The 240,823-nt window shown below is 44.3% G+C and overlaps 10 protein-coding genes, 3 long non-coding RNA genes and 1 pseudogene across 69 annotated transcripts; 7 read left to right on the top strand and 7 right to left on the bottom strand.

The window, feature by feature from the left end:
- The first annotated feature begins 2,140 nt into the window (after positions 1-2,140).
- GALP (galanin like peptide) lies at positions 2,141-14,899 on the top strand. Its single transcript, XM_005590441.4, has 6 exons — positions 2,141-2,195; positions 3,145-3,267; positions 7,961-8,009; positions 9,848-9,928; positions 12,147-12,224; positions 14,486-14,899. Exons 2-6 carry the CDS (start codon positions 3,184-3,186, stop codon positions 14,539-14,541), a joined length of 348 nt encoding a protein of 115 aa, XP_005590498.3. The 5' UTR covers positions 2,141-2,195; positions 3,145-3,183; the 3' UTR covers positions 14,542-14,899.
- A 1,915-nt stretch (positions 14,900-16,814) lies between these two features.
- On the bottom strand, positions 16,815-20,629 carry ZSCAN5B (zinc finger and SCAN domain containing 5B). Its single transcript, XM_045379622.3, has 4 exons — positions 20,119-20,629; positions 18,982-19,185; positions 17,947-18,094; positions 16,815-17,685 (listed from the first exon to the last, which is right to left on the bottom strand). The coding sequence occupies exons 1-4, from the start codon at positions 20,500-20,502 to the stop codon at positions 16,943-16,945; spliced, it is 1,479 nt and encodes a 492-aa protein (XP_045235557.2). The 5' UTR covers positions 20,503-20,629; the 3' UTR covers positions 16,815-16,942.
- Positions 20,630-29,239: 8,610 nt separating this feature from the next.
- Positions 29,240-37,740, top strand: LOC102146897 (zinc finger and SCAN domain-containing protein 5C). Of its 2 annotated transcripts, XM_045379624.3 has the most exons (5): positions 29,240-29,289; positions 32,090-32,600; positions 33,432-33,635; positions 34,421-34,571; positions 34,836-37,740. In XM_045379624.3, exons 2-5 carry the CDS (start codon positions 32,217-32,219, stop codon positions 35,585-35,587), a joined length of 1,491 nt encoding a protein of 496 aa, XP_045235559.2. In that variant the 5' UTR covers positions 29,240-29,289; positions 32,090-32,216; the 3' UTR covers positions 35,588-37,740. The 2 variants fall into 2 exon arrangements, with proteins under 2 accessions (XP_045235559.2, XP_005590501.3); XM_005590444.4 differs by lacking the exon at positions 29,240-29,289 and having other exon boundaries at positions 32,205-32,600; positions 34,839-35,740.
- Positions 37,741-43,496: 5,756 nt separating this feature from the next.
- Positions 43,497-138,464, bottom strand: LOC102115098 (zinc finger and SCAN domain-containing protein 5A). Of its 32 annotated transcripts, XM_065534990.2 has the most exons (8): positions 138,286-138,464; positions 137,854-137,947; positions 136,894-136,995; positions 82,522-82,654; positions 48,486-48,871; positions 47,446-47,649; positions 46,436-46,586; positions 43,497-46,170 (listed from the first exon to the last, which is right to left on the bottom strand). In XM_065534990.2, the coding sequence occupies exons 3-8, from the start codon at positions 136,924-136,926 to the stop codon at positions 45,419-45,421; spliced, it is 1,659 nt and encodes a 552-aa protein (XP_065391062.1). In that variant the 5' UTR covers positions 136,927-136,995; positions 137,854-137,947; positions 138,286-138,464; the 3' UTR covers positions 43,497-45,418. The 32 variants fall into 32 exon arrangements, with proteins under 32 accessions (XP_065391062.1, XP_065391064.1, XP_073880967.1 ...); XM_065534992.2 differs by lacking the exon at positions 137,854-137,947 and having other exon boundaries at positions 138,385-138,464; XM_074024866.1 differs by lacking the exons at positions 82,522-82,654; positions 137,854-137,947 and adding an exon at positions 51,703-51,770 and having other exon boundaries at positions 43,497-46,167.
- On the top strand, positions 66,375-69,916 carry LOC102147257 (zinc finger and SCAN domain-containing protein 5A). Its single transcript, XM_045379626.3, is given in 4 exon segments — positions 66,375-66,862; positions 67,645-67,848; positions 68,736-68,886; positions 69,150-69,916. Coding segments are annotated over 4 exon segments (1,506 nt in total). The 5' UTR covers positions 66,375-66,478.
- LOC135968406 (uncharacterized) lies at positions 93,582-94,053 on the top strand. The gene is made up of 2 exons (XR_010583162.2): positions 93,582-93,718; positions 93,864-94,053. It is a non-coding gene; the product is annotated as an uncharacterized lncRNA (long non-coding RNA).
- On the top strand, positions 96,548-134,064 carry EDDM13 (epididymal protein 13). Its single transcript, XM_065536164.1, has 8 exons — positions 96,548-96,696; positions 109,072-109,098; positions 112,799-112,852; positions 119,572-119,598; positions 120,693-120,719; positions 126,430-126,557; positions 129,309-129,346; positions 133,738-134,064. Exons 1-8 carry the CDS (start codon positions 96,612-96,614, stop codon positions 133,760-133,762), a joined length of 411 nt encoding a protein of 136 aa, XP_065392236.1. The 5' UTR covers positions 96,548-96,611; the 3' UTR covers positions 133,763-134,064.
- LOC123570270 (uncharacterized) lies at positions 104,392-105,080 on the bottom strand. The gene is made up of 2 exons (XR_006694333.3): positions 104,961-105,080; positions 104,392-104,491 (listed from the first exon to the last, which is right to left on the bottom strand). It is a non-coding gene; the product is annotated as an uncharacterized lncRNA (long non-coding RNA).
- Positions 138,305-141,579, bottom strand: LOC102119454 (metabotropic glutamate receptor 5-like). The gene is made up of 4 exons (XM_074024731.1): positions 140,950-141,579; positions 139,842-139,933; positions 138,720-138,789; positions 138,305-138,523 (listed from the first exon to the last, which is right to left on the bottom strand). The coding sequence occupies exons 1-4, from the start codon at positions 141,577-141,579 to the stop codon at positions 138,305-138,307; spliced, it is 1,011 nt and encodes a 336-aa protein (XP_073880832.1).
- On the top strand, positions 138,884-183,655 carry LOC102118436 (uncharacterized). 5 transcript variants are annotated; one of them, XM_074024875.1, is made up of 8 exons: positions 138,884-139,113; positions 139,649-139,926; positions 140,867-141,031; positions 148,485-148,660; positions 174,854-174,924; positions 178,710-178,836; positions 179,097-179,189; positions 182,409-183,655. In XM_074024875.1, the coding sequence occupies exons 5-8, from the start codon at positions 174,916-174,918 to the stop codon at positions 183,506-183,508; spliced, it is 1,329 nt and encodes a 442-aa protein (XP_073880976.1). In that variant the 5' UTR covers positions 138,884-139,113; positions 139,649-139,926; positions 140,867-141,031; positions 148,485-148,660; positions 174,854-174,915; the 3' UTR covers positions 183,509-183,655. The 5 variants fall into 5 exon arrangements, with proteins under 5 accessions (XP_073880976.1, XP_073880975.1, XP_045235570.2 ...); XM_074024874.1 differs by lacking the exon at positions 148,485-148,660; XM_045379635.3 differs by lacking the exon at positions 148,485-148,660 and having other exon boundaries at positions 138,884-139,926.
- Positions 143,589-146,316, bottom strand: LOC102119071 (glycerol-3-phosphate dehydrogenase, mitochondrial-like; annotated as a pseudogene).
- Positions 147,829-174,063, bottom strand: LOC107128230 (uncharacterized). Of its 4 annotated transcripts, none has more exons than XR_012428026.1 (3): positions 173,933-174,063; positions 173,253-173,378; positions 147,829-149,321 (listed from the first exon to the last, which is right to left on the bottom strand). It is a non-coding gene; the product is annotated as an uncharacterized lncRNA (long non-coding RNA). The 4 variants fall into 4 exon arrangements; XR_001487112.3 differs by lacking the exon at positions 147,829-149,321 and adding an exon at positions 155,390-155,703; XR_012428025.1 differs by lacking the exon at positions 147,829-149,321 and adding an exon at positions 159,271-159,636.
- A 4,381-nt stretch (positions 183,656-188,036) lies between the features above and the next one.
- ZNF582 (zinc finger protein 582) lies at positions 188,037-200,830 on the bottom strand. Of its 10 annotated transcripts, XM_074024871.1 has the most exons (7): positions 200,492-200,830; positions 199,012-199,100; positions 197,647-197,773; positions 197,274-197,369; positions 195,906-195,979; positions 192,584-192,756; positions 188,037-190,454 (listed from the first exon to the last, which is right to left on the bottom strand). In XM_074024871.1, the coding sequence occupies exon 7, from the start codon at positions 190,372-190,374 to the stop codon at positions 189,133-189,135; it is 1,242 nt and encodes a 413-aa protein (XP_073880972.1). In that variant the 5' UTR covers positions 190,375-190,454; positions 192,584-192,756; positions 195,906-195,979; positions 197,274-197,369; positions 197,647-197,773; positions 199,012-199,100; positions 200,492-200,830; the 3' UTR covers positions 188,037-189,132. The 10 variants fall into 10 exon arrangements, with proteins under 10 accessions (XP_073880972.1, XP_073880971.1, XP_045235564.2 ...); XM_074024870.1 differs by lacking the exon at positions 192,584-192,756; XM_045379629.2 differs by lacking the exons at positions 192,584-192,756; positions 195,906-195,979 and having other exon boundaries at positions 200,714-200,830.
- Positions 200,831-200,950: 120 nt separating this feature from the next.
- On the top strand, positions 200,951-232,074 carry LOC102123122 (uncharacterized). 9 transcript variants are annotated; one of them, XM_015441242.4, is made up of 6 exons: positions 200,951-201,306; positions 201,480-201,706; positions 213,332-213,430; positions 220,402-220,528; positions 220,783-220,881; positions 229,933-232,074. In XM_015441242.4, the coding sequence occupies exons 3-6, from the start codon at positions 213,422-213,424 to the stop codon at positions 231,408-231,410; spliced, it is 1,713 nt and encodes a 570-aa protein (XP_015296728.1). In that variant the 5' UTR covers positions 200,951-201,306; positions 201,480-201,706; positions 213,332-213,421; the 3' UTR covers positions 231,411-232,074. The 9 variants fall into 9 exon arrangements, with proteins under 9 accessions (XP_015296728.1, XP_065391059.1, XP_073880956.1 ...); XM_065534987.2 differs by having other exon boundaries at positions 220,786-220,881; XM_074024855.1 differs by lacking the exons at positions 200,951-201,306; positions 201,480-201,706 and adding exons at positions 210,624-210,748; positions 228,491-228,586 and having other exon boundaries at positions 220,786-220,881; positions 229,933-231,630.
- The last annotated feature ends 8,749 nt before the right edge of the window (positions 232,075-240,823 follow it).

Consider the following 240,823-nt stretch of genomic DNA (forward strand, 5'->3'; position numbering starts at 1 on the left):
CATTTGAGTTTTGTGTGTGTGTGTGTGTGTGTGTGTGACAGAGAGAGAGACAGAGAGAGAGAGAGCAACAGAGAGAGAGAGAGTAAGCTTTGGACCTCCCTCATTTACTTTTCACAAACTAGCTAATGGGCAGTGAGGCAAGGACTTCCCACTGTTTCTCTGACCCTCCACTGGGCTCCAGGTAACCCAGCTCCAAGCTCTGTCCCATGCAGTGGGCGTCACTCCCTCCTCCTCCTTTCTCCTTCCCAGCAAAGCCATTCACACCTTCTTGTCAGTTCATCTTTAAAAGCTTGCCCCTCCCTCTCCTCCCCTGCCCACTCCTCCTCCTCCTCCTTGTCGTCATCCTCTGGATGAGAAGTGAGGGACTTGGAGAAACAGCAGAGGGGGGCTGGGGAACCCACCAGAGTGTCTGTAATCCCCCACCTCACCTTCTCACTCCATCCCTCTCCTGGGGTCTCCCTTTCCCCTTGGGCTGAGAAAGGATGGGGTAAGGGCTGATGGGGATGTGTAAAGACAGGACAAAGATACAAGTGCCAGCCACAGACCGGCAGAAGGAATGCCGGAAGGGCCTTGGAGGCAATGTGTCCTCCACGGTGGAGAGGAAGAGACAGAACCCAGCCAGGACCAGGGCGTCCCCTCCGTCCCTTAGAGAGAGGAGGAGACAGAACCCAGCCAGGACCGGGGCGTCCCCTCCGTCCCTTAGAGAGAGGAGGAGACAGAACCCAGCCAGGACCGGGGCGTCCCCTCCGTCCCTTAGAGAGAGGAGGAGACAGAACCCAGCCAGGACCGGGGCGTCCCCTCCATCCCTTAGACAGCAAAGGGCAATGCCAGGAGTAAAACCTCTTCCAAGGTTCTTTCCTCTGGAAAGCAGCTGATGTCAGGGCAAAGACAGAGAGAGAGAGAGAGAGAAAACGCTGCAGAGACAGATACATCAACGCACATGACAGAGGAGAGAGATGCAGCAAGGACACACTCTTTATTTGTTCACCCAGCAAGTGTTGAGTGAGCTCCGGCCACTGTTTTAGGGGCTGCTGTGGGGTTTATCATCTTTGGTGCTATTGACTTTTGGGACTTGGTCTCTGTCATCAAGGGCGGCCATTCCTGAGCACTGTGGGATGCTGAGCTGCGTCCCTGGCCTCTGCCCACGAGATGCCAGGAGTCCCTCCCAAGTCCCAAGTAAAGACGTCTCCAGCCGGGCGCGGTGGCTCATGCCTGTCACCCAGCACTTTGAGAGGCTGAAGCGGGTGGATCACGAGACCAGGAGTTCAAGGCCAGCCTGACCAACACAGTGAAACCCCGTCTCTACTAAAAATACAAAAAATTAGCCAGATGTGGTGGTGGCGCCTGTAGTCCCAGCTACTCAGGAGGCTGAGGCAGGAGAATGGCGTGAACCCGGGAGGCGGAGCTTGCAGTGAGCTGAGATTGTGCCACTGCACTCCAGCCTGGGTGACAGAGCGAGACTCCGTCTCAAAAAAAAAAAAGAGCAAACAAAAATGTCTCCAGACTTGATCAAATGTCCTGGGATGAGGCTGGGGCGGCATCGGGGCAGAGTCACTCCTGGTTGAGAGCTTCTGGGCTAGGGACGCAGCCATTAAGGAGACACAGTTGACACCCCTCATGTGGTCTCCTCTAGCCAGGGGTGGTAGGTGGGGGGTGGGGAGATGGACAATTCACAAGTAAACAAATAAACAGGGTCTACCGCGCAAGACAGAAGTGCAGCTCAGCGAGGGAGCTGCCGAGGCTTGGAGGGATTGATGGGGGCAGAGGGGACAGGGCTACCTAGACGCCAGTGGCAGGTGGAGACAACCAAGGAAGACACACACCGAGGGCAGAGAGGGAGGGAGGGAGCCCTCGAACAGCTGCAAAGCCTGGAACACGACAGCTGGAAGATAAAGGGGCACAGAAGCAGGGGGAAGAGCAGGGTCTACCAGGGGAAACCAAGGCACAGCCGCATTTCCCGCGATGAGGTGTCTGTTTTGACCTCAGACCAGCTTTTGAAAGCCCCTAGAGTGGATGACTGTTCCCCCACCTCCATCCACTTTACTCCCTCTCCCTCCCTTCTTCCAATCCCCTCCCTTTCCCCCCTCCCTTCTATTGTCTCCTCAGAAGGCATAAAAGCTCAGGGGGCGTGAAAGAGTCCAGGCACTGGAGCCCAGAGCCAGAGAGAGCTGCAGAGAGCTGCCAGCTGCACCGAGGTGAGAGCCTAGGCCAGAAGGGCCAAGGGCTGGAGGGAGTGAGGGGCTCCTGGGAGAGTGATGGGGGGCGCGAAGGGATGACAATAACAGAAGAAACCCAGGCATTGGTGGCAGGGAAAAGGTGAGGGGCAGGTAAGGGGACGGAAAGGTTCTAAGATGAAGTGGTGGAGGCAGTGGGGCAGAAGGCATGGGTACTGGGGGACCAGGCGGGTTCAATCTGATGATGGGGCAAGTAGAGGGTTAATTCCCCTGGAATTCTCTTTTTTTTGGTGGGGGGGGGGGACAGAGTCTCACTCTGTTGATTACAGGTGGTGGCCCATGCCTGTAATCCCAGCAGTTTGGGAGGCCAAGGCGGGCGGATCACTTGAGATCAGGAGTTCGAAACCAGCCTGGCCAATATGGTGAAACCCCGTCTCTACTAATAATACAAATATTAGCTGGGCATGGTGACGGGTGCCTGTAATCCCAGCTCCTCGGGAGGCTGAGGCAGGAGAATCGCTTGAACCCAGGAGGCAGAGGTTGCAGTGAGCCGAGATCGTGCCATTGCACTCCAGCCTGGACAACAAGAGAGAAACTCCATTAAACAAACAAACAAGCAAACAAGAGAGAAACTCCATTAAACAAACAAACAAACAAAAACAAAAACAAAACAAACAAAAAACAGTAAAGTCGGAGAGATGGCAGGGGAAGGGCTCTACCCGAAAGAAAATCATTGAAGAGCACAGGGCAATTTCTGGAGGTGATGAATAGGTTTTAGTTCCTTGGTTGCGGCAATGGTATTATGGTTGCTTGCACATGCCCAGACTCCTCGAGATGTGTGCATTAAATATGCACCACTTTTGTATCTCAATGATGCCTCCATAAAGCTAAAAAATAAATTCCTCTGTCCTTGTCGGAAATGCACCTGGCCTCCTGCTTCAGAAAATGACTGGCTGCTCTCTCCTTGCAGCGTGTTCTGCAGCTGTAGGCATCTGTCGTCCTGCCTTCGATGGCTCCCTCCGTCCCCCTGGTCCTCCTCCTCGTCCTCTTGCTGAGCCTGGCAGAGACTCCAGCATCCGCGCCTGCCCACCAGGTAACGCCTCCCTAAGTTCCTCGGAAACAACGGCGTCCCCAAATCCCTTGCCCTCTGGGAAGAGTTTTTAAAAATGCTCCTGGCTTGCGTCAGGGGTTCCTGGGGAAGAAGCTCAAGTCCTGAAAAAATGAGGAGAAAGTCAGACACCAACGTCATCTTGGCTGTGGGGATAGAGCAGAGTAGGGGTGAAAAATACAGAGTCAGGGTTCAGGGTGCCCAAAGCTAAAACCTCCTCATGATGAGCATTGCTCAGAGATGCAAAAATATGCCTTCAGAGGTGGGTGCCTTTCACGCCTGTTTTTCAGCCTGTGTGAGAATTAGCTGGAAGGAGGCTTAAAGTAATACCTGGACCCACCCCCAGGTTTTCTGGTTGGGTGAGTCTAGGGTAGGAGCTGGTCCTGGCACCACACCTTGTTGTCGTTGTTGGTTTTTTGTTTGTTTGCTTGTTTGAGACAGAGTCTCAGTCTCGCTTCTGTCGCCCAGGCTGTAGTGCAGTGGCGCGATCTCGGCTCACTGCAACCTCCACCTCTGAGGTTCAAACTATTCTCTTGCCTTGGCCTCTCGAGTAGTTAGGACTACGGGTGCCTGCCACCACGCTTGGCTAATTTTTGTACTTTTAGAAGAGATGGGCCAGGCACAGTGGCTCATGCCTATATTCCCAGCACTTTGGGAGGCCGAGGTGGGTGGATCACGGGGTCAGGAGATCGTGACCATTCTGGCCAACATGGTGAAACCCCGTCTCTACTAAAAATACAAAAATTAGCCGGGTGTGGTGGCAGGCACCTGTAGTCCCAGCTACTCGGGAGGCTGAGGCAGGAGAATTGCTTGACCCTGGCAGGCGGAGGTTGCAGTGAGCTGAGATTGTGCCACTGCACACTAGCCTGTGTGACCGAGCGAGACTCAGTTTCAAAAAAAAAGAAGAAGAAGAAGAGATGGAGTTTCACTATGTTGGCTAGGCTGATCTTGAACTCCTGACCTCCTGGCTTCAAGTGATCCACCCGCCTTGGCCTCCCAAAGTACCGGGATTACAGGTGTCGGCCATGGCACGCAGTCTGGGACGACACTTTGAAAACCTCTGATCGCACACCTCCACGGCATGGGCTGTAGAGCCTGGGTTGAGTTTGAAATTTGGGATCTGCGGCTTTCTAGCTGCGTGATTTCAGGCACATTGCCTAACCTCTCTGGTCTCTGAGTGGATCTTCTTTGTCCAATTCCAGCACTGTGAGAGTTAACAGCTAACTCAGATGGCAGGCAGCGCTCATTATTTAGCCAAGAGGATTAAATAATTAAGAGATGTTGGTCCAGGGATACACAGTTTCAGTTAGACAGGGGGAATAAGGGAGATCTCTGGTACAGCCTGGTGGCTGTTGTTAATAACAACGTTATTAACTTGAAAATTGCTAAGAGAGTAGATGGATGTTAAGTGTCCTCACCACAAGAAAGCTAAGCACATGATGTAATGCAGAGGGTAATTAACTTGATGGAGTCACTCGGCAATGTAGCCATATTTCCACACGTTGTTCACCATGCTTATATTTAAAATACAGTTTTTCTCTGTCAATTAAAAAAAAAAAAAAAGAGGCCAGGCCCAATGGCTCACTCCTGTAATCCCAGTACTTTGAGAGACCAAGATTAGAGAATTGCTTAAGTTCAGGAGTTCGAGACCAGCCTGGGCAACATAGTACAGCCTGGGCAACATAGTGAGAACCTTCATCTCTTAAAAAAAAAAAAAAAGTTAGCTGAGTATGGTCTTGCGTGACTGTAATCCCAGCTACGTGGGAGGCTGAGGCATGAGAATTGCTTGAACCCAGGAGGCTGAGGTTGCAATGAGCTGAGATGGTGCCACTGTACTCCAGCCTGGGCGAAAGAGCAAGACCCTGCCTCAAACAGAAACAAAAACAAAAAACCAAAAAAGCCAAAAAAAAAAAAAAAAAAAAGAAAGAAAAGAAAGAAATGCTAACAACAACAACAACAACAACAACAACAACAACAACAAAAGAGGACTACGGCTTGACATTCAGCTGCCCTGAGTTGACATAGCAGCTCTCCTCCAGGTGCTGGCTTGGTCCTTAAGCCACCTATTTGTTTCTTTGAGCCTCCTTTTTTCCTATATAACTAAGGGATAAGCATTTCTTTGAGCCTCCTTTTTTTCTATATAACTAAGGGATAACGGAATCCATCCCATAGGGATGTCCGAGGAGTTTTGACAAGAGCTAATGGGTGTGGAGGGTTTTCTCGACGCTTGGGTGTTGTGTGAAACGCTTGATGTGAATTAGCTGATTCCACCGCACAACCCTTTGCAGTTGGTTCTATTTTGCTACTTCCCATCTTACAGAGTGGAACACTGTGGCTTAAACATTCAGTGCACATCCTCCTTAAGAGTCCGGAGTCTACCTGCCGGACATGGTGGCTCACGCCTGTCATCCCAGCACTTTGGGAGGCCGAGGCAGGCGGATCACCTGAGGTCAGGAGTTTGAGACCAGCCTGGCCAACATGGCGAAACCCTGTCTCTATTTAAAATACAAAAATTAGCTGGGCCTGGTGTCAGGTGCCTGTAAGCCCAGCTGCTCGGGAGGCTGAGGCAGGAGAATTGCTCGAACCCAGGAGGCAGAGGTTGCAGTGAGCCAAGATCACACCACTGCACTCCAGTCTGGGTGACAGAGTGAGACGCGAGACTCCATCTTGAAAAAAAAAAAAAAAAAGAGTCTGAAGTCTGCCTGGGTTTGAGTCCCAGCTGTGCTTCTTAGTGTGTTGCAATTTGGTGCAATTTGCCGAATCTTTCCAGGCCTCAATAGGCTCTTTCTTTTTTTCTTTTTCTTTTTCTTTTTTTTTTTTTCTTTTTTTTGAGATGGAGTCTAGTTCTGTCACCCAGGCTAGAGTGCAGTGGCGTGATCTCAGCTCACTGCAAGCTCTGCCTCCCGGGTTCCCGCCATTCTCCTGCCTCAGCCTCCAGAGTAGCTGGGACTATAGGCGTCCACCACCACGCCTGGCTAATTTTTTGTATTTTCAGTAGAGACGGGGTTTCACCGTGTCAGCCAGGATGGTCTCGATCTCCTGACCTCATGATCTGCCTGCCTCAGCCTCCCAAAGTGCTGGGATTACAAGCGTGAGCCACTGCGCCTGGCCAAGAGCCTCTTTCTAATGAACCTAATAATAAGTTTACCTACTAGGGTTGTTGGAGGAAGAGCCTCTTTCTAATGAAGCTAATACAAGTTTACCTACTAGGGTTGTTGGGAGGATTCGTTAAATAAATATATCAAGAGCTTGAAACTAGAGCTGGCTTCGTGGGTGCACAACCTGTGCCATTCCCTGGGGCCCGAGCTTGGTTGAATGTTCTGTTGTCACCAGCTTGAAATTCTGAATCCTTTTTGAACAATGGGCCCCATATTTTCTCTTTGCACTGGACCCCACAAATTCGGCAGCCAGTCCTGCTTAGAACAGATGCTGGCGTAGGGTAAGCCCACAATGTCAGGCATTATCATCCTCAAAGGGACTTGATGGCCTGTGACCATATCCTCCCCAGGTAAAGAATTTACCGTGGTGCTTCTTTAAAGCTTTATTACAGTATAATTAAGATGCAAAAAATGCACACATTTAATGTATACTTCTTGATGAGTTTGGAGCTATGCATACACCGGTGACACCATCACTACAGCCAGGGTACTGAACATATCCATCACTGCCTCCAGAAATGCCCAGGTGTTCTTGTGTGTGTGTTGGTGTGTGTTTTAGTAAGAACCCTTGTCATGAGATCCATTCTCATATTTTTATTTACTTATGTATTGAGACAGGGTCTTGCTCTGTCACCCAGGCTGGAGTGCAGGGGTGAAATCATAGCTCACTGTAGCCTCAAACTCCTGGGCTCAAGTGATCCTCTCACCTACAGGTGCGTGCCACCATGCCTGGCTAATTTTTGTATTTTTTGTTTTGTTTTATTTTTTTGAGACGGAGTTTCACTCTGTCGCCCAGGCTGGAGTACAAGGGTGCAATCCCTGCTCACTGCAACCTCCATCTCCTGGATTCAAGCGGTTCTCCTGCCTTAGCCTCCCAAGTAGCTGGATTACGCCCAGCTAATATTTTTTTATTTTTAGTAGAGACGGGGTTTGCCAGGCTGGTCTCGAACTCCTGACCTCAGGTGATCCGCCCACCTCAGCCTCCCAAAGTGCTGCGAATACAGGAGAGAGTCACCACATCTGGCCTAATTTTTGTATTTTTTGTAGAGGAGAGGGTTTCTCCATGTTGCCCAGACTGGCCTCGAACTCCTGTTCTCAAGCCATCCTTCTGCTTTGGCCTCCCCAAATGCTGGGATTACAGGCCCGGGCTTAACGTATCTTTGAAGTGCACAACACCGTATTGCTGGCTGTAGGCACGTCATGCCGTAGATATCTAGGACTTCTTCGTCTTGCATAACTGAAATTATACTTGTTGAGGAACAATTCCCCTTTTCTCCTTTCCCCCAGCCCCTGGTAACCACCTTTCTCCTCTCACAGCAGAACCTTTTGAGCTTTCTTTCCAGGCAAAGTGGTTTTGTCTTAAGAAGTCCTCAATTTCCTCATCGGTGAAATGGGGATTAAAATGAACCTGCTCCACAGCCTAGTGGGAAAGTGGTAGGACGAACCACGTCACCCGGACCTGTGGGACGCCTGCCCTCCTTTCTGTCTGCTTGAGTGTTGATTTCTACATCTCTCTCCAGGGACGAGGAGGCTGGACCCTCAATAGTGCTGGCTACCTTCTGGGTCCCGGTGAGTGAGGCTGCACTCGGCTCTCCATCCCTGGCCTGAGTCTGCCTGAGTCTGCCTGGTTGCTGCCGGCAGTGAGTTTGTGACTGGTGAAGACCCTCACCCACATTCACAGAGGCCCGTGGATTTATTTGCAGATCTGTCTGGAGGGTGTCTAAGCAGAGTGACGGGTGTGTGGACTCTGGAGCCAAAGCCTTGGGCCCAAATCCCAGCTCTGCCCCTTGCTTGATTTGCAACCTTGATCTCTCTCTCGCTGTCTCTCTCTCTCTCTCTCTTTTTTTTTTTTTTGACAGAGTCTCGCTGTGTTGCCAGGCTGGAGTGCAATGGTGCAATCTCGACTGACTGCAACTTCTGCCTCCTGCATAGTTCAAGCGATTGAACTCAGTCTCCTGAGTAGCTGGGATTACAGGTGCCCACCACCGTGCCCGGCTAATTTTTGCAGTTTTATTAGAGACGGGGTTTCACCATGTTGGCCAGTCTGGTCTCGAACTCCTGACCTCAGGTGATCCACTTGCTTTCGGCCTCCCAAAGTGCTGGGATTACAGGCGTGAGCCACCGCACCTGGCTGCAACCTTAATCTCCCTATGCCTCAGTTTTCTCATCTGTGACAGTGGTTGTAATGATGGCCCTTACATCCTAGAATGTTGTGAGGATTGAGTTATTAATAGAACAATAGCTGGTGTGTAGTGGGTGCTGTGTAACGATTAGCTGCTATTCTTTGTTTCTCTCTCTCTTTTTTTTTTTTTTGAAACGGAGTTTCGCTCTTGTTATCTAGGCTGGAGTGCAGTGGCACCAATCTCCGCTTATAGCAACCTCTGCTTCCCGGGTTCAAGCAATTCTCCTGCCTCATCCTCCCAAGTAGCTGGGATTACACGCTTGTGCCACAACGCACCCCTGGCTACTTTTGTATTTTTAGTAGAGACGGGGTTTCTCCATGTTGGTCAGACTGGTCTCGAACTCCCGACTTCAGGTGATCCCCCCGCCTCAGCCTCCCAGACTGCTGGGATTACAGGCGTGAGCCACAGTGCCCAGCAACTTTTTTTCTCTTTTCCTCTGTTTGTCTCTCCCCATTCCCCCCACTTGCATCTTCCCTGGGCACTAGGTGTGCCCATGGCCACGTGCTGCATAGTGACCATTACATCCCTAAAATACCGAGATTCCTGCGGTGCTCAAGGTCGGTTTCAGTTTGAGCTTCATTCAGGGAAACCCAGGCTCCAGACACAGTGTGGCAGGAGCAGAAATGAACGTGAGATGTGGACCCAGACTTAGGTGGGTTCAAGCCCCAGTCTTGCCATTAGCAGCAGTGTAATTTTTTTTTTTTTATGAGACGGAGTCTCGCTCTGTGGCCCAGGCTGGAGTGCAGTGGTGCGATCTTGGCTCACTGCAAGCTCCGCCTCCCGGGTTCACACCATTCTCCTGCCTCAGCCTCCCGAGTAGCTGGGACTACAGGTGCACATCACCACGTCCGGCTAGTTTTTTGTATTTTTAGTAGAGACGGGGTTTCACCGTGTTAGCCAGGATGGTCTCGATCTCCTGACCTCGTGATCCGCCCGTCTCGGTCCCCCAAAGTGCTGGGATTATAGGCTTGAGCCACCACACCTGGCAACAACAGTGTAATTTTGAGCAAGTGACTCCACTTGCAGCTACACAATTTCCCCACTGATAGGTAGGGATGGTCAACACGCACCCGGTCTGACAGGCTTGGTGGAGGGACTGTGTTGAGTGAGCCGTGCTATTGAATTGCTGGATTATGTGTGTTGTGCTATTGAATTGCTGGATTATGTGTTATTTCAGTTCTGCTTAACCGACCACCTGGTCTTGCTCTCTCCATCCCCACCCAGTCCTCCACCTTCCCCAAATGGGTGACCAAGACCGGAAGAGGGAGACAGCCCTTGAGATCCTAGACCTGTGGAAGGCCATCAGTGAGTGAACGGGGAGTTAGACGTCTTCTCCCGCATCCTCCCCTGCCGGCTCTCTCCTGGCTTTGGAAGCTGGTAGATGTGAACTCCAGCCCTCCCCCTGCCGCTTACTATTTGGGGAGCCCTGAGCAAGTGATGCATTTCTTTCAAGCTTCTGTGCCGTCACCTGGAGCCCCAGATTCATTTAATGTTCTTTTGTTACCAAGTTAAGATTCTGAATCCTGTCTGAACCACGGGCCCCTTATTTTCCCTTTGCATTGCACCGCACAAAATTCCTCCACATGGAAATGACATAAATGGAATAATCTCATGATTTAGTTGTATGACTCAGCGAGAAAATGCACTTGAATTTCCTAGAAGTGTCTGGCATATGGTGGAAATGAAATGAGTCAGCCGGGCGCGGTGGCTCACGCCTGTCATCCCAGCACTTTGGGAGGCCAAGGCAGGTGAATCACCTGAGGTCAGGAGTTCAAGACCAGCCTGGCCAACATGGTGTAACCCCGTCTGCACTAAAAATACAAGTATCAGCTGGGTGTGATGGCAGGCGCCTGTAATCCCAGCTACTCCGGAGGCTGAGGCAGGAGAATCACTTGAACCGGGAGGCAGAGGTTGCAGTGAGCCGGGATGAGCTAAGATGGCGCCACTGCACTCCAGCCTGGGCAACAGAGGCTCCATCTCAAAAAGGAAAAAAAAAAAAAAAAAAAAAAAGAAAAGAAAAGAAATGAAATGGGTCACAGCTGTTATAGTCAATATTTATCCTTGCAAGCTTCCTGTCCACCATGTCTTTGCTTATCCCTAATCACCATATCTTGTCTTCTTGTGTGACCAAATAATCTTTCTGAGGTTCCCCTCTGCTTCCCATTCTACATCTCGAAGGACAGAATCATGGAGGTGCATAGGGGGTCTGGAGAGTTGAACGTTCACAGTGTGAATGTGACACGTGACCTCGGCTAAGCCTCCTCATCCTTGTCTCCTCCCAAACGTGGGAAACTAAGAGAATTTAGGGCATGGCTTCTCAACTCTGGCACAGCTGACACTGGGGGCTGGATAATTCTTTGATGTGGGGGTCAGTCCTGTGCATCACAGGATATTTAGCAGCGCCCATGGGTTCTACTCTTTACACACTAGTCACATTCCCTATTCCCAATTCTTTTTTGTTTTTTTTTCTGTTGCCCAGCCTGGAGTGCAATGGCACAGTTTTGGCTCACTGCCACCTCCGCCTCCCGGGTTCAAGTGATTCCCCTGCCTCAGCCTCCCGAGTAGCTGGGATTACAGGCACCCATCACCGTGCCCGGCTAATTTTTGTATTTTTAGTAGAGATGGGGGTTTCACCATGTTGGCCAGGCTGGTCTCGAACTCCTGAGCTCAAGTGATCCACCCACTTCGGCCTCCCAAAGTGCTGGGATGACAGGTGTGAACCACTGTGATCGGCTCCTGTTCCCAATTGTGACTATGAAAAATGTCTCCAGACACAGCCAAATCACCACAGGGCAAAACCACTCCTGGTTGAGAACCGAGAAGTGCCATAAGTGTCCAGAAAAATAAGGGAAGTGAAACCATGTTGCATACTATAAAGCAGTAAAGCTGAATGTCATAAAGGCATCATTATTTTATTTTATTTTATTTTATTTTATTTTATTTTATTTTATTTTTTTGAGACAGAGTCTTACTCTATCACCCAGGCTGGAGTACAATGGTACGATCTCAGTTCACTGCAACCTCCACCTCCCAGGTACAAGTGATTTTCCTGCCTCAGCCTCCCGAGTAGCTGGGATTATAGGCACCCACCACCGTGCCTGGCTCATTTTTGTATTTGTAGTAGAGATGGGGTTTACCATGTTGGCCAGGCTGGCCTCGAACTCCTGACCTCAGGAGATCTGCCCCCTTCAGCCTCCCAAAGTGCTGGGATTACAGGCATGAGCCACTGCACCTGGCCTTATTTATTTTTTAAACTTTTATTTTAGGTTCAGGGGTGCATGTGCAGGTTTGTTATACAGGAAAACTTGTGTCACAGGGTTTGTGGTACAGATTATTTCATCACCCAGGTACTAAGCCGAGTCCCCAATCGTTATTCTTCCTGCTCCTTTCCCTCCTCCCCCAACTCCACCCTCGGGAAGGACCCAGTGTCTGTTGTTCCCGTCTTTGTGTCCGTGTGTTCTCGTCCTTCAGCTGCCACTTATAACTACGAACGTCTGTGTGAATGTTGTATCTTTGTTTCTAGATGGGCTCCCCTATTCCCACCCTCTGCAGCCCTCCAAGAGGAACGTGATGGAGGCGTTTGCCAAACCGGAGATTGGAGGTAAAGCCAGGAAACACGGAAGAGAGACACCAATAGGAGAGGGGGAGCAAGGAAGTGGCAGGCAGAGCTTTGAGGGTAAAGGAAGAAAGGGACGAAACTGGAACAAACGAGGGACCTCCTCACCTGTAACCTCAGCCCCTACCCAACCACTCAGCCTCGATGGTGAATTCCCATCCCGGCCTCGACCGCTCCTTTCACCTGTATTCCTTCACCGCCCATCCCACGTCATGCTCCAACTCTCATTTCCCAGCCTGCATCTAGCACTTTTGCAATTAGGACCCCACACCCAACCTTGATGTCCCCCAGTATCACCCCCTTAAGCTTAGCCTCAGCTACAACATTGACGTCAAACCCCTCACTTTGACCTTTTGGTTCAAATTTATTTATTTATTTATTTATTTATTTATTTATTTATTTATTTGAGATGGAGTTTTGCTCTTGTCGCCCAGGTTGGAGTGCAATGGTGCGATCTCGGCAGACTGCAACCTCCACCTTCTGGGTTCAAGCGATTCTCCTGCCTCAGCCTCCTGAGTAGCTGAGACTACAGGCACCCGCCACCATGCCCAGCTAATTTTTGTATTTTTAGTAGAGACTGGGTTTCACCATGTTGGCCAGGCTGGTCCTGAACTCCTGACCTCAGGTAATCTGCCTGCCTCGACCTCCCAAAGTGCTGGGATTACAGACATGAACCACCGTGCCTGGCCTCGACCTCCCAAAGTGCTGGGATTACAGACATGAACCACCGTGCCTGGCCCATGGTTCAATTTTAACATCAGCCTCTCTCCTAAATAAGATCTTTGTTTCCAGCATTCATTCTTTTTTTTTTTTTTTAAGGAGTCTCTCTGTTGCCCAGGCTGGTGTGAACTGGTGTGATCTTGGCTCACTGCAACCTCCGTCTCCCGGGTTCAAGTGATTCTTCTGCCTCAGCCTTTGGAGTAGCTGGGATTATAGGTGCCCACCACCACACCCGGCTAATTTTTGTATTTTTAGTAGAGATGGGGTTTTGCCATGTTAGCCAGGCTGGTCTTGAACTCCTGATCTCAGGTGATCGACCGCCTCGGCCTCCCAAAGTGCTGGGATTACAGGTGTGAGCCACCGCGCCTGGGACCTTTGTATTGTTCACTGCCCAGCACAATGCATGACGCATAGTAGGTACTTGGTAAATATTTGTTAAATCAATGAATTAAACTATCCAAACACAGCCTTCAGCTGCCACCTTCACACCCGATCATGAGCTCAGCAGATGCCCAAACCCCAGCTTTTCCTGCCTTCCTTTAGTTGGACGTTCACCCCAACCCTCATCTCCTTCTTCAATCCTAACCTAACTCTTGGAGACGCTATGTCCTTATTTCAATGGCACTAATTCATTTCAAAAGCATGTATTGGACCGTGCTGGGTGTGATACACTCCCTGAATTCACGAATTTCCATCTTCGCCTCGATTACATTCTGACTCTTGAAAACTCCCATCACCACCATGTACCTTCTTAAAAGGGGGCGGAAAGGGAAAATGTGTGGGCAGATGAAAGTAGAGAGAAGGGGCCGGGCACGGTGGCTCACGCCTGTAATCCCAGCACTTTGGGAGGCCGAGGTGGGCGGATCGCCTAAGGTCAGGAGTTCAAGACCAGCCTGGCCAACATGGTGAAACCCCATCTCTACTAAAAACACAAAAATTAGCTGGGTTCAGTGGCTTACACCTGTAATACCAGCACTTTGGGAGGCTGCGATGGGCAGATCACAAGGTCAGGAGTTTGAGACCAGCCTGGCCAACATGATGAAACCCTGTCTCTACTAAAAATACAAAAATTAGCTGGGTGCAGTGGCTCACACCTGTAATCCAAGCACTTTGGGAGGCCGAGGAATGCAGATCATGAGGTCAGGAGTTTGAGACCATCCTGGTCAACGTGTTGAAACCCCATCTTTACTAAAAATACAAAAATTAGCCGGGCGTGGTGGCACGCACCTGTAATCACAGCTACTAGGGAGGCTGAGACAGGAGAATCGCTTGAACCTTGGAGGCAGAGGTTGCAGTGAGCTGAGATTGCGCCACTGCACTCCAGCCTGGGAGATGGAGCGAGACTGCATCTCAAAGAAAAAAAAAAAAAAAGGGAAAAGAAAAGAGAGAGGGAAAAGGAAAGGTTGTTGGATCTTAGATGAACTAAAGATATCTTCCTTCCCATTTTCATTCCCAACCTCAAGAACCTGGTTTGGGGAGTGACAGTGAGAAAAACCATTCAAAGTTTACCTCTTTCTCTCCCACAGATCTGGACATGCTCGGCAAGAAAATTCCCAAGGAGGAAGATGTCCTGAAGTCATAGATGTCTCTGAATCCCTATTCATATCCTTCTTCTCCAGCTCCTTCTGTTCCCTCTGAAACCCTTTCTAGGTACCCTGTGTTGAGACTAAGATCCTGAAGTTAAATACCCAGGTCTCATGAAGACATTGTAAAGCATTTGAATTATTCTATACAACTTCTGGAGTGTCTTAGGTTTTATTGATTCGTCGTTGGAGTCAGTATAACGTGTCGTTAATGAAACTAATAGTAATTCGAGGACTAGTTGGAAGGTTCTGGGGTAATCAGGGAATATTCCTGCAACACATTTAAAGTAATTGTGTTCTTTTGGAATCGTCCCAATTATCACACGAGCTGTTGAATAATACAAATAACCCTCTTAAGTCTGAGAGTCTGTGTCTTGATTTGAAAAGATTCTTCAAAGTGCGTACTTACTCTTCCATATTCTTTCAAGCTACCTGAGTCTCCTTCAAAATGAGGAGAGGCAGTTTGGAGCAGAATGGAGAGAACAAAATGTTCCTTGTCAAATAGTCAATTTTTTCCCTTTTAATTAGTCTGGGAATTTTTTTAGGGGTAGCAGAATCCAGGATGATAGGCTCAGGTGTGGGACTGGTAAATCCAGGATGACAGAGTCAGGTGAGGGACTGGGAAAATATAACCTATTGGAGGCAGTCCATTTTGGATTATTGTTTTGCTGAAAGTTTTACTTTCGTTTTGAGTTTGAGAATTCACAGGCCAAAGAAACCACAGTGTTACACTCAAATGCAGTTAAAGTTTTTTGTTTTGTTTTGTTTGTTTGTTTTTTTGAGACGGGAGTTTCACTGTTGTTGTCCAGGCTGGAGTGCAATGGTGCGATCTCAGCTCACTGCAACCTCCATCTCTCAGGTTCAAGCAATTTTCCTGCCTCAGCCTCCCGAGTAGGTGGGATTACAGGCGTGCACCACCATGCCCGGCTAATTTTGTATGTTTAGTATATATGGGGTTTCTCCATGTTGGTCAGGCTGGTCTCAAACTCCAGACCTCAGGTGATCCGCCCACCTCGGCCTGCCAAAGTGCTGGGATTATAGGCGCGAGTCACCATGCCTGGCCAAAAGAAAAGTTTAATGATCAAAACTTTGCAGAAGAGTATAAGGGTTAACTTAGCAAACACTAACGTGAGAAAAGGGGAAAGGGAAATACATACATATGTATTAACCAAACCGGGGAGAATACCTACATCCAGATCCAGCAGTGCTGGGAAGATCTGGAAACAGCCATCTGGAGTCCCAGTTGGAACGGGTCCTGGGTAGTACGTCCACTCCATGGGCGAGACTTCAAAGAGCAGTCGGAGGATCCCAGCTTATGTTACTAAGCTGCCAGCTGAAATTATCAGCAATGTGCAAATAAGCAGCTCCAAAGGTTTAATCAATAATGCCAAATCTTTTAACTTTGTGTGTCTCAGGATGTTCTGAAACCTAGAGAATTGGTCAGATGCCCAGGGTTTGGGAAGTTCCATTGCACACTCCCTTTCTGATCTGAAGCTTCTCAGGACTGGTGGGTGTTTACTTTCCACTAGGCATGTATCCCACGTGGGATCATTTGTGGGTCACAGGCCTACCATTGCTTCTGCAGCCTGAACAAGACTAATACAATTTTAAGTTCCTTTAGTTACCTGATGAGAGGGTCCTTAGTTCTAATTTCTGGCAATTTCTGGATATCTGACCTGCTTCCTGTTCATTCGTTCATTAGTTTTAGATCCTTTTTTTTTTCTTTTTTACATATTTTGAAGCTATATTTTAGCATCATTTAAGTTTATAAGTATTATAAATTCCTGGTGGAGGTCGGGCATGGTGGCTCACACCTGTAATGCCAGCACTTTGGGAGGCTGAGGTGGGTGGATCTCTTGAGGTCAGGGGTTCAAGGTCAGCCTGGCCAACATGGTGAAAACCCATCTCTACTGAAAATATAGAAATTAGCCAGATGTGGTGATGGGCGCCTGTAATCCCAGCTAGTCAGGAGGCTAAGGCAGGAGAATTGCTTGAACTTGAACACTTGAACCCGGGAGGTGGAGTTGCAGTGGAGTCTCACTATGTTGCCCAGGCTGGACTTAAACCCTTGGACTCAAGCAATCCTCCTGCCTCAGCCTCCCCAGTAGCTGGGATTACGCTTGCGTGCCACTGTGCTCAGTTTTTTCTTATAAGATATTGGAAAATGATGAGACTTGTGCTCATTGGGAGACAAACAGCAACAGACACTAAGATAAATCTATAAGAAAGCAAGAGACATAATCAAACACAAAACAAAACTCATGGGGGAGGATAAATATTTACTCAAACATCTGGGCAATTCCTACCAAGTGCTTTATGTGTATATGTCCTCTGGCAACATTGGAGAAAAATCATCAGTCACTGTCTCTTGGGGTGCAGGATGTGGACCTGACTCTGGAATCACTGGGAGGTGGTTTCCTGGTGTGTTTTCAGGTGACGCTTGAACGTCCCCAGCTGACGGAAGGTCTTTTGACACTTGGGACATTCGTAGGGCTTCTCTCCGGAGTGAGTGCGCTGGTGAACGTTCAGGTTCCCCTTGTGGCTGAAAACTTTGCTGCAGTATTTGCATTTGAACGGCCTCTCCCCGGTGTGGATCCTCTTGTGGCCCTGTAAGGTGGACTCGTGGGCAAACCGCTTTTGGCAGACATCACACGAGTAGGGCCTCTCGCCAGTGTGGACTCGCTGGTGAACTCGGAGGTCAGAGGGCTGCAAGAAGCGCTTCCAACAGAGATCGCATTGAAAGGGTCTCTCTCCTGTGTGTGATCTCCTGTGGATGCTTAGCTGGGAAAAATACTTAAACGATTTATTGCACACGTCACACACAATGGACGGCAGGGCCTTGGCTTCTTGGCCATTGGGGTGACTGGCTTGGCTCGCAGGGCCCGGGGAATGAACTGGATTGATCTCAGCTTGTCCCGGGGATTCTCTGTTGCCCACAGGTGTGACATCTCCCTGAGGCTCTTCCTGGGAAATGGAAGTGGTGTCTGGTTTGGAACTGCTCAGATCCAGAGCCTCTCCACCGTTCCCGCTGTGAGTCGAAGCTTCTCTCTCCACAACGCAGGCAGAAGGTGTGTCGGCATCCACATTTTCCACAGAGGCTCTTTTTGGGGGTTCCTTCCCCTCCTTTGCTCTCACCACCACTGCTGGAAGAAGGGATTCCACACACAACAGTTAATAAAGCGCATTTTCAATACACCAAACTCATTGCAACCAAACACTGACCTTGGCTGACAACTTCCCCTCAACCTCAAGACTAAGACGTTGGACCGTAGGTCTCTGGAGAGTGGGGGGTGGAGAGGCTTTGGCAGCTGAGTGCCCACTCTCCAGACATGATAATGCTGGGCCCCCAGACCCATACCCAGGACGAGGAGCTAATATTTCCAGGTCCAAGTCTTCATACTCACTGGGACCGTTTGGAAGCTGAGGCTCTGGGGATGTAAGTCCTGGGTTCTCCTTTCTGTCTACGTTCAGACCCTTCTCCAAGGTCGGCTTGGGTCTCAGAGTCTTTGGACCTCCTTTCATGACAATAGTCTTTGGCAGTCGGAAGTCCTCCTGACAACGGAAAACCAAGAGCAATGACTCCACGTCTAAACTGGGGGAAGCACGGACATGTCTGTCCCCTTCTGATTGGATGCACCGACTCTTCTAATGACACAGGTGTGGAAATATGTGCAGACTTCCTGTGGACCACCCCCTCACTCCCAGTAAACATCACCACTGCATGTCTGAGTCTGTCCCTAATCTGCACCCTCCATATTCTAAATCAGCTCCTGTGCCTGGTGGTTTTCACTCTTTGGTTCTCTGAGCATATTTCTTCCCTTTGTGCCAACGTCTCCCTGCCCCTGAGGCTGGAAGGAACATGACTCTAGGTGGAGGCCCCTCAGCCCTGGCACCATTGGCATTGCGGCTGCATCACCCTCCTGGAGGGGGCGCTCCTGTGCAGAGCAGAGACCCTGCCTCCACCCTCTAGATGCTACTAACACCCCATCACCCCCGAGAATGCCAAACAAAAGTGTCTCCAGACATGGTCATATGTCCGGAAAGGCAACATCACCAGTTGAGAAACATTCCTCAAATTAAGAAATTGACAATCTGTAGAAAGTGGGTTCCTTGCTGAATTATTACATGAAATGTCTTTGAGGTAACTGGCTATGGGGAAGGGATCTTCATTCATCTGTGCCAACTGCCTCCCTCACTTCACTGAGATCATTTCTTACCCCCCACCCTCAATGCTAAAAGCTCTCATGGTTGAGGGAGAAGTAGATGAGGTTTCCCTCTCTGAGATGGCTCAGGAATGAATGTCTGGGGATGTACCATGTCCATGGGGAATGGTTCTAATCTTGTCCTGTGCCAAATCTGTCAATCAGTCCAGCAGCCACACGACTTCCTCCCGTTCCTTCTCTCACCTCCAACCAGACACCAAGGCCTCACACACTCACCTGCCTCCTGGACGGTGCAGGGACCCTGGGCAGGATCTGCAGCTTTCGGCGGGCCTGGCCTTCCCATGGACGCATCCGGTTCACAGAGGAGGCCTGCTGGCTGGACACGTCTCTCGGATCATCCCTGACACTGGCGGGGGCTTCAGCCATCTCGACATCTGAGTCCAGCATAAGATATTCTTTGCCGAGCAAGTTGACCACAGACTGTAGAGGGAAAAAAGACAATCAGATTCACTGTGAGAACTTGAAAGTAGCTCTCATGGCCGGGCGCGGTAGCTCACACCTGTAATCCCACCACTTCAGGAGGCCGAGGTGGGCGGATTATGAGGTAAGGAGATCGAGACCATCCTGGCTAACACGGTGAAACCCCGTCTCTACTAAAGAATACAAAAAATTAGCTGGGGGTAGTGGCGAGCGCCTATAATCCCAGCTACTTGGGAGGCTGAGGCAGGAGAATGGTGTGAACCCAGGAGGCGGAGGTTGTAGTGAGCTGAGATTGTGCCACTGCACTCCAGCCTGGGCGACAGAGCGAGACTCCATTTCAAAAAAAAAAAAAAAAAAGAAAGTAGCTTTTATATTCCCTGGGTCCTGCCATAATGCTCACACTTGACTAATAAATGTTCAAATCTGCCTTCCTGATGCAGAATCAGCTCTGTGGACACAGCAATCCTGTCTCAATATTTTTCTCTTTAGATAAGTACATAAATATGAGTCCTTTGGATGAAAGGGTCTCTAAACCAAAGAGAAGACAAGGAGAAATATTCTGGGTGAATGCAACTCAAGTGGCCAATGGCAGCTCACCTTGTGTTAGAACTTAGGGGCTCATTTGGGGACCTGGAGACAGATCCCTGCATCTCTGATACCAACCACTTTCCCTGCCTCAGGATGGGACTTCTGGGCCCCCCTTCAGTTCACTCTAATGCCTCCTTCCCTACATTCCATCAGGTGTAATATTTTACCAATATCTTTCTCTCATGTTGGCCTCACACAGTGTGTGGGTCCCTGTATTCCCTCTGCCTGTCCATCTCCTAGACCAGGGATTTGCAATATTAACTGTGCTGATATTTGAGACTGGAGAACTCTTTGGCCCCCATCCCAGCTCCCCTTCCCTGCACCAATCAGGAGGGTCCCACTCACCCATTTCTTGGGTCTTCTGTGATTTCGCAGCAGGTCCTCCAGGTCTTTGCAGCTCTGCACGTCGTTCACCTTGACTAAGACCTGGAGCTCCTGGGGCATGGAGATCATGAACTGCTCCATCACCAGCATGTCCAGGATCTGCTCTTTGGTGTGGAGGTCGGGCCTCAGCCACAGATGGCACAGCTCAGTGAGTTTCCTCAGAGCCTGGATGGGGTCCGACTCCTCCGGGCAGCTGAACATCCTGAAGTTCAGGTGCCAAGTCTCAGGGTTCCTGTGGTGATTTCTAAGTTGTGTTCCCGGGGATACCATAGACCATGGAGTCTCTGACCTAGGTCTGTTGCAGGGTTCTCTCTGACCCCATGAGGGTGTGCGATTTGCAGCCATATCTACTGGAGAATATTTCAATCCGCCTCTGAACAAGCTCTTCCAGTAGCCGGTATCTACTTGAGACCTAGCTACACAGGCTGCCCCTGGTTTTTCTCAGTAATAGATTCACGGTTTGTTCAGAAGTCTGCAGGGAAAAAAAAACATATGAGCCCGACCATTTTAACTTTCTACTCTACCTATCCCTCCCTTCCAAATCCCTCATCCCAATCCCGGACCCCACTTGTCCATTGGCATCGGACTCAGCACTGTGGAAATGAATCCACTCTATTCTTCCAGTGTCTACACCTGACTACATGTTCTGGGGTAAAATCTGAATGCTCCCCTGGATTCTGATCTCTAGGGAATCATTATGCAGAGGTGGAACTGGTTTTCCTTTCAACTGGAACAGCATTGTTCTTGATTGTAAATTAAATCGGATATGTACGTGAAGCTGCTAGAATCTGATGTAACAATAACATCGGTTCTTTATGTTTTCCCGTCAAGACAAGATCCAAGGCAAAGCCCTTAGTCATAATTACGCAAAAAGCTAGAGAAAAATATTAATAGTTACAACCTACGATTGTCCCCAGCACATTTTTCTATTATTCTACAAATAACCCCAGGATATTTATTTGCTGCAGGAAAGAGGTGGCAGTAAAAAATCCTATGAGAATTAAGCTCCTGCAAAGATATGTTGTTGTTTTGGTAAAACACACATTTATAAAATTCATCACTTTTACTTAAGAACACGCACTATTTTGTGCAACCATCACCACTTTCTAATTCCAGAATTATTGCATCACCCCAAAAGGAAATGCCATCCTCATCAATAATTACCTCCTGCCCCACCCACCCCAGCCCCTGGCCATCGCTAATCTGTTTATTGTCTGTAGGAGTTTTCTACTCCTTATCTCATTCCATAAAATGGATTAAAGTCTTATGAAATTTCCAGGTAGTGGGATCGTACCATAGAAAGATTTTTTCTTTTTTCTGTTTGAGACAGGGTCTTGCTCTGTCATCCAGGCTAGAAGGAAATTCGCAGCCATGGTTCCCTCAGCCTCAACCTCCTTGGCTCCAGTGATGCTCCCACATCAGCCTCCCGAGTAGCTGGGACTACAAGCGCATCACCACGCCCGGCTAATTTTTATAGGTTATTTTTTGTGATAAAATATGGTTTCGCCATGTTGCCCAGGCTGGTCTCAAACTCTGGGCTCAAGCGATCCACCGGCCTCGGCCTCCCAAAATTCGGGGATTACAGGTTTGACTGCACTGCAGCTGGCCTAGATTTTTTTAAAATTTTTATTCTTTTATTTATGTTTTTTGGACAGAGTTTCACTCTGCTGCCCTGGCTGGAGGGCAGTGGTGCCATCTCAGTTTACTGCAACCTCTGCGGGTTCCTGTGGTTCTCCTTCTTCAGCCTCCCAAGTAGCTGGGATTACAGGCCCCGCCCAGCTAATTTTCTTATTTTTAGTAGAGACAGGGTTTCGCCATGTTGAACAGGCTGGTCTCAAATGCCTGACCTCAGGTGATTCCCACGCCTTGTCCTCCTAAAGTGCTGGGATTACAGGCGTGTTCCACCGCGCACAGCCCGACTTTTTTTTTTTTTTTCTTTTTAAATTTGGTTCTAAATGTAGCTTCAAAAGGCAGGAGCCACTGAGTGATACTCTCCAGGTATCAATTATCATCCAAGTTCAACAGCTATGAGAACGCAGCCCTGCTGTCCTAGCCACAGGTGGGGGAAGTAACCCGAAGGTCTGCAGAGAGGAGAAAAAACTGGCAGGAGGGTCTCGGGAAAGCTCACTGGAAGCCCGGAGGATGGAAAACCCACGCCTCCTGTAAGGACTCTGAGCAAGTGCAGAACAGACAGACAGCCAGGGAGACAATCGGCAGAGAGGGGGAGACAATCGGCAGAGGAGGAGACAATATTTACAAGCCACACATCTCACAAGAGGCTCCGATGCAAAATATAAACAACTCAAATGACTCCAAAGCGAGAAAACACATAACCCACTAGAAGGAGGGCAAGAAGCCTGTGTGGACGTCTCAGATGAAGACATGTGAATGGCCAGTAGTTCTAGGAAAACGTGCTCATCATCACTCATCATCAGGGACATGCAAATCCAAACCACAAGGCACCCCTCACACCTGCTAGAGGGGCTGTTCCCAAAGACACATGGAACGGGTGAGGATTCGGAGGAAAGGGATCCTCTGCGCCCTGTGCTGGGATGTAAATCAGTGCAGCCGATATGGGAGACAGTATAGAAGCTCCTCAGAAAACTAAAAGTACAACAACTGCATGATCCGGCAATTACACTTCTAGGCATGTACACAGAGGAAAGGAAATCAGGACGTGGATCCAAAACACTGAAACTCTGGAGTGATAGACGGCACGAAGGTGGAAGACTACCTATTGGGTGCTATCCTCATATCCTGGGCGACGGATTCAGTGATCCCCAAAACCTCAGCATCACTCAATATACTCATGTAACGAATCTGCACACAGGTACCCACCGAACCTAAAATAAAAGTGGATTTTTTTAAAGTTATCTATTTTTGTTTTTAAACTACTACCTTTAGTAGGGTCGGGGTTTTTAAACTCTGTCGCCCAGGCTGGAGTGCAGTGGTACAATCCTGGCTTGCTGCAGCCTTGACCTCTAGGGTCCAAATGATCCTCCTGCCTCTGCTTCCCAAAGTTCTGGGATTACAAGTGTGAAGCACTACACCTGGCCTACTTAAAATTATTTTTATCTTTATTTCATTTTATTTATTTATTTGAGACAGAGTCTTGCTCTATCCCCCAGGCTGGAGTGCAGTGGCTGATCTGGGCTCACTGCCACCTCTGCCTCTGGGGTTTAAGCGATTCTCCTGCCTCAGCCTCCCGAGTAGCTCGGATTACAGGCGTGAGCCACCACTGTCGGCTAATTTTTGTATTTTTAGTAGAGACGGGGTCTCGCCATGTTGGCCAGGCTGGTTTCAAACTCCTGACCTCAAGTGATCCCCATGCCTCAGTCTCCCAAAGTGCTGGGATTACAGGTGTGAGCCACTGCTCCCGGCCATTACAGCTTTTTAAAAAAAATAAAATAATGAAAATAACGTTAAATAGGTCTACTGCACAGCATGGTGACTATAGTTCACAGCAATGTACAGTATACTTGGAAATTGCTAAGGAAGTTGATTTCAAGAGTTATCCAAAAATGGTAAGACGGTGAGGTAGAGCTTATGGCAGTTTGCTCGATTTAGCCATTGCACAATGCATACACACCTTAACACCCTTTGCTGTGCACCAGACATATACACAATTATAGATTTGTATTTCTCAATTTGAAAGTAAATTAGGCCTGGTGCGGTGGCTCACGCCTGTCACCCCAGCGCTCTGGGAGGCGGAGGTGGCAGGATCACCTGAGCCCAGCAGTGAACCGTGATTGTGCCCCTGTGCTCCAGCCTGGGAGACACACCTAGAGGCCATCTCGTTTTATTTATTAAGTAAATTGATACATTATTAAAAAGCAGACAGCTACGAGAGAGAAAAGGCAGCCTGAAATTCTGGGAATTAAAGAGGTTTTCCCACCAGGTTCCCTAAGCGCCCCTGCTCAGGAGGCGGAGATTGAGGCTGAGGCGGGCAGATTGCTGGAGCCGAGGAGTTCGAGACCAGCCTGGGCAAAGTAGTGAGACCATGTCTCTACAGTCAATAAAAAATGCACTCGGGCAGCGTGGTGGTGTGCTCCTGCAGTCCCAGCTAGCTGGAGGCCGAGGAGGGCAGATAGCTTGAGCCTGGGAGTTCCAGACCAGCCTGGGCTATGAACGAGACCCCGTTTCTGAAAAATGAAACACAACCTAACCATGATGAGAAAGTTAATATTATTACTTGCTTTTACTTTTTTTTTTTGAGACAGAGTTTTGCTTTGTTGACCAGGCAACGGCACGACCTCGGCTCGCTGCAACCTCTGCCTCCTGGGTTCAAACGATTCTCCCGACTCAACCTCCTGAGTAGCGGGGATTACAGGCGCCCGCCACCACGTCCGGCTAATTTTTTTATTTTTAGTAGGGTCGGGGTTTCACCATGTTGGTCAGGCTGGTCTTGAACTCCTGACCTCGTGATGTGCCAACCTCGGCCTCCGGAGTAGCTGGGATTACAGGCATGCGCCACCGCGCCCGACCGAGAAAGTTAGAATTATTCCCAGTTTACAGAAGCATTGCATAACGAGTCAGAGTTAACCATGGGGTGCAAAGGACATCCGCTGCCTTCACAAAGTCTCCGAACAAATGCATGAGAAAATACACCCAAACTTTCTGAAACCAACCCCCGCGCACGCCAGCTCCTAAACCCCACAGACATATGCCCGCTGGACACTTACCTCCTTCCCGGCTTCCGCCGCCAACCTCCTCGCTCTGGGATGCGCTCTCCAACTGGCCTGGAGCTGAACTGCGTCTATTTATGCAGAAGCAGAGGGACTGAGGCCCCGTTTCCGGTTCCCTGCGCTGCCCCATGATTGGTTTAGGGCCACAGAGTCCATTGTACGTAAGCGGCGTTGATTACATTTGCCACTGAAACCCCGCCCACAGGAAATTAATGTATTAAACATGCCTACTGTGCAAAGAACACAGAGTTTTCCCGCTCTACTGAGCTGTCATATTGCTGAGGTATTTGGAGGCCTCAGAAAATACAGATCCGCACGTGTTAACCACTTTGGGTCACCTCATGCCACAGACAGTAATATCCTAACAAGTAAAGAACATGTTAAGAGCTGGTGGAATTAGCTTATTGAAACAAAATAGGAAAAAAAAAAAAAAAAAAGAAAAAAGAAAGAAAAATTCAAAATAGAGTTGGTTGATTAATATCAAACCAGTGATTTAATCTCATTTTTAATCTCATTTGAGAGAAGCTTTCACATGTGAATTGCAAGACATTGAAAATAGTGGACACTCGGCCGGGCGCGGTGGTTCAAGCCTGTAATCCCAGCACTTTGGGAGGCCGAGACGGGCGGATCACGAGGTCAGGAGATCGAAACCATCCTGGCTAACACGGTGAAACCCCGTCTCTACTAAAAAAAAAAAATACAAAAAAAAAAAAACTAGCCGGGCGAGGTGGCGGGCGCCTGTAGTTCCAGCTACTCGGGAGGCTGAGGCAGGAGAATGGCGTGAACCCGGGAGGCGGAGCTTGCAGTGAGCTGAGATCCGGCCACTGCACTCCAGCCTGGGCGACAGAGCGAGACTCCGTCTCAAAAAAAAAAAAAAAAAAAGAACTAGGGTTCCCTAGTTCTCAGCCCCCTCAGTTAGGGCTCTCAAACACGAAAAGCCTTAACGGTGGGTGTGAATTGTACTGTGTGGATCATGGAGTTAATGTGGAATGATAAGTAAATGCTAGGCAGGATTAGATTACAATTTGGGAAGTTCGCACCATCAATTGGATGACACTAATCCATTCAAGTAGTGACTCATTCATTTTAATTTCAGAGGAAACCTCATCTAACCTTTAGGATAAAATGGAGGGCTGTCAATTTTACACTGATTCTGGATTAAATCCTTGGAAAATCTTAAGCCGCTTAACTCTGGGAACTTCAAACTTCTTGTGAATAGAACCTTCCTGATTTGTTTCGAAGATGCAATGAGACTGGGTCAGTAAAGTGCTCAATACAAGGTCATTTTGCCAAACAGTTGTAACAATTGTTTTCTGGTGCATTTTCTCATACTTTATGATATTTTTCCTTCTTAACCACTGAGGTGTTGACAATGAGTTAGAGTTAAGAATGGAATTTTTCACTGGAATTCACTGGGAGCTGCCTAAACCACCATCTGCCTATGCAATTCCCCCGAATCCTCCCCTCCGGAAACTCACGGTGTGTTTCTGTGAAGAACATTGTTTGTATTTTGGTAGGGATCGCATCGAATCTGTAGATGTCTATTAATACTATGGTCTTTTTCACAATATTGATTCTTCCACCCCATGAACATGTCTTCCCATTTTCTGGGGTCCGCTTTAATATTTTTCATTAGCGTTTAATAGTTTTCCTTGTGGAAATCGTTCACCTCTTTGGTTAAATTTATTTCCAGGTTTTTGGGGTGTCTTTTGCTCTTGTAAATGAGATTGCTTTCTTGATTTTCTTTTTGCCACTAGTTCGTTGTTGGTGTATAAAAACACTACTTATTTTTGCATATGGACTTAGTATCTAGCCACTTTACTGAACTGGTTTATCAATTCTAAGAGTTTTACTGCTCGAGGTTTCAGGGGTTTTTATAGATGACATCATGTTGTTGGCAAAGAGAGACAATTCGACTTCCTCCTTCCGAATTGGATGCAGTTTGTTCCTTGCTCTGGCTTAGATTTTCCCAACACATTACTATTAACGAAGGTCACCACGCTGAAGTTTGGAAACAGGTATACATTGTGATGCAGTCGCCAGGACCAAGTTAGTTAACATCTCCATCATCTCACATAGATACCATGTTCTTTCCTTTTTATCATTTATGTATTTATTTCTAAAGTATTGGGCTCAAGCAATCCTGCTTCTGCCTCCCTAGCAGGTAAGACTACAGACATAAGCCACATCTGGCTTTCTTTTGATAGCTTTTTTTTTTTTTTTCTTTGAGATGGAGTCTCATTCCGTTGCCCAGGCTGGAGTGCAGTGGAGCAATCTTGGCTCACTGCAACCTCTGGCAAGAGGATTGCTTGACCCAGGAATTAAGGAAATAAATAAATAATGAAAAGAAAATAGTCACTGTGTAAGTTGATGAATACATTAATCAGCTTTACTGTAGTGATAATTACACTATGTATAGGGATATGTAAACATCAGCATGGTGACCTTAGTCCCCAAGGATGGATAGAGACCAGGAATTGGAGAGCAGCCTGGGCAACATAGCGATACCCCCATCTTTACAAAAAATCTTTGTTAATTAACCAAGTATGGTGGTGCTTGCCTGTAACTGCAGATACTCAGGAGGCTGGAGCAGGAAGATCTCTTGAGTTCAGGAGTTCGAGGCTGCAGTGAGCTCTGAGTTTTCCATTGCACCCAGCCAAGGTGACACAGTGAGAGCTTGGCTCTAAAAATAAGTAAATAAATAAACAAATTCACCCACAGAGGTAGGAGACCGCTACCAGAAAAACTATAAAATATTGATGAGAGGAAATGAAGAGGGCACAAAAATGGAAAGATATTCCATGTTTGTAAATCGGAAGAATTCATATTGTGAAAATGACCACAGTATTAATAGAGATCTACAGATCCATCACAATCCTTACCAAAATGCCAAACACATTCTTCATGGGAACATGACATGTTTCAAGAAGAGAGGATTGGAGGGAATTGGGTAGGTAGATGGTAGTTTTAGGCAGATTGTAGTTCATTCCACTTAAGAACTCCATTCTGAACTCTGACTCACTATCAACGCCTCAATTATTAACAAGGAAAAAAAAATTATTAACAAGGAAAAATCACAAAGTATGAGAAAATTCATCAGGAAATAAGTGTCAGAACTTTTTGGCAAAATGACCTTGTATTGGGCACTTTACTGACATAATCTTTTTTTGTTTTGTTTTGTTTTGTTGATTTATTTATTTATTTATTTGCTTTTGAGACGGAGTTTCACTCTTGTTGCTCAGGCTGTAGTGCAATGGTGCGATCTCGGCTCACCGTAACCTCTGCCTCCCGGGTTCAAGTGATTCTCCTGCCTCAGCCTCCCGAGTAGCTGGGATTACAGGCATGTGCCATCATGCCTGGTTAATTTTGCATTTTTAGTAGAGATGGGGTTTCTCCATGTCGGTCAGGCTGGTCTCGAACTCCTGACCTTGTGATCTGCCCGCCGCGGCATCCCAAAGTGCTGGGATTACAGGCATAAGCCCCCACGTCCGGCCAAGATAATCTTATTTCATCTTCAAAACAACACATCAGGAAGGTAATAATTCCCTGGTGCTAGTCACAGGGAGTTTGAAGTTTCCGGAATTCAGCAGCTTAAGATTTCCCAAGGATTGAAACCAGAATCAGTATAAAGTGTACTTAATTGTCATTCCACATGGACTCCATGATCCACACAGTAAAATTCACACCCACCATTAAGGCTTTTCTTGCTCGAGAGGCCTCACTGAGGGGGTTGAGAATTAGGGAGCCCTCTGTGTGTCCATAAACCAGCTCCTACCATCCTAAAGTGAATGCAGAGAGGGGACCATGTGCCTTTCTCTGGTTCCCACTGTTTTTACCTAAGGGTAGGTTGGCTGATATCAAAGCAGTGATTTAGCCTAGTTCAAGCAGTTTTCCCATGTCAATTCCCAGATTTTGAAAAGTAAAAACTTATCACTACGATTCATTACGTATCAACAATGACTGTCCTTTTTCTTCAATATCTTGACATTCACAAGTGAAAGCTTTCCTCAAACTAGAGCAAATCACTGGCTTGATATTATTCAACCCACTCTTAACACGTCCTTTACTCATTAGGATATCACTGTCTATGCCCTGAGGGGACCCAAAAGTGGTGAAAACTTGCAGATCTATAGTCCCTGAAGCCTCCAAATATTTCAGAAATATGAACTGTAATTCAGTAGAGCGGGAAAACCTATGTTATTTGCACGGTAGGCATTTTAATACATTAATTTCCTGTGGGTGGGGTTTCAATGAGAAATGTAATCAATGCTGATCCCCTTCAAAGGATTCTATGGCCCTAACCCAATCATGTGGGGGCCCAGGGGACTGGAAGAGAGGCCCGGAGTCCCGCGGGTTCTCTATAAATAGACACAGTTCAGCTCCAGACAGACCAGTTGGAGGGTACATCCCAGAAGAGAGGAGGTTGGAGGCAGAAGCTGGGACAGAGGTAAGTGCCCAGTGGGGATGTCTGTGGGGTTTTGGAGTTGGCCTGCGGGGGTTGGTTTCAGAAAGACTTGGGTTGGGGGGTTGGTTTCAGAAAGATTTGGGTTGGGGCCTTGGTTTCAGAAAGATTTGGGTTCATTTTCCCAGGCATTTGCCCAGACACCTTGCTATATACTCCCAGAATTGAATATTAACCTGCGTACCTGCCTTTATTTTTTCCCGTGTCCCATTGCTTGTTTTAACGGGAAATGAACTGACAGCGAGTACAAAGTGGTTTCTAGGAACTGACAGCGAATACCAAGTGGTTTCTAGGAACAAAGTGGTTTCTAGGAATACAAAGTCTGTTTTTAGAGACAGGCTTTCACTGTGTTGCCCAGGCGGTTTTCAAACTCCTGGGCTCGAGTGATCCTCCTGAGCAGCAGCAGGTGCCCCTTGGCAAAATCACTTTTAATTCCAGAATTTCCAGCTGCCTTTTCATCTACTCTTTTAGCGATTTCCAATTATACAATACATTGTTATGGACTGAAGTCACCGTGTTGAACAATTGCTCTCTTGAATTGCTTTCTTCAACTCAAATTCATACCCTTAGACCTATATCTCCCCGACCCCCAACCCGGCCCTGTTAACCACCATTCTACTCACTGCTACTATGAGTCCACTGGGTTTTTGTTTGTTTGTTTGTTTTGGGAGACAGAGTTTTGCTCTTGTTGCCCAGGCTGGAGTGCAATGGCTTGATCTCTGCTTACTGCAACCACTGCTTCCTGGGTTGAAGCGATTCTCCTGCCTCAGTCTCCCGAGTAGTTGGGAATACAGGCATGTGCCACCACACCCGGCTAATTTTATATTTTTAGTAGAGATGGGGTTTCTCTATGTTGGTCAGGCTGGTCTTGAACTCCTGACCTCAAGTGATCCGCCTGCCTCGGTCTCCTAAAGTGCTGGGATTACAGGCGTGAGCCACCGCGCTCCGCCTGAGTCCACTGGGTTTTAAATTATTGTTTATGTTATTTACTTCTTTTATTTTTAAAATTATTTTGTAATTTCAAGTTTTATTTTAAATTTGGGGTGTACCTGTGCAGATTGGTTACATAAGTATATTGAGTGATGCTGAGGTTTGGGGTATGACTCATCCCGTCACGCAGGACGTGAGGCCAGCAACCAGTGGGTAGTTTTTCAACCTTCCCTCCCTCCATCCCTCCAGAGTTTCACTGTTTTGGAGCCCACATCCTGATTCCCTTTCCTCTGTGTACATGCCCAGGAGCAGGATTGCCGGAGCATGCAGTTGTTGCACTTTTCATTTTCTGAGGAGCTTCTATACTGTCTCCCATATCAGCTGCTCTAATTTACATCCCAACACAGGGCGCAGAGGATCCCTTTCCCCCAAATCCTCACCAACACTCGTTCCATGTGTCTTTTTGGGAACAGCCACTCTAGCAGGTGTGAGGGGTGCCTTGTGGTTTGGATTTGCATGTCCCCGAAGATGAGTGATGATGAACGCCTTTTCCTGGACCTGCTGGCCATTCACATGTCTTCATCAGAGATGTCCACACAGGCGCCTTGCCCTCCTTCTAGTGGGTTATGTGTTTTCTCGCTTTGGAGTCATTTGAGTTGCTAATGTTTTGCACAGGAGCCTCTTGTGAGATGTGTGGTGTGTAAATATTGCCTCCTCCTCTGGGTAGTCCCCCCACTCTGCTGATTGTCTCCCTGTCTCTCTGTTCTGCACTTGCTCAGATTCCTTCCAAGAAGTGTAGGGTATTCGTCCTCCAGGCTACCAGTGACTTTTCCTGAGACCCCCCTGGCAGTTTTTTATCCTCTCTGCAGACCTTCGGGTTGCTCCCCCTGCCTGTATCTAGGACAGCAGGGCTGCGTTCTCATAGCTGTTGAACTTGGACAATAATTGATGCCTGGAGAGTATCACCCAGTGGCTCCTGCCTGATAAAGCTAGGTTTAGCAATTAACTTTGAAAAACCTTATTATTGTATGAACCCACTTCTTTAAAATATCAAGGAGCACTAGACTTTAAATCTGTGTTCTGGGATGAGCCAAAGAATAGAGAAACCCTTAGAGAGAGAAGGTAGATTAGTGATTTCCAGGGGCTGGGGTGGGTGGGCAGGGGGTGATCACTGATGGGGATGGGGTTCCTTTTGGGGCGATGAGATAATTCTGGAACTAGTCAGTGGTGATGGTTGCACAGCATGGTGCATGTCTTAGTCCCATGAAATTGTGCACCTGGAGAAGATAAATATGAGGAAATTTATGAATGTGCATTTTACCAAAAAGCAAAATATCTGTGTAGGTGCTTAATCCTCATAGGATTCTTTAGTGCTGTCCCTTCTCTGGAGCGAATAATTCTGGGGTTAAGAAGGTTTGTTGGGGGACAATCTTACATTGTAACTATTTTTATTTGTCTTATTGCATAATTATGACTAAGGATTTGCCTTGGATCTTATCTTGATAAGAAAACATAAATAATTGACATGATTGTTGCATCAGATTTTAGGCGCTTCACATTACTGTCCTATTTGATTTACAGTCAAAAACAATGTTGTTCGATGGGCAGGAAAACCAATTCAGCCTTTGCACAATGATCCCCTAGAGATCAGATCCAGGGGAGCATTCAGGTTTTACTCCAGAACATGTAGTCAGGTGTAGACACTGGAAGAAGAACAGAGTGGATTCATTTCCATGGTGCTGAGTCCAATGCTAGAGAGGAAATGGGGTCTGGGATTGGGATGAGGGATTTGGAAGGGAGGGGTGGGTAGAGTAGAAACTTCAACTAATAGAGCTCACGCTTTTTTTCCCTGCAGACTTCTGAAGGAACAGTGAATCTGTTACTGAGAAAAACCAGGGGCGATCTGTGTAGATAGGTCGCAATTAGACACCAGCTACTGGAAGAGCTTTCCCAGAGGCTGATTGAAATATTCTCCTCTAGATATGGCTGCAAATTGCACATCCTCATGGGGTCTGAGAGAACCCTGCAACAGACCTAGGTCAGAGACTCCATGGTCTATGGCATCCCTGGGAACTCAACTTGGAAATCACGACGTGGACCCTGAGATTTCTCACGTGAACTTCAGGATGTTCACCTGCCCGGAGGAGTCGGACCCCATCCAGGCTCTGAGGAAACTCACTGAGCTGTGCCATCTGTGGCTGAGGCCCGACCTCCACACCAAAGAGCAGATCCTGGACATGCTGGTGATGGAGCAGTTCATGATCTCCATGCCCCAGGAGCTCCAGGTCTTAGTCAAGGTGAACGACGTGCAGAGCTGCAAAGACCTGGAGGACCTGCTACGAAACCACAGAAGACCCAAGAAATGGGTGAGTGGGACCCTCCTGATTGGCTCAGGGAAGGGGAGCTGGGATGGGGGCTGCACGGTGCACCTGGACTGGAGAGGACCCGAGGGGCTGCTCTAGGTCGGGGCTTCCAAGTAGAGGAGAGTTTGCCCGTCAGGGGCACATGGCAGTGTCTGGGGACAGTTTTTGGTTGTCACAACGGGGAGGACAGGAGATGCTGCTAAGCATTCTCCAAAGCTCAGGACAACCCCCCTGACAAATAATCATCCATATTCAAATGTCAGGTGTGCTGAGATGGCCAATTCCTGGTGTAGGCGATGGACAGACAGAGGGGATGCAGGGACCCACACACTGTGAGGCCAACATGAAAGAAAGACGTTGGTAAAATACAATACCTGATGGAATGTAGGGGAGGAGGCATTAGAGTGAACTGAAGGGGGGCCCAGAAGTCCCATCCTGAGGCAGGGAAAGTGGTTGGTATCAGAGATCCAGGGATCTGCCTCCAGGTCCCCATATGAGCCCCTAAGTTCTAACACAAGGTGAGCTGCCATCAGCCAATTGGGTTGGATTCACCCAGAATATTTCTCCCTGTCTTCTCTTTGGTTTAGACTCTTTCATCTAAAGGACCCATATTTGTGTACTTATCTAGAAAATTCCAGGTGCAGGCATGTGCTGGAGTCTAGAGAGGAAAAAATTCAGACAGGATTGCTGTATCCACAGAGCTGACTCTGCATCGGGAAGGCAGATTTGAACATTAATTACAGTCAAGTGTGAGCATTATGGCAGGACCCAGGGAATATGAGAGCTACTTTCAGGTTCTCATGGTGAGTCTGATTGTCTTTTTTCCCTCTACAGTTTGTAGTCAACTTGTTCGGCAAGGAATATCTCATTCAGGACTCAGATGTCAAGATGGCTGAAGGCCCCGCCAGTGTCTGGGATGATCCGAGAGACGTGTCCAGCCAGCAGGCCTCCTCTGTGAACCAGATGCGTCCATGGGAAGGCCAGGCCCACCGAGAGCTGCAGATCCTGCCCAGGGTCCCTGCACGGTCCAGGAGGCAGGTGAGTGTGTGAGGCCTTGATGTCTGGGTGGAGGTGAGAGAAGGAATGGGAGGAAGTCGTGTGGCTGCTGGACTGATTGACAGATTTGGCACAGGACAAGATTAGAACCATTCCCCATGGACATGGTACATCCCCAGACATTCATTCCTGAGCCATCTCAGAGAGGGAAACCTCATCTACTTTTCCCTCCACCATGAGAGCTTTTAGCATTTAGGGTGGGGGGGGGTAAGAAATGATCTCAGTGAAGTGAGGGAGGCAGTTGGCACAGATGAATGAAGATCCCTTCCCCATAGCCAGTTACCTCAAAGACATTTCATGTAATAATTCAGCAAGGAACCCACTTTCTACAGATTGTCAATTTCTTAATTTGAGGAATGTTTCTCAACTGGTGATGTTGCCTTTCCGGACATATGACCATGTCTGGAGACACTTTTGTTTGGCATTCTCGGGGGTGATGGGGTGTTAGTAGCATCTAGAGGGTGGAGGCGGGGTCTCTGCTCTGCACAGGAGCGCCCCCTCCAGGAGGGTGATGCAGCCCCAGTGCCAGTGGTGCCAGGGCTGAGGGGTCTCCACCTAGAGTCATGTTCCTTCCAGCCTCAGGGGCAGGGAGACGTTGGCAGGGCAGGAAGAAATATGCTCAGAGAACCAAAGGGTGAAAACCACCACACCTGTATCATTGGTGTGGTGGTTTTGAATGTTGGTGCATTCAATCAGGAAAAGGCAGAGATGCCTAAACTTCCCCCAGTTTAGACATGGAGTCATTGCTCTTGGTTTTTCATTGTCAGGAAGAGGACTTCCTGCTTCCAGAGACTAACGTCATGAAAGGTGACCCAAAGGCTCTGAGCCCCAAGCCGACCTTGAAGAAGGACCTGGAGGAAGACAGGGAGGAGAAACCAGGACTTACATCCCCAGAGCCTCAGCTTCCAAATGGTCCTAGTAAGTATGAAGACTTAGACCTGTGTGGAGATAGCCCCTCTCTTCTGGCGTGCAGGAGTGGGGTCCCAGCATTATCATGTCTGGGGAGTGGGCACTCAGCTGCCAAAGCCTCTCCACCCCCCACTCTCCAGAGACCTACGGTCCAATGTCTTAAGCTTGAACTTGAGGGGAAGTTTTCACACAAGGTCAGTGTTTGGTTGCAATGAGTTTGGTGTATTGAAAATGCGCTTTATTAACTGTTGTGTGTGGAATCCCTTCTTCCAGCAGATCTGGTGAGAGCAAAGGAGGAGAAGGAATCCCCAAAAAGAGCCTCTGTGGAAAATGTGGATGCCGATACACCTTTTGCCTGCGTTTTGGAGAGAGAAGCTTCGACTCACAGCAGGAACAGAGGAGAGGCTCCGAATCTCAGAGGCCCCAAAAGAAGCAAACCAGATGCCACCTCCATTTCCCAAGAAGAGCCTCAAGGAGGAGCCACACCTGTGGGCAACAGAGAATCCCTGGGACAAGCTGAGATCAATCCAGTTCATTCCCTGGACCCTGCGGGCCTGATCATTCACCCCGATGGCCAAGGAGTTAAGGAACTGCTGCCCTTTGCATGTGAGGTGTGCAGTAAGAGGTTTAAATATCACAGCAAGCTAGCCACCCACAAGAAATCACACACCGGAGAGAGACCCTTTCAATGTAATCTCTGTGGGAAGCGTTTCAGGCAGCGCATAGGCCTCGAATTTCACCAGCGAACCCACACCGGCGAGAGGCCCTACGCGTGTGACATCTGCTGGAAGCAGTTCACCCAGAAGTCCTACCTGAAGTGTCACAGGAGAAGCCACACAGGGGAGAAGCCCTTCGAATGTAAAGACTGCAAGAAAGTTTTCACCTACAAGGCGAATCTGAAGGAGCACCAGCGCACCCACTCCGGAGAGAGACCTTACATATGTCCCAAGTGTTCAAGAGCCTTCGGTCGGCCTGCAACCTTGAGACGCCACCAGAAAACACATCCGGAAACCACTTCACAGTGACCTCGTCATCGGGTCTGCATCTTCTGCACCAAGAAAATGTGAATGATGACTTCTCACCGATGTTATCAGATGACATCTGACACACGAAGGGCGCCTGGCACACACAGGGGTGCCCTAGACAGGAATTCCCAGGATGTTTGTTTAATTTTTTTTCCTCCCCAGTGAATTCTGGTTTTTGTTTTATTATGTCTATTGTTATAGGCTTATTTTGGTTTGTGTTGCTGTTCTTTCAATACACAAACATCTTATTAGTTTTCAATATTTTGTAACAAAAAACGGAGTCTCCTGAGTGACATGCTGTTACCCACTGTTTTGCTGTAAAGTACAATTGTCCAAGGAGGGTGTCCAGATGAAATACACAATATGCCTGGGAAAATGTGGGTTTCAGATAAAACATTTTTTTTAGTATCACCATGTTCTAAATTATTCGTTATTCTTCTCAAACTCAGCTTTTATTGGGTATCCTAAACAGTTTTCTTTTTTTTTTTTCCCCTATTCTTTTTTTTTTGAGATGGGGTCTCCCTCTCTCAACCAGGCTGGATTGCAGTAGCAGGATCATCGCCCACTGCAGCCGTGACCTTCCAGGCTCAAGCAATCCTCCCGTCTAAGCCTCCCAAGTAGCTGGGACTGCAGGATCATACCACCACTTCAGCTAATTTTCGTGTTTTTTGTGGAGATGAAGATTTGCCTTGTTGCCCAGGGTGGTCTTGAACTCCTGAGTACAGGTGATCCACCTGCCTTGGCCTCCTTAAATGCTGGCATTACAGGCATGAGCTGCTGTGCCCTGTATAGTTTTTATTAGACTTTATTATAATTATGATATTCAAATTTTTTGAAATTTTTTTGTAGTGATGGGATTTTTTGTTGCCCAGGCTGGTGTGGTGTGAGCCACCACACCTGGCTCTAGACTTTCTTTTTCAGAGCTGTTTTAGGTTCACAGGGAAATTCAGTGGACAGCACAGAGTTCCCCTAGACTCCCTCCCCACACAGCACAGCCTCTCCCCGCCCAGCAGCCCCAGCAGAGCGGTGCATCTGTTCCATCAGTGAGCCTGCCCAGACACATCACCAGCACCCAGAGTCCATGGTGTCCATTAGGGCTCGCTCTGTGTGTCGTACATCCTGTGGGTTTGGACAAAGGCCTCATGAGTATCCACCATTGGAGTATCATGGGGACTATTTTCACTGCCCCTCGAATCTTCTCTGCTGTGCCTATTTATGTTGCTGGCCTGGATTGTGTATTTTTTGGTCTAAATTTGGCAATCTCTAAATTCCTGATTTGACTCTTGGACTACAGAGGCATTGGGAGTCTCTGGGGACCAGTTGGTCTTAGTGATAGTACCATATCCTGAAGGCTTTGTTGATCCAGAGATGGGTGGGCCCCAAACTCAGAGCTTCTGATTTAGTAGGCTGGGGGTGGGGCTGGATTCATTTATTAAAGGCTACTTTTTTAAGACTTTGGTTCTTGTCATCTTAATTTAAAGGAATTTCATCAAGAGACACACAGCAAAGAGATGCAGCATAGAGCAACTGATTGCAAAGGAAATAGGGTATTTTGAAAGTTAAGTGCGGAATAGACAGGACATGCTGGGAGCAAGGATTCAGGGCTGGCTGCTCCTGAGGATGAGACAGCAAACACCTGCTCAAGGGAGACTCCTCTTTATGGGAGTCTCGGATGATCACACACAAGGGGGTGGGAAGTGTTACTAAGGAAGGAGACCACTACCCCTACTGCCGTCCTCCTCCCCCCACCTTGCCTAGTTCACAAGACAGGGGGAAAGAGAGAGAACAAAAAGTTATAAAGAAACAAAAGTAAGATAAATAGCCAGACAACCTTGGCACTGCCACCCGGCTCTAGGAGTTAAAAAAAAGTAATAATAATTATTACATCAACCCTTGACCTAAACTACTTGTGTTATCTGTAAATTCCAGACACTGTATGAAAAAAGCATTGTAAAACTTTCTGTTCTGTTAGCTGATGCATGTAGCCCCCAGTCACGTTTCCCACGCTCGCTCGATTTGTCACAACCCTTTCACGTGGACCCCTTAGAGTTGTAAGTCTTTAAAAAGGCCAAGAATTTCTTTTTCCGGGAGCTTGGCTCTTAAGACGCGAGTCTGCCGATGCTCCTAGCCAAATAAAAAAGCTCTTCCTTCTTTAATCCGGTGTCTGAGGAGTTTTGTCTGCGGCGTGTCCTGCTACATTACTAGTAAGCTTGTTCTGGGTGGTCCTCTGGGCACACAGGGGGGCGTAGCTGTGCACATGTCTCTTTAGGATCTTAAGTCTCCATCCAGGGGTGTATTTTTACTACTGTAATGAGCAAAGGGTCGGTTTGTGAACAGGTAAAATCAAAATGCTCATGCTCTCTACAGGGAAACTCTCTTTTGCAGATGGCTTTGTGTGAATGAATTCAATTAGAAAGTGAAGGCTGGGGCTTATTGTGTTGGCTGTACGGTCCCCGCCGGCGCTGTGTTTGGAGGACACGGTCACCTTCTTGACTACCTATCCTGCCTCACCCAGGTCCCTTTAGGAGAAAGATTCCTTGAGGTAGAAACTTGAGTCTACCATCGAATGTACACAGACTCCCGTTTAATTCAAGAAGTGGACGTTGGGTGGGTAGTGGTTCTCCGTTTAGATGATTGAGTCCAACATCCTTCTCCAGACACAGAAAATGTGTTGCTGATACAACCTGCCCATTTAATTTAAATCATGGTTCTCTATGATCCATTCACCACATCCGACATTTCTTTAGAGCTTCATTTTCCAATTTTTCTACATGTTGGAGTCACTTGAGGAGTTTTTTCAATATTTTTTAAAAAGCAATGCCTGGGGTCCAACCCTGAGGCAATGATGTGATTGGCTGAGGATGTGGCCCCTGTGTTGAGAGTTTATAAAACTCCCCAGGTGATCGAACGTGTGACTGAGTCTGGCAGGTCAGTTTTCTGATTGTCTGGTCACTCCAATTCCTGTTCTCTCATGGGAATGAGTGAGTTCATTTCCATGGCGGGGTCATGCACCTCCATTACCAGTCTAAAGAAGGTAGACTCCACTGCTGGCTCCTACCCGTCCTGGACAGGGATCCCTCCTGCTGTGGCTGGCTGCATGCACCACTCTAGGGACTGCCCCTCATGGCTAAGGATGTACCTGGCACTGGGTGGCCTTTGCACTGCTGCTCCTTATCCACCTATGTGCTCTGAGCTAAGAGCTTGATTTACCTGATGTCCTGACTGACGATGAAAACAAGATACCCACTGCAACCTCAAAAAAGCCCAGTGCAGCTGGGCGTGGTGGCTCATGCCTGTAATCCCAACTACTTGGGAGGCTGAGGCAGGAGAATCGCTTGAACCCGGGAGGGGGAGCTTGCAGTGAGCCAAGATCACGCCATTGCACTCCAGCCTGGGCGACAGAGTGAGACTCCGTCTCAAAAAAAAAAAAAAAAAAAAGGAAGAAAAAAGAAATGTATTTAAAGCCGTAATGTGTCAGAATAAAGAGAAAGATAAAAAAGAAAAAAGTATGAAAAAATTAGTAGGACAAAGTCTTTGTTCTCATAAAACTTGCAGAATAAAGAACCAATGCTAAGGCAGGAAAAGAAGAGTGGGGCCAGGTTATCTGTATTATCTGCTTAATTGAAGTTCAGCTTACCAATCACAATGAGAGTTTAAGATAAAAAGAGGATAGGCCGGGCGCGGTGGCTCATGTTTGTAATCCCAGCACTTTGGGAGGCCAAGGCGGGCGGATTACGAGGTCAGGAGTTCGAGACCAGCCTGCCCAACATGGTGAAACCCTATCTGTACTAAAAATACCAAACTTAGCTGGGCGTGGTGACACATGCATGTAATCCCAGCTACTCAGGAGGCTGAGGCAGGAGAATCGCTTGGAGCCAGGAGGCAGAGGTTGCACTCCAGCCTGGGGGACAGAGCGAGACTGTCTCAGGAAAAAAAAAAAAAAAGATAAAAAGAGGTACAGAGTACAGTCCTTGCCTTCAAAAGGTTTCTGGTCCAATAAATAGACAGCTAACCCTACAGTATGAGTCTGTTTCCGTGCAGATACATAAGACCCATACCTCTAGCTTGAGGTGGGTGCTCCTGGCATCAGGCTGTATATGGTGTCGTAAAACTTTCTCCAACTGAGGATCTCTAAATCAGGTCCTCAGCCTGGAACTCTCAAGCTTCTGGTAACCTAGGCTGAGGGAGGCAGGAGACTGGGGAAATAGCAGAGATGTTGGTCAAAGGATACAAAATTTCAGTTAGACAGGAAAAGTGTTTAAGAAATCTATTGTACAGCATGGAGACTGCAGCCATTAGCAACGTATTGCATGTCTGAAAATTGCTAACAGAATTTTCTTTCTTTCTTTTTTTTTTTTTTTTTGAGACAGGAGTTTCCCCCTGCTGCCCAGGCTGGAGTGCAATGGCACCATCTCAGCTCACTGCATCCTACGCCTTCTGGGTTCAAGCAATTCTCCCGCCTCAGCCTCCTGAGTAGCTGGGATTACAGTCACGTGCCACCATGCCCGGCTACTTTTTGAATTTTTAGTAGAGACAGGGTTCACCATATCGGCCAGGCTGGTCTCGAACTACTGACCTCGTGATCCGCCCGCCTTGGCCTCCCAAAGTGCTGGGATTACAGGTGTGAGCCACCGTGCCCAGCCTTTTTTTTTTTTTTCTTTTTGTATGTTTTTGTAGAGATGGGGTTTCATCATGTTGCCCAGGCTGGTCTTTAACTCCTGAGCCCAACCTACCCACCTGCCTCAGCTTTTCAGAGTGCTGAGATTATAGGCATGAGCTACCGCATTCGGCGCTATGGGCTATTTTCAAGGTATCTTCTGAGAAAATGTTAAATAGAAGTCAGAAAGCTACTCTGTGAAGGCAGAGGCATTCGCTGGAGCTGTGAGTGAGGTACCTGCAATGTCTAGATTCTAATTTTAGGAGTCGGCAACGTCAACCCAATTCTACCTGTCAGACCAATTCAACAATTCAAATAGCGGCAGCTCCACCTACTAGTACAACGGGTCAAGTTTTCACGTTTCACATGTGCCTACAGGATGGGACTTGGCAGGCTTGAGTTGAGATTTATGCTTGTTTCCATTTAGCTTTGGATAATTGTGAAAACCAAGTCATTTCAATCATTTTGTGCAAACATCGTTGTGTGTAAAAACGGTATCCACGTTTTGTCTTTGAAACGGTCCCCGCCCTCCGCTCGTTATTGTATTGAGAATGAAATGAGAGGACATACTTGGCACCTGGAGATGATTGGCTCTTACAGTTGTGCACCATAAGGGTAAATGGTTCCATTGTTTGATGAGCCGTCCTGGCGCTGGGTGGATCAGCCACTTCTAAACAGATAAGGAATGGCTAGAAAGCTCTTGTGCCAAACCAACTTGAAGCATACTCACCCACACGGAATCCCTCCACGTTTATTTTAATTAATTAATTAATTAATTTACCCACACGGAATCCCTCTACGTTTATTTTAATTAATTAATTAATTAATTAGTTTATTTATTTGAGACGGAGTCTTGCTCTGTCGCCCAGGCTGGAGTGTAGTGGTGCGACCTTGGGTCACTGCAAGCTCCACCTCCCAGGTTCATGCCATTCTCCTGCCTCAGCCTCCCGAGGAGCCGGGATTACAGGCGCCCGCTGCCACGCCCGGCTAATTTGTGTATTTTAGTAGAGACAGGGAGGGTTTCACTGTGTTGCCCAGGCTGATCTTGAACATCCTGAGCTCAGGCAATCCACCCGCCTCGGCCTCCCAAAGTGATAGGATTACAGGCGTGAGCCACCGTGCGGGGCAAATCCCTCTACTTTTCTTTTTCTTTCTTAAAAAACAAAAACAAAAACAAAAGAAAACAAAAACGACCAACAGTGCTTTAACACGAAAGTAAGGCACAATCCAGGGCTTGGACTGTCTTTCAAGAAAACCCCAAACGCCCTGCCAGGAAGTCACAGCCACGAAGCCCCATCCCAGGCCCCGCTGCTCCTGGGAAACACATCACATGGAGACCCAGCATAACTGCTGACTGATTGCAAGTTCCCAGGAGGGCTTTATTTTTCCTTTTCAATGTCTTGTTCTGCAGCTTCCTTGGCTCTTTTTTGCCGGGATGCCGAAGAGCCGGGCGTTGGCACGGGCCACGCGGAGACTAGCGAAGGCTTCGAAATTCTTCTTCCCATGGCCGTGCCACAGCCTCCCTCCCCACCTGATGTCCCATCAGCAAGGTCGGAGTCTGAAAGCCACCAGGTGGGCCAGGTTGGCTGGTGCAGATTTAGCTCCAGCTTGGGAGGATTAGGCAGTGCTGCATTGTTGTTTCTCTGCCAAAAAAGGCACCTTCTAAATTCAACTCAAAGTCATCTCTAGCACATGGCTTTTTGGGGTTGCAGTGGGTATCTTGGCTTGGAGCATCCACCAGAGCACGTAGGCGGCTGAGGAGCAGTAGTGCGAAGGCAGCCCGAGGTCAGGTGTGCCTTTAGCCATGAGGGGCAGTCCCTGGAGTGGTTCAGGCAGCCAGATATGGCAGGAGAGACACCCATCCAGGGTTGGTCAGTGCAGTCTACCTTCTTATTTTCTTTCTTTCTTTTTTTTTTTTGACAGAGTCTTGCTCTGTTACCAGGCTGGAGTACAGCGGTGTGATCTCGGCTCACTGCAACCTCCGCCTCCTGGGTTCAAGTGATTCTCCTTCCTCAGCCTCCTGCATAGCTGGGACTACAGGTACACACCACCACACCTGGCTAGTTTTTGTATTTTTAGTAGAGACGGGGTTTCACCATGTTGGCCAGGATGGTCTCGATCTCTTGACATTGTGATCCACCCACCCCGGCCTCCCAAAGTGCTGGGATTACAGGCATGAGCCACTGCGCCTGAGTCTACCGTCTTTAGACTGGGAATAGAGGTGCATGATCCTGTCCTCACTCATCCCCATGAGAGGACAGGAATTGGAGTGTCCAGGCAATCAGAAAATCGGCCTGCCAGACCTCAGCCACATGTTAGATCACCTGGGGAGTTTTATAAACTCTCAACACAGGGGCCACATCCTCAGCCAATCTTAGGGCTGGACCCCAGGCATTGCTTTTTTAAAAAAAATATAAAAAACTCTTCAAGTGACTCCAACATGTAGCCAAATTAGAAAATGAAGCTCTAAAGAAACATTGGAAGTCATTAATGCATCATAGAGCACCATGATTGAAATTAAATGGGCAGGTAGTATCATCAAAACATTTTCTACATCTGGTGAAGAAGGTCGAACCCAATCACCAAAAGAGAGAACCACCACCCACGCCTACCTCCACTTCTTGAATGAAAGGGGAGTCCATGTACATTTTATGGTGGATTCTAGGCCCCTGCCTCAAAGAATGCTACTCTGAAAGGGACCTGGGTGAGGCAGGATAGGCAGTCAAGGAAATGACCACGTCCTTAGGATGCTGCACGCGTGGTGACTATACAGTGAACAAAATAAGCCTCAGCGTTCACACTGGATTTGAGTTCATTCAAGCAAAGCCATCTCCTGTAAGGAATTTCTGAGAGCCTGCACACTTTGATCTTACCCATCCACACACTGACACTTTGCTTGTTATGATAGTAAAAACCACACCCCTGGGTGGAGACTAAAGACGCTAATGAGACGTGTGCACAGCTACTGCACCTGTGCGCCCAGAGGACCACCCCGAACGTGCTTACTAGTAACACCTCGTCCCACCCCACTAGGTGTAGTCATCCGAGACTCCCATAAAGACAGCAGGTCTTCGCTGTCTCATCCTCAGGAGCAGCCAGCCCTGAATCCTTGCTCCCAGCATGTCCTGTCTATTCCGCACTTAACTTTCAAAATGCCCTATTTCCTTTGCAATCAGTTGCTCTATGCTGCATCTCTTTGCTGTGTATCTCTTGTTTAAATTCCTTTAAATTAAAATGACAAGAACCAAAGTCTTACAAAAGTGGCCTTTAATAAATGAATCCAGCCTATTCGGGAAGGGACCTTTCCAGACCTCTGCAGATTGCAGGACTCCGCCTGTCAGTTCAACCAGCCATCCATAAAATGTCCTCCCAAGACCAGCAGCATCAGCACCACCTAAAATGCACATTCTCAGGTGATCCCAAACAAGTAAAACCTGAGAAATTGTCACCAAGAGGATCCTAGGGAGACGTGATGACTCAAGGTGATGTGGTGTCCTGGATGGGGAGGAAGGAAGAGGAGGGCATTGTGTAAACACTAAGGAGGCCTCAATAAAAAAACACTAAGTATGGCCCTTAGATCACGGCAATGTATTCAGTCAGTTCATCGCTTGTGGCAAATGTGCCATACTAATGAATCAGTCAGCAATGGGGGAAATGGCGTGGGGCATTAGGGAGCTCTATGGACTTTAGAAAGCTATTCTAAAATGAATTCTATGTTTTAATGCACACTCTCAGGCCCCATCCCCGGTCTACTCAATCAGAAACTCTGAATTTGGGGCCCACCCACCTGTGGATTAACCACGCCTTCAGGGGATGGGAATATCACTAAGACCAACTAGTCCCCAGAGACTCCGAATGCCTCTGTAGTCCAAGAGTCACATTGGGGATTTAGAAATTGCCAACTTTAGGCCACAAAATACACCATCTGGGGCAGGGAGATACACAGAGCAGAGAGGATTCAGGGGGCAGTGAAAATATGCCCCATGATACTCCAGTGGTGGATCCTCATGAGGCCTTTGTCCAAACCCACAGGATGTACGACACACAGAGCGAGCCCTAATGGACACCATGGACTCTGGGTGCTGGTGATGTGTCTGGGCAGGCTCACTGATGGAACAGGTGCACCGTTCTGCTGGGGATGCTGGGCGGGGAGAGGCTGTGCCGTGTGGGGAGGGAGTCTAGGGGAAATCTGTGCTGTCCACTGAATTTCCCTGTGAACCTAAAACAGCTCTGAAAAAGAAAGTCTAGAGCCAGGTGTGGTGGCTCACACCACACCAGCCTGGGCAACAAGAAATCCCATCACTACAAAAAATTATTTCCAAAAATTTGAATATAATAATTATATTAAAGTCTAATAAAAACAATACAGGGTACAGTGGCTCATGCCTGTAATACCAGCACTTAAAGAAGCCAAGGCAGATGGATCACTTGTACTTATGAGTTCAAGACCAGCCCGGGCAACATGGCAAAACTCCATCTCTACAAAAAAACACAATAATTAGCTAAGTTGGTGGCATGCTCCTGTAGTCTCAGCTGCTCGGGAGGCTTAGACAGGAGGATTGCTTGAGCCTGGAAGGTTGTGGCTGCAGTGAGCGGTGATTGCGCCACTGAACCTCAGCCTGGGTGACAGAGGGAGACGCCATCTCAAAAAAAAAAAAAAAAAAGAAAAGAAAAAGAAAAAAAAAAAAAAGAAAACGAAAACTCTACAGGATACCCAATAAAAGCTGAGTTTCAGATAACGAATAATTTAGAACATGCTGATACTAAAGAAAATTGTTTATCTGAAACTCAAATTTCACCAGGCATTATGTATTTTATATGGCCACCCTCCTTGGACAATTTTACTTTACAACAAAACAGTGGGTAACCCCATGTCAATCAGGAAACTCAGTTTTTTGTTATACAATATTGAAAACTAATAAGATGATCGTTTATTGAAAGAACAGCAACAGAAACCAAAATAAACCTATAGGAAAACAATGGACATAATGAAACAGAAAACAAAGCTCAGTGGGGAGGATACATATTTACTCAAACATCATGGCAATTCATATCTAGGGCACTCCCTCTGTGTGCCAGGCGCCCTTGCACGTGTCAAATGTACTCTGGTAACATCAGTGAAAAATCATCATTCACTTCTTCTTGGTGCAGAAGGCATAGACCGGATTATGCAATCAATGAGAAGTGGCTTCTGGATGTGTTTTCTGGTGGCGTCTTAACAATTTCAGCCGACCGAAGGCTCTTGGACACTTGGAGCATTTATAGGGTTTCTCTCCGGAGTGGGTGCGCTGGTGCTCCTTCAGGCTCCCCCTGTAGGTGAAAACCTTCTTGCAGTCTTTACATTCGAAGGGCTTCTCCCCTGTGTGGCTTCTCTTGTGACACTTCAGGTAGGACTTCTGGGTGAACTGCTTCTGGCAGACGTCACACGTGTAGGGCCTCTCGCCGGTGTGGGTTCGCTGGTGAAATTGGAGGCTAATGAGCTGCATGAAACGCTTCCCACAGAGATTACATTGAAAGAGTCTCTCTCCGGTGTGTGATCTCTTGTGGATGACTAGCTTGGAATTACAGGTAAACCTCTTATCGCACACGTCACATGCAAAGGGCGGCAGTGCCTTGGCTTCTTGGCCATCGGGGTGACTGACTGGGCTCGCAGGGCCTGGGGAATGAATTGAATTCATCCCAGCTTGTCCCGGGGATTCTCTGTTGCCCACAGGTGTGGCTCCTCCTTGAGGTTCTTCTTGGGAAATGGAGGAGGCGTCCCGTTTGCTTCTTTTGGGACCTCTGAGATTCGGAGTGTCTCCTCTGTTCCCACTGTGAGTCGAAGCTTCTCTCTCCACAACGCAGGCAGAAGGTGTGTCGGCATCCACATTTTCCACAGCGGCTATTTTTGGGGGTTCCTTCTCCTCCTTTGCTCTCACCAGATCTGCTGGAAGAAGGGATTCCACACACAACAGTTAATAAAGCGCATTTTCAATACACCAAACTCATTGCAACCAAACACTGATGTTGGCTGACAACTTCCCCTCAACCTCAAGCCTAAGACATTGGACCACAGGTCTCTGGCAAGTGGAGGATGGGGAGGCTTTGGCAGCTGAGTGCCAACTTCCCCAAGGGATGATAATGCTGGGCCCCCAGCCCTGCACCCCAGAAGAGAGGGGCTAACCCCTGTGGATCCAAGTCTTCATACTCACTGGGACGCTTTGGAAGCTGAGGCTCTGGGGATGTAAGTCCTGGGTTCTCTTCCCTGTTTTCCTTCAGATCCTTCTCCAAGGTCAGCTTGGGTCCCGGAGACTTTGGGTCACCTTTTACGTCAATACTCTTGTGTAGCAGATAGTCCTCTCCCTGAAGATGAAAAACCAAGGGCAATGACTCCGTGTCTACACCGGTGGAAGCACAGACATGTCTGTCCCCTCCTCATTGGATACACCAGACTTCCTATGGACCACCCCATCACCCCAAGTAAACATCACCACCTCACGTCTGAGTCTGTCCCTAATCTGCACCCTCCATATTCTAAATCAGCTCCTGTGCCTGGTGGTTTTCACTCTTTGGTTCTCTGAGCATATTTCTTCCCGCTGTGCCAACGTCTCCCTGCCCCTGAGGCTGGAAGGAGCATGACTCTAGGTGGAGGCCCCTCAGCCCTGGCACCACTGGCATTGCGGCTGCATCACCCTCCTGGAGGGGGCGCTCCTGTGCAGAGCAGAGGCCCTGCCTCCACCCTCTAGATGCTACTAACACCCCACCACCCCCCAGAATGCCAAACAAGAACGTCTCCAGACATGGCCATGTGTCCGGAAAGGCATAATCACCCCAGCTGAGAAACATTCCTTAAATTAAGAAATTGACAATCGGTAGCAAATGGTTTCCTTGCTGATTTGTTACATGGAATGTCTTTGAGGTAACTGGCTATGGGGAAGGGATCTTCAGTTCATCTATCTGTGCCAACTGCCTCCCTCACTTCACTGAGACCATTTCTTACCCCCCACCCTAAATGCTAAAAGCTCTCATGGTGGACAGAAAAGTAGATGAGGCTTCCCTCTCTGTGATGGTTCAGGAATGAATGTCTGGGGATGTACCATCTCCATGGGGAATGGTTCTAATTTTCTCCTGTGCTAAATTTGTCAATCAGTCCAGTGGACACACGATTTCTTCCTGATCCTTCTCGCACCTCTGCCCAGACACCAAGACCTCACACACTCACCTGCCTCCTGAACAGTGCAGGGACCCTGGGCAGGGTCTGCAGCTCTCGGCGGGCCTGGCCTTCCCCCGGATGCGTCTGGTTCACAGAGGAGGCCCGCTGGCTGGACATGTCCCTCGGATCATCCCTGACACTGGCAGGGCCTTCAGCCATCTCAACATCTGAGTCCTGTACAATATATTCCTTTCCGTGGAAGGTGACTACAGACTGTAGAGAGAGAGAAAAAAATCAGACTCACTATGAGAACCTGAAAGTAGCTCTTATATTCCCTGGGTCCTGCCATAATGCTCAAACTTTACTGTAATTAATGTTCAAATCTGCCTTCCCGATGCAGAGTCAGCTCTGTGGACACAGCAATCCTGTCTGAATTTTCTCCTCTCTGGACTCCAGCACCTGCCTGCACCTGGAATTTTCTAGATAAGTACACAAATATGGGTCCTTTAGATGAAAGAGTCTCTAAACCAAAGAGAAGAGAAGGAGAAATATTCTGGGTGAATCCAACTCAACTGGCCAATGGCAGCTCACCTTGTGTTGGAACTTAGGGGCTCATGTGGGGACCTGGAGGCAGATCCCTGGATCTCTGATACCAACCACTTTCCTTGCCTCAGGATGGGACTTTTGGGCCCCCCTTCAGTTCACCCTAATGCCTCCTTCCCTACATTCCATCAGGTGTAATATTTTACCAACGTCTTTCTTCCATGTTGGCCTCACACAGTGTGTAGATCCCTGTATCCCCTCTGCCTGTCCATCGCCTACACCAGGAATTGGCCATCTCAGCACAGCTGATATTTGAATCTGGATGATTATTTGTCATGGTCGGTTGTCCTGAGCTTTGGAGAATGCTTAGCAGCATCTCCTGTCCTCCCCGTTGTGACAAGCAAAAACTGTCCCCAGACACTGCCATGTGCCCCTGATGTGCAAACTCTCCTCTACTTGGAAGCCCTGACCTAGAGCAGCCCCTCGGGTCCTCTCCAGTCCAGGTACACCGTGCAGCCCCCATCCCAGCTCCCCTTCCCTGAGCCAATCAGGAGGGTCCCACTCACCCATTTCTTGGGTCTTCTGTTATTTCGCAGCAGGTCCTCCAGGTCTTTGCAGCTCTGCACGCCATTCATCATGACTAAGACCTGGAGCTCCTGGGGCATGGAGATCATGAACTGCTCCATCACCAGCATGTCCAGGATCTGCTCTTTGGTGTGGAGGTCGGGCCTCAGCCACAGATGGCACAGCTCAGTGAGTTTCCTCAGAGCCTGGATGGGGTCCGACTCCTTCGGGCAGGTGAACATCCTGAAGTTCACGTGAGAAATCTCAGGGTCCATGTCGTGATTTCCAAGTTGAGTTTCTGAGGATGCCATAGACCGTGGCAGCTCCAACCCAGGTCTGTTGCAGGGTTCTCTCTGACGCCATGAGGATGTGCAATTTGCAGCCATATCTAGTGAAGAATTTTTTAATCAGTCTCTGAGAAAGCTCTTCCAGTAGCTGGTATCTAATTGATACCTATCTACACAGGCTTCCTCTGGTTTTCCTCAGTAACAGATTCACTGTTCGTTCAGAAGTCTAGGGGGGAAAAAGCATGAGCCTGATTAGTTTAAGTTTCTACTCCATCCGCCCCTCCCTTCAAAATCCCTCATCCTGGATGCCACTTCTTCAGCAGCATCGAATTCAACACAGTGGAAATCTTCCAGTGTCTATACTTGACTACATATTGTGGTTTAAAATCTTAATGCCCCCTGGATTCTGATTTGTAGGAAATCACTGTGCAGAGGTTGAATCAGTTTTCCTGTCAATTGGAACAACATGGTTCTTGACTATAAATTAAATAGGACAGTTAAGTGAAGCTCCTAAAATCTGATGTAACAATAAAGTAAGCCCTTTATGTTTTCTCATCAGGACAAGATCCAAAGCAAAGCCCTTAGTCATAGTTATGCAAAAAGATAGAGAAAAAGAGTTAGAACGTAATATTTTCCCCCAACATATATTCTTGTTCACCCCAGAACATTTACTTGCTCCAGGGAAAGGACAGCACTAAAGAATCTTATCAGGATTAAGCTCCCACAGATATTTTGTTATTTTGGTAAAATGCACATTCATACATTTCATCATTTTTACCCTCTTCAAGTGCACAATTTCATGGCACTAAGACATGTACCATGCTGTGCAACCATCACCACCGTCTAGTTCCAGAATTATCTCATCACCCCAAAAGGAACCCCGTCTCTATCAGTAATCACCCCCTGCCCACCCACCCCAGCCTCTGGAAATCACTAATCTACCTTCTCTCTCTAAGGGTTTCTCTATTCTTAGTCTCATCCCAGAAGACAGATTTAAAGTCTAGTGCTCTATGATATTTTAAAGTGGGTTCATACAATAATAAGGTTTTTCAAAGTTAATTGCTAAACCTAGCTTTATTAGGCAGGAGCCACTGAGTGATACTCTCCAGGCATCAATTATTGTCCAAGTTCAACAGCTATGAGAACGCTTCATCTCAGATGAAGACATGTGAATGGCCAGCAGGTCTAGGAAAAGGTGCTCATCATCATTCATCATCAGGGACATGCAAATCCAAACCACAAGGCTCCCCTCACGCCTGCTAGAGCGGCGGCTCCCAAAAAGACACATGGAACGAGTGTTGGTGAGGATTTGGAGGAGAGAGATCCTCTGCGCCCTGTTATGGGATGTAAATCAGGGCAGCCGATATGGGAGACAGTATAGAAACTCCTCAGAAAATTAAAAGTACAACAACTGCATGATCTGGCAATCCTGCTCCAGGACCCGTACGCAGAGGAAAGGAAGTCAGGACGTGGACTCCAAAACAGTGAAACACTGGAGAGACAGAGGGACGGAAGGTTGAAAAACTACCTATTGGTTGCTATCCTCACATCCTGGGTGACAGGTTGAGTCATACCCCAAACCTCAGCACCACTCAATATACTCATGTAACGAACCTGCACAGGTACCTACCGAATCTAAAATAAAAGTTCAAATTATAAAAAAATTTTAAACGGAAGTAAATATCATAAATAATAATTAAAAACCCGGTGGAACTCATAGTAGCAGTGAGTAGAATGTGGTTACCAGGGCTGGGGTGGGGGCTGGAGAGATACAGGTCAAAGAGGACAAATTTCAGTTGAAGAAATCAATTCAACAAAGCAATTGTCCAACATGGTGAAAAAAAGTAGACTTAAGTATTCTCAAAAGCAAAAATGGTTAGTATATGAGGTAGGGCATATGAATATTAGCTTAATTTAGCCATTTTGCAATGTTTATGATACTACAAAGTACATTATGCTATATGCCATAAATATATACAATTTCTAGTTTTCAATTAGAAGCAAATTAATTTTTATTGAAAAAGCATACAGATATGAGAGAGGAAAGGGAGCCCGAAATTCTGGAACTAAAAGTGATTTTGCCACAGGGCGCCTGCCGCTGCTCAGGGAGGCGGGAGGATCACTTGAGCCCGTGTTTGGTAACAGCCTGGGCAACATAATGAGATCCTGTCTCTTAAAAAAAAGTGGTTTCATGCTCCTAGAAACCACTTTGTATTTGATCTCAGTTCATTTCCCGTTACAGCAAGAAACAAGACACAGGAAAAAATAAAGGCAGGTACAGGAGTTAGTATCCAGTTCTGGGAGTATATACCACACGGGCCACCCAGGTAGGGACACTTAGCTCAGATTCTCACTGGCCTAGTAGGTTGATGCTCCTTCATCAATGGCTTGATTTTACCCTGCGCAAAGGGAAAATCCAGCAACGCTTTTTAAGAAGGGTGTGTGGGAGGCAAGGTGGCTCACACCTGTAATTCCAACACTTTGGAAGACCGAGACGGGAGCATGGTGGAGCCCAGGAGTCCAGGACCAGACTGGGCAACGCACCGAGACCCCATCTCTGCAAAATAAATAAATAAATAATGTATCCGATCGTTGTGGCATATGACTGTAGTCCCAGCTACTCGGGCGGTGGAGGTGGGCAGATCGCTTGAGCCCAGGAATTCCAGGCTAGTCTGGAATTCTAGCGAGACCCTGTCTCTAAAAGAAAATGAAATAAAATATAACCTAACTATGATGAGAAAGTTATCATTATTCCCAGTTTACAGAAGCATTGCATAACGAGTCAGAGTTAACCATGGGGTGCAAAGGAGATCCGCTGCCTGCACAAAGTCTCCGAGCAAATGCATGAGAAAATACACCCAAACTTTCTGAAACCAACCCCCGCGCACGCCAGCTCCTAAACCCCACAGACATATGCCCGCTGGACACTTACCTCCTTCCCGGCTTCCGCCGCCAACCTCCTCGCTCTGGGATGCGCTCTCCAACTGGCCTGGAGCTGAACTGCGTCAATTTATGGAGAAGTCAAGGGACTGAGGCCCCGTTTCCGGTTCCCTGCGCCGCCCCATGATTGGTTTAGGGCCATAGAGTCCATTGTACGTAAGCAGCGTTGATTACATTTGCCACTGAAACCCCGCCCACAGGAAATTAATGTATTAAACATGCCTACTGTGCAAAGAACACAGGTTTTCCCGCTCTACTGAGCTGTCATATTGCTGAGGTATTTGGAGGCCCCAGAAAATACAGATCCGCACGTGGTAACCACTTTGGGTCCCCTCATGCCACAGAGAGTAATATCCTAACAAGTAAAAAACATGTTAAGAGCTGGTGGATTAATATCAAACCAGTGATTTGATCTAGTTTGAGCAAAGCTTTCACATGCGAATGTCAAGATACTGAAAAAAAAGAGACAGTCTTTGTTGATACATAATGAATATTGGTGATAATTTTTCACTTTTTAAAAAAGAATATTGGAATTGACATGGGAAAACTTGGTTTGAGCTAGACTAAATCACTAGTTTGCTATTAGCCAGCCTACCCTTATATAAAAACAGTGGGAACCAGAGAAAGGCACATGGTCTCGTCTCTGCATTCATTCCAGGACGCTATGAGGGTGGTTTATAGATACACTGAGGGTCCCATGGGATTCCCTAGTTCTCAGCCCCCTCAGTTAGGGCTCTCAAGCACTAAAAGCCTTAATGGTGGGTGTGAATTTTACTGTATGGATCATGGAGTTAATGTGGAATGATAATTAAATGCTAGGCAAGATTAGATTATAATTTGGGAAGTTCACACCATCAATTGGGTAACACTAATCCATTCGAATAGTGACTCATTCATTTTAATTTCAAAGGAAACCTTCTCTAACCTTTAGGATAAATGGGAGGGTTGCTGGTTTTACACTGATTCTGGTTTAAATCCCTGGGAAATCTTAAGCCACTTCACTCTGGGAACTTCAAATTTCTTGGGAGTAGAACTTTCTTGATGTGTTGTTTGAAGATGAAATAATACTGTCAGGGAAGTGCTGGATACAAGGTCATTTTGCCAAGAAGTTGAAACAATTATTTTCTGATGCAGATTCTCATAACTTTTCTGGTTTACCACTGAGGTGTTGACAATGAGTTAGAATTAAGAATGGAGTTATTTACTGGAATTAACTGGGAGCTGCCTAAACCACCATCAGGCTACACAATTCTCCCAAATCCTCCCCTCTGGAAATTCATAGTCTTATTTCTTTGAAGATGTTGTTGGTATTTTGGAAGAGATTGCATCGAATCTGTCGATGTCTATTAACAGTATGGCCTTTTTCACAATATTAATTCTTCCATTCTATGAACATGTCTTTCCATTTTTGGTGGTCTTTTTCAGTTTTTTTTCATTAGTGCTTAATAGTTTTTCTTGTGGAAATCTTTCACCTCCCTGGTTAAATTTATTACCAGGTTTTTAGGGGTTCTTTTGCTATTGTAAATGGGATTCCTTTCTTGGTTTTTGTCCCACTCGTTTGTTGTTGGTGTATAAAAACACTACTGATTTTTGCATGTTGACTTTGTATCCTGCAGCTTTACTGAATTCCTTTATCAGTTCTCAGTTTTACTGGTGGAGGTTTCAGGAGTTTTTATAGATGACATGTTGTTTGCAAAGAGAGACAATTTGACTTCCTCCTTCCAAATTTGGATGACCTTTATTCCTTGCTCTGGCTAAGACTTTCCCAACACATTATTATTTTATTATTATTATTAATTATTTTGAGACAGAGTGTCGCTCTGTCGCCCAGGCTGGAGTGCAGTGACAAAATCTTGGCTCACTACAACCTCCACCTCCTGGGTTCAAGCCATTATTTGCCTCAGCCTCCTAAGTAGATGAGATTACAGGCATCCACCACCACTGCCCAGCTAATTTTTGTATATTTAGTAGAGATGGGGTTTCACCATCTTGGCCAGGCTGATCTTGAACTCCTGACCTCGTGATCCACCCACCTTGGCCTTCCAAAGTGCTGGGATTACAGGCATGAGCCACTGCGCCAGGCCCCAACATATTAACGAAGGTCACCAGGCTAAAGTTTGGAAACATGTATACATTGTGATGCAATCGTCAGAACCAAGCTGGTTAACGTCTCCATCACCTCACATAGATACCATGTTCTTTCCTTCTTATTATTTATTTTTTAACTCTTGGGCTCAAGCAATCCTGCTTCAGCCTCCCTAGCAGCTGGGGCTATAGGCGCGAGCTACATCTTTCTTTTTATTTCTTGATATGTGTGTGTGTGTGTGTGTGTGTGTGTGTGTGTGTAGGAAACATTTAAGATACACCCTCTGAGCAAATTTCAAGTATACAGTACAGATGCTCCTCGACTTACAATGAAGTTACATCCTGATAAACCCACTGTGAATGTAAAATATAGAAAATAAAAACGCATTTACTATTAGGTCACTTACTGAACTTCAGCGCTTAGCCTAGCCTACCTTCAACTTGCTCAGAACATTTACATTCCCCTGCAGTCAGGCAAAATCATCTACTGAAAACCTATTTTATAATAGTGTTGAATATCTCATGTCATTTATTGAACATTGTACTGAAAGTGACAATCACAATGGTGTGTGAATACTTCTCAGTAATGTACACAACTGAAAGCAGAATTTTGAGATCAGGCTGGCAACACGGCAAAACTCAGTCTATACAAAAAACACGAAAGATCGCTGGGCATTATGGTGCGAGCCTGCAGTCCCAGCCACCTAGGAGTCTGAGGCAGAAGAATTGCTTGAGCCTGGGAGGTCAAGGCTGCAGTGAGCTGTGATCGCGTCACTGCACTCCAGCCTGGGCGACAGAGCCAGACCCTTTCTTGAAAAATAAATGAATACATAAATATTCCCCTCATACAAAAAAGATAAGTATGCAAGGTCACTCATATGTCAAGTTATTTGCCTTAGCCATTGCATGTTGTATATATGTATCAAAACATTGTGTTGTACACCAGAAATGTGTACTATTTGTATTTGTAAATTTATAAAGTCAATAATAATAATGACACAAAGAATTAAAGCTTCTCTAAGAATGTATGACCAACCACCGTCCTTCCCTCACGGGAATTGGAGTTTCCCTCATCTCGGATGCCTAACAGACCTGTCAATCACCACACATCCCAGACCGACTACATCTTTCCCTACCTCAGGTAAAGGTGGCTCCAGCCCCCTTCATGTGCAATCCACAAGATTTGTGGGGTTATCCTTGATTCCTGCATTTCCCTCACACGATAAACTCAGTCTCTTAACAAATCCTATACCTCGATTCATGTGTTTATTGACATGAATTTCACGCAACATAAAACTAACTGTTTTATCTGCACAGTTTAGTGGCGTTTGGTGCATTCATACTGCTGTGCAGCAGCTCCTCTAGCTGGTTCCTGTGCCTGCATGTCCAGAGTCCAAGTTCTGACATCTGTACATACTCACGAAGTCATTACCATCATCGAGAAGCTCAGCATTCCCACCATCCTCCAACGCTTCCCCAGGCTCTTCATCGTCTGTCCCTCCCACAGCTCCACCCCTGGACAACCACTGGTGTTCTCGGTGTCATTACAGATCACTGACAGAATTTCCTTTTTCTTTTTTTTCTCCATTTTTTTTTTTTTTGTTGAGACAGGGTCTTGCTCTGTTGCCCAGGCTGGAGTGCAGTGGTACGATCATGGCTCACTGCAGCCTCAACTTCTCAGCCTTAAGTGAACCTCCTACCTCAGCCTCCCAAGTAGCTGGGACCACTATGTCCGGCTAATTTTTTCTACTTTGTGTAGAGATGGGGTCTCACTATATTGCCCAGGCTGATCTTGAACTCCTGGGCTCAATTAATCCACCTGCTTTTGCCTCCCAAAGTGCTGAGATTACATGTGTCTGTACCCAGTCTAGTGATAGAATTTTCTGGAATTTTATATTGATAGACTCATACCAGATGCACTTTTTTTTTTTTTTTTTTCTGGCTGTCCCCTTTCACCTTCGTAACATTCTGAGATTCTTCCGTGTTCTTGGGGGTTATCAATGATTTCTTTTTACTGCTGGGTAGGATTCCAAACTTTATTAAATTGGGCCCTTTGGATATGAGTTATTTATTTTATATCAACTATACCTCAATAGGACTATGAGAAAAAGAAAGAGGATTCTCTTAGAACTTGAAAACAAGTTCAGAATCTGACCAGCTCTCCTCATCTCAACTACTAGTACTCATGGGCGAGCCACAGCCATCAACCTGGATGACTCTGGTATGATCCTCACTGAGCTCTTTGTTCTTCCCCTTCCCCTATATGGGCTATTTATTTTTTCTTTCTTTCTTTCTTTTTTTTTTTTTTTTTCCCAGACAGGGTCTTGCTCTGTTGCCCAGGCTGAAGTACAGTTGCACAATCATAGCTCACTGCAGCCTCAATCTCTCAGGCTCAAGCAATCCTCCCACCTCAGCTTCCCCAGTAGCTGCGACCATAGGTGTGCACCACCAGGCATGGCTAATTGTCTTGTATGTTTTTGTAGACACCGAGTTTTGCCATGTTGCCCAGGCTGGTCTTTCACTCCTGAGCACACGGAGTTTCACCATGCTACCCAGGCTGGTCTTTAACTCCTGGACCCAAGCAATCCCCCTACCTCAGTGCTGGGATTACAGGCGTCAGCCATCATGTCTGGCTATATGGGCTTATTTCCAAGACTTTATTCCAAGAAAATGTTAAACAGAAGTCAGAAAGCTACTCTATGAAGGCAGAGGCATTTCTTGGAGCTGTGAGTGACGTACCTGCAATGTCTAGATCCTAATTCTAGGAGTTGGCAGTGTCAACCCAATTCTATGTCTCAACACTATTCAATGACTCAGATAATGGCAGCTCCACCTACTAGTACAATGGTCAAGTTTTTGCATCTCACATGTGCCTACAGGATGGGGCCTGGCAAGCTGGAGATGAGATTTCTGCTTGTTTCTATTTAGCTTCGGACTGTTGAGAAAGTCAGGTCATGATATTCATGTAGTCCAAACATCACCATCTGTAAAACCGGTGTCCACGTTTTGTCTTTCAAATGGTCCCCACCCTCCGCTTGTTATTGTGTTGACAGTGAAAAGAGAGGACATGCTTGGCACCTGGAGATGATTGGATATTACAGCTGTGCGCCATATAGGTAAATGGTCCCATTGTTTGATGAGCTGTCCTGGCAGTGGGTGGATCAGTCACTTCTAAACAGATAAGGAATGCAAATCAAAACCACAATGAGATACCATCTCACACCAGTTAGAATGGCAATCATTAAAAGGTCAGGAAACAACAGGTGCTGGAGAGGATGTGGAGAAATAGGAACACTTTTACACTGTGGGTGGGACTGTAAACTAGTTCAACATTGTGGAAGACAGTGTGGCGATTCCTCAAGGATCTAGAACAAGAAATACCATTTGACCCAGCCATCCCATTACTGGGGATATACCCAGAGGATTATAAATCATGCTGCTATAAAGACACATGCACACGTATGTTTACTGCGGCACTATTCACAATAGCAAAGACTTGGAACCAACCCAAATGTCCATCAATGACAGACTGGATTAAGAAAATGTGGCACATATACACCATGGAATACTATGCAGCCATAAAAAAGGATGAGTTCATGTCCTTTGCAGGGACATGGATGAAGCTGGAAACCATCATTCTCAGCAAACTATCACAAGAACAGAAAACCAAACACCGCATATTCTCACTCATAGGTGGGAATTGAACAATGAGAACACTTGGACACAGGAAGGGGAACATCACACACCGGGGCCTGTTGTGGGGTGGGGGGAGGGGGAAGGGATAGCATTAGGAGATATACCTAATGTAAATGACGAGTTAATGGGTGCAGCACACCAACATGGCACATGTATACATATGTAACAAACCTGCATGTTGTGCATATGTACCCTAGAACATAAAGTGTGTGTGTATATATACACATACATATAAAGGAATGGCTAGAAAGCTCTTGTACCAAACCAACTTGAAGCAACCTTACCCACACCAAATCCCTCACTTTTCTATGAAATCACCCTTTTTTTTTTCTTTTTTTGCAGATCTGCAACTTTTTTTCACAGCTGATTAAAAAAAACAAAAACAAAAACAAAAAACTACTGTTCACCCCAGACTTTCTTTTGATACAGTAAGTAAACAAAACAGATTTTTTTTTTTTTTTTTGCCGGAAATATAAGCAGACACCCCACACTACTGGCACGGGTGTTAACAGTCCCAGGTCAGATGTGCAGCGTTTCAGGTGGGATACACTGCAACAAGGATCTAACTGCGGAGTCATCCTCAGAATCCCATTCAGTCACGGGGCTGCCCTTCTAAGCTGGCAGAAAAGGAACCCGAGTCAGGTACCGTGAACACACACGGTAACTCACACCTGTAATCCCAGCACTCTGGGAGGCTGGGGCAGGAGGATTTCTTGAGAACAGGAGTTTGAGACCCGCCTGGGCAACGTAGTGAGGCCCGACTCTACAAATAACTTAAGAGATTGTGTATCTGGATGCTGAACTCACAAAGATTTCAGAACGTCGGTAGGAGAGGAGATGTGTGGGCTAGCAGCCAATTCCTCAGTGAATGAGGCAGAGAAATTGGTAAAAAGAAGGAAAGTGAAAACAAGAAGGATGTTCCCATTTTCCAGGTCTTCCTGGTTCACAAAGTGGGGAGGAAGAAACTACTGAAGAGGAAAGAGTTCTCGTGAAGAGTACAGAATTCCTGCGCTCCCAGGTTCAGGTTCATAAAAAGAAAAAAGTTTGCAGCCATGCAGGGTGAACCAGCTCTGAAGATGTGTTATACCGACTAGGGGCTGTAATCAGTGTTAGAGACCGTCCCCGACTTCCGATGGCTCCAAGGCAGGAAAACAGGGAATTAGGGTAACCAGGGGTTAAGGTAGAAGCAAAAGAACAGCAGAGGCAGCCAGTTCTAGGCAAGATTAGGCAGCACACAGGCCACATCCTCACTCCTGTGATAACGAGACAGAAGCCTCCACTCCAGCCTCTGATGGACGGTGGGGCCAAGTCTCCACTCCAGCCTCTGATGGACGGTGGGGCCAAGTCTCCGGTCAGCCTCTGATTGGTCGCAGGTCAGTCCTTCATGGGGTGTAGCCAATGGGAGGCCTCTCAAAGGCACCGAGGGGTGTTGCCGGGTTCCTTTTGTTAATCAAAACCCTAATTGAGGAAGCTCTTGGGCCTCTTGCTGGAGCCCCGCTCCCAGTTTGTGAATTGTCTTCAATAAATCTGTGCTTTCCTTACTCCGTTTTTTGTGTGCTGTCTTTTGTTGCTTTGTTCTTTTGTTACTTTGTGCGTTTCATTCAATTCTTTGTTCAACATGCCTAGAACGTGGACAACTCCATCTGGTGACAGCTCCACGTACAATTTTTCTCCTTTACGGTGGTGCTTTCAGCTGTGCACATTGCCGAGCAGGATCCACATGGCCATGCTGACTGTCACTTTCAGTTCAGTGTTCAATAAACTACAGGAGAGAGTCAACACTTTATTATAAAATAGGTTTTCTGTTGGACGATTTTGCCCCACTGTAGGGGAAGGTACGTGTTCGGGGCAGGTTTAGGGTAGGCCAGGCTAAACTATGATATTTCGTAGGTGACGTAATATTAAATGCATTTCTTATCTTATATATTTTCAATTTACAGTGGGTTTATCAGGATGTAACCTCACTGTAAATTGAAGAGCATCCATACAGTATCCTATACTTGAAATTTGCTAAGAAGATCGATCATGGGCCGGGCACGGTGGCTCCTGCCTGTAATTCCATTAATTTGGGAAGCTGAGACCGGCGGATTGCTTGAGCCCAGGAGTTTGAGGCCAGCCTGGGTAACATGGTGAAACCCCATCTCTACAAATAATATAAAAATTAGCCAAGCATGGTGGTTGTATTCCCAGCTGCTTGGGAGGCAGAGGCAGTAGGATTGTTTGAGCCCGGGAGGCGGAGGTTGCAGTGACCTGAGATTGTACCATTGTGCTCCCGCCTGGGTGACAGAGTGAGGTTCTGTCTCAAAAATAAAAAAAAAAACAAAAATGATAGATCGTAATTGTTTCACCACAGATACACACACACACGGACACATGGACACACACACGAACACACACCCACACACGTGGACACACACGAACACATGGACACACACGGGGACACACACACGGACACACGGAAACACACAGGAACACATGGACACACACACCCACACATGTGGACACACACGGACACACATGAACACATGCACACACACGGGGATACACACGGACACACACGGACACACGAACACATGGACACACACACAAACACACCCACACATGTGGACACACACACGGACACACACATGAACACATGGACACACACACGGGGACACACACGGACACATACAGACACACGGAAACACACGAACACATGCACACACACACACACGGGGATACACACGGACACACATGGACACGGACACACAAACACATGCACACACACACGGGGATACACACGGACACACATGGACACACGGAAACACACACATGGGGATACACACGGACACACACGGACACACGGAAACACATGAACACATGCACACACACGGGGACACACACGGACACACAAGGACACACGGAAACACACACATGGGGGACACACACGGACACACACGGACACACGGAAACACACACGAACACATGGACACACACGAACACATGGACACACACATGGGGACACACATGGACACACACGGACACACGGAAACACACGAACACATGGACACATACGAACACACCCACACACGCAGACACATACACGGACACACGGACACACATACACAAATCAAAGGAAAAAAAAGCAAGCCGGGGTCGTGGCACATGCTCCTAGTCCCCACTACTGGGAAGGCTGAGGCAGGAGGATTGCTTGAGCCCACGAATTAAACAGATAAATAATGAAAAGAAAATAGTCACTATGTGAATTGATGAATACATTAATTAGCTTGATTGTAGTGATAATTACACCATGTATAGGGATATGTAAACACCAGCATGGTGACCTTAGTCACCAAGGACGGATAGAGGCCAGGAATTGGAGAGCAGCCGGGGCAACATAGCGATACCCCCATCTTTACAAAAAACGTTTGTTAATTAACCAAGTGTGGAGGTGCTTGCCTGTAATTCCAGATACTCAGGAGGCTGCAGCAGGAGGCTCTCTTGAGCCCAGGAGTTTGAGGCTGCAGTGAGCTATGAGTTTTCCATTGCACCCAGCCAAGGTGACACAGTGAGACCTTGGCTCTAAAAATAAACAAATAAACAAACAAATTTACCCACAGGGGTAGGAGATCACTAACAGAAAAACTATAAAATACTGATGAGAGGAAATGAAGAGGGTACAAAAATGGAAAGATATTCCATGTTCATTAATCGGAAGAATTCATATTGTGAAAATGACCACACTATTAACAGAGATCTACAGACCCATCACAATCCTTACCAAAATGCCAAACACATTCTTCATGGGAACAGATTACATGTTCCAAGAGGAGAAGATTCGAGGGAATTGGGTAGGTAGATGGTGGTTTTAGGCAGATTCCAGTTCATTCCCCTTAATAATTCCATTCTGAACTCTGACTCACCATCAACACTTCAGTTATTAACAAGGAAAAATATCACAAACTATGAGAAAATGCATCAGGAAACATGTGCCTGAACTTTTTGGCAAAATGACCTTGTGTCGGGCACTTTACTGACACAGTCTTTTTTCATCTTCAAAACAGCACATCAGGAAGGCGATAATTCCCTGGTTCTATTCACAGGGAGTTTGAAGTTCCCGAAATTCAGTGGCTTGCCTAAGATTTCCCAATGATTTAAACCAGAATCAGTGTAATATTAATAGCCCTCCAATGTATCTTCAATGTTAGATGAGAAAGCTTACTCTGAATTAAAAATGAATGAGCCACAATTTGAATGGATTTGTGAGTCAGTCAGCTGATGCTGTCGACCTCTCCAATTGTAATCTAATCATGCCTAGTACTTGTCATTCCACAATGACTCCATGATCCATGCAGTAAAATTCACACCCACCGTTAAGGCTTTTCATGTTGGAGAGGACTCAGTCAGGGGGTTGAAACCTAGGGAACCCCACAGGACCTTCAGTGTATCTATAAACCACCCTCGCACCGTCCTGGAGTGAATGCAAAGTAGGGACCATGTGCCTTTCTCTGGTTCCCACTGTTTTTACCTAAGGGAAGGTTGGCTGATGTCAAACCAGTGATTTAGACTAGTTCAAGCAAAGCTTTCCCGTGTGAATTCTAAGCATTTGAAAAAGAAAAGGAAATAATTATCACTAATATTTATTATAGACCAGCAATGACTGTATTTTTCAATATCGTGACATTCACATGTGAAAGGCTTTGCTTAAACTGGATTACATCACTGGTTTGATATTAATCCAACAACTCTCAACATGTCCTTTCCTTTACTTGTTAGGATATTACTGTCTGTGTGGCACGAGGGGATCCAAAGTGATTAAAACTTGCGGACCTAAGGCCAGGCGCGGTGGCTTACGCCTGTAATCTCAGCACTTTGGAAGGCCGAGGCGGGCAGATCACGAGGTCCAGCCTGGCCAACAAGGTGAAATTCCGTCTCTACTAAAAATACAAAAATTAGCCAGGCGTGGTGGTCTGTACCCATAATCCCAGCTACTCGTGAGGCTGAGGCAGGAGAATCGCTTGAACCCAGGAGGCGGAGGTTGCAGTGAGCCAAGATCACGCCACTGCACTCCAGCCTGGGGGACAGTGTGAGACTCTGTCTCAAAAGAAACCAAAAGAAAAAAAAAAAAAAAACCACAAAACCAAACAAAAAAACCCTTGCGGATCTATATTTTCTGAGGTCTCCAAATACTTCAGCAATATGACAAATAATTGAGTAGAGCGGGGAAACCTATGTTTTTTGCACAGTAGGCATGTTTAATACATTAATTTCCTATGGGTGGAGTTTTATTGGGAAATGTAATCAACGCTGATCACCTAAAATGGATTACATGGCCCTAAACCAATCATGGGGCGGCGCAGGGAACAGGAAACGGGGCATGGAGTCCCTCCGTTCATAAATAGACGCAGTTCAGCTCCAGGCCAGTTGGAGAGCGCATCCCAGATGCAAGGAGATTGGAGGCAGAAGGCGGGAAGGAGGCAAGTGTCCCTGGGCGATGTCTGCGGGGTTTAGGAGCTGGCGTGCAGGCGGGTTGGTTTCAGAAAGATTTGGGTTTATTTTCTCATGCATTTGCTTGGAGACCTCATGAAGGCAGCGGGTCTCCTTTGCACCCCATCGTTAGCTCTGGCTTGTTATGCAACTCTTCTGTAAACGAGGAATAATACTAACTTTCTCTTCGTGGGTAGGTTACATTTTAGAGACGGGGTCTTGCTCATAGCCCAGGCTGGCTGGAATTCCTGGTCTCCAGCCATTGGTGGGACTTCACTTCCCGACTAGCTGGGACGACAGGCACCTACCTACTAACAGACCCAGCTACATTTTTAATTTATTTATAGAGATGGGGTCTCGGTATGTTGCACAGGCTGGTCTTGAACTCCTAGGCTCAAGCGATCATCCCACCTGGGTCCTCCAAACTGTTGGAATTACAGGCATGAGCCACTCTGCCGGCCGCACACGACTTGTTAAAAAGTGTCACTGGATTTTTTTCCCTTTCCACAGGGTAAAATCAAGCCATTAATGAATGGGCATCAACCTACTAGGCCAATGAGAATCTGAGCTAAGCGTCCCTACCTGGGTGTCCTGCGTGCTATATACTCCCAGAATTGAATACTAACCTGCGTACCTGCCTGTTTTTTTTTCCCGTGTTCCATTGCTTGCTTTAATGGGAAAAGAACTGAGAGTGAATACACGGCGATTTCTAGGAACATGAAACCGCTTTTTCAAGAGACAGGCTCTCACTATGTTGCCCAGGCTGTTATCAAACTCCTGGGCTCAAGTGATCCTCTTGCCTCAGCCTCCCGAGCAGCAGTAGGCACCCTGTGGCAAAGCCACTTTTAAATCCAGAATCTTAGGCTCTCTTTTCTCTCTCATATTTGTATGCTTTTTTCAAAAAAAAATTAATTTGCTTTCAAATTGAAAACTAAAAATTGTAGTTGTGGTGTACAGCATAATGTGCTTTGTAGGATATAAACACTGTAAAATGGCTAAATTGAGCTAATATCCATATGCCTTACTTTATGTACTAATCATTTTTGGCGGTGAGAGTATTTGATTGAAATCTACTCTTTTAGCAATTTCCAAGTAAACAATACATTGTTATGAACTGAAAGCACCATGTCGGATTCTCTTGAATTCATTTCTTCAACTGAAATTTGTACTCTGACCTGTATCTCCCTAGCCCCACCCCAGCCCTGGTAACCACATTCTACTTACTGCTACTGTGAGTCCACTAGGTTTTTAAAATTATTATTTATATCACCTACTTCTTTTTTAATTTTTAAAGTGATTTTAACTTGTATTTTAGATTCGGTGGGTACCTGTGCAGACTTGTTTCATGAGTATATTGAGTGATGCTGAGGTTTGGGGTATGACTGAACCCATCACCCAGGATGTGAGGAGAGTACCCGATGGATAGTTTTTCAATCTTCCCTCCCTCTGTCCCTCCAGAGTTTCACTGTTTTGGAGTCCACGTCCTGATTCCCTTTCCTCTGCATACATGCCCAGGAGCGGGATTGCCGGATCATGCAGTTGTCGTACTTTTGATTTTCTGAGGCGCTTCTATACTGTCTCCCATATCAGCTGCTCTAATTTACGTCCCAACACAGGGCGCAGAGGATCCCTTTCCTCCGAATCCTCACCAACACTCGATCCATGTGTCTTTTTGGGAACAGCCACTCTAGCAGGCGTGAGGGGTCCCTTGTGGTTTGGATTTGCATGTCCCTGAAGATGAGCAATGATGAACGCCTTTTCCTAGACCTGCTGGCCATTCACATGTCTTCATCTGAGATGTCCACACAGGCGCCTTGCCCTCCTTCTAGTGGGTTATGTGTTTTCTTGCTATGGAGTAGTTCGAGTTGCTAATGTTTTGCATAGGAACTACTTGTCAGATGTGTGATTTGCGAATATTGTCTCCTGGGTTGTCTTCCCCCTCTGCCGATTGTCTCCCTGGCTGTCTCTCTGTTCTGCACTTGTTCAGATTCCTTCCAGGAAGCATAGGGTTCCCATCCTTCGGGATTCCAGTGACCGTTCCTGAGACCCTCCTGTCAATTCTTTCTTCTTTCTGAAGACCTTCAGGTTGCTTTCCCCACCTGTGGCTAGGAAGGCAGGGCTGCGTTCTCACAGCTGTTGAACTTGGATAATTGATGCCTGGAGAGTATCACACAGTGACTCCTGCCTAATGAAATTACATTTAGAACCAAATTTCAAAAAATCATTCTCTCTCTTTTTTTTTTTTTTTTTTGAGATGGAATCTCGCTCTTGTTGCCCAGGCTGGAGTGCAATGGCGTGATGTCGGCTCACTACAACTTCCACCTCCCGGATTCAAGTGGTTCTCCTGCCTCAGCCTCCCAAGTAGCTGGGATTACAGGTGCCTGCCACCACACCCGGCTAATTTTTGTATTTTTTAGTAGAGACGGGTTTTCACCATGTTGGTTAGGCTGGTCTCGAAATACTGACCTCAAGTGATCCCATCTCAGCCTCCCAAAGTGCTGGGACTAGAGGCATGAGCCACCACGCCCGGCCTCAAAAAATCTTTCTATTGTATTGCTTCACTTCCTGAAAATATTATAGAGCACTAGACTTTAAATCCATTTTCTGAGATGAGATTAGGAATAGAGAAACCCTTAGAGACAGAAGGTAGATTAGTGATTGCCGGGGGCTGGGGTGGGTGGGCAGGGGGTGATCACTGATGGGGATGGGGTTCCTTTTGGGGTGATGAGATAATTCTGGAACTAGACAGTGATGATGGTTGCACAGCATGGTACATGTCTTAGTGCCAAGAAATTGTGCACTTGGAAGAGGATAAAAATGATGAAATTTATGAATGTGCATTTTATCAAAATAACAATATCTGTGTAGGACTTGAATTCTCTTATGATTACTTAAAGTTCTCCCTTCCCTGGAGCAAACAAATGTCCTGGGGTTAACAAGAAAAGGTGTTGGGGGAAAACTGTAGGTTGTAACTATTTTTCTCTATCTTTGTGCATAATTATGATGAAGGGCTTTACCTTGGATCTTGTCTGGACAGGCAAACGTGAAGAACTTAAGTTATTGTTGCATCAGGTTTTAGCAGCTTTACATAACTATCCTATTTAATTTACAGTTGGGAACCATGTTGTTCCAACTGGAAAAAAAAAAAAAAAACTGATTCCACTTCTGCACAATGATTTCCTGGAGATCAAGATCCAGGGGGCATTAAGATTTTAAATCAGAACATATAGTCAGGTGTAGACACTGGAAGAATAACAGGGTGGGTTGATTTCCACTGTGCTGAATTCGATGCTGCTGAAGAAGTGGCGTCCAGGATTTGGATGAGGGTTTTGGAAGGGATGGGTGGATAGACTAGAAGCTTAAACTGATCGGGCTCATGATTTTTTTTTTTTTGCAGACTTCTGAACAGTGAAATCTATTACTGAGGAAAACCAAAGGAGGCCTGGGTAGATAGGTCTCAGTTAGACACCAGCTACTAGAAGAGCTTTCTCAGAGACTGATTGGAATATTCTCCATTAGATATGGCTGCAAATTGCACATCCTCATGGCGTCAGAGAGAACCCTGCAACAGACCTGGGTTGGAGCTGCCACGGTCTATGGCATCCTCAGAAACTCAACTTGGAAATCACGACGTGGACCCTGAGATTTCTCACGTGAACTTCAGGATGTTCAGCTGCCCGAAGGAGTCAGACCCCATCCAGGCTCTGACGAAACTCACTGAGCTGTGCCATCTGTGGCTGAGGCCTGACCTCCACACCAAAGAGCAGATCCTGGACATGCTGGTGATGGAGCAGTTCATGATCTCCATGCCCCAGGAGCTCCAGGTCTTAGTCAAGGTGAACGACGTGCAGAGCTGCAAAGACCTGGAGGACCTGCTACGAAATCACAGAAGACCCAAGAAATGGGTGAGTGGGACGCTCCTGATTGGCTCAGGGAAGGGGAGCTGGGATGGGGGCTGCACGGTGCACCTGGACTGGAGAGGACCCGAGGGGCTGCTCTAGGTCAGGGCTTCCAAGTAGAGGAGAGTTTGCCCATCGGGGACACATAGCAGTGTCTGGGGACAGTTTTTGCTTGTCACAAGGGGGAGGACAGGAGATGCTGCTACGTATTCTCCAAAGCTCAGGACAACCGACCATGACAAATAATCATCCAGATTCAAATATCAGCTGTGCTGAGATGGCGAATTCCTGGTGTAGGCGATGGACAGGCAGAGGGGATACAGGGATCTACACACTGTGTGAGGCCAACATGAAAGAAAGACATTGGATCGTAGGGAAGGAGGCATTAGAGTGAACTGAAGGGGGGCCCAGAAGTCCCATCCTGAGGCAGGGAAAGTGGTTGGTATCAGAGATCCAGGGATCTGTTTCCAGGTCCCCAAATGAACCCCTAAGTTCCAACACAAGGTGAGCTGCCATCGGCCAATTGAGTGGGATTCATCCAGGATATTTCTCCTTGCCTTCTCTTTGGTTTAGAGACCCTTTCATCCAAACGACTCATATTTATGTACTTATCTAGAGAAGAAAAACATTCAGACAGGATTGCTGTGTCCATAGAGCTGATTCTGCATCAGGAAGGCAGATTTGAACATTAATTACAGTCAATGTGAGCATTATGGCAGGACCCAGGGAATATAAGAGCTACTTTCAGGTTCTCATAGTGAGTCTGATTGTCTTTTTTCCCTCTACAGTCTGTAGTCACCTTCCAGGGAAAGGAATATCTTATGCAGGACTCAGATGTTGAGATGGCTGAAGCCCCCACCAGTGTCAGGGATGATCCTAGAGGCATGTCCAGCCAGCGGGCCTCCTCTGTGAACCAGATGCGTCTGGGGGAAGGCCAGGCCCACCAAGAGCTGCAGACCCTGCCCAGGGTCCCTGCACGGTCCAGGAGGCAGGTGAGTGTGTGAGGCCTTGGTGTCTGGGCAGAGGTGGGAGAAGGAATAGGAGGAAATCATGTGTCCACTGGACTGATTGACAGATTTGGCACAGGACAAGAATAGAGACATTTCCCATGTATGTGTTACATCCTTAGACATTCCTGAGCCATCACAGAGAGGGAAGCTACATCTACTTTTCTCTCCACCATGAGAGCTTTTAGCATTGAGGGTGAGGGGTAAGAAATGCTCTCAGTGAAGTGAGGGAGGCAGTTGGCACAGATGAATGAACTGAAGATCCCTTCCCCACCTAGCTTCCACAAAGACATTTCATGAAGTCATTCAGCAAGGAACCCACTGTCTCAGACTGTCGATTTCTTAATTTGAGGAGGGTTTCTCAACTGTGGTGATTTTGCCTTTCCAGACACATGGCCATGTCTGGAGACGTTCTTATTTGGCATTCTCGGGGGTGGTGGGGTGTTAGTAGCATCTAGAGGGTGGAGGTGGGGCCTCTGCTCTGCACAGCAGCGCCCCCTCCAGGAGGGTGATGCAGCCCCAATGCCAGTGGTGCCAGGGCTGAGGGGCCTCCACCTAGAGTCATGCTCCTTCCAGCCTCAGGGGCAGGGAGACGTTGGCACAAAGGGAAGAAATATGCTCAGAGAACCAAAGGGTGAAAACCACCAGGCACAGGAGCTGATTTAGAATATGGAGGGTGCAGATTAGGGACAGACTCAGACATGTGGTGGTGATGTTTACTGGGGGTGAGGGGGTGGTCCACAGGAAGTCTGCACATATTTCCACACATGTGTCATTAGAAGAGTTGGTGCATACAGTCAGGAGGGGACAGACGTGTCCGTGCTTCCTGCAGTTTAGACGCGGAGTCATTGCTCTTGGTTTTCCGTTGTCAGGAGGAGGACTTCCGACTGCCAGAGATTATTGTCATGAAAGGAGGTCCAAAGACTCTGAGACCCAAGCCGACCTTGGAGAAGGGTCTGAACGTAGACAGGGAGGAGAACCCAGGACTTACATCCCCAGAGCCTCAGCTTCCAAACGGTCCCAGTGAGTATGAAGACTTGGACCCGGAAATATTAGCTCCTCTCTTCCTGGGTGTGGGTCTGGGGGCCCAGCATTATCATGTCTGGGGAGTGGGCACTCAGCTGCCAAAGCCTCTCCACCCCCCACTCTCCAGAGACCTACGGTCCAACGTCTTAGTCTTGAGGTTGAGGGGAAGTTCTCAGAGAAGGTCAGTGTTTGGCTGCAACGAGTTTGGTGTATTGAATATGCGCGTTATTAACTGTTGTGTGTGGAATCCCTTCTTCCAGCAGGGGTGGTGGGAGCTAAGGAGGGGCAGGAACCCCAAAAAAGAGCCTCTGTGGAAAATGCGGATGCTGACACACCTTCTGCCTGCGTTGTGGAGAGAGAAGCTTCGACTCACAGCAGGAACAGAGGAGAGGCTCCGAATCTCAGAGGCCCCAAAAGAAGCAAACCAGACGCCACCTCCATTTCCCAAGAAGGGCCTCAAGGAGGAGCCACACCTGTGGGCAACAGAGAATCCCTGGGACAAGCTGGGATCAATCCAGTTCATTCCCCAGGCCCTGCGGGCGCAGGCAGTCAGCCTGTTGGCCAAGAAGCCAAGGAACTGCTGCTCTTTGCATGTGGCGTGTGCGATAAGAGGTTTATGTGTAATTCCAAGCTAGTCATCCACAAGAGATCACACACCGGAGAGAGGCCCTTTCAATGTCACGTCTGTGAAAGGTGCTTCATGCAGCCCTCCGACCTCCGCGTTCACCAGCGAATCCACACTGGTGAGAAGCCCTACACATGCGACGTCTGCCACAAGCGGTTCAACAGGAGGTTCTCCTTGAAATGTCACAAGAGGAGCCACACAGGAGAGAAGCCCTACAAATGTAAAGACTGCAAGAAAGTTTTCACCTACAGGAAGAACCTGAATGAGCACAAGCTCATCCACTCCGGAGAGAAACCCTATCCGTGTTCCAAGTGTTCGAGAGCCTTTCGTCGGCCTGAAACGTTAAAATACCACCAGAAAACACATCCAGAAACCACTGCACCCAGAGAATGAGAAGGATGATTTTTCATTGATGTTATTAGATAACACAGGTGCATGGCCACCCAGCACACAGAGGGAGTGCCCTAGGTAGGAATTGCCAGGATGTCCGAGGAAATATTCATTCTCCCCACCGAGTTTTGTTTTGTTTCATTATGCCTATTGGGTTTGTGGTGTTGTTCTTTCAATAAACATCTAATTAGTTTAATTAGTTTTTCAGTATTTTATAACAAAAAACTGAGCCTTCTGACATGCTATTACCCACTGTTTTGCTGTAAAGTAAAATTGTCAAAGTAGGGTGTCCAGATTAAATACACAATGCCTGGGGAAATTTGTGTTTCAAATAAACAATTTCTTAAAATATCAGCTTGTTCTAGATTATTAATTATTTATCTGCAACTCAGCTTCTATTGGGTATCCTGTATTGTTTACTTTTTCTTTTCTTTTCTTTTTTTTTTTTTTTTTTTGAGATGGGGTCTCACTCTTTCACCCAGACTGGAGTGCAGTGGCGTAATCACAGCTCACTGCAGACTTGATGTCTGAGGCTCAAGCAATTCTGTCGTCTTGGCCACTGGAGTAGCTGGGACTAGAAGAACACACCACACCATGTCGGCTAACTTTTGTATTTTTTGAAGAGGGGGTTTTGCCATGTTGCCCAGCCTGGTCTTGAACTCCTGAGTTCAAATGATCTGCCTGCCTCGGCCTCCCAAAGAGTTATTACAAGGGTGAGCCACTGCATCCTGTATTGTTTGTATTAGGCTTTAGGAGTATTATTTTATTCAAATTTTTTGAAATAAGTTTTTGTAGTTGATGGGATCTGGTTTTGTTGCCAAGGCTGGTCTTGAAGTCCTGGTCTCGAGTGATCCTTCCATATTGGCCTCTAGAAGTGCTGGGATTATATGAGTGAGCCACCACGCCTGGCTCTAGACTTTCTTTTTCAGAGCTGTTTTAGGTTCACAGGGGAATTCAGTGGACAGCACAGATTTCCCCTAGACTCCCTCCCCACACGGCACAGCCTCTCCCCGCCCAGCAGCCCCAGCAGAGCGGTGCACCTGTTCCATCAGTGAGCCTGCCCAGACACATCACCAGCATCCAGAGTCCATGGTGTCCATTAGGGCTCGCTCTGTGTGTCGTACATCCTGTGGGTTTGGACAAAGGCCTCATGAGGATCCACCACTGGAGTATCATGGGGGGTATTTTCACTGCCCTCCGAATCCTCTCTGTTCTGCCTGTGTATCTCCCTGCCCCAGATGGTGTATTTTGTGGCCTAAATTTGGCAATGTCTAAATTCCTGATTTGACTCTTGAACTACTGAGGCATTCGGAGTCTCTGGTCTTAGTGACTTAGTTGGTCTTAATGATAGTACCATATCCTGAAGGCTTTGTTAATCTACAAAAGTGTGGGCCCTGATCTCAGAGCTTCCAATTTAGTAGATCAAGGGTGTGGCCTGAGAGTGTGCATTAAAAAACAGACTCTATTTTATTTTAGACCACGTCTCCCTCTGTCACCCAGGCTGGATAGAGTGCAGTGGCGCAATCTCGGCTCACCGCAACCTCCACCTCCCGGGATGAAGCAATTTACTTGCCTCAGCCTCCTGAGTAGCTGGAATTACAGGTGTGCCACCGCCATGCCTGGCTAATTTTTGTATTTTAAGTACAGACAGGGTTTCACCATGCTGGCCAGGCTGGTCTCGAACTCCTGATCTTGGGTGATCTTCTTGGCTCAGTCTGCTAATGTGCTGGGATTACTGACATGAGCCACCACACCTGGCCTTAGATTTCATTTTAGAATACCTTTCAAAAGTCCACAGAGTTCGCCAATGTTCCACACCATTTCCCCCACTGTTAACATGGTTCACTAGTACGGCACATTTGCCACAAGCGATGAGCTGACTCTATATATTGCTGTGAACTAAGGTGCATATTTTATTGAGAGCTCCTTCGTGTTCACATAATGCCCTCCTCTTACTTCTTTTCCATCCAAGGCGCCACCTTGCCTTGAGTTGTCACATCTCCCTAGGCTCCTCTTGGTGACAATTGCTCAGATTTTACTTGTTTTAAATAACCCGTGAATCTGCATTTTCAGTGATGCTGATGCTGCTGGTCTCGGGAGGGCATTTTATGAATGGCTGGTTGAGCTCACAGGCGGACACCAGCGATCCTCAGAGCTCCCAAAAGGTCACTTCCTGAACAGGCTGGATTCATTTATTAAAGTTCACTGTTGTGAGACCTCGGTTCTTGTCTTCTTAATTTAAAGGAACGTAAACAATAGACACACAGCAAAAGAGATGTAGCATAGAGTAACTGATTACAAAGGAATAAGAATATTTTGAAAGTTAAGTGCAGAATAGACAGCACACCCTGAAAGAGAGGATTTAAGGCTGACTGCTCCTAAGGATAAGATAGCAAAGACCTACTGGAGAGAGACTCCCTTTCTCCAACCCCGGACAGTTTTGAAACACATTGATGCCTGATTCCCACCCTCAGGAGATACCAGGTTGAGTTGATGCTTGAAAATCAGGTTTAAAAATTTTTTCCAGGTGGTTCTAATGTGCAACAAAGGTTGAAAATCAGTGGTGTACCGTAAAAAAGAAATTTCTAGCATCCTGCTTCATTTGCTGTAACCTCGTGGCCCTCACATTTTTAACGTGCATATAATTCACCCTCAGATCTTGTTAAAATGCAGGGTCTGATTCACAGTGACAGGCTCCATGTGAGGCACAGGCTGCTCATCAATGGACTCTCATTTGAGTGATGGGGAGGGAGGCTCCTCTGGGTTCCAGCTTTGCATCCACTGAGCGAAATCTTACCATCTCTTACTGCTCAAGTCAGCACCTTGAGGCCGGTGTCTGATAAGCGCATCTGAAATATTCAATCCTTCTGGTTTCTTACCCAGAATACGATACTAAGTGTTTTATTTCTCCCACATCCACTCCTACCCAATGGCCTTCCACCCATTATCACATGGCAGCCATATTGAGTATGAAAGTGAGCAAATCTAATCCTGCTGTTACACTATTTACATTTTATTTTCTATGGATTCTATTCTTTTTAGTGAAAAGACCACGTGCTTTATGTAGCCTAAGCTACTCAACTAAATGACCACTGATCCCAGCACTTTGGGAGGCCGAGGCAGGCGGATCATGAGGGCAGGAGATCAAGACCATCCTGGCTAACACAGTGAAATCCTGTCTCTACTAAAAACACAAAAAATTAGCCAGGCGTGGTGGAATGCGCCTGTAGTCTTAGCTACTCGGGAGGCTGGGGCAGGAGAATCGCCTGAACCCAGGAGGCAGAGATTGCAGTGAGCCAAGATCATGCCACTGCACTGCAGCCTGGGCGACGGAGAGAGACTCTGTGTCAAAAACAAACAAACGAAACAAAACAAAAACAACAAAAAACAACAAACCACTGATGACTCTTGTGACTGTCAGACTGTCAGTCTCTGTTACCCTCTGTACTCCAGCAAGACCCTTCTGTGTTCAGTGACTGATTGGGGGCGCCTTTCTCCATGATGTTTAATTTTGTTGAATGGGGGATGTCTAAGGCCCACTGTTCGTGCTTTTCTGTGTAGTTGAAGATGTACTAGTTTTGGACTTTTGGGCTTTATCCATTTTCTAACGCATTCTTTCTCTGGGGAAAAATGATTGGGGAGTTTCGAAAGAGAATCTGCATTGAGAAATTGTATCAGTCAGGGTCCAATCAAGAGAAAAAAACCCACAGCAATTTGCACAAGCAGCATTTAATATAAAGCAGGGGCTGGCACACAATCGCCTGCTACCTAGTTTTTCAACAGCCCACAAGCTAGAAAGTAGTTTTTTGTTTTGTTTTTTGTTTTTTGTTTTTTTTTGATAGGTTCTCATTCTGTCACTCAGGATGGAGTGCAGTGGCATGATCACAGCTTATGAAGCCTTGACCTCCTGGGTCCCAGCTTCCAGCAGGTGATTATGTTAAGTGAAATAAGCCAGTCCAAGTGATCCTGCCTGCTCAGCCTGGCTAATTCTTAAATTTTTTTGTAGAGTCAGGGTCTCATTATGTTGCCCAGGCTAGTCTCAAAGTCCTGAGCTCAAGTGATCTTCCTGACTTGGCCTTCCAAAGTGCTGGAATTACGGATGTGAACCAGCACACCTGGAAAAGAATTGTTTTTATATTTTTAAAGGGTTGTAATATGAGCAAACCAGAGAAGAATATTCAACATAGACCAAATAGTCTGCAAAACCTAAAATATATATTCTCTGCTCCTTTATGGAAAAAAGCTTTCTGACCTCCGAAATAAAGATTTATTAACCAAAACATGGGCATAACTATAAAGAAAAAAGAACTCTGAAGGATACTTAGGGAGGAAGTCTTCTCAGAGGAATGGGAATCCATCGACAAATTTTAAAGAATGTAGCAGCCTAACTGGCCTAACTTAAAGCTCAACATGCCTGTCAAGTAATAATGGATTGGAGGGTGCTGGGTAAGAGAGGATACGGGAGCAATCAAGATTCTCTTATGGTTTTCTGGGAGAGAAAAAGGAGAACTGATGGATTCAGGTGCACCTACCCAAACCTGGCTTAAGCAGGTGAGAAGCTGTAACAACGCAAAGGTTGGGGCCGCCCTGGAGAAAAAGGATTACAGCCACCCAAAATTGGGTTTGAATGTTCACACTGATGACACACAAACACACACTCCAAGAGGGTATGAAGCTTATTACATAACAGGATTTCTGAAGAGAGAAGAGTGGGCTTTCCCAAGCTGGTCTGAACATGGCTTGAGAGGGCAGAGAAAGCAGGTTGGTTTGGGGTTGGGGTTTTATGGTGCTTAGGGTATGGGCCACAGCCAGAGGTACTGCACAGGGTTTGAACTCCCCACTGGCACTAGAAGAGGGAGTACCCAGGTTTTCTTATCAGCTTGTCCAGCTGTGGGGTGATAAGAAACAAACATCAAACATGGTCAAACTTTTAATAATCCCAAAGAAAGTGCAAGTCAACAGTGGAGGTATGAACCTCAATGGAGGAGTCTGGGTGAGGCCTCTGGTTGGGCAAGGGTGGGATCATGGTCACCAGGGAAATAGGAGGCAGCCCTCTGGGGTCCAGGGGCCAAGGCTGGTGGCTGGAGTATGGAGAGGCCTGTGGTGAGGCAGTCACAGGCAGGAGCTAGGGCTGTGAACAGGCCAGGGGGCTCCATTCCTGTAGGGCTGACAAGGCCATAACAGGAGCAAGAAGACAAGATGGCGGCGCAGTGGCGCCTCTTCCTGCTGGGATATCCCTCCCGCCCCCTCTAGTGGCAGAGCTTAGCACTGCGCTCGCTGCAAAGGAGCCAGGACAGCTCGTCATTGCAGGGCCGGCACTGAACCTGTGGACTTAGAAGCTGGGAGGCAATTGACTGGTAACTGACACAGAAGCCCTGTTCCTTTCCCTTGCAGAGGTGTGAGCCTATTGGTTCAGTTACTCTGGAGGCTGAGGTGGGAGGATCACCTGAGCCTGGGAATTTGAGGCTGCAGTGAGCTGTGATTGTGCCACTCCAGCTTGGGTGACAGAGCAAGATCCTGTCAAAAAAAAACAGCCTCTGGATAGTCAGGAGAGGACAGAGGAAGGGAGAGCAACAGAAGGTGGGCGGGATGGGGGGTGGAGGGGGAGAGAAAAAAAGATGGAAAGAGAAATTTGTGGACCCCAAGAATATAGCTCACCTAGAAAGGTTGGAACACCTGAAATGGAAGTAGTGGCTTGGTACTTTCTTGTCCACAGGATCATAGAACTTGTAAAAGAATCCCATGCACCAAATAAAGCATGCAAATAACAGGAAAATTCCAGAAAGCTGACCACCTGGGTGGCAGTCTGTGCACCCCAGTGAAGGAACGTGAACAAGTGGCTCCCATCGGTGTGTTGGCAAGACACACACTGGCTGGAGGTGAGGGTTGTGATAGTAACAAGGACTGAGGTGAACAGTTTTGAATGTTGGGATGTCAACAGAATGAGGACGTGTGGGGAGAAGTTATCCTGTGTTATAGACACTAAATACATTTTTTTTTTCTCTTACAATAAGAAGTTGAAGACCTGCGTGGATGAGAACTGGAGAAAGTAGGGATGCAGTGTCTCTTTGTCAATTCAGGTTTTGCACGGGGCAAGGTGGCTGTGTCTAAGCCGGTGCCACTAGCATCATACGCACCCAGCTTATGTTAAAAATTTAAGGTTGGAATGATTTTGTAGTTAATTTGTATAGTTATGACAGATGTCCGGCGGATGGCAGAAAAGATCTTGTTCTAACAGATACAGCTAGATGGTTCTGCTTCTGTCTGACATTAAACATAACCAAAGCGTCAAACAACAAAAAAAGGTTATTCTAACTGATATACCAGTGAATAAGCGTCTTTTTTTTTTTTTTTTTTAAATAAGGCTTCCTCTCCTGTTACTGTGAAGCTAAATTTGGTGGTTCATATGATGGTTCACACGATCTGGCATTTTTTTCTTGTACTCTACTGGAATGGTATATTCAAATTTTATAATGAAATATTTTATTATTATACAAATCATTGTTGTTGGTCCCGAAGTATTACATAAACTGTGGTCGCTATATATAATTATATTCTAATTAGTGTATAGCCTATTTTATTTATTATACAATTTTAGGAGACCAAGGTTTTCATCAACTTACCTATTAGTTGTAACAAATTCTAGGATAAACTGCTAACATTATATTATTTTTTCTGGTGTCAAATGAGGTCTTTGTAGCACGTGTCACAATGTCCTTCCTTTGGAAAGGGGAACAACATTCCATTGTACAGATGGACCATATTTTATCTATTCCTTCTTCAATGAATGCCTGGGTAGCTCCTACTTTTGAGCTATTGTGAATAACGTTGCAATGAACATAGGGGTGTGAGTTCCTGCTTCCAATTTTTTTAGGTACATATGCAGAAGTGGCATTCCTAGATTACATCGTAATTCTATGTTTAATTTTTTGGGGGGCTGCTATGCTGTTTTCCTTGTGTATTAACAGCGCACAAGGGTTCCAATTTCCCCACATCCTTGGCAAAATTTGTTATTTTCTGTTTTTTGATAGCGATGGTGTGGTTTTGGTTTACATTTCCCTAATTATTAGTGATGTGGAGTGCCTTTTCCTGTGACTGTTGGCCACGTGTAGACCTTCTTTGGAGAAATGTCTAAGTTCTTTGCCCATTTTAAAACCATGTTGTTAGTGTTTTGCCGATGAGTTATGCATTCTTTATATACTCTGGCTATGACCCCCTTTTCAGATATGTGAAACGCAAATACGGTATCCTATTCCATCGGTTGCTTTCACTCTGTTGATTGTGACCTTTGATGCAACAACTGTGAGTTTTAAAACATATATTTCCTTATTACAATGTTATGTAGGTATAATTGAGGTACAGTAAATGGCACGTGTTATCAGTTTGTGATTTATCGTGTGCTGACATCCATGTGGACCTGTGAAACCAACTGTCACAGTGAACATAACAAATCCCATTCATCCCAAACGTTTCCACGTGGGTCCGTACAACCCACCCCTTCCTCACGTCCCGGCGGTCACTGATCTGCTTTCGGCTGCTATAGGTTAGTTTGCATTGTTCAGAATGTTAAATCTCATTGTGCACTCTGTGCGTCCTCTCTTAGTGTGGTTTCTTTCACTGGGAATTCCAGTTTGGAGATTCACCCCTAGTATCCTCTGTTTCAAGAATTCATTTGCTTTCTCGTTGAGGATTATTCAGTTGGATAAATATGACACACCGTTTATCTCTTTATCTGTTAATGGACACGAGCTGTAAAATGTGACTTTTTATTATGTGCAATATCTTCCTGTATATGTGGGTGTGTTTTCAGAATTTTTTTTCCTGTTCTATTGATCTACTTATGTGTCCTTGTTCAAGTAAAACATTGTTTCAATCACTGCAGTTTTAAAGCATTTTTCTCCTCACTGTTTTTCTTTTTATTTCAGTTTTTTTTTGGGGGGGTGTGTGTGTGCACTTTCTTTTCTGAACTTTAGAAGCTACTTAACAAATTCTATTCAAATATCCCATTAAAACTTCCAGTGGAATATATCTTTTCTCTTTTCTTTTATTTTTACCAAATACCCAGATTTTGAGATGAACTATATTTTGTATCACTTTTTCTTTACAACCGTATCTCCAGGAATGTATTTTTTACTTTTTCTTCACCATTGCATTGCACAGTACTTAGCATATGTTACATGCCCCTTAAGTATTTGCTGAGGGAGTGAATACATGCGTGGTGTATTCATAGAATGGAAGCGTATATGGCCATGGAGAAAGAATACAGTAGATCTTCATTTACTGTTCTGGAAAAATGCCCACAACTAATTGATAATGAAGTAACAGAAAAACCAGGTTACCTAACCACAAGCATGACGTGGTCCCATTTGCAAATCAGGTACACGTGATGCAGGTGTGTGAGTGCACCATGCGTGAGTGCAGGTGTGCGCGTGCAGGCACGTGAGTGCAGGCGTGTGAGTGTCGGCGTGCCTGTCCATGCCAGCATGTGAAAATCGACAGCAGGCTGTAGAGAAGGTTACAGTGAGGAGAAGAGAACTGGGGGAGAGGAATCTTCAGGGAGACTTGGGCTTTCTGCATTGTTAAAGCTGCTCCCATTGGAAACAGGAAAGGAACTTCCATTTTCGTTAGGAAAGCTTTTGAGTAATATTTAGATAGTCCAAAAAATACACAAAGTGATCTCTAATCTACGATTCCAAGAACGTCAATATTGAGCAAAGCGTGGACAATAGCCGGCTGAGCGCCCAAGGCGGGGAGTGGGGAGGGAAGTGACGGGTTTGCCTGTGGTGGGAAGACTTTGCCCAGTCGGCCACAGGATTAGAAAGTTTGCCGCCCGCTGCTGCCAACGAGCAAACAGAAAAACAAAAAACAGAAACCCAAACTTGCCTCAGTGCCCAAGGCCGACTCTGTGCCGTAGCCCGGTGCAACTCTCCACCTGCCATCTCACTGTTTCACTCCCTCTAACGGGTCCATGCTGATTAATTCCCAAACCCCTCTTGCCTGTGACCCAAGGCGGCTTTCCCCTTTGGCTTTTTTTTTTTTTTTTTTTTTCTCCCTGAAAGAAGCTCTTTTTCTTGCCAGCCCTGAGATGGGTTGAATACATTGATCATAATTACACAGCCTGCCTGGATGGATGAAAAAACACGGTGTCATCTACTCTCAGGGTCCCTAGGAGGGTTGTTAGGGTGGTTTTAATGAGTCCCAAAGCACCTGGCTCTATTTCTGCCCGTTGAGCTGCTAAATTGGCATCAAAAAGTTAACTCTGAGGAGGCAGAAAACATGATTTGTTAATTGCTGGGAATTGAACGATGAGATCACTTGGACACAGGGCGAGGAACATCGCACACCGGGGCCTGTCATGGGGTGGGGGGAGTGGGGTGCGATAGCATTAGGAGATATACCTAATGTAAATGACAAGTTAACGGGCGCAGCACACCAACATGGCACATGTATACATATGTAACAAATCTGCACGTTGTGCACATGTACCCTAGAACTTAAAGTGTGTGTGTATGTATATATATATATAAACAAACAGTAATTATTGCCTGTTTCTGATCCTGAAGATAACATACGTGCCTGCAGTGAATACATTTGGAAATTGCATTCCCATGAAACTTTTAATGAGATATTTGAATAGAACTTGTTAAGCAGCTGGTGAAGTTCAGAAGAGAAAATGCACACACACTAAAAAACTAGAAACACAATATAAAGAACAGTCAGGAGGAAATGCTTTAAAATACAGAGAAAAGGATAATGGAGAATATATGTCATCCATAATCCCACCACATAGAGATGATTTTATATTTTTTGGTTTTTTTGTTTGAGACAGGGTCTTACTCTGTTGCTCAGGCTGGAGTGCAGTGGTGCAATCACAGCTCACTGCAAACTTGACCTCCTGGGCTCAAGCAGTCCTCCCGCCTTGGCATCCTGAGTAGCTGGGATTATGGGTGCACACCACATGCAGCTAATTTTTTGTGGTTTTTGTAGAGATGGAGTTTTGTCATGTTGCTCAGCCTGGTCTTGAACTCCTGAGCTCAAGTGATCCTCTCACCTTAGCCTCCCAACCAAAGTGCTGGGATTACAGGCGTGAGTCACTGTGCTCAGCCCGTATTTTTAATATGCAGTGCCTGTCCTTATATTTTTCAGGTGTGTGCATGTATACATATATACATACATGCATTATATATGTATGTGCACATATCCACAGACATGTATTTGAAGATGCGGAAAAACTGGGGGAGACACTGAGGAGATTTAAACATGGGTGTGGCATGATTCAGATTTCGTACCATTCTGGCAGTTAGTGTGGAGACAGATGTAGGGGCAGCCTCTAGTGGCAGGGACCAGTGGGCAGGTCACCTAGGGCTTGATCCCCAACATCCAGGCATGTGACTATTGTGTCCTGAGTTCAGGCAAGGGCTGTTGATGAAGCAGAGGAAATGTTTGGGAAACAGTGGAAAAATCAGGATTGCCGTCAGGGAAATACCTGGATAAAGGCTCCGGAATAGACACCTGACTTGGCCATTGCTTCTAGAGGGGTTAGATAGCCCCTCAAAAGAGAGAGTGTGGACAGAAGAGCCGCATGTCAGGCTTAGGTCCGAGACCGGTGAGTTTGCAGAGGAGTGATGGCAGGAGAGTGGGGAACCAGGGGCATCCCGAGTTTGGACAGAGGCAATGTGAATGGACACAAAAGGAGAGATTCGAGTGAGATTTAGACGTTAGAATCCCTGGAACCGGGTGACTGATCAGGGCTGGGAGGAGAACAAAGGGAGGCAGGTGGAGATGAACCCAAGGGCTGATCTCCACGTTCCCAAGAGATGTCATGGGAGGATACGGAACATTTGTCACTGGGATATGGACTGCAGCGTCCCTGCAGTACTAAACAGATCACTGGCATGTGGGAGTGAGATGCCCACCATTGTTACCGGGCTGAAGAGCTGGTCCCCTTTCACACCTGCCCCCTGCCTCCCACCACTTCCCAATCTTAGACACGGGCGCAGGGGGACTCTGCAAGACACACCTGCTCCTGCCTCCCACCACTTCCCAATCTTCTTAGACACGGGCGCTGGGAGACTACAAGACTCACACCTGCTCCTGCCTCCCACCACTTCCCAATCTTCTTAGACACGGGCGCTGGGAGACTCTACAAGACTCACACCTGCTCCTGCCTCCCACCACTTCCCAATCTTAGACACGGGCGCTGGGAGACTCTGCAAGACTCACACCTGCTCCTGCCTCCCACCACTTCCCGATCTTCCTAGACACGGGTGCAGGGGGACTCTGCAAGCCTTTTGCAGGTTTCCAGAACTCAGCTCCCACCCGCCTCTTGGTGCTATCCCAGGGTAGTGAGGAGGTGTGGTTTCAGCACAATCAACCTTATCTTTTCTGTGAGCCTTTTCTGGGCCACCAACAGTGTCTTCCATAAATACTGAGCACTGACTACATATTAGGTCTTGTGTGGGCAAAAGGGACACTGGGAGGAAATGGAGTCTTTGTCCTTGAAGGTCTCGCCTTCCAGTGTGGGGGTGACAGACGCCCTCCAGTGTGGGGGTGACAGACACGCCTTTCAGTGTGGGGGTGACAGATGCCCTCCAGTGTGGGGGTGACAGACACGCCTTTCAGTGTGGGGGTGACAGACGCCCTCCAGTGTGGGGGTGACAGACCCGCCTTCCAGTGTGGGGGTGACAGACCCGCCTTCCAGTGTGGGGGTGACAGGCCTTCCAGTGTGGGGGTGACAGACACGCCCTCCAGTGTGGGGGTGACAGACACGCCCTCCAGTGTGGGGGTGACAGACACGCCTTCCAGTGTGGGGGTGACAGACACGCCCTCCAGTGTGGGGGTGACAGGCCTTCCAGTGTGGGGGTGACAGACACGCCCTCCAGTGTGGGGGTGAGACATGCCCTCCAGTGTGGGGGTGACAGAGACGCCCTCCAGTGTGGGGGTGACAGACACGCCCTCCAGTGTGGGGGTGACAGACACGCCCTCCAGTGTGGGGGTGACAGACACGCCCTCCAGTGTGGGGGTGACAGACACGCCCTCCAGTGTGGGGGTGACAGACGCCCTCCAGTGTGGGGGTGACAGACATGCCCTCCAGTGTGGGGGTGACAGACACGCCCTCCAGTGTGGGGGTGACAGACATGCCCTCCAGTGTGGGGGTGACAGAGATGCCCTCCAGTGTGGGGGTGACAGACACGCCCTCCAGTGTGGGGGTGACAGAGATGCCCTCCAGTGTGGGGGTGACAGACACGCCCTCCAGTGTGGGGGTGACAGACACGCCCTCCAGTGTGGGGGTGACAGATGCCCTCCAGTGTGGGGGTGACAGACACGCCTTCCAGTGTGGGGGTGACAGACCCACCTTCCAGTGTGGGGGTTACAGACATGCCTTCCAGTGTGGGGGTGACAGACCCGCCCTCCAGTGTGGGGGTGACAGAGATGCCCTCCAGTGTGGGGGTGACAGACACGCCTTCCAGTGTGGGGGTGACAGACCCACCTTCCAGTGTAGGGTGTGACAGAGATGCCCTCCAGTGTGGGAGTGACAGACATGCCTTCCAGTGTGGGAGTGACAGACACAAACACACTTGCTGTGGTTTCTGAAGACGATCACAACAGTCTCCCACCTGATCTGTTCAAACGTGTCACGTCCTCATCAAGAGGTGGAGTTGGATTTCCGTCCCCTTGCATCTGGGCAGGGCTGTGACTCGCTTGTCTCCAACAGGAAGTGGCAGAAGGGACATTGCGTGACTCCTGAGGCTACATCAGAAAAGACGATACAACCCACCCCTTATTTGCACGAAGGCCTCAGTTCCCCTCAGCTGTCCCATTGTCCAGAGGCTGCCATGTTGTGAGGGCGCCCCACCTAGCCCACGACACATGGAGAGGGCCTGAGACAGCATGAAAAGAGAGAGGTGGCGGGTGGGCTCCAGCTGCTTCAGTCACCTGGAGGTCCAGCTCTGGTCAGCACAGAAGAGACCCTGAGCCATAACCACCGAGCTGAGCCCACCACCAATTTCCTGACCCACAGAGATACTAAAAGCACTACTGTTGTTCTGAGTTTCTGACTCACTGAGTTTTGTTGTGATGTGTCATACAGCCACAGATAACAGGAACAGCATTGTGTCTTCCCACTCTATACTTATTAGTGTTTTTTTAAATAGAGATGAGGTCTTACCATGTTGTCCAGGCTGGTCTGAGCAACACGGTAGAACCGTGAACTTCTGAGCTCAAGCAATCCACCAGCCTCGGCCTCCCAAAGTGCTGGGATTATCGGTGTGAGCCACCGCACCTGGCCCCACCCTGTAATTCTGATCTTACCCTCTTCCTACCTGGACCCTCGTACGATTTCCCTGGGATCTCAGTCTCTAGAATTCAATCAGCCTTTTCTTTGGGATTTGGTTCCTCTTCATGCCTCTGGTTTGCCCTTTCTGTCCTCTCTGCCCCTTTGGTTTGTGAGAGGCACTTGTGAAATCTACGGAGGTATGCTTGTGGTATGTGTACTCAAACTTCTAGTGGCAGAAAATTCATGTGTTTGAGTAGCTAAAAATGGATTTTAAGGGAGGATTTCTGTGCATGCCAAGCAGCTTATCTGAATGTAAATGAAAAAATTGGCCAGGCACGGTGGCCCACGCCTGTCATCCCAGCACTTTGGGAGGCCAAGGCAGGTGAACTGCTTGAGCTCGGGAGTTTAAGACTAGCCTGGGCAACGTAACAAAATCCCATCTCTACAAAAAATGTAAAAATTAGCCGGGCATGGTGGTACATGACTGTGGTCCCAGCCACTCAGGAGGCTGAGGTGGAAGGCTAGCTGAAGCCAGGGAAGTCAAGGCTGCAAGTGAGCTGCGATCGTACCCTTGCTCGCCAGCCTGGGTGACAGAGCGAGACCTTGTTTTAAAAAAATAAAAATTAAAAAATTGTTAAATGCTGTAAAAAATGATTTTGAAAAGAAAAAAGTTAATAACAATAACAATGAAACAATATCGACAAGGAGAGCACCACTAACTTCAGGTTTGAGCCTCAGCTCTCAACTAGCAAAACTTTTCTAAGTTCTGTAATATCCACCAACCATGGACATATTAGAGATAATTTTAGGCAATATATATATTTTGTTTTAGTAATTACATATATTTTTAAATCTTTGGAATTTCTTCTTTTTTTTCCCTCTGGTGTTGAAACTAATATTATTACACATTTTAATGTGCAGTAAAATATCAGTAGGACAAAAATCTGCAATTTTATTGTATGTAGGTATTGCTTAGGATAAAGCTACAGTGACTATCTAAGTAAACAAGTTAATATGTTTGAGGAAAATCAATCAATAAAAAGTAATACTAATAATACACATGGAATTGACAAAAAACTATGAGGTGGTACTTTCTTGAGAGAAGCTTGGGAAACCCTGAGCTAGGAGGTATTTTTCTTTTAATTTATAAACATTTGGAGAGCACTCTTTTTGCAAAAATTACCTCACTTAAACTCCACAACCAACTGCAAGAAACTGTTACACTCATTTTATAGAAATGGAAAATGTGGCCAGGTGTGGTGGCTCACATCTGTAATCCCAGGACTTTGAGAGGCCGAGGTGGGTGGATCACCCGAGGTCAGGAGTTCAAGACCAGCCTGGCCAACATGGTGAAACCCCATCTCTACTAAAAATACAAAAATTAGCCAGCTGTGGTGGTGGGCACCTGTAGTCCCAGCTACTCAGGAGGCTGAGGCAGGAGAATTGCTTGAACTTGGGAGGCGGAGGTTGCAGTGAGCTGAGATTGTGCTACTGCACTCCAGCCTGGGTGACAGAGCAAGACTCTGTCTCAAAAAAAAAAAAAAAAAAAAAAAAAGAGAAAATGTAGGGAGTTTAAGTGACAGAGACAGGAATGAAGTTCAAAGCCTGGCTGACGGCCAAGTCGATGTTGTCTACAGTATATGGTACTGATCTCCCCCTGGTAGCTCAGAGGCTGTGACATTCCTAGAACAGGCATCTAATCTGCCTCCATCAATCATGGAGGACTTCCTGAAGGAAGTGACATCAGAGCTGGGACCTTCCCTTAGCTCAGGCACATCCTTCTCCTAAGAATGGCCCCCACTGGTGAATGAAACCTAATTTTCTTTAGAGACAACCCTGTTATCTGTCCAGTATTCCCCAGAAGAGGCTGGATAAAGCACAGACAAGCTGCCTGACTTCAAAGTGTCTTTCAGGACTGGATCAGATCCACGAGCAAATTCAGAGAGAGAAAGAGACAGAGAGAGAATCAAAATAAAACTGAAAAGTGTCAGGGGAGAAAAAGAGATTATTTCTTCAGACTAATATCCTGTTTGGAAACACCAAAAAATGGTATTATTGAAAATTTCATATGTACAATAAAGAGCTTAAATAACAATTCAAGTCTTAAAGTTCGGCTATCACAATTTTTCTTTATTTTTGTTTGTTTATTGAGGTATAACTTACATATAATGAAGTGTACAATTCTTAAGGTTACAGTTTAATAAATTTTTACATATGGATAGACGGATAGATTCATATAACTATGACTCAGATAAGGAGACAGAATATTTCCAGTAACTCAGAAGTCTCCCTCTTGCCCCTCCAATCTGTGCCTACTTACAGGTAACCACTTTTCTAACTTTTTTTTTTTTTTTTTTTTTTTTTTTGAGATGGAGTCTCACTCTGTTGCCCAGGCTGGAGTGCAATCTCAGCTCTCTGCAACCTGTGCCTCCCTCCCGGGTTCAAGTGATTCTCCTGACTCAGCCTCCTGAGTAGCTGGGGTTACCGGCGCCTGCCACCACACCCTGCTAATTTTTGGTATTTTTAGTAGAGACAGGGTTTCACCGTGTTGGTCAGGCTGGTCTTGAACTCCTGACCTCAAGTGATCCACCCGCCTCAGCCTCCCAAAGTGCTAGGATTACAGGCATAAGCCACCGTGCCTGGCCCACTTTTCTAACTTCTATCACCATAGATTAATTTTATCTATTTTAGAGTTTCATAAAAGTGGTATGTTACAGTATGCAGTCTCGTTTCTAATTTTTTTTTTCTTTTTTTTGAGACGGAGTTTTGCTCTTGTTGCCCAGGCTGGAGTGCAATGGCATGATCTTGGCTCACTGCAACCTCCGCTTCCTGGGTTCAAGCAATTCTCCTGCCTCAACCTCCCACCCTCTCAAGTAACTGGGATTACAGGCGCCCACCACAATGCCTGGCTAATTTTTTTTGTAGCTTTAGTAGAGACAGGGTTTCACCATTTTGGCCAGGCTGGTCTCGAACTCCTGACCTCAGGTAATCCACCCGCCTCAGCCTCCCGAAATGTTGACATTACAGGCATGAGCCACTGCACCCGGCCCGATTTTCATTCAACATTATATTGATAAAAGTCATCCTTATTGTTGTATGCATGGATAGTTCATCCTTTTTATTGCTGTGCAGTATCATTTATCCATTCCTTGATTTATTTATCCATTCTATTGTTGACGGACACTTGGATTATTTCCAATGTTTATCTATATGCACAATTATGCTCTAAGTCTTTTTGCATATGTCTTTTGGTAGAAACAATATTTTTTAAAAAATAAATTTAGTAGATTATAAATTCCTTACTGATGGGCAAGGTAGGAGTATGTATTACTAAACACAGAGAAACTTGGTAGAGACTCCTCACATGCCCATCTGAATGATGCCTTGGGACTAGTCAGTGATCCTTTTCCCTTCTTAGGGCCAGGCATACCTCCAATGACTTGATAACAGCTTCAACCCTTCTTCCAAGAAGAATGCCCACACGCTCAACATTTAGCATAGGGCCGCTGGAATGTGGTGACACCTAAGGCTGTTCCAGCTTTGGCCTTCATGAGACGGTGAGCTGGGTGAAGTGCATTTTAAGGGTAAGTGCTGAGCTCCTGCTTATGAGGGACAGCCCTTCAATGGGCCAGGAACATGTTATGTGCCCTCTGGAGCAAAGAATATTTCACTTTTCCGAAAGCCAGAGCTTTGGGATCCCAGATCTAGTAAGAATCATCTTATTCATCTTCCTTTCATCTCCAAGCCAGAAGGAGGCTCGCTGAATTCACAGGGATGGGGTTCCAAAGGGCACTATGGAATCCTGCATCTGTGCTCTCAGGACCTACCAGTCCCAAGTGGCTTTATTTGAGAGATAAAATGTTCTGAGAGCTTCAGCAGTGACTTAACTCAGAAAAATTGCAACTCTAGACCCTGGAAGTTCTAAATAAGGCAACCAGAACATCTTCCCATGTCCTTTGGAAGAAACTCTTAACACTTTCCTCTTTCTACTTCTACCTAAAGCATCTGAAAGAAGGGAGGCGACAGAGAATGATGCATTTAAACAAAGACCAGGAATAGCTAAAATCACCATTTTAAAATAAGTATAGATTTCGCAAGAACCTCTGAGATGATAATGCATAATAAAATGTAATAATAATTATAATAGTACTATTACACTTCTATGAGCCATATAAATATTATGTGCTACACACATTGCTAAGTGTTTTACAACCCTCACCTCAGTTATTTCCCCCTAAAAGCCTATGATTTTATGTAAGAGGAAAATGAAGCTCCAAGAAAAACTTTTTTTTTTTTTTTTTTTTGGAGATGGGAGTCTCATTCTGTCACCCACGCTGGAGTGCAATGGCACGATCTCGACCCATTGCAATCTCCGCCTCCCAGGTTCAAGCAGTTCTTCTGCCTCAGCCTTTTGAGTAGCTGGGATTGCAGGCACCTGCCACCAGGCCCAGCTATTTTTTGTATTTTTAGTAGAGATGGGGTTTCACCACGTTGGCCAGGGTGGTCTCAAACTCCTGACCTCAAGTGATCCGTCTGCCTCGGCCTGCCAAAGTGCTGAGATTGCAGGCGTGAGATGCCATGCCCAGCCCAAGAAAGACTTTTTGGACAATATTTCAAGGCAAGTGAGTAGCAGGGTTGGGATTTAGACTTAGATCTGACTCTCAAGTTCATGCTCATTCCACTACAGAAAATGACTTGTTTGTTCAGGTCTTCCTATTAACTGAGATGTTCCACCTTTCAGGAATGATGCAGTACATTCCAAGAAAGACGTGTTATGGAAGTGACACCAGATCTGAATCCTGAAGTCAAAGTTTCATTTAGTAGAAAAACAACGTAAGATGAGGACATGTTGGGAGACTGGACTAAAGAAGGACGAAGAGTCTGTATCAGAGGTTGGCAAACCATAGTTCGCCATTTGTTTTTATGAATAAAGTTTTATTGGGACATAGCTAGCTCCCCTTGTTTATTTATTGTCTCTGGTGGCTTTCTCACTACAACGGCAAAGTTGAGTAACTGCAACAGGGACCATATGGCTAACAAAGACAAAAACAGTTACCATCTTGCTCTGGACAGTAAGTTTTCCTACCCTTGATCTAGGTCACACTAAAGCTTTTAGTTATAAATGCTATCCTAGGGCCGGGCGTGGTGGCTCATGCCTGTAGTCCCAGCACTTTGGGAGGTTGAGACGGGTGGATCACTTGAGGTCAAGAGTTCAAGGCCAGCCTGGCCGACATGGTGAAACCACATCTTTACTAAAAATACAAAAATTAGCCAGGTGTGGTGGTGGGCGCCTGTAATCCCAGCTACTCGGGAGGCTGAGGCAGGTGAATCACTTGAACCTGGGAGGCAGAGGTTGCAGTGAGCCGAGATCGCACCACTGCACTCTAGCCCGGGTGACAGAGTGAGACTCCATCTCGAAAATAAATAAATAAATTAAACAAATGCTTATCCTGTATGTGGTGTTGAGCCGTGGAAGGATTAGGAGTAGGGGAGACATATGGGTTTATTTCAGAATTACAAAAAAATCATTCTCAGATCCATCCTAGCACAGGGCACTCCCACAATAAAGGCATCAACAACAACAAAATCCCAAACCATCTTCACTTCTCAATCTTTTACCTTGAATACCATTTCAACAGATATTAACTGAGCATCTAGTATGCACCTACACTCTATGTAAGTGGTTAAAGCAGTAAGCAAGCAGTAAGGCTTGAAACTTAAAGCTGGTGGAAAGTAAACTGAGGAAGCGAGCATTCTCTTTGAGAGATACAAAGCAAGGAAGACTATGTACAGAAGGACAGCAGCCAGAGGTTGCCTCAGAACACAAACGGAGCTGAACTTCTTGAATTCAAGTGGGTTTTTTGGGGGGGGTTCCAGGGGCAGGAATGGACTTTGGCTAGCTTAAAAGAGAAATCACCGGAAGGAACTGGCAAAGGGGTGGAGTTCAGAGGATTCAAGTGAAGGCTGGAGAGTGGGTTTGGGACACAGTGAAGCCTGGGAAACCAAGAGATTTCTGTATCATGAGCCACTCAACACTGTCACCTGAAAAGCATTAAATCTGCTTCTTCCACTCTTGCTTTCCTCAATTCAAGATTTAAAGTGCCAGGTAAGCAGTCTGATTAGGTTGGCTGAGGACACAGGTTGGTTGGCTTTAGTGTAAAAACAAGGATCTGGTGCAAGGAGCGTTGAGGGACCCTGCTTGCCTTTCATTATGAGAAAATGGGCACGTGCATTAACTATCCGATACACCAGGACCACACACAGTGGAGCAGAGGTAATTCTTCCAAAGGAAATCAGGATATAGAGACTTAGCAGCTAAACAAGTTCACAAATGTCAATCATACCTGTATAGATTCAAATCCTACCTCTTCCAATTATTGGCTTTGTTGACTTTGGGCAAAGTTATCTCATTTGCAAAGAGAAATTATAATACTACCAGACTCTTAAAATGATGAGTTAATAGATATGAAGGGCTTAGGGCCGGGCACGGTGGCTCAAGCCTGTAATCCCAGCACTTTGGGAGGCCAAGACGGGTGGGTCACGAGGTCAGGAGATCGAGACCATCCTGGCTAACCTGGTGAAACCCCATCTCTACTAAAAAAATACAAAAAAAAACCCAAAAAACAAAACTAGCTGGGCGAGGTGGCGGGCACCTGTAGTCCCAGCTACTCGGGAGGCTGAGGCAGGAGAATGGCATGAACTTGGGAGGCGGAGCTTGCAATGAGCTGAGATCCGGCCACTGCACTCCAGGCTGGGGGACAGAGCGAGACTCCGTCTCAAAAAAAAAAAAACATAGATATGCAGTGCTTAGAACCATGTATGGCACATCATAAGCACCTGATGAAGCTTACCTGCTGAGAGTATTATGATTATTACTGCCTGCTTGCTAAAAATAGCACCAAGTGGTAGAGCCATGGTGAGATCTAGGCCTTCATTCCAAAGCTCCCACTCTTTCTGCCAAGCCAAGCTGCCTTTGCAGACCCAACCTCAGTTAAATGAGATGATAATGTGTGTGAAGTTGTTGGGGCAGGTGCCCAAAGAGGATGCTCAATTTGTGTCCAGGATTTTCTTCCTCTCTCCCCAAAGAAGTGAGTAGACTTTGCTTTCTGCTTGGGAGATGCCTTTTTTTCTTTTTTTGGAGACAGAGTCTCACTCTGTCGCTGAGGCTGGAGAGCAGTGGTGCGATCTTGGCTCACTGCAACCTCCGCCTCCCCAGTTCAAGCAATGCTCCTGCCTCAGCCTTCCAAGTAGCTGGGACTACAGGTGCCCGCTACCACGCCTGGCTAATTTTTTGTAATTTTAGTAGAGATGGGGTTTCACCATGTTAGCCAGGATGGTCTCGATCTCCTGACCTTGTGATCCACCCGCCTTGGCCTCCCAAAGTGCTAGGATTACAGGCATGAGTCACTGCGCCCGGCCGGAGATGCCCATATTTAATAGAGAACCAAGTGGGTGTAAGAGGGCCCAGGAAAAGCAGACAAAGAGGAATGTTCCTGGTTTGTGCTTACTATCATTTTCATGGCGGAGCCCTCTCAGGTCTGTTGACAATCTGGCCCCTGCCTACCACTCCAACCTCTCCTCCCTCCACGTTCCCATGAGCTTACCCTGCTCCATCCACAATGACCTTCTGTCTGCCTGTCAAATTCCTTCTGCTTTCGTCTGCCTCAGGGTCTCTGCACAAGCTGTCCCCTCTGTCTAAGCTACTCTTACCCCAGATCCTCATTCAGATCTCAACTCAAGTGTGACCATCTCAGTGAGGTCTCTCCTGACAGCTCGAGCTACGGCAGCATCTCGACCCCACCACTCTCTAACACATGGCCCTATTTTCGTTTCTTTGCAGCAATGACCAGTACATGAAATTATATAGGTGTCTGTCAGTGTTGTTACTTGTCTTCCTATACCAGACTATAAACCCCACAGGATCAGAGAAAGCGTATCCCCAACACCAAGACTGCTTGGTTCATAGAAGTTGCTTTTACGTACACGGCTCTGTCAGAAGTCTCATGGCAACCCTGTTAGGTACATAGTCTGATAAGGCTGAGAGGGAGCTTAGTATCATGATTTAGAGCAGTGCTGTCCAGTATGGTAACCACCAGCCCATGTAGCTATGTCGATTTACATGCATTATAATTACATAAAATTAAAACTTCATTTCCTTAGTTGCATTAGCGTCACCTCAAGTGCTCAGCGCCACATGTGGCTAGTGGCTACCATTCTGGGTAGCACGGATATAGTACATTCCTATCACTGCAGAAAGTTCTATTCGACAGGGCTGGTTTACAGCATGCACTGCAGATTCAAATACATAGCTTCGAATCCCAATCCTGCCAATTACTAGTGGTGTGATTTTGAGTTGACCTTATGCTTTTAGATCTCACTTTTTTCATCTATAAAATGAAGCTAGTAACAGTTGCCACCTCATAGTGTTGTAGGAGTTATTACAGGCAAAGGCCCTTAGAAGAGCATCTGGGATGTAGTCAATGCTAGGAAAAGTATCAGCTGTTGCTGTCACACCTCCATTTTTACTCCTTGAGAAATTGAGGTCCAAAGAAAAGAAATCCTTGTCCTAGTGCACAGAGCCCGGAGGTGGAGGGAGCTGAGCTTTGATCCCATACCTTTATGATTTCACAGCCTGGCTAAATCTGATGACACTTTTCAGGTCCCTTTCCCTTCTGGGAAAATCCCTTACACTTCTGACCCATTGCTCCCTTATCTGTTCAGTGGGGGACAGAAGACTCCAAGGGGTCCTCTATCCAGGATAGACATGAAGGAGCTGACTGGAGAGCCAGCCAGAGCCCAGGACATGGGTTGTCTATTCTAGGGTCTAGCCAGTGGCTTGGGACTCCTTGGAGATTGAGAAGCCAGGCTGCCTAGGACACAGAAGCATTGGCGTGGCTGAGCAGGTCATGCCAGCTGCAGCCGAGACCCCTTGTGTGGGCGCTGCCTCGTGGGTGTAATGGCCACTGCGGCAGGGACAGAATGCTCATCCCTCCCACCTGATCGAGCTCTGGGATTGCCTCAGGAACTGCACAGAGGGGTTGAACTATTTCCATTAATTTCTTGGTAGAAGCCTCAGATGCTGCTGCTGCTGCTGGTTTAATTTTTAAATGTAGTTACTTTTAATATGCGCAGTCCCTATGCTTGTACTGTTTCGTTTTGTTTTGGTGACATGGGATTTTTTAAATTGCTATTTTTAGAGCTTTTAACACATTTTTCTACATTTAAAAATTTTTAAATTGAGGTAAAATTCCTATGATGTAAAACTAACCATTTCAAGTGTACAATTCAGGGGCCTTCAGTGCATTCTCAATGTTGTTCAACTGTCACCTATATCTAGTTCTAGAACATTTTCCTTACTCCTCACTCCATCTTAGTAAGCAGCCATTCCTCTTTCCCTCCCCATTCCTAGTCCCCGGCAACCACTATCTACTTTTTGTCTCTAAGGGTTTACCTGTTCTGGATATTACATATCAATGGAATCATAGACTAGGTGGTCTTTGTGTCTGGCTGCTTTTACTTAGCATAATGTTTTCAAGGTTCACCCATGTTCCAGCATATATCAGTACTTGATTTCTTTTTACAGTTGAATAATATCCTATTATATGTCTATACCACACTTCACCCATTAATCTGTTGATGGACATTCCAATCATTTCCATATTTTGACTCCAGTGGATAGCGTTGCTGTGAACATTCATGTGTAAACATTTGTTTAATTACCTGTTTTGAATTCTTTTGGGTACATTACCTAGGAGTGGACTTTCAGGGTTATACGGTAGCCTATACTTAACTTTTTGAGAAACTGCCAAACTATTTTCTACAGTGGCTACACCAATTTACATTTCTACTAGCAATGGATAAGAGCTCTAATTTCTCCACATCCTCTCAATATACTTTAAAAAATTCACAATGATACGGCATAATAATATAATAATTAACAAATGTTGCTATCATTAATAGGAGGAGACTGAGGCTCAGGGATATAGTCCATTGAGCAAGTTCATGCATCTGTGTGGCAGGCAGAACAACTGTCCCTGAAGATACCCACATCTAACTTCTGGAACCTGGGAGTGTGTTACTCTCAGACGTGATAAAAATAAGATTGTTAATCAGCTGACCTTGTGGGGAGATGATCCTGGATTACTGGGGCAGGTCCAACGTAATCACAAAGGATCTTGTCAGTGAAAGAGGGAGGGAAATGGGTAACAGAGGGAGATGGAATGATGAAAGCAGGGCATCAGAGCAATGTACGGTGAGAAAGATTTGACCGACCATCGCTGGCCTGAAAATGGGAGAGGGCTGGGGAGAGGTTTGAAGATGCCGTGCTGTTGGTTTGGAAGACGAAAGAAGCCGACCAGGCGTCAGGAATGCGGGCAGCCTGCAGAAGCTGCAGAAGGCAGGGAAACAAATTCCTCCTAGAGCCTGCAGAAAGAACGTAGCTTTACCAACACTTTGCGCTCGGTCACCCCACTTCAGACTTCTGAATGCCAGAGCTGTACGATGATAAATTTATGTCGTTTTAAATCACAAAATTGATGGTAATTCACTATAGTAGCAAGAAGAAACTCATGCCGGCTATCGTGTGGTGGGGCAGGGATTGGCATCCACACTGGATTGACTCAGTGTCTGTGATTCCAACTGATTGTCCATGACCATAACGACCAGGTTTTTTGCCGTCTCCAGGTCCAGCACCACTTCCCGCTCCACATAGACATAAGTGGATCTCACAGACATCACGTTGGGTTAAAAAAAAAAAAAAAGAAAGAAAGATCCCAGCACTATGGGAGGCTGAGGAGGGCGGATCACGAGGTCAGAAGTTCGAGACCAGCCTGACCAACATGCTGAAACCCCGTCTCTACTAAAAACACAAAAATTAGCCGCGTGTGGTGGTGCGTGCCTGTAATCCCAGCTACTCGGGAGGCTGAGGCAGGAGAATCGTTTGAACCCGGGAGGTGGAGGGTTGCGATGAGTTGAAATCGTGCCATTGCATTCCAGCCTGGGCAATAGGGCGAGACCCCTCTCAATACATAAAAAAATAAATGGCAAGTCGTGCAAGAAAGATTCAGTGAAACACCAGTTAGAATGAACGTAAAAACACAAAAAATGGTATTACACAGGTGTATTGGAGCCAGCTTATCATGAGGGTCAATTGTTACGTTTTCAGTTTTCTACATTTAAAACATTTTTAGACTGAGGTAAAATTCCTCAATTTAGCTGTTTGCCTAACATAGCCCAATACTCAAAACTAAATTGTATAAACTTGAACATAAATAAGTTATAATAAAAATAAAGTAAGGAGCACTAAAAGCTCATCACTTCCTACGTGTGGCTCCCAAAACATGGTGGTGGTGGTGGTTGGTGTGCGGTGGGTGGGGCAGGTGCTACTGTGTAATGGATAGGGACCAGAGATGTTGCTAAATATCCCACAAAGCGTAAGACAGCCCCCACCACAAAAACGATCTGGTCGTAAATGTCAGCTGTGCCAACATTGAGACATCCCGATCTTTCCTAAAGCATGAATTCCTCATGAGTGAGGCCAGTATCTGACTCATCTCTGTCCCCAAATCACAGTCTGGCAGAGAGGATATTGCTAAAGAACATTAATGATGCTCTGCATCCCAGGCATTTGTTGCATTTAAACCCTAGTGTTATGAGTTAGGGACTATGATTATATTTGATAAAGGAAAGAAACAGCTGTGCTGGTAATGAGGCTGCTAAGGAAGGATGGAAAATCGAAACGTACGACTAATCAGAAAAATCCAAATATGCTCCCCCAACCAATCACAATAGCCTCTAATTAGCCACTGCCAGCTTCCTTATGTCAGCGGCCTCCAATCAGGCACTCCTGAAGCCTTCCCTTTCTTTCACTATAAGCTTTCCTACTACCCTGCCTGCCTTTGAGTCTGTGGCAAACACAAATGGTGTCAGTTGACTCCCTTATTTTGGCAAGCTCTGAATTAACAGCCTTTGCTCGTTTTCATTGGGTGGTCTTTATTTCCACATAGCACAGGGTGTGAAAAGCCTTCTGCACATTGCACGCCTTGTTTCTTCTCCTCGTTATAACAAATCCTGTGGTGTCACGTTTTCCCAGTGATGAGTTGCCAGGACCATGCGCTCACAAAGGAGGGGAGCTGTGGAATATGGCAAATGGCCAACAAGAACTCTTCCCTCCAGCCTACTGTGAAGGATCGCTGAGGTGTCCCCTGATGTACCTGATGCACATGAGATGGTCCAGCTCGTACTAGGGATTGAAACATAGATAGTACCAGAGATGGCAGCAGGACAGAGACCCCTGCAAGAGTGGACATCCCTCCACACCTGGAACTCTTTCCTTCCAGGAGACCACACACAATCCTCTGTTTCTATCAGGCTTGACGGAAGTACCATAGAAGCCTTCAGAGCTGAGATAGACCAGCAGTCTCTACACTCTACCTTTACTCCAGGAGTCCAGAGGGATTCTGGGTCAAGTTCATATCCCCCCCAACAGCCAAAGCTCTTGACCGTCCAAGCAATTTCTAAGAATTACCAGTGGAAACAGTTCCCTGTGGCTGCTACGAAAAATTATTACAAACTTAATGGCTACAACAATACAAATTTACTATCATACAGCCGTGATATGATAGTATCTCATGAGATTAGAAATACCATTATTCCAATTTTATAGATGAAGAAAATGAAGCACACGGTGGTTAAGTAACTTGCTTAGGGTACATAAGCTAGTAAGTGCTAGAGATAAGTATAAACGTAGACATCTTTGGAAAGGAATGTACACAAAAATGTAAAAGCAATACTTAGGTCTGAGTAGAAATACGATAGATGTTTGTTTGCTTTGTTGTTTTTCTGAAATTTACAGTATGTCTAGGACTGAGGTCCACAAACTTTTTCTATAAAGGGCCAGAGAGTAAATATTTTAGGCTTTTCAGCCCAGATGGTCTCTGTCACAACTACAAAACTCAGCCTTGCAGCCTGAAAGCAGCTGTAGACAATATATAGTGAAATGGCATGGTTGTGTTCCAATAACACTTTATTCGTGGACACTGGAATTCACATTCTATGTAATTTTCATGTCATGAAATATTTTCTTTTGTCTTTCCCCTCCAACCATTAAAAAATGTAACAATTACTCTTAGCTCATAGGCCCTACAAAAACAGCAGGAAGGCAGATCTGGCCAGCAGATCATAGGATGACAAGCATCACGCTCAGCACAAAACTGTTCTAAAATATTGCTTTAAGATGAAAAAGCAGATACAGTTCTTTGGTCAGCAGTTGGTGGCGTGGGCACAGGTCTGGAGACCTGCCAGCCTCTTGGCAGGCTAGAGGGCAGGTGTGGGCAGTTAAGTTTTGTCCCTGGAGCCTGAGAAGACGGTGGGTGACCAGACAGTCCTGTCTATCCTGAGAGGAGAACATTCAGCCCAAATCCCAGCCCCACTATGCACAGATCAGAGCCATTTCTGAAAATGTTGCTGCTGATTCTGCTTTTCCTGGGATTGGCAGAAGCCTGTACTCCTCGTGAAGGTAATGCTTCCAGCCACGCCTTGTGTCCCCTGTGTACTTTCTTACAACTGGGGAGGTTCTCGTGGGCTGGATTCAGAGAGAAGCTCCTGAAGTCTAACGGACTTCTTGCTTCCCATTTAGACATTCACATTTCCCTTGATGGACACGGTGGGGTGAATGAGTCTAGGTTGCTAGCCCCCACCCTTGGAGATACGCCTGTGTCTGCATCCTGGTTTCTATCGCTGATTCTTTGTGCCTTTGGGGAGACATTGCTTCTGCAAGCCTTGCTGTCCTCATCTGACCAACGGGGCTCACAAGAATCCCCAGTTCATGGGACAGTTGTATGTCATTGACGAGCTTATGTTGTGCAGTGCCTGGAAGTCAACATTACTGTAGTCAGATAATTCTAGTGAGACTCCAGACCTTTGCAACGTAAAGACACCGAAGAGTATATTGGGAAGAGGACTTGGGTCTTGCCACAACTCTGAGTTTCTGTTTCCTCATTTGATCCACAAATTCCTGGTTCTTTCCACGGGCTTGATGCTGGGAATACAGTGATGAAAAAGACAGAAATAGTTCTGCCTTCATGGAATTCTCATGCTAAACATACACATTCTAGTGTGGGGATTCGGAGATGGCCTCTCTAGAAGAGTCACATTTGAGGTAAGGAATAGGAGATGGCCAGCTGAAGAGTCAGGAGACTATTCCAGGCAGAGACCTGAATATGCAAAGGTCCTGGGGCAGAAGGCACGGAGTCCCTTCCTCAGAGAGAGGCCGGTGTGTCAGGAACTCGGGAGACAGAAGGAGGGGCATAGCGGTGGGACTGTTACAAGTAAGAAGAGAGAGGAGGCAGGGAACAGAATAGACAGGGGCAGGTGGGTCACAGGAAAAATTCTGGAGGGTATCCTAAGTGAAAAGGGAGCTGTTAAAGGGTTTTCAGCAAAGGAGCGTCATATTTAGGAGTGTGTGTGTATGTGTGTGTGTCTGTGTGTGTGTGTTTGAACAATCTGTCTTGCCCCTCAGGAAAGAATGGATTAGGCGGGAATCAGAGTAGGGGCAAACACACAAGTTAGAACATGTTTTGGTCATCAGGGAGAAGATGGCAAACACACAAGTTAGAACATGTTTTGGTCATCAGGGTGAAGATGGGGATACGCAGAAGGTTATGAGACATTGAGGAAAGAGCTCACAGGATTGACTGATGGGTCAGATGCTGGTGGCTGGGGAAAGAGAAGCATGCAGAAAGGCTCTTTTTATACATACATGTATTTGCAACTGGCTGCCCTTAACTGAGATGAGAAAACTCTGTAGAGGCCGGGCGCGGTGGCTCACACCTGTAATCCCAGCACTTTGGGAAGCCGAGGCGGCTGGATTATTTGAGATCAGAAGCTCAAGACCAGCCTGGCCAACATGGCGAAACCCTATCTCCGTTAAAAGTACAAAAATTAGCCGGGCATGGTAGTGGAGGCCTGCAATCCCAGCTACTCAGGAAGCTGAAGCAGAAGAATCACTTGAACTCAGGAGGTGGAGGTTGCAGTGAGCCGAGATCCTGCCATTGTACTCCAGCCTGGGCAACAGAGCAAGACTCTGTATGTTTCAAAAAGAAAACAAAACAAAACAAAACTCTGTAGAGGAACACGTTTTTTAAAAAATTTATTTTGAAGTTATAGAAAAGTCACAAAAATTGAGTTTCTGAATATTCTTCGCCCAGTTATCTCAGCTATTAACATCTTACCTAACCATAGCACAAGGATCAGAAGCAAGACCCAACACCAGAACAAAACTATTGAAGAAATTACAGACCTCATTCAAATTTTACTAATTTTTCTACTGACAGAAAAACTATTCTATTTGAGGATCCAATCCAGGATCCCACCTCACATTTTACATTAAAAAAAATTTTTTTGTTTGGCCTAAAATCTAGTTCGTGCTCAACCACGCTGCATTTCGTTATCCCGTCTCCTTTAGTCTTGTGATGTGTCCTTAGAACAAATGTGATTGAACCTCCTCAATCTTTGTCTTTTCATGACCCCGAAACATTTGAAGAGCTCTGATCAGTTGTTTTGCAGAATGTCTCTCAATTTGGGTTCGTCTGAAGCTTTCTCATGACTGGATTGAGACTATGCCTTTGGGGCAGGAATACGGCAGAAGTGGTCTCATACCCTTCCCAGAGAACTATATCAGGGATCCCATGATGTTGACGTGCCTTATTACATGGTGTTAACTTTAGTCACTCGGCTAAGGTGATGTCTGCCAAGTTTCTCCACTGTTAAGTTACTATTTTCCCCCTTTGTAATTAATAAATATGCTGGGGGAGAAATGTTGAGGCTGTGCAAATACCGTTTCTCCTCCAGTGTTTGCCCATTAATTTTAGCCTCCATCTGTGGCTCTTGCTTGCAGAAATGACTGCTACGGTGTTTCTCCAATGGTGATTTTCTATTCCCCTTATTCCTTCTACATACATTCAATGGGATTTCTCTGTAAGGAAAAGCTGACTTTTCTTCCGTTTATTTATTCAAGTACTGTATTTATTTATATCAGTGTGAACTCAGAGAGATTGATCGTATTGGTTGGGTGCAGTGGCTCAAGCCTTTAATCCCAGCACTTTGGGAGGCCAAGGCAAGAGGATCACTTGAGGCCAGGAGTTTGAGACCAGCCTGGGCAACATAGTGAGACTCATCTCTACAAAAACATAATAAGAATAACAAGTATTGCGTCAGCAGATTATTTTTTTGATGGATAGGAGTGTGATGACCACAGATTCTTTCTTGAACAGGCTAAGCCTGAAGTACCTGTAAGACGTCTGGGACATCCATAGATAGCAATTTCTGTGAGAACAGAGTTTGGGATGTCTAGTGTACTCTTATACCAGAATTTCTCTTTCCAATCAGCCTTACAAACACCTATGGAGCAGGAACTGAATCTGATTTATCTGTGTCTCCAGCACCAAACATAGGCCAATGCCCAAAGCATGTACCATGTAAACGTTGATTGGATGGATGATGAATGAATGGATGTATCGATGGATGGATGGGCTGACAGATGGGCCCGAGTAGCTTTATTGAGAGCAGTGAGTGGGTCAGCTGGTCTCCAGGGACACTTCTATCTCTGGTCTTCTTGGTTATTGCACTGATCTGAGTCTAATGCTGATTTCTCTCTCTGCTCCCTGCTCCCTGATCCTGTTGTGAACCGGCTGGCTGATGCTTTTGTCTCCAGTTGCAACTAAAGAAAAAAGTAAGAACTGTGGAACCCCCAAGTCTGTATTTTCATAGCTACCTCTCCTAAAATTCTTCTGGATCTTGCGACCTCTCTGGCAATTCTGGGGAAGGGTGGGACTTGGATCTGGTGCACGGACTTGCCGTGGGGTCTGGGCATGACTCGGAAAAACAAACCACCTTTCTGTTGTTGTCTTACAGTGATGCTCACAACTAAAAGGGCAGCCCTCCTTCACTGCTTTGTCTGGGGAAGAGAGGCTCGCTGGGAAAATGGAGAGCATTTATCAGGGAAGAGAGATGTCAGGCAGATCTCCATTAGAATAACACCTTGACTTATGTATAACACCAGCTGGTGGTTTGCAAACTTCACGGTATTAGGGCCTCTGAACACGCTAAAAAAATTACTGAGGATCTAAAGAGTTCTTTTTTTTTCCCAGCGAGGGTTTTATTTATTTATTTATTTACTTTTGAGACAAGCCTTGCTCTGTTGCTCAGGCTGGAGGGTAGTGGCGCGATCTGCGTTCACTGCAACCTCCACCTCCCGGGTTCAAGTGATTCTCCTCCCTCAGCCTCCCGAGTAGCTGGGACAACAGGCTGCATGCCACCATGCCCGGCTAATTTTGTATTTTTAGTAGAGACAGGGTTTCACCATGTTGGTCAGGCTGGTCTCGAACTCCTAACCTCAGGTGATCTGCCCGCCTTGGCCTCCCAAAGTGCTGGGATTACATGCGTGAGCCACCGTGCCTAGCCAAAGGTGTCAGTAAAATATCTTTATTGATATTTACCTTATTATAAATTCAAGGATTTTTAACTTAAAATATTTATATTTACAATTATTATATTTACAAATATTTATATTTACAAAAAATATTTATATTCACAAATAAGCACATAAAAAGATGCTCAACCTTATTAGCCATTAGGAAAATGGAAGCCAAAGCCACAATGAGGTACCACTTCACACTAACTAGGGTAGAGAAATTAGATCCCTCATATGCTGCTGGTGGGAATGTGAAATGATACAGCTGCTTTGGAAAACAGTCTGGGTGTTCCTCAAAATGTTAAATGCTGAGTCACTCAGCAATTCCGCTCTAGGTATGTGCCCAAGATAAATGAAACGTAAGTCCACACAAAAACCTGTGCACAAATGTTCACAGCAGCACTATTCCTAAGAGTTAGCAAAGTGGAGGTAATCCTGGTGTGCATCAATTAATGAATGGAGAAACAGAATGTGGTCTATGCATACAATGGAATATTATTCACCCACAAAAAGAAACAAAGTTCTGATGCATTCAACAACGTGTGTGAGCCTTGAAAACATTATTCTCAGTGAAAGATGCCAGTGATAAAAGATCACATATTACCTGATTCTGTTTACTACATATGAAATACTCAGGATAGGCAAATCCATAGAGACACAATTGACGTTAGTGACTTCCAGGGGGTGAGGGGTGGGGGAATTTAGGGACGATGACTAAGGGGTTCAGGGTTTATTTTGGGGTGATTAGAGGCTCTAAAATTGGTGTAGTGATGGTTGCACAAGTCTGAGTATCACACAAACCATTGAAATGGGTGAATTGCATGGTATGCGAATTATATCTCAGTAAAGCTATTATTAAAATATCTATTACTGCATTTAAAAATAAGGATAATAGACTCAGAAGGAAGGAGGGTGGCAGCGAGGTGAGGGATGAAAACTACCTATTGGGTACAACGTACATTACACAGGTGCTGGTGCACTAAAATCCTAGACTTCACCACTACACAATTCATCCATGTCATCAAAAACCACTTGTACCCCTAAAGCTACTGAAATTAAAAATATTTTTAAAATAAGGATAATAAATACACATATTGACATAAATGTTTTAGTGAAATGGCTGTTTCCCAACCAAAAAAGTTTAGTGAGAAGAAAGGTATTATTTTACATTTTTGCAAATCTCTTTGACATCTAGTTTAATAGAAAACAGCTGAATTCTCATTTCTGCTTCAGTCTGTCACAATGTGCTATTTTTTTTTTTTTAGTTTTATGTATTTATTTTTGAGACATAGTTTTGCTCTGTTGCCCAGGGTGGAGTGCAGTGGCACGGTCTTGGCTCACTGCAACATCTGCCTCCCGGGTTCAAGCAATTATCTTGCCTCAGCCTCCCAAGTAGCTGGGATTACAGGTGCACGCCACCATGCCTGGCTAATTTTTGTATATTTAGGAGAGACAAGGTTTCACCATGTTGGCCAGGCTGGTTTTGAACTCCTGACGTCAGGTGATCTACCCAACTCGGCCTCCCAAAATGCTGGGACTACAAGTGTGAGCCGCCCCGCCCAGCCACAATGTGCTATTTTGGTTGAAGCAAATGAAAATCTAATCTCACACAGATAAGGAGTTGGAAAAGGGAGGATCACGCAGAGCAGTTTTAGGCAGAGTTCTCCAGAGAGACAGAACCATGAAGATATACATATAGATACATATAGATATAGATATAGAGATATATTGATAGAGATATTTGAGAATGAATTTGTTAGGGGAATTAGCTCACTCTGTTGTGGGGTCTGCAAGCTGGAGAACCAGGAGAGCCAGTAGTGTGGCTCAGTCCAAGTCTGAGGGCCTCAGAACCAAGGAAGTTGATGGATGGTTCTAACTAACTCTTAGTCTGAGGCCAATGGCCTGGGAGCTCAGAGGACTGCTGGTTCAAGTCCTAGAATCCCAAAAGCTGGAGTACCTGGAGTTCTGACATCCAAGGCCAGGAGAAGGGCGTCCCGGCTGCAGAAGGGAGAGCAAGAATTGACCCTTACTCCACCTCTTGGCTTCAGCTGGGCCTCCATCCAATTGGATGGTGCTCACCCACCGTGAGGGTGGATCTTCCCCACCTAGTCTTCCAACTCACACACCAATATCCTCCAGAAACAGCTTCACAGACACACCTGGGGCAGCCCAAACATTCTAATCAAACGCCAAACCACTCAGGCTTCCCTTTCAGCAGAAGATGGATGGACTCAGTGCCTACCGAAGCAATGAGAATAAATATGTCTTACTGCTATATGGGTACCTTAGTCAAGCTGACACCCCAGATCAACCATCACATCCCCTGAAAGGGTCTCAGGGACCACCTCCCACCCCCGCCAAGTGGTCTTTGGATGATACTTTGAGAATTTCTGCTCCAAGTCACACGGAAGGGAAAAAGATCTCTTTTTTTTCCACCCCTACTAGAATGCAAGACTGTAAGTTCCTAGAGGGCAGGGACTGTACTTTACTCATCTGTTTATTCCTGTAGCCTAGCAAGATTCCTAGTGCTCAGTAGGACTAAATAAATGGAAAGAGGCCTGCAGAATGGAACGCACTGTGAAAACTTAAGTTAATGTTATTATTTCAGATTGAAAGGAGATAAAAGGAACCAATATTAATTAAGCATTTAGCATTTACTGAGAATTTAAAATATGTCATGCAATTTAATTTTCAAAAGAGTAAGCGTCCCATATGGGATCTGAGATTTCCAAAGCTCTGGACCCTCACACTGGACCATCGTCACGAGAATCACGTGGGAAACTTGAAAAATATTTAATCCCCACACTAGACCCGGTGAGCTCAACTGCCTGCAGAGAAGATTTGGGGTTTTTTATACCTAAAAAGCTAGCCTATGCTAGTTCCTTCCTGTCTTCAAAAGCTGAACCTTCTAAGCCTAAACAAATGCAAACATCTCATGATCCACAGTTTTTGTTTCAATTTAAAACATTATGCTGTTTTAATTAAAATGTTTTGGTTTATGTTACTATTTTATTAACATTTCCATGAACAATTAAAATAGTATTTACATACACTTTAATTACATTTAAATTACTAATTAAATATTCAATTTAAAACATCATGTTATTTTCATTTAAAACAAGATTTCCGGGGTTCAGAATTCAAGAAGTTCTCAAGGTTATACCAGAAAAAATTCCTTCCCAACCTTTTCACTCATTTCTCTTCCCCAAAAGAATCTGATATTAACTATTTCTTCCAGATCCTTCCAGAGATATTTTATTCAAGTAGAAACAAATGTGTATTTATATATTCAGTCTTCTTGTTTCTATTTTTACAAAAAAGACAGCGTATTATACACACTGTTCTGTATGCACCTTACTTTTTTCAGCTAATAATACTTCCTGAAGATGACTCTGTGTCATTTCATAAGGAGCATCCTCAACCTCCTATTTATACGTTTTTGGCTGAATAATATTCCTTGTATGGAAGTCCACAATTTGTTTGACCAGTCACATACTAATGGCCACTCAGGTTGTTTTCAGCAGTTTGCTCTTTTAAACAATGCTTCAAAGAAAAATTCAGCTTACATTAAATTAGACATATAGGATATATATCAGTATAGATCTATATATTTATATCTGTAGGATTATACATGGAAATGTGTAGAATTATATCTACATATAGATATATATTTATCATCCAGATATAACTACTGTCTTAGTCTGTTTTGGGCTGCCATAACAGAATACCTGAGACTGGAAAATTTATAATGAATAGAAATTTATTGGCTCATGTTTCTGGAGGCTGGGAAGTCCAAGATTGAGGGGTTGGCATCTTGTGAGAGCCTTCTTGTTGTGTCATCCTATGATGGAAGGACAGAGAGAGAGAGAGAGACAGAAACAGAGACAGAGAGCTTAAAGCTTCAAGCCCTTTTATAAACAGCATTAATCTATTCATGAAAGTTGAGCGCTTGTGACCTAAATACTTCCCAGTAGGCCCCACCTCTCAACACTATTGCATTTGGGATTAAGTTTCCAACACCTGCTATTTGGGGGACACTCAAACCTTTACACATGCACACTTGACCCTTGAACAAAGTGAGAGTTAGCGACACCAACCTCCAGTGCAGTTGAAAATTCACATATCACTTTTGACTTCCCCAAAACTTAACTACGAATAGCCTACTTTTGACCAGAAGACTTACCAACAACATAAACAGTAGATTAACACATATTTTGTATGTTACATATATTACTATGCTGATTCTAGCATAGTATATATACTATGTTAGAGAAAAGAAAATGTTATTAAGAAAGAGAAAATATGTTTACCCTTCATTAAGGGGAAGTGGGTCACTGTCAAGGTCTTCATCCTTGTCATCTTCACAATGAGTAGGCTGAGCAGGAGGAGGAAGGGGAGGGGTTGGTCTTTCTGTCTCGGGTGGCAGAGGCAGAAGAAAATCCACATCTAAGTGGATAAGTATAAGTGTAACCGTGTAGTTCAAACCTGCATTGTTCAAGGGTCCATGGTGTGTGTGCATACGTACACATACACATTTATGTGTTTATGTAAATATATATATATGATCAATTTCTGAAACTGCAAAGTTAAAGGGTTTCCAACACTCGTGCCACTGCAATGCTACCGCTGTACTGATCTTTGTCAAATGGATGTGACAAACTACATAAAAATAGTGTCCCATATACAGATCGCACTCCATATAACAACAGGCAAATAAATGTTCCATGAAGGAATAAAGAAATGCATGTAAAAATTAACAGAGATGGGTTATGTTAATATTAATTCTACTCTCTTCCTTGCATTTTCCATGTTGATTCACTGGCTCCTGGCTCTGCTGCCCCTTCCAGTCAACTGTAAGTCATATCCCCTTCTCCCTACATAAATGGGGAGCCCTTCAACCTAGAGAAGGAAGCGAATGAAAGAGACAGGCAAAACTGCTGACTATCACATTCAACTGGGGGCACATTCAGAGGCTCTCAATTCAAACATGACCTCTTCACCCAGAACCTTCAGACTGCAGGGGGTAGGAAGGGTACAACTGGATGGACTTCGAGGAAGCCGACAAGCCTCTACCATCGGGTCTAAAACTGGGTGTGCTGTCAGAGAGAAAGAGAAAGAGAACACCTGTGTGGTGTTCTGGGAAATAGCTTTGGTCCGATTTTCAGTAGGATCAATGACCTACCACAATCTAGGAGCCTTTGCTCTAGAACGCACACCTGGGTTAGACTGTGTGTATTCATTGGTGGGTTTTAGATGAGAAAAATATGGTGCGGGGTGGGTAAGACGTCTTCCTTTCCCAGAATTAACATCCAGTCTCCGGCTGAGAACTAGAGATTACACTTGGTTGTTATGGAGGCCCTCCTTATGCTAGAAATTCAGGTGGAGAAGGGAGGGTCTGGATTCCCCCAGGCCACTGGTAATCCTGAAGTTTCTGACTTCAGGGTAAATGTGCCTCCAAAGGGGTCCAATGCACTTAGAATGAATTGCAGCTCCCCACTCTGGTTCCCTAACCTATCTCAGGACCTATGGGGTGCAATGAGGTACCAAGGATGACTTAATTCCTTTCACATTCTCTCTGAACCTGCATTGGCAACATGGTTCCCACGGGCTGCCATCGGTCCTGCCCTTCCTGCTGCTTGCATGCCAACAGTGCTGAAAGGTAAGCTTCTCATTCCTTCTCTTTCCCTTTGGGTTCTGTCTGCCTTTGTCCAAAAGGGATCATTGCTGCTGAACTTCGACTGATGTTTCTTCTCTGGTCTGTTCACAGCTTAGCCTCTAATAGAGGAACTAGTGAAACCAAGTGTGGAATTCTCCTTTGATGAACAACAACAAACCCTTTTACTACTCTCCCTGCCAAAGTCAGTTGCCAGAAATTGAGCACTCTTTCATGGTCCAAGCTTCAGGAAGGTCCACACATGGCTCAAGGAAAGCTATTAGGTCTGAGAGCTCAGTTCAGGTCTACCTGACGTCGATAATAATATTTGGTTAGACACAATGACTGATACTTTTGCTTTCTGAGGTCAGGTAGTAAAAGCCACCATCATTGCTGCCTATTTAATAATTCCTAGAGATAGCAATCTGGAACAAGTTAGGTGGAATGAGACCATGGCTTTGTCACTGAGTTTGCAAGATTTAGGGGCAGAAGGCTAGGTCAGGAAGTGAGACGATGACTCGCAGAAAGGGTACAAGGCCCACGTTAGGCAGCTTTGCATGTGGAGCCTAATTCTGCTCCTTCTTAGGTGGGGCAATCTTAGAGAAGTCACTTCACCTCTCTATGCCTACTTTGCAAGGTTAAATGAAGTTATGGTTGCAAAACATTTTCAACTCAAGAAATCCAGACTTCACCACCTCTTTCTGAGTCCATGTCTCTGCCCCCACCACACACACATGTGCACACCCTTATGTATGAATCCAATACTATTAGCATCATCATTATGACTACTTACCTCATATTACTATTTCTAACTTTACTAAATGTTGCTTTGAGCCAGGAGCTAGGCTAAGTACTCAGTCTGCATTATCTTCCTTCTTTATTGACATAGCTCCGAACGGGAAATAATATCTCCTTTTTATTTTATTTTATTTTATTTTTTTAATTTAATTTTTTTTTTTTTGAGGCAGAGTCTCGCTCTGTCGCCCAGGCTGGAGTGCAGTGGCGTGATCTCAGCTCACTGCAAGCTCCGCCTCCCGGGTTCACGCCATTCTCCTGCCTCAGCCTCCTGAGTAGCTGGGACTACAGGCGCCCGCCACCTCGCCTGGCTAATTTTTTGTATTTTTTTAGTAGAGACGGGGTTTCACTGTGTTAGCCAGGATGGTCTCGATCTCCTGACCTCGTGATCCGCCCGTCTCGGCCTCCCAAAGTGCTGGGATTACAGGCTTGAGCCACCGCACCGGGCCAATATCTCCATTTTAAAGAGCACAGAGAGTTCATTGATCATCCCACAGCCACCCACTTAGTAAAATGCATAGCCTGGATATCAACCATTCAATGCCCACATCAATATTCCCAACAACGTTAGGCATTAACTACCAGATGAATTTCAGTGACACTGAGAAAGGTGTTGTGAGCTCCATAAATACAGCACTTTCCACTAGCAAACCTAGTGGGATTCTTCAATAGGTAGGAAGCCTCACCCCAGTTAACGTTCCCGTTTTGTAGATGAGGAAATGGAGACTTCTAGAAGGAGTCAGAGAGATCTGAGTCTGAGTTCCTGCTTTTTCACTCGCCAGTTGCACAGGTCTCTGCAAATCACATAATTCCTTGGAGGTTCACCTGTCCTCGCCAGCAACATGGGGACAATATCTGATCTCAGAGGGCTGGTGTGGGGTAAACAGAAGGACAGAGCTTGGCTCCTCTTTCTAGAGACAATAAAGGATCATCTTTTCTTCCGCTCCTAGCATGAATGAAGAATGGTTCATGATTGTTGTCCCAACCTCTTTCCCTACTTTGGACGCTCTTCCCTGCATCAAATGCACTGGGGTCTTCAATAATCTCACAGCGTTCTGAGTCTTAGTCCCTAACTGCTTACCACGCATGATCCCTTGTGGATTCTACTTCCCAATCTGTTCCCAGCCCCCAGCATCTGACCTTGTTTTTGGTTTTCTGATTATGGCTTCATCTTTGTGACCTCTTGGGGACAACATTCTGGACCACGCACGTAACCTTGGCCACCACACTGACTCTTCCTGGATGGGCTACCATCAGGGATCGTAGGTAAACACTTTGCCACTTCCCAATGCCCCTGGACTGTGCACTCTGGTGGGAAATTTTGAGCAAGGATTTCTGAGTATCTAGTCTGTGCCTGGACTCATGCTTGGGCGATGGGAGCCCAGAGGTGGATCTGATATGATCACTCTTTATAAACTCAGAGTCTGGTGGGAAACAGAGACAAGTAAACAGAAATTAGATTAGAGACGAGTGATGCTTGCTGTCTTTTTTTTTTTCTTTTGAGACGGAGTCTCACTCTGTCACTGAGGCTGAAATGCAGTGGTGCAATCTTGGGTGACTGCAGCGCCTCTGCCTCCCGGGTTCACGCCATTCTCCCACCTCAGCCTCCCGAGTAGCTGGGATTACTTACAGGCACCCGCCACCACACCTGGCTAATTTTTGTATTTTTAGTAGAGATGGAGTTTCGTCATGTTGGCCAGGATGGTCTTGAGCTCCTGACCTCAGGTGATCCACCCGCCTCAGCCCCCAAAGTGCTAGAATTACAGGCCTGAGCCACTGCACCTGGCCTTGCTGTGACTGATAGAGGGAGGAATGGGGATTAAGTGGGAATAATGAGGCATCAGGACTGAGGTAGTATAGCCACACTTCCTGAAGAAGAGTTTGTTACATTTGTTGAACTCGGGGAAATCCATTAATGAGAAATATTCCTTTCTGTTGCATTTGCACATCATGCTCTATGTCTTCCTCCTCAGGTCTGATGAGCAGGCTGTCACCGGACGGTAAGTGTCAGGATTCTATCTTTTGAAGCTGGTCTTTCTTTTCTCTTGTCCGCAAGGTCACGCAGACTTATTGAGTCATTTACGCTTTTATGTAGAGTCTTAAAGAACCCTCCAGGTATTATCCAAGCCCGTGTTTTGTTTGAGCTTTGACGTAATGAAAATCTTTATTATTATATAAGGTTACAAGTAGAATTTTGCCTAATAATTATGACGCTGTGGTGTTTTTTAAGTTTTAGAAATAGCATAGGCACATGGGAAAATAGTGAGGGAACATAAAATGAGTGTCAAAATCATTCTCTTCACCACATTCCCAGCTCTGCCCTCTAGAAGCAAGCACGATGTCTAGACTCACGTGTATTCTCCCAAGAAATAGTCACACACATGTACATACATCCTTAACTCTTCAAGTTAAAAGTATTATGTGTTTTAGTGATAATAACTTTACCTCTTTCAAATATCTGAAAAATGCTTCATGTATACTCCCATAATTTAATGACCCTCTTGTTCATGGACATTTACTTTTTTCCTAATATATATGTTTTTAGTTTTTAGTTTCCTTTCACCCTGTTGACTGGGATTCCTAACATATTTTGATTCCAGTTTTGTTTTAATTTTTAAATTATTATTATTAGTAGTAGTATTGTAATTTTAGTAGAGACAGGGTTTCACCGTGTCGGCCAGGCTGGTCTCGAACTCCTGACCTTGTGATCTGCCCGCCTCGGCCTCCCAAAGTGCTGGGATGACAGGCGTGAGCCACTGCGCCCGGCCCAGTTTTGTTTTATTTTGTTTTGATGTTATTATAAACAGCGCTATAATGGAAATCCTTATCCAATCATTGCTTTTTTTATTTTTGCAAATTCCTATCTGTTAAGTTCCTAAAAGGGAAATGGCTGGGTCAAAGGGTATCTGCCTGTTAAATCTGGACAGATGTTCAACAAATTTGCACCCTCATATACAACCTGTAGGGCTGTTTGTTTCCCCACACCTTCAGCAGCATGGGATATTATCTAACTATTTACTTATTTATTTAGAGACGGAGCCTCGCTCTGCTGCCCAGGCTGGAGTGCAGCGGTGCGATCTCGGCTCACTGCAACCTCTGCCTCCTGGGTTCAAGCCATTCTCCTACCTCAGCCTCCTGAGTAGCTGGGACTAGAAGCAACCGCCACCACACCCGGTTAATTTTTGTATTATTTAGTAAGGATGGGATTTCACCATGTTGGTCAGGCTGGTCTCGGACTCCTGACCTTGTGATCCGCCTGCCTCGGCCTCCCAAAGTGCTGGGATTCCAGGCGTGAGTCACTGCGCCCGGCCTTGACTTTTTATTTTTGATAATGTGGTGGCCAAAAAAAAATTGCCCCCCACATATTTTTTTTCACAGATGGACTGAACCCCAACAGGAGTTCTAGCTGCATCTATGCACGGCCAGAACCCCCACATCTATCATTCTTTAAATGGACGCAAAGCTTTTTCCTTAAGTAAATAAACTTGAAAAGGACCCTTGAGGCCGCTTCAGTGGTCAGCCAGTGTTACCACTCGTCGTAAGGAGGAGACAACCATGAAGATAAATATGGCGAAAACAAAACGTGATTAAATTATAACTAGACACTGTTTTTCTGCCAAGGCTCTTTGTGCGAAGGTTGTTCTCGCTGTTCAATGGAAATAAAGACTGGCGGCCGGGCGCGGTGGCTCACGCCTGTCACCCCAGCACTTTGGGAGGCCAAGGTGGGCAGCGGGCGGATCACGAGGTCAGGAGATCGAGACCATCCTGGCTAACACGGTGAAACCCCGTCTCTACTAAAAATACTAAAAATTAGCCGGGCGAGGTGGCGGTGCCTGTAGTCCCAGCTCCTCGGGAGGCTGAGGCAGAAGAATGGTGTGAACCCGGGAGGTGGAGGTTGCAGTGAGCCGAGATCGCGCCACTGCACTCCAGCCTGGGCGACAGAGCCAGACTCTGCCTCAAAATAAATAAATAAATACATAAAAATTTAAAAAATATTAAAAAAAAAAAAGACTAGCAAGTGTTATGAGTTAAAGATGAGTTAGTGCCATTTTGAGAATTTCTCTCTGGTTGAAAGAGAATTAAAGGGAGAAAAACGTTCTCACCATGTGGCACCCAAGGAGTTCATGCTGAATTCCTGTGTCCGCCTGAGATCTGCTCGGCATCACCAAGCGCTCACCTATCACGGCTGGAGATGCCCGGCAGGGCGGATGCTAGCGGGGCTTCCCAATACATCCCTATCTGGAATTTCCACCTGGCTCCACTATTTACCAGCACACGCCACCCAGGACAAGTCTGTTTTCTTTCTGGTCCACCAGGATTCGCAGCCCGCACTGCACAGTGTGGTTGTGGGATGATGATAACGTGTCAGAAACACTCAGATATTAGGGAGCCGGCGAAAGTGGATTTGACTCCCTCCCACCCCCACCATTCCATGGATTCTGGAGCCCAAAGTCTTCCTTGTGGTGTCTGTTACTCCTGTGATGACGGTTTCTGAGTTCTGTCCTTCTTAGGTGGCTAAACAACCATGCACTTTCTCTGTTTTCCCATCAACCTGGAAGTAGAACTCTCCTCCATGGGTTCCCCCAAGAAACGTGCTGTGGGAAAAATCTTACAGAAACCTATAATGACTGGGTTTTGATGAAGATGACAGTGTCAGGAACAGGCCAGCCTCAAGCACATGGTTCCTCGTCTTACCAACTCTGCTCACCTCTCCTTTTCTTCTCTTCCCGCCTCTCCTCCCTCCCACATCGCCTGCGGAGCTGCAGAGTCTCCTTTTAACAAGCTCAATAATTCAGTTCTCCCTCACTCCCGTCCCCCCAAATCCATCCACCCCATAAATATCAGCCCTCTGTGCACCAGAAGCTTCCTCCTTGGAATGCAGCCAGACCTTATAAAACACAAAATGTTCTTACTGCACATGCGAAGTGCCTGCCACGAAACCAAGCACCAATCGAATGTAGCCACTGACAGGTATAATGGCGGCGGGGAGTCGAGGCGGATGTGGCGGGAGTCACAGACTCGCGGGGCTGGAAATCATCTGAGTCACTAAACAGCTGGGGAAACTGAGGTCCAGAAGCAGGCAGAGCATCAGAGGCATGGTGGCTCCTAACAGTAGATTCATTCAGCACCTTAAATCAGCCAATGACTTTCCAAGTATCGCTTTGCCTGGATTCTTTTCCTCCTTATAACCCCCTGAGAGATGTAAATGCCACAAAAGCGACCAGCTCGTCCGAGGACACTTCCAGTGTTAGCTCTGAAACTCTCGCATCCTGGGAACCCCTTTGGTTCTGGGCAAACCAGGAGGGTGAATCTCTTATTTATGATTCCACTTTTCTGATGAGGAGACGGAGGCACAAGGAGATGGAGTGAGTTGCTGATGGTCACGAGGCTGGTGTGGCAGAGCCAAGATCGCAGCATGGGCCCAAATGGGTCCATGGTGTCTGCTGTTCTTAGGATGAAGGCTGAGGCCCTTCGGTTGACCCACAGGGCTCAGCGTTACTGAGCTCCAGATACCCTCCAGCCACGTCTCGTGCCATGATCACCTACCATCATGCCCCTGAGGTGGGCTCCTTCAAGCCCCCTGCCACTGCAGGCTCCATCCCGCCCAGGAAGACGCCCACATTGTTCCCTCTGTCTGCGACGCTTTCCTCCCTCCTCTTCCACATTTCTTCACCCAGCTAACCCCTGCTCATCTTCCAGGTCTCAGACACAACATCACTTCCCTCAAGACGCCTCCCCTGGTGTCCCCGCAAGGTCAGCAACCATCGCCCCCTTAGAGGTTCCCACGGAACCCAGCAGGTCTACCCAGAACACTCGTCCCACCCAAACCCCACTTTTGATGCCTTTGCTCCTGCTTCTCTCTGACTAGTCTGTGAGCACCCTGAGCATCTGCCTTGCTTTCCACTGCACCCTCCATACCTTGTGTGATGCCCAGCACACAGGAGATGCCTCATAAACATTTGTTAGAAGGCTTGACTGAGTGCTTGAGTCTGTGTCTTTACCCGTAAAATGAGTGAGTTGGGTTACCCCGTCTCCAGTAGCATTTCCACCTCTGCCCTCCTCTGACTGGTCAGGGATACTCAGTCTGGTCGCTGGTGTTTGGACCCACGTCTTAATGCTGATTTCTCTCTGCTCTGCTCCTCCATTGCAACCTGGGCTGCCTACATTCTCGCCTCCAGACAGGACAGAAGAAGAAAGTAAGTACTGTGACAGTTTTTGTCTCTGAAATTAGATTCTCATAATCCCTGCTGAGCCTTCAAACTCCTTTAAGAAAATGCGGAGTGGCCGGGAGCTGTGGCTCACGCCTGTAATCCCAGCACTTTGGGAGGCCAAGGCGGGCGGATCACGAGGTCAGGAGATCGAGACGATCCTGGCTAACATGGTGAAACCCCGTCTCTACGAAAAATACAAAAAATTAGTCAGGCGTGGTGGCGGGCGCCTGTAGTCCCAGCTACTGGGGAGGCTGAGGCAGGAGAATGGCGTGAACCCGGGAGGCGGAGCTTGCAGTGAGCCGAGATTGCGCCACTGCACTCCAGCCTGGGCGACAGAGATAGACTCTATCTCAAAAAAAGAAAAAAAAGAAAAAAGAAAATGCCGGGGAAGGGTAGGTCCAGGCCCCAGTGTTTAGCCATTGGCCTGGCATCAGGAGCATCATCAGAACAGATTCTGCCAAAGAATCTAAGCTATATTGTGCTGGTAAATGTCTAACAACTACCTCTGCAAGGGGAGAGTGGGAAAGGGGGCCCTGGTTTGTAGTGATGGCCACTTCCCACCGTGTAAATACTCTGACCATGCCTGACTTCAGGAGGCTAAGGGTCTGACGGCTGCATTGTACAATTCCTAAACTTTAGTAATTGTCTCTTGTAAGCTAGCTTCCCTTCTCTATTAAATATAAATATGTAAACAGTTTAAAATATTTTTACAATTTTGAATGGAGGAATAATTGAATGTCCTGTACTGCTGATTCTATTCTCTTGCTCACTCTTCTCCATCCTGACTCCCTGAATGCTGGTTCTGCTACTTCCTCCAGTGAAAAGTAAGTTATTTTTCCTTTCCTATGGGTCACTTGGAAGTTTTCAGATGCTGGGAAGAAGAGACAACAAGGAAAAGAAGGGAATCTTTGGATAGTTCTTCTCAAGGCAGAACACAAGTTGAGAGGGCCCCTCCATCTGCGCCCCCCTCTCTGAAGGGGTTTCGGGGTGGGCTGCAAGCCCCAGATGGTGTGGAGAGCCGCGCGGGTGTCCGGGGTGCGGTGGATCTGGGCTACATGCAGGACTGAGTATGTGAGCCCTTGGCATATCACGTCCCGAAGCTCACAGGACCACTGCCCCAGAAGACAAGAAAGCATTGAGTTGTACGTATTTGTTGGGAGGGCCATTGAGAAGAGAACCGAAGACGGGCACCTCGCTCCTTCCTCAGGCTCTCTCCCTCCTGACCCTCGGGGGGAGAAATGAGAGAGAACCCTGGAGGCTCAAAGGGATGCTCTAGTTTCTTCCTAATCTCTGGAAGATGAAACCCCATGGAAATGGAATACCTGGGGCTTCTATCCACCTGGATTAATGCGTCTCTAAAGGAGTAAAGTCTCAAAGAAGCATCTCGAGTCACCCATCCTGGGCCCCAGCCTGTCCCATTGAATCTGGAAGACACTTTATTTCTCTTTTTCGGGAAGGTCTGTTCTGAGAACCACAGGGTGGGAGAAGCGAGGAAGGAGGCATCACTAACTCCTTTCTTTTCCTCTCCTCTCGGTGCCTCCACTGCTGCCCAACAATGCCCACTGGATCTTCTGCTCCTGGCATCGCATCTCAACAGTACTGAAACGTAAGAGTCTTGTTTCACATTTGACCCCTTCTGTTTTGCTCCTGCTCTCGTCTCTGCCAAGGGAGGTCCACTCTTAGCCATGGATCATCTCTCAGCTTTTGACCATCTTTCTTTTTTTTTTTTTAAACTCAAGGACTGGGAAAAAATAGCTATATTACCATCACCTTCAAACAGATGAGGTGTCTCATGGCAACCAATCCCTCCTCAAATCAGGCATTCATGTAATGCCATGATGATGATGGTGACAACAGTGAGGAAAATTTACAAAGAGCTTTCTAGGTGCCCCAGGTGCGAGGCACCAGAGCAGCACTTTTCAAAGTGTTATGTGTAGTTATTCCCCGCAACTTCTTCACAAGGCAAGTATTACTCATCTGCACATGACTGAGGGACAAACGTTAGGTAACTAGGTCAAGGCTGGGCAGCCCAGCAGTGACGGCGGGTTATGGATCCTGGGCTGCGTGACTCAGCAGCTTAACCACGGTGCTGTGCTGCCTCCCACTGCTGTGTGGCTCAGACTCAGTTTCCCCAAGAACATCTCTGACCATTTCATCACGCTGTTCCCTGAAAAAGGCACTGTTTGCCGCACGTGGGTAACACACATTTTTAAAACAATCTTGAAACGGTAGTAAAATACACAAAACATGAAATTTACCATTGTAATCTGTTTTCATTTTTTAGAGACAGGATCTTGCCCTGTTGTCCAGGCTGGAGTGCAGTGGTGCAGACCTCCTGGGCTCAAGCAATCCTTCTTCTTTAGCCTACTGAGGAGCTGGGACTACAGATGTGCGTCACCACGCCTAGCTAATTGTTTTTGTTTTGTTTTTGTTTGTTTTTACTTTGTTTTACTTTTTTCTTTTTTTACTTTTTTGTTTTGCTTTGTTGCCCAGGCTGGTCTTCAACTCCTGGACTCAAGCAATCCTCCTACCTCAGCTTCCCAAAGCATTGGGATTACAGGCATGAGCCACTGCACCCACCTTAACCACTTTGAAGTGTGCGATTTGGTGGCACTTGGTGCACTCACAATGGTGTGCAACCATCGCCACTGACTCCAGAACTTTATAATCACTGCCCCACCAAAATAAATACCCATTAAACAGTCACTCCCCATTCTCCCTCTGACCTCAGCCCTGGCAACCACCATTTCACCTTCTGTCCTTGCAAGTTTGAGGATTCTAGGTACCTCATTGAAGTGGACTCATACATGGTGTGGTCCTTGGTGTCTGGTTTCATCACTCAGCACAGTGTCCTCAAGGTTCAGCCACATGGGGGCCTGTGACAGTGCTTCACTCCCTTTCATGGCTGAGTAATACTCCATTGCATGGATAGACTGCATTTTTTAATCCAGTCATCCACTGATAGACTTTTGGGTTGATTCTACCTTTTGGCTGAGGACACACTCTTTTGGTCCACATTCAAAGCCATCTGAACCCCAGTTCTGAGACACTATCCTGTCCATGCCCCGCACCCACCTCCAAACCCCACTTCTACGCAGCTTGAGCCTCAATGAAACCCAAGACATCCTGATATGAAAAAACAAATTGAAAAATGGTATCCTGCAGCTCACGAGCACGTTCTGGGTACCAGGCATGGCTGTAAGTGCTTGACCCATGATAGTCCCCAAGTCATCATCCTTGTTTTACAACTGAGAACACTGTGGTAAGAAAGGGGGAGTCGCTTGCTCGTGGTCACACAGCCAGTCAGGTGCAGAGAACATAAGCCCAGTCTGGATCCCCAAACGGTGCTATTAAACAATGCAAACGCGAAAGTGTTGAAAATGGCTCAGACTAACGAGGTCCCTGCCTCATCCCTACACTGGAAGTATTATCATTGTAATTGTATGGTGTATATATTGTAAGGAACATAAAATTATGCTAAGAAAGGGAAAGAGGAACTGGCAGAGAGTATGCACTGTGGGCGCCGGTCCTGATGGCACCACCTTCTAGTTCTGTGGGCTTCGGACCCTCACCCCGAGAGGCTTAGCCCTCCAGTCTGTACAATGCACATAATAGTTCCAGCCTCGTACGGTTGTGAGGAGTAAACAGGATCGTGCACTTGGCAGGATGATTCCCAACTGGGGAGATTTTGCCCCTCAGGGGATACCTGGCAATGCCTAGAGATATTTTTGGTTGTCAGAACTCAGAGAGGTGGTGGGGAGGCTAATGGTATGTAATGGGGGGAGTCTCGAGATGTTGCTAAACATCCTACAACGCACAGGACGCCCCACCCCCACAACAAACAAACTACCCAGCCCCAAATGTCACTCGTCTGGAGGTTGAGAAACGCCCGCTGAATAGAATGTCTGGCACGGGATAAAAACTCAGCAAGGGGCTGTGAGGACCACCTCATTTACGTTTGTTCTGAACACTCCCATGTCTGCAGGAGGCCCCTCTGCCCTGCTCCTTTGGCCCCTTTTCCCGGGCCCTTCTCCAGCCTCCGTCCTCATGCTGCACTGACAGCACCTCGCAAACTGAAGGCAGACCCAGCCCTGCTCCAGGAACAAGCAAAACCCAAACCCAGCAAGAAAATCCCAAACACCTGCCTAAGGGCCCACCTGGTGCCAAGCTCTGTGCTGGGCGATTCACGTGGGTTCTTTCTCTCAGACCCTCACATTAACCCAGGATGCAAGTGGTTCAGTGGAGACAGCCTGAGTTTTAAGGCAAACGGGCCTGGGTGGGAACTCTCCTCCCATCACCTATAATGTAGGTGTAACTTACCCAAACTCCCTTAGATTCTGTCTTCCTACCTGATTGATGGAGATAAGATTTTCTGCTTGTTTGAGAATTCAATGATATAAAGCAGGGATCAATCGGCAATTTTTTTTTTCTTTTTTCTGTAAAGCACCAAATAGTAAATATCTTAGGCTCTGAGGGCCAGGTGGTCTCTGCTGCCACTCACTTACTCAATGCTGCCTTTGTGGCCTGAAAGCAGCCACAGACAACACACAGTGAATGGGCATGGCTGTGTTCCAATAAAACTTTATTTACAAAAGCAGTAGATAGCACATTGTGAATGGGCATGGCTCTGTTCCAATAAAACTTTATCTACAAAAGCAGGTGTCAGGATATCCACCCACCGATGCATGGGTAAATAAAATGTGTCTATTCGTACAATGGAATGTTATTCAGCCACAAAGGAAGTGCTGACACAGGATACAACATAAATGAGCCTTGAAAACACAGTGCTCAGTGAAAGAAGCTAGACCCAAAGTACACAGGGTATGACTCTATCCCTACGAAATGTCCACAGCAGGCAATTTCCACAGACAGGGAAAGCAGTTTAGCGGTTGCCTAGGGCCACAGGATAGCGGGGGATGAGCCCAGAGAGATGGAGAGTGACTGCTCAGGGGCACTGGGTTTGGAGGCAGTGGCCAACGGGCACATGGTTTCTTTTTTGGGTGATGAAAATGTTCTAAAATTGATTATGGTGATGGATGCACAGCTTTGTGAATGGACTAAGAAATACTATCTTGTACACTTGATGGGTGAATCGTAAGTTATGTAAATTATGTGAATTTACATAAGTTGTTATTTTTAAAAAAGTTCAGAAAACAACAACGGGTGGCGGGATGGAATGTGCCACCCCTGGATAAGTATGTAGGTGCCTACATTAGAGCGACACAAAATATACGGAAAAAAGGCCCGGCGCGGTGGCTCACGCCTGTAATCCCAGCGCTTTGGGAGGCCGAGGCAGGTGGATCACCTGAGGCCAGGAGTTCTAGACCAGCCTGGCCAACGTGGTGAAACTTCTGTCTCTACTAAAAATACAAAAATTAGCTGGGTGTGGTTGCGGGCACCTGTGGTCCCAGCTACTCGGGAGGCTGAGGCAGGAGAATCGCCTGAACCCGGGAGGTGGAGGTTGCAGTGAGCTGAGATTGTGCCACTGCACTCCGGCCTGGGCAACAGAGTGAGACTCCGTCTGAAAAACAAACAAACAAAACAAAACAAAAATAAACGGAAGAGCTGGGAATGGCGGGGCAGCTTCCTTCCCAGCCTCACCTTGCTGCTGTGCAAATCCTGCAAGTCACCACACGCCCCCCCAACCCACATCATGCAGCCTCTGACTGTCCGCCCTGTTCACCGCTCCGTGTCCTGACTGCTCAGCACGACCCACCCAGGGCTCTGCTCTCCTGCGTTCCCATCGCTCTGTCTTCTGATGTTGTGATCTTTCCCTACATGTGGCCTCCTCTTCCATGGCTCCTTGGAACTCCACACTCTGGGCCTGTCTGCTCCCCTGACCTGTCTTGCCTTCTGGACCCCATCTCCTTCTGGATGGACATCAGAGATCCTAGGTAACACCTCACTCCATGCTTGCCTGGGACTCTGTGGGAAGCTGGTCTGGGAAGAATGCTTTTTAGGGCTGGGCAGGGTGGTGGAAAAGCTGAAAGATAGAGCTGATGAGCTCATAGCCTCACATCAACTCACAGTCTAAGGGAGGTGGGGAGATGGACAAGTAACAGGCAGTGAAATTACAACAGGAATCCGTGTGGCACGGGAGGGAGGTGGCACTGGGGACAGTGTGAAGGGGATCATGCGGGCAATCCAGCAGGGCTTCTTGGAGGAGGAGTGGCTTGGGGAGAGCCTGCTGCACCTGCTGGTCTGGAAGTGTTTATCATGCTGTCCCTTTTGACTCACGTTGTATGCCCCTATCTTTCTTAGGCTTGCTGAGCCTCCAAGTACTGCATGGTAAGTCTGGTGACTGTGCTATTTTATGTCCACTCCTGTGCACAGAAATATAGAGGTAGTGGCTTTTTCTATGGTGGCAGCGGGGGCAGGGGGGACTTAAATATCATCAGACTTTACACTCTTCATCCCCATCATCATCTGCATCATAAATGTTTAATCTGTTTTTATTTGTCCAACAGATATTAACCGATGTTAGCTCTCCTGTACAAAATCATATTCTAGGTGTTAGAGATGCAGCAGACGATAAAACAGATAGAAGTCTGTGACCAAGTGGAACGTGTATTCCAATCAGAGGAGAAAAACAAAGAGCAGTAGTTACGGGTCTGCTGGATGCTATTGCGTCCTATGGTGACAATAGAGTAATGGAGATGGAAATGCAGTGCGGGAAAGTTAAGTTTTTTGGCGAGGCGTGGTGGCTCATGCCTGTAATCCCAGCACTTTGGGAGGCCGAGGCGGGTGGATCACCTGAGGTCAGAAGTTCGAGACCAGCCTGGCCAACATGGTGAAACTCCGTCTCTACTAAAATACAAACAATTATTTTGAAACGAATTTTGTAAAAATAGAAAAAATTAGCTGGGCATGGTGGTGTGCACCTGTAATCCCAGCTACTCGGGAGGTTGAGGCAGGAGAATTGCTTGAACCTGGGAAGCAGATGTTGCAGTGAGCCGAGACCATGCCATTGCACTCTGGCCTGGGAGACAAGACCAAAATTCTGTCTCAGAAAAAAAAAAAAAAGTTTTTAAAGGGCGATCAGGGAACATGACATTTGAGCAAAGGCTTGAAGAAGAAGGGTAGGTGAGCCAGAGATAACTGGAGGAAAGGCATTCCAGGAAGAGAGAACAGTATATGCAAAGGCCCTGAGGCAGGAGAGTCCCTGGGATCCAGGGACACAAGGAGACTAACTTGATTCTCTTCTCTCCTCATTCGAGGCACCTGGAAGTGCTATTTAGAGTTTGGTCTCCATCCACTTCATAATTCACCTGATGGTTTCTTTTCTTTTCCTTTCTTTTCTCCTCCTCTTTCTCTTCCTCCCTCCCTCCCTTTCTTCCTTTCCTCTTCCTCCTCCTTTTTCTCCTCCTCCTCTTCATTTTTAGAAGAAACAAGTGACTGCAAGGATGAAGGTAAGTGCATGGGGTCGTACGGTTCCTCATCTATAGGACAGTGTGTCCCTTCTGTCTGGGCTGTGATATGTGATAGAGCCTTAGAAGATTTCAGGTAATCAAGGCCAGGGGCTTTGGTACCTAAGAGGCTGCCTTCCTGAAGGGCATCCAAAGTCTGCCAGCCACCTGCCCCTTTTACGCTGCCCATGGGCATCAAGGAGACTCAACACACTGAGATGTGACTGGGAGATATTTTTATCCCAGCTACTGCTTCTGTGGACTGTGAGTCCTCTCTTCCCCCACCTGGAAATTACCAGGTTAAGTCCTGGGTGACAGGACTGAGGGCCGGAAAACCAAGGGAAGGAAAACCAGAAAATAGCGGCAAGCCACCAAGTGATCCAGATGGTGGAGATGAGCGCTTTAAAGTAGGTAGAGCCGGGCATGGTGGCAGCACCTGTGGTCCCAGCTACCTGGGAGGCTGAGGCGGGAGGATTATTTGAGCTGGGGAGGTGGAGGCTGCAGTGAGCCGTGATTGTGCCTCCAAAAAAAAAAAAAAAAACACGCCCGAACAACACTAATCCTCTAGCATTACTGATAAGAAAAAATAGAGGAGAAACAAACTGCCAATATTTGGAAGGAAGAAGAGAGCATCACAGCAGATCTTGCAGGTAACAAAATAACAATAAGGTGACCATTGGAGAAACTTTATGCCAATAAAATTGAAAATTTAGATAAAATGGACAAAATCCCAAAAAAACACAAACACAAATTACCAAAAACAAATGAAATGATATAAAAAATCTGGGCTGGGCGTGGTGGCTCACGCCTGTAATCCCGGCACTTTGGGAGGCTGAGGCAGGCAGATCATGAGGTCAGGAGATCGAGACCATCCTGCCCAACATGGTGAAACCCTGTCTGGTGAAATCCTGTCTTTACTAAAAGTATAAAAAAATTAGCCAGGCCTGGTGGCGGGCGCCTGTAGTCCCAGTTACTCGGGAGGCTGAGGCAGGAGAATCACTTGAACCTGGACGGCGGAGGTTGCAGGGAGCCGAGATCGTGCCACTGCACTCCAGACTGGCAACAGGGCAAGACTCCATCTCAAAAAAAAAAATTGGAATAATCCTCTATCTATTAAAGAAATGCCATCTGTAATTAAATAGCCTCACCATACACAAAAAAGGTCTTCCAGGATCAAGATAGCTTTAAGAGCAAATTAAAAGGAAGAAATCACACTGATTTTACAGGAAATCTTCCAGAAAATTAAAAACAGTCATTTCCCAACTCGTTTTTAGGACAGAATAACCTTGATAAAAGATCTGACAAATAGGAAAAACGAAAATTTCAAGCCAGTCTTTCCCATAAATATAGATGCAAAATCCTAAATATTAGCAAGTCCAATTTGGCAATATGTTTTAAAGAATCATGACCAAATTCACTGCATTCCAACAACGCAACAATGGTTTAATAGGTAAAAACCAATATATGGCATTCCCATTCCCACCTTATTATCATAAAGGAAAACAAGCACATTATCATTTCAGTAGATACAGAAAAAGAAGATGGTAAGATTTTACAGCTTACATGATGTTTTTTGAGACAGGGTCTAGCTTTGTGGCCTAGGCTGGAGTGCAGTGGCATGATCACGGCTCACTACAACCCTAAACTCCTGGGCTCAAGTGATCCTCCCCTCTACAGTCTCTTGAGTAGCTGGGACCACAGGCACGCGACACCACCCCCAGCTTATTTATTAAATTTTCTGTAGAGTTGGGGTCTCCCTATGTTGCTCAGGCTGGTCTCAAATTCCTGGGCTCATGTGAGCCTCCTGCCTCAGATTCCCAAAGTGCTGGAATTACAGACGTAAGCCACCATGCCCGGCCTTATTCATGATTAAAAAAAAAAAAAAAAAAAATCTCAGCTAGCTACGAGTAGAAGGGAACATCTTTTTTTTTTTTTTTTTTTTTTTTTTTTTTTTGAGACGGAGTCTCGCTGTGTCTTCCAGGCTGGAGTGCAGTGGCGTGATCTCGGCTCACTGCAAGCTCTGCCTCCCGGGTTCACGCCATTCTCCCGCCTCAGCCTCCCAAGTAGCTGAGACTACAGGCGCCCGCCACCACGCCCGGCTAGTTTTTTTTGTATTTTTAGTAGAGACGGGGTTTCACCATGTTAGCCAGGATAGTCTCGATCTCCTGACCTCGCGATCCACCCGCCTCGGCCTCCCAAAGTGCTGGCATTACAGGCTTGAGCCACCGCGCCCGGCCGGAACATCTTAAAATAATAAGGAATAGCCTCCAAAAACTTACAAGGAACAACCTGTTTAAGGTAAAATACAGTTGTCCTTCACTATCCTCAGGGGTTGGGTCCAGGACCTCCCCGCAGATAGCAAAATTCCTTGATGCTCAAGTCTGTGATATAAAATAGCAGAGCGCTTGCATTTAACCTATGCTCAGCCTCCTGCACACTTTAGATCATCTCTAGATTACTTGTAATACAATGTAAATGCTTCTTAAATAGTTATTATACTGTTATATTTTTGTATTGTTTTCATTGTTGTATTGCTTTTTTTTTTTTTTTTTGAGGAGTCTTGCTCTATTGCCCAGGCTGGAGTGCAGTGGCACAATCTCGGCTCACTGCAAGCTCCGCCTCTCGGGTTCCCGCCATTCTCCTGCCTCAGCCTCCCGAGTAGCTGGGACTACAGGCGCCGCCACCACCACGCCCGGCTAATTTTTTGCATTTTTAGTAGAGATGGGGTTTCACCATGTTAGCCAGGATGACCTTGATCTCCCGACCTTGTGATCTGCCCGCCTCGGCCTCCCAAAGTGCTGGGATTACAGGCGTGAGCCACCGCGCCCAGCCTGCTGTATTGCTATTTTTATTGGGATTTTAAAAAGTATTTTTGACCAGTTGTTGGCTGGGTCCTCAGATGTGGAGTCCAGCGACACAGAGGGCTGAAGGTATAGAACACGTTCCCTCTGAGATCACAGATGAGACATTCTTGCTATCGCCACTTGCATTTCACACCAGACTGAATGTTCTATGCAGTGCAAGTCCTAGCCAGGCAAGAGAAAGGAAATAATAGACCAAAGGATTGCGAAGAAAGAAAGGTGAGCCTCATTTTTGATAGATGTGATTGTGTACCTTTGATTGGGAGGGTATATCTGAGAGGCTTGGGATATGCTGGTGTTGGTGAAATATAATTAAAAACAAAATATCCTCCAAACCCAGAGATCTTCTCTACCCAGGTAGAAGAGAAAGAAAATAGTTTTATTAGCCTGTAAGCATTAAACCAGAACGTGATATGCGAAGAGAGTGCAAAGACAGAAAAAAAAAATCACCCTTTATATAGTCAAGCAGATACAACTTATTACACACCTGCTCTCAAGATACACAACAGCCAGTTCTCAAGTAAGAGGACTTGATAACGCTATTTGCTGTACATGGTTCACCCTAAATTCACTTGGTTATTGGGATAGCCATCTGTGTTCATTGGCTTAATCTAACGGAAAAATAAACTTCTTTTTTATTTTTATTTTTTTTGAGACGGAGTCTCACTCTTTCACCAGGCTGGAGTGCAGGGGCGCGATCTTGGCTCACTGCAAGCTCCGCCTCCCAGGTTCACACCATTCTCCTGCCTCAGCCTCCCGAGTAGCTGGGACTACAGGCGCCCACCACCACACCCGGCTAATTTTTTTTGTATTTTTAGTAGAGATGGGGTTTCATCGTGTTAGCCAAGATGGTCTCGATCTCCTGGCCTTGTGATCTGCCTGCGTTGGCCTCCCAAAGTGCTGGGATTACAGGCATAAGCCACTGCGCCCAGCTAAACTTCTAAAATATCACAGGAGGTCGATTTGCTACTTGGAGTGAGGTGCCCACCAAAGTTAGGCTCCATCCCCTCCCAACAAGAAGCTGGGGAGAACTGGGTGCTATCTTCCTCGATGTTTACATTTCCAAGGGATGGTTTCCAGGTCCTTAAAAACACCTTCCTGGGTCATAATGCCGGCCGCAGGCTTCCTTAGCTTTGAAAAAGATTAGCATAAATGTTGAAGAGAGAGAGACTTGCGATGGCAAAAAGTTTTCTAAAGTAAATGCTCTAAGCAAAGGGGACAAGGAGGAATTGCTTCCTGAATTTTCAACAGGAAGAATTAATTTTTTTCTTTTGATTTGTATTTGCCTGTACACTGGTAATTATTTTTTGATTGGAAACCTGTTTAGACAGACAGGTTTACCCGTAAAAAAAAAAAAAAAAAAAAAAAAAAAAAAACTGAGATTTTCTGAATGTAATATTTTTTTTTTTTTTTTTTTTTTTTTTTTGTTGAGACGGAGTCTCGCTCTGTCACCCGGGCTGGAGTGCAGTGGCCGGATCTCAGCTCACTGCAAGCTCCGCCTCCCGGGTTTACGCCATTCTCCTGCCTCAGCCTCCCGTGTAGCTGGGACTACAGGCGCCCGCCACCTCGCCCGGCTAATTTTTTGTATTTTTAGTAGAGACGGGGTTTCACCGTGTTAGCCAGGATGGTCTCGATCTCCTGACCTCGTGATCCGCCCGTCTCGGCCTCCCAAAGTGCTAGGATTACAGGCTTTAGCCACCGCGCCCGGCTCTGAATGTAATATTTTTAAAATAAAAATACAAAGGAAAAATGTTACACAGGCGAAAGAAACACTCGTGCACCACATGAGGTTTGAAGTAAGAAAGCGACACGGTCAGATCTGGTGCTAGAAAGATCCTGCGGGCACTCATGTGGGAGATGGATGAGAAAGAGAAAGGGTGGCGTCGGGGGCAGAGGCAGCCATCAAGAGCAGGGCCTGAAGCCTGGGGACGGGGGAGAGGTGGTGGTTTTGTCACTGGAAAGGGGTCCCGATCAAGACCCCCAGAGAGGGTTTTCGAACCTCGTGCAAGGAAGAATTTGAGGCAAGTCCATAACGGGAGAGCAAGTTTATTAAGAAAGTAAAGGACTAAAAGAACGGCTACTGCATAGGCAGAGCAGCAGCAAGGGCTGCTGGACCGAGGCTACTTACAGTTATTTCCTGATTATATGATAAACAAAGGGTGGATTATTTATGAGTTTTCCAGGGAAGGAGTGGAGACCTCCTGGAGCTGAGGGTGCTTCTCTTTTTTAGGCCATGTAGGGGAACTTCCTGATGTTGCCATGACATTTGTAAACCGTCACGGTGCTGGTAGACACGTCTCTTAGCCTACTAATGCGTTATAATTAGTATATAATGAGCAGTGAGGACCCCCAGAGGTCACTTTAATCGCCGTCTTGGTTTCGGTGGGTTTTGGCAGCTGCTTTACCGCAACCTGTTTTTATCAGCAGGGTCTTTGTGACCTGTATCTTGTGCCAACCTCCTATTGTCATCCTGTGACCGAGAATGCCTTAAACTCCTGGGAATGCAGCCCAGTAGGGCTCAGCCTCATTTTACCCAGCCCCTATTCAAGATGGAGTCACTGTGGTTCAAACCCCTGACAGTTGGGTGAGAAATCTGGGCAAGACAGGGTCAGATTTGGTGACGTCTTGGATGTGAGGTGCGAGAGCCAAAAGGCATTCCTGACTGCCTGGGATATGGTGGTAACGAAGAAGCGGGAAGCCGGCAGTGACGGTGGGTGTGGACCAAAATGTCAATTCAGGAGGCAGGCAGAGATGTGAGTTTGGAAATCAGAATGGAGAGAGAGCAGTGGCAGGAAGCTCTAGGGCAGGAAGGGAAGGCCATCAGCATCAATCATCTCCATGGTTCTCTCCAGTTAAACCCTTCTCAGGCACCACCCCATCCAGGAAACCACTGCCCAAGAGGAAGAACACGTGGAACTTCCTGAAATGCGCCTACATGGTGATAACCTACCTCTTCGTATCCTACAACAAAGGGGACTGGGTAAGAAGGAGGCAGCACAGAGGGGAGGAGGGTGAGGAGAGGAAGCAAAGAGGAGGGAAGTAGGGGCACAGAGGCAGCGAAGGAGGCAGCCTCAGAGGTGCCAAGCAGGAAGCGGTGGGAGAGCCCTTCTGTAAAACTCTCTCCTTCCCGCTCTTCCTCCCTCCCTCCCTCACTTCATTATTCCTTACTCTCTCCTTCTTCCCTCTTCTTTCTTCCTCCCTCCCTCCCCTTCCTTCCTCTCTTCTCTTCCTTTTTTCTTCCCTCCCTTAATTCCTCCTTCTCTCTCCTCCCTCCCTATTCTTTCCTCTTTCTCCCTTCATCCCTCCCTTTCTCACTTCCTTTCTTTCTTCCTCCATCTGTTTCCTCCCTTCCTTCTTCCTTCCCATCCTTCTTCCTTCTCTGCCCTTTCCTTCCTTCCTCCCTCCCTTTTGTTCCTCCCCCTTTCCTCCCTCCTTCCCCCTCCCATCCTTTTCTTCTTCCCTCTCTTTGCTCTCTCCTTCCCCCTCCTATCCTTTTCTTCCTCCCCCTTCCTTCCTCCTTCCCCCTCTCTTCCTTTTCTTCCTCCCCCCTTCCATTTCTTCCTCCCCCTCTTCCTTTTCTTCCTCTCCCTCTTCCTTTTCTTCCTCTCCCCCTTCCTTTTCTTCCTCCCCCTCCTTTTCTTCCTCTCCCCCTTCCTTTCCTTCCTCCTCCTCCTCCCTCCCTCCCTTTCCCCTTCCCTTTCTTTCACCCCTTCTTTCCTTCCTCCCTCCCTCATTCTCTCTCCCTCCTTCTCTTTCCTTCTTCCCTCCCTCCCACCTCTAGACTGGGATAAATGCTACTCCCTTCTGTACTAACAGTCCCAGGGGCTCCTCTGAAATACTGTCACTCATTCTGCCTCTCTCTCCGTTGCTGTCTCTTGCTTTTTCTAAGGGACATTCATAAGGACCAAGCTTGTTGCTGGTTGCTGGGGACTTTGATGGTTGAGCTACCTTCAAGAAGGTCCTAAGTTTGTAAAGGAGGCAGGCACCCACAGAGAGAACCAGATCACCGAGTGGTAGCACTTCACGAGCAGGTGCTAGTGCGGGAGGCAGTGGTGCTTACCTCAGCCTAGGGGAAGCGTGGGCTCATGGGAGGCTTTCTGCAGGAGGTGACACCTCCACTGTGGGTTAAGGACAGGATGGAATTAGCCAATTGAGGAGGGGAAGCAGGGGAAGCATTCCAGAGGGAACACCATGTGCCAGACTCAGAGAGGTGAACATAAGGCAGAGTGCAAGAAACTACAGGCCAGGCCGGGCGTGGTAGCTCACGCCTGTAATCGCAGCACGTTGGGAGGCCGAGGCAGCTGGATCACTTGAGGCCAGGAGTTCAAGACCAGCCTGGTCAACATGGTGAAACCCCATCTCTACTAAAAATACAAAAAGTAGCCGGGCGTGGTGGTGCGTGCCTATAGTCCCAGCTACTCGGGAGGCTGAGGCAAGGGAATCACTTGAACCCAGGAGGCCGAGATCGCACCAGCCTGGGTGACAGAGTGAGACTCTGACTCAAAAAATTAAATAGGAAAAAAAAAGAAGGACAAGTCATCCTTCATTCATTGATTCAGTCAGTCTTCAAATATTCACGTGTGTAGAAGACCCATCCTAGATGCTGGGGACTCAGAGAACAGAACCCATAACGTCCTTGAGTCCCTGAGGCTCCCATGATTGGGACGGCAGGAGGACTGCAGAGAAACAAGCAACCAGCTCCAAAAAACATAAACTAAATCAGGGTGATATCACAGAGCGAGCAGGGCCACGGGCAGCCTTCCCCAGGCAGGTGATGTCTGGACAGAGAGATGAGACAGTGGAAGGATCTCGCCTTCAGAGCAGCTTGGGGGTAACCACTGTAAGCAAAGCAGGCCCAGCAGACCCCCAGGCAGGGACACGCTGAGTGCCTTCAAGGAACCAAAGGAACATCTATGTGACCTGAGAGGAGCAGGGGGGTCCAGGTCATGTAAGGTTCTCATAGACCAGACGAGAAGGAAGCTTGTGTTCTAATCTGGTGGACAGCCATCAGCGAGATCCCTTCTGAGTTACGAAAGGATCCTTCTCGGTGCTGCCTGTGGAGAGTGGATCGGAAACAGGGCGAGAGTGGGAGCAGACAGACGGAGAGGAGGCCCTGGACCAGCCGGGGCAGGAGACGTGGCGGTGCTGGTGGAGATGAGAACCGTGCCGCAGTTCTACAGGAACTGCTTATGCGCTGGGTGTGAGGAATAAGGGAAATGGAGAGAACAGGGAGATGAGCCTGAGACAGAGACTTGAATTATGCTAGTGGTTCTGAAACGGGGCTGACGTTGCCACCCAGGGGACACTCAACAGTGTCTGGACCACAGGATTGGTTGTGACAGCTGGAGGAGGGCGCTTGACTGGCATCTAGTGGGCAGAGGCCAGGATGGCCACTCACCATGCCACACGGCCCAGGACAGTGCACCACGACAGAAATAACCCGGGTCAAAACATCAGGAACCTGAGAGTGAGAAACCCCAGCTTAGGGGATTGTGCTGCTTATGGGGACGAGGAGGACTGGCTGGAAGATGGGGAAGAAGGTGGGAGTGGTGAGAGGCGGGCTGAATAGGGAAGCAAGACCACAGGATGTCACAACCAGAGGGAAAGAGCAGACGGGGAGGATAGGAAAGAAGGGAGAGGGGGATGGGGAGAAAGGGAGGGAAGGAAGGAATACACTCGCCTCACCCCAGCTGTTTCTTTTTCTGTTCCCGGTTCACTTGTTCCTCCCAAGTGTTACTGCCACTACTGTAACTCGGAACTGGACATCAGGTAGGCTACAGTCAGGAACGGGCTTTTCGCACCGCTGGGGTGGGGCTGGGGGCGGTTCATCCCAGCTGCCTGGCGTGTGAGGTAAGGAACACAGGTGGATTTGGAAGCTGCAATCATAGACACCCAGAATTGCATGAGAAGTCCCAAGTTCATCACCCTTAATTGCAAGCCACTGCCTGACACGGGCAAGGAAACACATTGTAAATGACAGGGACATGCCCGGCAGGAGGAACTCCCTTTATACATTCACTTGATCATTTTTTTTCACAGGTCTTAGGACTTGTGGCCCAACACACACAACATACAATTAACCGTTAGTGACTTCCAGTGCACTCACAATACTGTGTGGCCATCACCACTAATCTGTTTCCAGAATCTTCTCATCATCCTCAAAGGGAACTCTGTACCAATGACACCATCTCTTCTCCCAGCTCCTGGCAACCACTAGTCTACTCTGTCTCTGAGAACTCCCCTATTCTGGTCATTTCATACCCATGGAGTCATACACTACGTAGCCCTTTGCATCCGGCTTTATTCATTTGGCGTAGTATTTCCAAGGTTCATCATGGTACACCTTGTATCAGGACTGTATTCGTTTCTGCTGGGTGATACTCTACTGCATGGATATAGCACGCTCTGTTTATCCATCATCAGGTAAAGTGCACTGGGTTGCTCCCACCTTTTGACTGTTGTGAGTCGCGGTGCTATGAATTTTTATAAACAAGTTTTGTTAGAATATCTGTTTTAAAATCTTTCGGGGTACATGCCTAGGAGTGGAATTGCTGGGTCATATGATAATTCTGTGTTTACAACGACTCACTGATGCATCCTGGATGCAGTGGTGAACAGGGCAGACAAGATTCCTGTGCTCACAAGAAAACAATTAGATGATTACAGGTGATACTTAGAGCTACGGAGGAAGACCTCAGGATATGATGAAAAAGAGAACTAAAGAAGCTTGCCCTGGATAGTTGGGTGACGAAGGAAAGCCTCTTTGGGAAAGTGACATTGAATCAAAGGCCTGTAGAACCAGGGTAGTCAGATACACAGAGAACTTGTGAAAGAAGGAACTGGCTTGTACAAAGGCCCTGGGGTGGAAAGTGGCCTAGATGTGCCTGGAGTCAGAAAGAATAACGGGGGCAGGAGAAGGGGGAGGGAGTGGGAAGGCACTGTGGGAGGCGTGTGGGTGACGTGCTGAGCAGACCACCTCAAACCTGGAAGATTAGAGCAAGCACTTTGGACCCCGTGGAAAGGCTGTCAGTGGGAAAGAGACACGTCCCAGTGACATCAAGTGCGGAGGCCAGTTAAGAGGCTACTCAGTTTCCATGAGATGACGGCAGCCTGGTCAAGGCTGGGGTCTAGGGTAGAGAGAGAAAGTACTAAAGACAGATGGGAGATTTCCCTTCCCTCGATAGCTACAAAGAGGCTCCTCCCTAGCCTCTCCCGCATCTCCTGCCTTTCATCCTCTCCCTGGCATCCCCAGCGCCCTTTTCACATTAAAAAACGTCAACTCGGGCCGGGCGCGGCGGCTCAAGCCTGTAATCCCAGTACTTTGGGAGGCCGAGACGGGCGGATCACGAGGTCAGGAGATTGAGACCATCCTGGCTAACATGGTGAAACCCCGTCTCTACTAAAAAAAATACAAAAAACTAGCCGGGCGAGGTGGCAGGCGCCTGTAGTCCCAGCTACTCGGGAGGCTGAGGCAGGAGAATGGCGTGAACCCGGGAGGCGGAGCTTGCAGTGAGCCGAGATCACGCCACTGCACTCCAGCCTGGGAGACACAGCGAGACTCCGTCTCAAAAAAAAAAAAAAGTCAACTCAATCATGTGATAAACCCGCAACCCCGCTGCACTCCTGCTTAAATCCACCAGTGGAAACTCATCAACTATGACGAGTGTCTTTCAAACTTAAAAAGAAAGAAAACCCAAAACACTTTCCTACTGAAATCTTACATGGAATCCCAATATATAAAAAATTCTAAGTTGCTTTTCATTACCAGAAGTACTTTTCCTAAGGTTAACTGTGTGACATTTACTTACTATGAAGTGAGGCGATGAGGTTTGCAAGCACAGGGTACAGAAGGCCTTTGCTGTCTTACATTACTGTCTGTTACCCCGTATCTTGCAGTGTTTCCTTTTAATTGTTCATATGGAGAAAAATCTGAACGCACAGAGATAAGTCACTGCAAATAGTAACAGTTGTCTAACAGTTGGCCTTGTGAACTCTACATGCCCTTCAGGTAATAAAAAAATCTTTCCAAGATGTAAAACATGCAGCAGGTTGGTGTGGCTCTCCAGTGAATAAAAACTTCAGTCCATGTGCTCTATTTTGGGTATACACCCATTTTAAAAAATAGTTTCATTTTTGAAATGAAAAAGCAAACCTTTGTAGAGTTCCTAAAAGATCCCAAGTTTTCAGAGAACCTGGCAGGAAACCTCTGCCCCATTGATCAAGTTCAGCTCCCTGGCGTGGTACCCGAGGGTTCTCAGGCTCCAAGCTTCTCCTGCTTCTCTAAACTTTTCTCCACTTCTCTTTATCCCCCCCACCCACAATCCATCCCTTGTCCGTATTAAACCATGTCTTTTTTTTTTTTTTTTTTTGTTAGAGGCTCACTCTGTCACCCAGGCTGGAGCACAGTGGCCCAGTCTCAGCTCACTGCAGCCTCTGCCTCCCAGGTTCAAACGATTCTCCTGCCTCAGCCTCCCTAGTAGCTGGGATTACAGGCATGCACCACCACGCCTGGCTAATTTTTGTATTTTTAGTACAGATAGGGTTTCACCATGTTGGCCAGGCTGGTCTCGAACTCCTGACCTCAGGTGATCTGCCCACCTTGGCCTCCCAAAGTGCTGGGATTACAGGCGTGAGCCGCCACACCCACCCCATATTAAACTATTTCTGATTCCCCTGAAAACATCACTTTTTTTTCCTGCTCCATTATGCCATTACACACATTGATTCCTTGATCTTTGTCGACCTAGAAAAGTCCTCCTCAGTCCTCAAGATTCACCTAAGCAATGCTTTGGTTCAGGAACCAAGAGCAATCCTTCAGATTCCACTGGGGAGGCTGCTGAAGGAAAAGAATGGTGTTGAATGGTTTCTCAGGCTCTCCTCAACCACACATTAAAGCACTGGTCAAACCACATAGTTACTTTCATATAAATGTGTGCTTTCAACCCATTAGGCAAGAGGTTGGCAAACTTTCTCTGGGAAGGGCAAAACAGTTAAGTGTTGGCTTTTCAGGCCAGATGATCTGTTGCAACTACTCTGCTCTGCTGTTGGAGCTCAAAGCAATCATAGAGAATACACCGATGGCTGTGACTGTGCCCAACGACCGATGAATGGATAAACAAAACACGGTGCATTCATACAATGGATTATTATTCAGCCCTAAAAAAGGAGTGAGGTCCTGGCACATGCAACATGGCTGAACCTTGAAAACACGGTGCTGAGTGAAATAAGCAGACGCACTAGACTACACAGTAGATGATGCCATGTATATGAAACGGACAGATTTGGCAAATTCAAAGAGACAGAAGGCCAATTACTAGTTGCCAGAGGCTGAGGAGAAAAAGGAATAAGGGGAGTGGCTGCTTAATGCATTTCTTTTTTGGGTTGATGAAAATATTCCACTCTTAGAAGTGACAATTGCACAATATTGTGAACGTACCGAAAGTCCCTAAATTGTGCACTTTCAAAATGGTTAAAATGGTGAATTTTATGTTATGCATTATGGTTACATGTTACCTCAATTACAGAAAGAAACTTGATGAAAAGGGATGCAGGCTGCAGTTGGCCCTGCCGAACACAGTTTGAGGGCTCCTGCTCACATAGACTGTGAGCCCCTCTGGGAGTAAGAAGTACCCCTGATCCATCCCTGGAACTCCAGTGCCCAGAAGCAAACCTTAAGGTTCTCTTCCTGCAACCTTGCCTGACTCCAGGGCGCCAGGCTGGGGGTGCAGGGCAGCCAGGCCTGGGCAGCCCCCGCTCCTGTGGGGTGCGCCCTCTAGTGGCGAGGTAGGGGTGCGACACAAGCTCAGGCCTGGCATTGGGGGACAGTGAGGAACTGGAGGGGGGCGCTGCTTCCCGCTGGCTGGTTTCTAGAAGAGCCCTGCTCTGAGGAGGAGACACTTGCCCTGGTGACGGGGCCGAGCTAGGGTCCATGAGATCTGAGGGAAGTGTGTTCCAGCTGCTGGAACAGCCTGGTGGGCATAGGGACAAAGTTAGTGGAACCTAGTGAGTGCAGAGAATGGGCTAGGCTGGAGGGAGGAGGTGGGCTTGAGGCAGGTCACCAAGAGCCCTGTGGGGTGGAGGGACAGGGCACCAGGCAAGGAGTATGAGAATGTGTGAGGACGAAAATCAATGCACAAATACATTTCTCTCTCCTTTCTTAGGGATGATCCCTGCTGTTCTTTCTAGTGAGCCTGCTCCATCTCAGCTCAGCCTTCACAAGGCCTCCATCTCCCAGGCATTCTCACCTCTGAAGAAAGCTCTCTGTCCCCTGGACTGCCTGTGTGGAGGGTAATGAACTGGGTCCTTTAAGGAATGGCACCTGGGTGCCCAGAGGCATGGCCAGAAGGGGTCTGTGGGGGCCATGCCTTGGAAGGATGCACCCAGAGTGGCTGAGAGGGCAACTGCAGGGGTTTCCCCTAAAATCTCTCCTCCAGACCATTCTCGGACTGTCTCCACTACTTCCATAATAAAATGTATACTTGTTGAAATGGCTGAAAAGTTTGGGTTATTCCATTCCCCACACTGAGAACTAACAGGTATGCTGGTGGTTTACCAAGAGTCATAAACCCTATCAGTTAACTGTGCACTTTACAGGTGAAGAAACTACAGCTCAGCGGGACTGATGGCTCTCCCAACATCACACTAAGCTACAGAGCTGAGAGTTGACCCAGTTTGACTCATTCCAAAGTCCGTATTCTTTTATGTAAAGATTTGGGGCTCCCCGCTCCGTCCCGAGGAAATACAGGTGTGAGGATGTGGCTGTTCCAGGAGGAAGCCGTGTCCAGCTCTCCAGCCTGCATGTTTCCTGCCTACTCTGGAGGTGGTTCCATGTCCTGGTTGAGAGCTTGGGCTCTGGAGAAAGGTTTCTTGGGTTCGAATCCCAGCTCCACCCTTAATGAATATGCAACCTTGGGGAGGGTATCGTCTCTTAATGCCTTATTTTATCGTCAAATGGGGATAGTAACAGTAGGGTAGAAGTTTTCTTACCATCATGATCAGAACCATCATTGCTTAGTTCATCAAATAAGTTGGTTCCAATAGGAAATTAAAAATACTTTTACCATTTTGTTTTAAAATGTAAAATTGTACACTCATTTGCCAATCTTTGGATATAAGACCAGGGGTTAGTGTTGTTGTTCTATAGGTCTATGGACTACAATTTCCACTTTGTACCTTAGAAGGGCAGTGGAGACATAGGCATGCTTGCAAAGCTATTTAAGCAAAATCCTCGCTGCATTAAAAAAAAAGAAAAAATCATCCCTATAGCCATCTTGCCCATTCCAACTTGACGTATTTTTTGTTGTTGCTCTTACTAACAATCGGCCTTTATCACATCTTTCCCACTGAATTATTCTTTTGGTGGAAACAATTCTTTGCCGACGCACTCATATTTTCCTCATTTATGTTAAATGTGATTGCATTACATCATTGAAATAAAACCCATTAGAATGAAAAGGTTTCGAATAAATGCAACTCAACTAGCTCTTGGTAGTCACATAACTGAACCGATAGAGAAGAGCGAAGGCATATTAGAAAGCACTGCACTAGCCAGGGGCATTCAGTGAGCCTGAAGCATCAGTTGGTATATTTCATAGACGGATGGAAACTTCTTTTACCCCAGGGATCATTTTAAAGTGTAGTTTAAGGAACAGTCTACTGAGCTTGCCTCATAGAGGTAAACTTTAAATGAGATAATACATATTTTTTAAATTTTTAAGTTCCAGGGTACATGTGCAGGCTGTGCCGCTTTGTTACACAGGTAAACGTGTGCCATGGTGGTTTGCTGCCCCTATCAATCCATCACCTAGGTATTCAGCCCAGCAGGCCTTAGCTATTTTTCCCAGTGCTCTCCCTCCCCGCAACCCCATACCCCAACAGGCCCCAGTGCGTGTTGTTCCCCTCTCTGTGTTCACGTGTTCTAAATGAGACAATATTTCTAAAACACACTGCCTGGCACATAGTTCTCAATTAATGTATTGTTATTATCTAGGGCGGTGTTAGCCAATAAAAATCCGTGAGCCACACTTATTTCACACTTCCTATTAGCCCAGAACCCGGTAAAATCAATTTGAATAATATGTACGATTTAATTCAATATATCCAAGATACATTTCAACATTTAATCAACACAAACAATTATTAATGAGATCAGTTATATCCTTCATTTTGTATGAAGTCTTTGAAATCCATTGTGTATTTTTCACGTATGGTGCATCTCAATTTGAATGCTAAAATTGATCCGCAATTATATTTTCTAACATTTATAGTTAAAAAGTAGATCCACATATCCAAGTTGTTCCAAACAGGGTTAAAGGTTGTCTGATAACTGAACCAAGTATCAATGTAAAATTTTTCATTAAAATTTTTAAAAAAATTTAAAAGTCAGTTCCTGCCCATAATCCAAGTCTAATCATAAGCAAGCATCAGACAATTCCAAATGGAGGGACATTGTACAGAACACCCGGTCCATACACCTCACAACTGTCAAGGTCATCAAAAACAAGGAGAGTCAGAGACACCGCTGCAGATCAGAGGAGGGCAGGAAGACCTGGCAACTAAATGTCATGTGGTGTCCCACATGTGACCCCAGAACAGGAAAAGGACGTTAGAGAAAAAACTGGGGAAATGTGAATAAAGTCTGGCGTTAAGAGTACTGTAGCAATGTTACGGTTCTGACACATCTACTAGGCTTATGTAAGATGTCAACAGCAGGGGAAGTGCGGAAGGGGTACGTGAGAAAGCTCTGGAATATATCATTGTAACTTTTCTGTAAATATAAAATTATCCCAGAATTAAAAATGTAAAACAAAAAATACTCCACTCTTCAGCTGCACTTATCTTACGTGTTTGTGTCCCCATGTCCTCCTCTGTTAAATGGGGATGTAGACTGTATCTATTTCATACAGTCATCGTGAGAATTAAAGATGGTGTTTCCACAGAAATCCTGCAACCATAGTTCAGGCATTGTCAGCACACCATGCTTGTTAGTGCCAGGTACTGTTACCGCTGCTGCTGTGATTATGATTGTTTATTTGTAAGTGCAGAGGTCTGGGCTCCCATCTCCAGACATTCTGACTAAGTTGATATGGCTGTGTTTGCATAACAGCTCCTAGGAAGCTCTCGTCTTTTCTTACAGCAATTCATGTGCAAACAGGGCTGATCCTTTAAAATGTAATAAAGAAACTGCTAAAAGCCACGGAAACCACCCAGTAAGTTGATGACAGACAGATGAAAGATGTATTAGTCTGTTTTCACGCTGCTGATAAAGACATATCCAAGACTGGGCAATTTACAAAAGAAAGGTTTAATGGACTTACAGTTTCACGTGGCTGGGGAGGCCTCACAATCATGGCAGAAGGTCAAAGGCACGTCTCACATGGCGGCAGACAAGAGAAGAGAGCTTGAGCAGGGAACCTCCCCTTTATAAAAAACCATCAGATCTCGTGAGACTTATTCACTATCACAAGAACAGCATGGGAAAGACCTGCCCCCATGATTCAATTACCTCCCACGGGGTCCCTCCCACACGTGGGAACTCAAGATGAGATTTGGGTGGGGACACAGGCAAACCACATCAGAAGAGGATGCCAATCCCTCCATAGACAACTTATGCAAAAATGATATATTTTATTTTGGGGGAACCCAGTAGTAACTAATTTTTAAACTAGCTTTATAAACCCATTTATCATTAGAAGGTTTCATATGCTAACCAGATGATTATATGCCCAGGTGCTTGATGTTAGTTTTTTGTAACTTCTCCTGGATACCATTAATGGCCTTTGTACATTTAATCATCCCTTCCCTTTGATGAGGGGAGTGCTCTTAAATTTTATGTAAAATGAAGTTAATGTGTCAGATCATGTCCATTCATATCAGAGTTCAATCACCTGGTGAGAGTTTCCTGGGTGACCAAGTTATGGGAAGGTATAGAAGAGTGTTGGAAAACTTCTAGGGCGGCAGTTCTCAGTAGGCTGACTTCAGCCCCCAGGGGACATTTGGCAATGTCTGGAGACATTTTTGGTTGTCACAACCAGGAGTTGGGGGCCGGAGAGGATTTTTCCTGGCATCCCGTGGGTGAGGTGAGGGAAGATCCTCAACATCCTACAACGCACAGGGCAGCCCCGAGAACAAAGCAATGTCTGCCCCCAATGTCAATAACCCTGGTATTGAGAAACTCGGTAAGGTCTGAGGCCATTCAACTGTTGAGCTCACTGCTGTCTCCTTGGCCACTAGTACTTATTCGGCTCTCACTGAATGAATGAATGCACAGCACGAACCTGTAATCAAGGACCAAGCGAACTGCGGGAGGCAGGGTTGCTACTGAGAGCAAACAGTGACCTAGTTAACCTGGCGACAGGCGTGAAAGGAAGTCTGGGTTTCCAATCAAAAATCGGGAGGGAAGGAAAAAAAGAGTGAATCAATTCTTGCGAAAAGTCTCTGCGCACTTACTAGAAAGCACGCGGCCAGGAATCATGCAGGGCGCCTGCACGCATATTATTATTTAAATAAAGCTGCCCCTCAGCACAAACAGCCCGCAAGGTCACGGAAACTCCTCCAGTCCCATCCCCGGGTTCCGTCCTCCCACGAATCTCTCCCTCCTCCCTCAGCCTCGCCCCACGCGCATGCGCACTCCCGCTCCCCAACCCACCCCAGTCCGGCCTCCGCCAGTGACGTCACCGCAAGGGCGGAAGGGAAGCTAAAGTCGTTACCATGGTGACCGCGACACAATCAGAAACGTCTACTAGTGACGGTCAAGCCCCCTACAACCGGTCCCAAAGCCGCAAACGAGTCAGGCATCGTGGTAGGACCTGGCGAGCTGGGCCGGGGAGAGCGGGGCGCCTGGACCGGGGACTTGTCGCATTCACATTGGCTGCTAGGAGGCCTCGGCGACCACTTCCGGATCCGGGGCGAAGGTCGCAGCTCCCAGCCCTTGCTCAGTGCGCTGAACTAGAATTCCCAGAAGCCTCTGCGGCCGCCTTCCTTCTCCTTACCTCCTGCTTCCCCCACAAATAACAGTGGGTGAAATCATCTAACAAGCGTTTCCAACCCGCCGAATCATCACTGGTATAGACATTTTTATTCTAAGCTGCTTTTTACTAAAACGTGCTCCTCCTGTCGCTCTGCATCTTTGGGACTACAATACCCAGAAGTCTCTAGGAGTTGCCGAGCCCTCTAGTTTAGGGTTGTTTTGCAGCCGGCGAGACGCCGGAAGTCTGGGAATAAGGCGGGACCAGGGAAAAAGCAGGATTCCGATTGGTGGAGAGTCCACACGGCCTTCTTTAAAAGAGGGGGTAGAGTTGCGCACGCGCATTGAGGCGTCTCTGCCCTCGTTCTGCGTGCGTGAAGTGTGGGGATTCCCGAGCCTCGGTCACCCGGTCGGTGTCGCATGTCGCCTGCGGGGAGGTTGGGGCTGCTCGCGCGAGGCGCTCTGGGCCTCACTTCCGAGGCCGAAAATGCTGGCTCCAAAGTGGTGCCCTGGGAGATGAGGGCGACTCCCAGTTTCCACCCTGTTTCTGAATGGGCTTCCAGTCTCCATGGTAACGGCCCCTCCCAGTTCCCCTGTGACTTCATAGCTGCCCACGGGAGGGGAGAAAGCTGATTTGAAGGGGCCGTGGGTTCTGAGCCAACCTCTCTGTCTTTGAGGCCACCTACCCTATACCACTCGTCCTTGAGAGGGTGAGCCGGTGACCTTTCACCCTCTCTGGGCCTCGGTTTCCCTTTTTGTGAAATAATGTCTGGTGCCCCTGCTGTGCTCTCTTACTATTTCAGGGCCTCAGGCAAGAGACACCCTCTGTGTCTCAGTTTCCCCGTAGGTGAAGTGAGGATGGTGCCCTCTGTCTCAGTTTTTCCATAGGTGAAGTGAGGATGATGCCCTGTGTCTCAGTTTCCCCATAGGTGAAGTGAGGATGATGTTAGAATTTGATGTTAAAATGTAGGGAGTTGTGAGAATTAAGGGAACCTCAGAGCAATGGCCGGCACACAATGACCCTTCAAGTGCCAGCGGCTTTGATGATCACCATTCTTGCCTTTTCTTTGGAGACCGGGAGAAATTACCGCCCCACCTTCCTCCAGGGTCTTTGTGTGTTGATCTGCAAGTTGGATGTATTGGATTTTATGACCACTAAACTGTCTTCTGAGCACACAAGAGCAGTGGTTTTGATCTCTGAGAAGTACTACAGGGCTTGGTGTTAAGACACTGGAATTCCGGAAACCGGTCCCTGTCATACCAGTTGCTGTGTGACCTCCGTCAATCGTGGTTCTTTACCGAGCCCTGAGATTCCGCAAGTGAAAATAGATGGGGATGAACTTCCCGTCCAGGCACTGCCACTGACTTCGCTTGGGGACCTGGGGTAAGCTCTGTGACCCAGCATTGCACCATCTGTAACATAACCAAAGGGTGAGCAATTGAACTTTGAGGTTGATTTCGGTGCTAAAATCCCACTCAGTAGTTCTAGCGTCTTCACAGACCTCACCCTTCCCAATGCCCTCACTTTGTGCTCCATATCCCAATCAACACTTAGTGATTCCAGATTTGTAATTTTTGCCATTGTGCTGAGAAGTAATTAACTATTTTATGTTTTTTTAAATTTGAATTTTTGACTATCAGGCTTAGCATCTTTTTTTCTTTTTTCTTCGTTAAAGACTAGTCAAGTGCATTAGGAGGGGGGAAAGAGTAGAACAAGGAATTTGGTCTGTAATGACTGTGGACAATAAACTGGTAGAAGTCACTACCTTTGAGCCAGCCAGAATCTTTTTATTATTCACTGGATATTCAGATTTTGCCTCTGTAAATTTCCTCTTTCATTGCCATTTTTTTCAAATAGTTCATTCAATCTTTGTTAATTTTCAGGTGTGCTTTCCACAATTAGGTTACAAATTCTCTGCCACTAATGATCATTACAGTTCCTTTTCTCGGCCTGTTTATTGTTTCATCTGTTTATGGTTTCTCAGGCTTTTTGTTTATTTATTTAGACAGAGTCATGCTCTGTTTCCCAGGCTAGAGTGCAGTGGTGTGATCTTAGCTCACTGTAGCCTTGACCTCTGAGGCTTAAGCAATCCTACCACCTCCGGTCTACTGAGTAGCTGGGACTACACATGCATACTACCACCCACAGCTAGTTTCTGTATATTTTGTAGAGATAGGGTTTCACCACATTGCCCAGGCTGGTCTCAAACTCCTGAGCTCAAGCGATCCAGCTGCCTTGGCCTTCAAAGTGTGGGATCACAGGCGTAAGCCACCATGCCTGGACTAGGCTTCTTCTTTAAACATTGAAGAATGTTCCTTTCTAGATGAAGGAGGATCACATAGCACTTGGGAGCAAAGATGCAGCCAAGTAACCTAGCGCTGGAGCCCACGATGGAGAAGATCTCACGGCCACTCTGGCCTTGCCCTGGGTGCTGTAGTAACTTGGGAGGAAGGCCACCCAGACACCACAGGACACCAGCATGCTGAAGGTGAGGAGCTTGGCTTCGTTGAAGGCATCAGGCAGGTTCCTTCCCAGAAAGACTACAGCAAGGGTCCCCAAAACCAAGAAGCCCAGATAGCCCAAGACAGAGTGGAAGGCAGTGACAGAGCCCTCATTACACTGGATAATGATGCAGCCAGGCACGGACTGAGGGTCGTTGTCTACGAAGGGAGGCTCTGTCCCCAGCCAGATTCCACAGAGGGTCCCTTGGATACAGGAGCAAAGGAAGACAACAGAATGTGTTTTTTGGGGACCCATCCACTTTTGGATCCTGCTTGCTGGCCTTGTAGCCTGGAAGGCCCTGCAGAAGACACAGCCACTGTGAACATAGCTGCAAAGGTGGTCCGTCAGAGGAGGCAGGTGGCAGGGCTGGGGCGGCTGATGAAGAGCAAGGAAGAGAGAAAGCAGAGCGTGAGGGAGACAACGCGGGGGTAGCTCAGAGTCAGGTTGCTGGTCCTGACCATGGGAGTGTTTCGGTGCCACACAAGCTCCACAAGGATCAGAACAGAGAGGGCAGAGTAGAACAAGGCTGTGCATCCCAGAGCCAGGCCCAAAGTTTCATCATAGGCCAGGAAGGCCTCCTATTTTGGAATGCATGTTCCCTTTTCTTGTTTGGATGATGATCTTCAGGACAGAGCCTGCATTGTTTTATATCTGAAATATTAACAAAAAGGGTGTCACTGTCTCCAGAGCACTGCACATTTGGTAAGATGCCATTGCCCAGAGCTCTCACCACCACAGCCCCATTTAGATAGATCGTTTGGCTGATGTGTGTGTGTGAGTTGTGTGTGTGTGCACACAAGGGCGCGAATGTGTGTTCTGCATGTGTTTTAAAGAAAAAAACACTTCACCAGCTTTTTTTTTTTTTTTGACCATTTTAATCAGTTTTATTGATTCATGCTTCCGGTTCTTACTCAGTTAAAAACAAAGCACATTAGGCCGGGCGCGGTGGCTCAAGCCTGTAATCCCAGTACTTTGGGAGGCCGAGGCGGGTGGATCACGAAGTCAGGAGATCGAGACCATCCTGGCTAACATGGTGAAACCCTGTCTCTACTAAAAAATACAAAAAACTAGCCGGGCGTGGTGGCGGGCGCCTGTAGTCCCAGCTATTCGGAGGCTGAGGCAGGAGAATGGCGTAAACCCGGGAGGCGGAGCTTGCAGTGAGCCGAGATCGGGCCACTGCACTCCAGCCTGAGTGACACAGCGAGACTCCGTCTCAAAAAAAAAAAAAAAACAAAAAAAACAAAGCACATTAAATACATCGTCTTACTGCTTTATAAATGCACGGAGCTCATTATCTATATCAAAAGTAATAAATAATGGCCATAAAACACCAAGACAGTTACAAAAATGACAACCCAGCCTCGAACATAGTATTTTACAGTCCGATCTAGAACAATAACCCAACACACTACATAAAAGTGCCACATATGAAAACATGCATTGTGTGTAGTCACTCTAGTACTGAGCTTACACTTGCTATTCTTTAAAAACATCGTAGGACTTTTTCACTCCTTAAAAAAGATGGACATGATGCAAACATTGCAAGTTATACCATCACTGACTTTAATATTACATTTATATGCCAAAAATCTTTACAGATACATAAGAGAAAGCCAATGATAACACTTACAGTATATTTAAGAAAAGTGAAAATGAGTTTGTTGTTGCACCAAAGAGGAAGCTACATATTTTGAAACAGACAAAGCAAAGCCAGAAACTGAAGCAGAAGAGGGATCATATATTTAATAGCAGAAATCCTAAAGTTACACTCGGTATACATTGATTGAAAGCAGGAATATTGCAAACAGCATGATGGATATGAGGCAGACAACCCTGGCTTAACAAATAATCCAGCATTATCATCATTGTTATGACTGTGGTGTGGCTATTGAAAGGAGTATCCAACTCCAGCACAGATGGGGGTTCCTTCACCTGAAACCCCTTAAAGTCGCTTGAAATAAATCACTTGATAATCAAAGGCAATCCCTGCATACCCATGCCAACCCCAACAGAATCAACTAAGGTCAAGTTTACATGCAAAGGGAAAAATTTTCCTTTTGTGCTTGGAATGAATTTCGAAGAAGTTCATTCCCCCCTATTTCTTGTCTTCCTTTCTTAAATCAGATAAGGAAGCTTTACAGGTTTAATTCAGAATTTATGGCTGGGTGTGGTGGCTCACGACTGTAATCCCAGCACTTTGGGAGGCCGAGGTGGGTGGATCACGAGGTCAGGAGTTCGAGATCAGCCTGGCCAACATGGTGAAACCCCCATCTCTACTAAAAATACAAAAATTAGCCGGATGTGGTGGCAGATGCCTGTAATCCTAACTACTCGGGAGGCTGAGGCAAGAGAATTGCTTGAACCTGGGAGATGGAGGTTGCAGTGAGCCAAGATTGCACTACTGCATTCCAACCTGGGCGACAGACTGAGGCTCCGTCTCGAAAAAAAAAAGAACTTACACAAAATGCTGGGGTGCTTTATTCATAGTAATGGCTTGGAATCAGTTCCAAACGAGTCTCTGGGATTGGTGAAGGACTGTGTGTTTTAGCATTTAGCAGATTTTAAGTAAAAGCAGATATGCTCAAAAGAAGAAAAGTGTGCTTTTCTTTATCTTTAAAGGAACTTCATTCATAGCAAAATATACACAAGACCTGTTTAACAAACACAGATCTGCCCGGGCCAGTCACGTCCTAAGCCCGGTCCCTCCTGTAACTATGATCCACTGGAATTGGAACTCTTCTGTCGAGGTTCGTTTCTGCAGTTTTCATTAGTATAGCAAGCTGGCTTCCAGACACCCTTCCTTTTTGAATAGCACTCATCAGCTGCAAAAATTCATTGAGTTCAACCTGTCATTTTTATTCAAATCGACTTCATTTAGAATTTCATGGAGTGTATCTTCATTCATTTGAACATTGATACTCTCTAATACATGCAGAACATCAACAATGGTAATAAAGCCTTTCTGGTCTGCATCAAACTTACAAAATCTCTTCATATACCTGTCAGTGTCTGAAGGCAGTAGGGTAATTTCAGAGCCGTCTGTTAACTGTTCTGATCGAGATTTATAGTCTGTTTCATAATATAGAAACTTCCTGGCTGTTTCACGTTGTTCCTGTTTCTTATAATCATCTCAATTCTGTTCTCTGCCCATCAGTTCCACAGTCCTGGGTAGGGCTTCCTCTGCTGCCCGGACATTTAGAAAGGCCAGACGAGGCCAAGGCAGGAGGATCACCTGAGGTCAGGAGTTTGAGACCAGCCTGACCAACATGGAGAAACCCTATCTCTACTAAAACTACAAAATTAGCCAGGCATGGTGACGCATACCTGTAACTCCAGGTACTCAGGAGGCTGAGGCAGAAGAATAACTTGAACCTGGGAGGCAGTGATTGCAGTGAGCCGAGATCGTGCCATTGTACTCCAGCCTGGGTGACAAGAGTGAAACTCTGTCTCAAAAAAAAAAAAAAAAAAAACCAGGCAAGTACGATGTGAAATCATATCCACAGTGGTGCAGGAATCCTCCTTAATCCCATAGTTCACCTCTGCTTCAATATATGGAAATTCTAACACAAGACGTACTCCAACAATAGGCCACCTTTTGCTAGTCACACTTGCCATCGTGGCCACCTCAAAAGCCTTATCACCATAGGGGGCGGCAAGATGCTGTGCCCCCTCACTTTCAAGTCCATAATCCTGGACGAGCCTCATGTAGAGTGTGGGGTTCCAGTCTTTACCCCCTTGAAGGAAAAGCCCAGCTGTTCTACTTGGTCCTGCTTTCAAATTATGGGTTTTGATAGCATTTAGGGTATCTTCTGCCATAGACCGGTAAGTTGTCCCCTTTCCACCTGCTGTAGTAATAAGGCCTCTCTCACTGACATCGACAACATGATTTCAGGACATAGACTGAATATCTGCAGATTTGGGATCTGTAACAAGGGGACGGATACCGCTCCATGCGGCCAGGATGTCCCCCTTCTTCTCACTTCAACATCACAGCTCAGGTAATTACGCGCTTCATTCAAATGAAGTTAATATCTTCTGAAGGAAGTGGATGGTGTGTAATACCAGTTGGAGTATCAGTAGTGCCAGCAGTCATCATCTTTTGCCAGGGTAAGAAGAAAATAACTCATCCATCACTGTTCAAGAAGTCCTATGCTCTCTGGGCTGTAATAACCAGGCATCACAATATGGACACCAGCACTTGGCTGGCAGATAGCTGCAGCGTCCTTATCATCCATTTTGCACACAGTGTCTGTGAAATGTCCCATGGCATTGATAACACATTTGGCTCTCATGTCACATTCCTGCCCTTTGAGGACATCCTTGCACCATGCACCACTCACATGCAGTTTCCCTGTCTTGGTGTCTGTCTTCTTGAGCAAGCTCACTACCTCCCTGTCATTGACTGTGGCACCCCCATATCTGTCAGCAGTCAGCTCAATGGCAAGATTCATTCATGCATCATTATGTCGCCCATATAGCAGACAATTCCTCCTACCAGTTTGTCCTTCTGGAGCATTGGGCAATATTCAAGGGCTCTTGATTTGCTGAGGACATACTGCTTTTCAGGCAATTACTTCCTGCAACAAAATCATACAGCTTGATTCCTACCCAGTAGTAAGGTAACTGCCACCACTTGTAAACTGGAAGCATGATAGACAATGGAGCTGATAAAAGGGGAGCAATTTCTGGCAGGTTGGCACGCTCATCAAGGGCTTCTGTTACCATCCTATACTGCTCAATATCCAACTTCATCATGGCCTTCTGAACATATCTCACACCACCATGGATCAATTTAGTGCTTCTGCTGCTGGTCCCTGATGAGAAATCATCTCTTTCTACAAGGCTGTTTTTAATCCTCTGGTGATGGCATCTAGTACACAGCCACTTCCTGTTGCTTCTCCTTCCATAACAAGGATATCAACTTCAGATATATTTTTGCAAAGTCAGTAGCTGAGCGTCTCTGGAAGGAGGCTCCCTGTTAACAGGTTCTGAAATGCAGTCTGCTGCTTCAACATAGACCAGGCTCATTTGTTTCCTTCTGTGATAAGCAAGCTGAGAAAGGCCTAAACAGTTGCAAGAGCACTTCTTCCAACAAGAATTGTCGCTTTCACTGCCTTTTGAAATGCCATTTCTCAGCTTGAGGACTTCTCCTTGTCGGCCCCCAGGTCTGGCTTTTCCTATTTCACACCTCCTGGCTGGCAGGCTTCCCTGGCCTACAAATGTGTCCAGGAGGTGGGCGACCCTGTGACCCCGCTGTGAGAGCCCACAGCCCTCTCCTGGCTCCACACTTCACCAGCTTTTTCAGTAATACTGGGGGCAAAATATCCTGGAAAAACTTCCACTACAGTATATTTAATAATTGTGGATCTTATCTCTCTGTTCTTCTCTGTCTCTAACTCATGTAAAGGCGTCCCCCTACCAATCTGTCTCTTGCGACCTTGATATCTATAGATATAGACATGCAGTTGCCTCTCAGTATGTCTGTAGGGATTAGTTCTGGGACCATCTCAGGCACCAAAATCTCAGGCTGCTCAAGTCCTCTGCATAAAATGAAGTACTATTTATATATAATCTAGTGCTTACTCCTGAATACTTTAAATCATCTCTAGATTACATATAATACCTAATACAATGTAAATGCTATGTAAATAGTTGTTAGACTATCTTGGTTTTTAAATTAGTATTATTTTTATTGGTTTCATACAAATATTTTTTGGAGACAGGGTTCTTGCTCTGTCACTCAGAGCACAGTGGCACAATCACAGCTCACTGCAGCCTCCACCTCCCAGGCTCAAGTGATCCTCCCACCTCAGCCTCCTGAGTAGCTGGGACTAGGTGCATAGTTTATTTTTTGTAGAGACAGGGTCTCACTATGTGGTCCAGGCTGATCTCAAACTCCTGGATTCAAGTGATCCTCCTTCCTTGGCCTGCCAAAGTGCTGGGATTACAGGTGTGAGCTACTGTGCCTGGCAAAAAAAAAAAAAAAAAAAAAATTTTGATCCCAGGTTTGTTGAATTTATGGATACAGAACCCTGAGGCAGATTTTTTTTTTTTTTGAGATGGAGTTTCACTCTTACTGCCCAGTCTGGAGTGCAATGGTGCGATATCTCGGCTGACCACAACGTCTACCTCCCAGGTTCAAGCGATTCTTCTACCTCAGCCTCCCAAGTAGCTGGGATTACAGGCATGTGCCACCACACCTGGCTAATTTTGTATTTTTAGTAGAGATGGAGTTTCCCCATGTTGGTTAGACTGTTCTCGAACTCCTGACCTGAGGTGATCCACCCACCTCGGCCTCCCAAAGTGCTGGGATTACAGGCGTGAGCCACCCAGCCTGGACGCAGAACTTTTTTTGTAGATACATAATAGTTATATATATTGTGGGGTCATGTGGTATTTTGATGCATGCATAGAATGTCTAATGATAAACCAGGGCAACTGGGTCTCCATCTCCCCAAGCCTGCACCCTTTTTTTATGTTGGAAACATTTCAATTACTCCCCTCCAGCAACTTTAAATCATATGACAAATTATTGTTAACTGTAGTTGCCTTGCTGTACTTCTGAATACTAGATCTTATTCATTCTATCCAACTGCATTTTTGTGCCCACAAAACAACCTCTCTCCTTTCCCCCTCCATTCATAGCCTCCGGTAACCACCAATCAACTCTCTACTTTCATGAGATCCATGTTTTTAGCTCCCACATATGAGTGAGAAGACGTGATATTTGTCCATCTGTTCCTGGCTTATTTCACTTAACATAATGTCCTCCAATTCCATCCATGTTGCAGCAAATAACATAGTTTTAATTTTATTCTTTTTATGGCTGAATAATACTCCATTGTGTATATGTATCATATTTTGTTCATCAGTTGGTCAAGAGGTACATGAAATACTGTTCAACATCACCACATCAGGGAAATGCAAACCAAAACCACAATGAGAAATTATCTCACTCCAGTTAAAATGGCTTTTATCAGAAAGCCGAAAAATAATGGATGCTGGTGAGGATGCAGAGTAAGGGGAACCCTTGTACAGTGTTGGTGGGAAAGTATATTAGTACAGCCACTATGGAAAACAGTGTGGCAGTTCATCAAACAACTAAAAATAGAATTCCCATGTGACTGGCATTCCCACTGCTGTGCACTTTCAAAAAAAAAAAGGAAGCTAGTTCAAAAAGATATCTGCCCTCCCACATTTACTGACACAAATTTCTGAGGGCCTGTGGAGGAAAAGTTAAATATTAAATTTGAACTCAATTGAACATGGACACAAACAATGGTCACCAAGTCCTGGAACAGGTTGTGTGAGCCCCTTGAGGCGTTCATCCAGCGCTGTTTTGGAGAAATCTCTATTTCAATCTATTCCTATTCGTTAGTTATTGAAAAACAACAGACAACCGCAAAAACAAGTTGACCTTTTGTGTTCCTTGAACCCAGTCGTGAAGGGCCCTTGTGGCTGGGCCTCATGCCAAACAACTCCTTACAAAAAGAGCCAGGGTCCCAGACTGTGCTGAAGCTTCATGAGACCTCTCCTGGTCTGTGCATGGACGAGTGGCCGACTCTGGAGCCCAGGCTGTTGCTTCCCGGTGTGGTGGTGAATCCTCCATAGTCTGGTGAGTGTAAATAGATGTATATCTTTTCCCTTCTGCCCTCCCCATTGCAATTTGCTTATTATATCCATTTGCTTATTGTATCATTTGCTTATTCTATCTGCATTGCCATTTACATGGGACAAAGGTTGTTTACCGTTAAAGGTATTGTGTGTGGGTCTTTTCTTCTCCCCTAGCATGTTTCCCACACAGAACAGGGCCCCTCCCCAGAAGCTGTCTTCCTTCCTAATGTCCTGCTTTATAGGAGCTCAATTCAAGATGAGATTTGGGTGGGGACACAGCCAAACCATATCAATGACTGCTGTGTTTGGCCCAGAGTCCAGTTCCAGTTGTATCTATTGGGAGAGGAATTATCCCCTGAAAGGGAACAGGGAGGTCATGGGGCTTGGCTTGCTAGGTTCCCTTCTTGTGTGAATTTCACTCTTGCATGACTTCTTATCACTGCCTGAAAACTTGCCAGATAGAATGCATCCAGGTTTGTAGTTTTCTGTATCAGGAAGTTCAGTCTACCACCAGTCACTCTGTCACCAGAAGTAGACACTTTAAAAAAAAATAGTGTTTGCAGGTGTTAATGGAGAATTCATTAGATTAGTGAGGCAGGTATACTGGTTGTTATCTGTTGTTGTTGTTGTTGTTGTTGTTGTTGTTTTCAGGATTTCAGGGCCTAGATTTTATGATAAGATATATTTTAAGAGGATTAGAGTGTGGCGTTAAATAATTAAGGAAACAATATATATTGAGTGCCTTTTTCCAGCTTTGAGTTATGATTAACAAAAAAATTACATATATTTAGAGTGTACAATATGATGTCTTGATGTATATATATATTGTAAAATGTCTAAAACAAGATAATTAATATATACACATCTTACAGTTACCATTGTGTGTGGGGGTGTGTGTGTGTGTCTTTGTGTGTGTGGTGAGAACATTTGAGATAACTCTTGGAAAATTTCAAGTACATATTAGGATTCACTATGTTCACCATGCTATACATTAGGTCTCTAACAGTTTTTCATCTTATAGCTGAAAGTTTCTGCCCTTTGACAAGTATCTCCCCAGTCCCCCCACCCTCCACCCTCCACCCCTGGTAACTGCCATTCTACTCTCTGTTACTACTCTCTGAGTTTGACCTTTCTAATATTCCACATATAAGTGGGAATCACGCAGTATGTGGCTCTCTGTGCATGGCTTATTTCACTTCCCATAGTGTGCTATTGGGTGCCTTTCAGTACTGGGCGAGTAACTGCAAATGACACCCCCACCCACCCATGGTCTCACATAAATGTGCTGCATCTCTCCCTCCACTTCAGTAATGATACAAATCCCACTAGATCTCGAGTCTCCTCTGCTTTGATTTCCATCATGAGCCCTGATATGCAACATATTGATCCGCTGCTCATAATCAGTCATGCCAAGTCTTCTTCATGCCTGTGGCTTCCTCTTCAACACATAAAGAAACCAGCCTTGAGCAGAACATAGCAGCTGAAAGACACTCCTTACACTTTGCTCTGTACCCATCTTTCACTCATGCAGCAAACGTTCACTCAGTGCCATATGCTGACCCGCCTGCAATGTCCTTCACAAGTTGAGGTTATGCTTAACCTCAAAATAGCCATGTGACACTTACATGAATGTAGAAAGGCTACAGTGATTTTTTGTTGTTGTTGTTAGAGTCTAATTTCAGGTGTCTATTAGGATTTACTACATTCATCATGCTATATGTACATTAGGTCTCTGATGTCACCCAGGCTGGAGTGCAGTGACACGATCATGGCTCACTCCAGCCTCAAACTCCTGGGCTCAAGCAATACTCCCGCCTCAGCCTCCCAAGTAGCTAGGACTAAAGGTGCCTCCCACCACACCTGGCTATGTTTTTTATTTTTTATAGAGATGGGGTCTTGCTGTGTTTCTCAGGCTGGTCTCGAACTCCTGGCCTCAAGCAATTCTCCCATCTCACCTCCCAAAGTGGTGGATTACAAGTGTGAGCCATAGCACCTGGCCAACTGCAGTGATTTTAATTATAAATATATATATTTATTAATAATACATTTACTATGTTTACATATATGTTTTATAATGTACATGTTAAGTAATTACATATACCATACAAATCATACACATTGAATATAAATACATGAATTATATTAAATGACATTAAATATATGCAAATATCTTATATGTATGATATATATAATTTTACATCCCAAAATACATATTTTACAATATAAGTGCATGTATATCTCATACTATCTAGGTATAAATGTATCTTATGTATTCTATACAAATACTATACATAAATTTATGTACATATTCAATATTTTACACATCTACTAATATATGTAATCTATTTTGTTTTTACATGTATATTTACACACACATGTGATATGTATGCACTGTAGTTCATGCATTACATATGTATAGTTGTGTGTTATATGTAGTATTACATAAGTATCCATATGTGTATATATTTCACATGTAAATGAATATGTATAGTATAATCTTTTATAGTACAGAAAAAAGATTCTTTATCCAATCCACCAAAAATGGGCAGCTATGTTGATTTCATGTCTTTACTTTTGTGAATAGTGCTGCAATGAACATATGGGTGCATGTGACTTTTTGGTACAAAAATTTATTTTCTTTTGGATATAAAACCAGTAATGAATTTCTGGGTCAAAGGATAGTTCTGTCTTAAGTTCTTTAAAAAATTTCCAAACTGCTTTTCATAGTGGCTGAACTAATTTACATTCCTGCCACAGTGTATAAGCATTCCCTTTTCTCGGTAGCCTTGCCAGCATCTGTTTTTTTTGTTTGTTTGTTTGTTTTGTTTTTTTACTTTTTAATAATAGTCATTTTGACTGGTGTAAGATGGTATCTCATTATCTCATTATCATGGTTTTGACCTTCATTTCTCTGACCACTAGTAAAGTTAAGCATTTATTCATGTTTGTTGGCTGCTTGCTTTCTTTTGACAAGTGTCTGTTTACATCTTTTTCCTATTTTTAAGGGGGTTACTTTGTTTTTACTTGTTTAGTTGTTTACTTTTGATGTTGAGTCTAAATATTAGACCTTTTCTGATGCAGTTTTTGAATATTTTCTGCCATTCTATAGGTTGTCTGTCACTCTGTTACTAGTTTCGTTTGCTGTGCAGAAGCTCTTTAGTTTAATTAGATCCAATTAGTCATTTTTTTGTTGCAGTTGCTTTTGAGAACTTAGTCATAAATTTTTTCCCAAAGCCAATGTTCAGAATGGTGTTTCCTAGGTTTTCTTCTAGGCGTCTCATAGATTGAGGTCTTACATTTAAATCTTTAATCCATCTTGAGTTAATTTTTGTATATGATGAATGTAGGGGTCCAGTTGCATTCTTCTGCATATACCTAGCCAGCAATCTCAGCATCATTTATTGAATAGGGAGTTCTTCACCATTGGTTTTTTGTTGTTGACTTTGTCTAAGGTCAGATGGCTGTATGTGTGTGGCTTAATTCTGGGTTCTGTTTTTTGTTCCATTGATCTATGTGTCTGTTTTTGTACCAGTATCATGCTGTTTTGCTTACTGTAGTGTTGTAGTACAGTTTGAAGTCAAGTAATGTGATGCCTCCAGCTTTTTGTTGTTGTTGTTTAGAATTGCTTTGACAATTCAGGCTATTCTTTGATTTCAGATGAAGTTTAGAGTAGTTTTTTTCTAGTTCTGTGAAAAAAAGATGTTAGCAGCTTGATAGGATTGGCGTTGAATATGTAGATTGCTTTGAGCAGTATGGCCATTTTAACAATATTGATTCTTACAATTCATGAGCATAAAATGCTTTTTGTTTTGTTTTTCATTCAACTATTATAAATGGAATTGATTTTTTTTTTTTTTTTTTTTTTGGCGACAGAGTCTTACTCTGTTACCCAGGCTGGAGGGTAGTGGCACGATCTTGGCTCACTGCAACCTCCGCCTCCTGGGTTCAAGCAATTCTCCCACCTCAGCCTCCTGAGTAGCTGGGATTACAGGCACCCACCAACATGCCCGGCTAATTTTTCCATTTTGGTAGAGACAGGGTTTCACCAGTTGGCCAGGCTGGTCTTGAACTCCTGACCTCAGGTTGTCCACCTGCCTCGGCCTCCTAAAGTCCTGAGATTATAAGAATGAGCCAAAGCGCCCAGCCTAGTATTTCAAATAATTTTTTTTATTTCTGCCTTAATTTCATTGTTTACCTAAAAGTCATTCAGGAACAAGTTATTTAATTTCCATGTTATTATGTGGTTTTGAGAGATCTTCTTGGTATTGATTTCTATTTTTATTACACTGTGGCCCAAGAGTATGGCTGGCATGATTTCTGTTTTGTTGTTGTTGTTGTTGTTTTTGTTTTTAAATTGATTGAAACTTGCTTTAGGCTGAGCATGTTGTCCACCTTGGGGTATGTTCCATGTGCAGATGAGAAGAATTTGTATTCTGTAGTTATGGCTTCCGTATTCTGTAAATGTCTATTAGGGCCAATTGGTTAAATGTCAAATTTAAGTCCAGGTTTCTTTGTTAGTTTTCTGCTCTGATGATCTGTCTAATGCTGTCAGTGGGGTGTTGAAGTCCCCTACTATTATTGTGTGGATGAGTCTTTTCATAGGTCTAGAACTATAGCTTCATGAAGCTGGGTGCTCCAATGTGGGGTACATATGTGTTTAGATAGTTAAGTCTTCTTATTAAATTGAGGCCTTTATCATTATGAAATGCTTTTCTTTGTACTTTTTACTTTTGTTGGTTTAAAGTCTGTTTTATCTGATCTAAGAATATCTACCTCTGCTCTTTTTTGTTTTCTATTTGCATGATAGATTTTTTCCAGCCTTTTACTTTGAGCCTATGGGTGTTGTTACATGTGAGATGGATCTCTTGATGACAGCAGACAAATGAGTCTTTCTTTTTAAAATCAAACTTGCCACTCTATGCCTTTTGAGTAAGGCATTTAGACCATTTATATTCTAGGTTAATAGTGATATGTGAGGTTTTCATCCTTTCATGAAGTTGTTACCTGGTTGCTTTGTAGGTTTTATTGTGTGGTTGCTTTATAGGATCTGAGGACCATATACTTAAGTGTATTTTTGTGGTAGCAGGTATTGTTCCTTTGTTTCCATGTTTAGAACTCCCTTAAGGATCTCTTGTAAGGCTGGTCTAGTGGTAACAAATTCCCTTATTGCTTGCTTATCTGTAAAATATTTTATTTCTTTGCTTATGAAGCCTGGTTTGGTGGGATATAAAATTCTTTGTTGGAATTTATTTTTTTCAGAATGCTGAAAATAGGCCCTCAATCCCTTCCAGCTTGCAAGGTTTCTGCTGAGAAGTCTGCTGTTGGCCTGATGGAATTCGCTTTGTACATAATCTAATATTTTTCTGTAGCTGTCTTTAAGATTTTTTTCTTTACTATTGATGGTGGACAGTGTGGTGACTATATGTCTTGTCGATGCTTATTTTGTATAGTATCTCACAGGTGTTCTCTGGATTTTTTTCTATCTGGATGTCTACCTCTCCAGCAAGATTAGGGAGATTTTCTTAAATTATTCTCTCAAATATGTTTTCCAGGTCATTTACTTTTTCTCCTTCTCTCAGAAATGTCATTAATTCATAAGTTTGGTCACTTTATATAATCCCATTTTCTCAAAGACTTTATTATTAAAAAAAATTTTTTTTTTTTGTCTGACCAAGTTTGTTTAAAAGACCATACTTCCGGTTCTGAAATTCGTTCTTCTGCTTGCTCCAGTCTATTGATAAAGCTTTTAATTGTAGTTTGGAATTTCTTAAGTGAGCTTTTCAATACCAGAAGTTCTGACTGATTTCTTTTTGACGTGTTTATCTCTTCCTTCATTTACTGGATTGCTGTAGAAATATATTTGTGTTGATTTTGAAGCTTTGTTTGGATGTTGCTGAGCTTCCTTGCAGTGCATGCTTTGCATTTATTAAGCCCTTCTCTTAGTAAACAATAATAAAGTATATATCTAGTGACATTGGCCACAGCCATCTCTTATTCATGCATGCCATCTGCTGGCTAGTAGGCCAAACTGCACAATAGCTCAATGTAAAGCCAGCCATGAGAAGTCCATAGGGCTATAAAAGCAAAGCCAAAAGATGGTACCAAACATACTCCATGCTCACATATTCTAGGGAGACAGGGAAAATGAAAGAAAAAATATATATATAGAAAAAAGAATCTTGTCTGCATGAAAATAATTACAAAAATTAGGAATGCCAACATCTCCAGATGGGAAGCCATTGTAAGAATTCTGGCATCATGAAAAATCTGAATGTTGTGACACCACTGAAAGATTACACTAGCTCTTCAGCAGTGACCCCTAACCAAAATGGAAAACAAGAGATTACATATTAAAAAATTCGAAGCATGCATTCCAAGATGGACGAGGCTGGAATGGACAGGCCCATGTACAGGCTTCCTGATAGCAGGCACAAGCACCAGTGTCAACCATGTACCCAGAGGTGTGACTAGCCATGAAGATCAGATGGGAAACCTCCTTGGCTCCAAGTTCTCTGCATAGAGTGGGGTGTTCTAGATGCCTGGAGGTCTGCCTGGGCTTGGACTATAGAGGACCCCACTGTACCACAATCTCTGCACAGAAAGGGTGCGGTGGCTCACAGACTGCCTGTTTTATCACATGCCATTTGGTGATGATCTGATCTTGCACAAATTATTTTATTATTATTTTTAAATTTTTTATTTTGTTCACTTTTCCAACGTGATGTATCAGTTATATTGACATAACCATTTATTTTTATTTTTATTTTTGTTTTTGTGGGTACATAGTAGGTGTATATGTTTATGGGTTACATGAAATATTTTGATATGAGCATGCAATGCATAATAATCACATCAGGATAAATGTGGTATCCATTACCCCCAAGAATTTATTTTTTGTGTTACAAACACAAAAATAGAGCTCCCAGAGGAATGGGCAGAATTCCATCTTTGCTGTTTTTCAGCCTTCACTGGTGATACCTCCAGGTACTGGAAAATTTGAGATGACTAGGGACTGGAGAGGACTCCCAGCAAACCACAGCAGCCCTATAGAAAAGTGGCCAAATTGTTAAAAGAAAAAAATACTCATCCAAAGGTCAGCAACTTCAAATATTAAAGGTAGAGAAACCCACAAAGATGAGAAAAAATCAGCACAAGAATGGTGAAAACACAAAAAGTCAGAGTGCCCTCTTTTCTCCAAATGACCATATCACCTCTCCAGCAAGGGGTTGAAACTGGACTGAGATGGCTGAAATGACAGAAGCAGAATTCAGAATACGGATAAAAACAAACTTCACTGAGCTAAAGGATTGTATTTTAACCCAATGCAAGGAACCTAAAAAGTCATGATAAAGCATTGCATGAGCTGACAGACAAAATAGCCAGTGTAGAGAAGAACATAACCAGCCTGATAGAACTGAAAAACACAATACAAGAATTTTAAAATACAACCACAAGTATTAATAGCAGAATAGACCAAGCAGAGGAAAGAATCTCAGAGCTTGAAGACTGCCTTTCTGAAGTAAGATAAGTAGACAAGAATAGAAAAAAAAGAATGGAAAGGAATGAACAAACCTCCAAGAAATATGGGATTGTGTAAAGAGAACAAATCTATGACTGGCTGGTGTACCCAAAAAAGATGGGGATAATGGAACCAATTTGGAAAACATATTTTAGGTTATCATCCATGAGAAGCCCCTCTGCCCCCAACCTAGCTATCCAGGCCAACATTCAAATTCAGGAAATGCAGAGAAACCCAGTAAGATACTCCGTAAGAAGATCACCTCCAAGACATACAACCATCAGATTCTTCAAGGTCAAAATGAGTGAAAAAAATGTCAAGGGCAGTTAGAGAGAAAGGCCAGGTTACCTACAAAGGGAAGCCCATCAGACGAACAGTCCACTTCTCAGCAGAAATTCTACAAGCCAGAAGAGATTAGAGGCCAATGTTGAACATTCTTAAAGAAAAATTCCCACCTAGAATTTCATATTCAGCCAAAGTAAGCTTCATATGCAAAGGAAAAATAAGATTCTTTTAAGACAAACATAAAGGGAAATTATTACCCCTGGATCTGCCTTACAAGAACTCCTGAAGGAAGCACTAAATATGAAAAGGAAAGACTTTTACCAGTCACTACAAAAACAATGAGGTACATAGACCAGTGACACTGTAAAGCAACCATATAAACAAGTCTGCAAAATAACCAGCTAATATGATGACAGGATCAAATCCATACATATCAATACTAACCTTAATTGTAAATGGGCTGAATGCCCCAATTAAAAAATACAGTGTGGCAAGCTGGATAAATAACCAAGACCCATTGTTGTGCTGTCTTCAAGAGACTCATCTCACATGGAGTCACACACATAGGCTCAAAATAAAGGGATGGAGGGAAATCTACCAAGCAAATGGAAAGCAGAAAAAAACAGGGGTTGCAATCCTAGTTTCTGACAGAACAGACTTTAAACCAACAAAGATCAAAAAAGACAAGGGCATTACGTAATGGTAAAGGGTTCAACAAGAAGATCTAGTCATTCTAAGTATATATGTGCCCAACATGGGAGCACCCAGATTCATAAAACAAGTTATTAGAGACCTTAAAAGAGACTTAGACTCCCACACAATAATAGTGGGAGACTTTAACACCCCACTGTCAATATTAGAAAGATTTGAGACAGAAGATTAACAAAGATATTCAGGACCTGAACTCAGCTCTAGAACAAATGGACCTGATGGATATCTACAGATATCTCCACCCAAAAACAACAGACTATACATTCTTTTCATTGCCACATGGCACTTATTCTAAAATTGATCACATAATCAGAACTAAAACACTCCTCAGCAAATTCAGAAGAATTGAAATAATAGCAAACAGTGTCTTGGACCACAGCACAATCAAATTAGATCTCAAGACTGAGAAATTCACTCAATACAGTTACATGGAGATTGAAGAACCTGCTCCTGAATGACTTTTGGGTAAATAACAAAATAAAGGCAGAAATCAAGAAGTTCTTTGAAACTAATGGGAACAAAGGTACAACATGCTAGAATCTCTGGGACACAACTAAGGTGTGTTAAGAGAAAACTGTATAACACAAACTGCCCACATCAAAAAGTTAGAAAGGTCTAATTGAACAACTCAACATCACAACTAAAATAACTAGAGAACCAAAAGCAAACAAATCCCGAGGCTAGCAGAAGACAATAACAAAATCAGAGCTGAACTGAAAGAGATTGAGACATGAAAAACTATTCAAAAGATCAGTGAATCCAAAAGCTGGTTCTTTTTAAAAAAAAATTAATAAAATTGATAGGCTACTAGATAGACTAATAAAGAAGAAAAAAGAAGATTCAAATAGACACAATCAGAAATAATAAGTGGGATATTACCACTGACCCCACAGAAATATCAACAATCATCAGAAAATATTATGAATACCCCTATGCACATAAACTAGAAAATCTAAAAGAAATGAATAAATTCCTGGACACATACACCCTCCCAAGGCTGAACCAGGAAGAAATTGAAACCCTGAACAGACCAAGAATGAACTCTGAAATTGAGTCAGTATAAAAACCCTATCAACCAAGAAAAAAAAAAAAAAAAAAAAAGCCCAGATGAACTCACAGCTGAATTCTACCAGATGTATGAAAAAGAGCTGATATAATTCCTGCTGAAACTATATCAAAAAATTCAGAAGGGACTCCCTAGTTTATTCTATGAGGCCAACATCATCTTGATACTGAAACCTGGCAGAGATACAAAACAAAAACAAAAACAAAACAAAAGGAAACTTCAGGCCAATATCCTTGATGAGCATTGATGCAAAAATCCTCAACAAAATACTGGCAAACTGAATCCAGTAGCACATCAAACAGTTTATTCACCGTGGGCTGGGCACGGTGGCTCATGCCTGTAATCCCAGCACTTTGGGAGGCCTAGGTGGGCGGATCACAAGGTCAAGAGATCGAGACTATCCTGGCCAACATGGTGAAACCCCTTCTCTACTAAAAATACAAAACTTAGCTGGGCGTGGTGGTGCGTGCCTGTAGTCCCAGCTACTTGGGAGGCTGAGGCAGAAGAATTGCTTGAACCCGGGAGGCGGAGGTTGCAGTGAGCTGAGATCACGCCACTGCACTACAGCCTGGTGACAAAGCAAGACTCCATCTTAAAAAAAAAAAGTTTATCCACTGTGATCAAGTAGTCTTCATCCCTAGGATGCAAAGTTGGTTCAACATACACAAATCAATAAATGTGATTCATCATGTAAACAGAATGAAAGACAAAAATCACATGATTATCTCAATAGATGCAGAAAAGGTTTTCAGTAAAATTCAACATCCTTTCATGTTAAAAATCTCAATAAACTACGTATTGAAGGAACATACTTCAAAATAATAAGAGCCATCTGAAACCCACAGCCAACACCATACTGAATGGGCAAAAGCTGGAACCATTTTTCTTCAAAACTGGCACAAGACAAGGATGCCCTCTCTTACCACTTCTATTCAGCATAGTATTGGAAGTTCTGGCCAGGGCAATCAGGCAAGAGAAAGAAATAAAGGACATTCAAATAGGAAGAGAGGACTGGGCATGGTGGCTCATACCTGTAATCCCAGCACTTTTCTATCTTGAGGTACAGACTTGTTGCCAGCCTGAATGTACCTGTAGAAAGTGACTGGAGATCCTGGTTGGGAGGTCTCACCCAGTCAAGAGGTACAGAATCCAAGACCTGCTTAAAGAAGCAGTCTGGCCTTACTTTTGTAGAGCAGCTGTGCTGTGCTGGGGTACTGCTTCTGCTCCCAGTTGGACTGGACTCTTTAAAGCCTGGAGGCTGGAATAGTTAAGTCATCCAAATAGCAATTATGGCAGCCCACTCTGCCTTCTGGGAGCTCTGTCCCAGGAGATTTTCAGATCTGTTGGCCGAGATCACTGGCAGGGATGGCTGGAGGCTCCAGTTGGGAGGTCCTGCCTAGTAAGGAGGAACAGATCAGGGACCTGCTTAAAGAAGTAGCCAGGTCACATTTTGGCAGAACAGCTGTGCTGTCCTGGGGGAATCCCTTCCGCCCCTGGTCAGTTTGGACTCTCCAAAGCCTACAGACTAGTATAGTTGAGTCACCCAAGCAAAGATGGTGGCCCACCCTTACCAGGGAACTCTGTCCCAGGGAGAATTCAAATTTCTGTTGGCCAGAGAACACCAGTGGGGATGACTGGAGGCCCTGGTTGGGAGGTCTCACCCAGTGAGAAGGAATGGGATCAGGGACCCAGTTAAAGAAGCAGTCTGGCCATGCTTTTGTGGAGCCGCTGTGCTGTGCTGGGGTACTGCTTCTGACCTGGCTGGCTTGGGCTTTCCAAAGCTCACAGGCTGAAGCATCTACTAAATCACCCAAACAGCAGAGACGGTCGCCACCCCCTCTCTGATAACTTTTTCCCAGGAAGAATTCAAATCTCTGTCAACCAGAGAACACCAGCAGGGGTGGCTGGAGTCCCTGGTTGAAAGGCCCTGTACATTAAGGAGAAAACAGATTAGAAACCTGCTTAAAGAAGCAGGCCATGTTTTGGTGGAGCAGCCATGCTGTTCTGGGGAATCCCTTCTGCCTCTAGTCTGTTTGGACTCTCCAAAGCGTGCAGGCTGGAATGGTTGAGTCATCCAAAAGCAAAGACAGTTGCTCACCTTTCTCCCCAGGAACTCCCGGCCAAGAAGAATTCAAATCTCTGTCAGCCAGAGGATACCAGCGGGGGTGGCTGGAAGCCCTAGTTGGGAGGTCCTGCCCAGTGAGGAGGAATGGATAAGGGACCTGCCTAAAGAAGTAGTCTGGCCATGTTTTGGCCACAGTCACGTTTGGCTGTGTTGGGGCATCCCTTCTGCCCTCAACTGGTGAATCCATTTGGATTCACCAAGGCCCTCAGGCTGGAACGGCTGAGTCATCCAAACAGCAAAAATAGTGGCCTGGCCCTTTCCCTGGGAATTTCATCCCAGGTAGGGATGAAACTGTTGCTGGTGGTTGCATGGAATTCCAAGCCAGTGGGTCTTTTCCTGTGAGGCACAAAGTGGGGCCTGCAGACCATTGCTACTTGGCCCCCTGGCTTCAGCCCCCTGCCTAGAATTACATATGGAGGTCCAGCCTCCCATCTGCTGGAGTTGCAGTCACTTTTGCTGGGAAGCCCAGAGCTAGAGTTTATAAAGCTCCTGGGCCCCTGCGCATGCCTGAGCGATTGCTCTGCTGAGGCTGTATGCAGATCTGTATGTCAGACTGAAGGCCCTAGTGGAGGGGGTTCACAAGGGGGTCTCCTGACCTGAAGGTTGCAAAGATCCATGGAGAAGCATGATCTCCCCAGGTCGCAAATTCACTCACTGCCTCTCTCTGTGGGGGCGGTTCTGCTGGCTCTGCGTTGCTCCCTGGTGGGCCATCCTCCTTTCTTTTTTTTTCTTGAGACAGAGTCTCCCTCTGTTGCCCAGGCTGGAGCACCGTGGCATGATCTCAGCTCACTGCAACCCCTGCCTCCCAGGTTCAAGTGATTCTCGTGCCTCAGCCTCTTGAGTAGCTGGAACTACAGGCGTGCACCGCCATGCCTGGCTAATTTTTGTATTTTCAGTAGTCACAGGGGTTTTCCATGTTGTCAAGCCTGGTCTCGAACTCCTTACCTCAAGTGATCTGCTTGCCTAACCCTCCCAAAGTGTTGAGATTACACATGTGAACCACCATGCCAGTTCCTTTTTCTTCTCTTTTGATGTAGGCACTTATAGCTACAGTATTCCCTCTTAGAACTGCTTTGTCTGTATCCCATAGGTTTTGGTACGTTGTGTTTCCATTATCATTTGTTTCAAGACATTTTTCAATTTCCTTCTTAATTTCTTCATTGACCCACTCATTCAGGAGCATATTGTTTAATATCCATGTATTTGTGTATTTCCCAAAATTTCTCTTTTTAATGATTTCTAGTTTTATTTCACTGTGATCAGAGAAGATGCTTGATATTATTTTAATTGTTTGAATGTTTTAAGATTTGTTTTGTTACCTAACATATTGTCTATCCTTAAGAATGATCCATATGCTGAGGAAAAGAATGTGTAATTTTGTATCTGTTGGATGAACTGTTCTGTAAATATCTGTTAGGTCCATTTGGTCTATAGTGCAGATTAAATTTGATGTTTCTTTTTTTTTTTTTTTTTTTTTTGAGATGGAGTCTCGCTCTGTCGCCCAGGGTGGAGTGCAGTGGCCGGATCTCAGCTCACTGCAAGCTCCGCCTCCTGGGTTTACGCCATTCTCCTGCCTCAGCCTCCCAAGTAGCTGGGACTACAGGCACCTGCCACCACGCCTGGCTAGTTTTTTTGTATTTTTTTAGTAGAGACGGGGTTTCACCGTGTTAGCCAGGATGGTCGCGATCTCCTGACCTCGTGATCTGCCCGTCTTGGCCTCCCAAAGTGCTGGGATTACAGGCTTGAGCCACCGCACCCAGCCTTAAATTTGATGTTTCTTTACTGATGTTCTGTCCAAGAGATCTGACCCATGCTACAAGCGAGGTGTTGAGCTCCGCAGCTATTACCATATTGGGGTCTATCTCTCTCTTTAGCTCTAGGAATATTTGCTTTTTATATCTGGGTGCTCCAGTTTTGCTGCATATATGTTTAAAATTGTTATATCTTCTTGATGAATTGACCCCCTTATTATATAGTGACCTTCTTTGTTCCTTCTTACAGTTTTTGTTTTGAAATCTATTTTGTGTGATATAGCTACTCCTGCTCTTTCTTGGTTTCCACTGGTATGGAATATCTTTTCCATCCTTTTATTTTCTGTATATGTGTCTTGTTTCATAGATGAATTGTGTTTCTTGTAGACAATAGATCTTGGGTCTTATGTATTTCTACACTCAGCCAGTCTATGTCTTTCAATGGGAGAGTTTAGTCCACTTACATTCAGTGTTATTATTGATTGGTAAGGACTTACTCCTGCTATTTTATTTATTTTCTGGTGGTTTTGTTATCTTTTCTTCCTTCTTTCCTTCCTTCATGTCTTCCTTCATGTCCTAAGCCAAAAGAACAAAGCTGGAGGCATCACACTACCTGACTTCAAACTATACTACAAGGCTACGATCACCAAAACAGCATGGTACTGGTACCAAAACAGAGATATAGACCAATGGAACAGGACAGAGCCCTCAGAAATAATATGACACATCTACAACCATCTGATCTTTGACAAACCTGACAAAAACAAGAAATGGGGAAAGGATTCCCTATTTAATAAATGGTGCTGGGAAAACTGGCTAGCCCTAAGTAGAAAGCTGAAACTGGATCCTTTCCTTACTCCTTATACGAAAATTAATTCAAGATGGATTAGAGACTTAAATGTTAGACCTAAAACCATAAAAACCCTAGAAGAAAACCTAGGGAATACCATTCAGGACATAGGCATGGGCAAGGACTTCATGTCTAAAACACCAAAAGCAATGGCAACAAAAGCCAAAATTGACAAATGGGATATAATTAAGCTAAAGAGCTTCTGCACAGCAAAAGAAACTACCATCAGAGTGAACAGGCAACCTACAGAATGGGAGAAAATTTTTGCAATCTACTCATCTGACAAAGGGCTAATATCCAGAACCTATAAACAACTCAATCAAATTTACAAGAAAAAACCAAACAACCCCATCAAAAAGTGGGCAAAGGATATGAATAGACACTTCTCAAAAGACGACATTCATACAGCCAACAGACACATGAAAAAATGCTCATCATCACTCGCCATCAGAGAAATGCAAATCAAAACCACAATGAGATACCATCTCATACCAGTTAGAATGGCAATCATTAAAAAATCAGGAAACAACAGGTGCTGGAGAGGATATGGAGAATTAGGAACACTTTTACACTGTTGGTGGGACTGTAAACTAGTTCAACCATTGTGGAAAACAGTGTGGCGAGTTTCCTCAAGGATCTAGAACTAGAAATACCATTTGACCCAGCCATCCCATTACTGGGGATATACCGAAAGGATTATAAGTCATGCTGCTATAAAGACACATGCATATGTATGTTTATTGCGGCACTATTCACAATAGCAAAGACTTGGAATCAACCCAAATGTCCATCAGTGACAGACTGGATTAAGAAAATGTGGCACATATACACCATGGAATACTATGCAGCCATAAAAAAGGATGAGTTCATGTCCTTTGTAGGGACATGGATGCAGCTGGAAACCATCATTCTCAGCAAACTTCGCAAGAACAGAAAACCAAATACTGCATGTTCTCACTCATAGGTGGGAATTGAACAATGAGATCACTTGGACACAGGAAGGGGAGCATCACACACAGGGTCCTATTGTGGGGAGGGGGTAGAGGGGAGGAATAGCATTAGGAGATATACGTAATGTAAATGATGAGTTAATGGGTATAGCATACCAACATGGCACATAATATATATATATAACAAACCTGCATGTTGTACCCTAGAACTTAAAGTATAATAATAATAAAAAAAAGGTCTTAAGCTGAAAATCATAAAAGATAACTGAATTAGGGCTACGCATCTTACTCAGTCCCACTCCTACCTCATCAAATACTTTTTATTATTTCTAAACTTTCCTCTCAGAGTTCACTGCTAAATATTAGAACTTCTTTTTAATGCATATTTGCAGAGAGATTTAATTATTCATAGAATCGCATTTGTAACTTTGTAAATTCCCAAATGCACATGTTATATCTTGGCAAGTAAAGTTTTAAATGAAAATTGTTTACTACACCACTCTTGAAAATTGTTCTAGTCAAGCTACTATTTGCAACAGAGCTATACACTGGCACCCACAATGTGGAATTCTGGTTGTAAAATTCTGACTGCTGTAATAGTTTGCCTGATTATCATCCTTATAACAGGGTTAATAATTGCAGGAAAAATTTAGTCAAGGTTGTGTTGCTTATAGCAGGACTGATAGTTATGGATAAGAAGTAAGCATGAAAGTTATACTATCATTAAGTTTGATAAGACTTTTTACTAAAGGTTGGTAATATGATGCACTCTATGAAAAGGTTATAAAGGAAGAGATTTTACATAAGGAAGGATTTTGTATGGTCAATTCTTGTACTAAAGGGAAATAACTGGTTGTTTAAAGAAAGGATGTTTAGGACAAATCAAAAAGTTTAAATATGTTGTAAAAAGGCGTATAAAAGTCATAAAAGAATTTAATAAAGGAAAGGACCTGTCAAAATTAACGCTAAAGTTATTTTAGCCACCCAATAATGTATTCCTCCCAGTCATACTGCAAGTTGTGAAAATGGCCTAGGCCTAAAGTTATTCTCTAATGGTACGTTTAGGGGGAAATGTATGCTTTTCTCTAGGAAAAAGTCACTTCTATATTAACGTTTCTGGTAATGTACACCGACATCTAGTGGAGGCAAACCAGTATTGCAATCCATTGGTGTAAAAGGTGTCAAACTCTACTGTCGGTTATGGTCTATAGGGCCCCCCACTAACGGTGGTAATCTTAATACTTGTATCCTAACACCTACATCTTAAACTTTCTTGTAAAATTTATCCCTTTTCACCTAGAAGCAATTAAACTTTAAATAGTGCTGCAAGCAGAACCACACATAGATATGCCATTCTTCCGAGAACCTTAGATCAACCACAGGAGAAGGCCCAACTGCTGTTCCCCACCCCACACACCCCTTTTCAGCAGGCAGTAGCCAGAAAAAATCATCATCTAACACCCCCTAACAGCAGTTAGGTTTACTTCTTTTTGAGGGGGGGGATATCACAGAAGTTATTAAGAAATCATTTTAGGCATACAGTAAGGGGAAAGGTGGAGATTTTCCTGTAATAAGAAATAACCCCCAGACAATCTCTCTTCTGACCAAAAAGGCGGCTTCAAGGGCGGGGCTGACAAGCTTTGATATGCAAATGCTGGCCACTAGAAACTGGATCCACTCAGTATGGTGTTTCCCACCATCTTCTCCTAGTTACCACCTGTGCAAAGTGTGATGGCCACCTCCAAATAACACCATGTGTTCAAACCATCATGGCGACCCACATTTGCATATTAAAGGGCGAAGGTGGGAGGGCCTGGTTTTTCTCAGTCTACATGAATAACACACCTGGTCAAACCAATCCTTTGGGCCCTATGCAAACCAGACATCGCCTCCTCCAGCCTCCCGATATAAGGGACTGCCTTTCTGCTGTGCACAGTGTCTGTCTTTGTTCCTGTCCCTTGTCTCAGCACGGGGGAGATGTTCTCGTCTTTCTCCCTTCTTTCTTGCCTATTACACTTTTCACTCCTTAAAACTACTCCAGATGTGTCCATGTCATTAATCCTATCAGCACCAGACCAAAAAGCCTGGGGATCCTCCAGTTATCGAAGCTGTATCAAAATGAACTTTGGCCTGCTCTGTCCCATTCTCTCTATCCTTTGCACTTGTCGCAGAACAAGTGGTGCCTCTAAGATTGCACAGGTACAATGACTACGAACCTGGGAAGGCTGTGGTGTTTCTTTAGATGGCTGGTGAATCTATCTGGATTGAAGGGATTCCTTTTCCCAGCAATAATTTTACAGACCTGAGACGTTTGCAAGATGAAGTTGTGTTGAGGGATTGAAGATGTCATTACACTTTCTTACCCAAAGTCAGGTAAGGAAGTGGGACCTGAAACTGAAGAAGGGATGGGGTGAAGAGACTGGTGGAGTGCCTTCTTTATGCCCTGCGCTTGGGTATGCTTTGGTGGATAGCGTGGGGGTTTTTTGTTTGTTTGTTTTTGAGACGGAGTCTCGCTCTGTCGCCCAGGCTGGAGTGCAGTGGCACGATCTCACTTGCAAGCTCCGCCTCCCGGATTCACACCATTCTCCTGCCTCAGCCTCCCAAGTAACTGGGACCACAGGTGCCCATAGTGTGGTGTTTTAACAAAGCTTCTACTCAGAGAGACAGATTAAGCCAGACAAACATAATGCAAATGAATGTGATTACTGGGGCATTGTAGAGACAGAGAGAGACATGAGATCCCATAGAAGCTAAGGCAGATTTAAGTGATCATGCAGGATGGTTGAAAGAATTTCGGTGAAAAAATAAACATTTATCCTTAGATGCTGAGCGTGAATGTGAGATTGTTAGATGTAAAAGAAAAAATATTCTGACACTTGTGTCAACGGTGAGGAAGAATATTCACGACAATTGCAACAGGGGAGAGAGACCAAACTCAACTCTGAAGATAGCAATAATAGTTGGGTTTTTGTAGCCAATTATCAGAGTAAGGTGGTCAGTGGGTGGGAAATTACAAAGAGCAACTTGATTAGATATCAAGAGTAGAATCCTTGCTAAAGGCAGGCCAAAGACTTAGACATTAACAGCAGAAGATGAGAAACCTGATCAGGTATCAAGGATGGGGGGATCCTCATTATGCATGTTGAAACTGGGTGCAGCAAGGATGGACACAGATGTCCAAAGTCCAGGCCTAGTCAGGAAGAGGGCTCAGGGAAGCCTAAGTCAAGTCTGATCGAGGAGAGGGTCTTTGCCAGATGGCAGTGTTTTGATCTATTACACGATAGACATTGTAGGCCACATAATACATTTTCAGAGGGAAGAGGGCTGTCCTGTGCATTGTAGGAAGCTTAGCATCATCCCTGGGCCCTGCCCACTGGAGTCAGTAGCATACTCAAGTGTGACAACTCAAAATGTCTGCAGTCACTGTTAATTTCTCCTTGAGGTGGGCACAGTTTACCCCAGCTGAGAACCACTGTATTAGGCATGGATGAGGAAGAAGGCACATACATATGCCTGAGGTTTCAGGCAAAGAATAGTAGGCATGTGTTGGTGTCATGCATTGAGGCAGAGAGAGCTGGTGGAGAAGCATATACAGGTAAGCTGGGATTATCAAGTGTAACGGATACTACGGTGTAACTTGAGGAAGAATATGAGAGGTGAGAAAATGAGAGTGAAAATATTGTAATATTTAGCAAGTGCATGCGTGCTGTGGTTCAATGGTCTCTTCTGTGTATTAAGACTATTTGGTACCACTGTTTTACTGGGCTGGGCTTCTTTCACTTAATTTCTTCCAGTTTCCCCCAAGTTGGCTGCACATGACAGTTTTGCTGTTTTAAAAATGATATTGAGCAGTGGGAGCAAGAGTATTAGGGCATCCAACAGCCCAAAGGTGGAAGCTGCCCAAGTGTCCATTGATGAACAGATAAACAGAATGTGCTCTCTACATACAATGGAATATTAATGACTCTTATAAGAGAGGAAGTTCTAATACATGGTACCACATGGATGGACCTTGAGGGTACTATACTAAGTAAAAGTCAGGCATGAAAGGATAAATATTGTATGATCCAGTCATAGGAGGTACCCGGTATAGAAATATTTATAGAGAGGGAAAGTAGTGTGGTGGTTGCAAGAGAATAGGAAGAGTTGCGTTTTAATGTTTACAGAGTTTCAATTTTGCAAAGAGAAAAACATTCTGGAGATGGATGGTGGTGATGGTTGCACAATAACGTGCCTATTTACTGAACCGAACACTTACAAATGGTTAAGCCAATTTGTTTGTATTTTACCACAATTTAACATTTTAAAAGTTGGTTTTTTAAAAGAGTACGGTGACAAAACAAGGTAAAGATGGCCATGTAAAAGTGAAAGGAACAGAGTCTCTAGAATAAAGCATCAGTTGAATGCACTTAAGACAAACGAAGTAAGATGAGGAATGAAAACACCAGTTGCATTGATGGACAGGGGCATTATTGCTGGAATAACACAGTGTCTTTAAGATGTAGTGGTGGGGTCCATGTCACATTGAAATAGGTGACACCCTCTTCTTTTTTATTCAGGAACTGTTTGGATGATGGAGATCATCAGTCTGATCCACTCCAAGGGAGATCCTAGTTAGGTCCAATCTGTTGTTCCCTGGGATCGTTCCCCATGGATAGACGTTAAACATGAGAAAGCAGGTTTAGAGAGTCAGAAGAGCCCACACCTCTACACCTCCCACCTTCCCATTCAGTTTTTCCCCAAGTCATTCTTCAATCCTAAGGTCAAGGTGAGTTAATAATGGCATGTTAGTGTGGACCACCTTATTGACTTCCCTGAAAGACCGTGTTTTAGGGACAGAGTTAAAATGTGATTCCCTAAACTATGCATATTAGAAAATCTTGTTCCAATCTACTGTGTCATATACAAGACAACGTTTCTGGTATTTCCCCAGGAAATCCTCAGCCTTCACTTAAGTAAATCCTGGCTACATCCCCAAAACTGAGGCCCCTAACATTAATATGTTCATGTAGAAAGCACCTTAGTTGTAAACCAGCACCTGTATTTCAGAGGAAATGTGGGTGTGACACTCATATTTGAAACCCAACGTCGTTTTTCTATTCAGGATAGTAATCATGACATGGGGCATTTCGTTCCCGATTGACAGCTCCACGGGTCTCCCATACATAATTTCAGAAGCTCCACATGAAGCCTCTAGCATTGAGTAACCCTGGGTAATAAATGTGAACTTTTTCTCATTATAGATTATTGCTTAAATCAAAACTTACCCAAACTATCAAAATTGTATAAAACTGCCTCCAAATGTCTTAGGTGATGTGGCAGTAACAGTATGATCAAAATGTTCTAATATTACAGTGTCACACGCTATATTTCTATTTGCTTATTTACTGTCAGGTTCATTTATTTTACTGTATACACCATGATTTTGAAGATCATGTCAATTTTTTTTTTCCAATTTTTACTGTTTTACGCTGACTTGGCTGATGCTTAAAACATTGTAGAGATACAAGAAAACACTGGAAAAAATAAATTAAAAAATAAAGTAACAAAAATAGCCCAAGACCAAGCTCTGTAAAACAATTTTGATAAAACAATTTATAACAGAAAATTCCAACTTGAACTTTGGGTCCAGACTGTGTTTATTGGCAAATAGTGCAGGATGTTTGAAGCGCAGTTTGTGTGTGTTTAAACTGGCAGTACTGATCCTTCCATGTATTTGTTCCTGATTATTTATTAACTTAGAATATGCATCCATTCTTTATTCCTTCATATGTTTAGGTATGAAGCACCTATTATGGGTCAAGGTTTGAATCAGGATTGGGAAGAAGGTAATGATTATGATGACCTGAAGCCACAACCTAAATAAATTTACAGATTAGTATTTGGGAAAAGACAAAGAATAGACGTACATTTATTTTCTGTGGTGCCAATATTATTTACTGACAGCCTCATTAATACCAGACACCAGTGTGTACTTGGTGAAAAACATCTACTTTAAGATATGCAATAAATACATGAAAGGATGAGACAGGGAGAAAAATATAGGGAAAGTACCAAATTGTCCCAGAAGGTAAATGCAGGGTCTGCTGATGGAGTTATGCAGATGGAGGATTTGATAACTGTCTTGTAGCGGGACAATCAGAGCTGGGAGAGACCGAACAGAGTTCAGGAGAGCCTTTATTAAGGTGATCACCTGGCTCAGTAGGACTAGCATCCAGGAAAGTCTGAGCCCTGAACAAAGACAGCAGCCACCTTTTAAACAGTCAGTGGTGGGAATTACGTGATGCAGGAGCGTACTTACAGAAGCGAGAAGAAAGGCAGTTGTTACCCCATATCTTACATCCCCGGAAATACATGGTTCTGTAACATATACTTATCAATCTTATGACCTTGCAGCTGTGCTGGGAGGTAAGCAAGAATTCGCAGAGCTCTAAGGAATGTGAAACTGGGGAGTATAGATGAGGCTCACTGAGCACAGAAGGAGCACAGGCTGTTAATATTAGGGTGGGGGAAGTGGGGAGAGCGTGGCAGGGTGCTACATTATACTAAGCCCTGAGGGGAAAGTTAATTTTCTGGCTTCACATATTGTAAAATTCATTTACTTCCTCTTCAGTCTCAGTGAGGAGAAAACCAAGAGTGTATAACTGATTCCATTTACCCCATATCCTTCTTCGTGCAATTCTTGTAATTTTTACTTTTGCCTACAGTATAAAAACTGCCTATGGGGTTATTGTCCTTTCAAGAGTCTGTAGTGTTTTACAGCAATTCCATCAGGAAAGAAAATGTTGTCTTTTATATATACTCCTTTACTGTTTCTCAGGTTCATCCCTGGACCTGCACTATGATTCCTGCACAGACGGAAGGAGTTCCTTTAGAACTGGTGGTCGTGTAGGTTGTGGGCAATAAAAATTCTCATAGCTTTGCATGTTTCTAAGATTACCTTGATTTTCATCCTCATCTTTGAAGGATATTTTCATAGGATATAGCATGAAGTGGTTTTTTTTTTTTTTTCTTCAGCACTTTACAGACAATTTTCCATTAGTGTTAGACCTTCATTTTTTTGGATGAGAAGTCAGGGGGCCTTTTTTCTCCTCTTTCTCCACTGTCTGTGATGTGTCTGTTTTTGTCTGGCTACGTTCAACGACTGAGCTGGATGCCAAGGGTGTTAAGGGACTGTTCATAGTCACTGCTATGTGTTAACAAGTTTGGAGAGTGAGGAATAATAAAACACAGTCACTGCTGTTTGGTAAATGTCTGGTGATCTTGCCTCATGCATGCAAAGCCCAGCTCTCAGCTGTAAGTATACAGAGGCCCCGACACAGACTTTATCATTACACAATACTTATACATATTTTGGGGGTACATGCAGTATTTTGATACATGCATACAATGTATAACAATAAACGAGGACAATTGGGACTTCATCACCCCAAACCTTCACCCATGTTGGGAACATTCCAATTCCTCTCCTCCAGCAATTTTGAATTATACCACAAAATATTGCTAGCTATAGTTGTTCTATTGTACTGTCAAACACTAGATCTTATCCCCTCTGTCCAGTTGTATTTTTGTACCTGGGAACAAACCTCTCTTCTTCCCCTGTCCCTTCCCAGCCTCTGGAAGCCACCAGTCAACTCTCTACCTCCATGAGATCCACAGTTTTAGCTCCCACATATGAATGAGAACATGTAATATTTGTCTTTCAGTCCCTGGCTTATTTCACTTAATATAATGCCCCCAGTTTGGCAGTGTCTGGAATTATTTTTGTTCATTACAACTGGTTGTGGGGGCTGGAGAGTGTTAGCAGGTTTGCACCTAGCATCTAGTGGCTGGAGATCAGGGATGCTGCTCAATATCCTACAATTGAGAAGCAGGAATCCCTCCTATGGGCCGCCCAAGAATGGCACTTCTTTTATTTAAGGATGCTGAATATAGTCCCCCAGTCTCTCCTGGCTTATATGGTTTCTATCTTTACACTTCCGTGAGTTTCATCTCCAAGGACTCTAGCAGGTTCTCACAGTGAAGATCTGAGAAAAGTCCCCAGCTGGTTCTGGCAGGGGAAGAGGAAGAGTAGCCATTTTGAAATATACCAGAGCATTCTGTTCAATGCTCTGGAGAGAAACCATTTTACCAGAACCGTTTTATCAGTGTCCAAATGACTTAGAAGAAGGAAAATAAACTCTGGTCCCCTCTTGCCATCCTGTCCCACTTAAGGGGAAGGAAGGTTTTACTGAGAAGCACTTGTGAAATTCATAGTCCCTGGGCACAGGATAAGAGACTGAAAACTTTGGGAGGCCAAGGCGGGCGGATCATGAGGTCAGGAGATCAAGACCATCCTGGCTAACGTGGTGAAACCCCATCTTTACTAAAAATACAAAAAATTAGCTGGGCATGGTGGTGGATGCCTGTTGGCCCAGCTACTCGGGAGGCTGAGGCAGGCGAATGGTATGAACCCGGGAGGCGGAGCTTGCAGTGAGCCAAGATTGCACCATTGCACTCCAGCCTGGGTGACAGAGCGAGACGCAGTCTCAAAAAAACAAAAAACAAAAGACTGAAACCTTACCATTAAGACTTCTTGAAACCATTAATTGGGAGGTCATTAGGCTGAGATGGCTCCAGTATCCTGAATTCTTAACCTAAGCAAACCCAAACCCAACTCAGTGTAACTGGCCTTAACCAATCAGAAACCACCAATTAACCTCCTACTATTGGCTTTCCACTGGAATGAGCCAAATAAGGCTCTACACTAACCAATCAAGTATTTTCTTTGTCTTGTTTCTGAGTTCAGCCTGTAAAAGCCTTTCCCTCATGCCTCTTCAGAGGGGCCCTAAGCTGCATGTGGTCTGGCAATGCCCAATTCATGAACTGCTGTCTGCTTAAATAAACTCTTTAAAATTTTAATGTGCCTAAGTTTATATGATTTTGCAGACTATAGAACACTTCCCCTCTCACAACCAAATCTTATCACCATGTTACTAAAGACCTATCATGCAGCTTATTTTACCAAGTACATCACATTCAGCTATCAGGAAAAAATCACAAGGCACTCTAATAAGCGAAAAACACAGCTTGAAGATTTTACTTAACTCATTAATGAGAAAAACTGGTGACGTGAACTAACTCATAAGAGAACACTTCCTCTAGCCGAAAAAAAAGTAATATTTATAGATCAAGAATATTAAAGTGGCTGGCTGCAGTGGCTCATGCCTGTAATCGCAGCACTTTGGTAGGTCAATGTGGGAGGATCACTTGAGGCCAAGAGTTTGAGACCAGCCTGGGTAACATAGTGAGATCTCACCTATACTTAAAAAATTAGCCGGGCATGGTGGTGCGCACCTGTAGTTCCAGCTACTCAGGAGGCTGAGGCAGGAAGATAGTTTCAATCCAGGATGTCAAGAGGTTGTGGCTGCAGTGAGCTATGATGGTGCCACTGCACGTCGGTGTTGGCAATAGAGTGAGACGCTGTTTAACAACAACAACAAAAAAATTTAATTAAAATGATGTGCAGCAGCAAAAGAGGCAAAAACTGGCCTCCTCCCAAATGGAGATGGAGGAGGGAAGTAAACTGAGCCTTCTCCAATTTACTTTTGTATAAACAAGAAGTAATTTGAACTGCCATCGGCGATCCGCAATGTGAGTTGATAAACAGCTCAAAACAATGACAAAGTAGAATCAAATGACCCGGAAGCCCGTAATCTAAATAATGCACTGAAGCACAATTTCTCCATTCATTGCTTATTTTGTGCCAGGCACATTTATGAACACTTAATCCTCACAACACCATTAGCTGAGAAATACTGTTCCATTGCCACAAGAGCAACTGAAGCTCATAAAGATTAAACAATAAAAAGTCACACAGCAGACACACTCTACAGCTCAAGTGTCAACAAAACACCCACAGAGATGCACTTAGGGTCACACATCAAATCACACAACCTCACGGAGAATGGGCCTAGCCTCACAGAGAATGGGGCCTATCAGATACACCAAAGCAGACGCCCGGCGGTCCCACTCACCTCTAATAACAAACACTTTCCCAAACTTAAGACGCACATGTCCACGCCAATGTATTATCATAGGCCTTTCCCCACCTCTTAAAGCCTCCCACGATTCAGCCCTCAGAAGGCAACCGCTTGGTTCTCTGTGCGCAGGCGCAGCGTTCTCTCAACACCTCCAACGGGCACAAAGCCACGCCCCCAACGCCGAGCTCACGCACGCGTACTCAATCACCAGCGGAACCGCCTCCACGGCGCTCGGCGTCGAGGTCCTACGGGACGACAGTACGCATGCGTACTTTGTGCCCCAGGTAGCTTGTCTCTTAGCCAAGGACGCCTCTGTAGTCCAGTCTCTGGGAGCGGGGGCGTGAGGCTGCACATGCGCACTGCGAGTCCTCGCCTACTCCCAGAAACCACTCGGCACACGCGGTGCGGCAGCTGCTTCAGGTTGGCGGGCTCCAAGGACACGTGAGTGGGCAGCGTCGCCGTTTCTCTTTTGTTGGACGGTATTTTCCCAGCGCCACGCGGAGCCTGGGCCATTATGAGGTTTGTGTTGCGTCGGGGCGGTCTGTCTCAGAGGCACTCCGGGGAGGAGTGGCCGGCGAATGGCTGGAGGCCCAGGGATCCGTGCAGGCGACCCGGCCTGAGTGTGGAGGGGGCGGGTGCCTGACAACAATGCGCGCGTGATCTGTGTGTTGGCGTTTGTGTACACGGAGGGCATTATTAAAATTACTCTTTGTGTGAATGGTTCTATCCCAGAGTAGGCGACTGGAGCATTGAAAAAGGCCCAGTTACAGTTTTAGAAACCAGAGCTGCACGCTAAACAGTGTTTTCTTTTGACCGTGAAATCTTTCGTTCTTGGAGTTTGTTAGGAACGTGGTTGAAAATGGGTGGCAGTGGGTTCGAGAATCTAGTCACTGAAGTTTTCTTCCTTCTCCTTAGCTCTGCATTTCCAGGACCCGGTCACTGTTCAGGACACTGTTCCAGCGCAGTGGTCATTAGCCATGTCTCAGGTAAGTTTTTGTTTTATCTTCTTTTCGTGCAACATCATAGGTTTTAAGTCCTGGGCACATCTACTTTTGCTTACTTGGATGGTAAAGACTGACACCGAGACAAGGTTCAGGTCTTTTCATTCAGCAACACATGGGACTATCGGGACCTCTCAGAGTCCATGTCCTGTACTTTAGTATTCCTTTATTCACTGAATGAATTAATCGGAATCTCCACTGTCACCAGTCTTCTTTTAAGCACTATGTGGTGGGTCAAAGATACTTTCCCTGGAGAAGACGAGAGCCTTTATCCGGGGACTGTCATCTTCTTGAAGTAGAGGTGAATACTCCGTCATCTTTGACTTTCTTTACTGCTCCAGACTGAGAGGACGCAGCATAGAAAATGCTAGTGAGTGGTTTAGGCTCAGTTACGGTAATCTGCCTTTGGAAATTTGGAGGAATGGGAATGTGATTGATGTCTCGAGCATGAAGTCCAGGTTAACAAAGTCAGGCCATTTATTAGGACATTAGTCAAAGATAGTGTTTTGGATCAAAGGTTCCAGTTTGAAGTTGGGCAGCTTAAAATAAAGTCACAGGCTTCATCTGTGGAATTCTGGGAAAAACCTATTGGCTTTCTGTAAATGAGGAACAAGAAGTCTGCTGCAAGGGACAAGATGGATGAGCTGGCTATATTTCCCAAAATAGAGTTCTCTTCAGGGTGTTTGCATGGTCTCTGAAATTTTGTGCAAATACAACCAGATTTGATTCTTAGCCTGCTAAGTGTAGACACCAAGACATTTTGTTTGAAAAATAGATTTTCTTCTCAAAGGGGAAACTTATATTTTCTTTCTTTTCTTTTTTTTGAGACGGTGTCTCCTTCTGTCGCCCAGGCTGGAGTGCAGTGGCACAATCTCGGCTCACTGCAAACTCTGCTTCCCAGGTTCAGGCCATTCTCCTGCCTCAGCCTCCTGAGTAGCTGGGACTACAGGCGCCCGCCACCAGGCCCGGCTAATTTTTTTTTTTTTTTTTTTTTGTATTTTTAGTAGAGACGGGGTTTCACAGTGTTAGCCAGGATGGTCTCGATCTCCTGACCTCATGATCTGCCTGCCTCGGCCTCCCAAAGTGCTGGGATTACAGGCGTGAGCCACTGCGCCCAGCCTGTATTTTCTTTCTTTTAGGAAAACAGGCAGTATTTTCCTTACTCATTCTGTTTTGGATTTTGAAGCATTTCAGATTAGGGATATTCAACCTGTATCTTTTGGTAATCTTTTAGAAGATATAGTTGTAGAAAAAATACTGGCATCTGGGCACCCCTGTAGTCCCAGCAACTTGGGAAGCTGAGGCAGGAGGATCACTTCAGCCCAGCATTTCAGCACTGTAGTGCAGTGTGATCACACCTGTGAAAAGCCACTGCATTGCAGCCTGGGCAGCATAACAAGACCCCTCTCTCTTAAAAGAAAAAGAAAATACTGGCATCTGAAGAATATCAAGAAAAAATATTCATTAAAAATATTGTAGTCTTCCTCATTTATGGTGACAGAATTCAGGATAGCAAGAGGTGTGTCTTGAAGCAATCTTGGGGAATCTTGGAGGTGCTGGTAATACTCAGTTTCTTGATCAGGGATCTGCTGATGGGTGGATTGTTTGTGTAAATTGATCATATTGGACATGAATTCATCATATTGATCATGGCTTACTGCAGCCTCAACCTCCTAGGTTCAAGCAGTCCTCCTGCCTCAGCCTCCTGAGTAGCTGGGACTACAGGTGTGAGCCACCATGCCTGGCTAATTTTTTAATTTTTTTGTAGAGACGAAGTCTTGCTGTGTTGCCCAGCCTTGTCTTGAACTTCTGGGCTCAAGCAGTCCTCCTGCCTTGGCCTCCCAAAGTGCTGGTGTGGCAGGCCACGTCTCGCCAAACACAGGTCTCCGTAACAGCTGTTTCAGTACTGACAGACAGGTTAAATATTAAAAGCCAGTACCCTTATACAGCGGCTGGAATGTAACAAAAGCCCACCAAGAGTTTTGCCTTGGCCTTTCCTGGGCCTTAAAGCATGACAAAATAATGAAGGGATTCTTAATTGGACCCATTTAGGATGAAACAAGTTTTACTGGGGGGTCTGAAGAAACTCCCTGCGCCTCCACAAATAAGTTTATTGGAGGTCTGAAGGAACTCCCCAAACCACCGTGGTTTAGCAGGAGACAAGATAAGGGTAATCACTCCAGCACCCTACACCCATTTAGATTAAGTAAATTTACTGAGGCTCCAGAGGAAGGTCTTCAAGACTCAGTCTTTGGTTATAGATTAAAAGAAGTTAATCACTTGTCTTTAGATGAATGCATACCTACACGTAGATATATAGCTTAGAAGGTATATAAGCTCTGGAAAACTTTGTAATTTTGAGTTGGTCTGGCAGTAATTTCCAGGTCTTCTCCCTGTAACTGGCTACAGAAATAAAAACTCCCTTCCTCCCCAGTTCATCTGCATCTCGTTATTGGGCCTCAATAAATAGCAGCCTGACCCTCAGCTTAGTCCAGCAACACTGGGATTATAGGTGTGAGCCACTGCACCCAGCGATACTGATTTCTTAAACCCCACATTCAAGTGAGAAAAGAGGAACCTTCTCTGCCTCATGTTTAGTACAATAAAGTTTCAATAGCTTTTGACCTTTGTACTGTTGTTGCAGATGGTGCAGGGGTGTATCTGGAAAGGATGACACAGGGCAACTGTATATGATTGGAGTAATTGGGAATCATAGTTGTATTATGAGTTGATGAAGTCCCAGGATATTGGAAAGGAAAACTAACCATAGGCTGGGCATCCTCAGTTCTTCCCAGCTTCTTCAAAAGTAGCTGAGGATGAAACCTTCTTCCTTGCTTCTGTTGCACACCTGATGGAAGCAAATAAGGTGAAATAATAACACATCTGCTGCAGTTTTCGGACCATTACATCTACTACCCTAAAATGTAGCTGCAAGAGCAAGGACTACTTTATTTCGTATGATTCTATGGGTGAGGAATCCACACTGAACTCGACAGGGTGGGAATGATTAATCTCTGATCCTATGATGCCTGCTGGGGCCTGAATCCCCAGGATGGCTTCTTCATTCATATATTTTATATTTAGCTAGACTAGCTGGAGTCATATATCTGGGCCACTGTTGTTTGCTGCTAGCTGAGTTCCTCAGCTTTATTTGATGTAGTCTCAGAATCCCTCACTCGCCATTGGCAATGTCTCATTGGCTTTTCTTATGTGTGATGAGCCCCTATAAGGGCAAAACAGAAGATGCCAATCCTTCCTAAAGCTTTCACCTGGAACTAGTGTTACTTCTGTCACAATCTGTTGATTAAAGCAAATTGTAGGTCCAATCCAGATTTAAAGAAAGGAGACTATATTTTGTTTCAGCAAAAAAGTAATTTGTAAGTTATTCTGATGCTTACACTAAAGATCCATGATAGAATTGATCATGACTGGCTTTCGACAAAGTCAATGTGTGGTCATACTATGAATATGTAAGATTATGAAATCAACTGTGATAGTTCCTTTACAAATTGGTTTTGAATACATGGATACACAGTCTCTGGGCAATACATTTCTTAAATTATTCAATGTTTTTTGAATCACCCTGTTCATCTTGAATGTTTCCCTTATTAAGTATTTTTCTATACCCAAATTTTAGCAAACACTATTTCACAGTATTGTTCTTCAGCAACTTAAATAAACTGCTCTTACAAGACACAGAGTCCTTATCAGCTCCTCCCAACTTCCAGTTATTTACTTGGACTCTTCTAAGAAAGTGTTTGTCGTTTCAGGGATCAATGACATTCCAAGATGTGGCCATTGACTTCTCCAAGGAAGAGTGGGGATTCCTGAACCCTGCTCAGAGAGATTTGTACACAACTGTGATGTTGGAGAATTATCAGAACCTGGTCTGGCTGGGTAAGTGCTTAAAGCCCTTTATTCAGCATGTCTTGAGCGTGTCTTTTTTTTTTTTTTTTTTTTTAAATACTGGGAGTCTTTGGTGAGATTCAGAATTTACATGAGATGTGGAAATTGAAGTGAGCAGCTTTCTTTATCCTATCTGCCAGATATTCTAATTTTTTTGTTTTTATAATGGCTTGTGTTTTGATTACAGTGTTGATCTGTCAGAATACCTGAGTAACCAGAGCATAGCCAATTCTTTCTATTTATTTTCACAGGACTTTCCATTTCTAAATCTGTGATTTCACTGTTGGAGAAAAGGAAACTGCCTTGGATAATGGGGAAAGAAGAGATAAGAGTCCCATTGCCAGGTGAGTATGAAGAACCAACTAGCGGGGGTAAGCCATGTATATGAAAGGCATACCAGTTCTAGAGGGCAAAGCACCTTTAAGATGTGAAGGATGCTGTCTTCCACTGTTCCATACACATGTAGACATTGAGGCTTCTTGAGTTTGAGTTCCTAAAAGGATACTGATCACCCACCATTTATATCTACTTTTATAAATGCCTGTGGGCTCAGAAATTACAGGTGTGTCTTTCCTCTTTGTCTATGGTAAGCTTCTTTTTAAACTCAGTATCCTGTTTCTCCAACTTTTTTTTTATTTGATTCTTTGATAACTGTTGTTTTCTTTACTGTAAAATGACTTATATAGTGGTCTGATTGTTTGAATGGGTATATTCATTGGTCATTTATTCATTAACATTCATTCCTTTTTTAAAACTAATCAACTGTTGAGAGTCCCCAAGACCACCTCCAGGTTCAAGGACTTACTAGGAGTAGTCACAGGAGTCATGATATCGTTGTATTCATGCCTGCAAAGTTAGTGAATAGTCTAGAAGAACACCATCATTCTGATGCCAGCTGAAAAGTATGGGGATCCCCAAGACCACCCTGAATTCTGACATGAATTGCAAATCCAAAGGTCCCCAAGATAATTAGGTTTGATAATTCACGAGGACTCACAGAACTTACTGAACTCACTGAAAGCTGTTATACTCATGGTTACAGTTTATTACCATGAAAGGATACACGTTAAAATCAGCCAAGGAAAAAGACATGGGCAGAGTCTAGGAGGACTTCCATTTATGCCCCTACAGTGGAGTCATGGACAGTGTTAACTCCTCCCAACAATGATGTGTGGCAATATGCACAGTGTTTGACCAACCAAGGAAGTCTAGCTGACCCTTGGTATCCAGACTCCTCATTAGGGCACCATCATGTAGACATGGCTGACTGCTCATGTCTCACCTCAGGCTCTAGCCCTTCTGGAGGTCGCCCTAATATCATGTGACCTGGAGCCCCACATAAATCACATAATTTGACTCTCTGGTGTGGTCCAACGCCCATAGGCAAATAGAGACACTTTTATCATGCAGGATATTTCAAGGTGTCAGAGATTACGTCCCAGGAGCCAAGGGCAAAGACTAGACCTCTCTTTGGAAAAGGTTAAATTCTTGACTGCACAATGGCTAAGTTTTATTTTAGCAAAAGATATAAAGCAAAATCAGCAAAGATAAGCTCATAAGGCAAGGTCTGGAGGAAATCAGGAATGTGCTTCTGAGATTCCTCTCCCAGTGGAGTCACAAAGGAGGTACTTAATTCCTCTAGCAGCAACTTGTGTGGTATGTGTGAGATGATAGCAGCTAGATAACATTAGACTTAGTGCCAAGGAATTTTACTTAGGGAAGCCATAAAGGTACCCTCTGCCTAGTGTATGCTGAAAATCCAGACTCTCAAAACGAAAGTAGGTGTTCTGCATAAACCACATCATCTGCACAAATAGTTTAGGTGTGGTAAGTCGCTTGTACCAGTTCTCGGGAATGGTAGAAACCCTCTTGAAACCCAAGTTCCTTAGAGGTCAATCGGGCCAACCTTGGAAGCACACCTTTCTTAGGAGAACAGTCTCAAAGCCTGCTGTGTTCTTTTCTGAGTTTGTTTAAAAGTATAGAAACTTGCAGTGAGTTTACATTTGAGTGAGGGGATTAAGACTTGCTTCCACAAACCTTGTGCAAAGTAGAAACTAATTAACTGGTAGAAACTGATTAAAACGGGTTATTTTGGTGTGTGGGAGTTAGTAGAGTTTTAGCTTCAAAACTTGGTGATATTTAAAGTTACAGAAAGTGAGGAAATGAAGTACATTTCTGCTATATTTATTTAGGGAATTGTTAGAATTAAGATATGTTTTGAAATGTACATTAGAAATATGTAACTGGATCTCAATAGTAATTCAGAATTGGAGATGAACGTGTTTTCTATATGTTTTGTGGTGATGGACCCTTAGGAATGGAAGAAGTGAATTGCCTATGGATAGCAGAGAAGGACTGATTGATTGGTAGCAGGAGAAACAGGAAACATCCTGTGTTAGAATTCCAGGGCCTCACTGTTCATGAAGAAAAGGTAACCAAAGTAAGACCAAGACATTAGAGTAAGACAACATTGAAAGGTAGTTGGTATCTGACTAATTTATGGTTCTTGCTAAAATGGATATTTCTGTGGTGCAAAGGATGTAGAACAATGAGCTTGAATCGTCACATTTGGTAATAATCTTTTATTTGAGTTCATTTTAAAAATCATTAGGCCTTGTGGTGGAGGTCCCCTGTAAAACCAGCTCCTCTTGCACCCTTCATGAGGTTAGCCCTCTCCACTGTCTACATACACAGTTCAATCTGGAAAAAACTGGGATTCCCACATGTTTAGTGCATGAAGAACAGGCCAGACTCAGTCATTTGTAATTGACCACGGTTCTGTTCTTAACTTTTACATCAAGCACAGCCAGCATCTCTGCCCTTTAGCTCCTAAACAGTAAAAATAACTACAGGTTAGAAGGGTATTATGTTCGTCTTTGTCGCAAATCCTATTGCCTTTCTTTAATTTTTGATCATGTTGATCAGCCTTCCTGTAATGCCATTTTGGCTTCTGCAGTTCCCCACAGTACATGTTTTCTTCAGCTCTAAATCTGTTTCCTTGCAGCCTGCACTTGACCCTCTTATTTTTCCTGTTTGCTTAGCGATCTCTTCAATCTCAAAATGTCTGTATCAACGAGAATTCATGCCCTGTCTGCCCCTGATTATATGATTGATTTTATTGTTTCTATATTATGTCAAATTGTTTTCTGCAGTAAACTAACTGGAGGTGCCTTCTGTCTGGACACATTAATTCCTCCGGTTAATGCGTATACAGAAACTATCATTTACCTTTCTGTGTTTTGAAACTTGTGGTATAACTTAGCACATAAGTCTGCATCTTGTTCTTTTCACTGAATACATTATCCTGCAGGTCAGAAAACAGCTGAAGTTCAATCTTTTTAGTAGCTGAGTAGTACTACAGATAGAGATATACCATGGTTAATGATGAGGGACACCTAGTTTGTTTCCATATTATTTCAATAAGCATTCTTATCAATATAACCTTAAAAACTGGTAGCTTAATTTCTTGAGTAGGTGCCTAAAGTGGGTTTGAAAAGATAAAAGGCGGGCGTGTTACATTAGTTTAACTTGCTTCTGTTCATTGATTTTTTTTCCCCGTTCAGATACACCAGGTGCAGAGATTAAGGAGTTATCTGCAAAGAGGGCTATTAATGAAGTATTATCTCAGTTTGACACAGTGATAAAATGTACAAGAAACATATGTAAGGAATGTGGAAATGTATACTGCCACAATACACAGCTTACTCTCCGTAAGAGAAATCACACACGAAAGAAATGCAATCAGTGTTTAGATTGTGGGAAACACTTCACTCGTCGGTCAACTCTCATTCAACATCAAAGAATCCACACGGGAGAGAGACCCTATAAATGTAACGAATGTAGTAAAACCTTCAACCAGAGGGCACACCTTACCCAGCGTGAGAGAATTCACATGGGTGAGAAACCTTACAAATGTAAGGAATGTAGGAAAACCTTCAGCCAGATGACTCATCTCACACAGCATCAGAGTACACATACGCGAGAAAAGTTCCATGAATGCAGTGAATGTGGAAAGGCCTTCAGCCGTTCCTCAGCCCTTATGGATCACCAGCGAATTCATAGTGGAGAAAAGCCATATGAATGTAAGGAGTGCGGCAGAGCCTTCACTCAAAGTGCCCAGCTCATTAGACATCAGAAAACTCATTCTGGAGAAAAACCCTATGAGTGTAGTAAGTGTAAGAAATCTTTTGTGCGCCTGTCTTCCCTGATTGAACATTGGAGAACTCACACTGGAGAAAAACCGTATCAACGTAAGGACTGCAAAAAGACCTTTTGTCGTGTCATGCAGCTCACTCTGCACAGGAGAGTTCATACTGGTGAGAAACCCTATGAATGCAAGCAATGTGGAAAGGCCTTCAGCGCCCATTCTTCCCTTGTTACTCATAAGAGAACACACAGTGGAGAGAAACCGTATAAATGCAAGGAATGTGGAAAAGCCTTCAGTGCGCACTCTTCCCTTGTTACTCATAAGAGAACACACACTGGAGAGAAACCTTATAAATGCCATGCCTGTGGGAAGGCCTTTAATACTTCCTCCACACTTTGTCAACATAATAGAATTCATACTGGTGAAAAACCCTTTCAGTGCAGTCAGTGCGGGAAGTCCTTTAGATGCAGCTCTCACCTTACTCGACACTGTAGAATGTGTAATGGAAAATGTTAGCAAATAACCAAAACTCAAAATGTTAATTCTGATTATTCCATATCATCACCAGTACTTAGTTTGTATGGAATGATACTTCATTGTACTTTTGATTTAACTTAAAAATGCCTTCCCTTGACTACTGATATATATTTTTTGTGAAGTGTGTGTTGAAGTCTTGCTGATTATTTTTTAGAGGTTTTTCTTCATGTCCAGTTATGAGAGTTCACCAGATTTTAGAAATATTTTCTATTCTGTAACCTACCTTTTCACTTACATAATGGTGATAAAACAAAAGCTTTAAGTTTGATCACATCCAATTAATCACATTTTTTAATGGTTATGCTTTTATTTATTTTTCAGACAGGGTCTCACTCTGTCACCCAGGCTACAGTGCAGTGGCACAATCATGACTCACTGCAGTCTCTGCCTCCCGGGCTCAAGCGATCCTCCCACCTCAGCCTCCCAAGTAGCTGAGACTACAGGCATATGCCACCACACCTAACTAATTTTTATATTTTTTGTAGAGACTAGGTTTCCCCATGTTGTCCAGGCTTGTCTCGACCTCCTGAGCTCAAGCAGTCCATCTGCCTCAGCCTCCCGAAGTGCTGGGACTACAGGCGTGAGCCACCATGCCTGACCTAGTTATGCTTTTTATCTTCTAAGAAGTATTATTTATTCTATGCTGAGCCTATGTAGAATTTCTTACATGTTTTCTATAGCTGTTTTGTATTTTTACCCTTTACAGTTAGATCTATTTCATGTTTTTATTATGGATAATGGAGGAGGTAAAGGTTGAATTATATTTTCCCCTGTATTATTGACCCACAGTGACACCAGTTTTGGGAGATGCCTTTCATTTTCCTCCTCATGTTGTTATTGGCACCTTTTGCAAAAGTCAATTATCATGGGTACCCTTCTGAAATAATCTCTTTCATCAATCTCTGTCTTCTCAGCAGTTCCACATTGTCTTAATTATAGCTTTAGAGGAAGTCTTGAAATTTGGTAGTCTAAGTCTTCCAGTTTTGTTGTTATTTTAACAAACTCTAGGCTGGGCATGGTGGCTCATGCCTATAATCCCAGCACTTTAGGAGCCCCAGGCGGGAGGATCACTTAAGCCCAGAGGATCAAGACCAGCCTGGGAAACATAGCAAGACCTTGTCTCTACAAAAAAAATTTAGAAATTAGCTGGGCATGGTGGCGCACCCATCTGTAGTCCTAGCTACTCGGAGGCTAACGTGGGAGGATCGCTTGAGCCCAGGAGTTCAAGGCTGCAGTGAGTTGTGATCACACCATTGTGGTCCAGCCAGGTTGACAGAATGAGACCCTGTCTCTTAAAAAAAAAAAAAAAAAAAAAAAAAAAAAAAAATCCTGGTGATGCTTTCCTGGGTTAAAAAATAAAATACAAATAAAATAAAAATTGGCCTCACTACTCTAGCTTATTTGCATTTTCTAATAAATGTTCAGAGTCACCTTATCAGTTCCTACCAAAAAGCCTGTCAGTATTATAACTGAGATTGCATCAACTCTGCAGATAAATCTGAAGAGAACTGACACTTAACAGCGGTGACTTCCAGTCTGTAACCTTAGCATAACTTCTATTTCAGTCTCCTTTAATTTTTCTCAGAAATACTCTGTAGTAGGCCGGGCGCAGTGGCTCATGCCTGTAATCCCAGCACTTTGGGAGGCCAAGGCAGGCGGATCACCTGAGATCAGGTGGGCGTGGTGACTGGCGCCTGTAATCCCAGCTGCTCAGGAGGCTGAGGCAGGAAAATCACTTGAATCTGGGAGGTGGAGTTTGCAGTGAACCAAGATCGCACCACTGCACTCCAGCCAGGCGACAGAGTGAGACTCTGCCTCGAAAAAAGAAAAAAAAAGAAATACCCTGGAATTTTCTATATAGAGATCTTGAATGTATTTTCTTAAGCTTATTCATAGACATTTTCACAATATGTAAATTGGTTTGTCTTTTACTTTTCCAGTTGTTTGCTACTTGTACATGAAAATACGTTGAGTTTTGTACATTTATCTTGCATGTTGTCTGGAACATTTCACTTATTCTTGGAGTTGTCATAGAGATTATTGATTTTTTTCATAAGCAATGGTGTCATCTGCAAATAGAAAGTTTATTCATTTCTGGTCTTCATGCTGTCCTTTTTTTTTTTTCTCCTCTTATTGCAATTGCTGTGTGACCTCCAGGACAGTGTTGAATGAAAGTGATAAATGTAGGGACCTTTGTTTTACTTTCAATCTTAGGAGGAAAAACTTAATGGGGAAGAAGTGGCAACTCTGAGTCAGGATGTAGACTTCTTAGCACGTGCATTCGAGCACCTTGCTCAGATCCCCAGATTTCCCTATACCGTCTATGCTCCCTTTAAAACAATGCTTTCTTCCACATATCTTTCCCCCAAATCAATAATGGGTCAAATTTCAGCAACCCCAAACTGGGGAAGTTCTGGGACTGCTGTGGTAAGAACTGGATTCAGACACCAAAGGAGCTGTAGGACCTGGCTAACGTACAAGCAAGAACCAGAAGAGTATACGTGGGAGCAGATGCTGAGACTGCTGCATCAGGGAGTAGAAAACAAAGTTGAATAGGGGAGAGTTTTCTGCTATGAGGTCACTGTATGACAAGATTAACACACTGGCAAGGGAAAAAGATGCTTCTAATGGATACTGGAACAGTTTTTGAAGCTTGGAAAAAGCATTGGTTCTCATTAAAAAAATGGAGATAGCAGAACTGCCATGACAAATGAGGACAGGATCAAAAGAAGTGGATATACAAGAAGGGAGAACAAGTATCATGGAGATGGCCGATAGTGGCTGTCCCTAGGCGAGAGCTGGCTGCAAGAGGTGCTGTTAGGGAATTGGGCTCTCTAGTTGCAATGGGAATGATAGGATCTCAGAATAATGGCAGCAGCCAGGTGATAGCTCTTGGCATCAAAAGCAAGGAGAGCCATAACTACCATATGGGTAGAAGGTTTATAGTAGTATCTGCGGAGATTGATCTTCAGAAATCTATAGTTCTGGCTCATAGCACAAGTTTGCCAATGGCAAGTCATCTGCTGCCAATAAGAGTAAACTGAGACAATGTGTTGCTTTGTAGACCAGGCAGGAGTGCATGGCATGATCACAGCTCACTGCAACCTTGAACTCCTGGGCTCAAATGATGATCCTCTCACCTCAGCCTCCCAAGTAGTTGGGATACAGGCACATGGCACCACACCTGGCTAATTTTTCTGTTTCTTTTAGAGATGGGGTCTCCCTTTGTTGCCCAGGCTTGTCTAGAACTCATGGTATCAAGTGATCCTCCTGCCTCAGCCTCCCAGTGTTGGAATTACAGGCGGGAGCCATAGTGCCTGGCCCAAACTTAATTAAAAAACCAGAGAAGGCAAGGTGCAGTGGCTCACATCTGTAATCCCAGGACTTTGTGAGGCCAAAGTGGGAGAATTACTTGAGCCCAGGAAATTGAGACCATCCTGGGCAACATAAGAAAACCCTGTATCTATGAAACAATTTAAAAAATATAAGCCTGGTGTGGTGGCACACGCCTGTGGTCCCAGCTGTTCAGGAAGCTGAGGTAGGAAGACTGCTTGAATGGGAGGTTGAGGCTTCAGTGAGCCATGGATGTGCCACTGTACTCCAGTTTGAGATGCCATCTCAAAATAAAAATAAGATAAATATAGGTGCTGTGGCCATACAGTCTCTGTTGCAACTACTCAGCTCTGCTGTAGTGAAGCCAAAGCACTTGTAGACCATAAATGCAATGTGGCACACTCAGACTTTATAAAGCAGGCAGCAGGCTGGATTTGGTTTTTAGACCCTGCACTAGGCAAAATGGGATATTATGTAAAGATAAAGGTATAATTCCTGAATAGAAGGTTAGTAGTGTGTCCCTGTAAGTCAAACAATTTAAAAAGCATAAATGTCTGGAAACTCAAGGTGTTGGCAAAAATGTTTTAGGAAATTCTGATCCAGCATACCAAATTATATAAAAACATGGAGGTTTTTACCATTGCAATCTAGTGGCTTAAAGGACTTATTTAGAAACTTGTATCCAAAAATGCAGAATACATATTTTTTCAATGTTCATGGAACATATATAGAAATCAATCTTGTACTTAACCACAAAAAAATAAATAAAGGTCAAATTGGGCGGCACACTGGCTCATGCCTGTAATCCCAGCACTTACAGGGAGTTCTGGGAGGCTGAGGTGGGTGGATCACAAGGTCAGGAGATCCAGCCCATCCTGGCCAACATGGTGAAACCTCATCTCTACTAAAAATACAAAAATTAGCTGGGTGTGGTAGCACGCACCTGTAGTCCCAGCTACTGGGGAGATTGGGGCAGGAGAATCACTTGAACCCAGGAGGGAGAGGTTGTGCCACTGTACTGCAGCCTGGTGACAGAGTGAGACTCTATATCCAAAAAAAAGTAAAATTCAAAAAAGTAGATAACTTCAGGCCACATTTACCAACCATAATAAAATTAAATTTGATATTATATCACTTAGGATGCTTTTGGCTACAAATTTACAAAATACTCAACTAAAAGTGAGCAATCAAGGTTTATTTTTCTTACATAACAAGGCATCAAAAAGGCAGTTCCAGAATTGGCCTAGTAGCTGAGTCTTCTTAGGCTCTGGGTCGGCTTCTCTGAGGTCCACTTTCTTCTCTTCTTGGTTGCAAGATAGCTATAGCAGCTCCAGGCATCATGTTCTCATAGAAAAATGTTTAAAAGCAGGAAGCGAGAGAGGAGGAAGTCTTCATAATAAACCTGTCTCTTCCAAATGAGGAAAACCTTTCCCAGAAGCCCTGGCAGATCCCACTGAGCAACACTGGGAGATACTGGCCATCCTGTGCTGCACAGGAGACTGGAAAATTACCATCCGATATCCTCAGAGTCTAAGGCAAGACACAGATGCTGCCAATAACAAGGGGAAATGGGTATGGCTGCTGGGATGGCAATCAATGGTTGTGCCAGTCACATAAAACAATATACCAATGTGGAAATTAAGATATATTCTCCTAAATTTAGATTATTTCTGGATCAGAAAGAAACAAAAACCAAGATTACTGTAAGATGGTAGCTTTATCATTTTCTGTTACTTTCTTCTTTCACTGCCTGGGTATTTCGTAGTCTTGAATAGTATGTTTAGTGCATATGAGTTTATCTTTCAGATTTTCATGTATATGCATGCATTCAAAGGCTGTAAAAACTCCTCCAGTGTAGCTTCGGATTTCCCCTTCCCCTCACATCTCTTTGGCCACATTTCACATCTCTTGGCATGTTAAACTCTCATTATTTTCATTACCATTTATGGTAATTGCATGATTTCTTTGTTAAGCAAATGATAATTTGGCTGTTTTTTTAACTTGTAAGAAAACTAAAACTTTTTGTTCTTGATAAAATCACTACACTGTGGTTAGAAAATGTGATTCTGGAATGTGTTAGAAATAAAATTTCTTCCAACCTTTCCCTGCTTCTTTGACAATCATGGTCTGAACAATTTACATCCATAAAATTTTCTTTGATAAGAATTTTCAGACTTAGGATAAAGGATGACCTCTGAATGAAGGCATTGTCACTGGCATTACATTCTTCAAGTCTTTCTCGAAGAGGAAGGAGTTAAGTCATGATTAGCCTAAGCTAATGGGCTTTCCCCATTACTTCCACTCATATGGTTGCTTGCCAACATAAATTCTCTGATGATTAGTAAGGGGTAAGTGCTGATGGAAGGCTTTTCTACATTTATTATATTCACATGTGTTTCTCTATTATGCATTCTCTGAGGTTGAACGGTAGTTGAATCATGACTCAAGGTCCTCTCACATTCCTTATATTCATAAGGCTTTTTCTCAGTGTGAATAACCTGATGATGAATCAATTGTGAGCAATGACTAAAAGCCTTCCCACATTCCTTACATTCATATGGCTTTTCACCTGTATGAATTCTGTAATGTACAGTAAGATGTGAGACCCGTTGGAAGGCCCTACCACATACCTTACATTGGTAGGGTTTCTCTCCAGTGTGAATTCTCTGATGTTGCCTGAGTTGTGAGCTCACTCTAAAGGCCTTTCCACATATTTTACATTCATAGGGTTTCTCACCGGTATGAATTCTCTGATGTCGTATAAGAGTTGAGCCTTGATTAAAAGCCTTCCCACATTCCTTACATTCATAGAGTTTCTTGCCAGTATGAATAGTCTGATGTTGAATCAACTGAGAACGATGACTAAAGGTTTTCCCACATTCCTTGCATGCATAGGGTTTTTCACCAGTATGGATTCTATAATGTACTTTAAGATGTGAGATCCGATTGAAGGCCTTGCCACATTCCTTACACTGATAGGGTTTCTCACCTGTGTGGGTTCGCTGATGTTCAATCAGCTGTGAGCTTCGACTAAAGGCCTTCTCACAGTCTTTACATTCGTACGGTTTCTCACCAGTATGAACTCTCTGATGTTGTATAAAATTTGAACCAGAATTGAAGGCCTTTCCACATTCCTTACATTCATAGGGTTTCTTACCAGAATGAATATTCTCATGTTGAATTAGTCGTGAACCATATTTAAAGGCCTTCCCACATTCCTTACATTTATAGGGCTTCTCATTAGGATGAATTCCTTGATGATTAATAAGAAGTTCCTCTTGCCAGAAGTCTTTTCTACATTTATTATACCCAAAAGCTTTTTCTCTAGTATGAATTTTCTGATAAAAACTAAGGGATGAATGCTGGTCGAAAGTGGGCATTTCTTCATGTCTGATGATCATTTGATGGAAATGTCTGTCTGGATTTCCCTGTTGTCTGTCAAACTGGCTTCTGCATTCCCAATCATCTTGGAAGCTTGAACACTCCAGACCATAACTTGTAAGACTTTCCATTATCTCCCATTGGGGTGATTCGACTTCATAAACATGCTGCTTTGGAGATAATTCCTTGGTATCATATCTGGACTCCAATACTGAAAAAGAATGAAAAAAGTATGTTTGTTTGTTTGTTTTTCCAAATAAAGGAACTAAAGTAAGAATTGGAAGGTTTAGACTCAATGCTTATTAACTCTTGAATGTAGCTAAGCAATTAGAAAATGGACAAGTAGAACAGTGAAAGGAAAATAACATAAATGAGATGAGGGAGGTAATAAGAGAGGTTATAAAAGTGATTCTAAAATGTTAGTGTGGGGCTGGGCATGGTGGCTTATGCCTGTAATCCCAGTGCTTTGGGAAGCCAAGAAGGGAGAATCACTTGAGGCCAGGAGTTTGAGACCAGCTTGGGCAACATAGCAAGACCCCACGTCTACAAAATAATCTTTAAAAATTAGCCAGCTGCAGTGGCATATGCCTGTAGTCCCTGCTGAGAAAAGAAGACTGCTTAAACCCAGGAGCTCAAGGTTGCAGTGAGCGATGATCATGCCAATGCACTCCAACCCGGGTGACAGAGGGGGACTCTTTTTTTAAAAAAAAAATAAAGGTGTGGGTCAGAATCACTGTTGAACCATATTTTTTAAGACAATAAATGTTTCTGTGAGACTCCAGAAAAGACAAACATAGAGTGACAGAAACCAAAGCAAATCATTGGTTTGAGGGACTTTGCAGGAAGGCGCACAAGGGAACTTTTTGGGTTGATGGAAATGTTCGCTATCTTGATTGAGATGATGGTTATGTGGGTGTATAAATTTGTCAACACTCATTAATACTACATTTTAAAAATGCATTTTATTGACTGTAAATTATGCCGCCAAAAGTGAATTTTTAAAAGATGATGGGGATTTCAAGATGAAGAGTTCTGGAGATGGACAGTGATGATGGTTGCACAACAGTGTGAATGTACTTAATAATACTGAACTGTATACTTGAAAATGGTGGGCATGGTAAATCTTGTATTTTACCGCAGTTTAAAAAAATAAAAATAAAAGTGATGGAGGAAGTGTGTGGTTGGATCTGCAACCTGCCTCAGCGCCTGGAAGACATGCAGGAGAATGAGCCAGAGGAACATGCTGGTACAGTGGCAGCTATGCTCATGTGTCTGCTAGAAGTTAGAATGACATGGCTGCTGTCTTCCCCTGTGAAGCTTCTTATATCTGAAGTTTAGCTGAACACCATGGTGTTTTTTATATCTGAAGTATAGTTGAACACCAGGGCTGAAGCCCATTGTCAACTGAATGACATTTCTTAAATTTCTTAAATGTCATTCATTTACCTGAACCTATTTCTTAAAGGTGACCTTGGAAAAAGAAAGGCTTTGTTCCTTGTTTAGAGGATTAGGCCAGTTGATTGAGGGTGGGTCCTTCTAGAGCAACATACTTTGCTAATTATTCAAACTGCATGAAAAAGTTGAATGGTATAAGGGACTGTGATTCTATCTGGTCCATGATTTCAGCTACAGTGGCAGGTTTTACTGTACTTATAGCAATCAACCCCCTTATAGCAGTTGACTTAAAGAGATTCAGATAGAGCTTGACACAAGGAGCCATGAGAGAAAATGAATGGATGCTTTTGAATGTATTCATGGCATGTATGGAACAGACAGCCTTGGAGGACTTTATAGGCACATACAGGTTTCATATGGTGGCAGACCAGATACTATTATTCATTTTGTTATTTGTGAAAATATTAAGCTAAAATTACTGGAATATAAGATTGCTTCTACAATGGAAGACGATAAAGACTGTAAAAGAAACATCGGGTTTTGTGGGAATAATGCTGGCTGCTGTCACCTCAAAGACTTGTGCCACAACTATAGTGTATACACATGGCATTGTAAGAACAAGACTATGTAAACAGTACACAAAGGTATTTTTTTCAGACATTGTGTTTGGCTGTTCAAGAGTCAGGTTACGGGTCTCTACTGTGGTCTAACAACTCAACTAGTGAGACAGTTTCCAAACACAGCCACCTATCTACCTCTGAGGGCGTGGATCTACTCAATGGTTGGGATATGTGGCAGCCATCTTACAAAAAAAGGAAAACCAAGAAACTGCAGTGGACCATGGAATATTAAAGCCAACCTGGTGTACAGAATAACACACATTTGAGACAAGCTAACTGCCTAACTGGGCTTTTGGTTGTAGGAATTAAAGTGAACACGTATTACTTGGTCTTTCTGGCAATGTGAAAAAAATCTTGGCTGCTTCCAAGGAAGTGTCTTTTTAAAGCACTCTTTTCTCCAAAATGCCATTTTCTCTACCACATCCACCTTGCACAGTTGAGCTCTGTTGATTTACAGCAGGGTATAGTGTTATTTATTCCACGAACACATTTCTACTCCTGTAAATAAAGCCATTCCTGATTAAATACTATTGTATAACTATCCAAAGAGAGTATTATCAGTCATAAATTTCAAACTTCTTGCTTCTATTTAACTTGTAAGTTTGCAAAATAGCAACAATAATGATGTTTTCTATGTTTTCACATTTCTTTACAAAATCTGGCACAGTATTTTAAAGTTATTTGGGCAGAAGTCACTGTTTCGTGCAACCAATGAAACAACATCTAAAAATCTTATGTATAGTCTTAGCATTAAAATATTTTATTTTCCACTTCTAACAGGTGCTTGATGTTTAGCATAATTTGGACATTTAAATAAATACACCAAACTCAAATGCTAATAATTAGGGACAAACTACTAATAGTTTGGGACAGCAGTAAAATGTTGATTTTTGGTCACTCCAGTGATATGAACACATCCCTCATATCTTCCGTAACTTTGTGGTACATGAAGACAGCTAGAATTCAACTGTTCTTTCAGTGATTTATTATGAACCTGCCTGTTTATCATACCTAGATATTGTTTGCTCAAAGGGGGAACATTTACCACTTCTGAATTTTTCTCTGCTTGTTTCCACAGTAAGCATTTGAACCACATTATATTAATATCAACAACAGTATACAGTTATAGAAAAGGGGCTATCTGCTGTTTAATTCAGCAGGTAATTTTTGATTTACACTTTTGTAAATGAACAAGGTACATTTTTCTTTTTTTTTTTTTTTGACAGATTCTCACTTTGTCACCCAAGCTGGAGTGCAGTGGCATGATCTCGGCTCACTGCAGCCTCGACCTCCTGGGGCTCAAGCGATCCTCCTGCCTCAGGCCCCCAAGTAGCTGAGACTACAGGTGGGCACCACCGTGCTCAGCTAATTTTTGTATCTTTTTGTAAAGATGAGGTTTCGCCATATTGCCCAGGATGGTCTCAAACTCTTGGGCTCAAGCAATCCGCCTGCCTTGGTCTCCCAAAGTGCTGGGATTACAGGCGTGAGCCACCATGCCCAGCCTCAAAGGACTTTTTGATGAGACTTTGATTCTGTCCTAATTTGCTGAATCATACATCATAGAAAGACTCAAGTTGATGTGCTAACAAGGATATCATTTTTAAATGTTGCCATTCAGTTCAAATGTACCTTTTAATACTTTAAATGGATATATGTACATAACCCTTAAACACATTCATGATAATTCTGTTGAGACTTCTGGCTAAGGATGCTGCTATACTGGTATATAAAATGTGCACAATTAAACTCCAGTGTGATCCTACTCATTTCAGTACATATGAGTGGGATCTTTCGTGCAGCAGCTTTATCTTAATACGGCTCTTTGTGAATGCACTTTATAGCATTTATTGAGGGTGAAAGAGCAGGAGAGAATTCTATGTTAAGTATTTTTATACAAACATCGGTCATTTATTAAACAGAACCAGTATTCATAACATTTGTCTGGGTTTAAGATATGTCGTTTTGCAGATCTATTCACTATAGTGACCCCAACATTACTGAAAATTACCAAGCTTTTTCGGCTCTCACCAGTGAAAAATGGTACCCTCTTAAATTCTGTCAGCATGTCACATTCATTGTCATCAACAGTAACTGGATGTTTCTGAGATGTTTTGACTCGACTCAAAAATATTATAATCAGTTTGGAGACAAAAGCACAATCTGCATTTTAGTTTAATGATGACACTGATGACTTTTAAAAAAACCTATATACAAACGTTCTATATGAAGTTTGCCTCCAAAATTTTTTTTTTTTTTTTTTTTTGAGAGATGGGGCCTCATTCTGTTGCCCAGGCTGGAGTGCAGAAGCACAATCACAGTAATACTACAACCTCAAACTCCTAGGCTCAGGTCATCCTCCTCTCTCAGCCTTCTGAGTAGCTGCGACTACAGGCGTGAGTCACTGCGCCTGGCTGCAGAGGATTTTAATATGTCAAAGTATTAACGTGATGTAGTAACTTTGTGCCCACTCAAATCTCTTTTCTATCACATCCTTATATGTAAAAGTATTAACACGCGGCACTAACTTTGTGCCCACTTAAATCTCCTTTTTTTTTTTTTTTCCCCCAAGATGGAGTCTCGCTGTCTCCCAGGCTGGAGTGCAGTGGTGCAATCTCAGCTCACTGCAAGCTGCGTCTCCCGGGTTCACACCATTCTCCTGCCTCAGGCTCCCACGTAGCTGGGACTACAGGCGCCCACCAGCACGCCCGGCTATTTTTTTTATGTTTAGTAGAGACGGGGTTTCACTGTGTTAGCCAGGATGGTCTCGATCTCCTGACCTGGTGATCCGCCCACCTCAGCCTCCCAAAGTGCTGGGATTACAGGCGTGAGCCACTGCGCCCGGCTCAAATCTCTTTTCTATCACATCCTTATGTTCTTCGACACACTGACTTTTATGCTTCTCCTTTTAGAAACATAAAATTCTTGTTTTAGTCTTAGTTGTAAAAAACATTTGAATGTGGACCTTGCTCAGGCGAAGATTTATGACCTATGAGTCACAGCTAAATAGTCAACATTGTCAGAGCTGATACTTTTTCGTTCGCGTGAGGTTTGGTATTCTTGCATTTACGTACATGGCTGTCAACTGTGTGGGACTTGTTCTGTACTGATGTTGACCAGCTTTTACTGAACTGTTGAAACTAAAAAAGTTAGCCGGGCGCGGTGGCTCACGCTTGTAATCCCAGCACTTTGGGAGGCCGAGGCAGGTGGATCACCTGAGGTCGGGAGTTCAAGACCAGCCTGACCCACATGGAGAAACCCCGTCTCTACTAAAAATACAAAATTAGCCGGGGTGGTGACACACGCCTGTAATCCCAGCTACTCGGGAGGCTGAGGCAGGAGAATCGCTTGAACCCTGGAGGCGGAGGTTGCGGTGAGCCGAGATGCGCCATTGCACTCCAGCCTGGGCAAAAAGAGCGAAACTCTGTCTCAAAAAAAAAAAAAAAAAAGTTAAACCCGTGCTTATAAAAAAAAAGGTGTAGGGGATTATGTCCAAAGAGCCCAAGAGCCAGTCTGAAAGGGTGTCATTGGCCAAATTTGGAAAAACATGAATGTTGTGATAAATAATGATAATGGGTAACCATCTGTTACAGGATAAAATAAGATTTATTTTATTCTGACCTGGAGATGAGAAAAAATATGCCACCTACTATTAATCCATATGATATAAATGAAGAAACAAATCGTGAAAGGGAGAAAGCTCTTCTTTACAGGAGCATGTGATCTAATAAATAAAGAAGAATAAAGTTTTTTAAAAATCACTCTTTTGTAACTATTAATCATATCTGATCCAAGGGAAAACTATCAATGACTTCTGAAACTAGCAGGTGACTAATATGTGAGACACGCAGTACTTAATATCCTCTCAAGGTGGACCACAAAATCATGGCTTGGCTCTATTTCTACACTGCTTTCCCTCTGCCCACAGTGCAGAGCCCAAACTTCTTAATGTGGTTGCCTTTCCTAGCTTATCTTTTTTTTTTTTTCTTTTGGAGACAGAGTCTCTCTCTGTTGCCTCAGCTGGAGTGCAGTGATTCGATCTTGGCTCACTGCAATCTCCACTCCCCGTGTTCAAGCAATGCTTCAGCCTCCCAAGTAGCTGGGATTACAGGCATGTGCCACCACACCTGGCTAATTTTTGTGATTTTAGTAGGGACGAGGTTTCACCACGTTGGCCAGGCTAGTCAAGTGATTTGCCCACCTCAGCCTCCCAAAGTGCTAGGATTATAAGCATGAGCCACCATGCCTGGCCCCTAGGGTATTTCTTTGTGTTCCTTCCTTTGTTCACTGAACTCAGCCACAGAGGCCGTCCATTATCTCAGAGGTACCAAGGGCTCCCTGCTCAGGTCCTTCACACTCACTGGCTGCAACTGGTATTCCCCAGTTACATCACACCTTCCATGTCTCAACTGAAACGCCTCATCCTTGAAGAGGCCATTGGCCCTACCATGCACCCTGACTCAACCTGTTCTTTTTCTTTCATATATTAGCTCATGTCCATGTGTCTGTATGATTTCATGTCTATTTTCCCACTGCAGTGTAAGTTCCTTGAAAGCAAGGATAATGTCTGCCTGCCTCATCAATGTATACTGTGGCATATTCCATGGTGCATAAGAAAAGCTTATAAGTACTTGTTAACTGACTCTCCAAAATTCAAACAAACCGATACACATTCCTTTAGAAAAATGGTCAAAGGACAAGATCATGTCCTATGCAGGGACATGGATGGAGCTGGAAGCCATTATCCTAAGCAAACTAACACAGGAGCAGAAAACCAAAAACTGCATGTTTTCACTTCTAAGTGGCAGCTAAATGATGAGAACACATGAACGCATGGAGTGGGACAACACACACTGGGGCCTTTCAGAGAATGGAGGTTGGGAGGAGAGGATGACAACACTTAAGACATAAGCTTTGAATGTAGCAATCTGCAGGGAAGATTTTCTAAGACAAAGGGCTACTTCCAGCTGACCTGATACCTGCAGTGGCTACTCCCTTCCCATTGATACCTCACTCACCTGGGCACAGGCCTCCAGACACCACCCTCTCCACCATCCAGGGCTCTTTGCCTTGCTCTAGGAAGGAGATCACATCAGGTTTGGAAATGGCAAGACCTGGAGATGAGAAGAAACATGCCACCTGGTTATGGTGTGAGGGCCCCAGAATTCAGATCCAGGACCTGGTCATCAAGCAGGAGAGGCAGTTGCAGGAAGTGCCAGAGGAAGATGGGACAACTGCCTGAGGGCAGGGGAAGATGCAGCTTCAGCTGACAGCGCTGCCCTTTAACCCCTCAAAAATGACCAGTCATAAGACTGAAAAGCACCCAAAAACTGACCAGGAAGGAACATGCCCAAGGATAACCTCCAAACTAAACAGATGAGATCACCTTACCCAGTGAGACCAGGTTGTTGTAGGTCTCCAACATCACGTCTCTGTACAAATCCCTCTGAGCAGGTGCCAGACACTGCCATTCTTCTTGGGAGAAGACTATGGCCACATCCCTGAACAATTCTGACCCCTGGAATGGCAGGCATGTATGATATATATGTATTCCAATGGTTCACAGTGGGATGAAAGGAGGTGGGGCAGGTCTTTGCAGGAGGGGGGTTGTTTTGTTGAACAAGAAAGGTGGGACTGAATGTGAAAAGTGACAGAAGAAATGGGTATGAGTAAAACAATGTTCAGATGTTCTCAAACACTCCTTTTAACTGCAAATCAAAGCTCTGTGTACAGGTCTGGGATGAAAATTAAAATCAAGCTAAATGGAGTTTTCCTTATTGTAAGAAACAGTGTAATAAAGCACACTGCCCACTCTGTACTTGGCATACAATAAATTCTCAAAGTGAGACCTATCATTTCTATCTTTTGGAATAACAATAACAATAAAAATATTTCTGATGGATTTTCCCCAAATATTTTTTTATTTTTTAATTATGGAAACATGTTGTCTATCTTAGATACAGGATTTTCATATAAGTCAAGAATTTCTTGGAGATGAAAGTTCATCATTATGTTGGAACATAACACAAGCATTTTTCTTCATGGGAAAAACCATGGAGATCACTTTTATTGAGTGTACAGTTTTCTATCAAGTGAAATGAATGACCCAAACATCCTCTTATTTTGGATCCCGAGGTTGGATCAGATCTCTAAGGTTTTTCCAAGCCCTGACCACTCACTCACCTAGCTGACTGATCATCTCACTTTCTGTATCACTCACCATCTTCAGCTCTGTACTTTTCTTGCTCTTAAGCTAAAGAAACTAATGGAGGATGTCCCAGATTCAAATGCTCTGTTCAACGTCAAACTAGACTTTAATTCTGGCATCGAATCTTGATGGATTCCCAGCCAAACCTCAATTACATATCCAATCATTAATCACCCCCAAAGCAGGACACTGTACCACGTGCTGAAATTGAAACCAACCAACACCACCTCCCCTGCTTTTCTATATGCGATTGTTCCTAACCATTCATTTCCATCTCTTCACACTTCAGTTCTTACAAAGGATGCTCTCTTTCATACAGGGAAATGAGTTTCTCCTCCTAGCAGACGAAAACCATCAGGAGATGCAGAATGCTATAGAGAATAAATCTGTGGGCATTTGTCAGAGGAGAGGACAATGGGAGAGGGGACTCCTGTCTAGTACTTTTATTCCCTAAAATGGGAAAGTCTGAGAACCAAATTCCTGGATGGAACCCAGGTGGAAAGTTTCAAGATAAGGAAAGCAAATATTTGTGGGATGTTAAAACTCACAAGGGACATGACTTTTAGAATTTCAAGGGCTGATAGGTCCTCCTCCTGGTTCCTCTCTTGGGGAAGGGCAGAGTCCTGCGATGGCAGAGCTGGGGGAGGAAAGAGCAAATATGAGAGGCTAGGCTTGCCTCACAGCTCCTAGAATGCCAAAGTTACAAGTTCCCACCTGCTTGCCCCTCTGCCCACCAAGAAAATGGGGGGGGGGAGGGGACAAAGGGATCCTCACCCAACCCCAGGAAACCAGCTTTAGCTGCTGCAAGGCAAAGGGAAACCAGTGGTCCGTTCCCTCCCATTTGCCCTAAACATCCAGTGGTTCTGTTTTGTTGCAGATGCAAGACTGAGACGGGGATGCTGTGGGCTGTTCTAGTGACTGAGACCCACATATTACCTCAAGGACAAGGAAGGCTTCCCTCAAGCCAGGAAGCATAGAAGGTCTGCATAATTTGCATAGCCCCAGCCTAGAATAAAGCCTTTCCAGGACTAGGCCATTTAACTCTTTCCTGCAGCAAATGTAACACCTTCGAAAGTCTACCTGGCTCTTTTCCCAACTGCCGAATTTACAAAAACCTTTACAGCCCAAACTGCCACTTCATGGAGCATGCCTTGCATCAACAAATGGGACAGACTTGCAAGGAACAGTCAGAGACAAATCACACGCAGTACGCCCAGTGCTCCATTATCAGCACATAAATGTGTCCTTCCATAGAGACACAGCAGTGCACAAAGCTGCAGGCCCAATAATATTTGCTAAATAATAGAACTGAAAATTAGTACATAAGTAGGCAAGTCCACAAGTAGGCAAGTGGTTGAATCATTTTTGGCACAGCCATAAATGCGATGCCAAGTGACTATCTAAAATGACTATCAAAAACTGACAAGCAAAGATATTAACTACTGGATCCTCTGAGAACATTCAGCAAGAAGAAGTCAAACTCACTAACACACAGGCTAAAAACAAAACAAAACAAAAAAACTGGAAGGAAAAACACCCAAGTATTTGCAGTGTTGTCATTTAACCAGTTCTTGAGCTCATTGTTAAACAAGAAGTATTTCGTAAAGGAGTAAGTATATAAAGTGCCTATTGCATTACAAACATTTGGTTCTAAGTAACTTGTAAGTGAAATAATTATGAATGTTGCTTAATATGATGTAATAGGCAGCTTTTCTTTATTATGACCACTTTTATAAGCATTATTTGTATTAACTGCACCATATCCTATTTACACAGGATGGCCTGTGATTCACTCAAGTGTTTCTCCATTGCTGGACACAGAATTTGAACAAGGTCATATAAAATGTTCCCAAGTATAAGTTTTTCTAAACTAGCGGTTCTAAGTCTTCTGGGGTCTTGCAACTCTCTGAGAACCTCATGAAACAAGATTTCCTCTCAGATTTAAAAAAAAAAAAAAAAAAAAGCACGCATAACAGTGAATGCAAAACATCTGCAATTTCAGGGGGTCGGAGACCCCTGCGCACCCACCTAAGGGGTCCATACACCTGGCCTATGAGGCTGGACGCAGAAAGGGGGCGCCAGCCGGCGCGCGCCGCGAGGGCCGGCGGGAAATGTAGTCTCACGCCGGTAAAGCCACAGAGCGACGATGGGGCGAGAAGTCTCGGTTCTTCTCAGGCCTGAGACCCGCCTGGCCGCGGCCCCAGCTCCTGTTGGACCCCAGAGCACCTGGAAACCTCCGGAGCCCCTCACCTGCCGCCTCCTCGGGTCCAAGTGCTACCGCGGCCGCGCCCCCAGCAGCCCAGGGCGCGCTTCCACCACGGTACCGGCGGATTCGCCCTGCGCAGCCGGAAGATGGCGCAGACGCACAAAGCACACCGATGCTGCGCCATGATAGGGCCGGCGCCGCAGTGACTTCTGGGAAACATAGTCTCTAGGCGTGAAGGCCGCAGCCCGGCCTTGAAGCCGGATCTCGCGATGTTTCGAGGTGAGCCGGGCGCAGGCGTGCTTCCCCTGCGCGCGGGAGAGAGTTGTGTGTTCGAGTCCCTGGGTCCCTTCCTGGGGGTTCTTGGTGCTGTGCTATCTGCGTGTGATTCTCTAGCGAGAGATTGTGCGCGAGTGACCGAGTGGGCAAGGGGCTGTCACTGTGTGTGCGTGATTGTTGTGACGGTGTGTGGTGGTCACTTCGACTCCGCGTGGGTCGCTGACTGTGTGACTGGTACCGTTTAGCGGTGGATACACAATTGTGTGCCGCTGTGGAAGATTCCCTCATCCGTTAAGTTCCCATTTCCGTGGAACAGCAGTTTTACCAGAAGGTTTGGAAGGAGCCTTAAAAGTTTGGAAGGGTAAGTTTATCTGGTAACTATTTTTAAACGTTACATATATGGCGAATTAAATGTGGGTTATGAAGGAGAACGCAAAATAAAAACGTTATAAAGATGTAAAGTTTTATGGGGCGGCATCTCTTGGTCAAATACCAGACCGCCGCAGGTAGGTGTTAATTCTTTCTCGTTTTTAGGCGGCTTTGGTGCCATCACGTGTGAGAAGCCCAGGACTTTACACATCCCGAGCCAGTGTGGTCCAATATGATGGGGAGTCCGAGTGCCAGATGCCGGTCAGGACCTGTTATTCTGGGTCTCAGAATGAGGAAGCCCTCCCTGTCCGAGATGGAACAGTTCGTCCTTGAGTCAGGCCCGGAGTCCTGAGTTACTGTCTTTTGATTTGATCCTGTTTCCCTCAGACCTGGTGAGCTCTATGGTGTAATAAGTGGGTAAGAGTGTGAGCCCTTAATCATCTCTACCATCTCTAAGACTGGAGCCAGAATGCCTGAACTCTAGTCTTTTTTTTTTTTTTTTTTTTTTTTTGAGACGGAGTCTTGCTCTGTCACCCAGGCTGGAGTGCAGTGGCCTGATCTCAGCTCACTGCAAGCTCCGCCTCCCGGGTTTACGCCATTCTCCTGCCTCAGCCTCCCGAGTAGCTGGGACTACAGGCGCCCGCCACCTCGCCCGGCTAGGTTGTTTTTTTTTTTTTTTTTGTATTTTTTAGTAGAGACGGGGTTTCACCGTGTTAGCCAGGATGGTCTCGATCTCCTGACCTCGTGATCCGCCCGTCTGGGCCTCCCAAAGTGCTGGGATTACAGGCTTGAGCCACCGCGCCCGGCCGAACTCTAGTCTTAGAGATGTGCCTCGGTCTCCACATTTGATAGTGAGGATGATTATAGCATCTAACACATCGAGTTGTTTGGGAGGAGTAACTGAGCCAATATGTGTAAAATAATGTTACTGCTGCTGGATAAGGATGATGATGTGGCTGAAGCTAATGCTTTCTGTCTGCAAAGATGCTTTTTCCAAAACACACCATATTGCCTCTTTACACATTCTTCAAGAGAGGGTAGAGGCTGTATTTTCCTTGCAGGCACAGTGATGTGGTAGAAAGCACACTTTTAGAGTTAGACAGGTGTGGATTCAAATGCCATTTCAGCCATTTATTAGTTTCTTCATGCCTATCTCAGTTTTGTTTTGTTTTGTTTTGTCCATAAAGGGAAGAATGTAATGCTGGGCTTGCAGTTTTGTCCTGAGGGTCAAATAAAATGATGTAATAATAGAAGTAAAGCTCAGAGGTTGGTTAAGAGACAACTTCAGCAAAGATGGTTGAATTTCACACTTGTGAGCAGAGTCGAGGAGACAGTTGTAGATTTATCCTACTTGACCTTATTTGTGGTTCAGGACAGTGTTGTGAGTTCAAGAGCAGAGGGTAGATGCAAAAAGTCATCTTTCCTAGGTTCTCTGATCTTGGGAAGGGGCGAGTGGCTCTAGTTTCCCTTTAACATCCCACTGTGTGTGTCTATATGTACATGCGTCAGTATTTGCTTATGGAGGAAAGGAAGGAAAAGGACCAAACAGGTACAAAGCCAGCCATCTCTCAGGCTTTCTTCTATACCATTTTTACTTTCTCACGTTTATTAATCTGCCAGAGAGAAATTTAGAAGATGATGAAATGGCCAGTTCTGACTCTGAACCAAGCCTCTGAAGTCATACACCATTATACTCTTGGTCACAAAATCAGCTGTGAGTCTAAGTAGGTGGAGGCTACACAAGAGTATACATACTAGGTGGCAGGGATCATTCAGGGTCCACTTAGAAGGTGGCTTCCAGTTTCTTCCTTTTAAGAGTATGAGAATGCTCTGAGCTGGCCTCTCCATTCCATGGAATCCATAGGTCTTTAGTCAGCCACTTCCCAGTACACATTCCTGTGCCAAAGCACATGCAGAGTTCCAGCAGCTCCCTCTCCTGTTAACCATCACCCCGCCACACCCAGCCATATCCATCCTTCTGCCAGATTCCTTCTATTTCAGGATCACCCATTATCACTCGAATGAGATCAACTGTGGGGAGGTGGGCCATATTCTGTTGTGCATAGTAATCCAAGCAAGGAATCACACAACAACAAAGTGGGCTCTAACCCAATCTTAGCTACTTACTCTCTGAATGACCTTGGGCACCTCCCCCAATTTTTCTGACCTAAAATCTGTGCACTATAATAATAATAAATTTCCATGGAGGAAGTATAACCTTTTCAACAAACAGTGCTGCAGCAACTGGACATCCATAGCCAAGAAAGAAAAAGGATAAAAGGCTTTTCTCCAGTACTAATCCAGGAGAAAAATACATGTATTGCATCTTGTGACAACTAAGGATAAAATACGTGTGACCTTCTCTCTCTGAGGACCTTTTTTTTTTTTGAGACGGAGTCACGCTTTGTCACCCAGGCCAGAGTGCAGTGGCGCGATCTCGGCTCACTGCAAGCTCTGCCTCCTGGGTTCACGCCATTCTCCTGCCTCAGCCTCCCAAGTAGCTGGGACTACAGGTGTTCGCCACCACGTCCAGCTAACTTTTTGTATTTTTAGTAGAGACGGGGTTTCACCATCTTGGCCAGGATGGTCTCGATCTCCTGACCTCGTGATCCGCCCGCCTCGGCCTCCCAAAGTGCTGGGATTATAGGCGTGAGCCACCGGCCCGGCCTCTGAGGACTTTTTTTAAGAGACAAGGTCTCATTCTGTCACCCAAGCTGGTATGCAGTGGTGTTCCTGGACTGAACCGAGGACCAGGCTGCTTTTTCTCGCAGCCCAGTAACAAGATGTTGATGTAAAAGAAGAGAGTTTTATTTCTGTAACCAGGTACAGGGAGAGGGCCAGAAAAATATTGCCAGACAACTCAAAATTACACAGTTTTCCAGTGCTTATCCACCTTCTAAGCTATATGTCTACATGTAAGTGTGCATTCATCTAAAGATATAAGTGATTAATTTCTTCTCATCTATAACTAAGGTCTGAGTCTTGGGAACCTTCCTCCAGAGCCTCAGTAATTTTACTTACTCTAGTTGGGTCCAAGTGCCAAAGGTGATTACCCTTACCTTGTCTCCTACTAAGTTATGGAGGTCTGGGGAGTGCCTTTAGACCCTCAGTAAAACTTGTTTAATCCTAAATGGATCCTGGGATGAGGAGTGTGACCATTCCTTCATTACCTTGTCATGCTTCAAATCAGCAGCCTTTGTGTTAGGGCACTGACTCTCTCACCCTTTAATATTTAACCTAACCATTTAGTCAATGCTGGAACAGTTGTTATGGAGGCCTGCCTGTTCAGCTTTTGTGAGATCTGGCTTGCCACAGTGGCACAAATACAGCTTACTGCAGCCTCAACCTCCTGGGCTTAAGCAATCCTCCTACCTCAGCCTCCCAAGTAGCTGAGAACACAGGTGCGTGCCACTACACCAGCTAATTTTTCTTTTCTTTTCTTTTTTTTTTTAAGAGATGGGGGGGTCTCACTGTATTGCCCAGGCTGATCTTGAATTCCTGAGCTCAAGTGATCATCTTGCCTCAGCCTCCCAAAATGCTGATGATGCTGCGTCGTTGTCTAGGGTAAATACCTGAGGTTCGTTGTCTCACGCCAAGGGAATCGAAGACGCGGACACACAAGAAGTGAGTTTAAGAGCAGAGGTTTAATAGGCGAAAGAGAAAAGAGAACAGCTCTAGCTCCTGCAGAGAGAGAAGGGCTCCCAGGTAGGACTTCCATGGGGCACGGGGTTTTGTAGACTGGCTTCAGGAGGTGGTGTCTGATATACATAGGCCCCAAAGATTGGTTGGACCAGGTGTGCCAATCAGAAGCTGGCTGTCCCACCCTAATCTTTTATTATGCAGATGGGGTCCCTGCCTGGCCAGGGCCATGCTGTCTGTTCCTTACTGTACACTTCCCTTTTGGTTGACAAAAGGGAAGATGGAGCTGCCATGTTGGACATGCCTGGCCCCCAGGTACCTTTTTCCTATTGGCACAGCTGCCGGCATTCACCCGTGCAAGCTTCCAGCTTGCTTATCTATGTCTGCGGCTTCATTTTTCAGGCTGCTCTTTGTTAGAAATGACTCAGGGGCTGCTTTTCATTAAAAGGAAAACCGTACCGAGGATTTCCTTACCCTCACTATCTGCCTAAATAATTTCTTTTTAACTCCTATGTCACTTGGGATTACAGGCATGAGCCACTGTGCCTGGTAGAGGGTTTTTTGTCTTTATTCCTCAAGATTTTGCATTTAGATAATTATGTTAAACTTAGGTGTGCTAGGTAGACATATGTCTGCTGATTACCCATTAGGAAGAATGTGGATTCCTACTTAGGGAAAAGGAGTCAGGCTGGTGGGACCAGCGGAAAGCAAAGAGATAAAGCAAATAAGCTATAGATCTGCATTTTCTTCATGGTCCAGGATATATAAACAAAAAAGGAAGCAGATAAGCTATAGGCTTGCTTTTCTTTATGGCCCAGGACATACAGCCCTCCGGAGCAAATCATGAACATAATTCACAAACTCCCTGCTTATCATCAAACGCACGCAAACATTTATCATCAAACACCTTGAGTGACAGAAGAATGCAGGTTAGCTCCCTGCTGCCTTGGCGTTATCCATCAGCCCAGGAACCATCCTATAAAATCTCCAGCTAGCCTTTGTTTCCTTGCAGTCAGCTCCTCTTCTGCTGATTCTGCCTGTCGCTCCCTGATAACACACTTTCATACTGTCTTTAATAAATCTGCCTTTCGCCGGGCGCGGTGGCTCAAGCCTGTAATCCCAGCACTTTGGGAGGCTGAGATGGGCGGATCACGAGGTCAGGAGATCGAGACCATCCTGGCTAACACGGTGAAACCCCGTCTCTACTAAAAAATACAAAAAATTAGCCGGGCGAGGTGGCGGGTGCCTGTAGTCCCAGCTATTCGGGAGCCTGAGGCAGGAGAATGGCATGAACCCGGGAGGTGGAGCTTGCAGTGAGCTGAGATCCGGCCACTGCACTCCAGCCTGGGCGACAGAGCGAGACTCCATCTCAAAAAAAAATAAAAATAAAAATAAATAAATAAATAAATCTATCTGCCTTTCTTTACCCACAACTATCTTGGTAAGTTCTTTTACCTCTGCACCACCAGCCCAAGTAGTTGCTGCTCACCTGAGACAAAGAATATATGTGGTTTTTAAGCAAATCAAAGTTTACTTAGTGACTCTTACCAAGCTTTGTAGAAGGTTCTGCCAAAAGGAGAAGCTTAAGAGATAATGGCTAAAAATAAAAAATGTTACCATCTAGCCTCCTTGGCTAAATGTAACCACTGCCCAAGGGGTTCTTCCTGCCAACTGCATAAAGAAAGCCCATGGCATTGTAGTAGAGAAAGAGGTTAACAGACATGAGTCTGGCCACACCACATGGGAAATGGAGTTCGTACTCAAATCATCTCATCCAAAGCTCTTATATTAGAGGTTTTTCAAAGTCAGTTTGGGGGAAGGGGTAAGAGTGGCCAGGTAACGGGTGCTTGCTGCTGATTCGTTGGGCTAGAGATGAAATCATAGGGGGTCAGAGCTCTCCTTGTGTGGGCTGAATTGCTGCTGGGTGGTGCCACGGGAGCTGGATTGGTTAGTCCAAGTGGAACCATCAGGTCCAGGTGGAGCCATGGGTGTCAGACATGAGAAAACCCGAAAAGATATCTCAAAAGGCCAATCTGAGGTTCTACAGTGGTGATGTTATTTGCAGTAGTAATTGGGGAAGTTGCATATCTTAAAACTTTTGGAGTAATGGCTGACAGTTGAATAATGGCACCACCTTAGCAGGACCCGTCCTCTTCTCCTCTCAGACGAATGGCTCCCATTCGTCCATTATTTAGACTATAGTGTAAGTGTGTTCCAAAGTTAGCTCAGCCCTATAGCCCAGGAATAATTAAGGGAAAGGGGTTAGCTCAGTTTACTGTAATAATTTTTCTCACTGATACAGTCTTTGCAAAGGTGGTTTCGTAAAGATGCCTACTCTCTTCACGCATTTGTGAAATGTCGAAAAGACTGCCAAAACCTGGAAGTTTACTGATGCCTTATTTTAAACAAGTCTTGTCTGTCTGGTTTGAAAAAGCGAGGGGAAGATATCAATCATAATTTTGTTCAAGACAGTGAGTTCTAAGTTTCTCTTCAAAGAATCAGTATGTCAGTATGTTCAGTTCTTTGTTCTCCATTTTAAAGTTTAACTTCCTCATTCTCTTCATCTCCTTGCCCCTAGTTTCAGTAAACAACTTCCCTGCCAGTTCTGATCAGTAGTTCACATCTGCTCCTCTGGTCACCTGCTCCATCGTGAGTCACCCCTGGTCACCTGCTCTAACCTAAGTCACCTTTAGTCACCTGTTCCATAACAGTCTTTCCTGCCAAAACTGCTCACCCCACCAGTCTGGCTCTTACCGCTGCTATCTTTAATATAGCCCATCAGAATTAGCTTAGACTGTGTGGTCCAACCCTAGCCAATAGGGGAAAGACACAGCAGTAGGGGCTACCTACATCAGGGATAAGAACCCCTTCCCCTCCCTTGTTCAGGTGTGCTCTCACCATTGCTCCATCTGCAAGATGTACCCTTCTATAGAAGTAAAATTGCCTTGCTGAGAAAATTTATGTTAGAGTGCTACTTCTTTTGCGGCAGCAAATTTTTTTTTTTTTTTTTTTTTTTTTTTTTTTTTTTGAGATGGAGTCTTGCTCTGTCACCCAGGCTGGAGTGTAGTGGTGCAATCTCAGCTCACTGCATGCTCTGCCTCCTGGGTTCATGCCATTCTCCCGCCTCAGCCTCCCTAATAGCTGGGACTACAGGCACCTGCCACCACACCTGGCTAATTTTTTGTATTTTTAGTAGAGACGGGGTTTCACTGTGTTAGCCAGGATGGTCTCAATCTCCTGACCTCATGATCTGCCTGCCTCGGCCTCCCGAAGTGCTGGGATTACAGGCATGAGCCACCGCACTCAGCCCGAAAATTTATTTCTAACAATTTCAACACTCAAACACAACCCAACTACAATTTTTGTGGATTGTGTTCCTTTTACTTTTTATTCATAGGAATAGTTTTCCAATGTTGCAGTCATAATGCAATTTCATCAGTTTTGTTCCTCCTTTAAGAAACCTTAACACAAGAAGTATTTTTACATGTTGCTTCATTGCCATGTGATTATTCTTTTAAAAAGTTGTATAGTTTTCAATCGGATAGATGTGAAAGGAAAATAAATCTCAGGACCCTGGCTGGGCATGGTGGCTTATGCCTGTAATCCCAGCACTTTGGGAGGCCAAGGTGGGGGATCACGAGGTCAGGAGATCGAGACCAGCCTGGCCAACATCGTAAAACCCTGTCTCTACTAAAGATTAAAAAAAAAAAAAAAAAAAAAATTAGCCAGGCATGTTAGCGTGTGCCTGTAATCCCAGCTACTTGGGAGACTGAGACGGGAATCGCTTGAACCCGGGAGGTGGAGGTTGCATTGAGCTGAGGTAGCAACACTGCACTCCAGCCTGGCAACAGAGCAAGACTCCCTCTCAAAAAAAAAAAGAAGTTTCAGTTAGTATTTGCTGCTATCATAGTTGCATTTTTTTTATTTTCTCAAATAAAATTCCCAGCTTCTATGATGCTCTTTGTCACTGGCAACTTTGATCAGACAATTAAATGAAACAATTGAAGGGCATAACAGGATTTTGGAAGGGATGGTACAGGATTGGGAGATAGAACTAGAGATAGGAGTTTATAAAATATTTTCAAAAACATTGAAGAATAGGAATAAGAGAGTATGATATTGTGAAATATATATTTGATCTTCCTAGCACAGAACTCCTAAAATCCTTAGAAACTACAAAGTAAGAGTAAAAACTCTTTGTATGCTAATGAGTTGACTGATAGCTGGCATCCCCTATATAGTTTCAGGATGGGGACTGGTTATGGAAAGACCAGGGCATGACTAGAAGGCTGGGACATTCAACCCCACCCACAACCCCAAGGAGGGGAGGGGATTTTAATCAACCATGTCTATGTAATGAAGCCGTAAAACTCCCAAAAGACAGGGTTCGGAGAGCTTCCACATAGCTGAACATGTGGAGGTTCCTGGGTGCAACACCCTTTCTTCTGTACCTCGCCCTATGCATCTCTTCATCTATATCCTTTGTAATATCCTTTATAATAAACCAGTAAACATAAGTGTTTCCTGAGTTCTGTGAGCCACTCTAGCAAAATACTGAATTGCAAAGAGGGGGTGGTGAAAATCCCAATTTGAAGTTGGTGGGGTCAGATGTTCCAGAGACTGGACTTGTGACTAGTGGGAAGGGGGAGGCAGGCTTGGGAACTGAGCCCTCAGCGAATGGTGTCTGACCCATCTCCAAGTAGACAGCGTCGGAATTGAACTGGAGGACACCCAGCTGGTGTTCACTGCAGAACTCATTGAACTCACTGCTTGCTTGGTATGCGGGTGCTTGGTATGTGTGGGAAACTCCCCCATATTTGGTCAGAGAAGTCTTGTTATGATTAGTTCTCGAGATAATAGGAAAAAAAATGCACCTTTTGTTTTTTCCACTGATTCAGAGGGCATAACTGAAGGAAGGAAGAACTGAAAGAATGGTCTTAACACTCTGCTTCGCTTTTCTTCATAACACGCATTACTTCCCAGTATGCATCAGTGTCCTTTATTATTAATTTTTTCCTATTGAATTCTTCCCGCATTAGAACGCTGCTTCATGAAGTGGGGATTTTGTCTGATTGTTCACTGCCGTGTGCCCAGGGCCTACGACAGTGCCCGACACAGTAGGCGCTCAATAAATGGTGAATGAAAAACAGGGTAAGGCGGGGAGAGAAGAAACAGAAAGGGAAAGGAAAGAGAAAGCCCGGGCTGCCAGACAGCTTAATCACCCGTACGTCCTACCGGGCCCCTCTCCAGCTGGCTCTGGCCACACACTGGTCCTCCAGGCTCCCTTTTCTCAGCGCTGGGCTCACAAGCCCACACCGAGCGCTTGAGCGCGGACGCGGCTACTGCGCGTGCGCGTCACCGCGCTAGCGCCCCGGCCTGCCAGCCTTTGGGGACCCGAGCCAGCTGCGCCTGCGCAGTCAGAGCGGGTCCTCCCAGGCCTCAGGTGGAACGGGTGGGTGAACGGGCGGTCGAACGGCCTGAGAGGGTTCAGCTGGTCCGAGTGGGGTTCTGAAGGCCAGCGGAGGTGGGCTTACTAGGGAAGGCGGCGCAGCAGAAACTACCCGCAACGAGCGGCGAGACCTGCGGCCGCCAGGGACCCTCGGCCACCATCCCAGCATCCTCTGCGCCGCGCCGGCCCTGGACTTCATTTCCCAGCGGCCCCTGCGGCCTGCCCTAGCGCTGCGGCGCCTTTGTGAGCGCGGCCGGCGGCCAGGATCGAGCCCTGGCCCGGGCCCTGGCCCAGCCCCGGCCTCCAAGGACCGCGCGAAGGAAGTACCCACCGGAGGGAGGAGGCGGTGAGGAGCGCGGGATGGAGCTGACGCCGAGAGCGGCCATGCCACCGTGTGTGGGACCGTGTGTGACAGTGTGTGAGAATGTTGTGACATTAAGGAACCGTGTGTGACAATGTGTTTGACAGTGTGGAACCGTGTGTGAGACCATGTGACTGTGTGAGAATGTGAGACTGTGTGTGACAGTGTGAGAATGTGTGTGAGACCGTGTGTGAATATGTGTGTCAGTGTGAGACCATGTGGGACAAATGTGGGATTGTGTGTGACAGTGTGAGACTGGGTGTGAGAATGTGTGTGACAATATGAGACCGTTGCCCCTGTATGTGCGGGAGCCTTTGACAGTATATGGGACCGTGTGGGTTGTGTTTAAGACCACATCACCATGTGTGAGACTGGGAGTGTGTGACAGTGTTAAACTGTCACTATGTGTAGACCGTGTGTGAACAGTGTGTAAGACCATGTCACTGTGTGTGTGACCTGTGTGTGCGGGATAATGTAAGACTATGTGACAGTGTGTGTGACTTTGTGAACAGAGTTTGACCATGTGTGTAGAATCACGTGAGACTGTGACAGTATGTCAGGCCGTGTCACCGTGTGTGAGGCTATGTGTGGTTGTGTACGGTATGTGGCTGTTGATGTGGGACCACGTGAAACTGCGACTGAGAATTTGTGTGACAGTGTGTGAGACTGTCACTGTATGTGAAACTATGTGAACAGAGTTCGTGTTGTTGGACTAAGATTGTATGTGACAGTGAAATTGTGCATGACTGTGTGTGATTATGTGAGACTGAGGGAGATTGTGTGACTTAGCACTGTGTGTCATTCCGACAATGAGTGTGACAGTGTGACTCAGAATGGCCTTATATGACCCATTGTGAGAGCAGGGCGGGCTACAATGTGGGGGCATGTCCATAGGTTGCCAGGGGAGGTGCCAGAGTGACAAACTGTGTGGTTTGTTGTCTGTGATTTGTGTGGGCAGGAAGCTATGTGGGTGCTTGGAGATGCTGGTGTTCTCTGGGGTTTGGGAGACTGCTGTTGTGGTGGAGAGACAGAGAGATGGAGATGAAGGGGAGAAGATGGAAAAAGGGAGAGGGGAAGAGAGCTGGAAAGGGAGAGACAGACAGGAGCCTCAGACTTAAGCCTGAAAACACTGGCTGCTTGTCCTCTGGCACAGTAGTTTTTCCATCCCTCTCAGTCTCTGGGGGCATGTGAGGAATTTAACAGGAAAAAGGAATGGGAGACCTACCATGTGCTATTTATGAAAATAAATGACAGAAAGATGAAAATTTATTTAAGAAAGGATGTACCAAGCACTGTGCTCAATGCTTTATGTAGATCATTTCAGAATCCTCCCAACAATTGATAGGGAATAGTTACCGTTTCACTGATAGGGAAACAGGTTTGCAGTGGTTACCTAACTTGCCAGAGGTTGTAGAGGTAGCATGTCGTGGTTTGGCTGTTTGAGACCAAGTGTTCTGATCCTTAAGCCTAGTCATTCTTACCACTGAGTTATGCTGCTTCTTAGGTAATAGCTTTATTCTTCAAGACAGTGAGGTCTGGTGGATAAGAATTAATGATAAGGGTTTGGATGACTGTTCATGCATAGCCCCTCCTTCCCTCTCTCCTTCTTTCTCTCTGAGGAGATTGCCCAGAAAAGTCAAGAGATTAGTTTTCAATTGTGGGTTGTCATAAGCCAGGACCTGAAGCAGGCCGTCTTGACTCTTTGATCGAGTGTCCACCACACCACATGGACCCTCTGATGCTCACTCTGTGTATAGAGATGCTTTCTCTGAGAAATTTTATTTTGTAGCTTTATCTCTCATCCTTGCAGAAAGGGTGGGAACATATTTCCTTTCAACATCATGATCGGGTGGAAAGAATTAAAAGTTAGACCTGGTTTCCAGTTTGGCTTAATTCCTTATTACCATGATGCCTTGAATAATTAATTACTCAGATGAAGAGCCTTCGTGTGTGAAAGAGAGGGAAATCCTTGCTTGGTAATGCCATTGTGTAATTGCTGTTTTTGTTTTAAATTATAAAAGGAAAGGTAACCTAAGCACAGAACATGTATTTTTTTTTTTTTTTTTTGAGACAGAGTATTGCTCTGTTGCCCAGACTGGAGTGCAGTGGCGTGATCTTGGCTCACTGCAAGCTCCGCTTCCCGGGTTCATGCCATTCTCCTGCCTCAGCCTCCCGAGTAGCTGGGACTACAGGCGCCCACCACCACACCCGGCTAATTTTTTGTATTTTTTAATAGAGACTGGGTTTCACCATGTTAGCCAGGATGGTCTCCATCTCCTGGCCTCATGTCTTGATCTCCTGACTTCGTGATCCGCCGCCTCAGCCTCCCAAAGTGCTGGGATTACAGGTGTGAGCCATCGCACCTGGCCCATATGTTGTATTCTTAAGATCCAAAGCATGTGGGCAAAAGAATTGTAAATTTAGATATAAATGACTTGCTCAGTGATATCTCTAATTTACTCCTGAGGTTGGGGAAAGAAGGAGAAAGAGAAGGAAAGGTTTCTAGGCTGATGATACTGACAGCTGCAGGGCAGGCCTGGCATTTTATGGTTTTTTTTCCTTCTCCAGCTCTACTTTCTCAGGATACCATCCCTCTCCTGGAGAGGAGCCTGAAGGAGTAGGACAGAAGAACTGTCAAATTCTGGAATCCTTAAAGCCATGTCCAAGGTAAGGAAGCATTTCTTCTCTCTTCCCTAAAATGCCATCTTATTTTTTAGGTTATACGAACATTTTGTTTTTCTTCCAAAATACTCCAACCTAACAAGGTTCCATTCATCCAGTGACTCGTTCCTCATATCTTGCTTTCCAGTAAAAGTCCCCAAAAGCTTAGTCATCTTTTTTTCCACAGCCAGCATTTTTATCTTCACTCAAGAAATAGTTCGGCACCTCCTCTGGGTTTAGTGTCTGTTAGAAGCTCTCAAGATGCAAAAATACACTCACTGGGCCGGGCGCGGTGGCTCAAGCCTGTAATCCCAGCACTTTGGGAGGCCGAGACGGGCGGATCACGAGTTCAGGAGATCGAGACCATCCTGGCTAACACGGTGAAACCCCGTCTCTACTAAAATACAAAAAAAATTAACCGGGCGAGGTGGCGGGCGCCTGTACTCCCAGCTACTCGGGAGGCTGAGGCAGGAGAATGGCGTGAACCCGGGAGGCGGGGCTTGCAGTGAGCTGAGATCCGGCCATTGCACTCCAGCCTGGGCAACAGAGTGAGACTCCGTCTCAAAAAAAAAAAAAAAAAAAAAAATACACTCACTGGTATATGAAAACCTTCACTGTAGTAAGTTGATTCATTGAGATTGAGGTGTATGTTCAGATGTAACCACTAGCATAAATAAAGCTTTTCCACAGACCTAGGTTTGAAAAGAAGGCGAGACAGGAGGGTTGTCAGGTGGTCTTAGTCACAGAACAGGGCAGAGTCTCTTGCTCAAAGTGATTTTGAGGAGTGAGATGTGTTGAGTCTTGAATATTAAAGTGTGGGTCAGCTAGGGCAGGGATTTTTCCAAGCACTCTGTGGGCTTTAAAGAATAGTATTCCAGGGAATAATGAGGTACCATTTTAGGGACATTCTCAGTGTCCACAGCTATGTTATTCTAGGTCATCCAGTTAAGTGGAATTAATATGTAAAAAATAGAACTTTTTTTGAAAAAGAGTAATGGGAGAGCACTTAAATCTACATTAAAATAAAAGCTGTATATATCTATAATAATGAAAACAGTAGATAGTGTGGAATGGAGCCAGAAGAAACATATGATGTTAAGAAACAAATCCAAGTATAAGAATTCCATAAGAATGGAAATATTCATTCACTGAACATATAGTTATTAAAGACCTTATGCTAAGTGCTGTGATAAATAAAAATAGGCCCTGTCTTTGTCTTCATAGAATTTAATGTATACTAGTTTAATTATATGATGTACTGATGTTATTTTAAATCAATAGGGAAGGGATGGAATATTCATTTAGTAAAAAAAAATTACACATAGATAAAAATACGTAGAGGTTAAATACATTATATAGGTTAAATATGTATAAAAAAACACAAACCTCTAGGTTAAAATACAGAGAATGGAGAAAGAGTAAGGTGAGGCAGATGCAGAAATCAGCTAGTACAGCACTGTCCAATAGAACTTTCTGTGATGATTGACAGTAGAAATGTTCTATATCTACAGTGTTTAATATAGAAGCCACTAGCCAGATGTGGCTACAAAGACTTGTGTATACTAGCATGACTGAGAAACTGAATTTTTAAATGTTACTTGATTTAAATTTAGCCATATGTAGCTAGTAGCTAGTGTATTAGACAGCACAGTGTTAGGCTTATAAAACAGTAAAGCCGGGAAGATAATTATGGGTGATCTTGTCCAAGTTTCCCATTCTACAGATGAAGAAAAGGAGGCCCGGGGAAGAGAGTGACATGTCCACGTAACCAGTTAGTGACTGAGTCAGATGTAAGAAGTTGTAATATACATTGAGGGTCAGTAAGGTCGATGATGGTGAGTGATGATATTAAGAGGGTGGTGAAAAATGATGAAGGACACTGTAGCGAGACTGTGATGGGGCTCATTATTTCACTCCCATGCCCGGAACCTTTATTGCCTTCCTGTCTTACTTGGAATGAAATCCAGTATCCTAACCATGGCCTATAAGGCCCTTTGTGCTTCAGCTCCTGGCTTTCCTAGACCTCATTTTCTATAAATATTTACCTCTCTTCATTTTAATGACAGTAGTGAATTTGCTGTCTCTCAGACTTACTCTGCTTTTTCTTGTCTCTGGACTTTTGCATTTGCTCCCCCATCCCCCTACATGTTGACATAGCTTGCCCTCCCATTTCACTCAGATTATTGTTCAAACCTTACCTCTTCGTTTAGACTTACCTTGACCATATCATCTACAATAAACACCCTATCACTCTTAATCACCCTTTACCTTCTTTTGTTTTTTGTCACATGTCACTACCTGACATGTATGACCTTATGTTTAATGTTTTTCTCCTTTGTTAGAATATTAAGAGGAGAAACTTTGTTTTGTTCACCTTTGTATTCCTGACTCTTAGAATAGTGCCCAGTTGGTAATAGGCATTCAGATGAATTCCTCATCTGTGAGCGAGACCAGGATAGCTAGAGCTAGACACCTCTTCTTTCCTGCTACTGATTTGGTAACAGAAGAAAGAAAAAGCTGAAAGTGTGATGTATAGAATAGATGGAATCCATTAGCCCAAATGCTGTTTCTAGGACCCCTCCCCAGACCTCCTGAATCATGGTCTCTTGGTGGCACCTAAGAAAACACATTTTTATTGGGTTTCCCAGGATTATTATTATTTTTTTTTTTTGAGATGGGGTCTCGCTGTGTTGCCCAGACTGGTTCTGAACTTCTGGCCTCCAGTTATCTTCCTGCCTCAGCCTCCCAAGTAGCCCAGTAGCTGGATTACAGGTATCCAGGATGATTTTAATGCATGGCTTTTGAGAACCTCTGCCTTTAAAGATTATATTTAAAGTATGCCTCTTGTAAGCAGCATATAATTGACTAGTTTTAAAAAGGCTAGCCTGATCATCTTAATCTTTTAGTGTTTATTACATATTTAATATAATACTTGTAGATATGTTTTTAAAACTACTGTATTTCTGTTTGTTTTCCATTTATCCCATCTATTCTTTTTTCCTTTGTTTCTCCTGAACAGGATGAGATGCCTATGGTGATTTAACTCCACAGTATTATTATTGCTCTATTTATAGTTACTGCTTTAGAACTCTTAATTTATTCCTGTGTTTTCATGCTTCCATTTTCCTTCTGTTTTACTTCTACCTGAAGAACTCTTTGAGGATGTCTTTGAGTGCAAGGCAACACTTTACTCCCACCCTTAATTGTTTTTTTTTCACTTCAAAAACAATTTGATCGTATTGTTGCTGGGTCAAAATAGTGTAATTAAAAATTTTTTTGAGGTTAAGTAATTTTGTGAAGTCCTGGTCTCAATGGAGAGAATGACATCTATGAATCAATTAAAAAAAAATAATTCAAGACCTATGCAACATCATAGTAAAAAATTAAGATTTACCCAGCCGGGTGCGGTGGCTCACACCTATAATCTCAGCACTTTGAGGGGCCAGGCGGGTGGATCATCTGAGGTCAGGAGTTCGAGACCAGCCTGGCCAACATGGTGAAACCCCATCTCTACTCAAAATACAAAAATATTAGCTGGGCATGGTGGTGGGTGCCTGTAATCCCAGCTACTTGGGAAACTGAGGCAGGAGAATTGCTTGAACATGGGAGGTGGAGTTTGCAGTGAGCCGAGATCATGCCACTGCACTCCAGCCTGGGTGACGAGGGCAGAAAACTCCGTCTCAAAAAAAAAAAAAAAAATTAAGATTTACCCAACTGAAAATAAGCATGGGGGTTAGTAAGTAAGACAGGGCATAATTGTACTATATAATATTATTCAGCTAATAATTGACATTATCAGTAAGTGAAATATATACATAATCATAGACATCAGTATAAGGAACTGTTTGAACAGATTATACTAACTATAAATTATAATTGCTTTTAGGAGGTCGAGTGACACGGGAGTAAACATGGGGGTGAAAGATTTCCAATCCTAGCACTTTGGGAGGCCAAGGCAGGAGGATCACTTGAGCCCAGGAGTTTGAGACCAGCCTGGGCAACATAGTGAGACATCATCTGTACCAAAAATTAAAAAAATTACCTGGGCCTGGTGATGAGCGCCTATGGTCCCAGCTGCTTGAGAGGCCGAGGTTGGGAGAATCATTCAAACCTTACAAGTTGAGACTGCAATCAGCCATGATTGTAACACTGCACTCCAGCCTGGGCGACAGAGCAAGATCCTGTCTCCTAAAAAATAAAATTTAAAAAAAAAGGAGTGGGGGGAAATCACTGAGGGTAGAAATACTGGAGACTATATTTTTAAGTTTCTTTAATGATAGTAATTTTTAAATTAAATCAAAATAATTATAAAAAGCATTTGCAAGGTATTCATGGTCTCATTGGCTGAGAGGAAAATGTCAGATAATTAAAACACAGAATGCATTAGTTCATGTGTGCAGCTAAAAAGTGTCTCTTGAGGACTTTGTGTAGCAAAAGCTTCTTCATTAATGTCTACACAATAAATGATGTGTGTGGAACACTTTCCTGCCCAAAATTTTAAAGAGTTTGTATTGAAGTGTTTGAGTTACAGTAGAATTGATGAATAGCAGTGCCCAGGCCTATCCAGCACAAGTTTTACTTTTTAGACCTGATTCACATTCCTTTCCTTTTTTGAAGTGACAAGTCACTTCCTTAGATATCCTTGTATTAAGAAGTGTTTCAGAGATGGAAGCTTTTTAAACAGCTGATGCATGTAATTGATGTTTCTTGGAGCCATACTTTTGCTTTCTTTATAGATAACCTCCTTAACATTTTTGTGCATCGTTCTGACAGTAGCAGTTAACATTGACTCATTTTTTTTTTCCATTAAAAAGGTTTCTAAATAAAACTACTGATGTATTTGAGTATTTCTTCAACAGGAGCATTACTCTGCAAAGAGTCATACAAGGGTAGGGGTGATGTTCATATTTGACAACCAACAAGGCAAAGGCACACAGCAGAACATATCTTAGCTGGGATCCTGGCGTTTGCTGCCATGCTGGGCATTAATCTTCAGTTGCTGAATTCCTTATGGAGAAATCTGGTCACTAGCAGCACTCAGTGCAGTAGCTGTTTACCAGTGAGTGTGGCAATATTTCAGTATTTAAGGAATCAGCATAGCTGCTCAGGTGTGTACCATTGAATCCCATCTCTATGTCAGCCCAGCTTAAGAACAGGCTTTGCTCTGTGACATGTCAAAACCAAGATGCATATGCCTAACCATACAGCAAGCCCTGGTAAGTCTTGAGCTGATTTATCTTGTTAGGAAGAAGACCCATTTTTAATTTTTAGGGAGCGAACTAGGTCTCGTTCCATGTTATCTTAAAGATCCTTACTTCAACATGCAGTAGTATTTGGGAGCTGTACTGTAACATTTTAAAAACTCTCTTGCTCATCAAACAGGCACAGTTGTGTATGTTCTTCTAGTGAGAGCGGTGGGTATTTTTTGATGCATTTCGTTATCAGACTTGGAGACATTCACTATTTAAGTAAATTAATAGTGCTTAAATTATATTATTTTGTCTCTTATGTAGCATATTTATAAGTTACCAACTATCTTTACAACTTAGTGGGGTTATCAAGAGCTGTTAGGCAATCATTTGTTGCCTCTTCCACACAGTCTCAGGAAAATTTTTATTTCCAACGGAAATTTGTCCTATATTGAAATAACTTTTATTGTACTTCTTTGATTCCTTCTTATCAAGTACTGATTATACAGATTCAAACATTTATTATAATAGTACTCTTCTTCTCAAGACATTAGAAGTCACAGTCTTGGAGATCAACTTCATTTTATCTGTGACAAATTTTTTCTTGTTTTGATTGAGATACCTTTTTGTTTGTTTGTCTTTAGAAACAGGGTCTCACTATATTGCCCAGGCTGGACTCAAGCATCCCAGGCAATCCTCCTGCCTCAGCCTCTTGAGTACCTGGGACTTTAGACATGCACCACCACCTCTGGCCTGATTCAGATACCTTTTGTGACATCAAGCTGCTGTTCATCTAAACCATATGCCTTCCGTTCATTTAAACCATCTACAGGGGAGGAATTTGTGTAAAACAAATGTTTAAAGTACAACACACACAAGACCTAGGTTGTCATTATGAAATGTGTACTCTGAAATGTAAAAAATACGTGAGATACCTGAGGTCATCAGTGAGATGAAATGCATCACTTTGACAGCTGATTAGCTAATGTTATCTTTGCCACCAAGCACAAATTCAGTGGCATACTTCCCCACACATTAGGTAATCTGTCACTCAGCTTCTTTTTTTTTTTTTTTTTTTTTTTGAGACGGAGTCTCGCTCTGTCGCCCAGGCTGGAGTGCAGTGGCCGGATCTCAGCTCACTGCAAGCGTCACTCAGCTTCTTGATTGCTCTCTGTTATGGTATACATTTAAGCCATATTTTTGCAAGTCAGTATAAAACTTTGTTTACTGTTTCTATTATGTATATTTAATTTCAGAAAGTCAATATTGTAAGCATCAAACATATTTATATGTATTTTTATACAACCCTATTGATGTCTCTGGAACATTGACCATTTCATTGTACTGAGTTTGGAAAAATGCCAGGTTCAGCCATATACACGTTATAAAGCTTAACTCAGCCTGTTTCCTCCTTGAAGCTCTTTACTTCCCCAGTGTATCTGATTTTCCAATATTGAGAAATAACTCTGGCATTTAATATGAATAACATATTTTATACTCGATTTACAGTGTTCTGTTATTTTCCAATTTTGTGTATGTTATAAATCCTTTTCTCCAACAGTATTATCTCTCAAATTGTGTACTTTCCATGACAGAATATCAAAACAAAGCACAAAGAAGTCATCTAGTAATTATCTGACATGTGTTGCCTAGAACCTAAGATACTGTCAGAAAGTTTTGCTATGTGCAATATTTCTCTCTCAAAGTATAGACGATTTAACTTTTTAACCTAGGCTCATGTGAGGATATGAACACTAGTTGAGTAAGAATGTGTTTATGTCATTTCAGGATTTGGTGACATTTGGGGATGTGGCTGTAAATTTCTCTCAAGAGGAATGGGAATGGCTAAACCCCGCTCAGAGGAATTTGTACAGGAAAGTGATGTTGGAGAACTACAGGAGCTTGGTATCACTGGGTAAGGACGTCTCCTGTAATTCAGAATCTGTACATGGGACTGAGCTCCAGTGTAATGTTGGGAAACCTCTGATGTCCTTCACTAAATTTACCTTTCTTGTGCTTCCCAAAATAGGTTGAATTTGTAGAACTGGCAGCTTCATCTTCCCCATTCTTATTCCTCAGCTCCCTCCCATTATGCTCCCACCTTCTTGATGATGCAGAAACTTGATCTTACTTATATACCTGCCTAATTCCCCTTTTATTTTTTGTAAGCAGGAGTTTCTGTTTCTAAGCCAGATGTGATCTCATTATTGGAGCAAGGAAAAGAGCCCTGGATGGTGAAGAAAGAGGGAACAAGAGGCACATGCCCTGGTGAGTAAGAGAGAAATAGGGAGATAGAAGACATTGCCAGGAAAAGCTCAGCAATTCTGAAAGATTTCAGTTCATCATTGATGTTTCCTGGGTAGCTTTTCTTAAAGATTCGAAGTCTGGGAAGAAATATTGAGGCATCTTTAGCATGAGCTCCTCAATATGTTCTCTCTGTTTATATTCTCTCACAAGTTATGGTCTTCTCTGACAGTAATCTTCTCTGATAACCCATTTTCCTATTGTTGGATCCAAATGTCACAGCATCTCCTTGTCCTTGCCTTTTAGTTTTATACAGGTTGCTTTGTTTCATTTTTTAAAAATCCAGGTGCCTATAATCCCGGCTTTTTGGGAAACCAAGGTGGGTGGATCACTTGAGCCCAGGCGTTCGAGACCAGCCTGGGCAACATGGTAAAACTAAAAATACACACACACACAAAATCAGCCAGGGCTGGTGGCATGCGCCTGTAATATACGTGGGAGGCTGAGGTGGGAGGATCACCTGAGCCTGTGATCTGAGAGCACGCCACTGCACTCCAGCCTGGGCAACAAAGCAAGAGCCTGTCTTAAAAAAAAAAAAAAAAAGAAGCTAGGTTTTTTTGGTTTGTTTTTTGTTTTTTTTCCTTTCTCAGTTACTCATTCCTTTTAGATTGAAGGATTGATGCATTTATTTATTCTTTTTCCAAGCCTCATTGGCTTTATGTTTTTTTTGTTTGTTTGTTTGTTTTTGAGATGGAGTCTCGCTCTGTCGCCTAGGCTGGAGTGCAGTGGACGGATCTCAGCTCACTGCAAGCTCTGCCTCTCGGGTTTATGCCATTCTCCTGCCTCAGCCTCCCGAGTAGCTGGGACTACAGGCGCCCGCCACCTCGCCCGACTAGTTTTTTGTACTTTTTAGTAGAGACGGGGTTTCACCGTGTTAGCCAGGATGGTCTCGATCTCCTGACCTCGTGATCCGCCCGTCTCGGCCTCCCAAAGTGCTGGGATTACAGGCTTCAGCCACCACGCCCAGCCGACTTTATGTTTTGAGAAGAGGATTCTGCTAAATTCTTGGGATTATTCAGAGGCTTATACACCAGCAAAGAAAAAAGAAAGCCAATTTTATTTACAAGTGTGGATAACTACAAGATGATAACACTTAATAGAAACAATCATAAGAATAGGTTGATAGGAGGAAAGATGATAAATTTGGCTGTGGACATAAGAGGGTTATATGTATAAGATGAGGAGAGTTCCAAGCAAAGAAATGCAACATGCAACTGGTTTAGAAGATAGGGTCTGAGAAAAATACTCTGATTTAGAGATGTCAGTGTGAATGAATGAGATCACTGGTCTTAAGAGTTTGAGAGATAAAGCCTGATGCTGAGGCCTTTGTGGGAGAAGTGAATCTTTGACAACTTTCTCAGTATCCTCCATGGTAAATGGCATCTCTGTAGTTTGTCTTTGGTTAATATATATATATTTTTAGATGGGGTCTTGACCTGTTGCCCAGGCTGGAGTGCAGTGGTGCACTGCAACCTCCACCTCCCAAGTTCAAGCAGTTCTCCTACCTCAGCCTCCCAAGTAGCTGGGATTACAGGCATGCGCCACCATGCCCAGCTAATTTTTCTGTATTTTAAGTAGAGATGGGGTTTCACCATGTTGGTCAGGTGGTCTTGAACTTGTGACCTCAAATGATCTGCCCACCTGGGCCTCCCAAAGTGCTGAGATTACAGGCATGAGCCACTGCCTCCAGCCTGTCTTTAGTTAAATTTTATGCATTTTAATTTTTCTAGATAATTGTTCTTTTCATTTAGGTTATCAGATTTCATGAATTTGAGCAAAGTAATATACAATTATTTTTCTTTTTTTATATCTATAATGGTTTCCAATTTTAATTTCTTATTTTGTATAACTATTCTTTTTTAAAAAGAATATATTGGTCGGGTATGGTGGCTTACACCTGTAATCCTAGCACTTTGGGAGGCTGAGGCATGTGGATCATGAGGTCAGGAGTTCAAGACCAGCCTGGCCAAGATGGTGAAACCCCGCCTCTACTAAAAATACAAAAATTAGCCAGGTGTGGTGGCAGGCTCCTGTAATCCCAGCTACTCAGGAGGCTGAGGCAGAGAATCACTTGAACTCAGGAGGTGGAGGTTGCAGTGAGCCAAGATCACACCACTGAACTTTAACTTGAGACTCTGTCTCAAAAAAAAAAAAAAAAGAATACATGTATTATTAGGTCGCTCTGTTCATAAATAAGTTTATTTTTAAATAATTAGCTTATGGATTTATGTATTAGTATTCTTTTCCAATTTTCTGTTTTTTTCCATACTAATTCATAAAATATTTTCTCCTTACTAATTCTTTCCTTCTAATTTTCTTATTTATTTTTATCTCCATAGTGCTGAAATGAGAGCTTGATCTATTAATTTCATTCTTTTATTTAGTAATGAGATTATTAAGGACTATGAATTTTCCTCTAAGTTTGTCTTTGTCTATCTCCTGTAGATTCTGATACTTGTGTTTTTGTTACTGCTGTTCATACTAGATAATCTACCTTAAAAATTTTTTTCTTTCACCCAGAGTTGTTTAAAAGAGAGTTTTCTGGTTTTATTGTATTTGATCAGATAGTATTATTATTAAGGAATTATTTATATTCAGTAAACTGGATACATATAAATTGTACAGTTTGATCATATACCCATGAAACTGTCACCACAATCAAGACACATTTAGTATTTCTATCACCCCAAAAGATTGCTTGTGTCTTTCTATCTATCCTACTCTCCACTCCCAGTTCCAAACAAACATGAATCTGATCTTTGTTGTTTTTTATTAATTTGCATCTAAAGTAAATGGAATCATACAGTATGTATTTTGTTATGTCTGGCTTATTTCACTCAGCATAATGATCTTGAAATTTATCTATATCATTGCAGTATGAATGCAACATTTCATTTATCCGTTCACCTAGTGATGGACATTTGGGTTGTTTCCACTTTGGGGCTATTATAAATAAAGTTGCTATACAGCTGTCATGTACAGGACTTTGTGTGAACATATATTTTTATTTTTTGGGGGTAAATACCTAAGATGGAAGAACTGAGTTATATGATAGGTATATGTTTAACTCTGTTAGAAACTGTCAGCTTTCTGAAGGAATTATACCATTCTTCTAGCAGTGTATGAGACTTCCAGTTAATCCACATTCTCACCAAATCTTGGTATCATTAGTAGTATTTTTAATTTTAGTCATTCTAAAAGTTGTGTTGTAGTTTTAGTATGCATTTCTGGAATGACTAATAATGTTGAGCCTCTTTTCATATGCTTACTGGCCATGCATATAACATTTATGAAATATTTGTTCAAATATTTTGCCCATGTTTTATTGGATTGTTTATCTTATGAGTTGTAAGAGTTCTGTATATTGTCTTAAAACAAGTTCTTTATCATTTATATGTATTGGCTTATATGTATGCCAATTATGGCTTGCCTTTTTGTTTTTCTACTGCCACCACTGTTGGAGGCAAAGTTTGCAATTCTTGTAAAATCCAATTTATTAACTTGTCTTAGTTGGTGCTTCTTATATCTAAGAAATTCTTGCTACTCCCAGGTCACAAAGATATTTTTCTAGGAGTTTTAAAGTTTTAGCATTTACATTTAGCTCTGTGAATGATTTTGAGGTAATGTATGTGTCTTGTGTGAGGTAAAGGTTGAGGTTCATTTTTTTTTCCATATGGATATACAGTTGCCCCAAGACCGTTTGTCAGGAAACACTTTCTCTTCCTAATTGTATCACCTTGCTACTTTTCCTGATCATCACTTGACCATATATGTGTGGGTATAGTTCTGGAATCTCTTCTGTTCCATTGATCTATATGTCTGTTGTCTCACCAGTTCCATACTGCCTTGATTACTGTAGCTTTATGGTAAGTTTTGATATCAGATAGTGCAATTTGTAAAATTGCCTTGACTGTTTTAGATCATTTGCATTTCATATAAATTTCAGAATGAAGTTGATAATTTCTACTCAAAAAACTTAGATTTTTGCTGGGATTCCATTGATTCTGTACATCAATTGAAAAAGAACTGACCTCTTAACATTGAGTCTTCTAATATAAGTATGGTTTATTAAGCCATTTATTAGTCTTTAAAAATGTCTCGAAGTTGGGTGTGATGGTGTGCGCTGGTAATCTTAGCTACTTGGGAGGCTGAGTTGGAAGGATTACTTGAGTCCAGGACTTTGAGACTAGCCTGGACAACATAGCAAGACTCTGTCTGAAAAAGAAAAAGGAAAAATAATAAAATTTATCTTAAGAATATTTTGTAGTATGCAGTGTAGTCGTACTGTGTTAAATTTTTTTCCTAAGTGTTTAATAGCTTTTTGAGTGCTATAATAAATATAATTTTTTAACAATTTGGTTTTCTAATAGTTTGCCCCTAGTAGGCAAAAAATGTAAATTGATTTTTGTATTAACTTTACATCTTATGACCTTGCTAGATTCATTTAATAGTTGCCCTCACAGTTATTTTGTAGGTCTATGAGGATTTTTTGGATGGACAATCATGCCATCTACAAATAGTTTTTTTTTTCCTTCTGATCCTTTGAGAATTACACCTTACACCTTACACCTTATTTTTCTTGATGTATTGCAATGGCTAGGACCTCCTGTCTAATGTGTAATTGAAGGGGTAAGAGGAGATGTACTTGTGCTGTTCCAGTCTTAAGGGGAAATGTATTCTATCTTTACTGTTAAGTCAGTGTAAGCTGTAAGTTTTTCTTAGATGTCCTTGATCAGTTTGAAAATATTACTTTCTATTCCTGGTTTGCTGAGCATTTTTATAATAAATGGATCAGATACTATTTCTACATCTGTTGAAATGATAATGTGATTTTTTTTTCATTAACCTTTTAATATGGCGAATTACACTGATTGATTTTCAAATGTGAAACCAATCTTGCATTTTTGGGATAAACTCTACTTGGTCAAGATGATGCTATTCATATTTTCCTGGATTTGATTTGCCCAGTTTTATTAAAGATTTTGCCTTATGTACATGCGCTACATTGGTCTGCAGGTTTACTTTTATTTATTTATTTATATATATATTTTTTTCAAGACGGAGTCTTACTCTGTCACCAGGCTGGAGTGCAGTGACTCAATCTCAGCTCACTGCAACCTCCACCTCCTGGGTTCAAGTGATTCTCCTGCCTCAGCCTCCCGAGTAGCTGGGACTACAGGCACATGCCACCACGCCTAGCTAATTTTTGTATTTTTAGTAGACACGGGGTTTCACCCAGTTGGCCAGGATGGTCATGATTCTTGTCCTCGTGATCTGCCCACCTCGGCCTCCCAAAGTGCTGAGATTATGGGCATGAGCCACCACGCCCGGCTTGCAGGTTTACTTTCTTAAAATTTTTTTTATCTGGTTTTGGTATCAAGATAATACTGGCCTTATGAAACCAAGTTGGAAAGTGTTTTATCTTTTTCTATTTTCTGACAGTTTGGATAAAATGATATTATTTCTTCCTTAAATATTTGATAGAATTCACCAATGAAGACATCTGGGCCTGAAGTATTTTTTAAATAACAGCTTTAATGGATATAGGGTTAATCAGGTTATCTGATTTTTGTTGAATCAGCTTTGGTAGGCTGTGTCTTTCAAGAGATTTCTGTGTTTCATCTGAGTTGTTCAATTTATTAACATTTTTTAAAAACAGCTGTACAATATGTAATGATAACTCCTCTGGTGTTGCTGATATCTGTTCTTTTTTTCTTGATAACTGATGTTTTAAAAGAACCTACTTTTGTTTTATTTCCTCTGTTGTTGTTTTTCTGTATTGTTAATTTTCTTTCTTAACTTTTTGCTTCCACTTTCCTTAAGTTTACTTTGGTCTTTTCCTCACTTTTTTTTTTTTTTTTTTTTTTTTTTTTTTGAGACGGAGTCTAGCTCTGTCACCCAAGCTGGAGTGCAGTGGCCGGATCTCAGCTCACTGCAAGCTCCGCCTCCCGGGTTTACGCCATTCTCCTGCCTCAGCCTCCTGAGTAGCTGGGAGTACAGGCGCCCGCCACGTCGCCCGGCTAGTTTTTTGTATTTTTTAGTAGAGACGGAGTTTCACCGTGTTAGCCAGGATGGTCTCGATCTCCTGATCTCGTGATCCGCCCGTCTCGGCCTCCCAAAGTGCTGGGATTACAGGCTTGAGCCACCGCGCCCGGCCTTTTCCTCACTTCTTGAGGTAACATCTTAGATTATTGATTTTTAGACTTTTAGTTGTTTTCTAATATAAGCATTTGAAAACTAGATTTTCCTTTAAGTACCGTTTTAGCTGTATCCCTCAGATTTTGATATGTTGTATTGTCATTATCAACCAAGATATTTTCTAATTTCTCTTACTATACTCTTTGGCCCATGATTTATATGATTTGGCCCATGATATATAACCTCTATTGAGGTTAGACAGCATACTCACCTTGGTTTCGGTACTTTAGAATTTATAGAGACTTGGTTTGTATATACTTGGTTTATAGTCTATCTTATTTACTGAACACACTGTGTGCACTCGAATACATGTTGTACAAGTGTTGATTGTAGTGTTGTATAAATATAAACTAGATCAAAGTAGTTAACCCTGTTGAGATCCTCTTTGTTACTATTTTCTCGTAGTTTTGTCAGTTTCCGAGCAAAGCATGCGTTAGTTGCCTATTATGACTATAGGATTACCTATTTCTTACACTTTCAATTTTTGTGTTATGTATTTTGAGGCTTTATATTAGGTGCACACACATTAAAGATTATTTCTTTCTGGTGAATTGATCCCTTTATTACTATATGTCTCTTTATCTTTGGTAATACTCAGTTTTAAAGTCTATTTTATCTGACACGAATATAGTCAGTCTGGCCTTATGCTTACTGTTTGAATGTTACATCTTTATCTGTTTACTATTTATTTTTAATGTATTCTTATATATAATGTGAGGTTTCTATAAACAGCATATAATTGTGTCTTTCATTTTGTTGATTCCTATAAACTCTGCCTTTTAACTAAATGAGTTCATTAATATTTAATTATTTGTATAATTTGAGTTGGGTCTACTATTGTTTTCTCTTTAATATTTCTCATTAAAAAATATTTGTTCATCTCTATCTTCTTTTGGGATGTTTGAATATTTTTTATAATTCCATTTTATTTTATCTGCTGGCTTGTTGTACCTTTTTATATTATGCTTCCAGTGGGTGCTATCGTGCAGTGATGCTCAAAATGTGGTCCTGAGACCAGCAGCATCACCTGTGAATTTATTAGAAATGAAGATTCTCAGCCCTCAACCTCCACTAACTCAATCAAAAACTCTGTGCACAGAGTATAGCAGTCTGTCGTTTAGCAAGTTTTATCTAATTCTGATACACTCTAAAATGTAAGAATCATGCCTGTAACGATTATAACATCCATCCTTTTCAGTCTAATGAGAATTAGTATTCATCAATGACTATACCTATGTTTTTACTTCCTTATTATAGTTTTATCAACCTAATTCTGGGTTTATTTAATTAGATCATTGCTCCTTGGCAGTCATTTCATATTTCTTTTTTGACCCATGAGTCTTCAGAATTTAATTTTCATGTTGACTTTCTATAGGGCATTCATGAGTGTGATTTACAACTGTTTAGAGAGGAAAGTGGAATTTGGAAGGGCACTGAGGCAGCACAGTGGGAGTCAGCAGCCTCAATTTAAGTATGTTGCCTTCAGATTCTTTTCCTTCCAAATATCATTATCCACTATAATATTTTAATGGTAATATTCCATTTGATTTCAGACATTTACCCCATTCATGCAAGCATGTCATTCTAATAAGAGGATGAATTAGTGTGATGTTTTGTGTATTATTGATTCAGTATTTATTCCAAAGATACTAAGCATCTTCTATCTTTCCAGGCTATTTTAGGCAATGGGTGTTCAAGGGTGAGGAAAAAAGTTCCTACACATGAATGTTTACATTCTAATGAGAATAGAGAGTAAGTTAACATGTAATATGATATTAAGTAAGTTAGGTGCTGTGAAGTGCAAAGCAGGAGGAAGGGGAGTATGGAATACTTCATATTGGATGTTCAGCAAAGGCCATACTGAAGAGGTAATATGTGAACAGAACCTCAAGTGAAGAAGTGCACTGAGAGAAGGGATCAAGCAGGTATCTGTGGAAAGTGCTTTTCAGGCAGAGAAATGGCAAGTCTGGTGTTCCTAAAGTGGAAATATAGTGAATACCCATATGACTGAAGTGGAGGAAGCAAGCAAGAGAGTAGTAGAATATAAGATCAGAGAACACCAGGTCATGTAGAGTTTTATAAACCAGGGTAGGAATTTTGGCTTTATTATAAACATAGTACGAAACTACAGGAAAATCTTAAGCAGAAAAATGAAGTGATCTGATTTGGAACTGAACACGGGAAGGCAGAGTAAGTTCTGTGCTAGGTTAGTAAGACCAAGCAGTTTAATAGAAAACTACTCTTAAAGGAAGGCATCTTAGCTTCAGGGATCAATTGAAAATTTACATATGGTTGGAATTTGTTACATAGAAAATGATTTTCAGGAAGACTTTTTTCTAACTGCAGATGTTTACCCACAGAGTTTTATGAACAATATGAACAACCATAAAGTTTTACATGTATCCTAATAAGGATATTGATAGTGCCTAGTGTTGTTTTTAGGCCTGTGATTCCAATGGAGTTTTTAAATCATGTTAACATCATAAAACTGGCTTATTAAAGATAACTTAGCTTGAATGCAGGATAACCTATGATAAGAGAGGACAGGTGTTTGAAGTCTGTTATTAACTTCGATATAAAAAGCTGATTATGATTTTGGATGACCACCTTGTTTTGCTCTTCTTATATTTACCTTACTGGTTGTCAATGATTATTTCCTTAATCAACTCTCTTAAATTCTTATTATTTATAATGTCATTATTTTAGAATGCATTATAAGCTTTTAAATCCTTTAACTTGCTATGTATTTTATTCACATGTTTAAGTTTCTTCTAGTGAATTAAATACAAAAGACATTTGTTTCTTGATATCTTTTAGATTGGGAGTATGTATTTAAAAACAGTGAATTTTCATCAAAGCAAGAGACATATGAAGAATCATCCACAGTTGTGACAGTGGGAACAAGACATCTTAGTTATAGCCTTGACTACCCCAATTTGAGAGAAGACTGTCAAGGTAAGGACTGGTATAAGAACCAGCTGGGAAGTCAAGAGGTACATCTTAGGCAATTAATCATCACTCATAAGGAAATCCTTCCAGAAGTTCAAAATAAAGAATATAACAAATCTTGGCAAACATTCCACCAGGATACAATCTTTGATATACAACAGAGTTTTCCCACCAAAGAAAAAGAACATAAGCATGAACCACAAAAGAAAAGTTACCGGAAAAAATCTGTTGAAATGAAACATAGGAAAGTCTATGTAGAAAAGAAACTTTTGAAATGTAATGACTGTGAGAAAGTCTTCAACCAGAGCTCATCCCTTACTCTTCATCAGAGAATTCATACTGGAGAGAAACCCTATGCATGTGTTGAATGTGGGAAAACGTTCAGCCAGAGTGCAAACTTGGCACAACATAAGAGAATACATACTGGGGAGAAACCCTATGAATGTAAAGAATGTAGGAAAGCCTTCAGCCAGAATGCACACCTGGCCCAACATCAGAGAGTTCATACTGGAGAGAAACCCTATCAGTGTAAAGAATGTAAAAAAGCCTTCAGCCAGATTGCACACCTGACTCAGCATCAGAGAGTTCATACTGGAGAGAGACCTTTCGAATGTATTGAATGTGGAAAGGCCTTTAGTAATGGTTCATTTCTTGCTCAGCATCAGAGAATTCATACAGGAGAGAAACCTTATGTGTGTAATGTGTGTGGGAAAGCCTTTAGCCATCGTGGATACCTAATTGTACATCAGAGAATTCATACTGGAGAGAGACCCTACGAATGTAAGGAATGTAGGAAAGCCTTCAGCCAGTATGCACACCTTGCTCAACATCAGAGAGTTCATACTGGAGAAAAACCTTATGAATGTAAAGTATGTAGGAAAGCCTTCAGCCAAATTGCATACCTTGATCAACATCAGAGGGTTCATACTGGAGAGAAACCCTATGAATGTATTGAATGTGGGAAGGCCTTTAGCAATAGTTCATCACTTGCACAACATCAGAGAAGTCATACTGGAGAAAAACCCTATATGTGTAAAGAATGTAGGAAAACATTTAGCCAGAATGCAGGCCTTGCTCAACATCAGAGAATTCATACTGGAGAGAAACCTTATGAATGTAATGTTTGTGGGAAAGCCTTTAGCTATAGTGGATCTCTTACTCTACATCAGAGAATTCATACTGGAGAGAGACCCTATGAATGTAAAGATTGCAGGAAATCTTTCAGGCAGCGTGCACATCTTGCTCATCATGAAAGAATTCATACTATGGAGTCATTCTTGACTCTTTCCTCTCCCTCACCCTCCACATCAAATCAGTTGTCAAGACCTGTAGGTTTCATCTCCTGAATATGTCTGAAATCTCACCTCTTTAATCCATTTCCATTACATCATCCTTGTCCAATGCACATTAATATATTTGACATGGGATACTCGAGTAGCTTTCCAATTGGTCACCTTGTATTCACCTTTGTCTGTGTCAGCTGTCCACATTGCAGCCAAATTTGTATTTTAAAAAAATATGTTGAATATCATTTCTCCCTCATTAAAATTCCTCAGTGGCATCCCATAGTTTTTAAGTTAAAGTACACATTCTTCAAAATAGCCTAAAAACCTAGCCTCTAACACCTTGTTCCAGGCTACCTTCCAAAGTTCCTATCTTGTATCACTACCCATCTCATTCTCTGAATACTTATCCAGGATTAAGACACATTTTCCAGAACCAAAAAGATCTGGGTTCCAATCTTTGCACTTCCATTTTCTGCCCTCTAATTTGGGGCCAGCATTTTGTGCTTTGTAAGCTTCAGTCTGATTTATAGTGTGGGAATAATAATGGTTCTACCTCAAAAGTTAAGAGAAGAATGAAATAATGCATGTAAATTGCTCAGCAGCGTGCCTAGCATAAAGTAATTAAACATTAATGTAAAGTAAAAAGATAACCATACTATACATAGAAGAGCCGATCATCTCGGCCATGATTATCTCAGAAATAAAAAAGAGATGCAGCAGCTCAGGACTGAGAGATTGTGAAGTTTTTTTTTTATTAGGAATGGTAGGCATTTTTCTAAAAGTAGGTAAGGAGAGTATCTAATACAGTAGGATTGACATTAGAGTCCGTCATATAGGGTAAAATGGTGGCTTCTATCTCAGCATTGACTAGATATTTAACAGTTCTAAGAAGCTAATGTCCTATTTTAAAAGTCTTTTTTTTTTTTTTTTTTTTTTTTTTTTTTTTTTTTTTTGAGATGGAGTCTTGCTCTGTTGCCCAGGCTAGAATGCAATGGTGCAATCTTGGCTCACTGCAACTTCTACCTCCCAAGTGATTCTCCTGCCTCAGCCTCCTGAGTAGCTGGGATTATAGACATGCACCACCATGCCTGGCTAATTTTTGTATTTGTAGTAGAGACAGGGTTTTGACATGTCGGCCAGGCTTTTCTCTAATTCTTGACGTCAGGTGATCCGCCTGTCTTGGCCTCCCAAAGTGCTGGGATTACATGCGTGAGCTGCCGTGCCTGGCATAAAAAGTCATTTTTTAATAAGACAGTTTACTGAGATGTATTCATCATTTACATGTAAACAAAGGCAAAATCAAAATTAAAAAGAAGTCGTGAAACAATCAGTAACCAAAGAAGAGTAGAAAATTAAGTTTGAACCCCTTTTCTAAATCTAGGTAAATGAGTTATATCAAACCTATGTCATTTAAACTAATAAAGGTTGTTAAATTACTAAAATTTCAAAACTAGTGAAGAAAAGAAACCAAAACTGTAGGTGAGTTCTCATAAACTGGCCCACAAACATGTTTGATTCTGTATGCATGAAGTTTAAAATACTTTCAGCAGACCATGTGTTTTCCCTTTCTCAAACATTCAAACCACTCCCTGATCCTTTATATCTGACCTTTTTAAATATTACTTCCTGACCCCAGAAGTCTTTTGGCATATAATCAATCCAATAATCAATTCACATATGACTATAGATACAAACAGAATGATGAAAGTTTAATGGAGGATGAAAAGGAAGACAAATATTTTATCCTTTATATGGTAAGATTGATTCACTAGGCCGGGCGCGGTGGCTCAAGCCTGTAATCCCAGCACTTTGGGAGGCCGAGATGGGTGGATCACAAGGTCAGGAGATCGAGACCATCCTGGCTAACATGGTGAAACGCCGTCTCTACTAAAAATACAAGAAACTAGCCGGGCGAGGTGGCGGGCACCTGTAGTCTCAGCTACGTGGGAGGCTGAGGCAGGAGAATGGCGTGAACCTGGGAGGCGGAGCTTGCAGTGAGCTGAGATCCGGCCACTGCACTCTAGCCTGGGTGACAAAGCGAGACTCCGTCTCAAAAAAAAAAAAAAAAAGATTGATTCACTATCATACCGATGTCAGTAGCCCATGAATTAATCTACAGATTCTACCTAACAAAAATCTAATATATTTTATAAGGTTTTAACATGTATGTGTGAACATACATATTCACGCTGTTACACATATAAAGAAAATATATAACAAAAGTGACCTATCACATCAGTGGTTTAACAGTTTTGGAAAAATTTATTCTGCTCTATACAACAATTCATTCTTTACATATGTGAAAGTTATTTTCAAGTGGTTTGTCTAAATGTGGAACAAACAGTGATTAGAGAACTCTGTGGCACACTCTAATCATGGAATGAAAATGGCCTTCCTAAACATCACATGATGTTCAGAAGCCTCCCCACCTCCTGCCAACAAGTCATAGGTTTGACTGTATCAGACCTGTATAAAGATTTTATATGACCAAAGATAGCAAAACAAAGATACAATATTTTTTAAAGCTAAGAATGGGAGAAATTTATCGCAGCACATATAAACTATGGAATTCTTATCCTTAACATAAAATTGCTCATAAAAATCTCTTAGGAAATGATGCGTTTCTCCAGCTTATAGTCAAAGGATATGAAGAGGCAACAGGTGACCAATAAATATGTGGTAAGTACTAAATCTCCCTAGGATCAGAAGAAATACAGTTTAGGCCAATGAAATACTATTTTTTCAATATCAGGTTAATAAAACTTTGCATTGAAAGCATAGAAAAAGAGATACTATGCACAAATTTAAAAGAGCATGGGTTTGTACAAACTTTCTGGTAGGCAATTTGTCAACTTCAGAATTTTAATTGGGAAAAGTAGAATTTTATTTTGAAGTTCAAAAACTCGGCACACAATGTCTTTCCGTCCAGATCCTATTATACACATAGAACAATGTAAACGATACTTTTAAAAAAAAGTGAGGCTTTTGAGTGGATGAAATAATTTTGTAAACGGCAAAACAAGGAAGAGTGTTCATTCATGAAATGTAGCAGAAGATGCTGCATGTTGTATGTGAATGACTGAAGGGTTTTGAAAATGGGATCTAGTCTGCCCAAAGGATCCCTAGAGAAGTTCAAGCTTGGAGTTGGCTTCTGTACAGGCTGTGGCTTCTAAGAAGACATGACGAAAAACCTCTTAAAGCCTTTCTATGTGAAAGTTATGTCAGTAACCCTTGCCAAAAGCCTCCTTACTCTCCCCTCTCTTATATAAGTAAATTTCACAGCATTAACAAGTATAAGTTCTAACAATAAAATCTAAATGTAAATTACTAAAGCAAAACTATTAGAAAAAAAATATAGTGGGATATGTTAATGACTTTGGTGTCAGACATGTCTTTCTAAAATATTCAAATACCGTAAGGGAAAAGATTGATAAAATTGACTGTGTCAAAACTTAGTGTGCTTTGGCCAGGCGCAGTTGCTCATGCCTGTAATCCTACCACTTTGGGAGATGTAGGCAGGTGGATCATGAGGTCAGGAGTTCAAAACCAGCCTGGCCAAGATGGTGAAACCATGTCTCTACTAAAAATAAAAAATTAGCCAGGTGCAGTGGCAGGCGCCTGTGATCCCAGCTACTCAATAGGCTGAGGCAGGAGAATCGCTTGAACCCGGGTGGCAGAGGTTGCAGTGAGCCGAGATCACACCACTGCACTCCAGCCTGGGCGATAGAGTGAGACTCTGTCTCAAAAAAAAAAAAAAATATACACACACACACACACACACACACACACATATATAGTGTGCTTTTGGTCAGGCATGCTGGCTTGTGCTGGCTTATGCCTGTAATCCCAGCATTTGGGAGGCTGAGGCAGGTGGATTACCTGATCTCAGAAGTTAGAGACCAGCCTGACCAATAGGGTGAAACCCTGTCTCTACTAAAAGTACAAAATTAGCTGGGTGTGGTGGTGCATGCCTGTAAACCCAGCCACTTGGGAGGCTGAGGCAGGTAAATGGCTTGATTCCAGGAGGCAGAGAATGCAGTGAGCTGAGATCATGCCATTGCACTCCAGCTTGGGTAACAAGAGCAAAACTCTGCCTCAACAACAACAAAAATTAGTGTGCTTTTAAAGAAAGTTAAAAGATAAGCAACAGGAATGAAGAAACACATTTGTAATATAACAGACACATGTAAAACACATATAAGTCAATAAGTAAAGGACAACTAAGCATATATATAAATATGCAAGGATAAGAATGGGCAAATTATGGAAGAAATAGAGATGTCTAATAAATCTAAGTCTCTGCTTAACCTCATTAGTATTAAGTGATACAAATTTGTTCATTTATTATTTATTTATTTTCTAGAGATGAGGTCTCACTTTGTAGCTGAAGCTGATCTGAAACTCCTGGGCTCAAGTGGTCCTTTTCCCTCAGCTTCCCAAAGTGCTGGCATCACAGGTGGAGAGATTCAAATTTAGACAATATAATACCAGATATTAGTAGTGGTGTGGAGCCAGGATTTCTCATCACAGCTACTTTAGAGGCAGTGAAGTTTTTAAAATGCTCACTATAGCCACTTTGTAGGGTATAGTTAGTATACAAAATGCTGAAAACAACCTAAATTTCTATCAAAGTAATGACTAGGAGTTGTATGCTGGAATTTAAAAGAATGGGCTGATAATATTGATACGAATTTGACTAAAGGACTTACTGGTTGAAAATGTAAAATTTTTGGCACACACTAATGTATATTTAAACATTTATTTTTAATGCATTTCTAGAAGGATGCAAATGCTTAGTGAAAGTTCTGAACAGATACCCAACTGATAAATGTTTCTTCTGGGAAGGGACTGGTATTGGATGCTCTGGTCAAAGGAAGATTTAGTGTTATTTGTACTGTTTGAAGTTTTAAACATCAATGTAATAATTAAAAAAAAACCTTTCACATGAAAAAAATTGAGTTTACAAAGAACTAGGACACCTAGAATGAAAAGTTGGCAGTCTAAGTTAAAATTTTTTTTTGGAATTCAGAGAATCTCTGCTTGACTTGCCAGCCCTTCCCAAGCATACAGATACCCTGGTAACCCTTCCCATTTAGGCAAACAGACCTACAGTGGAAATAAACAAAGGACCCCCTGGCATTTACCTGTGGTAATCAAACTATGTCCTACTTAAATGGAAACTGATAGCTAAGTATCATCACATGAAGAAAACTATCAGCATAATAAACACCAAGAGATATAATTGAATCCTGAGTGGGGAAAGTCATGTAATAACAGAAGAAAATGAAAAATTGATTTTAGCCTGCGGTTTGGAACTACAAAACAAAGGGAACAATTAGATAAGAACTCCTAAGAAATAATAATAATAAAAAATGCTGCTGTAATAAATTTAATAAAGGGCAGAAAGACAAGAAACTTTAGATGCATAAATTGAAAAGAAAAATGAGAATCAAAAAGGGACATGGAAATTTGCAAGGTCCAATATCTATGTTTGGGAAAAAATTTAACAAAATAAAAGAATGTATCAAATGAATGATTGAGAAGCTTTCTAAATTGAAACAAGGCATACATGTTCAGCTTGGGTTAGCTCACTGAATGTTGGACAGGATGAACTAGGAAAACCACAACAGGAAAATCCAGAAATATGCTTGCGAAATTTCAGAATATTAAAGAAAAAAACATTCTAAAAGTTTTCAAAAATCATTAGGTCATCTAAAAAAGAACAAGAATCAAGATGATTTTAGCCCTTCATCCTATCAAATATTGTATAGAATACAGAGTAGCACTTTCCAACTCATGATATAAAATTACTTTGGACCTAGAAGTCTATACCTGGCCAACAATATTTAAAGCATGAGGCCAAATATTGATGTTTACAGACATGGAATTTATTTCCATATATCCATTATCCAGGGTATTAAAGGATTAACTCAAGCAAAATGTAGATGAAAAAGGAAGAAGACAGCAGGATAGGCTTCAGTGAACAGTGGTTGTAACCCCAAGAGACTGGAGTTGAGGATGACAAGGATACCCACTTTGGAATAAGCATAGAAAACAATCCAAATTATTGGTAGACTAAGAATCCAGGGAGTCACTGAAGAAAAACTTTTTGAAGAATGGAATGGGTTCCATTAAACAGAATTCATATTAATTTGGAGGATCTTAGCGATATGATGGAGATAAAATTTTGTTCATAGGAGAAGGAAAGAAACTGGCTCTGGAGAAGACAAAGGAAAAACCATACTAGATATCATGGTCTTAACATTAAGCAACTCCCCATGAAATGTTGCATGATTTTAGAAAACTGAAAAAGTTTCCCTTTAACTGAGTACTAAGATCATAACATTAGATGTGTAGAGGAGGAATGTAATCTTTACATATTACTTGGCACTGGCTCTTCAGAGAAGAACAAATGTTAGTAGCAATGCAACGCTATTTTATTTTCTACATTTATAATATAGAAATCACTGAAGTATTATCTATAACAAATATCTAGTAATGTGAAAGGCAGAATATAGCTGATTGATTGGATGGTGGAAGGCAGATGGGAAGATGAAAGATTGAAGCAAGGGGAAGTGGCAATAATCTCATCGCGCAGAGGAGATTCCGGAGATATGCCTAAAGTTGATGGAATAAGAAAATATAGATTAGCTATATTTCAAGTTAAAATGCAACAAATGTGATAAAATATAACTCACATGGAATGAGTTAAATCCTTTTCTTTCATAAAAGACTTATAAAGAGTGTATAAAAATAAATCCAGAAACAGCAACAGTAGTCAGGATTGTCAGAAACCAAACAAAATTAGTTTAGGAAACAGGTATTTATTGATTCTTGTAACCAAAAAGCATTGAACATGTATGGCATAGTGTTAGGCTGGATTTAAGTGCTCAGACTTACCAGATTTTTGTAACTCAGCTCTGCTTTCAGTAGTTTCCTTCTTTCCAGGTTCTGTCTCTTGGTAGGAAAGAAATGGCATCTGAGGATATTAGACTTAAAATGTCCACAGAATATTTAATCTGAAAAGTAGGGCAATATCTCTGTCTTTCTGCCTCCATGTCAATCCCTGGGAGGAAAATATGATTTGTTTCAGTTTTGGCTGTGTGCCCACTCTGGGGTCCATGGTATGTGGGGTACTCTAGCCAGCCTGTGTCAGGTGCACATGCTTCTTCCAGAGAGACTGAATCACTGAACTGACCAATTCACAAAAACAAACAAACAAAAAAACAGAATGGGGCCTGGTTAAAGGGAGGTTGAGAATCAGTTCTCATAATGGCAAAACCTGACCTGAATTGACATGAAGGTATTTATTGATATTGATTCCACTTAGTATAAACATTCATATCTTTTTCTTGAGAAATATTAATTTGTTCAATTCAGGGGTGCCACCTCAGACTCTGAAGCATAGGTAAGTTAAATTTTTATGGATCAAATGGACATAGCACAAAGTGGCTTGTAATTAAGCTGTCTTGCTAGTAATCCAGAGAAGGTTGCAGGATAAAGTAACCCCAGCGGAAAGAGGCTGGGGCTGTGGTGACAAGAATTGGTTTAGCGTCACCTGGACCCAGCATGCCGGGGGACATCAGGGGAGTTCCTTTTAAGATGCTCCACAGAAGGCCTCCCTCACAGCAAGTGTCAGAGATACAACACACAGAAAGTGAGACGGTTCAAGGGAGTTCCTTTTAATACACTCCACAGAAGGTCTCCCTTGCAGAAAGTGTCAGAGATACAACCCACAGAAAGTGAAACGGCTTACCTGTATAAAGGAAAGCAGATCTGATCTATAAAGACTGTGGTCTTCAGGTAAGGAACTTCATTTTCCTACTCCCTTATCCTGTTCTCTACAGCAGAGTGGTAGACTGGTGTATTCCCACAAGGAGACAAGTTTGAATATATGTGTGAGAAGCCTTTAAAAATATTTACTAACTTCTACATTTAACAAGATGGAATGAAGTAGTTTCTGTTTGTCTCTCCTTTCTGAAACCAAGTTAAAGCAACAAGAGTAAGAAATGCATGTAGAGGCTTCTTCTTTAATGAAGTGAAGAAACATGTATTATTCTGAGCTTCAAAATCCACAAAGTGATGCTGCCAAATGTGGGAAATCCTGGGAAAAGAAACTACTGCTGCATTGAGGAGCACAGAATTTTCCTAAGGCAGTAGCATATCTGGAAAGGCAAAAGAAAGGGCACCTTTATTGCAGTCACAACATCACTTCGAACAGTCTGGCTTTGGAAGCATTCCTAAACTCTATTATTGTTGCAGAGTGTTGTGTGAGTGACAGGAGGGCTTAAGGAGGAAATGCATGGGTTTTTAAAAATGCTTTATCATGTAATAGAGGAAAGAAAATACTGCCAGTGATGTGCAAGAATGCAAAGTAAAGACTAATCCTTGCTACTCAGTCTGGGCCATGGAATAACAGCATCAGCATCACCTGAGAGTTTGTTAAAATTCCAGAATCTTGGGCCCTAATCCAGACTTAATCATTCAGAATCTGCAGTTTTACAAGATCTCCGGGTGATCTGTACACATTGTTTCAGATTCACTGGAGTAAAACCAATTATCTGCTAGTGTAAAGCACTGTCTTTCCATAAATAAGTAGATCAGGAAAAGCTCACTTCATTCAAAAATTAAAAACTCCAGTCATTCACAGATCTTATCAATAATGGTAGGTTCAAAATTACAGAACACTCCTTCATTAAAACTGAACAAAATGAAAAGAGTGTGCCAGCATCATGGAATGAGAAAATTGCACTACCTCATATCACATACTTGAAAATATAATACAGAAACAGTAGGCTCACACTAAAACAATGTGCCAGCATCTTTGGTTTTCTCTGCCCTCTGGGAAAAGCAGCATAATGGAGAAAAAGTCGGAAGAAAATCTGAAAAAACTTCACTGATACATCCTGATCATTGTGTGGGGAAGAGGGGAGATGCAGGCTGCAATGAACAAACATACATAAAATGCCTCTTAAGAATCCTACTTCACTCCAGATAGATAGTAGTTTGGATAGGAAAGACAAGTTGGTAATATATGTTAAATATACCTACGTTTTGACCCAATAATTTATCCTCTAAAAATATTGTTAAATCTTTACAAAAGCATATGTACAAGAATGTTAATTGCAATATTATTTTAGAAATTAAAAATCCTAGATTCCTCATTATCATCACCCTCTCTAAATCCTTATCTGAGTCTACACTTCTGGCAAAGATGGAGTCCTAGGGAATAATTTAATCTCCCATCTGAAATACTAAAAAACGACATCAGGTAATAAAGTAATGATCCCTGAGAAATTAGAAACAAATGAGGTGAGTCCTAGGATTTCCCCAGACAACTGCATGGAGTTTCCAGGCTGTGGTACAGATCTCCACGAATTAAGGTGATGGAGCTAGGAGTCAGGGAGATCAAGGTGGCTAGAGTTCCCAGGATAGAGAGTTTGAGAGGAGACAGCTGTCAGAAAAGGAAAAAA

Source organism: Macaca fascicularis, chromosome 19, assembly GCF_037993035.2.
Source record: "Macaca fascicularis isolate 582-1 chromosome 19, T2T-MFA8v1.1".
Classification (NCBI taxonomy): domain Eukaryota; kingdom Metazoa; phylum Chordata; class Mammalia; order Primates; family Cercopithecidae; genus Macaca; species Macaca fascicularis.

Coding starts and splice junctions, on each gene's coding strand:
- GALP (XM_005590441.4), top strand. CDS start 3,184: ATGGCTCCCTCCGTCCCCCTGGTCCTCCTCCTCGTCCTCTTGCTGAGC. Junction 3,268..7,960: donor CATCCGCGCCTGCCCACCAG/GTAACGCCTCCC, acceptor ATCTCTCTCCAG/GGACGAGGAGGCTGGACCCT. Junction 9,929..12,146: donor AGACCTGTGGAAGGCCATCA/GTGAGTGAACGG, acceptor CTTTGTTTCTAG/ATGGGCTCCCCTATTCCCAC.
- ZSCAN5B (XM_045379622.3), bottom strand. CDS start 20,502: ATGGCTGCAAATCGCACACCCTCATGGGGTCAGAGAGAACCCTGCAAC. Junction 19,186..20,118: donor ACAGAAGACCCAAGAAATGG/GTGAGTGGGACC, acceptor TTCCCTCTACAG/TCTGTGGTCAACTTGCTCGG. Junction 18,095..18,981: donor CTGCACCGTCCAGGAGGCAG/GTGAGTGTGTGA, acceptor TTCCGTTGTCAG/GAGGACTTCCGACTGCCAAA.
- LOC102146897 (XM_045379624.3), top strand. CDS start 32,217: ATGGCTGCAAATTGCACATCCTCATGGGGTCTGAGAGAACCCTGCAAC. Junction 32,601..33,431: donor ACAGAAGACCCAAGAAATGG/GTGAGTGGGACC, acceptor TTCCCTCTACAG/TTTGTAGTCAACTTGTTCGG. Junction 34,572..34,835: donor TCAGCTTCCAAATGGTCCTA/GTAAGTATGAAG, acceptor CCCTTCTTCCAG/CAGATCTGGTGAGAGCAAAG.
- EDDM13 (XM_065536164.1), top strand. CDS start 96,612: ATGCACAGATCAGAGCCATTTCTGAAAATGTTGCTGCTGATTCTGCTT. Junction 109,099..112,798: donor GAGCAGGCTGTCACCGGACG/GTAAGTGTCAGG, acceptor CTCATCTTCCAG/GTCTCAGACACAACATCACT. Junction 129,347..133,737: donor AACTCGGAACTGGACATCAG/GTAGGCTACAGT, acceptor CTCCTTTCTTAG/GGATGATCCCTGCTGTTCTT.
- LOC102115098 (XM_065534992.2), bottom strand. CDS start 136,926: ATGATTGTGAGGCCTCCCCAGCCACGTGAAACT. Junction 82,655..136,893: donor CTCCCCAGCCACGTGAAACT/GTAAGTCCATTA, acceptor TTTCTGATGTAG/CCTCAGGAGTCACGCAATGT. Junction 46,171..46,435: donor TCAGCTTCCAAAGCGTCCCA/GTGAGTATGAAG, acceptor CCCTTCTTCCAG/CAGATCTGGTGAGAGCAAAG.
- LOC102119454 (XM_074024731.1), bottom strand. CDS start 141,579: ATGCACAGCCTTGTTCTACTCTGCCCTCTCTGTTCTGATCCTTGTGGA. Junction 138,790..139,841: donor TTGCGGAATCTCAGGGCTCG/GTAAAGAACCAC, acceptor CCTTATTCCCAG/ACTTCCGGCGTCTCGCCGGC. Junction 138,524..138,719: donor CAACTCCTAGAGACTTCTGG/GTATTGTAGTCC, acceptor TGGGAATTCTAG/TTCAGCGCACTGAGCAAGGG.
- LOC102118436 (XM_045379635.3), top strand. Junction 178,837..179,096: donor TCAGAACCTGGTCTGGCTGG/GTAAGTGCTTAA, acceptor TTATTTTCACAG/GACTTTCCATTTCTAAATCT. Junction 179,190..182,408: donor GATAAGAGTCCCATTGCCAG/GTGAGTATGAAG, acceptor TTCCCCGTTCAG/ATACACCAGGTGCAGAGATT.
- ZNF582 (XM_005590450.4), bottom strand. Junction 197,774..199,011: donor TTCTAAAAGTCATGTCCCTT/GTGAGTTTTAAC, acceptor CTGCCATTCCAG/GGGTCAGAATTGTTCAGGGA. Junction 190,455..197,273: donor GTCTGGAGGCCTGTGCCCAG/GTGAGTGAGGTA, acceptor ATTCTTTTTCAG/TATTGGAGTCCAGATATGAT.
- LOC102123122 (XM_015441242.4), top strand. Junction 220,529..220,782: donor CAGGAGCTTGGTATCACTGG/GTAAGGACGTCT, acceptor ATTTTTTGTAAG/CAGGAGTTTCTGTTTCTAAG. Junction 220,882..229,932: donor AACAAGAGGCACATGCCCTG/GTGAGTAAGAGA, acceptor GATATCTTTTAG/ATTGGGAGTATGTATTTAAA.